The sequence below is a fragment of the Larus michahellis genome, chromosome 2 (genome assembly GCF_964199755.1).
Source record: "Larus michahellis chromosome 2, bLarMic1.1, whole genome shotgun sequence".
NCBI lineage: Eukaryota > Metazoa > Chordata > Aves > Charadriiformes > Laridae > Larus > Larus michahellis.
The window spans coordinates 157,088,009-157,359,818 of record NC_133897.1 but is presented as its reverse complement, the minus strand read 5'-3'; the positions used below and the strand labels follow the sequence as shown (position 1 = coordinate 157,359,818).

The window sequence follows — 271,810 nt, the reverse complement described above, 5'->3', positions numbered from 1 at the left end:
TAATGAAGACGTTAAACGGTACTGGCCCCAGTATTAAACCCTGGGGCACACCACTAGTGGTTGGCCTCCAGCTGGACATTGTGCCGCTGATCACACTCCCTGGGTCCAGCCATTGAGCCCATTGGCTTAAGCTTGGGTTTCCCTCTGTCCACCGACGCTGACTAGTCCCAGTCACCTCCTCATCCTTTGTATGTTTGGGAATGGTTTCCAGGTCTATTTGCTCCATCACCTTCTCAGGGATCGTGGTGATGCTGGCTGTCCTGCAGCTTCCCTCATCCTCCTCCTTGCTGTTCCTGAAGACAGGAGCGCTGGTGCTGTCGTCCAGGCCCCAGGCCCACCACCACCATTCACAGAGAACTGAGAGTGGCCTCACACTGAAAACCTGCCAGCTCTCGCGGCACCCCGGGGTGCATCCCACCAGCTCCCATGGACTTCTGTATGCCCACATTGTTTAAATATGTTCCCCAATGTGGTCCTTCTCTGCTGGAGGACCGAGTACTGATCTGTGGGGTTCACCGATTCCCAACCAACCTTTGCAGAAGCTCAACCTGTGTCACGGTAACTCGGCTTTCGGGGGGGAAGGGTTTTAACTCCTGCCTCCTGCACCACGGCTGCCTTCGTTAGGAGCACAGCCCTCCCCTCACCAGCAGGCAGAGGCTCGCCCAACACCCAGGCAAGAGCTTTGGCGTGTTTATGCCACCGAGATACAGCGTAGGTGGGGGGAAGCCGGTGCCCATCTGCCCCCCCATCTCCTCCAGGTGTGGGGGACGCAGCCCCGCTGGGGGAGGTGAACAGTGCTTTGGCTCAGGCACCATCGGCCGAAACCAGCCCTGCCCTGCAAACCTCGAGGGCTGGGCTGTGTCTTCTCAGGAACTTCTCAGGAACTTCTCAGGAACTAAGGAGTCCGGGACACTCTTATCAGGAGCCAACAGCACCAGCCCGAGCTGAGACTAGACATAATTAAAACCGCTACAGCTGCACTCCCACACACGCACCGAGGGGGGTTTGGCTCCGAGTCCATCACTTCATGCTGTAAACACCTGTAGCCCCCCCCGAGCCCACCGAGCTCTCCCGGCCATCATCTCCCCCTCCAGCAGGGCCACCTCCCACCAATCCCTAAGGCTGAGAGACCCCTCACCCGGCGTCTGGTACCTACGACAAGGTAAGGGACATCTTACACGAGGCCTAAGGGCGTATTGTACGCTAACGACATTTATATTATCCAGCTATTATTGGAAGTGTAATAAGTAGTAGCACGTTTGACCACTGTTTAATCACAGAATCACAGAATCTTCAGAGTTGGAAGGGACCTCTAGAGATCATCTAGTCCAACTCCCCTGCTAAAGCAGGATTGCCCAGAGCACATCACTCAGGACTGCGTCCAGGCGACTCTTGAAAATCTCCAGAGAAGGGGGACTCCACAACCTCCCTGGGCAGCCTGTTCCAGTGCTCTGTCACCCTCACCGTAAAGAAGTTTTTCCGTGTATTTGAATGGAACTTCCTATGTTCCAACTTGTGCCCATTGCCCCTCGTCCTGTCACTGGGAACCAATGAAAAGAGTCTGGCACCATCCTCCTTCAACGCACCCTTTAGATACTTGTATGCCATAATAAGGTCTCCCCTCAGCCTTCTCTTCTCCAGGCTAAAGAGTCCCAGCTCTCTCAGCCTTTCCTCATAAGGGAGATGCTCCAGTCCCTCAATCATCTTGGTTGCCCTTCGCTGGACTCGCTCCAGCAGTTCCCTGTCCCTCTTGAACTGGGGAGCCCAAAACTGGACGCAGTATTCCAGTTGTGGCCTCACCAGTGCAGAGTAGAGGGGGAGAATGACCTCCTTCGACCTACTGGCCACGCTCTTCCCTATGCAGCCCAGGATTCCATTGGCCTTTTTGGCAACAAGGGCACACTGCTGGCTCATGGATAATTTACTGTCTACCAGGACTCCCAGATCCTTCTCCTCAGAGCTGCTTCCCAGCAGGTCCACCCCTAACCTATACTGGTGCTTAGCATTCTTCCTCCCCAGGTGGAGGACCTTGCACTTGCTTTTGTTGAACCTCATTAGGTTCTTCTCTGCCCAGGTCTCCAGCCTGTCCAGGGCACGCTGGATGTCAGCACGGCCCTCCGGAGTGTCAGCCACCCCTCCCAGCTTGGTATCATCAGTGAACTTGCTGAGGATACACTCTGTCCCATCATCCAGGTCATTAATGAATATACTGAACAAACTAACTATATCACCAACTAAATCATCATTTAAATCACTGTTTAACTAACATTCAATTAGTGCTTAATCACCATTTGATTACCATTTGATTTTCATTCAGTCACCCATTAATTACCGTTTGGTCATCGTTTGATCATTAGCAAAACCCTTTCCCTTACTTAACCTCACACGGATGACCTCCCTCAGTACGTCACCTGCGGCCCCAGAGACGCAAAGGGGGATGTTCCACAGGGAAAGCGGGAACACAGTGGTCAGACTGCAGGGAAAAAGGAATAGATGGGGCGGAAGCGGGGAGAGGGGGCAGGTATCACCCAGCTTCGATGACCTGAGGCCTTCAGTCTCTAACCCACGCTAGAAACACGCACTCCTACTTTAACCAGTAGGAAAGCGAAGAGCGACCAAGGAAGAACACAAACTGGTGTCAAACTCTTTTTTTTTCCCCTATTTGACTTCATTTTTAAGTTTTTTCTTTAGAAAGCTCTAAACTTTCCCAAAACAAATGTAAATATCCCGTCCCCACCACGGAAGTACAGCTGCCTGAAGATGGTTAAGAGAGAAGTGAAAACATGCAGAAAACTCAACACACACGGGCTTTTGTTATTAATGCGATTGTTCACGATCAAGCTTCGCGTTTTAGGTCCTGTTTAAGGGTTCCACCAAACCCTGCGGGAAAAGCAGATTGCAAAGGGCAGCTCAAGGGCAGGGCAAATTACTGCTGCGACTCAGCAAGCAGAAAAATCAGTGATTTTATTATTAAAGGAAAACTAGCAGTCACGGGCAGACTAGGAAAAAAACCTCTGGCAAAATAGTCGTAATTAGCGTCTGCAGGTGAAGCAGCCCACAAACATCAACCTGCGTCTTTCCTGTGCCTCGGCAGGGAAAGCGGCCCTGCATTTCTTCTTTAAAACATTCATTACACCCAAAGTCTCAGGCTCTTCCGCTCTGGGACGTGTTCGCAGTGCCGGAGTGAGTTAACTGGGATCCCTCCCTGGAGATGACCATCCCCTGCTTGATCCAGGTGTGAGCCACCACTGCCGGGATCCCCTCTCACTCCAAGCAGGTGCGAACCACCAGTACGTAGCATCCCACAGAAGGCAGGATGCAGCTCATGCCATTTTTAATTATGACGCTTAATTTTAACTCCTGAGGCTCTTCAGACAAAAAGAGAAAAATTAATATTTAGAATAATATCCGGGTTTGAGCGAGCCAGGAATAACTTCTCTTCTAACGCCTGGGAAAAGCGCACTTTTAGAAGGCTCAAGTGTCTGAATTTGTGAAAATGCTTCCTTTACAGCCAGCGAGGGTATGCGGATTCAAGGTCTCGGTGTTTTCGAGCCTTGCCGGGTGCGGGGATGAGGAGGAGCGAGACCCGGGCACTTGACCCAAGCTGCCAACAGGACTATTTCATACCGTGAGTGACACATTCTACGTAAATCAGAAAGTTTGCTGAGGAGTTTTTCGCTTCTGTGATGGCTGCCACGCTGAGAACTCCTTGCCCTTCTTCCAGACCCCTGGGCCCTTCCCTTCCTCCCGAAGCCCCAGCGCTCGCAGCGTCCCACGCTGGCTGTCCCTGCTGGGATGCACAGCTCCCTGCTGAGGGAAGGGGCTGGGTACAATCCTTGGATATCTTAGATTAGTATCAGGATTAATACTGGTTCTTTAATATTATCGTTAATTATTTAGTCTTATCCTATTAAACCTGTTTATATTTCAACCCTCGTGTTTCCTTGCTTTCCTCGATTCCCCATTCCAGGTGGGGAGGGGTCATCGGGTGATAGAATAATTGTCTAAATGACAATAAATTGTGTGGGGTTTTCTCAAACCGTAAAAATAAATATAGAGGTATAATTCTAGCAGACATCTATCGGTTTTAACCATGATATTTTCTCATCCTCCCACATAATCAAAATAAGGATAAATCCACAGAAAACAAGGCCTCCAGCTTTCCCATTCTGTATTTTTAAAAAACTAGCAACAAATAAGACACTAATGAAAATCCAATTATATACTAATGAAGTAACATCAAATAATGTCCTCTGTCTTCAAATTCTCCATCTATAAATCTATGTAATGCAAAATTTAAGTACCAGGCAAGAAGAAAAAAATAACCTAAGTTCTTGTCTCCCAAGAAATGCCACCGGAGCAGGGAGTGGGGGCCGAGGTGCTGCTCCGCACAGAGGGCGCCTGTCGCCCCGTGCCACTGTGAGCCCCGTCCCGGGGACACCTGGCAGCAGTGGCAGGAGCCTTCCAGCCGCGGGGTCACGTCCCGCTGCTGCCCAGAGCTGCCACCTCACCCTGCAGCCAGGGCCACCGCCAGCTGTTTGGTTCCCAGCAGCACTGGTGCAGTCCTGTGTCCAGCTCTGGAGCCCTCGGCACAAGAAGGACATGGACCCATTGGAGCGGGTCCAGAGGAGGCCACAAAGATGATCCGAGGGCTGGAGCACCTCTGCTATGAGGACAGGCTGAGAGAGCTGGGGCTGGGGTTCGGGGAGACCTTATAGCCCCTTCCAGTCCCTGAAGGGGGCCTACAAGAAAGCTGGGGAGGGGCTGTTTGCAAGGGCATGTGGCGATAGGACAAGGGCCAATGGTTTTAAACTAGAGCAGGGCAGGTTTCAATTAGACATTAGGAAGACGTTCTTTACAATGAGGGCGGTGAAACACTGGCCCAGGTTGCCCAGAGAGGTGGTGGAGGCCCCATCGCTGGAGACATTCAAGGCCAGGCTGGATGAGGCTTTGGGCAACCTGATCTAGGGGGGTTGGACTAGATGGCCTTTAAAGGTCCCTTCCAACCCAACACATTCTATGATTCTATGATTAAGAGCAAGTAGTTATTAGTAGTCTGTTTAAAAAAGAATTTCTCAGTTCACAATCCAGCATGAAAAAGACCCACCCAATGTATTGCTTTCAAGTTTGCCAGTGGCAGACTGTTGTCTCCCAGCACCATTATCCATTGCCTAATTGGTTAACCAGGCCCAAGAAAGCTCATTAACTGCCTTCAGATAAGCCTGAGTACAAGACTCTCAGCCCAGCTCTGCCCAGGGGACGGTTGCATTTATTCACCTGCGTGTTAATGGGGCGTTTGAAACGCCTTCCTGGGGAGAGGAGGCATCTCCACCCAAGACAAGAACCTCCATCGAGACTCTTTCAGCCTTAAAAAAAGAAACATGCCTGGGTCGTTCTCCAGCACTTCAATGGCTGTACCAGGATAAAAGATTTTGAAGCCTCAAGCATCTAAGTGGCTCAATCACACCCGGCTTTTAAGGCCAGTGTAATACACCAGGCTAATGCAGGCACAATCTCATTTCCGCCCACTCCTGCCTTTTAAACCTTTGAACGCTGTGTTCTTCTCTACCTTGCCTTTGGCAAACAGGCACTTGCGTTTACTTGTCCAAATACAATTGAATAAAATCAAGATGATCCTTTCTACAGGTAGGCCAGTCCTTAAAAGCAGGTTATAAGGATATTTTAGCTATTTAGGATATTTTAGCAGCTCCTCAGAATATTGTCCCAGGCCACTGAAAGAGTCTCCTTGGCAGCATTGGGCAGCGATGACTGGTAACACGGAAGTTCAAGAGGACAAATGCCTTCACATTGCAGGCGTTAATTTATCTGATTATAAAGTTGGTATGGGACAAATAGAGTAGCGGACGGGTGCCATGTAGGCATTACATGGAGTAGAATGATGCCAGGTGATGCTGATGTGATTAGACGCGTGAAAAGAAGAGACCTCTGATTTAAATGCCCCAAGCTGGTCTTGCAAATAACATCTATCTGCACGGTCTGTTTCTAGAAGGAAATAGCTCTGGACAAGACGAAAAATGCAGGCACCAGATACATTATTGAGAGACAGAGCGGGTCTGGGCATGCTCTACAGCGATTAGCAAGTGTGTTCTGTGTACAGAGGAAACCACAGTAAGTCGACATCCAGTTTCCACCGCCACGTAATCACCTGTGGTCACCGAGTGACCATACGGCCAAACCTGAGCCACAGCGGTGCTGCTTTACTGCTCACCTTCGACAGAGATAAAGGCAACTGGAGTTGAAAATTCAGGTGCTGGATCTGATTTGTGCCTGGTGATGGCAGGAGAAATAGAGACCTTGGAGAAAAATGCAATATAGGCAGCAGTTATTGGTCAGAAAAGCTTTCTGGCCTGGGGCAAGGTACCAGGGAGCACAGGTGACCCCCGGCAACCCAAGGCAGCCTGTGGCAGAGGCTTCTCCCACCCCCTGTTGGTTCCCACTTGAAAGATAAAACTCAACTAGAAAAGGCAGCATAAGGCTCAGGGTTAATAGAATCATTTCCAGCCACTGGAGGTGGCAATAAGGACTCCAGAGAAGACGGAGGCAGGGACACCGGAGGTTTCCTGCACATGGTGATACCTCATCTCAAATGCCTGCAACGGGATGTGCATCAAAATGTGATCATTGTCAAAAAAATTTCAATCCACATCTCAAAAACCAAAGCAAAGATTAGCCAAGGTCAAAGCACATCCACCACATTCTCAAAATAGCAACCAGTTTCTTGCTACCAGTGTCCTCTTCTGCAAGAGTTTCCTCCAGCAGACACAAGGGCGAAGCGCTTGATAAAACGACCGCTGTCCTGGCATGGAAAATGCAGAGGCAGCAAATATGTCCAGTCATAAGGAAGGTGGTAAAGCTTCGTAACCTAAAACCTTAATAGCAGGTTTTAATTTATGTCGAAATATAGGTGAGGGATACGTTTATGCCATACTTCCCACACAGAAAGCATATGAACCGGTCGTTGCTGGGCTTGGCCCTGTGCCTGGGAAGTCCCATGTGGACATTTGGGTCCGGGATCTCAGTAGTGACTCCACAACTTCATAGAACGTGTCAGGACCCACCCTGGGATGTAGGAACCTCCTGGCACAGCACGGCTCCCACCCGAAACAGGGCAGCCTGACACCCTGTGTTGGCAATGATCCCTACTCCATGCTAATCCCCTTCCCCTCCAAATCACTCCCAGGAGACGCTTGGGAGAGCACAAGCTGGCGTGTGCCGAGACCATTGCGGACAGAGCACCACCAGCGAAGGGGGACAGCCGGCTGTGCCTCTGCCGTGTCTCCCAGTGCAGATGAAGCCCTGATGCCAACAAGCCACAGCTAGGACTATGAACCCTCACCCCGTTGTGACCTTCCCTTCCTCTCCTGCCCTTAGACAATCCAGTCTCCTGGCCTAGAAGAACCCATAAAGTCAAACCCACACCAACACTGGGGCCGTAAGTAGACAGCACTTAGAAGTTGATATTTCTACATACAATTCTGTATACTTTTACTAGATAAAGTTAATTTTCAGGACCACGTATGTATCAGCCCTATATCAGGGCTACCAAAAACCACATCTGCGTCTGAAGGAAACCAGCTGCATCACAGAAACCTGAAAAAGCAGTAGCTGCCCAAGAGCGACCTGCAGGTAAACAAGGTGTTAAGCTGAAGAAAACCCAAACGTTCCCATGAAAAAACAAATTAGCCACTGTAATAGCATAGGTGGAACCGTTTAAAATCGTGTATGAGAACACAACACACCCACTAAGCTGTCTGGTGCTTCTCCAGAATTGCTCACTACATAGGTACCTATGGCTTCTTTAACATTAACGAGCATTTCAGTGTTTGACCTACGGTTCTGCTGTTTGCATCTGGCCGGCCTGGTAACCTGTGCTTGAAGACAAGCTCTAAAACCCAGCTGCGATACCAGAAGCCCCTTCTTCCATGGCTCTCCGCTCCCTCTTTACCTTCAGAAACTGATACCACCAAAGGGCCAAAGCTTCACCCTGCAGTTTCTCTTGACTCTGCCCAAAGCATTCCCCCTGCTCTGCCAAACATCAGCTGGTGCAAAGGTTCATTTCATGCAGAATTGTGGTTTTTTGCTTTAGCCCTTCACTAGCATTCTCCAACAACCTGTTTACCTTTTTGACCGCCGCTGTGAACTGAGTGGAAGCTTGGAGAGGACCAGTCATGGCCATTCCAGGACACCCACAGTCGGGTTCCACCATCAGGATTATTTTTCCTATTTAGTTACTTTGCTTATATTAACCGTGGATTTCAGTTACTGTTTAAAATACCCCATCAGCTTTTATTTTCCATACCTTCACTAACTTTGTCTCAGCAAACTCTGTCATGCTGCCGTTCAGCACGCACAGCACCAGAGCTTACGCAGCTCTTTGGAGCTCCACAGGGAACAATTTAGGAATTGCTGACATTATTTTCCATGTAGTAACGTCACACTGAACGAGCCAGAATTTCAGGATGCATATTTTATCAACTGCTTATATTGATTCTGGATTGAATGGTTTTTGCTTTTGTCCAGAATACACAAGCTGGTTCCGGAGAGCAATACGTGCAAGCACCGTGAGCCGAGCATGAATTACTGCCCTACTGACGCAAAACAACCAGCATGCATCAACAGCACCACCGCAAATACCGACACGTAGGTTTTTAGGATATGTGAGCAGCCTTTGAAGTAGCACAGGTCACAGCTTCCACATGGAAACCAGTACGGGCAACATGCCCAAGGCACCTTCCCTACCTAACCTTACCTAACCCAGTCCTGTACTGCAGCACCTGAGTGGCAGAAGGCAGAGATCAGGCGTACGACGCGAGCCCCAGGGAGAAAGACAACACAGAAATCGGCATTGTCAGGGAGGGAGCAATCTGTTTTAATCATCCCCTTTTTTCCAGATCTCCACAGACGTTTGGAAACCCTAGTAGCAGCGCTGATGTTGCGCGGACTTCGGGACAGCTTGATTACAACCAAACTCAAGCGCGGTTCTTCAAAATGAAACCATTGTTCAACTGAAACAGAGCTGGGACAATGCAGGTGAGGAATAGCATGTGGTCCTTGTTATCGATGGTTGGTTTTTCCCCCCTGAGTGTCCTGCAGATATCAACGTGATAGTTTTAAGTATAAAGTCTTCCAAGTGCTATTCAGACATCATTAACAAATCATTTAAATCTACAGAAAATGATGCACTCCTCTTTTCTTCAGTTGCAGAATTTAAGCCTCTATTCATGCGCTTCTCCAGAGAGGCACTGTAATTATGCTTGAGATTTTTAACATCACGTTATACTACCGCTGTCTCAGAAGCACAGTCAGGTCATAAATCACAGAATCCATCAGCTGATCCTGGACTAATCAAATGCTTTCTTTGTTCCAGGTGATTAAAGTGAAGCTCGGAGGAAAACTACCACCACTCTGCCTTTTACTTGCTTGCGCTGGAGCTAGGGAAGGCATTAAGCACGGGCACAGACTTCTCACGTGGAATCCAACACCACATGCCTGCACTAGCAGACTTTTTAAAGTTGTAATAAAAACCCCTCTCATTGCCCCATATATTTTCCAGGAAAGGGCTTGTTCAAAACAAAACAAACCCCCAAAAACAGAAGACCAAGAACACTTAAGCTACATGATACAAATTTCTCAAACAAGCTCCAAGTAATGTGACACTTGCACGCATGAACCAACTCCCCACCTATGAACGAGCCCCCAGACCCCCAGACCAGCAGAGAAGGCAGCTACAGTTTCCTCTTTCCTCCCCACCGCTAGGAGGTTCTCACAGTCCTGCACCACCTCACGAGCTACAACCTCATCACCAGGTATTGCTGCTTCTCTTGTTCCTTCTGCTCTCTGGGTTAGCTGCAGCTGTCACTGGTCCGGGAATCCGGGAATAACCCCATACACACGATGCGTGTCGCACGTGCCCACAACACTTACCAAAGCACACTGCTTTTTTAATACCGTACAGGACGGTATTAAATTCTGCAGGCTGAAAATCCACAGAACTAACCTCTTCAGTTTGCAGGTATATATTGGGTACAACTCGTGACTTGTCTATGTGTGCATTTTGTTCCTCTCAGATTCTGAATCATGCCCGTGACACATCTTTCCTGGCATATCGCTTCCCTTTGCTGCATGCAGATGTCAAAAGTGAAAACCAGGGCTCTTACAGACTGTCTGCTGCTTGCTTTGGATAGCAACGTTAGTGGCCATTTTACCTATAGACATTGCCCACTCACTGACAACTTTACCCTTCTTGTTCTCTCCTTCATCTTGTCCTGACAAGGCATGTAACCATTTCATCTGTCACATTTTCAGGTTGCTCTTCCTTACACATACATGCAAGATTTTTCTCTCCCCCAAGGTAATTTCCAACAAGTGATCCTTACCCCCATCGTCAAGACACTGAACCAGGCACAGGGTTCAAGAAAAGAAAAGAAAAGAGAAAAAAAGAAAAGCTTAAACACATATGTAAATTTAAGCACACTGGTATTTCCTGTTAAATCAGGACTTAACAAAACTTATTAACCAGAGATACACAACAAAAAAAAAAAAAATCTACAAGTATCACAACTTTTTATTTAAGTTAGCTGAGGATGTATATTTGGCTCAGGATTGTTTATCCTTGACTTTAAAGAGACTGACTGCAAATAATATAAAAAAAATAGAAAACGTAAAACTAATCAATATTTTCAAAATTGCCACAAATTTTGAAAACATTTGTATAAATTCTGCAAACTTTGTATACCCTTAAAGGGGCATAATTTAGTTACCATATATTTGAAAACATTAGTACTTCACCCTAAAGGCTAAACATAGACATATTTATGATGCATGTAATTTCAAGAGGGTATCAAAAGTGACATGGTTAGAAAAATATACATACTTTTGCTTCTGGAAAAGAAAATACTAAAACCGCCTCTCCTCAGATTTTTTCACAGTTCAACATAAAGCGTATGTTTATATACAGCTTCTGCAATCTGTCATTTTCAAGATATAGTCAAAGTTTCGTCAGTACAGAAAAACGTGCTCCGTTACTGCTCTATAACCTGTTGGCCGCGCTGATGCGTGATTGTTTAGGCAAGCCAAAAGAGCAGAGCCATACAGCAATGCACAAAGCAATCGTTAAGAAAGGTAAGGAAAAATGAAAATATGCAAGAAAAAAGGAAAGCAAGTTGGTAAAGATAACATTGAGAGGAATAGTGACCAGCAGTAAAAGACATGAACTCTTCAGTAGCATGCAGTAATTTCTACAGGAAACAAACCATACTCCAAGTATTAAAAGGACACTTTCGTGGCACTTGTCGTGAATTCTAAGGGGTAGTATTAAAGATTACTTTACTGTCTACTGGAAATTGCCTGGACGGAATTTGTCTCAATGAATGTGGTTTGCTGCTGTGCTTCAGTTCATGGCAGTGTTAAACTTCAATTGCACACGCACCTAGTCAAGCAAAAGAACCCCCCTAAGCTTTTAAAAGGAAGAGAGATAGGAAGAAAGTTTCGAAAACATGTGCTTTCAGTACCTGAGTACAGTACAGTGGCCAACATAATTGGGGTTTGATTCTTACTTGTTTAAATTAATTCTGGTGTAAAGAATGATTTCAGAAGAGCAACATGGCATTTGCAACGGAAGTGGCTGAAGCTGTATACAGTGACACTTCAAGATCTGAAATCCTTTACAGTGTCCTTTTAAGTGTCAGTAGACGAGAATCTTTGCTGCAACTGAAAAAGAACCGAGGCAAATCCTGATGAAGTAACCCAAATCAAGAATGTTACAATATTTCACAGTAATAAAGAAACAGTCTATGGAACTACTGAACAGAAAAAAGCATGAAGGATAATAGCAGCATATGGTTTACACTTTTCACTTTTCAGTTTATTAATATTAGTGGTGCACTCGGCAATGGATAAAGCAAGGAATGAAATTCTGACAAAACTGGCAATTATCTACCACATGTCAACACTTAATTATGGTCCTTGTAAACACCTAACTCCTTTTTGAACTTTAATTGCAAAGAAAAGAATATTTACATATAATATATATGTATACAAGCACAAAACCAAAATTAAGTCAAATCCTTATCAAGGAAATCACATTTTGAAGAGAAGAAAACATAATCCAATATTAAATAGTGCATGTCCAAAGATTTTGAAGGCATCGTGATTTTCACGTTTTCTTCCTCCAGTCATTTCCCCCTGGGTTCTAATAGACTAAACACTTCATTTCAGAGTAAATAAGTGGAAATATTATAGAACAACTCCGGTAAAGAATAGCTCCACTACTGAAAAACGCTCGAGGCATGGTGATCCAGGACTCTGACTTAAAGCAAAAATAAACAGCGTATAATGCCACAGCAAAGAAGTGGCCAATCAGTACCATTGGTTTAGGAGATAACCTGTATTAAAAATAAAAAGATAAACCACATAAATAAATGGGATTATAAAGCACTGACAAATTTTCATTTTACAAACAGACATCTCCACTCAAGATTACACACTGTCTTCTGATTTAGGCAGCTCTGGTCCTACCATCTCAACTTAAAAATATGAAGTTGGTTGTCTTGGAGCTGCTACACACTTTGTACTCCTTTTGATAGTAGAGCCAACATAGACTGCTGCTTTCTCTTCATTTCCAGCAGTCTGTGTCTACCTTTATCAACCCCCAGGGCATTATTCTCCACAGGCTCTACCAATTTTAGCTCTCATTCCAAAAAGGAGAAATATAAGAGCACACATTCTCAAAGTAGTATGATTTACTGTGCATTCACTACTTTCTGAGGGGTCATTCAAAACACCTTGAGAGTTACCAATTTCCCTGTTCCTTGCGTTCTTTTATGGGAGACCTCATCCTTCGCTATTCTCAACTTGTCAAGCATGAAACGTCTCCACGTGCTCCTCTGTTAGTCTGGACCTTTCTACCTCATTCAAACACCCATGCCACCTACATTAACTCCTCTCCGGCTTTTAGTGGTGCTTTTTACAAAGCAAAAAAAAAGTCAGCATTTAAAGACATAGCTTCTAATAAAGCTCCAACCTTTAGTATAATTCTAAAAATATAGGCTCTTGTGGACCATTCTCCCTGTGCAGAGCTGACTGAAAGCAAAGCAGAGTCTCACAGAGGCTCACAATACTCGACCCAGCTGACAGTAACTAGTACCAGTGCACTGAACTTACACAGACAGCAATCCAACAGGACCCGAGACACATTCCCCACCAAGTCTGAAGTAATGGAAACAGGCTTTCTTTAGCTGATGCAAGGAATCTACAAAAAGAATTAAAACGACTCAACAAATATATTCAACACATACCAAAAACTTTTTCAGCATACACAACAGTGATATTAAGTCTAGGACTTTGGTACCTGTTGTGCTGTTAAATTCAGATGGATTTTGAGCTAGTTTTATTTAACTAAATGACAGTCTTACAGAATACCTGCATATTCTTTGATACTAACTGACACAAGAATAAGTGCTCTCTGTCTGTCTTTATTGGTGCATTTTTTGTCTGTTTTTTTAAATACTAGCTCCAGACTTTCCTTCACGTTGCTAAAACTCAGTTTACATAACACTGGAACTAAACAACTAGATAGAGAACACAAGCTAACTCATTAAAACCCTTTGATTGATATATTTTTAATATATATCAATATACATATATACATACACATACATACATACACACAAACAAATGGATATATGCTCATACACATACACATTCCCACCCCAGGCATATTTATTTACCAATTTGTAATTAGTCATAAGTTATCTTTAAAATATAGTTACCATCTGTAGCAGCAAAGAGTTCATAAAGTGCCTGGGCAAGAACATTCACTACAAAAGAATGAGATTTTCTTCTTGACCAGTAAAATGTTCTTTTTGCCTAAAAAAGGAAAAAAAAAAAATTCCATCAGAAATTCCATCAGAATAGCATTCAAAAGATTCCCAAAGAGGTGGTAAAAGTCATAGTCATGTGAAAACGTAGAGTGGGTTCAGAGATAGACTAGATGGGTTCCAAGCTAGGTCATTAAGAAACTTTGGAGACTTGTTGAACCAGTTATCTAGGGCCCTCTAACACTGAATATAGGGGAGGGAAGGAGAAGAAAAAAAAAAAAAAAAAAAAAAAAAAAAAAAAAGGTAGTTCAGGGTGGGCTTCATCTCATTCTATAGTAGGTGGCTGGGGTAGGTCTATGGGTCTAAATCTCACTGAAATGATAAACCCAGCATCAACACTGATAGTGCCGATTCCCGGGAAAGAAGGACGTCTTCTAACTTACTACTGTGAGCTTAACGCAGCAGGTAAGAGGCTAGTGGATCATTGAGATGCCTCTTGAAAAACTTGATACACATGCTCATTATTCTCCAAGTACCACTCACACCAGTGTAATGGTTCAAACCCATTCTGCCTAAAATCAATCTACATTACAAGTACACTACTAATATGGGAATATCAGAATATACTGGCAAAGCATGCTGACTAGGCACAGCACGCCAGTCTCCTTAAGCAAAAGAAGACAGGTCAGTAACCACAGTTTTGAATCCAGCTTTTGCCACACAGCCATACCGCTCACAAATCATAGCTCCACTTACTGGTGAATGCCTAACGTATGATTTATTTATTTAAACATTTGAAAACTGCTGTGCCTTGCTAATAACTTACATGTCCCCAGGTTGCCCAAAAATCAAAAGTGTGTCATTAAATTGCAGCAAAAGCTGCCTCAAACAAGTCCAAAATAAAGCTTTACCTTAAGAATGTCAGAATCTTCATAAAGGTCTGGGATATCCTGGAGCAAACATCTCCATATTTTAACATCATTTAAAATTACACTCATTCCTCCACCAGTTAGAGGGTGTCTTATATTATATGCATCTCCTAAAAGAAGAACACCTAGGTAGAAGAGAAAAATTAATGGGATACTGCATGACCATTACATATTCTTAGAACTCAAACCCTCCAGTTTTTTAAAAATCAAGCTTACTAATAATTAATTCCCACCAGACAATAAGATGAATAACAACTAGAAATTAAAAAAGAAAAATGAAGGGAAAAAAGAAGGATGTCTTGAAATTAATAGGCTTAAAAGGCCTTTAAGATGACCCAGGTAAAAATCTTTTTTCCCTATAGATATGCATGTGTGTGTCAAAGAATACAAACACACTTTTCAAGGTAATTTCTTCCCTTCTTTAATCAAGTTTTCCTTAAAAAGACCACATTTGTATGAGCTTGAGCAATTGAGTGATTTGAACTTAAAAATAAAGCAGGCACTGATTTGAAGTCTGGTGTCGATATAAACATTCCAGTTAAACTATGCCAAAGGTACATATTTTCAACACACTATTTTTCATAGAAGAATGACACAGTGGTATTGGACAGCAAACATACATCTATGATAACAAAATCATAAGTCCCAGAAGTTTATAATGCCTTTTCCCCTCCTTTTATTTCATAATACACACCTTTTTTGTTAACAGCTGAAGGAGGCAAGAAGCTGGCTGGCATGGTCCTTAAACGATCATTCTGAACCGCTATTAAGAATGGTTCCTTTAAGTGATCTGCAATAACCAAATATTTTAGTTATGCTACTTAGAGTCTAAAATAATTTGCACAAAACCCACTTTAATCTCTTCTTAGAGATATAACCTGTCTGAATTGCTAATCTCACAGATGTGAGCTGAATAAAGTGTTATTTGATGTTGAATTGAAGAAGAATGAATGGTTACTGAAACAGTAACTGCATACATGGAAAAAGTCCACACAGTTCAATGCATTCTGTGAAAGGTGCCTTTTTTAGTACATTTAATTGTGGCAATTATGGATGGAAATCTTTCTAGGCTTACCAGGTAGTTGCGGATGAATGTTCTCAATCATGTATTCTTTTAAATTTTTTGGCATTTCCCCTCGAATGTCAACAAGGACCCGAGTCTCAGTTGAAGAAATCTGATAGATTAGCACTGGACTAGTTTTAGCTAAAACAAGTTCAGCATAATTAGCTTTAAATTGTGGTGCATCCTTAAAAAGATAAGAAGGGGTAGAAAGATTGAGACTAATTAATGAAAGGATATTAAAACTTCAGATATACAAAATCATTGTCTGAAATACACTGTACTCTGTTCTTAAAACCAGAAATCTAACTTTCAACAAAAGGTTTTTTTACATCTGCCTCACAGTTGCTTAAAAGTGTTTTAAGAGTTGAAAGCCTGCTCTTTAACTGTACCAAATATGCTAAATCTGACATAACAAGTTGAGCTATCCTAGAGCTGGTATAGCGTATGCATCAATAATTTAGGAGTTAAAACATAGGTCAAAATTTCCAAGCACTCCTCAAAAGGACACAGAAACTGATATAACAGCTGGATAAATATTTAAAAGCATAGTTCTAATTGATTCTGTTGGAAAGCATTTTTTATTAGAATTCAAGACAATCCTTACAATAAAATGTCAATAGTTGCTTTAAAAAAGATATGTAAATAAATGCTTGACTCTTTCATACAGACGTTCTCTATGTAAACTTTTGTGGCTCTATTAACAATTGGCAAGTCTTTCTTGCTAAAATCTCCTTCCACAGACTTCTGAACATTTCTCTCTCACTTTAAAAAGCTCTGCTATAAAAGTCTCTTCTGTATGAGTTCATATGAACAGGTTCTATAGGTACCTATACATTCGGATGGAAAACAAAACAAACCCCCACTAAACAGTAAACAAAGAGAGAAAAAATGCATATTGAGAAGACAGCATGTGAAAGTTTTCCAAGGACTGATAAACCCTAGAGACCAGCAACCCTGTGGAATCTAGAAGAGCTAATAAACTTAGGACACCAAGAGTCGGCTGAGTCAGTATAAGGCCACCAGCCCACATCAACAATAGCTTGTGTGACACCACCCAAAAGGGTGGTGGCTGCTGTATGAGACAGAGAACACAGCATGCAGGATTACACAAGCACCTGAGGCACCCTTCAAACACCAACTAGAAGCCCCTGGAATACCACTACAACCTACTTCCGAGTATATAGTCAGGGTTGGCCTTCTGAGGACTGCCCAACCCAGTAGCTGTGAATGTAAGAGTGAAGTATGTGAGTGAATAACTCAACATGTATGTGAATACTTATCTGCCATTAATAATTGCAGAGTGATTCTGTTGATAACAGCAACTTAATGAATAAAAGGTGCTAGAAAAAAATATTCATTGTTACCTGTTGTCCCCACCCCAGCAGAGATACTTGAACTCCTTTTATGTATCAGGTAAAAGCAATTTACAAACCTTTCAGTTTGTATTTAGTATTACCTAAATACAGTAGGTGTTGGTATCACCTTGCAGTGATCTTTCTAAGAACACTTAGATGCTGCAAAGCCTCTCTAAGACATCAGACCCTTCTCATTTCTCAGTGTAGACCACAAACAGCCAAATAACAAGAATGGACTACAATATAATCAGTGAAATTCAGACCCACATCAAGACACAGTAGCATACTGGCTTATATGGTGTCATACATAAAAGTTACCTTCAAAATGCAACCAACAAAATGGGATGAAACAGTAACTTTGTTGAAGACCAAGTTTTTTCTAAACTTGGAGAAAAGTCCATCAGCTACAACAGTAAGTGGTGCGTGAAGTTCCTGCAGCATGGAAGGAGGGGAAAAAAAAAAAAAAAACAAAAAGGAAAAAAGAGATATGACATTTTCAATTTTATTTCAGAACAGTGGGAAACAACTCCCAAACCCTCATAATATATCTAATAAGAAATAACGTATTTTTGCTTTTTGCTTTCCTCATCTTAATTTAACTCCATTTCCTCTAAGAGTTTTTCAGACATGCATTCACATAACACAGTTGTGGTGACTGTGTAGGAACTTGTATAAAACAAAGACCAGAAAGTAGAATAATTGCATCCATCAGCGTATAACACTCTTCAGGAGAAAAAAGGAAAACAAAGACATTTTAAATGAAAGAACGATGAATAAGGAACTGAACAGAAACAAATCGTAACGAACTAAAACTAAAATGCAGTAAGCATACCAAGACTTTCTTTAAAAGACCAAGCAGTGAACTCTGAGCAGTCTGTAGTATGCTTAGGAACGATAAGCACAAATAGTGTATATAGACAAAATACGAAATATAATCCGAATAAACTGATTAGGTTCAGCCTGAACGTATGCACAAATTCCTAATGTTTAACAAACACGTTGTTCTCTAACATGAACAAATTATTCTGATCGCTAAAATACATTTTTAAGCAGTTTTTGCTATAGTAATATAACAACATTATTAGAGTAGAAAACATTAAGAGGTAGATGTTTCCTTCTACCTAAAGCTTTCTCATTGTCAGTGTATTCAGTGATTTAACTGTAAATGACTATAGATTTATACTGAGTGTTAATCCTTGGCCTTCAATAATCTCATACATTTGGCATGAGCAGAAAAAATTATTTTCCTTTTAACTTTCAGGATGTAAGTAACAAGGCAAAAAAGAGTGCTGTGTTTCATTAGTACTCCTGAGAAATATTTCACTATTAGAATCATAGAATCATAGAATTGCTGAGGTTGGAAGGGACCTTTAAGATCATCGAGTCCAACCTTTAACCTACCCTGACAAAAGCCACTTCTAAACCATGTCCCTAAGTGCCCCATCTACCCTTTTTTTAAACACCTCCAGGGATGGTGAATCCACCACCTCCCTGGGCAGCCTATTCCAATGTTTAATAACCCTTTCAGTGAAAAAATGTTTCCTAATATCCAATCTAAGCCTCCCCTGACATAACTTGAACCCGTTTCCTCTTGTCCTATCACTTGTCACCAGGGAGAAGAGGTCAGCCCCCATCTCTCTACAACCTCCTTTCAGGTAGTTGTAGAGGGTGATAAGGTCTCCCCTCAGCCTCCTCTTCTCCAGGTTAAACAACCCCAGCTCCCTCAGTCGTTCTTCATAAGGTTTGTCCTCCAGACCCCTCACCAGCTTTGTAGCCCTTCTCTGGACACGCTCCAACACCACAATGTCCCTCTTGTAGCGAGGGGCCCAAAACTGAACGCAGTACTCGAGGTGGGGCCTCACCAGTGCCGAGTACAGGGGGATGATCACTTCCCTAGTCCGGCTCACCACACTATTCCTGATACAGGCTAGGATGCTGTTGGCCTTCATGGCCACCTGGGCACACTGCTGGCTCATATTCAGCCAGCTGTCAACAAACACCCCCAGGCCCTTTTCTGCCAGGCTGCTTTCGAGCCACTCTGCCCCAGTCCTGTAGCGTTGCTTGGGGTTGTTGTGACCAAAATGCAGGACCCGGCACTTGGCCTTATTAAACCCATTGGCCTTGGCCCATTGATCCAACCTGTCTAGATCCCTCTGTAAAGCCTTCCGACCCTCAAGCAGATCAACACGCCCACCCAGTTTAGTGTCATCTGCGAACTTACTGAGGGTGCATTCGATCCCTTCATCCAGATCATTGGCAAAGATATTAAAGAGAACCGGCCCCAGCACCGAGCCCTGGGGGACACCACTTGTGACCGGACACCAACTGGATTGAACTCCATTTACCACCACTCTCTGGGCACGGCCATCCAGCCAGTTTTTTACCCAGCAAAGAGTACACCTGTCCAGGCCATGAGCAGCCAGTTTCTCCAGGAGAATGCTGTGGGAAACAGTGTCAAAAGCTTTGCAAAAATCCAAGTAGATAACATCCACAGCTTTTCCCTCATCCACTAAGTGGGTCACCTTATCATAGAAGGATATTAGGTTTGATAGGCATGACCTGCCCTTCACAAACCCATGCTGACTGGGCCTGATCACCCTGTTCTCCTGCATGTGCCGTGTAATGGTACTGAGGAGGATCTGTTCCATGACCTTCCCAGGCACCGAGGTCAGACTGACTGGCCTGTAGTTCCCCGGATCCTCCTTCCGGCCCTTCTTGTGGATGGGTGTCACATTTGCTAACCTCCAGTCAGCTGGGACCTCCCCGGTTGTCCAGGACTGCTCATAAATGATGCAAAGTTGCCTGGCGAGCACTTCCACCAGCTCTTTCAATACCCTTGGGTGGATCCCATCCGGCCCCATAGATTTGTGCACCTCCAGGTGCTGAAGCAGGTCCCTCACCGTTTCCCTTTGGATTACAGGGGCTTCATTCTGCTCCCCATCCCTGTCTTCTAGCTCAGGGGATGTAAGCATTTGGTGAGCCAGTATGTGAATAGTAAATCCCTGCCTGCAACGTGTTCTTCTACAAACAGTTCTCTCCTGCATAGGAATGGGACTCAGTCACTTGTGACACATGATCCTTACATCGAAGGGAAGCCGGACAAAACTAGACGAGCATAGGGCTGAGTAAAATAATATACATTTTGGGTCTCTGAGCTCATAGAATTGAGCTTAGAAACAGTTCTAAGAGACAGCAAAGCTAATAAAACCTCTTTTCTATGGATTCCTGTCTCAGATGATTGCAAGCTCTAATTATTCATGCAATTAGAGCAAGGTTACCTGCCCATATGGGTTCCCTGGTGTCTAATTCATGCTACAATTTTTCCAGTCAACATACTAAGACCTTTCCTCTAATCAGTTGCCTGGCTTTGATAAATTTTTTGACTTTACTTTTAGCATAGTGGCTAATTTCCACCTCATTTAAGAGAATAAAAATCTCAAAAGTAATATGTTGGACAATGGGGACAGAGAGAACAGAAAAATGCAAGACACATAACATAGATCAGCCGCCTTTCCTTATGAAAGCAGCCTAAGGAATGAAAACACACTTTGCTTTTGGTTTTTGTTTTCCTAAGTAGTTTCCCAGCTGTAAAAAGTCACTAGGGAAACACAGAAGAAATGTTGAGCAGAAATTTCTCATACTAGATTTCTACAATCAAAGGAGATGTAGGAGCATGAATAATACAGCTCTTTCCAGCCACACAACTTCAGCATTCAAAGCAAAACATTAATTTGCTTATCCCCGTTACACAGATAGGAAACTCAAAGCCTTAAGAACAAAATCCATGCTGTTAGGAAAGATGTAGGCTAAAACACTGGTCACCTTACTGCTGGTCAAGTCAGTCATACGTAACATTACAACAACAACAACAACATTACCCATAAATGTGTAAACCTTAAAAACAAGCCTCAAAGCAAAATATGCACTCCCCTCAAAAAAAAACAAAAATAGAAAAAACAACAAAACACCAACAAAAAACAAACAAAAAACCAAACCCCCAAAAGTGCCCCCTTCTATACTGATGGATGATTAATTCCGTTGGATTTGGGAAAAAAAACCCCAACCAACAACACCCCTCCTCCAAACATCCTATCTTTGCAGTACCCGCATGTGATTCAATGGCTTATTCTACCAGAGTGGATTTCCTAATGTTTTATTCATTTTATATGACATTAAAGATAGACCAAGGAACAGGACTTGTAACTCCCACTACCTCCAGCTACCTCAAGAGGGGCCAAGGATGTTGTTTCCACTCAGGTCTCTTACAGCTTCCTACTTACAGCCTTCTGCCATCAACTGGGCTGAAATGCCATCAGCCTGAGGAGGGTCTAAAACCAGCTCTCCTAAATCCTGGGCAAGTACTTTTAAGAGGGTCTTTTACATATGGTTTTCTACCACTATTTCCATTCCTAAATGACCTAAAGATGACAGATTTTGTTAGTAATGCTCAGAGCAGGATCTTCCAACTACTCAGGAACTTTCTCAATCTGGTATGGAGGGCAGCAGAGCGCAGACAGGAGATTCCCGTCTTCCCTATCAGAGCACATCTGAACACACTGGATACATAACTTTAGGCAGCAAAGCAATTTTAAAGCCAACAAAGGAGGAAATTTCAAGTTTGTCTTTTCTGGAGAATCGGTAGCATATCCAGAACTTCAGCATGTGGATACTACCTACATTAGTCTCTCCTAAACTTTTTCTTGTAAATTCATACAGTTTCATAGCATTTAGCCAACAGCTTAGCATTATTTGAGACAAAGAACATTAATTGAATCAGTGACGCAATTAAAATAGGCCAGAACTCTCTTTCTGTGATCCAAGAAACAACTAGACAGAGCTATCTCTATGAATAGGCACATATCTTCTTACTTTCAGACACATCAGTCAATGGTATGTGGAAATGTAGACAATTATACACAGGCAAAGCACAAATCTTAATATATTGGTTTTTCACTAGCAACTCTCAAAAGATTTAAAACCAAGACATGAATATTGAAATAAATAATGAACCGAATTCTCCAGAGACTATGAAAGCAGAAGCTGCCCAAGAAGTTATAACAAGAATTCCCATATACCAGGACTGTATCAACTAGAAAGTAATCTCCCTTTATTACAGTTTTCGCATTGTTGATAACGGCATTATTTCTGACCAGTACAGTTTTAAAAAATTATATATATACACACACACATATATAGAAACCCTCTATTCTCTCAATAGTTTAACAAAGACTGTAACAGAAAACGGTCTCTCACCTTAGTATCTCCAGTTTCTTTGTCCTTGTATTGAACACCCACGACGCAGTCATCTTCCTCAAGCAATTGTAACACAGTTCCCTCAATGAATTTTGCACTGAATAAAAATAAAATAGAAGTGTTAGAACAGAATGGAAGAGGATTAATGATGCCAATATTTCAAGGCACTAGGCACAGAAGGAAAAGCAGGTTTTCACTAATCTTGTCTCTGCTGACACAAACACTTTGTTTAAACTTTACAAAGATCTGTGACCTTGACCACTTTCAGAAGCCGCATTAAATACCAAAAGTGCTTGTCATTAATTTCAATTCAATATTACCATTTGGTTTGATACTTGAGAATATTCTAAAATGGTAGCGCTTATCTTAAAGACCCTACCACTTAGCAGAATCCCTAGCTGTGCTTCAGGTGTTACATGGCCATGTGAGAGATTCAGAGGAGTTTGACACATAATAACAATCAGAAATCAGGCAGCTGAACCTCTTCTGCTAAACAGTGGGAAATGCTGACAGCATGGGTGAGACCTAACTCCAAGCAGAACTTGGGAGCAAGATCCAAAGTAGCATTTCAACATTTAGAATGCACAGTATATAAAAGTGAGGTACCTAATTCTCAGAGTAGCCGAAAATCATCTAACCTGTTTAGGACAGAGGCAACTAGCTTTTCAGTTCAAAAATTCAGGATACGCTTTTTTTTTTTTTTTTTGCTATTTTTGCTTTTAAAGTTCTGCTTATGTTTGGGGTTTGAACTGAGCATCGCTTAATTCTACCTCCCAACCAAAGCTATCTGGGGTTCACAAATTAAATCTCTGTAAACTTACATCCCTTGTTGGGTCTGAGCTGTTAGACCTGATCCCAGCAGTTCAGACTTAACAGCTTAAAATGGACAATCTCTCTCCCTCACAAATATTTTCATATCCAGATGGAATTCCACAATTTGGTGAAATGAGCTAAAGGTCCATGTGAGAATACAGCAGTTTGATATTTTAGGCTCTCAGAGGGAATATGAGCAACTGAATTCGTGTCTTTTCTACATGTCAGACAGCACAGAAATTTCAGAGCAGATCATGACTGGCTTAATTTGCCAGGCAACAGGCAGGTTGTCTGAACCAAAATACGAATGGTTTGCATAAGCATAACAGAAACTTCAACAGCAAGGGAGGGCAGCAACATGTCAGGTTAATAGCAGGTGAATCAGAGATCTGCAGATCCTATCAGCTTTAAATTTCATTTCAGTTGCTCCCTTCTTTTCTGGTCCTCACTCACTGTAAAAATAATTAACTAAGGATGCCCTACCTCTTTTGTCTGCAAAATTAATTTTACTCATCTGAAATCAATTCATATTGCCTAGTACTTATAAGGAGGATATATTAATCGCTAATAATTACCCCCATATTTTCACAAGTTATGAGATGAAAAACAAAGCCTCATGGCACCATTAAGAGTTCTTGATCTCCCCCGCACGTTAACTTAACATGCAGTTTTCTATGCTACAATTAAAATGGAAAGCAAACATATACAAAATGAACACAAAGAGAGTATGGTAAAAGAGGAAACAATCGAATTCAAACCACAAACATCGGCTTTTGTAAGTTTCTCCTTCAAAGACTGTATACGGCTACTGGAGTTCTCCCGTAATTTGAACAAACTGGTGCCCAAGTTTCACTGAACTTGAAGCCTCAACAAGAAGGCTTTAGCTTGTATACCAAATAAACATGGTTTTCATTAATTTTAACTGTACTACAGAGCTGATACCTTTTAGTGCTAACTTTAATAATTCATATGATATAATAGATATGATAGGAGAAAGCAATTTTCCAGTTCAGAATAAAGACATGTAAGGTATAAAGATGATAATGCTACGCGTGTTTACCTTGTAAGCATTATTGGGGGGGGGGGGGGGGAGAAAAAGACAAAACAAAACAAAAAAACACGCCACAGAAAACAGCACATAGAATCTATTCTGTTTCAATAAGTTTCCTTCTCATCTCTTGTATAAAAGAAAGCAATCAATCAGTTAAAGAGGAGATACCAAACACTAATTTTTATTTCATCAGGAGGAGAAGGTGTCTTCAAGGTTCTGAAAAACAGAAGTTACAAACTGTTGGAAGACCTGCTTCCCTTTACTGCTCCTTTCTGGTTATTTTGCTTGACTTATTATCAGAAAAAGCAGAACAACATGCAAATGTGAAAGAAGCTTGATTTCTGGCATTGCAGATAACACCAGTGGAAAAAACAGATGCTCCTGTTCATTGCAGGAGGGTTGGACTAGATGACCAAACCATTCTATGATCCTAAGAAATGATACCAGGTTTGCCACTCATTTCTTGACCAAAGAAGCTCTACACATTGCTCAGTGAGATGAGATCACTTCTGTAAAACGCCATAGCCAAGAATCAATAGAAGAGAATCAACCCTTTACCCCTCAACTGTTCTCTTGCACTAATGGGACAGTACCTTGCCTAATATTTAAAGCCTATAGTCCCATAATTTAAAGATTAACTTGTCCCAAAGGCTAATGTATGATGTATATGCAACTCATGAACACGCCTACAGAAATCAGAGCAAGTAACTATAGCTGTTACATTCTCTCAGTCTTGTTCATTGCAGCCTTCTGTGTTGGGATAGAGTGAAATGGTTAAGGAATCTCAGGCATGCTGGGAACAGTACTTCTGAATCTCTGGATCACAACTGGTCTCAAGGTAACTCACTTGGACTCTGCCATAGCTGCCCTTCGGAGACCCATAATGAACTGGCCATGATGAAAAGATCTTCCACTCGCGACGCGGCCATCCTCAGATGTTGGATAAGGAATTTCAACCTCTGACTTGCTTTCTATGTCATGAACTATGTAACCATTTACTATTTGTGAATCAATACCTTCTACTGTATCTGCAAAATATAAGACAATATGCGAGTTTAAAAAAATCTTTAAGAAAGATTAATTATGTATCAAAAGAATTTCTTTACATGAGTCCACTTTTCTTAATCAAAACACACATGTTGAAGGATGAATATTTTCAAAATGGCAGGGTGGAAATACACAAGCAATTATAATTCAAATATTAAGCACAGATAATGTATTTCTTCACTTTCCCTGCAGGTATGCTTTTTCTAAAAACATAACTGAGTGTAGTAACTGTTGTGTGATAGATATATTTACAATTTGAAATGCACTCACCTTCAAGACCCAGGTCTCTAAGTGCATTAAAACCTCCAGGTTGCAACAATTCTCCAACTATCCTGTCAGGTTCTTTCAGATCCCTCTCTATCACAGTCACCTTTCTTCCATCCCTCGAGAGCACTGTGGCCAAGGAAGAACCAAGGACACCTGATCCCACAATGATGATTTCTGGATCATATTGGGGCGATAACGTTGTATTTGGAGCAGTCTCTGTCAGATATACATCTGGGAAGTTTACTTCTCTTTTACCCTTTAGGAAAAAAAGCCAACAAAGTTACATGTGCCAATGAGTCTGTACCATAACCCCATCAGAGAGCTGACTTTGGACTTGTTCTACTTTGACCAGGGGACTGAGAGCATATCAGTAGCTGGAGAACATCTTCCAGTTTAGTTTTGTCCAAAATGAAATTAGTTGTACTCTACAATGCAACAAAGCCACAACAAGCAGAGGAAAAAAAGGAAACCAACACCCACACAAAAAAAATCAAAACACTTGCTTAAAACCGCGCTGCTGATCAGATGGTTCCTATAAAAGGTGGTATGCCAAGGCTGTCCCATACTCTTGATCCATAAAGTAACATAACAATACCTTCATACTAGTGAGCTGCGACTACACAAAGGCTTTAGCACTTTGCAATGAAAAAGTCATCAGATTCACTGGAAAATGCATTTCTCTTTAGTTTTACGTAAGTGAACCTACCTACCAAAAAACCAGCTTATGGTAATACTCAGCATGGAAAAGTGTCAGCAGAAGCAGCTGTCTGGGAAACTATAAAGAAGCATTCCTAAAATGAAAACTCTTCAGACAGTCAAAGTATGGGCAAAATTACCATATGACTACATTTAAAACTGTCAAGAATTGACATACATCAATTACATATTAATTAACATATAAAATGGTACCTGAAGACAAACTATGTTACCGTACTTTCCCAATAGCATCTAAGCACATACACTTCAAAGTGAAAAAAAGTTGTAAGGGAAATTTTAGTGCAAACCTGCAAGTCATTTGTCCATCTGCTAGAACAGAGTCCAATTCACTCTTTCACAAATGCCTCAGCACTGCTGTGCTGACAGTGGTAAAAATACAATTGCATCAGTGAAACAAATGCCCAGAACAACACTGACACCAGGATTTCTAGTGGCATAGTGTTGTGTTTATATCTACAACGTAGCAAGGGTGTGCAAAAACTATCTGAATTCAGATAATAAAAGAAATTGGGGTAAAGGCAGGCTTTACCAGAAAAAAAAAAACAAAACAAAAACCCCCAAAATAAAAATCCAGAACCTTTGACTTGCAGCCAAAAATAATTTCAAATTCTTTTGTGCAAGGGGTCAGTGCCCAGCTGAAAATGCCGAGAAACACACAGGAAAGTAGCCAAACAGTGCTGACAGAGGTACTGAATATGCATGTCCAGCTAAGCTCCAGCCACGAACTACAGCTCTCTCCACTGTCTCACTGCAAGTCTCACACTGGGCTCAGTAGAACAGACTGTCTGAGCTCAGATCCTGCAGCTATTGTAGAAGCAAAAATTTAGCAATACTTTTCAAATAAATCTATCTGCAGTTGTCTAGACAAATGTGTTTCATCCAGAAATATTAGGAAGCTGATCACAGAGCCACAGAATGGCTGAGGTTAGAAAGGACCTCTGGGGGTCACCTGGTCCAAACCTCGCCCCCCCAAGCAGGGTCAGTTAGAGCAGGCTGCCCAGGACCATGTCCAGTTGGGTTTTGAATATCCCCAAGGATGGAGACTCCACCACGTCTCCAGGCAGCCTGTGCTAGTGCTTTGTCACCCACACTGTAAAAACGCGTTTCCTGATGTTCAGAGGGAACCTCCTGTGTTTCAGTCTGTGCCCATTGCCTCTGGTCCTGTCACTGGGCACCACTGAAAAAAGCCAGGCTCCATCCTCTTTGCATCCTCCCTTCAGGTATTTATATACATTGATGATATCCCCCCTGAGCCTTCTCTTCTCTAGGCTGAACAGTTGCAGCTCTCTCAGCCTTTCCTCAAAGGAGAGATGTTCCAGTCCTTCATCTCTACATCAGACTGGCAATTGAATATGTTTTTCTACTAGTATAATAATTCTTTACCACAATTCTTTCTTCAAATGCATTTGATTTGACTCTACAGAACCCCTGGTCCACCACTTAAATAAGTTTCACTGTTTCTTTTGCCATCCAAAACTAATACAAAGCACGACAAATCAGATATCCAGCATCTAAAAACAAATGCTCTCTAACCCTTTCTTAGCTTCTTTCCCCGACCAGGGCAGAGGGTCAGCAGCCAGAGGGAACAGGAGGAGGACATTGCACCTGACATGACACGTCTGAATTGAACCTACCTTTCTGGATTTGGGTTGTTCAACTTGTTGAGATCCTGGGGTGGGTTTTGCCCAGAAGAAGCCAACAAGCGGTAAAGTTGAGAGAACATCAGAGAGCATCCCCAGGTGGGTCTTCCGCTGCTGCTGCTGCTTGGGCCCCCTGAAGTGGTACCTGTACGATAGCAGCAAGCCAAGGGAGAAAAACACTAACACGGAGAGTAGCACCTCCTTGTTAGCGTAAGTCATGAGGTCTCCGCACTTTTTATACACGTAGATGAAGGAGGCGATACCCAGAAAGGTCCACATCGTGTTCCTGGTTGCTTTCTCCAAAAGTTTTCCTGCCGACAGATGCTGCCCAAAACGGGTTTCAGCAGGAGGTGTGAAAAATATACATATAGAGACGTAAAGACTTCCTTTGTGACGGAAGGGAGGGAGATCTCAATGAAAAAACAAGGAGCTCCACAGAACCCTGTAGAGGAGCAAGCCCCACCTCTCCGGGCTGCCACAGGAGCCTAAAGAGAGGTTCCAAAAATGCAAAAAAAAATTAAATTTAATAATCAATATAAAACGTCTTCAAATCACCGAGATCCGCACAGCAGCGTAGGGCTTCCCCGCCCCAGCTACCGGGAGGGATGCGCAGCCCTTGCGGCGATGCGACCGGAGCCTCCGCGCCCGGTGAGGGACGAGGCGGCGGCGTGAGGGGCCCGCCCCGGCAGCCCGTGACGCACCCGGGGGGTGGGGACGGCTGATGCTCTACCTGCTCGCCTCAGGGCCCCCCGCAGCCGCCGCACGGAGGGAGGATGCGGCTGCGGCTCTGCCTCCGCCCGGCCCGACTTCCCGCCCCGCCGTCCGGCAACCCGCGGCCCGGCGCCCCAGGCCCGGCGTCGCCTCACGGCCAGCGATGGCGGGGGGGGGGGGGGGGATGAGAGCGGGCCGCCAGGTGTGGGAAGGGCGGGGCTATGCTAATGAGCAACCGCCTCCGCCTCTTTCTAGGGACCACGCGCCCCGTGCCTCAGCAGCAGCGGGCCAATCGGCGGTGCTATGCCGAGATGGCGCTATGGCCGGGCGCCCAATCCGAGTGGGGGGAAGGCGGGGCTTGCGCCCGCCGGGCCGCTAGGGCGATGTGACGACAGGGATGGGGCGGGGCGGGCGCGCCGGGGTTGCCACGGTGACGGGATGAAGGGAGCTGCCGCGCGCTCCTCCCGAAGGCCGGTCGCGCGCGCGTGCTGCGCCGGGGCCTGGGGGGGCGGTGGGCGCGTACCGGCGGGCAGCCGTGGTGCGGGGAACGGCGGCATCCAGGCGGCGACACCGCCGTTTCCTGTGCTCGGTTCGGCGCCTGCCGGGGGCGGGAGGCTGAGGGCGAAGAGCCCAAAAGGTGAGGGGAGCGGCAGTCGTTGGTCCCCGCCATGGTCAGTCCTGAGGGATGGCACCGTCCTGCAGCCTGAGGAGATTTTAAAACATGTTCCAACGGAAGAGTGTAAGGGTGTGGCTGTAGGACAGGCGGGGGGACGGGGCGGGCTGGCAGCCGCCCAGCTGCAAACTGGGCCCAGAAATGCAAAACCCGTGGGAGTACTGTGTCCAGTTCTGGGCTCCCCGGTTCAAGAAGGACAGGGAACTGCTGGAGAGGGTGCAGCAAAGGGCTACCAAGGTGATTAGGGGACTGGAACACCTCTCTTATGAAGAAAGGCTGAGGGATTTGGGTCTTTTCAGTCTGGAAAAAAGACAACTGAGGGGGGACCTTATCAACACTTATAAATACTTAAAGGGTGGGCGTCAGGAGGACGGGGCCAGGCTCTTTTCAGTGGTGCCCAGTGACAGGATAAGAGGTAACAGGCACAAACTTGAGCATAGGAAGTTCCACCTAAACATGAGGAGGAACTTCTTTACTTTGAGGGTGGCAGAGCACTGGAACAGGCTGCCCAGAGAGGTGGTGGAGTCTCCAACTCTGGAGACAGTCAAAACCTGCCTGGACGTGTTCCTGTGTAACCTGCTCTAGGTGATGCTGCTCTGGCAGGGGGGTTGGACTAGATGATCTCCAGAGGTCCCTTCCAACCCCTGTGATTCTGTGAAATGACGGGGGAGAGAGGTAAGACAGAGCCTTTGGCACCCCAGCCTTAACGACGTGAAGGGGAATTTGGAGATTTGCTTCTGGGATGATTTGTATGGCTGTACAAAACCAACAATACCGAAGTAATCCTTTTTTGGCATTGGACTCCTCAGGACCACACACCTGTGGTCCTCCCTTTTCTCTGGGAGAGGGGCCTTCCTTGGGCTATGTACTTGTCACAGCGCAATGATATTGAACAAGTCTCTCCATTGCAGTATAATAATAGTTAAAATGATGAAGCTATGTAACATGTCAGTATCCTGCTCCAGGCAGAACTGGTAAAAGAACGAGCAAAACAAATTGCACACAAACGGAGCGATGCACTCTGTCTCGAGAAAGGAGAGGGAATCCTTGCGGTAGCAAAATGGAGTGGATTTTGAAGAGGGGAAAGACTAGTAGTTTCTCATGCAGTAAAAAGGAGACTGAAAATAAATGGGTAGACTTGAATGAATACAGACAAAGAAGGGAGCCAGTAAGAGAAGGGGTTTTGTTTCATTCATCAGATGAGTCAGTTTAGGCTAAAAGTAAAGATCCTGTCAGCTAAAGGGGTCAAGCACAGGTTTTTCTGTATGGTAAAGACACGGGTCTCATCCAGCAATGATGGTTATTCCCTCAACGATGAAATGAACCCTGGTGCAGCAGAGGCATCCACGTTCATAGGCATCTACCTGTAAAAACATGTTCACAGCAGGAGCTGCTTTTCCCTAGGTTGAACTAGGGTTATTACAGCTGTCAGCAAGTTTTATGTTTAAACCACTTGAGACTGAACCTCTTAAATACATCTGCACTTGATTTCCTACGTTCAGTTTACTAATGTGCCCTGTGCCTGATAAAAATGCCTTTTTTTTTATGGACTGAGCTCCATGGAGTCACTCAATACGTTGTAAGAGCTAATTAAACCGTGTATAACCCTTCTGGGCATTCCGTGGTAGAGACCAAATATAAGAAGAACCAAAGCCTTTAAGTTACTGGAACCAACACAGACCTCCTGAAGACTAAGATTCGTCAATTGACATACAAGAACTAACAACTACTGAAAATAATACCAGGTGCATAGTCAGAACTGTACCAAGGACCAGTGCAAGCTTATATGGCTAATAGAACGAAGAGCGGTGTTTAAGAAAACAGACTGAAGCAGAATTATGTGAATGAAGGTAATGGTATGATGGTTTCAAGATTAGAGTAAAATCTCATCTGCTTTACTGTAAACTACCCAAAACCCCTTATCATTCCCTGTGGATCCTGCTTTATACAGCTGTAAGGTTACTTGATTTGGCTCAGTGCCAACATGTGAATGTAACCCACTACAGGGCATCAGCTTTTTGTCTCGTCCAAGTCGCACAGTAGCCACCATGTCTGAGCCAGAGGAGAGGGCAGTAACACGTGGCTGGCACAGGAGGAGTGAGTGTGGGTGTCTCTGCTACTGCAGGCTGTAATTAGGTCTTATTAGGTGACCAACAAAACTGCATGCTTGTTCTCCTTCCACTCCAAGAAATCACCTTCTGTTGATGAAATAAATACTTATCCAAAATGTTTTTCAGGATTATGTAATTCACGAGTCGTTTGTCTTGGTGCTTATATTCGGCGTGGTTAGTGCTGGGAATTGAAGCAGTAACAGAATTCTGGGTTTGGATGCAATGCTCACAGATGCATGTGTTCGAGGCTCAGGTGTCATCACAACATTTCCTTATTTCCAGCCAAGACATTGAAAATGAGTGGCTCCCCACTACCTCTTAATTTATTCTCACTGTCCTTGCTATGGTAAGGAGCTTGACGAATTTGCATTTTTTTGTTCACTGTAAGAGCTATCTTTTGTTGCTTACATTATTACTGTAAATAAGAAGGTATTTCTGTAGATGGTTAGGTAGAGCTACTGATCTTTTGCTATGGCCTTGTTTTCCAACTTTACAAAACCTGTTTTTTTTTCTGTTTTGTATTCATATTTATTTGCATTCTTGAACTTTGCTAAGAATTTTGTTTCTAAAATAAGAAACTTCTTGCTTCACTTGTGAAGCACTGTTAAGATGACTACTATGAAACATCTTTTAATGATTTAAATCTCACAGTGACAAATATGAACAGGCTGAAACAAGAATTCCTAAACCTCCATAACAACTTCACAACCAGGATATAAAGGCACCCGAGAAGAGGTTGGAGTTGAGCAGGCTTTTCTCTTAGCCCTTCTCCAGAAGCAGCTTCACTCAGTGAAATGCTGTTTTCAGGCTCAGACAACCAGCAGTTGGCAGGGCAACGATGTGATGTTGGAATAACCACAAATGGTTGGCTGAACTCCAGCGTATAAAAAATAAATCACTTGCTGAAGACTTTGCTGATTCTGCAGAAGCAAGAAACATAAGTATGCCATCTAAAGATGCAGACCCATAAAACACAAGACATGACCCTAGTTCATGGTCACAACTACCCTGGCAGCACATTCATCAGGACCAATATCTGAGGTATCGGACCTATTGCTTATATGCTGCACAACTGACCAGCATGTGCTGTATGAAACTGAGCCTCGCTCTCCATGGGACATGGTCAGAGGGGGGCCATGAAGATGATCAGAGGGCTGGAGCACCTCTCCTATGAGGACAGGCTGAGAGAATTGGGGTTGTTCAGCCTGGAGAAAAGACTCCAGGGAGACCTTATATCAGCTTTCCAGTACCTGAAGGGTGCCTATAAGAAAGCTGGGGAGGGACTTTTTACATGGGCATGTAGTGATTGGATGAGGGGTAATGGCTTCAAACTGGAAGAGGGTAGTTTTAGATTAGATATTAGGAAGAAATTTTTCACTCTGAGGGTGGTGAGACGCTGGAACAGGTTGCCCAGAGAAGCTGTGGATGCCCCATCCCTGGAAGTGTTCAAGGCCAGGCTGGATGGGGCTTTGAGCAGCCTGGTCTAGTGGGAGGTGTCCCTGCCCATGGCAGGGGGTTGGAACTAGATGATGTTTAAGGTCCCTTCCAACCCAAACCATTCTATGATTCTATGCTACACGTGATGTAGAGTCTGGTCTCACTGTGCATCCAGTTAATGATCATCTGCCCACACTGGCAAATAGATGGAGAAAGTCTGGTGTGTAGACTAAAAGATGAAAGAAAAATATCTATCTTTATGTTTCATTAATCATCGTGAGAAGAAGCAGAGCCTGGTAAATATTTGGAAGAGGAAGGTGGTAGGGTTGCTGAAAAATGAGAAGGATGATATATGAAACTGCAGTTATTCAGCATTAGAGATGCTTTGAGCTTTGAAGCAAGAGGCCACTTGCATAAAAAGCTGTCATTGTTACATATGTATCAGTGGGTGTGTGAAGGAACACAAAACCGGTATCCTTCATGTGGGGGTTTTATTATATTGAGAAGTTGGGTCGTTTATTCATTTTTCTAACAAAGTAGTGCAGTGCAGCTCAATATTTTCAAGACTGATCACAAGAACTTTGCAGATGTTATCAGTATGTTTTTTATAAATGTCAAAACAGCTTAATATCTGAGCAACAGCAAAAACGTTATCAAATATATATGTAATGCATGAATTGGAATTCCACTAAGAAGTTTAAAATATTATGCAGCACATCATGAAAGTTCATCCTGATGACATACTGTATTTATAAAATGTTCAAAGGGATGTTTAGCAATATTTTCTCTCTCTGCCAGCAGGAAGATTGTAAAGTAATTTGTCTCTTATTAATGCATAATTAGGGAATTAAAGCCAGTAGCTGTTATGTTCTTTGCAGTCTGATAGTACAGAATATTTGAGGGCACCTCTTTGAGGACAGAGCTGTAATGCCTGAGGAGTCCAGGCTGTAATTTAAAGTTATTTGGGCTTAAGGAATACAGGGAACGTACAGGCTGTGGTATAGCCAGTGGCCACATGCCCCGTGTGTCAGCCCCAACAGCTACATCTATAAGCACTTATCCCCTTCTTGGTTCTGTTTTCCCTATAAGCTTGGAATTACGCTGTCCATTTTTCTATCATTTTATCTCTTGGATTGCATGTCATGATTTTTCAATATATTATCAATGTGCTTACCTCTTTTTCTTACTCTATAGAGTGGGCAAGTTTTCAGTCAATGATATCCATAATCACAAGTCATCTGATTGGAACAGAAGGAAGGAAAAGGAAAGGCTAGTCCATTATTTTAAAAAATTACAATCCTCATGTGAGCGGTGACAGAGTTGTGTGTTTTAATCTGATTTTGAAGTTCTGATCCATGGACGTTTCCTAGTCGTGCCTTGCTGAAGGCAGCAAAGTGTCTTCACAAGGCACTATGGGCATATACAGTCCTCAGGCTTGAGGTGTGAAGGTGGCCATGTGGGAATAGGGTTAATAGCTAGCAGACAGACTATAGATACCAAGAAGGGAAAAAGAGGTTAAAAAACCAGAAGACAGAGGTAGGGTAGAGCAGCATATCAATGTTGCAATGGCATTTATTAAAAAAGTCTTTTTTTTTTTGTGCAGTTATGCAGCATTTAAACGAAATGCAGCCTCTGCAGTGTCTCATACAATCCAAATGGTTCTTTCTCTTTATGGCAGACCTTGCTTGGATCCCAGAGGCCATTTCTCTCCATCATTTGCTCAGAGAGCAGTTTGTTTCTGCATAGCTGGAGCTCAGATTCACCCACAAGACCATCAAGTTCAGTATGGAGCAATGCTGAAGCAAGACGTGCACTAGCTCTATAAACAAGAAAGCAGCTCATATTTGTGAATTCCCATGAGCTGGAATTGCAAATTACACATTGACAATAATCCATCCATGCATTAGAATTTCAGAACAGGTGAGGTCTTGAGGGCAGACAGAAAGGACAAGCCAGACGACCAGAAGGTAACAGCAGAGAGTGCTTAGCAAATACCAAAAAAAATCTTAAGAGACAGGAATTAATTCACATCAACTTTGCTGTGAGTGAACTTTTCGTGCTGCTGAGCTAACTTGCTTCCCAAGAGGGTTAATTGCCACATACTGAATTCCACAAGACTTCATAACAAAAAATACTGCTTGCCAATAAAAGTGGTTTACATATAATCATTCAACATCTATAAATGTCAAGGATAGGTAAAGTTTATGACTGAAAATCATGGGTTGGAACTGTCAGTGAAAGTGGGGACAGCCTGTAATTAGGGGCTCTGAAGGGGCACATTACAGCAAGATGCCTGACATACAAAACTTGATGGAGAGAATCCATGCAGCTGGCAAGTTCCATTTAGCAGGTGTTCTGTTTGCTTGGTTGGTTGTTTTGTAAACCAAATATTGTCTCTTTAGACTGTGATAAAAATTTCTGAAAGTTCATCATCTCAAGGTGCAGATAAGTTCTTCCACTCAGTTCTCTATGTTTTCCCTGTTACCCGTCTTCCCTTTTTCTTTTCAGTCTTTTCTGCATCTACTCAAATTTTTCATTAGGAGCTGCAATTGCTTCTTAATCTCTAAAGATTGGAAAAGATACTCCTAGGCAAAATACTCTTTTGGGTCATAGAATTGAATATTTTCCTCTGAAATCCAAGCTTGATTTAGTGGTGCTAATCTCTTATTTCACCTCTTTAAGGATACTGTTTTATGGTGATTCACCCTAACCAGATGAGGGTATCAGAGGCCACTTTTTTTCAGGTAACTTTTACTGAATAACTTCTACTAAGCAAAAGCTCTTCAGGCAAGATAAACACAAGTGAAGAGCAAAACCCAAAAATTTGTTGGCCAAAACACACAACAAATACAGAGCTAGAACTGATGAGCTACTGGGCTAAGCATGTGCTTACTGGCCCAGGTAAGATGCCCTGTGACTCTTTGCTTTCTATAAGATCATCAGGCAAGTGGGGAGAGGATGACCTCTGTTGCTGATGATTCTTCCTGGCCTGCCTCTTCCTCTAGGGAGAGCTTGGGTCCCTCACAAATAATGTGTGGGGCAGGTGATGGACATCCTCCGTGCAGCCATTGAGGAGGGAAGGCTTTGTAGAGCTGCTATCTGTATTCTAGCTGCCCACTACAACCAGCCATGAACACAGGCCCTGGAGACTGGTGGAAGGCCAGGAGGACTCACATTCTAGTTGGGTAACCTCCGTTCCCTGGCTTGTTCTCTGAGAGCAAGGAGAAAAAACACGGTGGTTCGCAGGTACACAGCAAGGACTGGCAGGCAGCAATTCCAAAAGTGCTCTACTCACGGTAGAGCGTCGTCAGTGTCTAGATGCTCTCAAGCCACATTGTCTAAACGTAGATGAATATTCCCGCATGAACCCCTGTAGGAAGCACTTTAACAACATTTGTTGCCTCCTACAGGACTCTACTTGCATTTGATGAGCTGATAGTCACCTCTAGTGGGGCAACAGCACATGTCCCTTTCCTCCAGATTAGGAGTTTAGGCTACAGCTACTGCATTTCACACAGAAATCTCTTGTAATAGGTCTGAGTTACAACAGCTGTGGGTTGGCTTAATCTCCAGACAACAGCAGAGGTAACCAGCAATCATGTCGCTTTCAAAAGGAGAAAGGAGTGTGTAATGAGTACAGATGTATTGCAGAGGAAACATAAATATCAGGAGACATAAACTCACTGAACTTACCTGAAATTACACATTTCCTGAAAGGTTCTTTCACTTACAATCTCAAGTTTGTTTTTCTTAGCTAAGACTGGGATAATTTTGAAGAACGCTGGTTACTTTCAGCTTCCATCAGTGCTGTAGAAATTGATACGTGCTGGATTGTCCAGAAATGAGCTCAACAGGACCCTAAGGTTGATCTTTTTGTTCTGCAGATACACAGCTATCACAGTGTCCTGATTGCAGAAGTACTTCTCTGCTGAGCATGCAGCATTCAGAAAAAGAGAATGGAGCTGCGTTGAAAATCAACATGTAAAACAGATTTTACAAGACCCAAGCTTTAGACTTTCTTGTTTCAAATTCTCAAGTTTGGAAAAAACCTCACACAAATTATCTAGGGCCAAAAGGTAAAAAAACAGGTTAAATATGGATTTAAGTGCTGCTCTGTGTGGTGCAGTTCTATGTGAACAGTGCTAGCTTAAATGAGATATGTAGTTTTGACTCAGTACATTCCCTGTCAAAAAAGGGTTATCTGGGGATTTTTCCTTTCTTATAAAGGCATAGGAACAAATTCTACCGTTAGGTGCTGCTGTATTTCTTTCTAGAGTCAGACTTTGTTTCCTATTACCTCAAAAGCTGAAATGATCAACAGGATATTTCCAATCAACATTTACTTCAATACATGTAATTATCAACTATTTTATATAGAAAGTATTTCAGCTACTTTAGGCTCCTAAAAACAACTGAGGTAGGGCTGTGTAACCACAGCGGGGCTGGGTCTCCATCTCCAAAGAGCCCCAGCGCAGCCAGATCACGTTCACGTTTCCCGAGCAGTCTTTGCTTGTGGCTACTACCCCCCTCTTGTGGAGTTTTGCTAAATTACATGCCAAAACCCTCCCATATTTTGTCTGTAAATTAAGGTCTGATTCACAGGCACGCTGCTGCCTGCGTGCCCGACTTTGCAATACAAGCGGGCCAAAGCTAAACGGGAGGTGCTTACAGTGAAGGAATTTAATTTACTTTAAATTTATTCGTTAATTTCTGTTTATTGGGACTTCTCAATCTGTGTCCTTAGCTTTTTCTCCTTTTTAGTTTTCTTTTAACTGCTTGATGTAGAATTTTTTGAAAACCTAATGGGTACTTGAGGCTCATCTCATGCTTTATATATTTTTAGGGTCACAGGTCTTCGAAGCTCTCACAACACTTCAGTCACTGTAAAATGAGGGACTGTGTGGTGGAAGGAAGCAACTGTGAAAATCACTAAACATGCATATCCATGACAGTGCTGTAGCAAGAGGTATTAAAGTAGTAATCTGTATCAATGAGCAGAGTGAGTAGGGAAAGTAAAATGATTTTACTGTGGTATATGGCATTGCTGACAATGATACCAGAATGGCCTGTGGGAATTTGTGGTCTCAAGGGCAAAAATCAGCTTTAAAAATTGAAAAAGAAGATGAGCAAAAGAGCACCACACCTGATTTTTTTGGACTGGAGCAAGTGCATTTCACTAGGATATTTAAAAAATTCATTGTGTTGAATTTGTCAAAGAAATGACTGAGAAGTGACTGGATTATGGCAGAGAAACACCTTTGGGTAAAAAAAAAATAATAAATCCTGTATGCCAATGGTTTCTTTAATCAAGCAGCAGTGGCTCAAAGGCAGTGGGTGCCAATGGTTCCAGGGTCATTCAAATGAGGAATAAGGCCCAAATGTTTAATGCTGAGTGTGATTAATGCCTGGATCTCCAGGAGAGATGATAGAACCATCTCTTTGTGTCTGTAAATCAGGTGTCACGTTGTACAAATTTTAGCCAACCACAAGCTATGCTTTTATTGAACACAAGTAATTGGGTTAAATACAGAGGTAACTGCTTGACACAAGATGGTTTGTATTACATGTGATAATTTAAATGACTGTGTCCCCTCCTGGAACTTAATTCTATGAATTTGTATTCTCTTGTGGTTTCAAAACCAGCTGTTTACCAGTGTGAGAGGGAAGTAGGGTTAATGAAGGAAGGAGTTCTCCTCGCCCTCCTGAGATACCCTGGGAGCATCTATAAAATGCCAAGGGATACTAATTAAATGAAATATTAGGAAGAATTCCAAATACAAGCCCTAAGTGCTCGACTATAGCAGAGACACGTGTAAACGTCAGATCTGGTGGCACAAGCAGAGTAGCAGGTGGGTGTTACAACGTCTTATTTGAAAATGCTAGCTGGCAACCTTAAAGCAAAATACAGCTTTGCCTCTCAGGGGGAAAAATTAGTTACTTCTTGATAGCTGACATAATGAAATGAAGATGACTATGACTCTACCAGTGGAATGAAAGAGAGGGAATGCTTCCTCCATGAACAAGTACCTGAGCTGAGCTTGTAAAGAGAATTCCCAAACATACAGTAAATGAAGAAGATGAGAAAAAACCAAGGCAAGTCTGAAACAAATGCATCACAGAGACAAATAAGAGACTAGAAAAAGGGGAACTTTGATTTTATTGTCTACAGCAGTTCCCTTTTACTAACATCTGTTTTCCATCTACTCTCTGTTGCTACAGTCTGGGCTTGAATGTGAAGGATCATAGAATGATAGAATGGTTTGGGTTGGAAGGGACCTTTAAAGATCATCTAGTTCAACCTCCTTTAAGTATTGAAAGACCACAATAAGGTCTCCCCAGAGCCTTCTCTTTCCAGCCTGAGCAACCCCAACTCTCTCAGCCTTTCCTTACAGGAGAGGTGTTCCATCCCTCTGACCATTTTTGTGTCTCTCCTCTGGACCTGCTCCAGCAGGTCCACGTCTTTCCTGTGCTGAGGGCTCCAGAGCTGGATGCAGCACTCCAGGTGGGGTCTCACCAGAGCAGAGTAGAGGGTCAGAATCATCTCGACCTGCTGGTCACGCTTCTTTTGATGCAGCCCAGGATGTGTTTGGCTTCTAGGCTGTGAGCTCACATTGACAACTCATGTCCAATTTTTTGTCACCAGTATCCCTAAATCCTTCTCGCAGGGCTGCTCTCAATCCCTTCATCCCCCAGCCTGTGTTGATATTGGGAATTGCCCCGCCCCAGGTGCAGGACCCTGCACGTGGACTTGTTGAACCTCATGAAATTTGCATGGGCCCACTCCTCAAGCTTGCCAAAGTCAAGAAGATACTTAGGCTCAGTTGGACTAGATGATTGTTGTAGGTCCCTTCCAACCAATTTTTTTTGTTGTTTTAATATTTTGTTGCCTGTGCTGCCTCTAGTCCTGTTGGCTAGTAGCTGGCATGCTTCAAGAGTGAAAGCAAGCGATGTGCTACTGGACAACAGCTTCTGTGCCAAAGCTGAAGTGCTTCTACTAAAAGTGGGTCTCAGTAAGATGAGCCTCATCCTTCACTATTTACCAAAGAGCCAAACACAGGAGGGACAGAGAGAGGGGCTCAGGATGCTCTGACAGGAGAGCCAGGTCTGGACAAGTAGGGATCACAGAGCTTAACCCTCAGGGAAGTGGGTACAGGATGGTTCCTGCCGCCCAAGCAGCCTGTTCTCCTATGCACAGTGCATACCACGCTGCTGACTGAGCTTTCCCTATGGTCTCGGTTGTTCCTCAGGCTTGCCAGGCTTTGATAAGCTGATTTACACACAGCCCAAACACAGACCATGTTCTGGCATTTGAGGAATCCTGGTCTATAATTACCTAATGGTCTGTAGCAATGCAAATATTCCTGGGAGATCTGGTCTGAGAAAACAGGGCTGAGACTTTACTGAGAGAGTGACAAAGACAAAACATGGTCATTAGAGTCAAGTCAAGTGAGGTCTCTCCATTAACTTCCCCTGCGTGGGATACCAGCAGGCATTCTTGTCATTTGGAGCCAGAGCCAAAGAGAAGGTCCCGGAGAAGTCCTGATTTCACATTCAAAACCATGCAAGGGATTGTAATGACAAGCAGACCATGCAAGGAGTGTCTGAATTAGTGGGCGGTTCTGCTGTGAAAGAAGTCATTAGCTAAGGTCAAAATGGTTTTGGCCACATTCATGCTACTGTGCTATAAAGTTAGCTACATGAATAAGGGTATTTCTTGTTTCCTCTGCATCCTATTCCAAGATACAGGTAATGGGCTAAATAGTTAAAGATAAATTAACACCTTTTACAGAACTGATCTCACCCACAAACTTCAGCTTCTCTGGCTCTTGTTTTCAGTATGTTTTTCCTCACAGATCAAACTGAACATTTTTTCTCAAGTTTGTCTTGTCCAATGACATTTCTTGGCTGAAGTTTGCTCTTCCCTGGCAGCAGCAGAACTGTACTTAATGCTTGAGCACGATGTGATGGCAGATTAAAATTGATGGCGGATTCAGCCCACCCCACATGTGTGCCTCACCCTAACGTGGGATAAGTAAGTGGCAAGTAAAGCAGCTTTTGGACCACCACAGTTTTCAGGCTACTGTGATAAGGCAAGTTGTGTTTAGGGTTAGTTCGCTTTTGGATTTTAGATTTAAACTGCTGTGGCAGTAGCGCTGCTGTAAAAGTTTGGCAGATAGCCAGAGACACAACAATTTCAGCCAACCAGATTGAATCTGTCACTGCGTATGTGTCAGAGACCCAAAGGTGAATCTGCAGCTGCAAGAAAATCCTGTTTTAACCTGATTTATTGTCATTTATGAAAACTCTGTATCAGTCCTTTTTTCTGAAGTAAATGGATGTTTTGTTTTATTAGCTTTGCACAGTTTGAAATTTTCCATCTATAAATAAACCATATCTGTATACACACACAAGTATATATTTGCCTTGGAAAAAAAAATTATCTCAGTATATCACAAATGTCCAGTATTCATAAATGTCAAGAAATTGGAAATTTATTTTCCTAAAATTTTCTTTTGCATTTCCAGTTATCTCTGTAGAAGTTCCCATTATATAAAACCCTGCCTTCGCTGGAGCAGTACCAAACATGTTTGAGATTTCTGGTCCATTTTCAGACTTTTTTGCTGATTCTTATTTATTTCTTTCCCAAACCTTTTCAGTTTCTTTGCTTGTCTGCTGTGTCCAGATTTGCCTGCTTTGAAGATCAGTTTGAGCAATTCTCCTTTCAGTCTTGTATTATTGTGCATAATCACACACATTGTTCTTCAGTATTTGAGAAAAAACAGAAATGCAATTTGATGTTTTAGTTTACTTTGTGACCGTCACAGAGCAAAATGCTGACTAAAAGTCAACTCTTCAAAGCATTTCAAGATCTATTGAAGAGTTTTGCATTTGAGATGTTATTGACTAGTGTTGACCTTTTTGCTCAAGTCGATCATCAAATTGCAAGGCCTTGCAAGGATTTTTTTTCTTCTTGAATAAAAATTTCTGATACAAATTAGATATATTCTTAGTATCATCTTGCTTATTTGCAAAAAAATGTGCATAAATCCTGTTTGTGTGTAGGCAGAAGCAGCAAAATTAGTTGGAAGTTTAATCGCCCATAAAAGCGGGTGTGGGTGACTCCAGGGCCTGGACCCCGAAAGACCATCTTTCAGCTTCTCCTCAAGATCACACCCATAAGTCTTTCCTCTGCCTTTCTGTTGTTAATGTTCATAGTTTACAGGCCATACCCCATCCTCTTTTTTTTCAACTGCTAAAATCTTTCTGAATTTATCTTCCTTAGCTCTGGCTATGCATGTTTCTGTTCAATTGAAAACAGATCTGGACTGAGAGGCTGATCTTCTCAGGGAGGTAGTCTGGAACTTCTGATGCTTTAAATTCAAAACAGCATGGAGAAGACACTATTTGAGATTAATTTGGTAATATTACAATCGCAAATTAACATTATTCAGAATCTTACCCACAGTAGTCTTTTGATAAATCTTATGTTGGAGAAATCACGTTACAAAAATAATGGTATGTTTTGGTAGACATTTCAGAAAGGACAAATAATTCAGTCTATGGCTCTTACATAAATCCAGAAGCTACCACTGGAAGACAACCTTTTAATCAGACTTTTACACGCTTTTCTGACTGTCAGTCTTTTTAATCCTTCATTGCAAAATTAAAGCAAGTGTTACAGAACTTCATGACACAATACAATAGCTGGCAGATCCCAAAAATTTCATCACCAATACATCAGACCTGAATAATGAAACATCCACAAGGATGTAAGGCTGTGCATGGGTAGTTCAAAACAGAAAGCAAACAATGGGGAGAAAAATAAGAAGCAAACGTAAGGAGAAATTAGGCATTCACAAAGTCTCACATAAGTTAGTAAGTTTCCCAATCTTTTAATTTTGGGGCTTTCAAAAACACTGTAAGTGATATAGGGGAAAAAAATCCAAGTTGCTCCATAAGGGTCTTTATCATTTTTCGCCCCCCCAGCTTTCAAATTAGCCCAGTCTCAGCTGCAAAAATGGCAACATTCTCAGTGTAGAAATAACAAACCAAAATCCAATTTTTAAAATTCCCAGAAGATATCGAGTACCTTTTTTGCATCATAACAACCAAATGAGTCAGCCTTTTCCTGCTGTATAGAGGCAACCTGAAAATTGTCTGAAGATGGCAGAGCCTCGCTGAACGAGGTCAGCTCCCGCAAGAACTTCACTTGCCTTTGATTCTCACTCTCAACGTGAGTCAGAAAAACAGCAGCGGGCAGAGCTGTAACAAGGCTGAATGCATCCTGGATAAAATCTCAAGGCGGTGACCCTTCCCAGGAACGGGAATAAACCAGTACTCTCTGGCTTTCATATATGTGACAGAGAGCAGGGTAAGTATGTTCCAGGAGGCGTGCATGTGCGCAGGAAGCACTGCTCTTCGTTACACAGTGATGTTTGTGCTTGTAGGGCTGCTCCTCATCACACAGCAGGCCTCAGGAAGACATTGGTACAGCTTGGCCATTCTCCCTACATGTTTGTGCTGTGAAGTTCTCTTCTCATCCCTGGAGACCTGTGGCAGGTGTCTCCTGTGAGCCACTTCTGCAGTGGACCTTCAGTAAGTAATCCAGAGTTTTGGGGAATGCTGACTATTCAATTAAATTGTTAGATAAGGCCTAGCTGGTACTTACTACATTCATGGCTGTCCTGAATCACTGTCGTTTTTCTAGGAAGTCTAAGGTTTATTTTAGCAAAAGTTGAGATCAGAATTAAAGCACTCTTTTTAGTTAAGGCTTCAGCCTATTGTCTCGCTTACTTTTAACACTGCCTGGCCAAACAGGACAGCTTGATGACTTCAAAAAACATTTTTCCCTGGATGAAACTCCAAAGAACCACCCTTAAGTATGCTTTTTATACCCAATTATATCTACTTCCTTTATTCAAGCATTTCCCATTTCATGTTTTGTTAACACTGCAGTGTCCCCTGCAGGGCCTGAGGAATGTAACTTTGAATTTGGCCCAGCTTTGACGGGGGAGTTGGACCAACCTACCTCCAGAGGTCCTTCCAAACTAAATTATCATATAACTATGATTCTTACCTGCTGAAAAATCATTCAGTTGCATTTTTATCACTTTTACGTCAGCAGTTATTATCTCGCCAGTGTGATTATCCTCTTATTCCATCTTCACCTTGCACTTGCTCATTGACACAAATTTTAGTCAACAAGGTGAACTTAAGAAAAATATCATGTCAATGATTTCTTTGCTAATCAGCAAATAAGATCACTATGACTTTCCCAGATAATTGAGTCCCTTATGAATATTAATATGTGTTCAATAATTAATTTATGGCAAGCAGTCTTCTCAGACTGAAGCTTTTCCTGCTTGTATTTCTGCAGAGCTTTTAAAGCACCATGAGAAAAACTCTCCAGTTTAGGAACAGAAGCAACAACACAGTTCCCACTAAATTTAACAGGCTTTGGATTATATAGTAAACAAAAACCATGTAAGGAAAAGATGCGATACAGGACAAGTCACAGGTAACTTCACCGTTAAATACTATTCTTGAGCTGTTGCTGGAGGAACCAATGAATTTTTATATCTGTCAAATTTACTGCATAAAATTAATGTAACTTACATTTTTAAGTATACCCTGCTAAATTTCTTGCTGGGTAGTTTTAAGAAGCAGGTCTAAAAGGAGCAGGTCTTCTCTACAGCTTAATAATAAGGTTTTAATGAACATAAAAAAGCTAGGGGGCAAGAGAAACGGGAGACCTTTTTTGCAGTCATTCATGAGTTTAAGTATCTAGTTACAAGACTTTATCAATGGGAGCTTTACTGTACCTTCTGTTGTCTAAGCATTTGCACTTGGGGTTCTGATTCTGCACATACCGAGGTGTAATTCTCCTCTTGGGAAGAACTCCTTTGAGTAGAATGAAGGGTATCAGCCCTTTCAAAGGATAGCCAGGAACTGACCATTTACCTAAATGCTCAGGGCAATTATCCATCTGCCTGGGTAAGGCACCCAGGATGTGGGATGACAAAGTCCAGGTGCCATTATTCTGGAGGAGGTTTAAATCCAGAGCTCCCTCATCTTTGCTGTCACTCTGTCCATCTGCTGCAGGTTATTCTGGTCTCCTGTGGAAGTTCTGCTTTGTATGATATACCTGAATATTCAGCAGGACAAGGAAAGCAAATGAGTATGATATACAATATGGTCATTAGAGCATTCGTGAAGTGGGTGTTGTGCCCAACTCTTATTAGTGTTTAAGCATTTTATGGAAAACAGAGTTTAGAACTTCTCTGAATAGCTGAGTGATTACACCACTTACCGAGACTATTGCATTGTCCTGGAATAAAAAGTGGAGAAGAATTAGGTTTAGGTGAATGCCTCACTGCTGAGCTAAAAGACAGACTCTTTTAGCCATGGCTGTATGGAATTGCATGGCAGCACATACAGCATATCAAATCCTGCAGGCAAAACAGGAAAGGCGAAAAATGTGTCCCCTGAATCTTAGTGGGGTTTCTGTCTAAATTCAAAGTATCTGGGTGCTGTAATGACATAAATGTTGGTATCAAGGCACGATAAACATCTTCAGGTTTTGGCAACATCTGAGTAACTATCACTAATTTGCTCTTTTTTAAGAATTTATTAAATTTCTCTTATTTAAAAATATACAATTATTTAAAAATTACAACCAATACCATCTACATTTTGGTCAAAACCACCTAAAATGACATAGAATCACTTGAATTCCAGTTGTGTAACTTCAATGGTCTGTAATTTCTTAAAATTTTACTGAATTGAGTCCTAGTAAACCAAGAGTAATCATTTTTCAGGTTCTTCTCAAAAGAGAAATTAGGAACCCCAATGAAGAATAATTCATAAGTTAAGAAATACATGAAGGAAATACTTGCACAACTCTGAAGTGTTAGTTTCAAAAAAAAAAACAAACAAAAAAAGAGATAATCAAAAGAGTCTTATTGAGTCTAGCTGTCAGGTAACTTAATATTTTTTCTCTTCTTAAACCAAGACATTTAACAAGTGAAAAGCTTTAGTCCAATCTGCACTACCTTGCATGACTAGCATCAAATCTGGCACCTAAATTACAACATTCTCAGACAGGTAATATATCTGCCTCTGATACCACATTTCAGCATTGAAGCTGTATAGTCATACTGTCCTGTTACCAAAATACTTTTTTCTTCCTTATAATTCTATGAAAGAAGCACACAAACACACATTAATTTTCCAAGAAACCTGAAGATATGTCATGAACAATTAAAGATGGTCCTTGGCTAGAAGGGAATATTTGATACGGCATACAAATATACAAGGAGAAGAAAGAAGAGAGTGGAAACAAGAAAAACATCCCTCTAGCCAATTAGGACAGCACTGATAATTCTCTCATCCCTACATTTTTTATTCACGGAAGTGAATTCCTGGGAAGGTTTGAGTGTAGCAGAGATGCCTCGTGAATAGCTTTGGGAATAATATTGTAAGTACACCTTCTGCCAAATGGTATCAGCAGTAAGGGAGAGCTAAATTTAAATATCAAAGACATTTAAATTGACACACACGCTGGCTGCTGGCCAGAGAGCTAGGGAAAGCTGTGTTGTTGGGTTTGGTTTTTAATGAGCTCCTTTTTGGATCTCGGTGAGCTTGGTAGCAAGCTGTCTGTCAGGATGTAGCACTGCAGAGGGAGTGAGATGTGAAACCAATGTGGGGAAGATCAGCAGTAGATAAGTATTTTAAAGGTAGGTGGCATAGAGGTAATAGTTACATCCACATCAGCAGAAGAGGTCATCCAAGGACAGAGAAGAGAGGGTGGCAGGGAAGGGGCACCAGGAAGTTTTGAGAGAGTTCCACTTTGAGGTGGGAGGAGAAGCTTTGGGGAGAGATGCTTGGGAGAACGTCTAGACTGAGAGCAAAAGAGCATAGAAAAGCCATGATGTCCAATGCAACAAGGTATCAAAGCACAAGTATTTAATAGTAGTGTCAAGAGCAACAGATACGTCAGAGAGGATGACGATGATGTGCAGGCTTGAACCTTGGTTAGGAAGAAGACTTTCAGTGATACTACTTGAGGGGTATCAGTGGAGGGGAGCCGGCAGGAAGAGACCGAAACTGGTCTGAGACCCTAGATCACAGCCATCTGTTTTACTCCCTTATTGCCACCTCAGTCAGTTTGTTCATCCACTTCTTTTTTGTAACAGTCTTAGGCAGAAAGAGCTCTAGGACAAGGCATTTCAGTTTTAGTCATTTGGATAGCACCAAAGGCCAGAGATGTGAAGGGACGCATAATGGGCCAGGAAGATGTTTTTTGTCCTAGGAAAAATTAAATCAACAGGGTAACTGAAGGGTTAATGTACCGAGCAGGGGAATAGGGAAGAAATTACACAGTCAGCAACACAGGAAGGGAAAAAACAAAAGATGTTGATTATGATATTAAATTGAGGTTAGTAGGCCCAATTAACATTTGTAACCTTTGCTGGGTTTGTTTATGAAACCTGTAACATTACTACAGAAAGTTGCATGTTAATTTAAAAGAAATCAAGAAGCACAGATACTATCTTTTATTACTAAAATCAAAGCAGTCACTTACTGGCTTATCTTGATAAAACCCCACTGAAGCAGGATGGCATCTTACCCACCGACAGAAAGCTGAAGAAACCTCTCAGGAACCACTCCCTTAAGCATGCCTTCCAATGCCTTAGATTGTTTAGTTTGCATATCATTTTCTAAGCACTTCTTAATTGATTAACATCTTTTTAAATACATTAGGATATAGCTAATACTGACTATGCAAATTCATTTAATCAAAGTACAACCCACAGCTCATCCACAATACATTGAATTTATGTCAGGTTTCTTGGGCCTGCCTTTCCCTGCTTGTACTCCTGCAAAGCTAAATTCAGCAGTAGGGAAGGACAGAGGGTGAGAGGATTTTTATGGACTCCTCGTAGACTTCCTAATGGGGCACAGCACATCATATCTCCCAGCCTCTCCTTCCTTGGGGCCAGCTTCTCAAGAAACACCAGCAAATAGCAAACTGTAGGCAAGAACAGCCAGACAAGAGCCCATGCCAATAATGCTTCTGAGAGACCTTGAACCTTCACCTGACTTACTTCTCAGTACTCTCTGCTGCAAAATGGGCGTAATTATACTGATCTGCTTTGCAAAATCGCCACGTTTTCATTAGCACTATGTCTGGAAGTAATTCTTGGCTTGTATAAAAGAGAGAGGGAATGTATATAAAAAGAGAGATAACACAAAGGCAATAAAGATCCCAAAAAGACCTGTTCAGAACGACAAATTGGTCTCAGATTAAATAGGTGAAGTTTGTTTAAAAAGACATTGGTGGTAAGAAAGATTGACACCCAATCTCCTTCTTGTGCCTTGCAGGAGGGAGCACAGACGCCGTTGGGATGCAGGAACAAGCCAGCAGGTGGCTGTAGATGCCAGCTGCAGATGCCCCACAGCGGGGCAGGCTCCCAGTATGGCTGTCCGCTGCCAGAGGAGACCCGGAGTAGCCTCACTGATGTCATTAACAGGTACCTTTACAAGCAGCTTTATGGCAGAGTCTGGTCCTTAGTTATCCATGGCCCAAATAGGCTCAGCCAAAATAAATTTCCCCTGTTCCTGCTCCATGCAGTGTTTTGAAGTCCAAGCCACTCTCACCAGGGAATTTCTACTTCAGAAGTGCCTACTATCGAGTAAATGGTTGGTTCGCGCCAAGCAAAAGGCCATGGCAAATCAGACGTATGTTTATGAAGGCCTTTCCCAACTCAATGAGCCACTATACATCAATCCTTAGCTAAACTGAAATTGTTCACTTACACCACCCTTTAATACTCTTAATCCTGGCAGGCTCTGGATGAGAAACTTGGATCCTGCAGTTTACCAACCACACCTGCCTTGTTATGGTGAGTGGGATTTCAAGGATAAGGGAAGCGGCTGCAAAGCATTCTCTCCAGTCTTGCTGAGTGGGTATCAAAAGGCAGGAATCGTACAGGTTTCCCTTAGAAAGTGGTTGGGCAAGATTTTGCACGGGTCTGCCTGTTGGACTCCCATGCACTGGGATGTCACAACAAAGAAGTGCTTTTGGGGGTCTGTGTGTCAGAACGCTCCCATGTCAAAAGATGAAGAAATCACCAGGACCAGTGGAGGCATTAGAGAAGGGAACAGACTGGATCCTTTCATAGCTGCACAAATCAGCACTGAAACAAGAGAATTACACAAGCATTGCACAAGGGAGGCTTCACTGGAAGTGTTGCCTCTGGCTCACATTCCTTTTAAGCTGTTATAAAATTTTAAATATAATTAATAAATAACCAGGCCTCTCAAGCAGGGATGAGTCCAAAGCTCTGTCCCCTGCATGAACCGAGTTTGTTATTTCAGCTCTTGATATAAAAGTACAGCATATCGCCATGAGCTATAATGAGACTCTCAGCTGTAGGCTTGCCAGTTGAGGTCAGCCAGCCCGGAGCGGCTGCGTTACTGCTGCAGAGGAAACATAAACCCAGGCAGCTTAAATAGGTGGGGTGGGCTAAATCAGAGACCTAATTCCAAGGCAGGATGAAGGTAGCTCCTGCCAGCTGCTGTTTGGATACAGGGTGAAGAAGACTGTCTTCCTCTTGCTACTACCCGCCTTGACTTTGGGGTGCTTTCCTCCTCCTCCCCTCCTTTCCCCTTGCAACATCAGCAGGGGCTGCGAGCTGTGCGCTTGCAGGGCTGGGAGATCAGCGTGGCACTTGCAGCCTTCATCTCAGCATCCTGCAGTGACAGGAAAGAGGGCCAGGGTGACAGGGAAGGCCAAGAAGTCACTGCAGTGAAGGAAGAAACTTCCACCTCTTAGCTGTGTGAGGGGAAGGAGTCTTCACCTCTCCCACCGTATCCTCCAAGCAATTCTCCAAGGGAAAACTTTTTGACAGTGGTCTTCCCCCTCTTTCTTTTGTTTATCAGCCTTTACAAAGCTATTGGTTGACTCTAGATGTAAAACATTCTCAAATTCTTTAAGTATGTAAAGAAAAATTTTTAGAACCATGTTACAGTTCGGTATTTTTATCCACTCACATTAATTTCCAAACCATTAGACATCTGTTCTCTGAGATACTGGTTACAATTCATTTATTAGTATGACCTGGATTATGTTGTCTCTTTGGCCACTGCTGTGAAATATTAATCCCAAGCTTAAGAAACCGCTTTTCTAATATAACAGGCTGTATAATGGGCCAAACTGCTCCCGGTGAAGGAGGTATGACTAGACACAAATACATGAGAGTATATATAGACTAGTGTTTCTATTTGCTAATTAGGAATGCTAATAATTACTCTTCATTGATTTCAGTTGGGAATTTATTGGGTTTTTTATGTTTCTAAAAATCAGATCACTTTTATCTAAGGTTATAAATAATGGATATGAGTGCAGCTTCTGACAGCTTTGAAAACATTTGCTATGGTTGCTGGTCTGTAGCTGAGACAACATTGACTCAACAGTTCCCAGAGCTGGGAAAATCTCTGTGGGTGTCAAATACCACACAGAAGGTTAAAGAATGAATATCATAATTGCATGCTTTATATTGCAGTATTTTTCCTAGTAAGTACAGCCTAACAAATTCAAAGTATGAGAAGAAATAAGCACTGACTACCAAATATTTAGCAACCAGACACTTACAGAGATGAAGAACAGGAATATCACTATAGCTTTATAAAATGTTTGGCTGCTGTGAAGTAATAATTAATATCAGGTCTCATTTAGACTTGAAAATTAAGGATGCATGACAAATCGCAGCTCAAAATTGACCCAAGGAGTGCATTAAAATTGACTGTAAAACATTTTCCAGGATTATCACAGAAGATAAAGCCCACAGAGTACATTAGATGGCTAATTTGTGCCCTCTGGTTGATGATCCATGATTTCAAGACTAACTCTTGTAGCAATATATTCTTATAATAAGTTAATTTAATATTTTACCATGTATAAAGTGGTGAAAGGCAGCTTATAATCTATGAAGAACCTACTTGCAAACTTTGTCTTTAAATTTGGAAATATGAGTATACTGAAAGAATCCATTAAATTTCAGATTTTGTCTAAGAATAAGATACAGAAGAGTCAGGAAGACTAGAGAAAGAAGAGTCAGGAACAGTAAGCAAGGTTTACACCAAAGATGATGGTGTAGTTACTCAGCTAATGCATTTACATACCATGAGACAATAGGCTTGTTGGTTGTTCAAGGTTTTCCTTGTCTTCAAAACAGATACGAATTAAGTGCCATTGTTGATTTATATTCCAGGGCATCAAAGAAGAACTGAGACTGAGCTTGTAATAGGAAGGAACAGAGGACGCTGGTTTAGGAGCTTCCCATACTTCTTAAAACAACACACTCTTAAAACTGTCTATATCTGTAGCATCCAATATAAAGCAATTTAAAAAGAAAGCTGCGTAGCTATATCCTATGGATGATATGAAATTGCCTTCTCCGCTATTCTCTCTGTTTAATAAGAAGCTTTGTGGAAACACTTTATACAGGTTTCGTAACATCACTGATGTTCGCTATTGTGTCCAGGAAAGAAGAAAAAATTTCAAATAGAAATATTGTTCTGCTCTTTCTAAACATAAACAAAGAAATTACTAATTTTGCAGACCATCTGAAAAAAAAAAAAAAGAAAAAGAAGAAACACCCTTAAGGCCCATTTAGAGCAATTCTTTATTAACAATATTCTTTGTGGGAATACCCCAATGTACTTTTGACGAAGCAGGAAATGGTTGCCCCGCTCTTCTTCATGTCTTATAGCAACCCCTTGTTGCCCTTCCCTGAGAGCATCTAAGCCTCAAGACAAGTTGTATAAGCTCTGGAAGGTTTCTGCTAGCCATGTTTCCAATCAAAAGTGGCAGTTGTCATAGGAGGAAAAGGATGCTATAGGTGTTCATCAAAGGCGCACACCAACTGGATCAGGACCTTCAAGAAATGTAGGTAAGGGGGATGACCTGTCTGTAGAACTTGACTGGTGTTTCTGAGCAGGCCCAGAAGCAGAACTTTAAGTTGCTGGGAAAATTTATGAGTGAAAGTTTAGGTGTCTGCAGACTTCATATGTCCGTAGTGCTAAGTGAAATTTTTGATATTTGCATATTTTGAAGTTAGTACCTAAGCACCACTGAAGTCTAGCTTTAGGCATTTACAGCCCTTCACAGATCCAACCCAATGAGCTCAAACAGAGAGATTTAGAGGGAAGATCATAAACCAGATAAACTTCAGCATCTGTAATACACAGATATTTTATGTGTCAAAAATATTCGAGAAACTCCATCTTTCCAATTCTAGATCTGTTGCCCTCACATCTTCACAACTTCTCCTGCAAAGGGCAGGAGACTGAATATGTTTCTATGGGCTTTTTAACATTTTCATCCACTAGACTATCAACTTCTGGTTAAATGATCCGTTATAGAGAAAGAAGGAAGAGGCAGTAAACCAGTTTCACAGAAAGCCAGAAAATAAATGAAAATCCAGTTGCCATATTCTTCCAGCATTTCTTAAAAATTATTTCTATAGAAGACAATGACAATATGTACACTTCTCAAAAATACCAGAACACAATCCTGATAATTCTTTCTGAAGGTGGTTATATGCTGCAGAGTAGCTGTAAAAACATTTACAGCATACGTTTTCTTTCATTATTTGAACATAGTAAAACATAGTTCTCCCATGTGTTCCTGGAAGTCTGAACTGGTGATGTGGAGGATGTGGGGTTTCAGTGGACAAACTCCCATTATACTATTGTAATAATATGAAAGGACAGTCCACAAGGGTTATTTTTGCACTTGTCTCTATAACGTTGTGTCTTAAAAATCCCCACCATTAAACGACAGCAGTCTGCAGGGAACTGAGAGACAAGGATTTTCTTCCCACGGCTCCCACTGATCCCTTGGCTGGCAGAGCACTTCCTTCACTTCTCTGTCTACCAGCTTCCCCATTGTTTTCCCCTAGTATTGATTTCAATTTAATTGTGCTTTGCGATCTGAGCATACCAGTGAAAAACACTTCATAAGATCAAGATCTTATCACTTGATGACTTGTGATATCATTCATGTGTTTTAACTTTGGTGTCTATCCAAGCAGGTGTTTTATCGTTCTTACAAACAACCTTCATGATTAGAATTAATTCACTATTTGCATGTCGCTAATAACAAAAAAGCCCTTTCTTCTACTTAATAACTAGATACTGTTCACTACAGAGTAAATATTCTTACAGATACTGCTACCAAATCAAGGAAGTCTTTTTATCTTTTAAATCATCACAGAAATTGGAACTGAGTTGTACTACAGATCTACAGGTATTCTGGCGGCTCAGACATAGGAGTGTATTGAATTATACATACAATCATACAACAGTTAGAGTTGGAAGGAACCTTCAAGATCCTCTAATTCTAAGCCCCCTGCCATGGGCAGGGACACCTCCCACTAGAATGACAAGACTTTTTTTTTTTTTCAATTACAAAGAAGAAATAATATAATAAAATGGAGAGAAAAGGGGTTTATCCACCTTATGTTACACCTGGTATCAAAAAAGGAGATGATGTAACCTCAGGCATTTTCACTCACACCTCAGCTGTTGATCGCTACCAAACACAGAAGACCAGCTTGGTAGCACCAAGAAGCTGAGCCAACACTGCAATCTTTTATGAGAGCACCTGATCTCACTGGCTAATTAGAGAAACTTGGAATTGATTCTGTCTGAAAACCAGCAACAGCTGGTATATTCGAACATGCATGAAGCAGCCCTGGTGTACATAATTGCCAAAACTGAGAACTGACAGACCCTGTATTAAAATGAGTCTGTAAGGTGTCAGTGCTTTTTGAGCTGGTGCAGTAATGTGCTGTTTTAGTGGAGCCTCTAAGTGTTACTGGAAATAATGCAAAAACAGTAATCATAATTTATGTAGCAAAAAGCATAGCCGCTCCGATAAGACTCCACTACCTAGAAGAGCATGGTTTGCTCTGTGGCTACTTAACAAAGCTATTTCTCTTCTTTAGTGCATCGCACCTTTTAGGTTGGGCAAACTGTCAGCCTGTCCTTGGTATGAGGATGTCTGTAAGAAAAACAAAGAATAAACTTTTTTATTCATTCCCTTCCACCCTCCTTCAGTGTCTGTACTGCCCGTGCTGTGTTACTGCCAAATCTTGCCTATTGCTGGTTATTCAGGTAATGTAGATATTTACCGTTTGTCATTAGAGAGGTATGAGATTAGATATTGTAAAGACTTAACTTTTCTTATGTTATCAAACACCAAACACTGATTTATAGCAGCCTTATTGTTTTCTGCTGCTGATTAGCCTTTGATGAGATCTGGTAGCAGCGTTGGCTTACATAACCTACCTGAACCCTCTTGCCCTTGCTTTGAGATGTGCCTGTGTTGTTGAGAGCAGAATTAGGCCTGTTATTTATTATCTTTCTAAATACAGTGTCACTTCTCATGTCTTAGAACTGAAAGAAACAGCACAAGAAGATGTGAGATTTCCAAATCATTAGAATTTGCTCAAAGGAAAATAAACTCCTTTTAATTTTGGCTTGGGTTACTGCTTGCTTTTGTTGTTTGTATTAGCCCAAAACACTGACTACTATCTTCGAATGCAGCTGTTGTAACTATCAAGATATATGTATGAGTTCATAGTGAAGAACTGTGTGAAGAGCATAATTGTGTGTTCATCCTTAGCCCAGATCTTAACTCTAAGGAAAAAAGATTCCTTATATAAGAAATAGAGGAACAAAAAAGACTATTGGGTCTATTCTATTAAAGCTCAATCCATTCAGAAAACATTTCCCTGCGGTCAGAATCTAATTGCTTTCTGAATAACCATTATGTATTCGCCTTTGCCCACTGGGCCATTCCAAACGTGACATTCCTTAGAGGGAAAAAAATGACATGCTGCTGTTTGGTTTGAATTTCTTCTTTGCTAGCATATAACAATATTTCATCCAAGAAGCTGTATTAGAAGAAAATTGAGTTACAAATACAGTAACTCGGAATGTAAGTGTTAGAATTAATATTTGCCATGTTACCTTAGTTTATACCCTTTCTATGTGTTAGGATACAGGGGTTTATTGCATGACTACATGCTGTATTTTCCATATGATGCTCGCTTTGTTCAGTGCAAAAGAGGGATGATGTCAGCTGAATGATCAGCTTTAACAGCTTCACTATGCAGCTTCGGACCATGTTCCAGTGGGTTCTGTTTAACACTATGCCAAAGTCACAAATGTTAATTTCCTAATGGGCTCTTCTGTGGTTCTCAGAACTATCATTAATATTACTGAATTAATTTCCATACCTTTCTAGAGATGACTATAACTCCTTGTTTACCAAGGGAGAGCTGAAGCCCAGATAAGCAAGTATCAAAGATATACAGTTGTTTTTGGACTTCCATTTTGTGTCCATGAGAAGACTAAGTTTCTTAGTTTACAAGTGCTGTGGATAAGAACACATTGCCATGGAGAAAACCTGGAGACGAGCTGAAAAGTGTTAAACTGTCCTTCCAGTACAGCCCCATCACAAATACTTTTCTTTACATAGTCCCATTCTGTCTGAACCCTTCCATCTGCTGTTCCTAGTCACATAAATAGTATTTTCATTGACTGTCAAGGTCAAGCCTCCCCACTGGTGTTCTGGTCTTCCTTCTGCTCAGTATCCTCTAACTCAACATCACAGGCTACATCCGAAGTAATTGCCGGGAAAAGGTACGCTGCTAGCAGTGTGGGGAAGGGAAGTATCCCAATATCAATACTGACTGCAGTTGTGGCAGTCTTTGAAGATGCTGATGTTTGGATGGTAGCTGGTATCATTTGTATGAGAGGCACGAGAGGGACATGAAGCACCAGCAGAAATAGCAAGTATAAAGGGAAGAGGTGATGGGTGGATGGGTCAGGCCAGAAGTGCCACCGGAAGAAAGCAAGGGACTGCAATGTTTGGTTTTATTCAGTTTTATAGTAGTAGACTGAGCCTTAATGAAATACCAGCAATAGAGGGGAGCAGCAGGCAGACAATAACAGCAGCAATCCCAATGGTAAGCAGATACGAGTAAGACAGCAATAACTGTGTTGTGACCCTTGAGCCACACATGGCTTTCCAGCAGTTCCTACGTAACTCCTGTAATGTCATGGTGCTGCTACTGATCATAGATCTGATCTATGGGAGAAAGCAAGTCTTCAGCTTCTGAGGTTGGTATGGTCAGATCATCCAGAGGCCAGCCGGGTACCTAAGACAGGTTTGTCTGGCAAGGAAGGGGTTAGGTCCACTTGGAACCAATGTTTTCTTCTCCAGGCAAAATGCGTTGGAGTTCTCCATCCTTCATCTCTCTGTAGTGTCTTCATATGGCTGATGGAGATAATTTCTCATCAGATACCCAAGTAAGGTCGGGAAGTTTGGGTTCCCTGGAACTGAAAGACAGGCTGTGGTGGAGATAGCTGGAGTTCTCTTAAAGGAGAAATAATCTCTGTGTCAAGCTCGATTCCTGCCTTCCAGTGAATCCTGCAATCTGAGATGGGGCACACCTGTGAAATGAGGGACTCTGTTTTAACAGATGTCACAGTTATAACAGATATCCAACCATTGTATGCATTCTGATAGCTGCTGAGATCATTTGGTTTCCATCTCCGTGTATCTTCCAAGGCTGTGGTTCCTCAATTGCAAGTAGAAGCTGTGCCCTGTTGGATGAGACTAGTGTGTGGACTTTGAGTGTGCTTTTGTGCAACTCACAAGGGCTTCCAATAAGATGTTTATGCTGGCTTTGGCCAGCATTCTTTGGAGAATAGACAGCATGCAATGCAGTATACTGGTTACCCCTGCCACATTAATCTACAAAAATGTTTTTGATAAAAAAGAACTAGCAAATTGAGGGTTTTTTTATTGAATCAGTGTTTTTCCATGATGTGTGTGTGATGTGTGAGATGCAGTACTAGGACCTCGAACACAGACTTTAGCATCTCATCAAATTGTAGTCTGGGTTGTACTAAAGCAGGCCCACTGAGCTTCGCCTGAGAATGACACATAAATAAATAAAAGTCTGACATTTTATGATAGAATTTAGTGACCTCTTTTTTTTTTCTCGAAAGAGATATGTTTCTCTATACTGTAAAAATTTTTCATCTGAAATATAAGCAGCTACAAAAATAAGGTATGTAAAAATGTCAGCAGGAGATGGACCTTTTTGAAACTTCTAAATAATCATTCTAACTTTAAGTCTATTTTTCTGAAAATATAGGTCTAAGTTTAAATGCTGGCTCCAGGCAAACTTTGAATTGTTCAACTGTCTAAAAATATACTTGAAAGCTGCATATGAAAAGACAAGAAGCTGATGTAGAAGCAAAGGAAGAGACAGAATGTCAGGGCCTTCGGGAAGCTGGAGCACAAAGACTTCACAGATGTTCCTTTCAAATAATCCCTCATCTCCCTGCTCTTAGTGCAGATATTTGTGTGGAAGGGGCATGCTGAATTCTTCCATGGAAGTTACATAAAGAGAAGTAAGCTAAAAATAAAACTTTGTGACCAGGAGACCTAGAGGCAATGAAAACCAGAGAGATATAAAATATTAGAACTAGAGAAGGTATTTTGCTTCAGACAATCTTTCTAGTAAGCAACTAGGGGCAAAAAAACCCCAGTGCTGTTTGACATAGCCCCTAAACACAGAAGACCTTGCGAGCTCCTTAGATTTTTTCCTTGCAAACATGAGATAGCAGACAGTAGCAAGACTCGTTTTCTTGAGTGCTGGGTCTGCCAGATCAGCAACTGAGGAAGATAAAAGCAGAAGATTGCAACAGTGACCGAAGGGGCAAACCTGATGAAATGGGCTCTTGAATTTTGTTCTCTGAGGCGAAGAAGATTTTGCAAGGCAGATCACCTGATTCCTTGCTCCATGCAATCTCTTTTCATTCAGTCACAGGAGGATGGAGATAGTTTATGTTTCTTTATAAATGGCTTTGAAAGATTTCTGATCTGCCTTTAATTGGGTTACCATCCTGTCTTTCCCTGCTGTTCTGCATGAAATGTTGCTTTGTGACATAGATTTCCTCTTCCTTTCTGTAGAAAAGCAAGAGATGAAGATCAAGTTATTTCTGAATGTCTAGACTCTACCACTGGACTCCGTCCAAAAATGTTTAAACAGGTCATAGCTTAAGCTGGTGTAAACTGGCACAGCTGCACTGGCTTTGTTCTAGTTATTCTGACTACGGCAGGTGAGGATGTAGCACATGTTAACCTACGCCTGCCTTGGTCCCTGTGCTCTGACAAAGATGTTTCCGAGCTTTACTCAGGCTTATTCATTTTGGGGTATAGCGAGTGATGGTTTAATGTCAGAAATGATGAATGGGCTTTAAGTGCATGACCCAGTGTCTAGACTATTGCTTACACTTAATCTTCTGCCTTCCATGTAGGCATTGGTCTTGTGCTTTTTTTAATGTTTTACTCGTGTTGCTACCCATGTGTTGGACTGCACGCTCATTTGTATGTGCAGCTTAAGGAATGCAGGTAGGGATGGCTCAGGATTGCAGAGAGATTGCTGCAAGTGCACTGTGTTACTTCTTTGTGCCTTCTCTTTTCTTCCTTGTTCCTCCTCTCACCATCCTCAACAATGTTTGGTTTGGATTCAACGGCATGAACAAGGAGTTATGAATCATCCAATTTGGGAAGAAATACTTCAATTGCTTTTCATAATCACCTATTCTGTCATCACTAACTACAGAAGAAACAAAATACTGTCAAGATTTACCTCCACGCTCTTGTAAACAATCTGGTCTTGCTGTTTGTCTGCTGCTGAAATAATGAGGTGTACATCAGGCTGCGGAGAGATGGGCCCAACCCCTTTGCCCAGAGTTTTACAATGACTCCTCTCATCTTAATATGTGTTCGTTGTCGGCATCGTACAGGTCTCGGCATGCAGTGCTTCATCACAACCTTGCTAACTCCACTTCAATCAGAGGAAGAAATCCTTTCCTTGTTAGCTTTGGAAAGATTTGGATTCTGTTTGAAAGCTTTTCATATTAAATCAAAAAAAAATATAGAGGGAGTGAGACAAAATTGTTGCTGACATAGAGCTGAAAATGAGTGTGTTATCTCAGGATACCTAAAGGCACTTCGTTCAGAAAGACACAAAATGCAGATTTCCCAATCTTGAATGTGTTCCAGATGATGGCCCCGGTTAAGCAACTGAGTATATTTTAACTCTGCAAACTGCTGAAAATGCAGGAAATAAAGAGAAAAAGTGCATGGGCCAGCAGTTGCCTTGTTGGACAGGACATGAAATGGGAAAGCACTACCTGTGGCCTTACTGCTTGCGAACTAAAAAGCGTAACGCTGCAGGGTGGCATGTTGCGTACTGTGCAAGGGCAGTAGAAGTGGGCCATGTTGTCCATTTGGTAGGGGTGTGCTGCTGCCAGTCAGCACGGACGTGAGGCAGAGAAAGAGATGAGCAGCTTACCATTGCCCGGGAAGTTTTAGTTATGCAGGCTTCTCTCTCTTTTTGATGCATAATTTAGCAAAACAGTTTCTGAGGGCCAAGGCACCCCCGGAAAAGCTTGCCTCTATGTTAACGGATTTAGGGGTTTTGCCATTTGGCTGCTTAACTCTTTTAATGGAAGGACAAATGTTGTTTTGAGAGTCCATGGTCGTTTAGACAGTTTGAGTTAATACTTCTGCTCACAGATGAGCTTTGTGCAGGCCAGGAAATGATGGATCCCCCTCTCTGTGCTTCCTCATAGCCTAATAGATAATGTGATGGAGCTTGAGGGTGTTTTTTAAAAATGTCTGTAAATGATAATGCCTGGAAAGAAGAATCTGAGCCATGGTCTGTAGTTTAACTGCTGATACTTTTATAGCAAGGCATAAAAAAAGGTTTAGAGTCCACTTTGTTCCCCATCAGCCACCACCATTGCCACCACCATTGTCTTCTTGTTAAAGCACTAACCTTTAGAAGGTATTTGCTCACAGGTCATGTTCCTGACTCGGCTTTTCTCTCTCTGGTGTATCTCAGGAGGCCTCACTCTTCCCTGGTGCCACCACATAGTGTGTATAGGAGGCCAGAAGCTGCACCTCACTGTGCATCACCCTGTTTGAACTTCATACCCTTGCTACAGCTGGGCCTGCCCAGTCTTGCTGCTGCCAGCCTACTCACCTTGCCTTTGTCCCAGTCCTCTCCTCCCCTGTCTCTGAGCTGCCTTCTCCTGTCACGCATACGCCTACTCAGGCATGCTGACTGCCTCGGTCCATGTTTTATAGTCAGGAGGTTGAGAGTTGGGTTTCTTCAGGGCTTTCCTGACTCACAAAGGGGACAGGGAAAAAGGGTTGTGCAGGACCCTTTGTTGTACAGGAAGAAGTGCCAGACTGTGATTTTTCATGACAGGTACAGTTCACGTCTGTCTACAGAGCACTCCCTTGTCTTCTGATATTAAAGGAGCAGGGGGCGTTTTGCTCTAGCTGGGAAGAAAAATAGAGCATTTGAGGGCATCTGTGGAATAATTCCAGCTATGGCTCCTGTCAAATTTCTTACAGAGTAACTTTATTACTTGTAAATTGTTCATGAGTAGATGACATTTTTCTGCACTTTGTTTTTTTGGGTTTTTTTTAACATTTTGATTAAATATTTTCTACTAGTTCTCTCCTTGATGTACAAAATTGATTACAAGCATTTATCAATCAACATTTGAACTACTCCTATTGAATACATAGAGCTACACTAGACTTAAATTCCACCTAGTCATGACTTGAGACACTTAATTTGAGTCTATATTCAGGCTGTTCATGTGCCCTCAAAAGTTAAATGAACCTTAAAATCAATCGATGGTTGAAAATGGAGATATTAAGTTGCCTGGGAGCGCAGGTCAGTGCTCCTGTTCATTCCCAAAGGTATTGATGGGAAGTCAAATACACTCAGATCTATGTCTAATGTACCTGGGCGGCACTGTGATTTGGGGGAGAGGAGGAAGATTCTCCCATTTAGCCTAATGGCAGACTGATAGGGTACAAGCCCACAGCTCCCGCTTTCTTGATGAGTGTCCTAACTATGCCCATGTATACACAGAGAATGCTGTTTTTCAGGTGTTTGCTTTGGCAGGATGCTGGCTTTGGGTTATGTATGTAGTACTCTGCAATATGTGCGGAAAACTTTCTGCAGATGTTCCTGACAAACAAATTCCTGTGCGAGAATATCCTTAGCAAGTAAAAACATCTTCTGGGGAGCAGACTGAGTGTTAAAATATGGTCAGAAATGCCAGCATTTATGCTAAGACAGTTTCAAATAAGTTTATATATGGTATACGTGTAGGTCAAGCAATGAACTTCAAAGTGATATAATAAACTATTGAACCATGTTTCTAGTTGAAAACCAACTACTGGATTTACTTTGGAAAACAGACCCCTTTCTCATGTGTTTTTAATATTTGTTCATTATCTATGGAGGAATTCCTTTACAGTATTTTGTTCATAATTTAAGATTTTGTTTGCAACCAGGAATTAGCATGAATGTTCTAACTGGTCACATGTTTAAAAACTGAAGAGGATGCTTAATTTGCATGCATTGTAGGTGTTTGTGTGCTTACACTGGCTTATGGAAATGTGTTTACCTTGGAAAAGCTCTCTTTAGAGAAGGACAATTACCACTGGGCAGTCAGTAATGGGGGGAGTGGATGTGAAGCATGTCTCACAACCGCTTTTTTTTCCCTTCTCCCAGGACTGGAAAGAGATTGCTCTCTACCCAACTGCAAAGCGATCATAAAAGCACCATGTGCTCCGTTTCCCTCCCTGCTCTTACAAGGGCCCTCCCTGGTTGCTCTGCAGTTCTTTCTGCTCTTTGTGCGGCTCCTGGCATAATGGGATGTGGGTCTGTAGTCAATACTCCGGGTCAATATGACACTGATACACCAAAGATGTATCTTCTCATCATCCTGCAGCAGGAATAGCTTGTTACTGCACTGGCACACAATGTGTGTGTGTGTTGAAGAAATAGAGAGCTGGGTCTGGGAAATAATTCTGTTGGGTGTTAGATGAAATTGTACGAGAGTTTTATAGCAAGGTCTATAAAGTATAGCAAAAAAAAAAAAAAGCTAGTTGCCTGAACTGACCTCTATATTCTCAGTATTTTTATGTTTTATATAGAATTCTACATGGTAGGTTCAGTGTAATTCTTTTTGCTTCGGTTTCCTAAGCTTCATTTCTCCCTGTACTTTTTCAGCAAAGTAATTGCCTCTACCCTCTTCCCACACAGAAAATGTGGTTTTATAGGTACTGTCCATTGCTAGCTAAAAGCCAGGGTACGAAGGAGTGATGCTTAGTGGGATTTTTGAAAGGTGACTAACACCTAATTGCCATGGAAATTGATGGGATTTAAACACTATTGAAAGTCTCTCTCCAAGGTCTATCTACTTCTGCAGTGAGCTCAATGCTTCTTAAAACCTGGCCCATCACCTCTGCGCAGTGCCATCATATTCTTCCTTAAGGGTATTGCCATTTGTGGCTCATCAGAAGAGCACTGCAGTAAAAGGGAGACTTTTTCAGTGGCGGCACTGTAACATTTGCACTGCACTTATTTCCAAGCTCCCAGTTTGGAGACACCGGCGGGATGAAAGGCATTGAAACCTCTCCCTGGCGCTTACTCCCTGATTGTAATGATAAGGTTCCAGATTGCAAGGGAAGCAGGATGGTTTCTCAGGGTGAAATTGCAGGGTTTAAGATGCCTCCTGCCCCTCTGCTCTCTGCAAGTTTGGGACTTCCTACAATAGGAAGAGGATAATCACATTCCCTCCAAGACAAGCCATCGTGTTGGGCAGCACATGGGAGGAGGAGGTGCAGATGGAGGTGCAGTTTTGGCTGGTGTCCTCTAACAAGCCCCTCTAGGAGACCTCCCACTGCAGCAGGAAAAGGCTGGAAACAACCCATTAGCCCCTTGCTTGTGTTTGCACTCCTGCCGGAGTGCAAATTCCTTTTGCCCTGACCCAGGATAAACACACCTGCATTCTCTTCTTGCCTTAGCATTTTATTTTGCCCCAGTGAATAACAGCAAAACAGAAGGGAGGGCTTTGTGGTTCAGGAAGCTGACAGTTATTAAAAGCAAATTTTACAAGAAGGCAAGAAGGAGGAGGGGGAATTCTGAAAAATCCCTGATATGTATGGAATGTTTTTTTACATGGGAATAAAGCAGAGTTCAGAGTTTCTTCAACTACATTTTAGGAGTTTTGTTATTTGAAAATAATTGTTTGTAGTTGCTTTATTTTCCTGAGCCAGGGCAATTTTGATCGACATAACTGGAACAAACAGGATTGCATAAGTCTGCAGAGGTTTCCTGGTACGCTGGCCAGCTACGGGCTTTGTACTGATTTTTATCGTAACTGTGAAATTCTCACCTGACATCTGTACTAGCACATCATGTCGTTTGCAGTAACGCTAACATAAGGCATTCCTGCAGAATGGTCTCTGGCACATCACTGTGGAAGGATGGCAGGCAGCTGCCCTGAGCTTCTGCTGGACCACGCACACAGCAACAATAAAAATAACACCTCTGATTTAGCAAAAAAATCCACAAAGGCCGGGTCAGCTTCAGGCCAACTCAAATAGTTCAACCTAGATGAAATTTCTTTTATATCACTTTTGAATGTAATTTTATAGTCTTGTCATTTTCATATGGAAGCAGTGTGGGTGGATGCGAGTGAATGAAAATACCAGCTCAGTGGGTTTTTTTCTAATTTTTTTTTAATATTACACATTGGTAATATTTATACCTCAGTAAAAAATTTCTTCTATTCACTGCTTTTGGCTGAGTGTAGGGTTTCATATCAGAAGAACTCTTTGGAGGACAAAATGCAATATTCTACTGGAGGCAAGTTTAATACTTGAAATGCTTCTTTGTACCTGAGAGAAAACCTTTGCTCTGGGTTTAGAGAAACACGTGATAAACTGACATCCTGAATGTTGGTAGTAAGAGTAGAAAGGACATCTGTGCTTAAGATGTCCTGTGACCGGGGTGGCGGCGATAATTCATTACAAATGATTGAGAGCTGCAGAAGGTCTTCTAAGGAGGACTGTTTGTGGTGCAGAAATCTCCTGACATTGACCCTGAAGTGGTCCCCTTGCAGGGGGGATATAAAATCCCTGTGGGACACGAGCTTGCATTTCCAAGACAGATTTACAAGAGCCTGGGCGGCTGTTTTTCAGCCTCCATCTGACACCCTCTTACTTCAGCCGGCAATCATCTTTAATGCTGGTCACATCGTAATGGAGAGGGGAGAGACCGCACGGTTCTGCAGGACTGCCCCTGTGCAACGTTACTTCATACGCACTCCTGGCACAGTACCGCTCCGGCCTGACGGAGGCACCTAGCCACCACGTGTGTTGGTACCGAGATGGTTTGCAGGGTGTAACCGACAGCAGATCTTTCTCAAGAATGGTTGGGCTTTTGGACAGCCGGCTGAGTAGCTGTACATTTTGGGGTAAATTTTTCAAAACCACCAAAGATTAGACACAATAAAAGCTGTATTTTTGTCTACCAAAGGGACCAAGGGGTATTTTGGTCCTACTGATGTGTTTCACAATGACACATCAGGAGAGCTAAGTACTCTAAAAAAATAGTAAAAAATAACGTCCCTGTACCATTTTTTATTAGTGAAACTTAAGCTCTTGGCCCAGATTCTCAAAAGTGTTTGGGCTTGTTGGATCCTACAGATCCCTGTGATCAGGTAACTCGGCTGCAGCTGCATTGGAGACTCGAGCTCAAGGGCTTCCTGTCGCTTTTCAGAAAGAAGATTTGCACATTTAAGAATTTTACCCATTATTAATGGGAACAAAGAACCCTTTCAAAAGAGAGGTTTCTAATTCCCTAGCACGGGGCCAGCTGTGCCGTTGCTCCCTGGTGTGAGGGCTGCTCTCTCCGCGCTGGGAGCAGCACCGAGCTCTGCTCAGCAGAACACCGGTGCTGAGGGCTCCTTCCACGGCCGACCTGCAGCAACCCCGAATCAAGGTTGGATTTTGGCACTAGAGTAGCCCTGCTGGAGGAGATACCTGCCTGAGGTAACATCTGATGTTTTTGTTCCTCATTCCTGCTTATTTAGAAAGCAGGCAAATAGTGATAAGCTTTAAAACAATTCCAAGAAGTTTGTATTTGTAAACAAGCTGTGGGAACTCCGGTATATTTTAATCCAGTGTACTTTTTTCACAGAACATATGTCTGTTTACGCCAGGAAACTAATTAATAAGCATATTGTCAACAGCCATCAGAATAGTTCTTCAGAATTTGAAGGGCAGTTTGTAACTTCATCCAGTGACTGGATTCGTTCCCTCTCCTTCCTGTGTAAATCTGAGAGATGAGGGGCTCTGAAACATCAAGTGGGAGCTTGGGAGCTGGGTCTTTATGTTGTGTCTTTACATGGCTTTTTATTTCTTTTTTCTCTATAAGCTTGGTATAAGCGTGTTTCTGGCCTTCAGTAAAGAATAAAGAAGTGGTAATAGCTTGTGTGGTGACAAAACTATAAAAATGACTGACATTAGTGGGAGCTTCCAGTGCTCATGAGATACTCAGAAGTGGGAGCCCCAATGTGTGTGACCCAATGAATGATATTTCATATTTTCTCTGACAGTACAAAATGCCTAAGTCCATACATTATTTTTAAGGGGCTGCAGCTCAGTTAAAATTCTGGTGGAAAGTACAGGCAATGATAGGACTGGATAACGACTTGTGATCTGGGCTCCTGCTGTGTAAGGGACATCGCAGTTTTTTCCTTCAGTTCCCTTGGGGTGTCCTATGATGTAGCTGTTCCTTTATTCTGCGAATAACATTCAGAATTTTTCTATTTTAGAAGGTCCAGAGCCTCACAATGCTTCTATAAAAAAATACAGAACTGCTTTGTATGCAGTTGAGATAATGTAGTCTGATTTTTCCCCTCACTCCCATTTATTTGGGTCCTATAACTGGATTTCCAGTGTCTAAGGAGGGTTGAGCAGCTCCTGCATCCCACTCTTTGTGTGTGTCCGTCCCCATGGAGATGTTTCCGTGAAAAATGTAGGGGGAACTTCACATGCTTGAGACAGGTATTTCTCTGAAGTCACCTGTAAGATTTGAAAGCTCTGAAGGTGTGAGAGCTTCATGTGAAAGAGCAGTGGGAGTGCATGTAGCTTTGCCTAGGGAGAGATGATGAGCCAGCTGAGAGCTTATGGGGCAGGATTAAAGGGCAGACCGATGTGAGTGCCTGTGGTCGGTGTCTGCTACAGATCACCTGATTGGGAAGAAGCGGACAACTGGAAGAAGCCTCACGTTTGCAGGTCCTGGTTCTTGAACCACCCTGATATCTGCTGCAAGGACAACACAGCAGGGCATGAGCAATCAAGGCGGTTTCTGGAGTGCATTGGTGATTACCCACTTGCTGACACAGGTGATGGAGAAGCCAGCAAAAGAAAGTGCTCTGCTCTACCTGACGCTTACCATCAAGGAAGAACTGGTCAGCAGTGTGAAGGTCAAGGTTAGCCTTGGTTGCAGTAATGGTGAGACGAGAATGGTGGGGAAACTGGTGACAAAGGACATGGAAAAGGTCAAAGTACTTAGTGGCTTCTTTACCTTGTTTTTTACTGGTAAGATTTGCTTACAGGAATCCCAGAATCCTGAAACCAGTGGGAATGTCTGGAGCAAGAAATAGTTACTCTTGAAGGATGAGGATTAATTTAGGGAACATTTAGCCGTACTAGACATATATGAGTCCATGGGACCTAATGGAGTGCACCTGTGAGTGCTGAGGGAGCTTGACAATGTCATTGTGAGGCCACTCTCAATTATTTTTGAAAGGTTGTGGTAACTGGGGGAGATTCCTGAGGCCTGGTAGAAAGTGAATGTTACTCCTGTCTTCAACATGGTCAAGAAGGAGAATCTGAGGAACTACAGGCTGGTCAGCCTCACCGTGATCCCTGGGAAAGTGATGGAGCAAATAATCCCAAATAACTGGGAGTCATCAGCATGAACTTAAAATAGTCAAATCGTGCTTGACCAACCCAATAGCTTCCTACAGAGACATAACTGGCTCCGTGGATGAAGGAAGAACAGTGGATGTTGCTATCTTGATTTCAGCAAGGCTCTCGGCATTGTCTCCCAGAATATCCTCAAGAGAAAATGTTGAAGTATGGACTAGATAAGTGGACAGTGAGGTGAACTGAAAACTGTCTGAACTGCTGGGCTCAGAGGGCTGTGATCAGCAGCTCAAAGTCCAGCTGGAGGCCAGTCACCATTGAGGTACCCCAGGGGGTTGATACTGGGGCCAGTACTGTTTAATCTCTTAATTAGTGACCTGAATGATGGGGCCAAACGCACCCTCAGCATGTTCACAGACGATAAAAAACTGTGAGAAATGACACATGAGCCAGCAATGTGCCCTGATGGCCAACAGCCTCCTGGGGTGCATTAGGCAAAGTGTTGCCAGCAGGTCAGGGGAGGTGATCCCTCCCCTCTGCTCAGCCCTGCTGAGACAGATCTGGAGTGCTGTGTCCACTGCTGGGCTCCCCAGTAGAAGAGAGACATGGACATACCAGAGTGAGTCCAGTGAAAGGCCACAAAGGTGATTAAGGGTCACACAAGCAGAGGCTGAGAGAGCTGGGATTGTTCATCCTGGAGACGAGAAGGCTGCAGGGGACTTTATCAATGTATATAAATACCTGACTGGATGGGAGGGGGGCAGTAGGGAAGACAGGCCAGATGCTTAGCCGTGGTGTCCAGTGATGCCACCAGAGAGGCAATGGGCATAAATAGAAATATAGGGAATTCTGTGTGAGCATAAGAAGTAACTTTTTACTGTTCAGTGGTCAAACACTGGAGCAGGTTGCCCAGAGAGGTTATGGAGTCTCCATCCTTGGGATACTAAAAACGTGACTGGATGCAGTCCTGAGCAAGCTGTTCTAATTGCCTCTGCTTTGACCAGGGATTGGACCAGATGGTTCCAAAGGTGCCTTCCAAGCTCAACTGATCTGTGATTCTGTGGGGTGGGCACATCTATATGTATATACGTGTGTGAACACACAGACTCCATAAACTCTTCAGAAAATCAGGTTTACAGAGATAAAAGAAATTCTGTGATGCTTGTTTCAGGGGGAGTTTAAAAGTTTGGTGCTCATGTGCAGAGCATTTTTTTAATCAGTCTGTGTTTAGGTTTGGGTCTTCTGTGCAATACAGGCCACAGACCTTTTAGCATATGATATCTAGAAGTGTATTAGATGGTTTTTTTGGTGCAAATTCTTCAAAACTAGTAGAAAATGCACATTAAATGCAACACCTCATATGTCAGTAAGCAAGTCAGACCAGGTTTTGGTTGCCTTACATTGTCCCTCACCAAGTTGTGGTGTTCTAGCTCTGTGGGATCTTGGGCCACCCATTCTGCCTAGCCCATGTTTAATCAATATAGGGAACCATACTTCCATTTGTGACCACTCAGAACTGGAAGAGAAATACTAGGAAGAACCTTCCTGCTTAGTGTCTATGTAAAGCTATAATTTAAAAGAAAGCCAACAACTTCCACTTTTTTTTTTTCCTTCCTGTGTTGACTAGGCATCAGCATCTTGCTTGCTTCCATTGCTTCTTCCCTCCTCTGACTGTGTTTAAGCCTTTTTGAACAGCAGCCCATGGAAGGGCATGCATGGATGGACTGTCTACTAAAACAGGTAAGTCATTTATTGTGCGATAAATAATTCAGCACAAATCATAAACTCTAGCTAGTCTGTTACTTCGAATGTCTTTAAATCTACACATCCTATATTTTAGTTTTCAATCAGCTGCAAAGATGATGCAGAACAGAAGCAGAACAAGATCAATGGCTGTGTATTATTGTGCTGTGTAAGTCTATAATGGAGACACAAAGGAAAACAATTTCTCCTCTTCAGTCTATCGTGTCATTTTATGTCCAGGATAGTAAACGAGGGCTCATCTCTGTTGCTGAATAAAGGTTTTAACAGGAAACCCTTGAGCTGAGGACCAGGCAGAACCAGCACTGGGACTGCCTGTCCTGGGGAAGTGCTCTTGCTTTCCATCACCTTCCAGGCTCTGCTGTCAATCTCCAGGAGAAGCTTGGATCTTGAATCCAGTCTCGTTTGGGGCCAGTTAGTGCATTTGAGTCAAATCAGCTTGGACAGTCAGGGGAAACATGGATGTTATCATTGTTTTCTTGAGAAGTTACTATGACTCACTTGGTTTTTGTTATCTGTATTATGCTGGGTAGGGTCTGAGTCAAGGAAACATTTGACCCTGAGCTTTGTTGACTTCTATTCAGAAAGGCATTTTAGAGCTTTGTGCACTTAAGCATTTTCCTGGAGCCTGGTGGTTTTCTGAGGTAATGTCTGTAGCCATCCCACTGGAGTTAATGGACAAAGATCCTGTTGAATCTTGGAGGCTTGAATTCAACTTCTTTTTAGTAATGTTGACAATGCTGAAAAAAAATCAAGAATCCTCTAATTGGCATCACCCATAGTATGTAGCCCTGGAAGAGGACAGGGTGAGTTAAGCCACCTCTGTTATTTTTGCTTGGACCGTTCTGGAGCTGCAAAGATTGGGACCATTTGAATGTTTTGGAGGACCAATACCAGAGAATCAATGACAGTTCAAACAGTTGCTCTCTACCTGAGAGCAAGCTAATATTACAGTGGACTGGGTGACTTTATGCCATGGTGGAAACCAAAAAGATGAGACTAGAAGAGATGAGATCCCCAGTGCAGGTAATTTCTTGACCCCTTTTGTTTCCCTCTACCTTGTACCTGCCAGAGCACTTTCCTGGGGAAAGGGAAGACACCCTGGGCTGGAGGACGAGGACTACAGCTGTGGTAGGGAGCCTATGCAGGTAGCGTTGTCCCAGCTCTGGACGGGACCACAGTGTGGAGAGAGAGGCTCAGCAAGGCCAGGCAATGCAGACCTGCAGTATGGTTGCTGCATCTAGACTATGGCCAGTAGAGCTTCCCACCAGCTCCTGGTGTCACTTAGGCAGTCCTAGACCTACCTAAGGGGTGGCAGTGCCAGCCACCAGGCTCTTTGCAGAAACACCATCCCTGCCACCAGGATGCCCCGTTTCTCAGAAAGCAGCTCTATAGATGGTCTGCAGCAGGCCTGCCCTACCTGGGAACAAGGCTTTTAAACGCCCCCAACACCACTCTGGCCTTTCTACACCCTTTGAAGTTGTGTAGCGAGTTCACCATCTTGCCTGTGTGTGTATCGCAGCTCAAACCAAGAAACCCAGTTAGGAACACACAGCCAGGACCAGCCGTGGCAACAGTGGATGTACAGTGACCTACTTTTAACACAGCTTATGTAGCCTTTCTTCCTGCTTTATGCTTGAATGGCAGAATTTGCAACAAAAGGTCAATTTATGGCAGCCTTTTATTGCAAGGTTCTTTTGCTATAGTCCAAAGTTATAATGACAAAATGCTCCGCTGAGTACAATGAGGACTGCAGAAATCAGCTCCACTTTTTATGTAAGGCTTTAAACTTTATCTGTTTTAAACAGCTTTTGGTGCTAAGCTAATTTTTTTTTGTTGTTTGCTTGCTTATGGAGAAAGCTTTATTACTTGCATGGAGAGCAACAGAGGAACACGTCTGAATATGAATAGAAAGGCTTGGCAATGGGGGGTTTAAGTAAAATCACAAGAGCTACTTCTAAAGCTCAGTGAACCACCCTCTGTACGGAGGGAGAAGAGTCTAAACCACAGCAGCCCAGAAAAGTGAACGCTGCATTGCAAAAACGAAACGGGAACCTGATCCCTGCTAAGGGAAGGCACAAAGTAAATCTGATGTGACCCAACCGCGCAGGGTCATGAACAAGCCGAGACAAATGCAGGAGGAAGGACACTGTGACAATAGCTAGCCCAGAGGGCTGAGACACATGGCTGAGTTCTTACATGTCAGCTGTGCTGCAATAGCTGGCTGATTCATACACTTCGCCTACGGCAGCCATGAGGTAAAACACATTATGTTAAGCCTCAGTGGAAGAGGGTTAGATGAACGTGCTCTCCTTGCTACTTGCAAAGGGGTGAGAGCGCGTACGTGAACAATTGCCACAGGTCAGCTAGCGTGTGGGCATCCACCACCTCTCTGAGCAGCCACTGGGCTCCCATTCTGAAATCATAGAATCACAGAATGGTTTGGGTTGGAAGGGACCTTAAAGATCATCTAGTTCCAACCCCCTGCCCTGGGCAGGGACACCTCCCACTAGACCAGGCTGCTCAAAGCCCCATCCAGCCTGGCCTTGAACACTTCCAGGGATGGGGCATCCACAGCTTCTCTGGGCAACCTGTGCCAGTGTCTCACCACCCTCACAGTAAAGAATTTCTTCCTGATATCCAATCTAAATCTCCCCTCTTTCAGTTTGAAACCGTTACCCTTTGTCCTATTGCCACACTCCCTCATAAATAGTCCCTCCCCATCTTTCCTGTAGGCCCCCTTTTTTAGGTACTGGTAGGCCGCTATAAGGTCTCCCTGGAGTCTTCTCTTCTCCAGGCTGAACAACCCCAACTCTCTCAGCCTGTCCTCACAGGAGAGGTGCTCCAGCCCTTTTATCATCTTCGTGGTCCTCCGCTAGACCCGTTCCAACAGGTCCATGTCCTTCTTGTGCTGAGGGCTCCAGAGCTGGACGCAGTACTGCAGGTGGGGTCTCACCAGAGCAGAGCAGAGGGGTAGAATCACCTCCCTCGACCTGCTGGCCACTCTTCTTTTGATGTAGCCCAGTACACGGTCGGCTTTCTGGGCTGCACGTGCACATTGACAGCTCATGTTGAGCTTCTCATCCACCAGCACCCCTAAGTCCTTCTCCTCAGGACTGCTCTCAATCCATGAGATGGGGAAATGGGGGTCGGGGGAAATCACCCCAACCCCTTTCTAATGAGGGTTAGCCTGTTGCAAATAGGAGCTGCAGAGCGTGTTAGCATAAAACTTTTTTGCCGCCAGCTTACCAGAGTAAGCATATGATGAAGAGGGTCCCCGATGCCTCCTAAGGCTTTAGTAACTCCCTTGTAAATCTGAACCTTTAGCACAACCATTGCGCATGGGGAGGTGCCGTAAGCCCATACAGAGACTCGTAGAGCTGAAAGGGTCGCTTGTCATAAATCCTGGGTGATGGCAGCCTGTGTCAAGCTCTCCTAGCAGGATGCCAAGGACCATGCCCCCAGTACGGGCAGACCCTGGTTTTCCTCTCTACTCAGCTTTCTGCCAGATAGCAAAAGCAGCCTTGCCAAGGTTGCTCTACAGCTTCTACTCCTGCCAGTAATGTGGGTGATCTCTTATCTTGCCTTATTCCACTGTTTATAGCCATGACAGCCGAACCCTAGACGATGTGTAATGGGTGAGTTATGTTAGACATCGTTGAGCCAACAATGATTCTGGAGCAAGGGCATTGCTGGCTGCATGCTGGAGCTCAGAGCACCAGGGGTGGAAGTCAGCAATGGCAAGTGATTTGAGAAATCGCTGTGTCTCAGCTTCAGTTTACTCATTCACTGCACTGTCTGCTCTTTGGGACCGGTGGAGGGTTTTGCCTAGAGGTGGTTGAGTGTTACCGGTTATGAGACACTCAGCCACAATTTCAAGTAAAAGGCTTGTTAGTCATCTTTCCTTCTATCTCACGTATCATCACGGCTAATAAACATCTCACAGCTATCTTCCAGGATGCTGGGAAGTTAGACTCTCTTCATTTTGAGCCTGCTCTGCCTCTGTGTGTTCCCAGTGCTTTGTCTGGGTTTGCACTGGTAAGGACTCTGGCTGAAGTCAATCTCCAACAGCATTTGGAAAAGATAAAAAGAAATCATGTCTTTCTTAGCTGGATTGACTCCTGAGTTTTGGCAAGGCTAAGGAACTCTTCAGACAGAATTGAAGCTGCTAATATAATCAGTTACTCCACGCAGAGCATCATCGTTTGCATGCAAACATATTAGTACAGTCCTTTTCTGAGTCCTAATTACTGGGTAGGTCTAAAGATAAAGGCGATTAAAAAAACTCATCAGTCATGAACTGACTTCATTGTTTGCACCAAGGAAGTAGGTCCACACTTCTGTAACATCCTGAAATCTTAACACAAGCCATCACTGTAGAACTGGCAATGCTGATAATCTTTTTTGTAATAAATAGGGGGACAAAGTTTCTTTTGAAGATTTGATCTTAAATTGGGCTGAACCTCTCACGAGTCCTTTCCTGGAAAGTGCTCAGTACATTTCTGAATCAGCCTGGCAGAAAGAACAATGAACTATGAAGACAAGTGCCTAGATGTATGAGTTTTCTCAGATATAGTCATAACCACATCCTGAGTTAGGGTGCCATGTTTGCAATTGTCTTATCAAACAGACTTGCTGTTACCAACCTATCAGTGACAACAAGGCACGAGTGTTGAAGCAGAGAGAGAGAGATAAGGGAAAGGGAAAATTCTTTGAGAAGCCAGCTGGGAAAATGAGTGATGGGGCCCCCCAGCTGGTTGTCCTCTCCAGGGTAGCAGGGTCTCCCACTATAACGTTCCATAATTACACAGTTCTCATCAGGAACTGTTCAAATTCCCTGTGGGGAAAATTTATGCTTTATTCCTGCTTGTGATGCAGTTGGGAGCACACTTTTATCAGGGTGGGTGTTGCATGCCAGCTGGTTGTTAATCTTTGTGCATTGTTGGGTCCCCTCATTGAAGGCTACCACCAAGGCGAAGGGAAGGGGGAGGTATGAGTCTCACCCCAGTGGCAATTGCTCCCCGTGAGAACCCACCATAACAACAGTGTCAGGGTTTGCACATTCAAGGCCATGAGAATAACGACATGTGAACAACAGCTTGGTGAGGCTCTGAGCAATCTGATCTAGCTGAAGATGTCCCTGCTTACTGCAGGGGGGTTAGACTAGATGACCTTTAAGGGTCCCTTCCAACACAACCCATTCTACGATTCTATGATTCTATGAACACTGTGAGAACAACAGAGGAAAACACCTGTCCCAGGAGCTCTGGGAACACCCTTGTGGCAGCCTGGGAGAAAGGGTACAGAGCTGCAAGCGAAAGGCAGGCTCCAGACTGGCAGCTAGAAGGCCCTTAGCATTACATGGGCCAAGGCAACTGTGGCACCATGCCACAAGAAGGAGAGCTGGCATCCCAGAATGGGGCCCACGACATTGAGGGTGCTGAGCAGGACGTTGCTAAGACAGTCTGAAATGTGAAGTCAATCTTGAAAATGCCACCTTTCTCTTGGACTTAGGTATTTACCTGAAAGCCCAAATTAGGTGTCAGCTTGTACCTTGGGACATCCAGCTGTCTGGCTGCAGAATACCCATGATCCACAATTCACCTTATAGTCCTCCATACAGCCAAGCCAGGACCTGGCTGGGACGGGTCACGGTGTCCAACCTGTGCACCCACATTTTCTTCCCGTGGAAGCTGGAGAGTGGAAGAGAGGGGAAGTTTACTGCACACCTTGGTGTCCCCATGGCACACAGTCAGGAAGTGGCAAGAGCAATCATCCAAACTGGGGATTTGCAGAGCGCTCCCATACATAACCATAATCCTCCCCTTGGGTAGAGATTAACGGCTAGCTTTTTTTTTCTTCCCGAACATAACTGGAACAGATAATTCCTTTTTTGGGGTGGTTGGTTTTTTTGGGGGCCTTTTTTTTTTTGGTTAAAAAACCTACTAGTTCAAGCACTTGCCCATTCACACCCTCAATCTGAGAGATTTCAAAGTCACTCATTCCCTTTCCACATGAGCGTCATCGCAGGTTTGCTGGGGGTCAGTGAGAGAAGGAAATGTTCCCCACACTCCACATCCCTAATTGTAGCAGGGCTACTGTGCAAAAAGGAGAGAAGACTTTGCATTTGCAAGAGAAGGCAAGCAAAAGAGATCCTGCCTCTGTGGGGAATGAAGCCCTCTTTTTTGGGCTTTTCTGGGGTGGGGAACGAGGAGTAATGGTTGTTCCTTGCACCGGAGACTTCTTTGGTCCTTCTTCGTGGAATGAAATGTATAACTAGGAATAGGAGTGAGGAGCAGAGCTCTGGGCTTGCTCCTCCTGAGAGGAGTGGCACTGGCTATTCACTAGTGGCAGACCTTTTCCTTGCTCTTTCTTCGTGTAGGGTTCAGCTTCAACAGAAAGGGTAGGAAAGAGTCCACCTTGTCATCAGCCTGTAGTTAGGGTGTTCCTGAGGTTGGCAGCAGTAGACTTTCTGTTCTAGTCTCTCTTGAGTTGTAAACTTTTCTAGACAAAGCTCAGATTTTCGTGATGTGTCTATACACCAGCTAGAATAACACTGCCAAGCACCTTGTTATTATCTTGCTACTGTCATTAATTACTCCATTAAAGATGGTCATGATATGTTAATGATAAACCTTAGCCTGATTTCTGAGGAGAATGGAAAATTGGGTTAATTTCCCTAGCTCTGGTCTCATTAAAGCATCATGTCATTCTCATTATAACGTGATTTTCATGACTTAATCCATTATTTACTGCAGGGGAAATCTGAAATGCACAGACTATATTTACAATGTGAAAAGGCTACTTGGATACTAGTCTTTGAACCAATGTTTTTTTACAAGGAATTGCTTTACAAGTCTGTCTCGTGGCTACTTTTTAAAATAATACTATTTAAAATAGACGTTTAAGGGATGAGTAACAAGTCTTGGCTTTGCAAATACAGACATTAGATCACAGTGACCCTCTGCCTCCTGGGGACAACAACTTCCCTCTCACTTCCAAGCCATCAGATAATGTGTGCCGGGTACAGAGAGCTCAGGTCAGAGAGCTGTTCACAGACGCTGCTAATTGGTGGACTCCTCATTTAGTGTTTTAAGGGGTCTGCACCAGGTAATGTTTCAGTCTTACTCCCCACAGGACTTCTTGATCTAGCAGAGCTCTTTTATTATTTTTTATTTCAAATAGCAATGTTTTCTCCCAAGAAGTTTTAATATCTGCGAATCCAAGGCATGTTTTTCTGTTTTGTTCAGTACGTGGTACCTTGACAAGGGCCATGTTTCCCCATCTCTGTCGATGGGCTCAGCGGTGACTCAGAGTGAGACATGCCGAACAGTCAGCACCGCTCCCCGCAGTGTCTGGCCATTCACAGAACTCCCTCACCACCCATACGTCTTTGTGGTTTGAGAGGTCTGACAAGATTGCCATCAAAAGTGGAAAATTCGGGAAAGCCCAAGTCTATTTCAACATCAGTGGTTGGTCTAAAAAGCCAAAGCACAGAGAAAGCAAAACCACAAAGATGCAGGAACTGCAACGCAACTGTTGTCAAGGTAAATGCAAACAACATAAAGCTGTGAAACATGGCCTTTGCAAGCCGAGGCTACAATTAGAAATATCTCAGTTTTTCCTTCCGGTCTATCAGGACCTATATCCATGAGGAGGCTGGAGAGCAAATGGCACAAGAGTTCCCTTCCTCTCTTGCACTCATAGAATCATAGACTCATTGAATGGTTTAGGTTGGAAGGGACCTTAAAGATCATCTAGTTCCAACCCCCTGCCATGGGCAGGGACACTAGACCAGGCTGCTTAAAGCCCCATCCAGCCTGGCCTTGAACACTTCCAGGGATGGGCCATCCACAGTTTCTCTGGGCAACCTGTTCCAGTGTCTCACCACCCTCAGAGTGAAAAATTTCTTCCTAATATCTAATCTAAATCTACCCTCTTCCAGTTTGAAGCCATTACCCCTCATCCAATCACTACATGCCCTTGTAAAAAGTCCCTCCCCAGCTTTCTTGTAGGCCCCCTTAAGATACTGGTAGGCCACTATAAGGTCTCCCTGGAGCCTTCTCTTCTCCAGGCTGAACAACCCCAACTCTCTCAGCCTGTTCTCATAGGAGAGGTGCTCCAGCCCTCTGATCATCTTCGTGGCCTCCTCTGGACCCACTCACCTCAGGAGGAGGTGAGTCTATCATACCCAAGAGAGATGGAAGATGCAGGAAGAATGTCAACCTCTCCATGGAGCAGGTCTTCAGAGGACAGATGAACAGGCTTGAAGGCTTTGAACAGTGTTAACGAACATGCTTCTTCACAGCCATTATACTGTCCTGCTACTTGGCATCTATGGTTAAATCCGTGGATGTCTGACCTGCTCAGCACTGAGCAGGAAGAGTTAAACAGTCTCATTTCTCAAAAGAGAAAAAAAATAGTCCCTTGTCTCCAAGGTGTCACATATTTTCAAGTGTCTCCACACTTGAATATCCACCTGGCAGCCTTTTGGGTCTGGTGCTTAGTGCCCCTGAAATTCACAGCTCTAAACAGTGCTATGAAACATGGTGCCTGTTCAGTGTTTTGGAAGGAGCGGATGCCTGGAGTAGAAACGTGCCATTTGAAGCAGCCCTTTGAAATACAGTGGAAATGCAGTCAGCTGTTGTCCTTAAATAAAGGGAACGGGAGAGAGAAGACCAAATCATATCTGGTCTTTGCCTTCAAATCCAGCCATTCATGATGCTTTCTCTCTACTCAAAACTCAGCATGCCTTGAGATTTTACCATCTGCTCTCTTTCCTCTGAGGAAAAGTCTGCTTCATTTTACCTACCTTGCAAAAATTAAGATAGTAACAAGGAAAGCATTTCACTGTACTGGTTTGCAGTACTCCATGAGGCAAAACGATCCACAAGTCCACATCCTGGAATAAATTTGCCAGTGCCTTAGCATCTATGTATTTGTAACCACTAAGAGGTATCCACACCAAGTGATACGCGAGCTGGAGCAGCGGTGCTGTAAAGCCACCTCTCCGTGCTGAAGGGTCATCTTTCCAGAGGGAGTTGGTACCGTAGGCTTTTCAGTGTGGGAACATTAGTAACTGCATGTTGTTAAATCTCGAGTCATTGCCTGTATGCCAGGTTTGTGTGGTTTTATCTTTCTGGAGGAGATGAGTGTTGTAAGCCTCTGTACCCCAGCCAGCTCCAGCTCGGGCATCGCTATTCCACCCACCGATCTGGCCCTGCCATTGCAGCAGAAGATGCTCTTTGTGGGCGCTGCTAACCTGTTCCCCTGCTGAAGAAAAGCCTCCGTGATCACAGGCCCACGTCTTACTAATTCACAGCACTCACTATCTGCAGAGGCAGAGAAAAAGTCCTCCTTCCTCTGATCAGCTGTGGGAGATGATACTTGTATTGGGTATCCTAAAGCTGCTGCCTCTCTGGAGGAAGAGGGGATGACTTCTCCGCATCCACAGAAATCCCATACATGGAATAACACCAGGAGCAGTCCCAGATTATGTGCTGAATGCCTGGATGTCTCCACCTGGCCCACAGGTCTGCCAAAGGCTTTAAAGAAGCTGTAGCTTAGGGGGATTTGGGACAGGATCCACAGCTTGGTGTAGACTGGCAAGGTTACAATTACAACCTTTGGGCTGAGAATGCCGAGAAATGAAACATGGCAGATAAGTTAAAGAGGAAAGCAAATGCTGATGTGAAGACAAGCCTTCACCACCTCCTTCCTCACCCAAAATACAACAGCAAGGTGATTTCTGGTAGTACTTATACCATAGGAGTATTCACACACAGGAGTTCTCCAACAGCAGAAAACACACCACCTGCACTAAGGTGACTGCAAAGATAAGCTGAAGCAGGAGTAGATGAAGAAAAATGATGGCACGGTCATGGTCAGACACAGCCCAGCCCCCAGGCAGGACACAGTGGTCAGCACATTTCTCAGGAACATCAGGACGGGGCTGCGTTTTTAGGAACAATTTGAATCTCAGCCAAGTTGTTGAGGTAGAGATCACGGAGGCATCACTTCGTTCTCCAAGCAGACGAGAGCGAACATATTGAGCTATTTGTACAGGATCATGCCAAATGTCCTGTACAGGACAAGATTAACACCACTGCCAGCAAGACGAGTAAATCTAGCTGTAAAGAAGTGTTAAAATGCTCCACACCAGCCATTGTGAAAGTGAAGTGGTATCAGGTGCAGTAAAAGGCAATCAAACGTTAGTCTAAATGGAACTTGGGTTTCTTTTTGTAGGGCACAATCTTGTACTGTTTTGATATAAGAAAAAGGGGAGGGAAAAAAAAAAAAAAGAAGAAAAAACTGTTTGATTTTCTGATTAAAACTGGTCTCCGTTTGTTTTGGATGAAAATTTTCTCTGTACAATGATGACTCATAAGCTGCAAGTCAAAGAAGAAAAGAAGAAATGATCACCAGGGAAGCAAAACACAAAAACAAAACCCCCAGAAGTGCTGCAGCTCTTTGGGGCTGAGAGAATGAGTGTGTATCCTGTGATGCACTTGGCTGTATGACAGTGGTTTTCCTCCTGCGTTTCTGTCTCAGTAAAATTAGAGGCTGGAGCTCGGGGGATGTGAGTTCAGCTTCTGATTCTGCAAAGCCTCCTGTGAGGCACGGGACGAATTCTCAAATCTCTCTGGGTCTCACCTGTAAAACAGTAATAACATTCTTTGTCTATTTAAATTACTGCTTCTTCCTAGGAGTTTCTTCCAAGCCTAGAGTAACAGGGCCCTAATGTATCATTAGACTCTCTAGCTGCCACTGTGCTATGAATAATAATGTTTATTAATTATAATAAACATGTCAGTGCTGTCAGAGAGTGTGCATGGAGCAAGTGGAGCAGTGTCTGATAATCACACCCTGCCATGTAACACTTGAGGTGGAAAATAAGACTCATTCTGCAGAGAAGATAAAACCCAGGCATGGCCAAAGTCTTCCTGCAGGCAATACAGGAGGAAAAGAGAAAAGGTCAGTTTTGTTTTAAAAAATAATGCAGCAACATCCCGTGTGGTCTGTCCCTCTCTAATGTGCCAAGACAGCTCCTGACATTTACAGACTGCAGCCGTGAGGGATGAGTAGTGGGTGCCCAGTCCAAAATATATATAATAACAGTAGTAAACCCTAACTTATGTACTGAAATTTCCTACATTTACTCATTTAGCCTTCCCCACATTTGCTCTCCTCCTCTCCCTCCTTCATCCAAGTCACCAATTTTGGTTAAGAGGTGATGAAGGGCAGTAACTGGTCAGATTGACCAGTCAGATTTAATTGCCTAAATTGGCCATTAAATCTGACTGGTCAATCTGGCCAGTTACTGGTCCCTCCACCTGTGTGCCAGCAAGGGGTGGACCTGGTCTATTGATGAATCACCATACCGTGAGAAAGGTAGGATGGGAGGCTGCATAGCAGAACCTCATACTTTGAACGATCAAGAAGCTGATCTTATGGTAAGGCACAAACGAAAGTAGGCCAGGTTACCCCAAATTGCACCTCGTTTGCAAGAGTGGTGTAAAAAATGGAGATCATTCCCAAACCAGCTGTGGTAGGATCCACCCTTGCCAATATAAAATAATTGCTGCTGCGTACAGCTGGGAGGTCAGTTTAGATTTTAGACTATTTATACTAAAACAAGACAGATAAATCCTTTGAAGCTACTGGAGTTACTTCAGACTTCAGCTGGTGTAAAGGAGGTCAGAACCGGCTTCTAGGTCCTTCGGTTGAATCTCATTGCTTGATCTATGCCGGAGATACTTGCTGGAGAGTTAGTCATCTTTGTGTCCTGAAGAGACCTCACAGCACTTTCTATTAATCAGAATTACCTGCTGGGAGGAATGGTCTGGTGAACTACAGGGCTGGATTTGGGAAGAAAAGTAGGAAGGAAATTCTGTACACTGAGAAAGGAGCTAATCAACCCAAAATCTGTAAAAAATAAATGGTTTGCTGTGCAATCAGGAAGCAGTTTCCCTCCGTGCCTGATTGCCTATGGGTAATTACAGGTGGCTGATTTATTCTCCTCTGGAGCATACCTGATCCTTTGCTCCGCTGTAATGCAGCCCTGGCCGCTCCTGGCAGCCCCACCGCGTGGGAGCTGGTCTGGAGCAGGGCCCTTGGCCGCCGCCACACTGCAGCTCCCCGCAGCAACCTCTGAATTTCTGTGACAGCATCTCCTCCACTCTGCAGCCCAAGCCAGGAATCGTTGGCCTGAACTGAAGAAAGTGCATTAATGCCCATTTGTGTATTAAATTCATATCAGGTTTTTCATATTTTAGATACTGAAAGGAGTTGGGTGCTTAAACCCCACTGGACTGAAGACCCAGTTCTCTTCTGTTCTGCCACAAATCCGAGCTCCGGAGGTGTCCCAGTGCGTGAATTCAGTCGACACATCATGTGTGAGTGCCTTCATAATTTTCCCACTGTGGCACTGCCGACACCTTTGCATGTCTCAATCACTCCCTGTTTGTTTCAACACAAACCAAACATTATTTGCAAAGTATGTCCACTCAAAGCGACTCTCCGAACTGTTCACATTGTGTGCATCACCCGTGCCAGGAAAATGTGTATATCTGCATGTAAAAACCATTTGTGCACCCTACCTTCATAAATGTCCCATGGTCAGCCCGTGGCCCAACTCCGTTGTGTCAGAGGACAGTGATGATGCATTCGCCGCTGTGTCCCCATTGCTGCTGATGGACAGCAACAGCCACGGTGAAAGAGAAAAAGCACAATTATTTAACATGTGCCCTTGCAGCAAACAGTCCCTGGAATTTCCAGCTGTGGCCACGCCGTGCCAGGCTCTCGGTACACCTTGCTAATCTCCCAGCACAAGCATTTCTGTAAGGGGGAGGAAATACTCTTTAGTTCAGGCAGGAGAACAGCGAGGCAGAAAAACAAAGCCTTGCCCTAAGCCACCATTTCAAATCCGTGGTGGAGACTGTAACAAATGCCAGGAGATTCCCAGTCCCTTATTTCAGCCATGAGGCAAATCCTATTTTTGCAGCGACTTCAGTAGCTCACTAAGACCAATTGACTGTAGCATCCAATTCATCTTTACAAGCTTTGTGGCACTATGGTTTGCCAGGAATCCCAGAGTGTGAAATAATTTTCATTTTAACCATTTTTTAGTTGCGGCTATTAAAGACACAGATGGATTGAAATAACCCCACATAGCACATCTGACATTTTTCCACCTTTTTCATCACCTTTGATGTGGGAGCTGGACCACTGTGTCCTCCATGTCAGTACATCATCTTATACGTTGTTTGAAGAGTTACTGTAATGTCAATAATAAAGGGTAAAAACATGTCAGCTTATGTTTTATCTAGATGGAGAGCACAAATGCTTACCCTGCACTGCCTTCGGGAGAAGCGGCCATGCCCAGGAACAAAGCCGTGATGCCAGCCAAACCACGTCTGATCCTGAGATGTCACCCTTGACATACAGGTTCCGAGATGCCATCTCCCAAACACAAACGTCAAAACGGTGGCACCCGTTCAGAAATCAGCCCCTGCTTTTGCTAAACACATGAAATACCCGGCAATGTGTTTAGAAGCAGGCCAGGTCCTTTACAGTGGGCTTTAAAGCATAAAATCTGGGGTAGGGAGGAAAGAATTTAGGAAGGGATGAAGAGGGCTGAAAGGGGGAGAACCCACCCCACCGGCTGTGCCAATGGTTATGTGTTAATACGGTATCACCACGAGACGAGCTTTCTTCCTAAAACAGCCTTATTTGGGGATTAGCGTTGAAACAATGTCATCTGCTCTTGATCCTTTCCAACCTCACTTTGCTGCCATTTGGCTCCCGCTCCCTACACGATAAGGGCCTCTGAGAGCCACGCAGACGGAGTGGGAGCATTAACACTGGCGCCTCGTTACAGACCACGTTACCAGGGACAATTAATTCCCGACAGCACGTAAAACTGTCCTTTCTGCAACATGGGCCCTCTTCCCTTCAGGAGGGAGGGTCTGTTCCTAAAGCCCTTCCACATCCCAGCTTCCCACCCAAATGAATAACAAGCAGGAAGCACTGTCTTAGCTCCCCTCCTCTTGGAAACATCACCCCACTTGGCCAGCAGAATGGAAGGACCTAATAAGGTCTATTTTGGATAATCTGTGTGACAACATGAAGCACTTCCTTTTATTATTTCTTTTAATTTGCTGCTGGATGAGATTGCTTCTGGGGTGCTTCTGTAGCTTTTGGCTCTGGCTAAATAGCAGGAGAGCTCCCAATAGCAGGAGTCAAAGGATCTTCCATCTGACCATGCTCCGTGCACTTGTGAATGGAAAATTATGTGTCTTCATAAATTGCAGGAATATAAAGACCATATGTGGTGTGCAGAGCTCCCACATATCCACATGAGAGTGGGTCAATGCTAGCCAAGAAATCTGAAGGCAGAATCATCTGTATTATGTGCTTTACTTTGCTCTAATACTGAACGTGAGTGGAGAGAGGAAGAGACAAGACACAAATAAAAGAGAATGTCAAGAATAATGAAAAAAATGTATGTTCCAGGCTCAGAGAAATTATTTTGACACCAGCTTTCACATTTTTTTATTGTCACCCCTTTGGGCAAAGTCATTCAAAAGGACAAACAGAAAATCATATCGCAGACTAAGATACAGAACCTGCCTCTCTTAGCAGGCTGGATGTGACAGATAAAATAAGACCCCAGGATCCAGCCATGGATGAAAATAAAAAGGTTGTTTTAAAATATTGCTGTTTTAGTGAGTGGGGAGATTGGTGAACCCTGTGTTATGAAGATGGTGAGTGCGTTCCCCTAATTTTACCCCCGTGTTAATACAGGCAGATTGAACAACCACATTCTGAACGTGACAAGCACCTGCCAGCGTCTGCTCCAGGACCCACCAGAGCTGTCCCTGATGAGACCTGCTTTGCCCTTGAGTGTGTCTGTCCCCTGCGGATGCTGGAGATCCACCCACAGGCTGTGCAGATGGGTCTCTTGGGTTCCAAAGAGCTACGTGTGCTACTTCTTGTCTTCACATGGCGTACCCACCAAGCTAGAGTTAGCAAAGACTGTGTGGACTTCCCTTTGCAGCAACTCTCTGCAGACAACGTGTTGCATACCTGGCCTTCCCTTCTCTTTTTTCCATTGCTCTTCGCACGCTGCTGGTGCGCTGCCCTCCCAGCCCTCTGTTGAGCAGGAACCTCTGGAAGCCCTCCTGGCCCCCCCTGCTGCCAGGGGCCTCCTTTTCCCCATCAGCCCTTTCCTTAACAAGGTCCTACTTTGAGCTTGCCACGGACAACAGACAAATCCCCATTTTCTTCTACTCGTCTGTGTTTTATTCACCCTTTCTGTTTCCCAGGATTAATTTTTTCAGCCTTCTCAGGTATATCACTGTCATGGAAGTTGTTTTACTCACCATTGAGTTGTAATATATGAACACACATACAATTAAGGCCTTTGGACCATTGAATTAGCATTCCCCTGCCTACAGGGCTCCTTCTTTTACCCTGAGACTTGCTTTCTGACTACTTTTGGAGCTATGACCCTGGCCTATATGAACTAAGGTTGGTCCTGTGCGTTATTACAGAGGGAAGAAAATTTAAATGACATAAAGGCCCCATCGCCTATTAAATTTGAGAAAAATGTGCTCCAGGGGCTGCTGTGCTAGCTTGTGACTTGGAAGAGCTGTTTCCACATCCTGTTCAGACTTTCCTCGTGACCTTTAGTGAGCTTTTAGGACCTGATCCTTGGGGCTTTTCAAACCTTGGAAGGCCTGGGGCATAGGATGTGTCTACCTTGCAGAAATGCCAGCTGGATGTGCAGCCTGGGATTCGGCAGGGGTTAGTTTATCTTGCTGTGAATAAGTAAGATGAGTGCTGAATTATGATTTATGATTACTTTAAACAGGAGATTTCTGTTATATCTCTGCAAGACTGCTGCCACCCTTTAATTGTAGTGAAGACATGCACATAGTGTCACTGCAGATCTGCCAAGGGCACATATGCACTGAAAACTGGGAGACAATATGCGAATTCACAGAAATTATCACCAAACAAGCAGGGAAAAGAGTCCTTGGTGTTTGGATAAAAGATATTGCTAAACCACAAAGCAAGTTGTCATTTGTTTGGCATGAACACGCAGAGACCAGGCTCAGACACTGGAATATCAACACCGTAAAGCTGTTGGAGTAGTCTTGGGCATGATTATGGCCCAGGGCAGGCAGCACTCTGCTAAACAAAGGTTCAGGAGTTAGCCTGGACCAGGTAATACTCATAGTAGGAAGTCTGCAAACTTGTTTTGGAAGCTAAGAGAAGCTGAAAGTAGCAACGTGGCCAGACTATGCCAGCTGGCCTCAGGACAAAAGGGCGGGCACTGGCACCAGTTCACCGGTACAGGTGTAGCCAGAGGAGTCACCAACAGGCCCGAGAGCCATCAGCGACTTGGCACCCACAACTGCTGTTCATCAGCAACTTGGCCCCATGCTGGGCCATAGTTGTTATGCCCTAAAGAGCCGCTGGCACCTCCACAGAGCCAACAGGTCTCTGCTCCAAGGCGTTTCTGTTCAAGTGTAAAGGAAGGTGCAGCTGGGACGAAGATGGAGGATGAGACATGGGAGGATATCACGAACCTCTGAACACTCAGTCTAAGTGTAGGCACATTTCAGGTGAAATAAAAATGGTGAGGCACATGGTGTGGACAAGACGTAAACACAGCCCAGTGAACACAATGAAGAAGAATCTATTAATTTAAAGAATCTCAGTGAGCCTTTCTGCCAAGTCCATCATGGTTTCAAAGTGACTGTGCCCTGCACAAATAGGCTGAAGGAGCAGAAGGGTAAGAGGGTTTTTAATCCAGCTCATTACATGAGTTGTGGGAAGACCAACCTGGTCAAGCATGAGCAGAAGAAAACCTTTGTGGAACCTGACGAGGTTTAGACATGCGCTTGATGTCTATAGAGACATTTCTGGTCTCACCCCCAAGTCATACCTTGCGGTGCCCTAAGGAACTGTGATTCTAGCCCCTCTCCTCCCCTCCTTACCCCACCTACTATATAAAATTGCCGTGTCCCTGTTTTATCGCTATGTTATACTCCCTCACCCAGAAGGTACCTAAGACAACAAAATGCACTTGAATTCTCAGAGTCGAGGCCTAATATTTTGACCTGGATAAAAAAGTGCTTCATAAATAAAGCTAATTTTCCCCTTATTTTTTAGGGGAAATCTCACTGAGGTGTGTCTTTTAGGGGAGCGCCTCTACGTAATACAGAGGTCCTGAACACACAGCACTGTCCAAGCATGGCCAGCACTCTTCAGAATGAAGCCTCTGATCTGCAGGTGGATGTTGGCTCCGGGAAAACAAAATGGACTTTGAGACCTTTGTCAAGGCCCACAGTAAAGATTCAATGACAAGGATGATTCACGGCAAGAAGAAATTTTTCAGAGCAAATCAACCCTTCCACCAAAAGACACTTTTTGGGAGAACATGGGCTTGAAACTTAAAGAAAATATCTTGTGAAAAATGGTTACAAAGGTATGTATCTAGTGTTTGAAGTATCTGGCCTTGCTGTGTTTTCACCGACTGTCGGCCTGTATCAATTGCAGGTGGGTGGCTTTGCTTGGTTAAGTCAACGTGATCGTCCTTGTAACACTGGCCTGACAGTACGGAAAGAAACTGCAAACAGCTGAGATTTCGTGACCAGCAGCAAAGTGGCACTTAGAGCTGAAGGGTAACAGGGAAACAGAAAAAATCTGAATTCAGGAATAAAAAAGCCATGGTAAGCTCATGTGGCTGCATTCTTGGTTTGAGTCTTGTTTGGGTTTTGCCATTTTTGACTTGAGTCTCAATTTCTCTGGGTGGAAACGTGATCCAGAAGAGAAAATCTGGTTTTGAAGCGCATTTCCATGAGTAACGCGTGGACTTTCCTACTTAGCACTGATTTTCTCCTACTTAGCAACCTCAAACGACTGTTTAAGGTTCTCATCAGAATTAAAGGTAAAGAAAACATAATTTGCACAAAAATGTATTCAGGTTGTCACTGTAGAGCAGGGCTAGGATGGAGCTCCTGAGACCCACACTCTGATATTCACATTACGTTAACAGCGAGGGGAAATGAAGAAACAGGGGAAAAAATAATCTCTCTGCATCAGTGTGTAACTGTGCTATATTTTATAGACGAATGATAATGCTTAATGGCTTCAGAATAAAAAGAGGAGCTCGGAGTCTCCATTGAATGTCACCTTTGAGCAATGTAGTGCTGTATTTTTGATATAATTCGAATCTGTGAAGGTCTAATTCACTCATACTTCAACCTCTGAAGTGAGGAGGTGCGTGAGTGGGGTCACAGACAGAGTAAGAGCAAGTGAGTGAATTTAAAAGAAAAATAACATTAGTGGATCTGAACATGGTGTCAGTCTAAGACCTTCAAGGATGGCTCCTCTCTCTGCTCCGCTCAGGCTGAGAGTGGCTTAGTGAATTCATAGCTGTAAACTGCTGGGAGATTTCGCTGGGAGAGGGAAGCAGGTGTCAAACATAATTACTCGCAATAAGTAATTGCGTAAAGAAAATGCCAGAATCAGATCTTTGTTCTAGATTCACAAATGCATTCCCTTAATGATCTCTTTTCAAGCCTTTCGAGCTATAAATAGGTTTGTAAGTTTAAGAGCTGGAAGTAAGCCACCAGCACTGTGAAAAATGTTTTTATTGTTGTGAGAAGGTCTTATGAATTTTGCGTTGGGGGAAGGGGCTGGGTTAAATCAGAACGGGGCAGACAGGGCTGAAACCAGCCTGTGCCTGTTTGGGAGGAGACCACGGGCTGGGATCCACGGAGGAGAGGGGGCAAGGAATGAAGGGAAAAGGGAAGAAAAGCAACACAAATTCAGCGGGACCAATACGATACGTGCCAAATGTTAAAGTTTTTGAAAATAAGCAGAGATAACTATAAAAGGTCTGTGCCTAGATAGATAAAAATAGTTATAGGTTATGTACACAGGGGAAAAGCACAAGCAAATAGGCTCATGCTGCAGGAATTTCTTTATGCAAGTGGCAAGGGCCTGTGTTTCTTAAAGCAGAAAATGTTACCCCACCAGTTGCCATCTTTGCAATAAGGGGCCAGCGTGGCCAAGCAGCAGCGGGACATGAGGAGTGAGTAGCTGTGATGGAAACCAGCAAGTCCATAGCAAAGGCCATGACACCAGCTGGAACCAAGGCAGGACACAGTTCCGGTTGTCTTCCCTCCTTTTGGCTGCCACCAGCAGGCTCCAGGAGATCACGGGGTGGTGCTAGGTGAAGTGGGACTGCTGAATGAGGATCTCTTCTCTCCCCAGCAATCTGGAAATGCTCTGCTTACCTTGTGGACTATAAAAAGTCAGGTACTGAACTGAGGACATCATCTGCTTGGAGCAAGACAGCATCTGGAAGGAACACACCAGAGCACTAAAGTATACAGCATCCCACCGGTGCTTCTTCCAGGAGTAGAGGCGAGTCTTTAGACAATTTTAGCCCTATTTGACAAGAGCTTTGTAGCTTCTTGAGGTCACAGCTTTGGTGCTACTCATTGGGAATTTAGTAGAGACTAACCAGCCTTCCTCTGTTTGCAGAGCAATGTTTATTTTCACATTATAACTCACAGAACGAAGAACTGAGCAACTTTATCACTAAGGACATTTCTTAATAAACTGTGCTAGCAAAAATAATTCTGATCATCTGTAGCGTCTCGGATGCATACATTTCTCTGGCCAAAAACTGTCTGAAAGGGACTTTAAAGCCATCGTCCTCCAGGACTGCTCACAAGAGTAGAAGATCGAGGTCCACAAAATGGCCCAGGCTCCGCACCCAGTCTGACTCCTGCTGAAGACACCAAAGTAGCTCTAGTGCCTTCGGCAGGACGCACTCTGTGCTAGCCCTTGGTTTGTCATCCACCTCCTCTGTCTTTCACCAATGAAATTTGCTCTTAACAACATCTACCTGACAGGGTTCTCTGTGCATTGCACCAGGATTCTGTCTCTTGGTGGGACGACCAATTTTTTTTGCTTGTGCTAGGTGAGATACAAGGGCCCAGGGAGGCAGGTGGAGGTTGTGGGAATTTGATGGCAGCGGAGCCGCTGACTTCTACATGCCCAAGTGAAATTGTTATCAAATGTCATTTTTGCAGACAGAACAAGGCAAGTGAAATAAGTTTTTTTTCCAGCTTATTTTTTCTCTTCCTTTCCTGGCAATGATCAGTTAATAAAGCATTGCCCAGGCTCTTAAATTATTTTAATCTTGATAGGTCAGAGCATTTCTGCTCAATTCCCAAGCATCCCGCTCCTGCGCAGCCAGTCTGTTCCCAGTCCCACTGCCATCTTTTCCCAAAGGACAAAGCCAAACCTGCCCGAGGCAGGGTTTGGGGGCGACAAAGCAGTGCAGAGGGAAACCTCACATCATCTTAATGCATGGAAGGATACCGTGTATGGAAGGATACCGTGTATAAAAGGATACGGTTCCATCGTCTGCCAGGGGCTTCCCAAAGCAAATAGCAGAGGGAGACACAGACCGGAGCTGGGCAAGGGGTGAGATGTGGAGGAGGCAGGTGAGGGATCCTTTGCTGCCAGCTGGGAAAGGATCGCATGGGGAGATCCAATCTGGGTGCCTGGCTGTGGAGAGGACGGTGCTACGTGGGCACACGTGAGAGACTGACAGCGGAGGCAGATGTTGGAGGAGGACTGGCTGCCATTTCATCATGCTGAGCCCAGGTGTTTGCGCACACACGCTGATTATTCCCTGCTCGGAGCTGCCGTGGGAGGCAGGTTTGTAACTGCAAACCGCTTCTCACCGCTGAGTCACCCCGATGCACTCCCCGATCCCAGGCCCCTTCCAGGCAGGTGAAGTAATGGCTCCAGAAGTGCTTGTGAAAGGTAGAGTGCAAGTGAAGAAATCAGGCTGAATTCTCCCAGGAATGGGAAAGTGGGTGATGACGAAAAAGGTAAAGTCACCGGGCTTCACAGATTTGGGTGGCTCATTCTTTGCATCAAACTTTTGAATCTCCAGTGCCTGGTCTCATTTGCTGAGAAGCTGAAGACCAGAAGCTTGGGACCCTCAGGTGTTTGAATACCTTGGAAAATCAGGCCAATCATGTCAAAATCGCCATGCATTTAAGCAAACGTAGGCTCTGCATGTTACATTAGAAGCCTGTTGTCAATAGCCCAGAGTTACACTTACCAAACAGAAAATGCTTGTGTTTTTTCAATCATCAGAATGATATCGTAGATTCAGAGCTTCACTGCTGTTGAAAAGATCCTACTGGGTAACACATTCCTTAACGGCATTTTTAAAGCATTCCACACTGGCAATAAAATACAGAAAGAGGGAGAACAGAGCACAGCCTTCACTGAAAATGGAAGAGGAAAAGAAAAATAATCACAAGAGCTTTTGACTGATGTGGGCTGTGGCATCGCTCTATCTGCTGCTCAGAGCAGACATTGTTTCCAAAATATACACAGCACAAATCCAGCAGCGCAAAACTTGAATAGCTAGTCATGGTCCCCTGGATTTAAATAGGTTGCCAACTCCCTATGGAAAGGGACACCAAAAATAACTAAATCTGGATCACTGGAATATTCCAGTTGTCCCTCAAATAAACAGCCTCTGCAGAAACATTCGATTTCCAGCAGTTTCCCACTGAAACTACAAAGGTCTGGTCATGGTGCCCAGTGATACGTGAAACTGTTGATCCCGTTCTCAGGACGATTAAGGGGTATTTATTTGTTGTTACCTCCTGAAAGAAGGATGTGATTTATCACAAAAGAGTGGTGAATTTCACAGGACGGTATCAGGCTCCGTACGGTTGTGATAGAAAGGTCAGCATCAAGCAGGCAATGTTTTGGGAAATGTTTTAGGACACTATTTTTTTTGCCAAGGTGAAATTCAGGCTCCATTGAAGTTGATTCCAAAACTCCTGTGTACTTCACCAGAGCCAAGTTTTCCTCCAAAGAATCCCTAAGTATATTTTAGCTCCCTGGAGCTTTGCTTTAATAGCAATGTCTTCCCCACGGGACTAGAAATAGAGAGGAAAAGAAAGGGAAGTGAAGGTGCGTGGGAGAGAGAGGAATCAAAGCCTCCCTCCCTCACCCCTTTCATGGGGCAAAGCTCCTGATTACACCCTCAGGCGTCCACATCTCCCTGTAATTCTCTTCCTTTCGCTCTTACAGGTCTCATCCCTTCGGTGCAAAGGAGCCCACAGGCAGCCCACTGCCCCAGCCTGGGAATGCTCTACTGCTGGCACTTCTTACCCGGCAGGATCAGCCAAGAGCCTCAAGAGCATCCCGCTCCCTTATTCGCATTTAGACGTAGCCTTAAATTGGCAAGACTGACACATGCCTGCTCCCCTGCTTTGCACCCACAAGCGAAGAAAAGATGATGACTTCTTTTCCCAAGCAAGTCCTGCTGAAGGTCCAGCTTACAAGCAGGCTGACGTGGGGCTTTAGCCGAGGCATCCTGCTAAGATCTGTCACCAAGTCCTTCATCATGTCGTAGGTGTAGGCAGTGCTGAAGAGGGAGAGGGAAGAAACACGACAGGTGGGTGAATGTATGACAACCTGTTTCTCATTAACATCTTGCCTTTAATCACAAATAATCAGAGCCTGACTTAGTCCCCAAACAGGAAACTTCTTTCTCTTTTCCAAAATGTTTTTGATTACAAACTATCATTAGATAGTCTTGCTGCCTATAGAATTGGCTGGGCCTCTTTGATTTGTGTCCACAGCCAAACTGTATATGAAACAAAAGCAATTTTCTTATTTTGGTGAAAGATATTTGCTATTTCAGTTCCACGTGAGTGGTAGTGCTTTGGGAGGATGTGGCGCCTGGAGTTTCAGAAGACGTTTTGCCAAGAAATCACTGCTTGGAGAAAAGCTGCTTACAGCAGTGCACCTTTCAGTCCTCTCTCCTCCTCTTTTTTATTTTTTAAAAATTTTTTTTTTTAATTTTTTTCAGGAAATCATCATTCCCACAGCTTGGGGAAGGAGGGAGAACCGTTAAGACCTGCAAGGAGAGCCACTGCTCCCAGCGAGCTGCTGCAAACACATTGCAGCAGGCAAGAAGAAGCGCTGTCTGTCGCTGGGACCAGATCCCACCAGCCAGCTGAAGGTGGTTTCCTGCTTCTGGAACAGGCTGGAGCAATTGGGTTTGTAATCCGATTGAATTTTGGCCAGAACACAGCCCGGGAGACTCACTGCTGAACCATTTCACTTTGGCAGCTGGCAACAATTTGTGGGCTGCAGGAATGCCTGCTGAGCTTTCCACGCAGAGGTGGATACAGGCTTTCGCAGAGCTCGCCAAAGGGAGAGACACCTGCTCCTGCCTCCCAGCTCCCACCTGGAGGTAAAAGCCTCAGTGTCTCTCGAGACAGAAATTTTCCTAGCCCTTGTGAAATGCAGGAGCCCCCAGCACATAAACCACCTCTCTTTCTTCCTCCCTTCTCTATTTCCTTCTATGTTTTGCAAAAAAATAATTTTATAAAAGTCTTCTTTAGTTTCAAGGACTAAGTTTAGCGGAGAGGGTCTTGCTCCGGATCAATGCCTGGAAAAGACATTAAATCAATTAAATCAATGGCAAATCCTTACTATCAGATCTCACATACGGTATGCTATTATCACAATAGCCAATTCCCCCTCCCAGCAACACAAGCGGGAGACTTGCTGCTGGCATCAGCAGAAAGTGCACTGAATCCCGAAGAAGTAAAATAGCCACCTGGCAGAACATGGCTCAGCCATGACACAGACTGCAATGGTATAAATACCCACCCGCAGCTTGAAAAATTAATGCTCCAAAAGCTCTGCTTTATTGGTGTATCAGAGAGACAGGCTGACATAGTGTTTCAAAGAGCTGGTGCTGCCGCAGCCACGCGTGTAATGTGCCCTCTGTGTCCGGGCCACGTGGGAGCAGGAGGACCGGCATTCGCACAAGAGCGTGGCACTGGCCCATCGCAAACCACCATTCCTCCTTGGCACACTCAGCTTCTTGCCTGCGATGGAGGGATGGGACGGAGAAGAAAGGCAAGCCCAAGGAGTGATCACAGTGGGAGAGAAACAACAAAATCTGGAAGCACATTTCCTATTTGTTCTTCGGTACCACTAGCTCAGATTGCATTGGCAATCAATGCATGATTAATGCAAGGGAATAATATTATGCTCATTGTAAAATTACTTCATCTCGCTGCATTTAAGTAAATTCATAAATAGAAATGGGGGAATGGAATATATTTATTGCGCTAGCCCTGATAAATATTTTAAATGCACTGCTTGCCATCTTTGCATTTACTTTATTACTTGGAAAGCTCAGTACCTTTAAGAGCAAAGTTGCTGAATTCAACTGAATGTTAAACTCTTGGCAGGTGACAGACAAACCAGCTCACTGGCTTCTCGTATTACCTTGTTTTTGATCCGCTGGTGCCACTGCAGTCCTCTGCAGTGTATTTTGTATTTTTTATACAGAAATAAAACATCTACATTTTTCAGCGAGCTATTCTAAATCAACGATTTGAATACAAAAGCTTCGAATAATGGGCCCTCCCTCAAAATGAACATCCCAAATATAGTCTATGCTGTCAAATCACACGTGCCTGCTTAGAACGTCCTCCAGCCCCTGGCCCTGTATCTCTGTGACACCACGCTGTCCCCCTTGCGGCCTGGGGAAGGTGGGCTTTGCAATGTGCGCTGAGAGCCGGGGAAAGCAAGTCCATTCGCTGCTGCAGGAGCCCTTGGTGGGAAAGATGGAAACAAAAGACCCAACTGGTTTGTCCCGGGGCAAGTTCCAGCCCAGTTTGATTCTGCTGAGCCAAAATGTAGCTGCGTGGCATGGGGGATGTCAAAGCCTTCCCTCAGAGTAGCGGGGCACAAAATTTTTAGGACATTGTGTCTTCTGGCACTTCACAATCTTAGCAAAAGTCAGCCAGGCAACTGGCTTTCAAGGCTGCTGGTCATCTTCTGATGAAGTCCAGCCCCTGTCCCTAACAACAGAAATGCCCTGAAGCCTTCAGGGAGTGGGAAACCATCTTGTACACATGTGTTCCTTGGGGAGCTCTTCTCAAAACCCTGTCCTGCTGCCACCCAGCTTCCCCAGTGCTCCCTCTTCCCACTCAGCTTCGTCACGCAGGCTTCACCGTGGGGTTGAGGATTTGGCCCTGGCAAGACCGCGGATGTAAAAGAAAGATCCCTTTTAATCAGAGGTTAGTGAGGGAGGAAAAAGTGGCATGAGGTGAAAATGGGGCTGACATCTCCCCAGACCAGCCCTTGTCACAGTCCCTCCATCAGAGCACTTCTGAAAACACGGTTATTTTTATTACCTCAAGAAGAAAAGCATCAGCCAAAGAGCGCAGGGCAGGACTGTCAGACCTCACCTCCTTTTTGCTTCCCCCTTCTTTAGGAAAAGGTGTCTCCTGAATTCAGGGAATCCCTCGCTTCTCTCAAGACGCTGGCATTTACAGGCTTTTTTTTTTTAAATTTTAAGAAATTATTAGGGTCCACCATTGTATTTTTATATATCTTGGAATAAAGTCGCATTGTTTCCCCTTGCTTCTGCATTATTCACCTTGCCCTGCAAATCCCACCAAGTGAACTACGACGTTTATTACTGTGCTTTGCAGTATTTTCTTCCCAATTGTCTGAACAACCTGCAAGAAAACCTGTTGGCCATGGCCTCTCCTCCTGTCATACGTGGATGAACAACCGGTGGGCTGTTCACTCAGTCCGTCCCACCGGGCACCAAGCCAAAACCACGTCCTCCATCCCACCAGACAGAGGCCACCAGAGCTGTGGTGCAGTGCACAGGGGTGACCAGTCCCTCCGAGGCTGCAGTAGCCTTGTAACGAAGATGGGAAGCCAAGGGACGGAGTATGAGCATTTTAGTCCAAATGCTTCATTTCAAGCTGCACGAAAGCGGCGTGCAGGAGCAGAGAGCCGAGCCTGTGGCTCTGCGTGGTTCAGAGCAGAAAGGAGGGAAGGGATTTTTATTCAGAGCAGTCTGTAGTGCATCAGGTTCAACCAAGGGGTCTCCAGGTCCAGGCAGCTTTTCTCCTTGAACTATGGAGGAAGGCAAGGCAGCGCAGTACCGCACTCCATCGTGTCATCGTGCTGCAGGATGCCGTGTCTGCTCAAGGCCGAACGCTGCCCCATGAAGCAAACAAGAAGGAGAAAGTTTGCCTTCTGGGATGCTCTGCTGGCGTTGCTCTGGTGGCCCTCTACAGCGAGGCTGCAAGGATAGACATTCCCCTTTACTGGTAATCCCAGGCGGACCTTTACAGTTGTTAATTCTTTTTAGAGGAAAAATTAGATTCGCCAATATCTAATTTGACTCTAGTGAAATTTTAGAGGCAATCAAAGGTTTGGGTTTCGGCTTTTTTTTTGTTTCCTATCTTGTACAGATCAGCAGCTACAAAGACGCTTTCATATTATGGGCGGTACTTCTCGAGCTGGGCCAATTGTCTGGTTAATGATACGCCACCAAAGTGCAATGCAAACATCTCGGATGGCTGCTGTCAGAGGTCCAGGCTTGCCCTCGCTTGGGGCCCCCTTTTTATCTAATGAATTATCTAATAAATTGCCCTCCCCAGTCTCTGTTGATGTACTATGGAGTACACGATGGAGATGCAAGGAAAGGAGGGATGGAGGTGGCACATTTCTTGTCTCTTGAGGACAGCGTATGTTTGAAAAGTGGCAGGATTTCTGAGATAAAGCAATGTAATGAGATGGGAGCAGCAGGAGAAGATTAAGGCAACAGAATTCCCTGAGAAACTCTTTTTTTCCAGAAAAATCATTGGAGGAAAATGCTATTCTGATTAACATTAATTTGTTCCTCTTTTTTTTTTTCTTTTATTTTTTTTTTCCCAATCCACAAGGCAGGATATAGGGCAGAGCAGAAACCAGGGAAATGGCAGCCCCGCTGCCGAGCCAGCGCTGCAGCAGAGCTGATGGAGTATCTAGGTCAGCGTGCGGCAGTTCTTCGCAGATGACTGAGATCTACAGAGCTGAAGGCCAGCCTTGACGGCGGAGCCGAGCGCTCCTTTTGCAACTGAAGCGGGTAAAATCCGCTCCCCCTTTCATGCGGCAGCCCCCGCCGGCCCAGCTCACCCATTGCTGCTCGGCAGAGCACGGGCTGGGAAGTCAGCGTTGCCATGGGATTCGGATACAAAAGGCCAAAAGATGTGGATGTCAACTAAGTACCCAGATATCCAGGGAGGATATTTTCAGCCCTAAAACCAAAGCTGATGTGGAAGCTCTCCTCTAAAAAACAGCGCTTTGCTTTCTCACATGCAAGCAATGTCAAATGTTACCCAGAAATCGTTTTCATATTTTAAATGTCTTCACTTAGCTTTTTATTTTATTCCATTTTACACAGGTTTTAGGAAAAGCTCATGCACTCAAACACTTGTCTGTTTTTTCCAAATATCTTGATGAGGCTCTGAGCAATCTGATCCAGTTGAAGACGTCCCTGCTTACTGCAGGGGGGTTGGACTAGATGACCTTTAAAGGTCCCTTCCAACCCAACACATTCTATGATTCTATGATTCTTAGTTGGTCTAATGAAAGCCGTTACCTCTGCCAACAGCCTTAGTGTCCGCAGAAGAGATGCAGCTCTGGAGACCAGCACGCTGCCCACAGGGCACGCACAGATCATTTATCACGGGATCTTTCTCCCTCCCGCTGCTGTGCCTCAACCCACTGGGACAAGAGCGCGACAGGATCAGTGCTTTCCCTGTATATCACCCCTCGGCATCAGAAAGATTGGCAGCTGTCTCTCAAGATTTGTGATAAACCCTGCATCTTCTTTATAGGTTGATTCACGCAGCCGTGGCCTTCAAAGTCAAAAGACACCATTAGATCATCCTGTCAGGTAGCACAGGCCATCAGGATTTGTGCTAATTTGTGTTTCCTTAAAACACGTCCTTCAAAAAAAGACAGTCCACTCTTGATTTGACAGCCACAGAAGAGGGAATATTTGTTATTTCCCTGTACTGACAGAAGTTCAGAAAGTCATTCAGGAGGTTTATTCTTGGTTGTTGAAAGCACCAGGTGAATTTTCCTGATGATCTTGGTTCCTGGCAGAAGAATACATGGAATTTTGTGCTCAGGACCAAAAGTGGTAAACTGTGATGCCAACCAGCTCACTAACCTGCCTCGCCACTGAAGATTTAAAAACATACTATAGATGAAGCGCCCTGTAATTCAGGATTTTGAGTAGGAATATTGAGAAGAGGACAGTGCCAGAAGAAATGCTCCTGTTTCTAGAATCAAGGCAGCTGCTTCTGCATATGGTGAGAAAGGAGGGCAGCTATTAACACAAGGATTTGGGGACAGGAACGCTCTGTGATTTGTATTTTGGGTGATAGCTACCACATTATAGGTGTTAATCTAATAATATGCAACCTAATACCAGTATGCTTTGTCTGGACTAGTCAGCCTAACGCAGATCACTCCTTTGTTTCTGCCGTAGCAGAACTTGCTAGAACAGCATTTTTTATTATGAACATTTCTGCTTAAATCCTCCATGTTCTAATGCTGGATAACTTCCTCTGCAAACTGGCACTGTAGGGCAAAGAACGAAAAGATCTGGAGTAGAAAATGCTTCATTTAGCGAGCGCACAGTATTGTACTCTTTTTATGTGGGCACATCCTGAGGTACATTTGATAAGATGTGAGGACCTCAAATCAATCTCAGATCTGACCGTGCATCTTTCCTTGGCCCATCGAAATGACCCCCCAAGTTAAGTGCAGGGATGGTTGTGCATAGTCCGAGTGATGCAAACAGAGGTGTGTTTTGAATAGCATACAATGCACATTTAAAGGAATTTATTTAGTGGCCATGGTTAGAAACAGATGTGGCTTTTGCATTATTTCTTCTTGTAGGGTTGTTACATTGAAAAACTGTCTTTCCATCACTGGCCCCCGTATAGGAATGTACTCAATCAGGACTAGCATGAAGTAAGAAGGCAGGAAGGACCTCCTGTAATCTCTGCATGTTTTGCATCCTGCTCAAGCTGCACACATCTGTGTACTGAGCAGACACAAAATAAAAAAAGGCTATTATGTGGCCCAGACAGGTTTACTCAGAGTCTGGTGGAGTCCGGAGTATTGTGATCCACATGATAAAACTGGTACAAAATGTTACTAATCAAAGACTTGGAAAGAAGATGAAGGGGAGAGAGAACGAAGCTGTCATTACCCACTATTTTGACTGTTGAATCTGGACTATTCATAGTAACACACCAAGTGTATCTATCCAATTGCAGTAACGAGTGACAGCTGACGACTTTGCAATTAGGTTTTCCTTCCCCACCTCTGAAATTAAGGTCATAACCTTTTCTATTTACTTTTGGGATGTGATAAATTAGAGCTTTGGCTTCATTACAAAAATTAATTAAAACAGTCACACAATGGCACCATTCATGGCTGTGCTTGTCCCTCCCCGCAGCATGTCCTCATGTCAGCTCGCTTTGGTTTCAGTCCCAAATTCCAGTACGTGCTAGTCTGCCTGTATTATTTGGATCAGTAGACTAGATTTTTCTTTTTGTCCATCTTCTTTGCTTCGTTGGAAGGGCTCCTCCTGTTTCTAACTCTTCTGTGTCTATTTTTTTCTTTTTGAAGAAACTCTACACTAGCAGGCTCTCAGCATGATCTGATCTGCCCAAAATGCATCCTGGCCATGGAGTTTGCAGCAGAACTTTAACTTGGACTTATAGTAGAAACCTCTCCCTAACGACTTCTCCTTACTAACATCCCAGGTGTCTAGGTCTGGAAAAGAGGGTTAACATTCAAGTTGTTTTCATCAGAATTTCGAAAACTAAACATAACTAAAGAGATAGGGGCAAAAAGAAAAACCTGACTACTCCACGTTTTCACAGAATTGGAAGTCTGCCCACTGAAACATGTTTTATTTTTTTTCTAATACTTTTTTTTTTCTAAACCATTTCTTTGTGAATGTAATGCTTGTTTTAAAAGCTGGATTTATGGACTGGCAAAAAATAATGTTTTCTTTTATAGGAGAAAGCGTTGCATTATGTTTCACATGACCATGTCCTGAGGTGGTTCGACACACTGAGTTCTGTGCGTACCAATAAATACGGATCTCAGAGATTTCAGAAGTAGTGACCTACTAAAAATTGTTGCTTGATGGGAAATACAGAAGAACTCAGATCCATTTTCTATCACACCTAAAGGTGGAAATGGCCAACAAGGCTTGGACATGCTGGAGATAGAGCCCAACAGGCAACTTTGATATAGATGTGTAATTATACTGAAGTCAAAGTTGATGTTGCTTTAAAGAAGAGAACATGAACTATTTGCAAAAGTGACACCTATTACAGGCTTTACTTCTTCTTCTGAGCATTTAAGCATGTATGCAACTGCAAGCATAACCAGATTTTATTTTTTTTTTAACTTACTGCTTGTCTACACAGGTGCACTGAGGGAATTTTATCCAAATTAATTTAGGGCATGACTTTAAGATGCATCAGCTAAACAGCTTTAAAATGCGGAAGTGAGGCCAGTTTTTGTGGAGTGAATATGTCCACACCAGAACCTGATATAAGGTAATGAAGCCAGTTTGAAAGAGGGTTCACATGAACTGTTCTGGAGATTTAAATCTGTGTAGGCTGTAGATAAGAAACAAGAAGGTATCTACTGGGCAATGAGCATGGGAATGGTTATACAGGCTGCCCCTTCTTCATGAAACACAAAAGGCAGGGTCCTCCTCTAAGGCTAAAATAACCTTTCTTTGTAGGCTTCACTTTCAGACAAATCGGGTCCCTGCGTGACCCATCATATGGCTCCCTAAGGTCTGGTCCCGGTGACATGGGACAGTGTAGGAAGGAGGCCACGGCTGAGTGGCAAGTGTGGAAATATGCTGTCGGTGCTTACTGTGGATGTGCACAGGATGGAAGTGCCCACCTGACCTCGGCTACAGGAACCCCGCTGGCCGTGTATTGATGTTCATCATGCAAGAGTTTCCAGAGCGACGAGAAGAGCGTTGCTTGGAAGGAGGTGATAGACCCGAGAGCCTTTTCTGAATCTACCAGCCTGAGATGGCAACCGTGACCAAGAACATTTCACATTCCCACTACTGAAAAATGTGGCCTATCTGTAAAGCCCTTGACTCAACATGCAAGCCCCGATTCTCAGCTTTTGTGCCTTGTACACGGAGATCGCTGGGGAAAGACTTTTTTGTCCAACTTGTTGGTGAGGGGGGATGTGGAAGACAAATTTAGTCCCTTAAAAACAAGCATCTCGTCCTCTATGTGCTCTGAATGAATGACATCCTGTGTTGGACTTTGCTGAAAATTTTTTTTTTTTTTTTTTTGCTTCTGAGAAAAGCTTACAGCTGCAAATGAGACCGCATTGATATTTTGCTGCAGAGTTGTTGCCTGTAGGTAGGCTTTAGATGGAGCTGTTCTATGGAAATCAATCCTGGTAAAGCAATAGCAGCTGTTATTTTGCCAGCAAGCAGAAATGATTGCAGAGGTACCCCCACTACAGCAATGCTACTTGGTAATTTAAAAACAATTTGGGACATAAATATAACCCGAATAAAGCTGTAGAACCACAACATTGTTATTTCCCATGTTCTAAAAGCAGCGGCTGTAAACACCAGCTTGCGAAAAAAAGCGAATTCTGCTTTGCCAGGTCCCCACCTCCACATACGACCAGTGAATCATTAAGCCTTTTTAGATATAATACAGATTTTTCACTAGTGATAAGGAGGGTTCACTATTTAATATTTGTAATGCTGTTGAGATGGCTGGCTCACATGGCTGCTGTTGGGTTTGCTCCATTTTTCATCGATTCCTTTTGTCATCTTTCTGGCTGCGTTGCCGGCTATCGTACCTTTCCATCCAATTAGTAAAGCGAGCTCATCTGCTTTTCTGGACAGAGCAGGATTGTACCTGGTGAACACCTTAAGGACTGAAGGAAATCATGCCAGGGACTCTGTCTCTTGGGCTGATGATGGGCTCTTGGGCTCTTTTTTCTCAATCTATAAAGAGGAAAACACCGTCATCCTTCAAAATGTAAATCGTTATTAGAAAGCCTCAAACAGGGACAGAATGATGGTTTGTTTTTCAAGTTTATTAATATATCTTATGAAGGCTTGAGGATGAAAGATTCTGTGGCAATGTAATGGAGTATTATAATATTAATTTGCATCAATTTCTTAAAGAGATAATTCAATTAAACAGTTCAGCCTTTAGCAACCTATTTTTAAAAAATCGTATCTCTTTTTGAACTGTCAACCACTTGAAGGAACAGCCCTTGATTCTTTCTTGATTGTATGCTAGATGAGGCAATTTTTCCTTGGGGAATAACATTAGCTAAATTAGGAACACTGTAATTTAAAGGTGATTAAGTACCTTTTGTGATTGTTGTTCTATGACTTCAATCTGATAACACTTAAGTGCACGTGTAATCTAGTCTTCCACGGGGCTACTCACATTCATAAGTGGGCTTAAATCTTTGCAAGATCAGGACCTAAATAAGCACCACAGTTAAACGGTTTACGGCACATTGACAGATTATACATTTGCCCTGATTGCAATGACATGTCACACTCACGCATGGTGCAAAACCACTCAAAATGCTTCTAAAAACTGGAATTTCCATTTCAGAGGAGAAAGCAAGGCACAGGAATGCGAATGGATACGCATAAGGCAAGGCCGAGGAGCAGCTGCGGACTCCTGACCCTCAGGGATTTGCCCCCTGGTTCACTCCGGCTGTACGTGGTGCCTTGGTGCTCTGATGGGAGAAGCAGCAGGAACAAGCCAGGCCAGGCAAAGTGACCAAGTCACTGCTCAACCTGCCCACTTCTCTCTGGAGAAAGTCTTTCCTAACCATCAGCCTTCTTGCAGTTTCAGCGGAATAGACTTCTTGTCAGCAGAGCACCCAAGGCGTTGAAGGATGTCAGAGCACGGGCTACTATTGCGCCGTTGACAAATTTTAAGGTTGACATCTGTTGGGGGTTGCCGAGTAAGCTGCACTCAGCCATCCCACCGTCAAGAAGTCGTGCTGGCATTTGCCCATGCACCGAGATATTTTACAGAATGTCATCACTTGGTAATGAAACGTTCCCCGGTAACGATGGCTCACGAACACAGAAATAGCCTTTGCCCATAGTACAGTTTTGCAAATAATGCTGGCAGGAGGTGATTTGCTTGGAATCAATCAAGCAAATCCCAGAAATAAGGTGACAGATGGTAACCCGATGTTACCGCAACATCACTAAACTATTTTTTACTCGCACTTTAAACAACCATTTGGACTCAGGTCTTAAAAGAAAAATGTTAAGTTTCACTCTACAGCTGGTTGAAGCGGCATTGTCATCCCGCAGAAAATTCTATCATTACAAGTCACTAAAAGGCAGAATAAAATTAAAAGTCTGAAATTTCCTTCAATGCAAAAGAAAATGAGTCTTTCAGTTACCCAGACCTTCTTTGGATGGCTTTAAGTTATATGCCCTTGCTTTATTTTTAGCTGTGTTATACTATAAACAAACAGAAATTTTAAAATATAAAATTAATAAACTCATTATTCTAAGTGATATGTACAATGAAAATTTAACTAAATAAGTTTTGAAATAAAAACATTGGCAAGAAGAAATACTTTCCTGTTTGTAGTGTTTCGTTTTGATTTTTTGTCCCATGAATATGAAGGTTGTTGAAACCATTGTGTCCCCATTTTTCATGACCTAGCACCTAGAACAGAAAAATATTCCACCTGACCAGTTCTGATGAGGTCGCTCCAGGTCGTGACTGGGTACACTCGAGTTACGGTGGTTCAGCAAGTTAGTCGCCACAACCAGCGACGTGCACCATTTCTCCTTTCAAATTTGCAAAGTAAAAAACCATCCTCTTCCATTGTATGCCTAATTCACTCATTACAATTTATTGAGGCTTGAAATGTTTATTTCATTTTTCTGTTGTATACCGATGTGCTGTTTCATCACCGTATGAAGACGTGTTGCTTAATACAGAGCAGACAGCCCTCATTTACTAACTGAAGCACTAACGCAGTCCTTTAACGACAACCCTTTCGTTATAGAAGGAGATTTTTCTCCCTCCTGTCCCACGTGCACTGTGCACTCTGCAAAATTTTACGTTGGAAATTCTCATTCCCAGAAAGGAGGTTAGCCAAAATACTGCTTGTGCTAAAACAAGGATCATCCCAGAAACGCAGTGGCTGAAGTAAAGCAAAGTAGGCCACCACCCTTCCCTGCCGAATTGCTGGATGTGACCCTGTCCCAGGGGACCACTGTCACGCTGGTTACGTGACGGCACCTGAAGCTCTGCGCCTGGTGAGCCGGTGTTGTCGTCACAAGCCACTGGAGACATTTGCTGGGCTCGTCTTTGGCAGTGAGGGTCATACAGAGCCACAAAACAAATGGCTGGGTCAGACCTGGGTGGGTGTTTCTTCTCTGCAACAAAGTGGGGAAAAGCAGAGGGGGAATTGCTATGGCAGACGGGGCTGGAGGCAGGGCCCCGGTCCAGCTGTTTCCTCCAGTGCGGAATTCACACGGAAAACATGCTCCATCACGTGCATGTACCTAGAAAATGAAATGAAATGCTGAAATGAAGCAGAATGAGATGACATGCTGAAATGAAGCAAAATACGATGGCGCGCACACTGGCCCTTTCAGGCAGTTTGCAGGATAACAGGCACACGCCCTCCTCATACTTCAAGGTCTAAGGCTTATTCTTCCATACTTTTATACTTCTATAATTCCATATGTTTTCCTGGTTCTACACCTGGTCGTCACTACACCTGGTGGCGATGCAGCCCGTGTCCCCAGGAGCGGGGTCTCTGGGGTTGGCAGCGGCAGCATCTCTGGACCCCAGCTCTCCGGGACAGATGGGCAGCGCTTCGTTCCAGCGCAGCGGGGAGTCTCGGGGACCCTCAGCACATTTAGCTGCTCGTGTCCTGGCATTAAGCTGATGCAGGAGCGTTTGCGGGACAGGAGCCATAGCCTCTGGGTGGGTATAAATACGTAATTTTGATCACAGTGTTCTGCAAAATTTGGTGTGATGTGAAAACTGAATTACTTTAAAAAAACGTGTTTTATATAACTCACGCTTAAATATCATCTTGCACGTGTGGGACAGGGTGAATAAACACACAAGCTGCGACTGACGCTGCTGCCGGCCGGGCCCCGCCAGTGCTGCATCTCCTGTTCTTGCTGAGAGCGTTCACCTCGAGAGGTTCTAAACCGGCGGGCGGAGGCAGACGATTTTCACCCAGAAAGAGCCGAATTTTGGGCAATTACTCCGGCGACTGTCACCAGAAGAAGAGCCCCGCCACCGTGCGCTCAACCCCCAGCGGCGGGACCCGGCCGCGAACCGGGGGCCGGAGCGGGTGACGCGGAGGGGCGTGGCCGGGGCGTGGCCGGCGGCGGGCGGGGGGGGCGGTCGCCGCCGCCGGGGGGGGGCCGGGTGGTTCCTGGCGAGGGCGGGCGGCGGGTCGGGCGCATTCGCCGCAGCCGGCTCCGCTGGGGCTGGCAGGGACCCCTGAGGCTGCGCCCTGAGGAGCGGCTTAACGCGCAATCCCGTCTCTTTTTTTATATATAGAGATATATATTTTTTTTTTTCCTTATTTTTTTGGGGAGGGAGGGTGTGCGTGCGCATCTGCCCAGCCAGCGGGCTGCCGCTGCCCTCAGCGGGCCGGGGCGGGGGTGGCCGGGGCCGCCGGGGCTCGGGCCATCGTGCGCGGCGATGGGCTTGGTGGCCACCGGTGGGTGGGAGGACGGTGCCCGCTCGGCTCTGAACCCCCGGGCGCTCCCGAGCGGGGCGGGGAGGTCTGTGTAGGCGAGGGGCGCCGATACCACCCCGTTTGATTTTTATTTTTTCCTCCTGTTTTTAAATTTTTAGAGGTGTAGGCAGATAGGGGCTCAGGTGTGTTGTTTTTTTTTTATTTTTTCCCCTTATTGCCTACATCGGCTTGTTTCCCACCCCTCCCCCGGTTTTCCCCCCCGCCCCTGAGGTGGGAAATTGGGGTGTCTGAATAATTTTTTTAGCTTAGTGGTGAAATTGCAGCGGTTTCTGCCTCCTCCCGTGTGCTCGAGCGAGGAAAATGGAGGCTGTGATAGAGAAGGAATGTAGCGCGCTTGGAGGGCTCTTCCAGACCATCATCAGCGACATGAAGGTAAGAGGCTGAAGGCTCTGGGGGGCCCAGGTGAGAGGAGACCTCTCCCCACCTGCCCCGGCGAAACTTTGCCCCGGGGGGGCGGTGGTGGTGGGGTGACCCCCTGGGCTGCTCTTGGGGTCCCTGTCCCCAGCGCTGGGTGCGTGTGTGTCCCCCCACCCCGGTGTAAGCAGCCTGGGAAAAACGGGGCTCCATGTAGATGCTTCACCCCCATGGTTTGGGGCTTGCGAGTTGCTTGCAGGACACCACCTCTCCCTCCCTCCTTCCCTCTTTTCTCTGACCAAACATGCAAGCTGTTATCTCCCACCAGGCTCAGCATTTTCCAAACCTGTCTTTTTTTTTTTTTTTTTTAGTATCCCCCTCCTGTCCTCCTCCACCTTCTTTTTTTGTTGTTTCGGGCTGTCAGATGGTGAGCAGAACAAATGCAGCGAGGCTCGAGCATGGTGCGGAGGAGATGGACACGGTGCTGTCAGCCCTGGGGTGGGGCTGGAAAGGGCAATGTCAGGATTTCTGTGCCGTGCCCATGGGAAAAAAAAAATAAATCATAAAATCTCAGCCTGGAGATGCTCAAAAGTTGATGCGTGGCTGGATTAAAATTGCCACTGGGTCGGTTACATGGTATTATTTTCGCGCTGTGTGTGCTGGTGGAGGTGGTGTTTGCTTCTTGCTGTGTATGAATTTTAAAGATCTCAAGTTGCCCGGTCTCTCCTCTCTCTGCCAGCCACCAGGAATCCCTGCCCAAGGGTCCCTTTGGGAGAGGCGCTCCCCATCTATCCTTGGCAGCCAAGGGCACTTCTGCAGGGTTTTCTTTGGGCGAGCGGGCGCCTCCCGCCCTTCGCTCGTGGAAATAAATCTCGTAAAAGCGTCGCTGTGTTCTGCCAGTCGTGCCTGCCCCAGACCCCAGGGCTTGGGGCGGCCGTACTGCAGAATACTGCAGTGTTCCCCCGGACAAGGGCAGCTTGTCTTCTCCCAGCGCCGGCTGGGAAGGATGGATGCCGTTGACGGGAGATGTTGAGGGACATGTCAGATAAATGGGGGGGATCGCTGTAATTGAAAGGCAGCGAGCAGCAACCATCCATGCTGTGCTTCTCCCGGCCGGGGGCATGGGATTTCTTCGGGTGTTTTCATCGGCGGAGGGCTGATGAGCGGGGAGGGCTGCGGGAGAAAGGGCCACCAAGTCGTGGCGGAGGAGGAGGGGGTCTGCTCTAGGAAGGAGCCTGGCAGAGGTGAATGGCTTCTAGTGTTATTTTTTGGGGGGGAGGTGGAGAAGCTGTTCGCACTAGAAGTTATTTTTTGGCAAGGGTTCATGTGCACGTTCCTCTCAACAGATCTTAGGAGATGTTTAATTAAAAGCGTGGTTTGTCAGGAGCGGGCAGATTGCGGAGAGGAGGGGGAGCGTGTGTGTGTGTGTGTGTGTATCTGTCAAGACAATGCTGCAGTCCTGACAGTGCCGGGCCTTGGGCTCTCGGGCCCCTTGTATTTTTAATAGCGACTGCACTTCAAAATGAAGCAACAACCTCCCCCCAAAAAAGCAGGAAACGTTCACAAATCCTGGAATCGTTTCAGTGGGCTGCGCAGGGAACACGCAGGAGATGTTCTGTTCCAGATGAAGTGTGGTTTTGGTTTTCAGCACAGAGGGACACCCAGTATGTTTATTCTCTGCTTCTTTCCATAAGTGATGCAGTTGATTTTTCTCTCTCTTAAGCAAACGGGCCTTTGCTGTATGGATTTATCTCTTTTTTTTTTTTTTTTCTTTTTTTTTTTGCCTTTACACATTGTTGCTTGCATGGGAATGCTGCTCATCAGAAACATGTTTACGTGAGCTTATGGAGATGGGCACAGGTGTGAATATTTTTTTTCCTAATCCTGCGTAGTAGTGGAACCTGTTTTGTGAATTGGCAATTACTTGGGGGGGTGGGGGGGGAGGTTTAGAAGGAATCGCAGCAGATCTTCAGCAGCGTGCTGGTTGTTAAGGTTAAATAATAAATAAATAAATCTGCTGGTTTATTTAGCGTGTGTAGAACAAGTAATTTTTACCCGTAGTTCACTTTGATGCAGCTAATGCTGTACGGCTGGTGAGATGCACTAGGATTCTCCGTGAGTTGCGCGCAAAGGAGCGTGGCAATTTCGAAGAAAAAGTAGCTATTTTTTGACAGCTAACCAGAACCTTTTCAACCAATCGTACCTATAGTAGTAAAGTGAAAATTAGCATTTTAAGCGCTGTTTCACGTAGTCAGGTCTGCGTGGGCAGGCTCCTGGCAGGATCTCGGAGACGTTGCGTAGGAGTCTGCCCACGCGTACCCAAGCGCTCTCTCTGTGCCTATTTCTCGTCGCCGGCTGCGATCCAGGCCCCACATGCCCTGCGGTGCTGAGGGCTTTGTTGCAGCATCCGCCTGCCTTTTTTTTTTTTATTATTATTTTTTTTTTATTTAACTAAATAATTCGCAGGTTCTTCTTATCATATGTATTGCTCTGCCTTAAACTTCGTTGTAAAGATGGCAGGGTTAATCAACAGCGTATTAAAATTACTCTGAAGTCTTGCCAGTGGATGCAGATGGGTGCTGCAGCCGAGGTGATGAAGCTACAGTACGCGTGGACTGATTTCTTTATTATTTTTTTTTTCCTTTGTTCACATCAACACAGAACTAGCTCAGGTGTACCTGTTGTTAATTTTGAGCTCCTTGATCTCGACAAGGTTACAGGAACTGGAATTACAGTCCTGAGTAATGTGATTGTTTCCATTTGCCTCCGTACTGCGTTAACTTTGCAACTCAATGAGGGCGATACATGCTGGTATGACTAACGCATCATATTTTTTGATAGCACAATTATCTTTTGCTGGCTGAGGTCTCTTGAACCACTTCTAATGTTTTCTCCAGATACCCTAAATTTCTCTCCATCCTCTAACAAAAATAATGTTGTGGTTAATGCTCGATGAAATAAGCTCCAAAATAATACAACATTAAGCTGACTGATTTAGAGAAACGATGTTATGGAGTTAAATATAAGAATGGCTAATAAACATGCCATTTATACAGCACTTTTAATGTACATCTGGACCTTCAGTCTCCCGACAAGGGAAGTCCATGTCTTCCATGCAAAACAAGGGTCGCATTTGTTGCGTGGTATGTGGTGTACACGGTGACAGGGTTGTTTGGGAAAAGTCCACAATGGGAATTGTGCTTGGCCATTGCGCTCCAGAATTGGGCTTCGATGCTTTGAGATTTCAAGATCAGATTAAAGAATCATAAAGGTGGGAAAAAGTCTGCCCATCCCGTCCTTAAGTTCTGGTCCATTGTCAGAGCCCCTGGTGTTTCCTACAATACATCACCGAGTACGTGGCACTTAGAATTTGTTACGCTCTTACGCAAGATCTTTTTTCAAAACAATCAAAGTTTATAAAAGCAAAAATAAAACATGTACGTCCCCTCGGAGGAGTAGTTTTGTGTGCTGCATGCAAACGGCTTCTCTTTGAAAGCGGCATACTTTCTGTAGCTCCCTGTGGGAAGGGAGTATTTGATCTGAATGGTTTGTAACTCATTTCTGGCAATTGAGAAATGAGATGCTGTAATGTGCTGTTAATTTCAATATTTCTTGTAGTGCAAAGCAAATCAGTGCAGATAATTTTTGGGAGGGCCTGTTGCGGATGGGTTTCAAAAGATCTTGTCTTCTCATGCAGAGCAGATTCTCTTTAATGCTGCTTTTCCTTCCAAGTCTTGATTTTTACATTCCTTTTAATTGCATTGTTCTCTGCTGTCTTGAAAGAAAAACGAGAAAACACCTCTGAAAACGTTGAAATTGGCAGTGTTTGTAGTTCATCATTTGCTTGATGCTGGTTCTTTTCCTTTTTGTATGTGCTTTATTTATCTCGCCTCTTCTGCCAGCGTGTGTTTTGGCAGGGCAGGGGCTTGGGGTGGGCTAGGCAGGAGGATGAGTAAAGAGCAGTGGAACCAACACAGGTTGTCTGTGACTTCATTTATACCAAGTGGAAGGATTTACTGAATTTTGGTGGCTCAGGTGCGGATTACCAATTGGTCTCCCTCATCTCCCCCCGCGTGAGGGATGTGCAGGTATGAGGGGGGCTGCAAACGTCGTCCTGTTGGTGAATAAAAACAAGGTTCCCAAAGGAGGAGTGAAATTTTAGAAATTCTATCAGTTTTAAGTGTATGTGCCTTATTTATAGTCATTTAGCTGAAAACTCAACAAAATCAACCTTTTGCTTTTGTCAGTAACCTCTGCTTTGAGGCATCTTTGCCTTCAGCCGTGCAAAGCTCTTGGTCAGAGCAGAAGAGAAAGACATGAACATATGGGCTTGAGAAACATTCATGTTTTTGCAGCCTCTTATCTCCAGTTAGGAAGTGACCGGTGAGAAGCAGCATTTTAATCTTGCTTTCTGTGGAAGATGGAGCCGGGGGTGGTCACATCAACGATTAAGAGCCATTTGTTAAGCAGGCCTGATTGGCTTGCGAGGGATGGCCGTGTGCTATTCGCACAAATAATATAAACTGAGTGGGGAAAAAAAATATTTGTTGGCACAAATAGAAATGCTGACACAGTTACGACAGCAAGTACAGCTGCAGGTCCTCTGCATTTGTATTAATCCAAGGGACAGCCCACATGTATCAGAGAATCTGGGCAAATTTGGTTTACCCTGACATGTCGTAATACGACTGCTCTTCTGCAGCTGTGCTTTATTTGAAGCTTGGGATCTCTGTGGAGATTAGGAATGTTCAGTTCAATGATTTTAAGGTCTAGTTTCAATCCAGCTGTTGAGATTGATAACTATTGTAAGGAAAAACAAATGTTTCATGTGCAAGAGAAAGGTACAGGCTTGGCGAGGAGAGGGCATGCCTGTCCTCCCTTTCCCACGCATCCTGTGTTCCACTGGCATGTCCCACGACAGTCTTTAGGGCAACTGATTTATTCCAAACCTAGCGAATTGACGTTTCTTCCCCTTTCCCAAAAAGCATGAAATGAGTTCACGTCCACTCCACGCAGCTTTTCTTCCCATTTTTTTTTTTTTTCTTAAAGGTTTTACCACCAAGGCATTTTGGGCTGCACTGATTTCTTACTGCTGCCGCCTCCCAACAACCTGCCTGCCCCAATGGTTTGCGTACACTGAAATTCCTTGCCTTTTCTAAGCAGCTGCAGTCTCTTACTGTAAATGTCTTGGAGGGATTGACGTGCAGCAAAGGCTGAATGGTGGTGCCGGAAGACAGCCACTGCTTGCCTGCTTAGATACTGGGCTTCACGCAACAGGGCATCGCTGGGAACGTGCTTACAAATAATTTATTTTTTGGGGACGCATTCTTGACCCAAAGACTCTTGTGGGAGTGTTAACAATTCATACAACTGCCAAACGTTCGCTACATAAGTGTGTACGGGGCTGTCTTCGTCTGTGGCATAGCCAGGGCAAGGATTTTTAATGTCTTGTAAGAGTCCTCCTCTTGGACCTGGCAGGACGCCAGGGGCTGCATAATGGGGTTTGCGAGGTTGTAAGCGTGGAAGGAGTTGTGCAGCGCTGCGTGAAACACAATTGACTGAACAAATGTCGGAGGACAAGAAGTCTGTGTAATTACAGGCTCGGCGCCGGTTAATGCCTAACAGAGGGTGATAATTCAGGAGAGTTTGCTGCTTCCTTCCTCAGTTCTGGGTGCACACGAGCTGTACCAAAATCTTTGGTATAAAATACCTAAGAAACCCCAAATTTTTTTGCTATGTTGTAGGTTTTTTTTTTTTTCTTTTTTACCCCCCAAAATATAGAAGTTGCTACGGTTGATGGAGTACTCCTGTGAATCTATAAATAGCATCTTCTGCTTAACAGCTTGTGTGTTTTCAGCTTCTGAAAAATAACGTTCATGGTCTACCCAGAGACAGTGTGGTCTTGAAGATGAGGAGAAAACAGTGCGTGGCAGAGAGCAGAATAGGAACTCTATCCAAAAAGGTTTTTTGGTCTACTTCAGGGCACGCAAAGGTGGGTACAGAGGGATTTGAGTTCGTACCACAAAGAGGCTACTACAGAAATGCATTTCACCCTCCAAGCGTATGTTTTCCAAGTCAAAATTGTGTCTGCCTTGATGCTTTAAGATGCCGAGCACTGCCCTGTTCGCTGGCATCTGTGCTGACCTTCAAGGACGTTGATTGACTCCTTCCTGCTGGGCTGTGAGATAGCTGGAATGCTGAGATGTTTCGAAGGACTGGAGACAAAATGTCTGGTAGCTTTGTGGTTAAGACCATAGCAGCTTTCATCTTCAAAGTACTCTGTGTGTGACTTAGAGACAAAGAATGGCTCCCATTTTACAGAAAGGCAAGCTATGGCTGCAGGTTCAGTGACTTCTACTCCTTTCCCTTAGGACAAGAAGGAATTGAGTGCATCTAGGGCACAGAGTTAATGAGGGGATGGTTTTTAAGCTCCCAGTATAATACATATTTCTGTCCACACATACGCACCACTTTGTTGTTCCTCCTTAAGACATATTGCTGTTCCCCCCCTCCCCGTGGTAGCCCAGTGTTTGCAGGCAGAAGAGATGACATCTACAAATGACTGATCAACTCTCAACACAAGTGTCTTGAACTCCTCTTCTGTAACTGAGATTACAGGACACCTCAGTTTCTTAGTGGAGAAGTCTGACCGGAGCATCTTAACCATAGGCTGGTAGATCATGAAGAATTTGTCCGTCTGTCTTGTGAGGTTCTGTGAGCTCTGGTTTTTTTCACTCGTCTGCTCAACAACCATAAGTGTTGTGTAGGAGGTCATTTTAATTCTAGGATGCTGGCTGCATCATTTAACGATTCACTTTGGATATTTTTAAGAAGAACACTTGTAGGAATGAACTTGTGTTGGTGTGTACAATGCTAGCAATGAATGTGTAATTAGAGAGATTTGGTTCATGGTACGAAAAAGCTCACGTTTGTTCCTGTTTTTTCTTCCACATAAACTGCCACCATGCTTCCCACCCAAGCATGAGTGTGTGGTGTTTTTTTTTTTGTTTTGTTTTGGTTTTTTTGCTACATAAGTCACATGCATGCTTTGTAGTGTCTGTGAAGCCCTTTGTGTAGTGGCTTAATTTGGGATTTTTTGTTAATAAAGCGTTATTTGTAATGAGATGCCTCTGAACAAAATCGTCCATGAGGAAACCTCGTGGTTGCTCATTGTCCGTGAGCAAAGCAAGTGTCTAACTTGGAGCTTGAAAGGGATTGTTTCTCTTCTCGTGAGTGAAATGGAGAGAAAGTAACCTGGGACAAGCGTAGTTAGCACTTCACTGTCTGGCAAGAGTCGAAGTTCATAAAGCATTACAAATTTTGCTACCTGGCTGCTGCCTTTTTCCCAATGAGGTGCTTCTGTGGTCAACTCAGATGCTTGTCAGAACTTTGGCAACAGATACTGCCACTTCTTGGCTGGAGATTGCTTTGACTGCTTGTGTCATGAAGATTGTGTTGACATGAAGCAATAAATGCTCAGACATGAAAGTTTCTCCTTGTTTGGGAAGAAGTGATGGGACCACAGTAGTGTTGGTAGCATTACCAGCATGGAGCGGTTGGCTTGAGGCTGTCCTCTGTAGACATTAACTCGAATGAGTGCATCCTGATATTTTAATTATCTTCGTTTTGATCCAGCTGAAATATTGTGGGTTTATAAAATAGCTGCCGAGTATGCACAGTGGCCGCTTAATGATTGAGTGGATGAAAGGCGGTATTGATGAGTCTCTGAGGAGAAATCTGCTATTCGGGCTTGCAAACTTGTTTAGACCTGCAGGGAAGAATGTGGAACTAAATGCTTCCTCTGGAAGACTACTTAATGTCCAGCTTTTTTAATGTAGCATGGGATAAAAGGTCTCTAGAAGCTGTGGCTAGTTGTTTCCCCCCCGCCCCTTGTGAATAACTTCCTGTGTTTAGAGAGGGAGAGATTGTATGTTTATGCATGATGTATTTTCTCACAGCGTGAGTATAAGTTTTGTTTGCTAATTACCTAATCTTGGATTTGAACCACTAAGTGGCTGCTTTGGAGCTGAGTTTCTTCATCTTGCAAACTCTGAAACTGGGCTGTGGACGGTACACATTTGACGTGGGCCTCCTTGCTACGTCAGCAGGGACCACGAGCCGGGCTGTAAGCCAGGATGCCATGCAGCGACCGAGGGGGATGAGTTTTCACAGGTCCTTGCTGTTCTACAAATCGAAGCCACAGCCATGGGGCAACTGGTATCCTCCACTGACAATGTTTAAATATGGGCTAACGCAGTGCAGGCTTCATTATAATACAAATTAAAGACTCTACAGCTCTAACAACAGAATGGTACCAGGCTTAGGTTCCCTCCCCCTTTAAATGGTTAGTAAGGCCTAATAAATACCAATGTTCTTGCTAAGAAGCGTTGCCTTTCAGTGCTCAGGCAACTGGGCATTCTTTAGAGTTCTTCAGGTGGTCTTGGGAGTGTAGAAACAACTGGTATCTGTGGGTTTTTTTCCCCAGTGGGGTGAGTACTCTTTCCTGGATTTTTCTGATTGGAATTAAGTCTTGACTTTCGCAAGATACTATGCCATTATCTGTTTTTCTCAACGTTCTAATGCTCTGTTTAGACTGAAAACCAAACAGTTTTGAATATACTAAACAAGTGGTTCTGTGATGCATAGAAGAAATATCTGGTTGACAGTTTTTTTAATAGCGTATGAGATGTCTTCAGTAGTGTTTTGTTGCATAATTTGCAATGTTGTGATAATGTATCACCTTGTGAAAGCAAAGCTTGGCATGCCTATTTATACTCTGCATGCTGAGGGAAACTCGTTTCTAACCCTGCCGTTCCCTAAACAGGTAGCAGAAATAATGGAAATAGATGTATAGATACAAGGCTTTGATTTTAATTATCCCCACTTTCTTTCCTGAAGGGTAGTTACAGGTTAAATGACGTCTTAATCTGATCTTTGACGTGCTTTTACTTTCACTTGCATGCACTACAATCTCTCAAACCCTGAGTCTGTACCTGTCTCTTCCGTTCAGTCGTGCGTGTGTTCAGCTCTCCCTGTGAAATCCCGTGAAGTTCCTGTCTTCTCTTTATCTGTTGATGACTTTTCATTCCTGGCCCAGCAAGCGTTCCGCATGAGTTGGGAGACCCTTTTGCTGCTGGAGTTAAGCTCAAACTTCTCCTGTGCACGGCAATACCTTTATCTTAGGAAGACAGAAGGGAATTTGCAGTCAGGTGGTCCCTTTCTTTGCCTTGTGTGAGTATTACGCTTTTCTAGAAGACCGCTATATAAATGTGTACTCTTCCTTGAAGACTTCCAGTGAAAGGAAGCTGCCTGACCTTTCAGAGATGCCTGTTAACTGGTTTTATAATTGGATGGATTGTCCGACCTGAAACTTCTCAGCTGCAAGTAAAACTGATTGTTTCTTGTCCTGCACCACTGGAGAACAGCTGATGGACCACATCAGTCTATGGGATGCTCTTGAAATCAGTATTGGGACTTCGTTGATTCAGTTTGGATTTGAATTTAAGAAATAGAGGGTAGATTTATATTGGACATAAGAATTTTTTTTACAATGAGGGCAGTGAGGCAGTGAAACAGGTTGCCCACAGAAATTGTGGGTGCTCCATCATTGGAAGTGTTCGTCTTCAGTTTGGACAGGGCTTAGAGCAACCTGATCTAGTGAAAGATGTCCCTGCCTATGGCAGGCAGGTTGGACTAGATGATCTTTAAAGGTTCCTTACAATCTAAACCATTCTATGATTGTGCATATTTGAAGTGAGGTAAATGAACCCAAAGAAGTCGTGGAATAGGTGCTGTGTATACTTCTGCGTCTTTTTAAAAAGTGAGGTCTTTTTTGCCAGCAAAATTTGTGTTTCAGGCTCTTGAAAGATTGAGACTATTCTGGTGAGTGACTGGGAAATAGATGCAGCTTAGAAAGCTTCATGAATCAGGCTCTTAAATTGTTTATTTTTTCAACCTAGAAAGAGGCAGAGCCAACAAGCAGATTTTTTTGGATGGAGAAGAGCAATTATGAACTTTGTGTAAGGCGACGTTCATTCTCTGCCCACTTGTGTGTTGCAGGAGCTTTTGTGGCTTACTAAAGGACTGGGCAATCCTATTAATGAGTCATGGACTTGGCTCAGTCTGTGTATTGCACAGAGGAACCTATTAGTGTTTGGTAGCGCTTTGTAACTCTTGCAGTTGTGGCTGCCCAAGTGCCCTTTTCCCCAGTTGACTACTGATTCTTTTAGAAAAAAGGAAAAACTTCCAGTGCCAGATGTGAGCTGGGAAGGGAAACTGATTGTCAACCATTGCATCTTCCCATGTGTTGAGACATCTGTGGCCGGAACCCTTTTTTTTTTTTTTTTTTTTTTTTTTAGGCTGTCATTGTTTTCCTGTCCCCTTCCCTTCCCAACTTTTTCCTGTTTTTGCCTGTTGAAGGCCCCTTGGAAAAGTGCTGGTGTCCATTTGCAAACCGTATTTGCTTATCCAGGCCATTCTTTGTGTGGAACATCTGTGACTTTGTGTGGTGTCTAGCACAGTAAAGCCTCTGCTACTTGGAGGTTGTGTACTGAATGCCACAGAAATGAGATGTTCATAATAATCCTTGTGATTCTGATATCTGATAAAACAATATAAAAAAACCCTTTTGTTTTTGGCATAATTTACATTAGAGGGTTAGGAGGATACGTACAGGAGCAAAGTTACAATTTTTGTTCCAAAGGTAGATGTATGGCATTTGGATGTGTTACTAGGGTGTGAAGCTCGATAGCAGTGATGTATGTCTGGGACTCAGCTTTTTAGCTGGTCATAGCTGAACGACTACACTGAGGTGGAGAAGTCCTAACTCCTGTAGCTTCTGTAGTGTTTTTTTCCCCATTTTATTGAAGTCTGCAGATAGTTGTTGTTCATTACTCTTCTGAAAGGCATACAGCTCTTGCTTTGATAACTGGTGAGATAAAACCAAGGCCCCGCCTGACCGGTCCCTTTCTCTCCTACCTCTTTAGCTGGAACAGCCAAAATTAGATTCGGAATTTGCTTCACTGTAGAACAGCTCTCTGTTTCTTTCCACCTGTCCCAAAAGTTTAGATGGGTTGTTGCTGTGAACAAGATACCAAACTCTTCCTGCTGCCTTTGTCCTCGATGTCCCAGCAAGAGCTGATAATAAGGCTGAAAAGCCTCTCTGATAAATGAAAGCACTTAAAAGAATGCTGTCAAGGGTTTTTAGAAGATGTGATGTGTCTTGTCTGTGGGAGTTGGGGTGCATGGAAATAAATTATTAAAGGAAGTGTCTTTTGCTCTTAATGGAAAAAGAAGAATCATAACTTCTTAGCAGAAGGAGTGACAGAACAGTTTTAAACTGTCAAGACTGCTGATACTCAAGTTGTAATCTTAAATAAATACAACAATCTGGGTTCCTATTCTTGCCGTTAGATTTAATCAATAACAATTTCAGTAAATATGATCCTTTGCTGCAAGTCTACCCTTCCTTTATTGAGAAATTGCTGAGTTTCTTGTCTGGGTGTCTTCTCACTCCTACTGCAGGATTGCTGGCCTGAAAGCATGGGAAAAACAAACTTCAATAAATCCCTTGTAGAGCTGTGTGTTGTAGGGTGGCTGTGCTCGTTTGTACACACACACACAAAGAAGTTCTTCAGCCATCCAGGGTTTAAATGCTCCTTCCAGAGCTGCCTGTTGGTGATCGTTGCCTGCTCTTCCCTTATGTGCTGGGCTGACCTTGGCCAGCTGACCATCCAGATGGTCTTCTCCTCAACGGGACAGAGGAGAAAATTAGGTAAAAAGCTCATGTGTTGAGACAAAGACAAGGAAATCGCTTACCAGTGTAAGCCAACCAGTCGTGAGCAGACCAGACTTGACTGGGGAAGATGAAATTTATTGCCAATTAAAATAGATCTGAATGGTGAGAAAGACAGACAAAAATTTAAAACATCTGCCCACGTCCATGGGTCTGGATGTCAGATGAGATGTCACTGAATGAAGGTGGTGTCCCCTCTCCTTCCCACTCCGGCGGCAGGCATGGAGGACCCGTCCCCAGGAGCCGTGGCCATGGAGGACGCTGTCTGGCTGGATCCTGGCGGGTCTGGGTGTTGGTGTCTGGCATTTGCAGTCGCTTTGCCAGCTCAGCCTGGTGCCTTTCAAACACTTGCTGTGGTACCTGTCCCTGAGGGAAAGTTGTTTCATGTCCCTAATTGCGGACTGGCTACATGGGTGACGGGCACGAGGCACCATTTTGCTTTTCAGCCCGGAGGCGGAAAGGTGTTTCCCTGCTTGCGTTCGGTGTAGATTAGCTGGAGCTGGGCCCTGGGATCAGGTGACTAATCACCTATAAACCGACTAATTAAGCAATAGGGTAGGATAATGGCATGTTATGGCTTACCGGTGACATCCCTCGGCAGGTGAGCAGCCGTGGGCTGGGCCATGCTGAGCAGCTTGAGGGGACTCGGCGCCACGGCGTGCCCCACTGTAATGGTGAAACACCCGTTTCATGGAGCACACGTCAAATTTCTTCATCCGACGGTGAAGAAATAGTTGGGCACAAAGTTGTTTTGGGGGAAATAGTCCCTGGATTAAACCATTAATGATTGTCAAGAAAACCATTTAAACAAACCCGCACTGTAACCGATTTCTATTTTAACCCATGAGGAGCTAAAAAGAGGATTCGTGACCCAGATTCCTATAGTGGCTCTTCTCCGAAAGGGGCCGGAGGTGGAGGAAGCCTGCTGCTTTCACAGATAGCGCCAGGACCTGAGTAACCCTGACATTTAAAGGGGAGAAAATTGATTTCCTTCATCAGCCACTTGAAATCGGAAATTACAGAAGGTGCAGAGGAGGCTCTGGGAGAGACAGCATTTAAAAATACTGTGTTATTGCTCTTCGAAAGTGGCTTTATGTCGCAAAAGCACTTACACAAAGACGTCGAATTCCACCTGCTGTTTCTTTGTGTTTAAATTGAGAAAGTAATACATGTCAAATCAAGGATGAAGCTTTACGGCGCTCTCAGTGTGTGGTTTCTACTGCCGTTACCATTTCTCTTGATGGCTGCTTTGACAAAAGCAAGGAACTGTTATTGCAAACATGGAGGTGAGACTTGGAGCAACAGCGGGGCTGCCGTGCTCAAGGTGACACCTGAAGAGGCCTTGGAGAAGGAGCTGCGCCCCGGGGTACCGGAGTTTGGGTGTTTACAGCACTAGTCTTATTCCTCTGTCACCTCCTTGGTTTGTGCCCATGAGCATCACTAAATGGCTTCATGCTTCCTAGGTGCTGGAGGTGGGATAAACCCCCCGGTTATTAGGTCCTGTGAAGTGGTGGGCATTGTGCACTTCTGCTGTAGGTGGGAATCATTGCGGGGGTTTGGTTTCAGCAGGGATGTGGTGGTGGACGTGTGTTTTGGAAAAGCTCAAAAGGGATGACAGATTTTATGTGCAAGACTTGTGTGTTACTGAGAGAGAGATGAGCTTGTGGATGTGGCTTCAGCAGGGAAAAGTGAAAGCAAATGCTATTGGAACACAGATAATATAAACTCCTCTTAATTTTCAGCTGAGTTTATTAGAGAGAGTTCGGAGTTGGCAGAAAACGGATCACGATGCCGCAAGCTGAGCAGATAATGCAGGAATTCATGTCACTGGTGCAAAACTGCTGAAAGGTTTTCTTCAACAATTGAAAAAAAAACCCAAACAAAACAAAAAACCCCAACAAAACCCACCACCCAAGTTATTCATTCAGGGACATTTTTTTTAAAAATGCTGCAACTTCCTACTGTTCAAAATGAGATCAGATGCTCTTGGCCAGTGTGGGAGTGCCCAGGTGAAGAGATTGCATTGTTTTAAACCAAACAAATACAGTAACTATTTAAGTGAGCTGGTAAGCTTATTTACGTAGGCTTGGCTTAAAGGGAAATGCATGGTGACTATTCCAATTAAAAAAAAAAAAAAAAAGAAAAAAAGGAAGGTGTTTTCTTCCTGAGCTGTGTTTTGATAGGAGTGTCTTAAGCTTCCCTGTGAAGCAGCTAAGTGCCAGGCTGGTGTCAATCTCCTGCATGCCATCAGGCACGTTTAGCTGGATAATACACCGCCGAGATGGAAACATAATCAGGCTGCTTTGGTATCCTCCGCTTGCTGGCTTGCGTTTTGCTCAAGAATCCAGTAAAGCCTTAGGCCCTGCTGTTAATTGTCAGGGCTTTCAGGGCTCCTAGCATACACATGCATAATGCATATACGGCATGCAGATAAACACCGGGAGACGGGGTTCGGAGTAAGGGATTTCAGTAAGACTAATAGGTTTAAGGAAATAGCATTTATTCCCCGCCCCCCCCCTGCCTCTTTCAAATAATTGGTGTGTTTCTTTAATTTTTTTAAAATGTCTGACAGTTTTTACTTAGCACAAAGCACTTCATATTCTAGGTCTTGCCACCCAGATAACTGCTATTTTCTCTTTCCCCGTCTGCATTTCCCCCTGGCTCCCTCATCTGTAGGTATAACAAGGTGTTATGAACACCTGTTTTACTTTGGTGTTTTTTGGTGTTTTTTTTTTCTTTTACCTTTTAGCAAAAAACCTGCAACCCTTGCTGAAAAATATGTAGAGTACCAGTTAGTACACTTGACAGTGGCCTTAATGGCAGCAGCTTCTGCATCTGGGTGTATCGTGGCACTGCCCAAGCGCTGCTGTGCACTGACTGTGTGGGAGGCGCACACACGACCCCTCTGCAAAAACATCGTATTTCTTCAAAATACAATAAGTAGAGAACGTTAAATTGCGACCAGGGCCAGAGTCGAAAGGCAGGCTTGCCTTTGGTTTTAACTCCAGGTCTCATTCCGGTGGATCCCCCTGTGGTGCATGAACGTCTGGGAGATGCCTTGGGGGGTGCACAAAGGAGCTGGAATTTGGCTGTCGGCTTTTGGGGAAGGAGCTGTCTTTGCCCCGCACAAGACGTGGCCTCTCATGGCAGTGTGGGCAATGGATTTTGTTTTACTTACAAAAAGCAGACAGGTTTATCGGGCTGGATCGAGTTTGCTACAGGCAACTGCGCTCACATGCAGCCTCTTCCAGTCAGAGCTGGGGTAATGTTAGCCTTGAGGATCTGCCTTATCTGGGTTTTATTGTGTCGTTGCTCTGGTAACAGCAAGTCTTATACCTTTATTAAAGGAAGCAGGGATATTTTATTTTACTCTCTAGACTCCAATCAAAGGGAAATTTTGAGGTTTCTTCCTACTATATGGCTTTTGCTGTTAACAGAAAATTTGCGCTTGCTCTGCAGGGAGCAAGTTAACCTTTTTTCGGTCTAAAAAGGATGACTTTTTTACTATAGAAATCAGCACTTTTTTTAAAAAAAAAAAAAAAAGATCAGAACTTGCAAGCATACTTGGTGTCCATATTCTAAATGAAAACTTGTGCTTTTAACACAATTTTAAAAGTGGGGGAAAAAAGGTTTACAGGAAACTTGAAGTCAAGAAGAATTAAACCTTCTTAAAAACTTTGTGTACACTCAGTGCTATGCTGCTTTATCAGCTTCAATTCAGAAATCAGCTCCAAGGTCATTTGGGACTGTTTTGGAAGTAGATCTTGCAGTTACATGACAGATGTTGGGAAAGTTTGTTGTCTCAATGGACACTGTGCCGTTTCAGTGCCCGATTGCTGATTTACCTTGAGACAGCGTTTGAGGTGGTCTCTTGGTCAACACAGACCTTTATTGCAAAGGCTTCTAAAATAATTTTATTTTTTTTAAAAAGAGGATGGGAACCTGGAAATGACACAGAGAATCCATTTGTAGAGAAGAACAACTAGGATCCTGCCTTTGGTTGTGGCAGCTTCTCTGTACGTGTTGTTGCAATAACCTATCAGAAGTGGGGTGTTAGGATTAGTTCTGCTGTACCCACGTGTGAGGTGTTTCTTTCCTCTGCTTCAGTTAAAATCCCTCTTCTCCCCCAGTGTTTCTAATTGGAAAATCTGTAAAGCCTCCTCAGAGGACCTGCTGTTTCATTTGGATTCAGAACCAGTTGACATCTTGTCTCCTTGGGACTGGTGTCCAAGGGTGTGAGAGACAACTTGCTGGGAAAATATATTTTGGTGTTAATGGATTAGGATTTAGTGAAGTCTTGGTTATTGTTTTACTTCTAGTTTCATTTGATCTGGCGTATCAAAACCGGAATGCTCAAATTAAGTATTCATTATTGTGTTTTGTTTTTCTTGCAGGGGAGTTACCCAGTGTGGGAAGATTTTATAAATAAAGCTGGGAAACTGCAGTCTCAGCTTCGGTAAGTTTTGCGTTACACACAGTCATGATCCCCTCCAATTCCTTGTGTGTGCAAACATAAAGGTTAAATGCAGCTTCTGCTAGGATAATTTGCTAAGCGTGTCCTAGTCAAATTGTGCATATTTTATAGTCAACACCCATGTATGTACTTTTTCACATACTACTACTGCTGTTTTAATGTATTTAGGAAAATACATAATCTATCACCAGCTGTACATAATAAACATAAAATGAGCTAAATTTCATGGTTTCTAATGGAAAATTGGAAAGATGGTTCATTGCTGTTTAAACACACGTTTGGAGTTAGCCCTATGTTGTCCGTTATTAGTGTAGAATACAGCAGGTTTATATTAGAAGAGGGCTCAAAATATTAAAGAGTCTTAATCTTAACAGTGCTTTCTTCTGCCTTAAAAACAAAGGGAATTCCTGTGCTGGATCACTTATTGGTGATTGTTAAAACTTACGTCACTGGGGTATACGTTGCAAATGACATTCTGGATTACTTAATAAGTGCCATATGTATCGCACTCAGACCGATTCTGCTATCGCTGGAATTCATTCACTTGTAAAATTTGCTTTTGCTAATATGAATCCAAGCTCCATTTCTTCACAAGTCTCCCTGAACCACAATCTCCGCTGTGCTCTCCAGAGCATCGGCATGGTTTTTTTTTTTTTTTTTCCCCAGCAGCAGTGGTAACAGGTATGGTTATCGGCACTTTATTTTGCAGTTCTGTGTTGCATTGTGAACTGTTCCTGAAGAAGTGAGGGTTTAGGCTCGTTTGCCCTAAACAACTGGCATATGCTGTTCTGCCGCTGCCGTGCCTGAAGTACCACACTTGCATGTGGTTTTTCTTTTCCAGCAATCATGTCACATTGAGTGCGTGTGGAAGAAGCAGAGGAAGTAGTGAAAGAAGAGAAATGGAGAACTTTCCTAGCCCTTTGTACTCTTTGTACGCAGGCCTTCTGGGAAGGCATGAGGGATAGTTTTGTTTATTTCCCAGTCCTGTGGTGTTGCATTCAGTCAATGTAGTATTTTTCTAGCTACGGGAACGTGCAGGCAGGCAGCTTGAAAGCCTGTGTTTGAGGATTTGCTGTCCGTTTCTAGCAAATGTGAGCTATTTGCCTCTGGTTCATTTCTGTGTGCTCTGATAAAGGAGAGCAGATGTCATCTGAGCCGGAGCCAGGTCTTCCTGGCTCTTGTTACTGGAGAAATGGAACTTTGTTATTAGCAATATAATTAATAATTAACAACATGGTACACGAATAACAGCATGACCCACAAGTTTGGAAGATGAAGAACACAAACACTGTTAAGGAAAAGCCCAGAAAAGGTTATCTAGTTCCAGGGCTGATTATTGTTAGCTAGTTGTCAGGGTTTTTTTTCCCCCCTCCCTTTAATCTCCTGGGCATGTGGAGAGTCCTTATGCATTTGGTTGGTCCTCTCAAGCCTGGGGTTTTTTTTGTGTTCAAATCTTTTGTGCTGTCAGTAGGCCATTTATTACGCTGCCAGTTATGTCCCCCATATCTTGAGTATATTTGGAGTGAGACTTGCATAAAGTCTGACCTAATTAAGCAGTCCTGTGGTCTTTCTGGCCGAGGATCAGCTTTCCTGCAGGTCTCCCGGGTTTTTGGAGTCTTGAAACAAAGTGAAGTTGATGGTCCTCCTTCAGGATTTTGGTTGGAGAGGCTGACTGTTACAGTCGGGAGAGGAAATCAGAGTTATTGGTAGAAAAGATGTGCCGAAACAGAACTACGAGGTAACTGTGGAGAGGGCACAGTTGCACTTTACCTGTAGAGCCCTGGCCTACTTTCACGTAAATTGGGTCAATCAGACTATACACCCATCAGAAATCTGGTACTGACCTGAGCTGTTTAAGGCTCTAGGGCCTGCTTATGTAGAACAAACGTGTTCGGAAAACTGTAACTCACGTTTGCTGTCCACTTGAAGAGACATGTGGTCTGTATGTGCTTTCCAAACCTGGAGGGAGATGGGACTAGTGGGGTTGATGCTTTGGATTGTGGAATCTCCGAGATTGCTAGTGTACCTCTCGGGAAGGGACCTGCTTGGAGGAGCAGTGTATCAGAAAGGCTTTTCATTTTTTTTGTTTATCTTTTGGGTGGGTTTCTTTTGGGAGATTTTTTTTCTTCTTCTTTTCCGTCTTTCCCATTTGCCCAAGAACTCCGGACCAGTCTGATTTCCAAGAAGTTGTTATTTTCTGTTTCAAGGGATGCTTGTGCTCCTCAGATGAGAAATTCAGGAAAGTGTTTGGCCAGGATCCTAGATAAAAGGAAGGTCCTGCATGCTCATTCTTAAAATACACATGTTCCTTGGAAATAGCAGTGGCTGTAATTTGTGCACTAATGGGTGCACTATAATATATGTTAGATTTGTTTTTCATGTTTGACTGCTTAATGTTGGTTCATCAGAGGAAATCAGCTAGAAGGGGGTTGGCTGTGCTCTTTTGAAATAGCACCTGTCCTGTCCAATTCACAGCACGGAATTAGTGTGGCTGCCTCCAAGTCCATAGTGCTAACACAAAGCAAGGAAGGGATTAAGACATGAAGGAGGGGAAAGGATAAATTCAGATATAAAAGAGGATATTTTTTTTGTGGTCTCTGCAAGTTCACAGTGGTATTCTTTACAAGCCTAAATGTTTTTGGCAATAATTAAATAGGCAGAAATGAGACACTGCTAATGTTTTGTTATCTGTATGCATTTCAGGACTACAGTAGTAGCAGCTGCTGCCTTTTTGGATGCCTTTCAGAAAGTGGCTGACATGGCTACTAATACACGTGGTAAGCAGATGTGTCAATATTGAGTTTAACAGAATGCTGTGTGGTTTATACCATTTGTTGTAATAAAAAAAAGTCTAACTTGTTACATTGACAAGCAGATCTGTGAGACATCTGTTAGATGGACTTGCACTTCGAAAAAGCGACACGTGAAAAAGGAAGTAATCTTTTCTTTACCGAAAAAAACACTGGAAACCTGTAATTTAAATGCGTCATCAATCATGTGAACACTTCTTAATTACCATTTGAATTATATGTTGATGAATAATATTTTAGAAAGCAAGATTTACTGAAATCTGTATTCACTGACGCTTCTGTACCTTAAGTAAATGCAAAAGGCTTGATATTCAGCTGGTATAAATAAGCATAGGGTTGCTGAAGATTGGGCTGGTACCAGCTGATGCTGTGGCCTTTGATGTCTGTATATAATGATGATAGTAGCCTGTACTTGTAACCTTGAGGAATGTCTTTGCTTGTCCTTCCTCTTCTTTAAGTCTGATGTTACTGGTCAAAATTAATTTTCCTGGGCTGTGGGCTTCTCTGGGTAACTGTCTAAGCTTGTTGGTGAGTATGGAGGCCAAAATAGTGCAGCTGGCAGTCTTTCCAGGCTGCTGAGTTGGAAGGAAACAAAAGGCTGCTTGCTGCTTCTCTCTGATGTTGGATGCCCAGTGACCGAGGCATCGCGTGCAGATGTCCCTGCAGCAGTAGGGCATTCCCCATGGTCACTGTGTCCCTGGGCTCTGTTGATGAAGACCAAATCCAAAGTGCATACATCACTGCTGAGTGAGTGGCTTTTGGTCACCCCTAACCTTAGAGGTTTTGTAACATTTTCTTAAAGTCCTAATATGTCCTTGTCATTTGACTCTGAGAATAAGAAAAGTAATACTGCTAACGTGAAGAGTGTGCGTTTCCATTAGCAGCGTGCTAGCGCAGCCAGACTTCCATTTCCCTCAATTTCTGCCTAACAGGAGTAGTAGTAGCAGCTGCTGGAGCAAGTATCAAACCACAGAATGGCAAGAGGGAACAATATTTTGTTTTTCCTTTTTAAAGCTAATATGTACGTTCTGATAAGAAGTTCCTCATTACGTGCATACCTTCTGTAAATTATGGGTAATCTATTCATGTAAAATAATAAACACTCCAGAAAGTGGAATAGACTAAGGATGAGACTTGGATTTCTAACATGTCTTTCCTTTGAGCATGCTCTCTTCTATTTATCTTCCCTCCCCCAAAGGGAAAACAAAGTAAACGCTAACAAAATCCTTGAGACTTCTCTTCTGGCTGTGCTGGCAGGCTTATAGAACTTGCATTCAGATACCAGAACGACTGAAACTCTTCTACTTTTTGACAAAAATGGCTTGTGTGGGTTTTTGAAGGGTATTTTGCACTTTCTGCTGTGTTATTTGGACCCCGTCCAACAAGCATCGTGTCTTGTCTCTTATCTCTTCGAACACATCCTTTACAAAAGGAGCTCTGTAAATACGGGCCTGCCAAATTTGTATAGCTCCTCTGTTCTGTCTTTCTGCCTTCCCTGACTGAAAGGATGGAAGAGAATTTTGTTTTTATTTTTAGAAAGTGATGTTCGGGGCAAAGAATCAAAATTCCAAGCTAGTTGGTGGTTCTGATCTGCCTCCCAACCCAACTTCCACTCGTGCCCATTTGAGTATTTACATATATATATATATAAGTAGTCAGTTGCCTTGGAGCATCTCTGAGGTTGCACATTGGTCCTTGAGCAAATACAAACCCTTCTAGCTTGCTATGGACAGGGATAAAAGCCTGGCCCCATTGAAGATGATGGCAAAATTCCCTACGACTTACTGGGGCACAGTTTTAGAAAAATGTATTTTGCCGTTAGTATAAGCAACCATATTCAGAAAACAAAACCAAACAAACTTAGTGTTTTTCTTCTCTGATGTGAGGATTTTAATGGGCTCACAGTTTTCCCTTTTAGGAGTTATCTAACTTGGAACAATTCTTTGGGAAATTTTGCCTGTTATTTATCCCATTTATAAAATCCTGCTTCACACTGTTCGGGGGGTCTCAGTTAACCAAAGTCATCACAGTTCATTTTCAACTTCTGAGTGTATGTAAGACTTGTGTAGCTCTTTGCATGACAAAGGCAGGGGGAGGGTTGGTGTATTTTAAGTCGTAAGGCTGGTTTATCACTGCATGAGCTAAATGCTTCTTCTGGGGACTGTGTACGAAAATATTGATGAAGGTGCTTGTTTTGGAGGGACAGTGTTAGTGCCTTGTAGGACGACTGCAGTGTTGTGAAGCTGTGTTCTATGTGTGGTTGCTTATAGTTTTACAGAAAGTGGCCTGCTATTTTTAAGACTCACTGATCTAGCTGATGAAAGCATTTTATCAGTCAGCAGAAGCACTCTCTGGCTACTCTTTAATCTGTTTGCATCAGCATTTGCTTTGAAAGAAGAAGAAAAAGTGTTTACATGGATGTACATGTCTACACACACGCAAGAGGAGATGATTACCTTTGCAGACACTAAATGTTCAAGTACGAGAGTTTATTTTCATCAACTCCAGTCCTTGTTCCAGCTGATATCTTTATCTACCTCGTGTGTCATTACCGCTGTTCCCAAACATTGGGTTTTCCCTTTTGGTGTGTCTTTCTTTCTATGTCATTTACTTCTGCAACGGTAACGATGTTTATCTTCACATTCCTATTTGGAGCTCATACAGAGGGCATAATTGGAGCTCTGCCTGTGGTGAAACCTATGGTTGGATGAGTCAGATAACCTGTATTCTGCTGTGTTTTCCTCACATTGTACCTTTTGAAGTAGGAAAAGCCCTGAACGTGAAGTACCTGCTGTTTTGTGGTGACTCAATACACAGATTAATTTCCTGACCAGCTCATTTCAGCTTTTTCTTCCTTCTTCGCTGTCTCTCTGTTTAGATGTGTATCAACCCAAAGTTTAGTCTCTCTTTTCCCCTGAGTTCAGTTCAGTTCCCTCAGTTCAGTGTTTTTTCATGTCAGCCCGACAAGGAAAAACACAAGGAAAGTAGTTCTGATGCACCTATTTCCGAAAGGTTTTATTTCTGTGGGTCTGACCGTCTGAAAAACATCATTTGGATGGGGCACTCTGTCAAGTTACGTTGCTAGTTCTCTAATAATGCTGGCTGCGTAGCAGCTTGTACTGTTTTTTGCAGGTACCAGGGATTTTTAAAAACAAAATTCCTTCAAGTCTTTGCCTCTTGAGCTCTGACAAGATATATGCATCTATCTAGCAGTTTGTATTATTCAGGCTACATCTGTTTGGCATGCAGCCTGGCAGAACTTGTTGGTCTGCGGTGGAATCTGCTATTATTTCTCACTATGATTATTAGAGAGAATACTCACAAAATATTAAATTAAATAGATACATCAGGATACCTTTAAACCTCAGTGAAGTTTCCTTTTGGGGAGAGGTGAGCTTGTGAGTTTTAGTTTGTGTTTTTCTCGTATGGCTTAAGTCTTTCAATATCTGAAATTTTGATGTTTATATCTGCATCAATTCTAACTGAAGCATGAAAGAGACTTAAGTCTGATTTCATTTAATAGCTATTTACCTAATATTTTATGCATTAAAATTTTATTCTCTTATGAAAGCAAGAACTGTACATCCCACATATAAACATATATCTCATATAAGCATATTGTAAGTTGGGTTTGAACAGTATGTAAAAGCATGTGTGTAAATTGCTTTGCTTTTTGTATGCTAGTATTCCTCTGCCCGTGCTGCATTTGAATGTCCTTTGTAGATAAGCGCTAAAATTCAGGAACTTGAAAGAGTTGTTGAGAAGAGTAACTATCCTCCTTGTTTCATGAGGGAGTTTAACGTGAAGACGTGCATTCTATATCTACTTAATATGCCATCAGCGACTTCCGTGGAAAAAAAGCTGCCCCGATCTTGCCTACCTGCATCTTCACAGGTGTAAATTAAAATTTATGGAAAGATGATCTAAAAGCCTTGATTTACCCTGAAGCTTAAAATTGATCTTCAAAGTGAAATTGTTAACGAGGCAGCTAAAATCCACTCTTGTGGTTTTTTTGTTTTTCATTTGTATTGAAGGGTTTTACATATACAAAGGTGTGTTTGATATTAGCATATTGGTTAAATCACGTCAAGATTCGTTGGAGTGTATCGCACAGCTTTCTCTGGCCAGTTGGATTCCATGGATTGTAATGCTGTTTGAAGTTGCCGCGTTTCAACTTGGCAAGTGCTACTAAAGGTATGTTTTCCCTGCCTTTGGTAATTTTGACATCTGTCAGGCTGGTTGGCGCTATTTACATTTTCCATCTCTCTCATTTTACAGATGTCTGAGAGGACTTTAAGGCAATGCAGAGCTACTGACAAGAGGTGCAGGAAGTTCCAGTTGAGGGTGCCTGGTGGGCAGAGGGGGGCTGAGGTCAGGGAGGGAAGAGCTGTGGATGGTCAGCCAGCTACAAAGGGACGCTGAGCAGACCTGGAAGCAAAGCTCAGCCCAAGCCTGCGTGGCATGCAGCAGTGACAGGGTACCAAAACCAGCACAACCATTTTAGTGTTACCTGTTTGAGGAGCAGCGTATATCAGCCTGGAAGAGGTGCTCCATTAAAGTGTCTCTACTTTTTTTCAGGCCCCAGTAAACTTTATCAGCACGCAGAAATGTAAATACGGTTTACCGCTTTTACTTACAGAATTAAATCTGATTAATGTGTGAGAGTGTCTGCCTCAGGTAGCTCTTGTACTGCAGTAGTCAGTGACTACTCTTCATGTTTAATAAAGCTGCTTAAAATGGTACCTTTGCTGCAGATCTGTGTTCCTAGGCAGGCTCTGCATCTGTGTTGCTCCAGGTATTGTGTGAGTACACCTCCAGGTCGTCCTTGCTCTGGGTGTTTCGTTGTCTTAGCCAGGATATGATATGTATTGAAGTGGTTTTCCAAGGTGACAAGCTGCACATAGTGTTGCAGTGCTGGAATTAGCATCTTTTATCTCCCAAGCAAGTGTGCTTGGGCCTTTGGGCCTTCTGAACCAGTGTCTCACTTGCTGCAAATAAGGCACAGTGTGACCCCAGGGATAAATCTTTGTCACCACAGCAAAATGTTCTGGAGAGTCCTGAAAGGTGGCTCTTCCCACCCCCCCACCCACCCCCAAAAAAAAATGGGGGAGGGGAAAGACACCACAGTTTATAGCAGTAGACCTAAAATCTGTATAACACTTTGGAAATAAATTTCTGTGCTCCTGCCTATGGACTGGGGAGCTGTGATGAAGACATGGACCTGTTGGAGCGGGTCCAGTGTAGGGCCGCAAAAATAATCAAAGGGATGTAGCCCCCCTCCTGTGAGGACAGGCTGAGGTTGTTGGGGTGGTTCGGCCTGGAGAAGAGAAGGCTCTGGGGAGACCTTATTGCAGCCTTTCAATACTTAAGGGGCACCTACAGGAAAGATGGGGACAAATTTTTTAGCAGGGCCTGTTGTGATAGGACAAGGGGTGATGGTTTTAAACTAAAAGAAGGTAGAATTAGACTAGATAGAAGGAAGAAATTTTTTACAGTGAGAGTGGGGAAACACTGGCAAAGGTTGCCCAGAGAGGTGATAGATTCTACATCCCTGGAAACATTCAAGGTCAGGTTGGACGGGGCTCTGAGCAGCCTGATCTATTTGAAGACGTGCTCATTGTAGGGGGGTTAGACCATCTGGCTTTTAAAGGTCCCTTCCAACCCAAACTATTCTATGATGATCTGTGCATAATTTTAGAGTGAAAACAAAGCTGAGCACAAGAGGAAAGGGGTTCTCATTGTCCCATTCTTTTGTTTTTCTTATTCCTCTTTAACTTTAGATGCTCATACTCAAATAATGAAACCTTTATTTGAGCTTCCTGTCACTTAAGATAAGACTCTGTAATAAGCACTTACTCCTCCCATGGAGTCTTTGAAGTAAAATAATACAGTCCAGGCTTTTTCTTTGTGGATTTTCAAATATAAAATAATCAGGAAGAAAATTATTTAAATGAACCATTCAGTCTTCCATTATACTTTCATGAAGATGATGCAAAACACAGGACCAATTCAGAATCGTTGGCAGATAATTTTGAAGCTGGATGCATATTACACATCTGTTGCATTTTGAGAAGGGGGACTTGGAAATGGTGCTTACAAGTGCAGAAACTACAAAACACATATATAACAGGCAGTGCTATGTTATTTACTGTTTCCATATTCCTGTCTTTCTCGAGACAAGTAGCAAATGTTGGTCCGTGTCTTTCAATAAGTGTGGCACTCTGAGAACTCTGCTGCTGACGTGAGCCCATTTGGCTGGAGCAGTCAAAATGGGATGAACATCTTATGTGCCCAAACACAAGAAAAGTGGTTTGGTTATTACTGACTAGATTTTACATTTAGGGGGTTAAAAGGCCTGCTCTGCAGGTAAAGCATTACCATTGCCTTTTTTTGGATGAGTGCATGCACTGCAGCATAAAGATATTTTATTTATTTATTTTGGTGGGGTTTTTTTCCCTTGAGGTCAAGACGAAATTTAGCTCAGGGTCGTTGGCAACATTTGTGGTGCTTTGATGCTCCTACCTAAGGATACATTTCCAGGGCAACAGATAGAAATAATCGCTATAATAACTTATACAGTCAGCTACCCCTTGGTACAGTGCACAATACGACGCATAAGATGTGTAAGTAGAGTTTGTATTTGCCCTACAACCCAGTAATTTTTTGAGCTTAAGGTGCTTTGCTGAGAAACTGAAGTATTATTAGGAAAGAGGTAAAGCTGCCAGGTGATTGTGTATGCTAACAGAAACAGAAAATTTGAATGGAAGACTAACTTCTGTGAAGGAGAAAAATAAAAAGGATGAGGGGGGAAGAAGCAAATAAGCTGCTTTAATACTGCATCCAAGGAGTGGGCAGGTATGTCAAGATAGGAGTGGCTGGCCTCTTTTTGGTTTTTTGTTTTTTTTTTTTTTTTTTTTTTTTCGTGACTGAATGTAAATCTACTCGCTGTCATCTGAATTGGAAATCTTTGAGGGTGTGGGGAGGGGCAATAGCAGAGAGTTAATTTTTCATATGCTCAATCTTGCAGTTCTTCCTCTCCCCATCCTTACACAACCGTGCTGCTTTTAGCAGGATAGAATATCGGGTCCTGATTTTTCTGCAGGCTTGGGGTGGATTGATTGTTCTTCCCAACTCCATGATGACTTCGTATCTCTGTGGACATCTTCACGCAGAGCACCTACACTTCAGTAAATAAGTACTGGTTTTGTAGCTACAAAGAGTTTTCTCAGTCTTTGCAGTGGAACCAAACTTTCAATGTCTTAAACATCCAGTTTGGGAAATAATGAGGATAAATCATAAATGGCTCTGAGAATTTCATTCAGATAATTTATTAAGTTAGAAGCAAAGATACAAAAGCATCCTTTTGATAATGGGATGTGGATTTGAAAATGGAGGCTGCGGTTTTGGTTGGTGGTTGATTTTCCCAGCATAGCACATGTTCCTGTGGTGGGAGATCCCCTTTCAGGCTAATTCAGTCAGCCTTTTGATGTGATAAATTGCTAGTTGGCACACAGCAACAATTCTATAGTAACCACAACAAGAGAGTTGTTGCAGGTTGTTGGGTTTTTCTAATCTGTCACCAGTTGGATAGCAAAGGTAGCTGAAGATCTGTTTCCGTTGCATTTTATTTCGTACCTTACGTATTTGCCGTGAGACAGAAAGAGAGGTGGTGTGGGAGGAGAAATAAAAAATGAGTTGAGACTAAGCTAGGTTTCTATAAAGTCAGGTAGTGCTTCTTGCCTCGTGGGCCTTGCCCATGATGAACCGTGGAGGCAGCAGAGCAGTTGCTGTGCGTCTGCTGCCTCATCCCTTATGCCTTACGGATGTCTTGAGATGCAGGTTCAGCGGTTGTCCTCTTGTTGGTCGCCTCAGAGGCAGCTTCCAAGAAGACATAATGTGTTGATGAAAGGATCAAGTTGGTGCTGTCAACTGGCCTCATGCAAACTCACCAGACTCCTAGGGAGGTGAGCGTGGACCTGACCAGAGTTCAGGCGGTTACCTCAGCCTCGTTGCACCCCAGTCCACAGGTCCCTTGAGCCACTTAGGGCATTTTTTTTGTATCAGCAAGGCAATTTATGCGAAGGCTGTGGCATAAAAATCCATGCTTTGATTTGGGATGTCTTCTCCAAATACCTAAGTCTGTTCCTACCCTGGCTGGACAGAAAATATGTTTGTTTCTACTGACATAAGAGGTATACAAAAAGTGAAATTACAAGCTCCAGCAGCCTAATGTTGAATGGAGCATCCAGAACAATGGAGCTCTGTCTAATTATTAACAAAAGCATTGACAAAAGTCATTAACGGAAGCACCAGTGACACTTGCATTGTCTAACAGGTTTTTTTGCTCTCCATAGTGCAATCTGCCTCCCAGAAGGATGCTCCTCCACGCGCTTCGGGAGGTGTCAGGACAGTAGATTGTGTGTGTTTGCTCTGCGTGTGTCCATGCAAACTAGCGTTCCTACTGCCAGGTGATTTACTCGTGATACGATTCACCTCATGTTTGCATACCCGCTGCTTCCAGGGAAGCCGTGCATGTTCATGGTAATAATGAGGTCTTGCTTAAAAATAGATCACCTTCCTTCATTTTCCTGTCCTTCTGTGTTGCCAGCACGAATGTTTGTCCCTGTTGCTGTGCAAGCTGTTCACCCCGTCCCTCCTCCCCTCCATGTTAGTTTTCTTCAGTGCAGCAGTTCCCTGGTCTTTTCTTCCCTGGTTGAGGTAGCAAAACTTGCGCTGTTGAGGCTTACGGGTTCATTTAGAGAGGTGGGGAAGAGTCCCTGCTGGTTCTTGAATTTCACTAGAAAATTAGCATCTGCCTAGGACAAGAAGTGCATTGTGCTGTGTGTCTTCCTCTTCCACTCCCACACCTGATGAAGTCCGACCTGTAGAACTACTTCTGAAAAGTTAAAATAATATAATTACCTCGCTGTTTCAAATTAATCTGTGACCTGCCCTCCGTTTGGGTTGCTTTTTTGGGCAGGGTGGAGATGGAAAGGAAGATGGGCTGTTTCCAAAGGAGCTCTGGGTTGTGACCTGACAGTATTTCCTGTGAAATATTTGGACTCTGTGTACTTCCATACACTTAAACCTTTCTGCTGCTTTGCACTGCTTGCTTTTATTGTTGTTTTCACCTGGGTGGCTTGCGTGCAAAAATGAGTGTGTTTTCTAATCTAATGAAGCCGTTGGAAAACACTGCAACCTTTGCAGCTGCCATCCCGACGCGGGCTTTGTCGAAACCACTTCAAAACTAATGGCAGTGGCAATTGTGTGGGTGGGAGGGGAGGGGAAGCACGTTCATCTGCAGCGTGGTGGTGTCACGGGGTAGGAGAGGTCTGGGTTTGTACAATCAGCCCCTGCAATTGTTGTGAAATTCTCCTCTCCTGCAGCATTTATTACTATGTAAAACTGAAATCTGCATGATTTCCTGCTGTGAGCGCCTGTGCCGAGGGACTGGTTTCTATAGTAACTAATATCAAGGAGCTGGCTGGGACTTCGCTTCGGAGCTGTATTTGAGCGTATTTCGCAGTTCGATGCAATCCTCTGCGAGTATTTGATTGATGACAAACAAGAAGTCGGGGGTTGTGGCTGCCATTGCTACGGTAGTAGCGCGTGCACCTCGGCATGTACGGTGAGGTCTAAAAATAGGCATTTTGCAAAATGTGGGAGTTGGAGGTGAGGTGGGGGGTGCGTCTTTTTTTTTTTTTCTATTTTATATTATTTTATTGTTTTGTTTTTTTTTCCTGAGGGGGAGGGCTGCTGAATGGAAACACCGAAGAATACACCGATGAGTGTTTGTTCTGGAGTCACTTCAGCCCACCCCGGAGTGAAACACAAACCTAGGAACTGGCTCCATTTTCTCCCAAGGGTAACAGCCATTGCTGTTGCCACTGTTCTGTTTTGAAGCAGAGCTGGTGTTTGTTGTGCTGGGCATGATTAATAGCGCTGTTAATGCAGTTTCATGTGCAGGGCCAGCTTCTGCCCTCACTTAGGCCCAGGCACACCTACTAAATTTATTTGTTTTGCAGGGTTAAGCTGGGAAGGGGTTGGAGGGGGTTGACGTTTGGCTTGTAGATTGGAGGCTTTCAGGGTGACAGGCAATATGGAAAGCCTGCTTTGCACAGTTTGCAAGTAATCCAGAAAGGCATAGTGGGGTCAGGTGCTTGAAAATGAAACTTAATCTTCCATTTAGGGTCACTTTCAAAGTAAACCTTGCATCCTGTGGTGGAGGTGGGGAAGGAATGCAGAACAGTAGTCTCTGTCCAGAGAAGTCCTCAAACTACAGAAATTGGACCTAGGCAGGCAGCAATGGTTTGGGTCTTCCCCCCCCCCCCCGCATATTGTGTTGAGGCCAAGCTTGAACTATGAAGTAAGCTTGTGGCATTGATGAAATAGTCTGAAGCGTGAAGATGTCTTTACGTGTGACTGAAGGTCATTTTTCATGGCTGTGTGTATGAGCATGTGGTCCCCCTGCTTCTCTCCCAAGCTCTCTCTCTTCCCCCAAAAGTCAAGCATCTTCAAGGAGAGGGTGAAGTTGTGTGTCCGATGCACGTGTGTTTGTGCACACGCCTGGTTAAGTGAGGAGTGCCATTTGCTCAGCCAGCTCAAGGGGAGCCTTGACTTGGCCACCCCAAGAGCAGCCCCTTATTTGTTTGGTATTTGGGGATGCTGGAAGGAGCTGAGCAAGGAGACTGTAGAGAGGAAGAAATGGAGGAGGACAGAGAGGAGCTGCGTGTGTCGTGCTGGGAATATTTACAGGAGATCAGGTACATATTCATGAAGAAATGAGACTTTTTATATTAAAAAATAAGTCTGTTCAGAGAGGTCGTCTTTTGTATTCACTGTTTACATATGCAAGTCCATAGTAAAAAATATTACAGTGATTATTTTTTTTTTTTTTTAAATCATTACTGGATTAAGCCAGTTGCATCAAGAGAGTAGAGGAATGATGCGTTTGAATAATCTGAGATAATTTGACACTGAGATATGACCAGATTAACAGATTGAGAAGCAGTATTGGAAGCTATCATTCAAGAATATGATGACAGATGTTCCTGAGAAATCATCTTCATCTGCATGCTTGTGCAGAAGTAAAAAAATCTCCCTTTCCTGCAAGCAGGTATGGAGCAGAGTGCTACAATGAAGTCTTAGGATAAGAATTCGTTCTATTTACACAATACAGTGATGCAAGTCTGGAACATTGAGTTGTTATAAATAAATTAAACCCAAAGTCCATTTACTAAATACTTAAAGTGCATATTGTGATGGATTATCCCTGTTGTTAATGCTTGTTCATTTTCTGCGAGTCTGCAAAATCACTGGAGTCCAATAGAGCCCATTTCCTTTTGATGCTGTTGTGAATGTGTATTCATTTTAAATCTAGGTTATGTCGCATGGAGAATAGCAGCTCAGTGTGAGCGTTAGTGACTTTGGTTCAAAGGTAAAGAGTTCACATGTAGCTCTTCTGGAGCTACTGTGCAGGCAGGAGCCTGGGTTATGAATATAGTCAAGGGAATGTTTGAGCTATTAAGCTGAAATTTAGCTTGCTGCTGGGGAAATGAGTGCTGTCGCTGAGGATGTACCGTGATGCAAAGCCCTCTCCAGACTGTGTGGTTCAAATGCACCATGTGCATTCAGGTTGGATAATTGATTTAGACTAAGAGATTTTAATCTTTCATTGTAAGCTTGAGGCTGGCCTAAGTAGCAGCTACAAACTCCATGTTTTTCAATCTGTATTTTAACAAGGGTTTTAGCTATTCTCTCTGAAGTGCCTGTTTTGAGACCCTCTTTGCTTTTCACAATATATTTTCTTTGTTGGCAACCGTACTAATTTAACATGGCTTCCAAAATTGGGAGTGGGAGAAAAAGCTTGGTGGATGTTCCTAACTAGGGTGGAAGTGCTGGACTTCTGGTTTACATCCATAAAGACAGTGAGGAAGGCAGTTGAGATGCTACCGTGAGGTGACTTCATGCACAGTGTAATTGAGCTTAAAGTTCAGATGTGAGTATTTTAAGCCAAATGTACTTGTTAGAATAAAGCTTTCTTGTTAAGGCTTTGTATTAGAGTTAATGGGTTTTCTCACAAGAAAAAAAAACTAATCCCTTCGAAAGTGCATACAACCATCCATCTGCTGATCGTGAATTTTGGATTTCGTATTTTTGGGATTTTGGATTTTGGACCAGAGTGGCAAGAAGTCTTTCCAGTGCTCTGTGATGAGGTTGGTTAATGAAGACTAAAGTACAGCTATTCAGTATCCTTTCCAAAGCTCCTTGTCTCTACTGTACTATTTTGACTGTTGCCTAATGTGTTGGAAAAGGTCAGAATTTTGGTCTCTCTAGATTCTCAGTTTTTGAGGTCGTGATTGTCATGGATAAAATGGCTTACGTTTTTGAGTTCTTGCTTAACTTCAGTTTACTTCAAGTTAGTCCCGGTTTGGTTCTGAGTTATTTTCAGGAAGCTGGACTCAAAATTTGTGCCCGCTAGGTCTACACAGAATCTGAAGGATGTATGAATAGCTTTCTTATCTCTCTTTCTTTAAGAGAAAAGGTCTCTTAGATGAAACGCATTCAGCATGTAAAAAGCTTCTCATGACCAATGGGAGTAAACATTAAACTTTAATGATGCAGCTTTAAGTTGCACGGAAACAAACTGGGGCAAGTCAGTTCATTTTACCTTTGATTCACTGCTTCCAACGGTTACAAAGAGAAAAGGCTGAAGGGACACAAGGCAAATATGTGTCTCTTCCTTTATCTCTTTCTTGTCATGACATGTTTTACCCCAAACAATAGCTTCAGTATGTAGATACACAGAATTTATAATTTCCAAGTATAACTTGGAGTTTTGGGTTTTTTTAAAGCAAGCAATGTGATAACAATAATTTACATAATCACAACGATTTCTAGTTAAAAGGAGATTTAGTTCTAGTTAAAGGACAATAAAATAAAGACTTCCAAGAACAGTCTTGGATTGTAGAGGTTTGAACATCCCCTGGGATGGAGATGTAAATTGGTAGTTTGACCACAAGACTTGGGTGTCCAACATTGCCAGACGTATCTGTTTTGTATGACCTATTTATAGCAATGAGAATTTGTTCTGGTCTTAATTTCTACAAAGTTTGTGCAAGTTACTTAATTATCTGTTCTTTTGGAGATGCATCATGAGGTGCCATGTAACTCCTGCAGAGTGGTTACATTAAAAATGTTGGGTCTGGAATTCCTGCCACCTAATTTCTTCAATAATGTTATTTAGGATCCTACAGATGCTGCTTTGCATGCCCAGAACTACCCAAAAAAACATCAGTGGGGCCGAACAGGTGGATACCTGCTCACAGGATCTTGGAGGCAGCTAGATTTTACCTTCGTCTCCTCTAATTTTTTTTCTTTTTTTTTTTTTTTAAAGTCTGGGTTAACTTGTTTTCCAGTATGTCGTGAGTCTGTCTAGATTTCCCTGTCTGGTTCAGTTAGTTCTCCTTTCTAGAGGGCAGTGATTGTTTTTATTGGAAAGAGGCTTACCTGTGGTTTTTTGTTTTCGATTTTTGTGGGTTTCCGTGCTTTTTCCTTTCTTTCTGTGGAACTACATATTTCCTGCAGCATTTTCAGCATATTTGCATTAAGCTGGAGGATTCAGAAACATGTAACTTGGAGAAGAGCCTGGTTTTGCAAGAGGACTGGTAATAACAAGAGGTGAACAAGATGCAGTATTCCTGATTGTTTGGATGGGGTTAGGCCTAGCTACAATTCTGTTACTCTTTCTCGATCCCTAAAACACTCAGGTGCTCTTCGCCTAATACATACGGACCTCTCTCAGTGGTTGTTCAGGAAGGATTAAGGCAGACAAACTCGTTTCTGCCATGTAAAGAAGATGTCGAACTAGACAATCCTGAAAGCCTTGTTTTTAAAGCTCCACTTCCCTGGCCATATTAGTTCAGGTTTTAATTACATGATATTAAGATTTCTTAAATGCAGTATATTTGGACAAAGACCTTTCCATGCAGCAATGAACACTTCACTTGTAATAATTTGCCTCCTCTTTTGTTTTCTGTTAACTTGTTTTAGACTTCAGTTCTGTAGGTAGAGCTGCAGCTCTTTTTACGATATTTAAAAGAGGTCTACAGGGAGTTTGCTTTGTGGGAAGAGTTGTCAAAGCCATCTCACTAGTTTAAGCTATGATGAAAACCATTTTAATATTTTTATGAGGCTATTTTTAGACTCAGTTGTGCTGGAGGAAGAGTAGGAGTAGAGTTGCTTTGGCAGGGAACGTGAGGAACAGCATTTCTAGTTTGGATGGGTATGTAATATAACATACCAGTTATAACTTACCAGTTAATTAAATCTGTTTGGGAAGGTTTCTGTGGGAGCGCTAAACAGTGACGGCCTCATACGATTTAAATATCGGTGAATCACCTTAGTATGGACAACTGGAAAGGTAGATTTTGGAGAAAAAGTAGTTTCTAAGCTTAAAAAAAAAAAAGTCTCTTGGGTTATCCTTATTAATAGACATCTAGTGCATAATTCAGATTATTTATTTTTTAAGTATTAGGGTGAAACATGGTTAGAGGATGAATTATTCACTCCAGTTACCTGTCCAAGAGGCAAAGATGGCAAATTCTGCCCAGTTGGTGAGAGAACTGTGCTTTGATAAGTAGGGTCGAGTGAATGAATGGTGGCAGACAGGTGACCACCATTTTAGGGTTTACATATGGAAAGCATCCGGCCATGAAGCCCCTCAGGCTCCTTGTCTCCTTACCTTTTGTTTCTTAGCCAACTGAATGCCTCTGCGTCTTACAGACAGAGAGCAGCCTGTCTGGCTTCACTCCTCTTCCCTGGTCATCTGCTTCACCTTGGGTTTGAAATATGTATGGCGGCAGCCATGTGCTGCTGACCACAAAAGGAAAACTTGGCTTTGATTGGAGTTTCATCTTGCAGTGGCTGGTCTCAGTCTGCGGGAGAAACCGTACCAGGGTTTCAAAGCATTGAAGTGATTCACAGCTAATTTTCTTTTTAAGGACCAGAAGGACCATTAGATCATCTAACCTGATTATCTCTGGAGGATTGGTCAGGGCTTAGTCTACTGCAGGCATCGTGCTGGACGCAGCCGTGGCTGCAGCCCGCCAGCAGCGAGGCGTGGGAACGGGCAGTGGCTGCGGAGTCGCAGATGTGCTGGAAAAGGCTCCAGCTGCATCTTCTTTGTACAAAAATATATGTAAAAAAATATATATTTATATTTAACCAAACTAGTACCCACAAGAAGTCTTGCTTGGATTGCCTTCCTTGACTCGAGTCCTGAAGGAAATACAGACATTGGGTTTGGTGGTGTCTATCATCTGTGGATTTTGCATAAAAATTACAGACAGGGGAGGGACTGTCTTGCGACATCTCGGTGCGGGCAGGAGTATGTACCACCTTCTGTAACACGCGAGTCTCGTGGCGCTCACGGAAACAGCTGTGCCAGGCCATAGCCAGGAATAGGTAATGTGTTGTGAGCTGGTAACTCCCATTTCGCTGTGGTGAGCTGCAAGAGTCTAAACAAAAACTGCAATGAAGAGATCCGCTGTGGTTGTCCTGTCTCATGACCCCCTGTACAGCGCAGAGCTCCTGTGGTTCATGCCAGTATTGGTAACTGTCAAATTCTCGTCAGAATTCCTCAATTTTGTATGCTTTCTTTTTTTCCCTCCCTCTGTTGTTAGACTAAGATTTAAAAATAACCCACCCCTACCCACCCCCACAGCAAACTGCCTGAAGACTACCTCTTCCTATGGGGCAAGCGGAGTTGTGTCGGTGGGAGAGAAGCCGACAGTGGAGCCTTGCATCTTCATTTCCTACAGACTTATTTCATTAATGAAATAGATGGTGGTGTAGCGGGTCACTTAACGCTTGTGTGTTTTGCAGCTTTTGTCTGCGCTGGGAGGAGAGGAGACCAAAAGCACAGCTGCAGCAGGGGCTGTGGAAGTTGCAGGTGTGAGGGTGGCTGGAGGATGCCAAACTGCCATCTGTGGTGATGCTTTGTGATTTATTTATTTTTTTTTTCCGCAGTCCACTTCCCTAGAAATGAGAGCAAGAATATAAAATAACAGTGAGTAACTGAAGATAGCTTTCCTCCAGTTCCTGCTGCTTTGCTGTTTAGCCAGAAATCTGTGACAGTGTAAGAGTTGAAGCTGCATCAGGTTTAAAGGATGAGTGTAGGTGGTGCCCTGCCCAGCGTGTTCAATTTTTCCTGTGTTGCTTTAAGCGTGTTTGTCCCCTGCTGTCTAGAAGAAGTGGCGAAACAGAAGAAAGAAGTTGCAGGTGTTATTTGTGTGAAATTGTACAAAGAGAAGAAAAGCAGAAACGTACTGCTTTGCTTATTTATGTGGTTCGTACACATTTTTGTGCCTGTGTTCTGACATTTTAAAGCTAAGTAAGTAGGGTAAGTGACCTTAAGCATTTAAAAAAAGGAAAAAAAATTGTGATGGTTGCCATAATTAAGTCAGTGATGTCCTGTATGCATTTTAAGTTCCTAGTTCTCGTATGCTGCTAAATTTTTCTGTCTGGTATGCAGCATGTCTGCTTGTTTACAGAATGCCCTGGAGCTGCATGGATTCCCTCGTACTGTGTGCAGAGTGCTTTATAACACTGAGAGGCATGTGTTCTGGCTAGAGAGATGTACTTGGAGCCGTGCTTTGGATTGCACAGATAATAGTTTCCAGGAATGGTCATGAGGATCAGCAGAAGGAGCTTTGAAGAGCGTGTGGATGCAGCACGATCTTTGGCTGAAGAGAAGCCCTTTGCTTGCGGCTGGGGTAATTCGGGCTGCTCTGAAATGTAGAGCCTGAGCAGCTATTTTCCCAAACAGCTTGGGAAATAATGGAGAGGGGGACTCTGAGCGTACTGTCTTTCCTCTCTTTTCCTCCTTATTTGCACTACAAGGAGCTAGGCACCGAGGGAACTCGTTTTCTTTTAAAGTTGGAGACATTTGCATAGGGCAAGTTACGTTCACTGCTGTCTACTTTTGAGATGCTTCCTTTTGGAAGTAGAGGCTTTAAGCAGCTGGAAGACCAGAAATACAGCACAATGCATTACCGACTGTATTTGTCATTCTCCTCTAGAGAGAAAATGTGCTGGTTAAGTTGAGCAATTTCTTTCTTTTTTTTTTTTTTTTAATTGGAGAGAATGGAGGTGCTGGTCTGTATTCAGCTTGCAAAAAAAAAAAATCCTACTTTGTGGATGTGCAAATTGGAATTTCAACTATCTGGACAAAAGTGATGGGCACTTAATATAAACAAGTTAATATCTCAGTATCTGTTCATGGAGTTGATTGACTAGTCTCCTCATAATGGTGAAATTTACATATTTATGGGGTAGTCTTACAGTTTGAGCAATTTTATTCAATTACATTTAATGAGATGAACTACTGCTAGATGTTTTTTCTTTTTATAGAGGGTGAGAGATTTTTCTGTTTAAGAAGACTGAGAAGAATTAACAGATCATTTGGCAACAGATGTCCAGCAGCTTGTAACACGCAATTTTTCTTGCTCTCCAGACCACTTCAATTGGATGTGTCCACTATATCTGGAGAAAACAGCTTTAGACCTTGCAGATTTGCTAGTTCTGCTACGCAACGGCCAGACTGGCAGGGAATATTTTTATTATATGACATTTGAAATAACATCTTAAGGCTACTTTCTTGTGCTGCACTGCACGTTCAGTAGTCCCAGATAGTTATTCACTTTAGAGCCTGTCTTTCAGTGGTAAGCATTGTATTTTTGGCGTTAAAGCAGTGATAACTTCAACTGCTAGGTCTCTGGTTTCTACCCAGTTCCTGTGACCTGTACAGTTAGTGTGTACAACAGGCTGTGACCTTCATGTGTCGTATGCTGTACAGTCACAATGGGTCATAAAACCGCAGGTGGTGTGACCTGTCATCACCTGCTGCAAGGGGACTGGAAATGAGCTATCCTAAGGCTTCATTGAAAGGATGTATCGCTCCTGCAAGTTAGCTGGTGGAAATGACTGGTATGGGGCCTTCGTAGATCTGCTGGATTAATTACTGTGATAGGCAGGAAAAAGTTGTGGATCAAGACAGTATGTAAAATGTAGAGGATCCCAGCATACCTGCTAGCCAGCTGGACCATCATCTTTCTCCATGAGCAAGGTTTGCAGAGCCAAGTAGAAAGTATGGTCACCTTCAGAGTATCCTTCTCCTGCAGAATTTGCCGCTTTTGGCATGCGGGACCTCTTCAGCAGTACGTAGCGGCTATCCTAGTGGTTGGAGAAGCTGTTCTTACCTGCTGGTTGTCTGAAGATGGCATTGCACGAATCTAGAGAGGTTTATTTCTCAGGATTGAGGTTGAGTGCTTTATTTCAAAAGGGATGCGCTGCAGGATGAGTTAGTGCTAGATCCATGCCTCTGCCTTGCTTTGAGCTTTGTCAAGGCACCGATCCTGACAGCTGCTGAATGTTCAGAAAACAAGATGAGCCTACACCGTCTTCAGAGCTGGATGAGGAGCATGGAAGCTGAGTGATAATGCAATTGCAGGTCAGTAAACTGGAGGTTAATCATTAACAGTGTTTTTAATGAACTTTCTGATTGCGAGACCTTTGAGACAATGTCTGCGTGCTCAGCACTCTGGCTGGGCTTGCCTTGGAACAAGAATGTCGGCAGAAGAGATTTTGTTCATAGCACCATCAGAATAGCAGTTTGAGAAGCCCTAGCTCTTCTAATTTCTGAGACACACCACGAAAGTAACTGAAAATGTAGGGATTTAGTCCAGGAGCATTTCTTTTAATCTGTGAATCTTAATTTCTTTTTTTAAAAGCAACAGTGTTTTATTTTGATTAAGGTAATGCAAAACACAGGTCTTGCAGTTTTCGAGTAGGTCTTACTGGTACGGGCATCTCTAATAGCTCAGACATGTTTCATTCAAATTAAAAAATACAGGGGCCTGTTCATAAACCTCCAGAGCAGGTTTATGGCACGGACACTGACTGAGGCTACTTGTTCATTTCGAGAGTGGATTGGATATTCAGCTCTTAATTCCTATGAATAGGGTTTTTCTTAGCTAACCTCATTTGAATGGAAGTGGGAGAGTGGGGGAGGAAAAAGAAATGGGAGGGGGTGTTCACGTTTGTGGAGGCGATTTTTTTTTTTTTTAAAAAAACCTAAACATTATCTGCTGTGAATCGTACTCTGTAATATACACGCCGTTAAAGTATAAGATGGACTTTTTTAGCTGCTGGAATAAAAATGTCTGTGACCCTTTGAGATTAACAATAAGTTGCAATGCTAAATTTGGCGCTTTGTAATTAAGGAATCTCCCTTGCTAATTTGTACCACTGGCTGGAATATGGGCAGTGCATTGAGAATGTATCCCTTCAATTTTGGCTGTTCTGTTTGTGACTTCATGGTGCTGTGTGATATTCTGTAGAAGACTCGAGTGAATCAGGATGGCTTCTGGGGCAGCATCCTGGTGTTCAGGGACATCCCAATGCGAATTCTTGACTTCATCACACATTTTGATCTTTGTGCTTGCACGTTTTATGTTTTCCAGTTGGTGGCAATTGTAACTTTCCTGTGTGCAAGGGAGGTGGAAATGGGGTAGGTAGAGGAAAAATCATAGGAAGGGGAAACTTAGTGGTTGTTTATAAAGTATTTTCCCATAACTGTTATTGAGAGAAAGTATTGCAGACTTGCAGCAACATAAAAAGGAATTTTACTACACCCTCTTTGGCACACTTTAAAGTTGTGTTATGGCACGGCAAGTGGATTTTCTGGACCCACTAGGATCTTCGCTCTTACAGAGGTTGCTTGGGTTTTGTTTAAGTTTTTCTCTCTCAGACTTCTGAAGACAGGATGCATTGTTTAAAAGTGACAGTACTTGATGTAAAAATAAAACCAAAAAGCCTTCAACAAAATGAGTATCTTGCAGCTAGCGTGTATGGCAAAAGAAAGGCTTGCTGCTAATTCGGACAGCATTTGTGCCTGCAGTTTAGACAAGCTGAGAAGATGGACAAAATAACTGGTTTTCCAGCTATAGATTTTTGCTGTTGTTGGCTTCATAATCTCTTCAGACATGATGGTCAGACAAAATATAATGTAAGTATTTATGTAAATAAATATTTTGCCCTGATGATAGAGCAGATTCTATCAGTTCCATGTTTGTACTGCTGCAAATTTGGGTGCAAAAATGATTTTATTTTTTTTCTTTACACTCGTTCTACATCGTCTTCCAACTCTATGAATTGATAGAGCACATCTGTGCTACTTGGGAACAAACAAGTATGAAGTCATGGTCCCTTAAATAGCTTGTAGGATGGAAATGCTGAAGACAGCCTTCTTTTCATCTCCTGTGGGCCCTCTTGTACGGGACTCTGGAATCTTGGCTTTGATTCTTCATGCAGAGTCTTCACAATATCCACATCTGGGCTATGAATGTAGCTGAGAACAGATCTGCTTTAGATCTTCATGGCTAATAATAACTTTAAAAAACAAATGCTTCTAGCAGAGGAATGTTTGTGTGGTCTCTAACACAGACTGAGCTAAGACAAAAAGGAAAATCCCGTAGTATCCAAATAGCCTTGAACTGGTATCAGATGCTGGAGTTGTTCAAGCAATTTTCTCTCAATTGACAAAGAATTTATTTTTTACTTATTAAATCTTCTCTGTCACAGTTAAAATTCCTATCTCGTTTTTCTTTTCTGATATCTGTAAATTCTCGCAGATATTCTGCATTATATTTAACACAGTCTCCGTTTAAAAAAGGGTATTTTGCAGAGCTTATTGTTTCCATCGTTTCCTTTTTGTAATAACATATTAGATCCTTTTCACTAGCATACATTTTAAATCACATTTTCTTGGTAGCAGGATGTTATCTGTTTAAACAGCACTGCTCAGTGTTTCTTAATAACAGGTAAAAGATTAATTTGTGTTTAACTGCTAATTACTAGTACACCCGCGTCTTATAAAAATACCAGTAATACCCCAAATATCACTACTACAGGCACAGGAAAACCTCATAATTGAAATAGTTGAGTAAACATATCAAGCACATAGCAGGTGGAAGGAAGAGAAAACTGATGATCGGGCATTTTTATTTCTAAGTGTCATGAGGGTTGCGCCTAATTGTGAAATAGTGACTAAAAATGAGAGGAGGAAAAGCGATTGGCAATACTTCCTCCTCCTCCTTCTAAGGGGAAGCGGCATCGCACAGCTGACCTGGGAGCGTGTGCCAAGAGATGACATGAGCGTCTCGGACTCGAGTGAATGTTGCTGTGGTCTTCGCAGTGTCTGAGGGGGTAGGGTGAGGCAGGGAGGAGGACTGCAGGACTTTTCAGTGTTGGAACAGAATAGGAAACAAAGTTCAAATGAACCTCCTGACGAAAGGTGGAAGAGTTGAAGGTGGCAGCAAACGCGTTGCAGGTGTCAGCTTGACAGCTTTGAGCACGAACTTGCTCCTGGGTACCTGAAAGAGGAAAAAAAATTCTAGTTGGGTTGGAATTTCTTACACTATTACTTTTTTTTTTTTTTAATTGGAAGACAGTAAACATGGGAATAGGCAATGGCTTAAACTCTTCAGGGTGTTTTACATCACGCAGTCCAGTCTGCACTGAAAACAGGCAAGTTCAATGAATTTGAAGTTATGAATTTGCTGTTGAAGTTCATGTGGCTTTAACAGCAAGTCTGACTCAATTGGTTCACACGTGTTTTAAAAAAAAATAAATTAGTAAGTAGGAGTAAAGGTTTAAAATTCAAGAATAAACCTGTCTCTTCCTGGCTTAAGCACCAGCTGTTGCCGGTGGATGCAGTGTGCGGCACGTGAGATGGGGCGTTAATAAGTCGCCCTTTGAGAGCATGCCTTGGCGCCGCACCCTTGTTTGCTGCTGCCGTTTTTAGAGATAAATGACAGTCCATAAAGAAGCATGGACGCTGAATCTGACATCCTGTATCTTTAGTCTTGGGGGAAATGCTGTAATTTAGTCTTTGTGGAAGCAAAATGTAGATCTGTTACTGTATAATTAAGACTACACAAATTGTTTTGACTTCTCATTCCCTATGTCCACCCAACAGTCAAGGTCCAAAACTATCAACGTCTTAAACAGGGAGACAGAAAGGGAGATTGAGAAGTTTCATATAAGCTGAAGAAGTAAGGGTTAAACAGATATGTGAATTTAGTGGTAACAGGTTTTTTAAAGAATTAAATGGTTTGTTTATTCTGCCTTACTCATTTAATTACAGTAGTGTATTAAACCTTGTGTTTGCAGTGAAGTAACCAGTAACAGACATGTTTAGGTTACATTTTTTGCAGAGACAAGTCTCTGCAAAAAAGTGTATTTGCTATATTTGCACACCCACGTAGATATAATAGGTGTCTGCTTTTAGCTTCGGATACTTGTTGAACAACCAAAAATGGGTTTCTGGAGCCTCTGACACATTTGAAAACCAGCGCTTGAATGGGAGGCCAAGGTTGACATTGGTCATGCAAGACAGAGTATGTTTGTTATCAAACTGTATGACAGAGAAACAAAATTTGGGGGATTGCTTCGAAAGCTTCCCAGGCATGTAAAAGGAGTGTTGAATCCTTTTAGTCTCATGTAAACTGAAGTGAAGAGCCCGAGTTCTAGAGGAACTTGAAAATTCTTCACCTCCCTCTCAATATTCTTTTGGATCTGAAATCCTTGATATTTCAGTAGAATAAAGGGAAACTTAGGGTTTTAAGGTAGCTGGTTTTCAGTTGCTGCTCTTCATGTGTATTTTCTCAGAAGTAAAATAATGCTGAAGTAGCACAGTGGCACTGTTGGTATTAAGCAGGAGGGAGGATTAAGGCATAGTTCAGCTTTTGCTATCATTATCCATTTTCACATGTTGCTAGCGGAAACGTTCTGACTTCCTCTGTCAAGAAGCAGATTAGTTGCTCCAATTGTGCAGTTTAATTTTCCTTTTAAAATACCGCATCATGAAGTTCTGGTTCACGGTCAGGAAAACTTTTTTCCAAAGTCTTTCGAATCTCTTTCCCACAGAGACAGAATGGGAATTGAGTAGATATTAAATCAAGCAGCATCTGAATACATAATTAGTCACCCAAGCCTCAAATAGAAAGCCACTTGGAAGCTCACATTTTCTCATTCAATTCTCAAGCCAAACAAGTGTCTAATAACAGCATTAATTCTGGAATTTGGAACTGTTTTTTCCACTACCATAATAAGGTACTCTTGATAAACATTAATACAGTTTGTAACTATTCCAATAGCCATTTACAAAAAAAAAAAAAAGAGGACACTTTTCTACTGTCCAGTTAGTTAATTTGTGAAAGGAAAAGAACTGCTTTCAGAAACTGGTGGTTTGGAAAGGGGGGGTTTCAAATAAGTCTCCTGTTTTATGGATTAATTACTGAATATCCCTTTAGTTCTGAGGCGGGAATTTTATTTTCTTGTGACTATTTTCAAGAGGAAAATGAAATCCCAGGAAGGAAGAGATGGAGAAATAGTTTAACAATGGGACCTACAGAATACATTAATCTAAATGTGAGTGCTTAATGGCATGAAACGTGTTCTGGAAGATATCCCTCGGATAGAGGTAACCTGCGCTTGCTAGCAGAAAGCTGCATCCTGTTGATGTCGACCAACTGTAAGGAAATACTGCTGGCTTCTACTTAAAATAGGATTAAAATAGGCTGTGTGGCTTCCATGAAAGTGTATTGTCCTTGACTTGCTGAGACTGATCATTTTATGAAGAGTCCAGAGAAAATCCTTGCCTATCTCCAAGAAGCTCAACTTTGGTTCCCCCAAAACGCACGTGTGTGCAGTTGCCAAACGGATGATACCAGCTGTGGAACCTCCCCGGAGGCTGTTAGCTGGTCAGATGGTTCTCGGTGCCTTTAAATATAGCAACACAATGAACAGTGAAACTCTAAAGAGTATAAACTTATAGTATTTCAGCAACAGTAAAGCTTTGGTATCTCACCATCTTGTTTGCTTCCTACAGACTAGTGGGACTTGATTTATACCACGGAATCACACACAGAATGGTTTGGGTTGGAAGGGACCTTAAAGATCACCTAGTTCCAACCCCCCTGCCATGGGCAGGGACACCTCCCACTAGACCAGGCTGCTCAAAGCCCCATCCAGCCTGGCCTTGAACACTTCCAGGGATGGGGCATCCACAGCTTCTCTGGGCAACCTGTTCCAGTGCCTCACCACCCTCCCGGTACTCTTTATTGTATTGCCTGACTGACTTTCTGAAGCTAGCTGGCTGCTCCATAAACGGTGGTGAGCATGCTTGGTCCGTGCACTTAGAGCAGTGAATTCCATTACCTTTAATTAACTTTCAAAAAAGATATTAAAAAGGAGTTGCACCTGGTTAACGACATGGCTTTGGGAAAAACAAATACCTGTGGAGTGCCTGATTTAGAGATAAAGAGATTTGGTGGCGTGGCTTTACTGAAAATCCAGTTTTGGCAAAATAATTTATTCTAGCTACCCGTAGCTTCAATGGGACAGGGAAAAAGGCATATAAAGCTGAATAGCTCTCATGTGATGAGGTTCTTATGGGTGTGTTTACACCCAAAATAGAGAAAGCACCAGAATAAATACACTGGTGTTTATGGCAGAACTGTGTGTTCTGTTTGGTGTGCTAACACAGCAAACAATGTGAAACGCTAGCGACCCGGGAGTGAGTATTTATGTAATTTGGTGATTTCTACAGTACTGTCCTTGTTGTTCTCTGCTGCGTGAGAACCCCCTCTTATGCTGTAGCACGTGATTTTATTTATTTATTGCATCCAGACATTAATTTGGGGCCTGACAGTTCTGTGTAGCCGCATTTATGAATGATGTAGATTGTCTTGACCAGATTTAGCAAATGGAAATGTTTCTCTGCACCAGTGACTTAAAAATCTCCCTTACGGTACCTGAAAAATATGAGCTTGCATACCTTCTTCCTGGGGAATCACCAGTTTAGCTTTTGTGGTCTTCTACATTATGATTACGGCTTGTCATAAGATACGATGTTCCAAATATAGCCCGATGAGATAAATGGGATCTCTTCACAGAGGTGACATCATTGGAGTAAATGGAAGAATTGTAGCCAAATGCGATCCATTGCTCTTGCCATTTTCTTGTGGCCTCTTTTATGGGAACATCGCAGTGCTATTGACCCTCGCTTTTTTTTTTTTTAACTGAAGCTTTCGCCCATATGCCACAGTTCACCTTAAGGTGGGGTGATACGGGGAAAACTGGCTTTTCTTCTGGTAATTCCAGCTGGTTCTTTGCACACTGTTTTGTCCTTAAGATTTTCACTGCAACTGAACTTAGCATGTAAGAGGACGGCAGGATGGAGTTGCTTTACTTGGGTGTAAACCTATAGTTGGATACCCATTTTCCCTGCAAGCCCCTGTCTCTGCTTCCCTGGAACTCTTCTGTGGTCCGGGTTTCTCAGGGGCGGTCGGGATGGTACGGGCTTGGTGAAATCAATATCTGCAGAGGTTCCAAAATGTGCTGTAAATTCTCTGTACAAACATTTTGGTCTTGTTTTCGTTCTAGCCCTGATTCTGTTGCCAAATACTATTGTCATTGTTGGTCAAAGGAAATGAGGGGCCCAGGCTTCTACCAGAAATAGCATCTCTTGTTAACGTACGGCGGTTTGTTGCGTCCGTGCTTCTTGCTCCTCACCGCTCTGGGAGGCAGCTGGTTGTGTTGCTTGCTTCATGATGGCTGGGATGCTGCGTTTTTAAAAATGTTTGTATCAGATCTGGGTTTGGGAAAAGTAGAGTTCGCTCCTGGTGTCTGCTCCAGAAAGCTGGTACTTGGTTATCTGATAAGAGTTTGTGTCAGAGGAGGGCATTCATGTGATTGCTGTTGATGGGGAAAAGAGATACACTGCTAGTTTAAATAATTCATCCCTTTCGTTCAGTCACTTTTTTTCAGGTGTGGTGTGTGTCTTCATTAAATCTTGCATGACTGCCGCGCGATGAGAGGAATGCATTCCTGGCATTAGATGCAGAATGCAGACTATTTGGGACGGTAAGTGGCCATGGGTAGATGCGGGGTGCTGTGGCAGCAGCTCTGTCTGCCCCGTCCCAGCCCCATGGGAAGGGCTGTGTCAACTTCCACAAACAACAGCAAATAAGCCGTCCTTGCAACAAGGTCAGAAGGATTTGGGAAGGATTAAAGTTCACAATTTAAAAACCGTTTTAGGCTCCGTTTTGCCCCTTTAACACTCCGTACACTGCTATATGTGTATACCCGGTCAGTCTGTCTCACCCCAGTCTGAGAGTATTCCCCCAAAATGCTCCTTTTCTTGTGCTCGTGGCTGACAGGAAGGCCAGGCTGAGGCTGTGTTTTATATTTTGTTGTGAAGCTGCTGTTTGTGGTTCCTCTGGACTCATCTTGAGGAGTTTGTTTCCAAAATGAGCCGCTGCCTTTGTGTGCCCCAGTCGGGAGATGGTTTCCACAGAAACCCAAGTGTTGTGGATGGTAGTGGCAGGCGGAGGAAGGTCACAACCAGCCCCCTGAAAAGAGAAGGGTGCCAGGCAAAGCCCCAAACTTCAGCTTCAGTAGGGAACGGGCGACTGTGCCTGCAAGGCTCGGTTGTGCTCCATGAGCAGCGAGGTGGGCCGGGGTTTGGAGCTGCTTCCAGCTGTGCAGCAGTAGCAGGAGAAAGTGACTCTTGTATTTGGAGACGACTGTCACTGTACGCACAAATGTGCTTAAATTTGTTGACCTAAAATAGTACCGACACACACGGTGTTCCCTTAGTGCCTTCACATGACAAATGGGATGGAGCGATGGCTTTCAGCACACCCTGACTACTTCAGTTCACTTTCTAATGGGTTTTCACTTCCCTCGGAGGTTTTCCTTGCCTTTGTCTTCAAAACAAAATCTTGAGAAATTTCTCTGATCCTTGAGAGCGACACAGCCTTTTTCCTTCTCATCCCCTTCCCCATCCCGAGGGGTGGATGCAGGGATGCTGCAGGACCAGGCAGGGTATTGCCTTGGGGCCAGGCAGCTCCATGTGCAGGAGTTTTGGACGGTGACAGAGTTTAACCCTTTGGAACCTGTTGAACATATGGCCAAACAGCTGTTGCCTATTTATGTCCTACAGCAGTTGCCCTCGGCCCTTGCAGCCGCAGCCCTTCCACAGCACCAGCTGCTGGGGATGCCGGGCGAAAAGGGGGTTTTCATCCTCCGTGCACCCACGCACTCCTCTTCCTCCGAACTGCCTGCCTGCGGGTCACTGGCCGGCTGGGAGGCTGCTTTGCAGGTTATTAAAAGAGCACAAAGTGCGATGTGGTTGGGAAATGCATCGGCGTTTCTGTGAGTGGCTGCTTTAAAATTGAGGGGAAAATACAGATGTTTTTTCTTTTATAACCAGCTTTTCTGGGAGTGTTGAAAGGGTTTCATTTGCAGGCAAGCATTCACATTAGCGGGACAGTGGGTTTTCATGCTGTGTTTTGTATCCATTTGTCAGCTTCTCCACGTCTTAAGATGTTTTGCTCGGCCTTTAATCCCTGAAACCCTCTCCAGCCCAGGAAATTTTAATTTATTTTCTTTTACTTCCTTTTAGCCCCCATAATGTTGCATTTTATTTTAACCAGATGGGAGTTAAGTAGCTGAATCCAGTTGCGGACTGTTCCCGGTAGCTCCTGGTATTCCCTAGCTCATTATCAAGGTTGTGTGGCCTGGTTTCCATGTCTGCAGGGAGTGTCTTCCCAAGGGAAGGACTGAGCAACTACTTTCCTCAGCCGAGTCTTCTGACAAACTGGTGAGAGGAAGCCTGGGTTCAGTAAATCACGGGAGGATGACCCACCGTGGCAGAGCTTTGATGTGGTGGTGCGCTGGCACAAGGACGCTATTGAACGCTGAATTATGCCGCTGCTGATTGGGATCAGTGAGCCGCCTCCTTATGCTCTGATTTGGTCATGGGACAAAACCCAACGGTAGAGATCTGTATTTCTTCACTGCCGTTTTAAAATAACCCAAGTGAAAAAGTTTAAGCTTACTTGATGCGCAGATCTCTTTGAGGTGGAGAAGCAGGGCTGCGACGCAACGTGAGCAGTGGCTTGTGCTCTCGGCAGGGCCGTGGTCCTGTGACTAACGCAAGTTTGGGATATTTTTAGTGTTCTTCCTTGAGTTGTTTGCCTGGTCCTCTCCGTGCTTGGTTAGCGCCGTGAAGGTGACACAAAGATATTAGACAGTTGTAAAGAGCGCTGAGAGGGCCAGCTGGCCGGGATGGCACTCAACCAGCAACGCTCCTGCTTTTGAGATAGAGGGGTCGGGGAAGGGCTGAGAAGTGCTGGCATGCTGCTTTCAAGATATCAAACCCAGCTTTCTTCACACCTCTAAGCTAGGGAATAGGTATGTGCCAGGAAACAAATGCAGGCATCAGAAAAGCAAAAAACATGGTCAGTCTGTGTGACAGGATTAGGAATTAATGTACAATCTGCAACCCAATAGTCGGGATCTCTTATCTCGCATGCCTCCCATTCAGCAGGGAGTAGCAGTATGCTCTCTGCGGACGGGGAGAAGATACGCCGTCGCCGAATATATCAACAAAATGAAATGGCAGGAGGCTCCGCTTACTGCATTAGTAGCCGGACTCCCCTGTAATCAGGTTCCCCCGAGCATTTGTTTTTCTGCTTCTTAGCTTTCATCTTGCATTGTGAGTGTTGAAATTGCTGTTGGTGGAGGGTGAAATTAATCCATCCCAAGGACTGCTCCTGTCCTTACACAATGCTACTGTTTAGGTGACTCTGAGAACTAAATTGTGTGACAACGTCTTGTGAAAAGACCATAGAACTTACTGGGGGGACCAGAACTGAAGGGAAAGTATGCAACTGAAGCCATTTAAGACCGAGTGTCTCTCCGGAAAACCCCTTGGGAAGAGTGGGGAGAAAAGCTGGGAAAATATGAGTAAAATAAGTCAGCCGAAATGACAGTTTATTTTCTTTATTTTTGCATAACTGGAAGGAAAGGATGCTTTTGGGAGCAAATAAGTACACAAATAACACATTTATTTTTCTCTGTGTATGTTAGTTATTGAATGAAATATGCTGGACTACCTTCAAAGTACATATTTGCAAGAACCATGAGTGAATTGTCCTAATTTACCTTGCAAAGCAGAGCCGTTCTCGGTATGTCCTCCCGCCTTGAATTGCCTTATGCAAGAGACGTTCAGCAGAAGCTGGCCTGGACTCCAGCTATTCCCTCTGCTTCCCCTCCTTGTCCATTCTCCTCTCTGTTTACCCACATTCTCTTGAGGGATGGGGGATGCTTTTCATTTTTTGGAAACTTCTGTCTGTGCCGTTGAGTCTGTGGTTTCCTGAGGAATGGCTGCACGAGGTTTCTGAACAGCTGCTCAGGGCAGACCCGGGCTGACGGCACACGAGCCTTAAATCTCTTTCCATTACAGTAACGGCGTTTTCCCCCGAGGCGGGACAGCTATCTGTCTAATGGAATGACACATTTTTCAGCGCTGGCAGTCCTTAAATATCAAATGAGTAAATTAATAGCGAGCAGGTGAATGTTTCTTCAGAAGAAAGTTGAATGTCACGTAGCTGTTTGATGCATTGCCTCTGGCGTAACTGCCTTGTCATAAAACCTGACATCATTTGTTCAGTTGTCTCTCATAATTAGAATTATTTGATGCTTTTCAGGTTTGTTAATTATACGTGACGTTACACGTAGTCTGATATGAGCTAGAATTACGATGTTCACGTCGACCGTATGGAAAGAAAGCACATTTTCCTCGTAGACAGTGCAGCCTTCGTCAATGTGCCCGTCTGTTGATTGACGAATAGCTGGGGGAATGACTTATTAGGATTGCTCTCGCTCCAGCTTCCAGTACAAATCGGTCTTTTTGAGTAGCGTGGCACTGCCACAGGAGCCTTTCATCAGAAGGCTTGAATGGGCTTTATACTCCGTAGTCACTGCCTTAACCCAGTGATGGGGCTGTGAAACCACGCTGCAGACTGAGGAGCTGGAGTGTTGGGTGGAGGCTGACTGAGCTGCAGTTGCCCTCCCTGTTGTGGAGTGTGAACCCGTAACCTTTGTCTGAAGGACTGTTTCTCCCAATGAAGCTTTTTATTCTAAAACCAAAAAGGCAACAGCGAAAGCCCGGCTACTTTCCCTCAGCGCAACAAACAGTTTGGAATAACAGTGTCAATCAGCTGTTAATGCAGGATGTCCCAAAAATGCTGTCAGTTGAGTAGGAAAAAGTGGGTTAGAAAATCAGATGTCCAATAAATTGATCCCCAGACGCCAGCAGTAGGGGCTCTTCGCAGCGCCTGCGATGAGATAACTGCTGACTGCAGTTGGGGGTGAATGCAGATAAACCTCTTCTGCTATAGCTTGCTGCAGGATAAATGGCTTGTAAGGGCACAGATGCAAGTGTCAAACGTAGGTTCACAGGAGTTCATGGGGTTGTCCTCTTGAGAGAGGTTTTCAAAGCAAGCTTGGCCATGGGACAGGGAATTGTGGCGTTTGCTGCTTCCCCCCTCTATTTGTCAAACCACAAACTCTGAAGAGCTCTGAGAAAATCCAGAGGGGGAAGTTTTGATCGTTTAAGTTGCCCTTGTTGGAAAAACTCAGTGTGTTGAGCGGGTAGCAGCCTGTATTTCAAGGCAAACCTTCATCCCACTGCTCCCCCCCCCATTACTGCACATTTCAAGTAAATGCTTCAGTGTAAAATGGAATCCTTTGCATCCCGTTGAACGCAGTGTTGTTCTACTACTGTGTGTGCCCTTAGTCTTCAGCCTGCTTTGTCTAGGCTGTTTATATGGTGATGGCTGTATTGCATGTTATTTTCTCAAAAATGATTATCAGATACTTCTCCCTATCTTTAAGTAGGTCAACCGTTAATCTAATTGATTAACTTTGTAGCTAGTCAATTAAATTGATTTACTTGTACAAGGGGGACATATTTACCCACTGTATCGGTGTAACTCTCTGTTATACAGAGGAGTTGCAAAAGCCTCGCTGGGGGGAACCTCAAGAGGAAAACCCAAAGTGGTCAAAACCTGATAGGGAAGGGCATTGCAAAAAGCAGTTGAACACTTGTATTTTTTTTAAAAACAAGTTCAAAGATGTTTTTGCCTGAAATTTCAGTCTATCGACTCATAGGTATCTTCATTGGATGATGATAATTTGAGGGTGGTATAAGGCAGTACTTTGCCAGAAATGAAACCATTTTGACAAAGGTCAAAACTAAACCTCCGTTTTGACAAAGGAATCACTACAAGATAATGTTTGAGAGATTAGTTCATCTGGGGGGTTAAGCAGCCCCTGCACTTTCATACTGGAAGCCTGAAGTAGTTCTAACAGCTTGCTTGTGTTGTCAAGGAATGCACAGTTGTATTATGGACGATCATTCAAAAGCCGCCATGAATTATCCATGGAAAAGTGCCCTCAGATAAGAGCCCCTTGGTGGTTGGTTAGTATAATTAATACAAACATCTCGCCACAGCTTTACATTTTGGTTTAGCAACTCCTCAATTTGAGAAGAGTCTTGGGACTGCCTGGATTTCAATTATCTCCCTGATGCTGGAGGTAGGGTTTTAACTTGATGTTAATTATGTTCCTCAAGGGGAATCCAGACGGCAAGCAATGGTTAGGGTTATGCAGACAGCACAGCTCGCCCCAAAGTAAATCTACCTTTAAGGAGTTAAAAGTGTTACGCTACTTGGTTGCTGTTTTAGAGAGGACTTTTTCTTTTTTTTAAGGCCTTCTTTATGAGATGCTACAAATGCAGAGTGTTACTGGGCTTGTGTTCAAATAATTTATTCTTTATTCTGCATTTTGCATTTTTTTTGTGTGCATCTTATGAAATATTTTATTAAAAAGAATTCCAGGATTCTTGAGGAGAAAACCTGAAAATGTGAAGTGAATGTGCTGTAAATGCTAGAAAACTAGAAGATAGCTCAGTTTCTTAAATTGTAGTACCTTTTTACCGCTGACGTTGGCTGTGCTGCAGTCATGGTAGGCAGGGAAGCCTTTGCTGTAAAAATGATGGAATTAAGCAAGGTTGAGCCTTCAGCTCAGGGCTCTCTTTGGGCCTGTTCAGATGCAGCTTTCATGAGCTGCCACGTAATGAACCCCTTGGGAAACATCTCGGGCGTTGCTGTCCAGAATTGTGTTTGCTTTGGAGAAAGACCAGGTAGAAGATGGAAGGGAATTTGAGGACGGAGCAGACGGAGCCCTTTCATCTAATGAACAAAGGCAGCAGCTTCAGCCAGACCCGTGGTCGTAGCTGAAATTGTGGGGGTCACCTTGCACTCTGTAGCATTCCCAATCTAACAGTGCTCATTTGTCCAAGATACCCCGGTATGCCATTTAGCGGTGCTGTGAATTACTGCTATTTTCTGTTCATGGGAAAGAAGCGATGCTGGAGTGGTGACCTGGGGGATACAAACACCCTTGGTGCTGATGTGTGGGGAGGGGACGGCTGCGCTGAAGCCGCTCTTTCATAGTGAGGAGCTTGTGAGGGTGGAAAAAGGGGAGGCAAGCAGTGCCTGGTAGTTTGGCGTTAATGCGAAGGGTGCGTGGGTTTTTTTCTGTCAACATACCCTCCTCCCAATTTTCTTGCACAATTTCACAACTACAGATATTTCAGCTCTGGCTTCTACAACCACTTCTGCCGTTTCTGGAGGCAGATGTGCTGAATTTTGTTGCTTTTTTAATTTTTTTTTAATTTTTTTTTTTTTTTTTGCTTTAGCAGGTAGCATGGCACATGGTCCTTCCTGCTGAGTAGTTCCTCAGTGTTCAAAACATGGGGAAACGGGTAAGGCTCAGCTCTCTCTATGTGAACAGCAGAGCATACACCCTTCTGAGAAACATCCTTCTGCTGTAAATGCCTTTGCTCCCACAACCTGCTGGAATACGGGTGGGTGTTGGTATCTTTTAATATACGGAGCAAATCAGCTTAGTATGCTGGCTTTATGGCCTTTTTCTAAGAGGGGAAATTGAGTTGGTGTTACCATGACCAGGTTTTCACGCGAAGCTTCCATTTGCAAAGCTCTTTCTCACTGTACTTTATCAGCTGGGGCCAGATCTTATTAAAACCCAACCAGTAGCCAGCTCTGGCTATTAGCTTAATGGTTTAATACCAGCTTCTCCATAAAGTAGAAGCAGCAGGTTATTTAAAACATGTAGGTCAGATTGGCCTGGTGTTTTCCAGTGAGATTATGTAAAGATGTTATTATTAAAACTCTCAAATACAGTAGATGCACCTGGTGCGGGACACTATTTTTTTTTTTTTCTCCTTTTTGTTCCCTTTTGCTCTCTGAGGTCCTATTGCAAAGTATACTCTAAGCAGATTTTTAGCCTTTACTTCCGAACGTGGTATTACCATCATAGTGGTTTTGCTGACTCTTTTGCAGTGGTATTCTTAATGTAAATGTTCCACTAGAAGTCATTTAGCCTCAAGTTCAAAATGGAAATGTTTTCCTGTGAGAAATCCCATGCTCTTTCTTTTGCAAGAGGGCAGCAATATAAAACAAAATGGAAAATGAATGGCGAAGTAGCCAGCCCGTCCTCAGTCTTTGGTTATCAAAGCTAGTGGCTGCAGAAACTAAATTATTTAAATGACCTGCACTTTTAATTCACTGTTTCTTCAAGGGTATTACTTATAATTTAAGGTGCTGAGTTATTTTTTTGTTGTTCTAAGGACAGTTTACAATGTAATAGGTTTCCTGCATTACGGAAAAACTAGACTTTGTTATAAATACAAGTAGATGTTTGTGTACACTTAGGGCTATTTGCTGTAAAGCTCCAAAAGGATCCTTAAATATTTAGGGCAGCCTGTTTCCTGAGATGGTAAAATCCTTCGGTGCCTTCTGTAGGAAGTGAGGAAAAGGGCAATATTTACATACAGAGAGGAGACAGATGCTCATCTGCAGGAACCTCAGCGCTGCAGAAAAGGTACCATTAACAATCTGTTGTAAACTTTAGTGTTCAAAGGGCAGCAATAAAAGTACCACTCGGCACCGAAACTCAAGCAAGTCTTTCTACAAATCTATCTCCTTGATTAGTTGCAGTTAATTGGTTTAGTAATTGGTGTGACAGCTTTTTGTGGGAGCAGCAAGTCACTGCTTTCTGGAAACAGCTTGGTGTGTTTTTGCCATTTTAACTGGCTGAGTATAATCTTACCAGTTCAACAAAGCAAGGGTGGGGAAAATAGATTATTTTTTTTATTATTTTTTTTTGTGTATGCAACTCTGAGGATGGAGACAGGTAATGAGGTGAATTGTGTCAATCCAAGCAAATGATAACTTTTACAATCTGCACAGGCAGTTTCAAAATGCATAGCCGGTTTAAAAAGTAATTCTTGAGATGAATGAAAATAAAGACTTTTGAGAGAGCAGTGATGGAAAACTGCAGCACCCTTGGAGGAGGGAAACAGATGGCAGGAAGAGCTTCCAGATACTTGACAGGCTGCAACAGACTTAAATGCACGCAGTGGTAAATGGGCACAAGAGATTGGGTTTTGCTGTAGCTATTGTGGTTTAGTCTTGATAAAATGCCTGATGTGCTGTATTAGCCGTACCAGAGTTTTATGTCCTCTCTACTCTGGTGGTCCTTGTGTAGCTGCTGTGGCCGCTGGGGTGCTGTGAATGGGAATGAAGATGCAGGCGCTTGTATGAAAAATGAAGTTTCTACATCTGCCTAATAGCAGGACTTAATGTTGAGTAACAGCGAGTGAGAAGTGAAACTGAATTTAATTCCTGCTTCAAGGTTACTCAAGGCTGCGTGGCAAAAATGGCCATATGAGGCTGATAATTAAAAAAATAAATAAATAAAATTTTTCGTGCCTGTGAATGAATCGTCCCTCCACTTCCATCAAGTGCAAAGGTATGGACGCTGGGATTTCCTGTCTTGGGATTTTCATCGGGGACAGAAGCAGGTGGCCATTGGTATTTTATACCTCGCTCCGGCTGCTGGGAACACGGGAGAGCAGCCTGCTGCGCAGCCAGTGCCCTTCCTGTAAACACGGTGCCGAATTTCACATTATTGACTGTAAGAGATAATAGTCTAATGTATACTGAGGAAATCCTATAGCTTCTGATAGGAGCTACCGAGGTAGATTTCCGTGAGGCTGTTTGAACCTGAGCGATTAAACAAAACGCCTCCGCCTTTTAGATACGGGTAGGGCACAGCTGATTTTTGTTCCAGCATCGGCCTGCCCTTGCGCAAGAACACGGCTACGCTGCAGTGTAAGTACCTTCAAGCCTCGGCATGAGGGTTACGACTCCACAGGGTTATTTAGGCATGTGATTTCCCATTGCTTAAAGCCTCTAATGCTTAACAAAGGTTTCCTCCTAGGAGTTTGCAAAGTGTTCTTATCGGGTAGTTTAGCCTTTTTACCCTGGGTGCTGCTTTCCCCTCCGCTAAATGGTCTCGTGGCCTGCCAGACCTTCTGTACAGGTTTGCTTTCAGCCGTGAGGCAGAGGGTAATGTTACCCAAAATCAGCTCAAGAAGGAGCTGCTTTACTTCCCGGCGAGGCAGAGCGTGGGCAGGGAGCTGGGCAAGCTGCGTACGTGACTGAGGACAGCTAAGTAAGCAGGTGCTTACCATGAGCAAGCAGTTGAAGGAATGCAGACTGGGACAAATGACTTTGGGGTAATCTGTGGAACAGGAAAAGCAATTATGTTGAAAAGCACCTTCCCCAGCTCAGGAGCCTGTGTGTTCTTACGGTCCTGGATTTCGCTGCTATGTGGATAGCTTCTGAATAATGGTGTGGTGCTGCCTGAAGTGATTGGTTTCACATCCACTACTTAACCGTCTGCAACCAAAACTTCTCAGCTTGTAGCGTTTGAGCTGAGGCTTGTGTATAGATGGGACTCTTTGCCTCAAGTTCTGGAAGTTAATTCTAGAAAACGGGGCCAGAAAGGACTTAAAGAAGCCACAGTCCGTTGCATAGTGAGTGTTAAAATGAAACCATCTGGGTGAGATGCTGTTAGTCCCACGCGGAGTACCCAGACCCTACTCAGCACGAGCAATGGCATAGAACAGCCCATAGGGAATGTCTTTGAGAGAACCTGGTCCTGGACCACGTAGGCCTGAGAGCACTACAAATAGCTACCTGTGAGTATAATGGCTTCTCTGAGCAAAGAAAAAAGCCCTAAGAAATTGCTCCTCTTTTGCAAAGTCTCAATTAAAGGAGAAAGTTAAATGGCTGTGTCCTCACTTGACTTGCTGATGTAATATTAGACTGGACTGTAGGAAGAATCTGATGGAGCAGCCTTGATGATACCGATGATCTGCCACTGAGATAAATTGCTATTTAGCATCTGATTGAAAAGGTCATGAGATAAGATTTTGTTATTTGTAATCTGCCTTATTGCTTGCTGCTTCTTTTGCAGTGGCCAAATTTAATGTCTGTCTGAAGTGATTGTGTCCCGTAGCAAAAGAACTTCACAAAATTTGGTGCTATATTCAGCACGCTCTTGAAGCAGCATTTTTGGGTGATGGGTTGCTTCAGCCAGAGCTGGCTGTTCAAACACAGAGCTTTTGCATTTTTGGTTTGGAAGTGCTTCAAGATTGAGTTGCTTTCGTTATGCACGTCTTAATTTGAATGGCTCATGCGAGGTAACTCAAAGGGCTTCAGCTCCGTGCAGAAGAGGGCTCTGTTCTGTCTGCGCGGTGCCTGCGTAGGCAAATGGAGACGCTTTTTAAGTGCGTGGCAACAGTGTGCGTGGAGCTGAGGACTATGGAATGCGTTTTGTTTCAGAGGAAATACTAACAAGGATGCCTGGATTGCTTTTTTAATTAATCTCTTGATAGATAGCTCTTTTGTTAATGTCTCAATAGTTCAAGTTTTGCTTCAGCATCCATCCAAACAAGGGGAAAAAGTAACTGGCTAGGATGAAATAGAGTCTGAGTATATTGTATATTATCTTTTGCTAGCCTGGAAGAGCAAAAAGAAATAGGGGTGTCATTAAGTTTTCCTTCATGGGCAATAAAGATGGCAAATAACATATTTAGTCACGCCAGGATTACGGTTAATCCTATAGGTCACATCAAAGCAAGTCTCTATCATTGAAGTTGCACACCCCGTTTTTTTGCCTCCAAGGCTTGTCCACTCGTGGAGTCTGTAATCTGCTGGCGCGGTGTTTGCTCGGAAGAGCTACCCCCGGGAACTGCCAGTCTGCCCAGTGTGAGACAATTAAAGCACCACCAGAAAAGATCTGGCGAGCGTCTGCCCGGTGAGTCACTGGGCAGAGGGAGGGCAGCTCCCCGCATCATCCTCCCCGCTCTTGCCGGGTGCTTCACCGCCTACCTGGGGGACAGACACCGCCTTTGTCAGGAGCGAAACGGCTGCTCCCTGATCCAGGCACAAAACTGTTGTTGCTTATGCCAAAATGGAATTCCTGCCTGGTTTTGTTTTGTCTCCTTCGGTGTTTGTATTGGCTTGGCATTTTCATATTTTGTATCTAGTGTCAGTATTTGTTTCTGGGAAGAAAGTTTTGCTTAAACTTTAATTTCTGCAATTTGTTTGTTTAAACTTGCTGGCAACTTTAAAATACTGCAGTCTGCTCCATATGCTAGTATCAGCGCTGCTATTGTTGTGACAGACTTCCAAAGTAAAAAGCAGCAATCGGGCAGGGAATGTTTTTTATGAAATAGTTGGGAGTATTTTCAGTTATAATAATATTTGGGAATATTTTGAGTGATTTTGTGGCCAGTTTTTAATAAAGGTAGGGTTACTTTGGCTTGTATTCCATTAAGATTGTACAGTGCTGAACCCAGTGAAAGCTTTTTTCCACTGCGTGCTCCTAGTGTCTAACCGTGACAACGGTGTCAATATGATGGGCAACAACCGAAAATTACTGATTGAGCACAGCAAGAGCTGCGAGGACAGGCAGACGCGTGTTGTAGGTGACAGGATGAACAGTTAGTTCATTAGAGAAAAATCGTGTTGGTGTATGCTGTGAATTTACCAGATGAGCAATGGCATCTAGATGGGTTGGCCAACCTGAGACTGGAGCTGACACTTCAGCAGCACGATGTAGTCCTTGAAGGTCAAAATTGCGTAAGCCTGGTAGAGGCACTGAAGAAGTGCAAAACCAGAGGGAAAGCGATTATTTTAAGTGCATCGGTAAAGCTAGACCAGGGGAAGGAAAGCTAAATCTGAAGGAAGCTGCAGGACACGTATCAAAAAAGGAGATAGTGACATTACTGAAACACAGACTTAGCTACGAACTTCAGTACTGGGATGAATGGGGAAAGCACATCTTCGCTGCTTTGCAAAAGGAATCCATGAGCGCAGCCTGGACGTAATGATCTGGAGAAAGGGTTAAGCAGAAAGCAGCCCCCCATGGCAGGGTCTGTCAGTCAGTGGTCGTGTCTCCAGAGATCAGGAAATGGGGCGAGAGCGTGCTTTGAGTCTGCCTTTTTTTGGCAGTGTTTCACTTAAAGTAATGCCTGAACATCATCAAAAAATGGAAGCGATCCAAGATGTTTAAGACAGAGAACGAGACTGAGAAGGAGAGCTAATCTGAGTCATCCATGTCAAGTTGTCGATTTTATGTTTACGTTTCAGAATACTGAAAACACAGATTTTTTTTTTATTTTTTTTTTTTTCAAGAGTTGAAGATGCTGCACTCCTCCTGATCACAATAAAATTATTTCAGTGGGAGTTTGGTCCCCCAGGAGGAAGCTGAGCAGAGTGCAGAGGGCAGAAAGCCCAGGGATGCAGCCCTGTATAACCCCTCTAAAACAGCCAGAGTGGGAAAGATGAGGAGAAAAAAGAGAAAAGACTAAACCACAAGAAACAAAGGAGCGGACAATTAAAAGGAGGAATACGGCTGCTTGTGCTGAAGGCAGCTGGCAGGCCGGGGAAGAAGGGAATGGGTTGCTGAATGTTGTCCAGAGAAGGTAATTATATTTCTGGCTTTGAATTATGGCTCTGATTCATATAATATTTAAGGAATATATCTGTATTTTTCATGATGAGCAGCCTGAAAGCAAATGCTGGAAATCTGCCATCTGTGTAGAAACTTCTTTGCTGTAGATGCATGCCATGAAAGTGAGTGGGACTGAAGCAAAGTCCATTAACAAATTCCTGTATTGATGGGAGTGAGAGGTGAATGCTCTGCACGAGATGAAATAACCCAGTTAAAAAAAGTGCTTAACTGTTGAATTCCTTCTCAAACGTTCAGTAAGTAGCATATGCAGGTTTCTCAATACCAAAGTCAGCTTTCAAATTAAAAAAAAAAAAGGTGTTGGAGGAAGGCAGTACAGGGTATATTGCAAAAGTTAAGGTTAAGATGCAAGAAAAAGATGATACTTCATGTTGGACTGGCCAACTATTATAACAAATTGGGATACTCTAAACAGCTGGCCTTGCTGTAGGTACTTCATTGGGCAGTCTCCCATTTTTCTGGGTTTATTCCATGATCTCAGGAGTGTTTGCCGGTGCAGGTGATGTATCCATCTGTAATCCTAGGTAGATAAATTAACTTTTGCATTTATTCAAAGAGCATGCATATTTTGAGGAGGTTTTTGAAAATAGCCTTGTGTCCTTGTTATCTTATCTGATCTCTTACTCAATTCAGATGGAGAATTTCACATAGGAATTCCTATAATGAAATCTCCTTGGTGGGAATGGAAAGCTTTTGTGCTCAAAACTTTTGGATAGGCTATTCAAATCTCAGCGGACTCAGAAGCCTGAGTGGTGATGAATTTATTGCTTCCCTTGGTACACTCTTGTTAATCTAGCCCAGCTTGCTTCCGCAAAATAGAAGCAAGAAAGCAAGAATTTGTAAAACAAACTCAAATGTTCGCTTATGCTGTCGTTTGGAGAAGAATACCCTTCTAACTAGCTATCTGAGCAAATCCAGATGAGAAAGGGAGAGCTGGAGTGGTTGTATCCAGACTGCGTTATGCAGCGATGAAGACACATACAGTCACGTCCCGTGGCATCCTCATTCAAGAGAACGAGGAGCAAGACGGGCTTCCTGCTGAACGGGGCCACCGGCTCCTTTTGCAGGCAGAGGCGGGCACAGCATCTGAGTTAGGACGTTGTCCCAGCGGCTCTGCAAACAGGCTCTGTGGTACAGGGAGCCAGGGTCTGCCGGCCACCCGGTCCAAGCAATCCGAAATACCACCCTGGAGCTCTGCCACGGTGTAGTCGCTGCTCTGATCGTGACCCTTCATGTCTAGAGATAATTTTGGCCCAGCTGTTATAAATTAGAAACCACTCTAGACTTTATTTTGTCTGACACGTTAGGCAATGATTTAATTCTACTTTTCTGTATTAATAACGATATCCAGGAGGCAGTTTTTAGCCCTACCTCACTGCTTCGAAATAAAAACCTACATGCTTTGAATTGCATGATGTGTACACCCTGGGTAACAGGTTACAGGACTGTGCTGCTTCCTACATGGTTGACACTTACACATCTTGAATATTTACATAGAAAATGGCCCCTGGGGGCTATTCAGGATGGTTGAATATGCAGTAAGTTTGCAGTTTGAAAATGTCTGGCAGCAGTGTCTCATATTTAAGTGTGTATGTGTTTGTAATGGGTTTCTGTGGCTGGCTCTTTATGATATGGTTTTCTTCTGTTAACCTGAAATGCAATCTGTGAAACAAAAACCCTGAACCAAGAAGATATATTTTCTGTAGAGTAGGATTGTGTCTTAGTTGGATTTTGTATATTAAACTGGTTTTGTTTCCGTTTTTAAGTTTGGGGTTTGTCTTATCACCTTGTCTAGGGAAAAGTCCATAGTGGCACGTATGCATGCGGTTTCTTACAGCAGCAGGGATAAAGCTGTGGTGGTACTTGCACGGCAGATTCTGATTGCGCTGAAAATCCCTCTAAATCATTTATCTTTGAAGATGCCATATATGAAATTTGAAGGTATTGCAAGCTACTCAGGAGAGCGTAACATAGAGGATATGAAGCTTTTCACTGGAGGCTGCTGGCTTTTAATCTCTTTGTGCATGGGAGATAACTCATTTGAAAACTCCACCCAAAGGCTGAGTGTCAACAGGGAGTGGGGGGGACACACACATTCAAGAGGCTGCTGAAGATAAGCTGCCACCACCCATCTGAGGTTACCATTCCAGGTTACGATGGAAGGAACCTTGGTGGGAGAGCACTTTGCTGTTGCTGCGTGGCATCTGAAGGAGAGGGCTTTCCGTTGCAAAGTTTCTTGTCTGGGTCCCATCTCACGCTTTTTAAATTCTGTCTTTAAAATCGTCTTCATATGAAGAAATCTCTCTTGTTGCTTAATAGCTTCAGGCTGGCTTTTGAATGTTGACTTTCCATTTACGCACCTGATTTAAATGTGTTGCATCAGATTTAAGAAACAGTTAGTGTGCTATTGGCGGGACAGCTTCTTTGCACATCAAATGGTTGTAGAGGGTGGCAGATATTGTAGCTGCCAACTGTGTAATAAAGATGAAGTCTTGCTACACTGAAGGAGCTCTCTGGCATCTGGGGAGGTCTGGATCCGAACTGTAGGGCTTGGATCTGTCTGTAGTAGGGAAGGTTAGCTTGCTCCCGGTCTTTGCTCTGATTTCCAGCGCTGCTGCAGCAAAGCTGGAGGTCCCATGCAGAGCTGGGCCTTGTTTTTTTGTACGTACTTGTTAACTTCATTGCCCAGCCAGATATCTGAAAGGAAGAGGTAATTAAAGAAAATAAATAGGGTGGGTAGGGAGTGCGGGAAGCCTTCGGTTTCTCTGTGGCACTAGAATTGACATTTTTCAGATTATTTAGGCCTTGTCAGAAAATGTTTTGTTCAGCCTTTGTTTTCTATTGAATCCCCTGTGCTTGGTTAGCTTCTTTTCAAATTTAAAAAAAAAAAAAAAAAGCTCCATACATGGATTGAAAGCTTTATCTGTTTATCTCCTCATTAAAAAGACTGTCTATGAAATGTGCTGACAGGGCTTTTACTCTCTTGCTTTCTATTCTCATCACATTTTCCACTGAAAGCCTCCCCTCTGCTATTTCTGTTCCATAGTAAATGGGGCTTTCTGGTGGTAAAGGCTCTGGATGCCGTTCCGGGCTCCTCATGGGGCCGTATCCATCGCCATGGGTGGGAAACCCCGAGCGTGCAGTTCAGACAGCAAGGGGGCTGGTTTGGGTGTATGGGTTCGGTCCTGTGAAAGGCAGTTTTCACATCCTGGAGGTCCCAGTATGGTGGGAAGCACAACACAGGTCCTCTTCCAGTTAGATACTTAAGCACGAGGCCACATTTTGAGACCTGTGTGCAGAGCGAGCTGGTGAGAGCCTCAGTGAAGCTGAGCTTCTCGGGAAACTCAGTCTCAGGATTCCTGCAGCCACTTTAACCGATTGCTGGGGAATTTGCTTGGGGGTGGGGGGGGAAAGTAGGTATGTCAAGCAATATACAGTTTGAACCACTCAGAGATTGCTAGTGGCTGAGTCTCCTTACAGCCGTATCATTAATATTGGTATTATAATGACGGAGAGTGAGTTTTGGTTACAGAAGAAATCATGAAGAGTAACTTCTGTGGTGTTTTTACCAAAGTAATTGAAATTCTAACAATAAAGCAATAAAAATGGTGACTGTTACCCCAGCAGTGATAAAGTGAGGTCTGGACTTGAGAGGCCACACCAGTGGTCTCCAGCCTTTGCTGGTCTCCATCATCGACATGGAGCAGCCATGGCTGTTTGCTCTGCTTTAGCTGTAACTTCCATTGTACCTGAGCAGTTCGGGAGAGCTTGGTGGCTTGTGAACTGCCATGCTCCGCCATTAAAAAAAAATAAAAATTTTTATACATGTCTCCATAATCAAAAGCGTGTCTATTTTTGTTTCCATTTGCAGATAAGGGAGTTACTAGATAAAACCAAATAAAATACTGTGTTTCAGTTGCATGCAGTGGTGTGTCTTGTTTTACACTGTGACAAAAGAACTTCAACAAAAAGAAAAAAAAAGGAAAAAAACTTCTTACTGTGATGAACAGAAAAGCAAAATCGGTGCAGGAGATACATTGCATCGCAGCGCTCACGTGCCAAGTCCCGCAAAAGACACAGCTGCCTGCGGGGTAAAAGTGTGCTCATGGATGGCCGGAGTTAAACACTTTGTTCTGGATTTTGTGCTACTTTTGCCTGCTCATCCCTTGTACAAAAAATGTCCCATGCAGCAACAGGAACACAAGCTGTGGAGCAGACAGCTGCAGGCTCCATTCATTCCCCCTGCTGATTTTTTTTTTTTATGGTAGTCTTTTCTTTTTTTCTTTTTTTCTTTTTTTTTTTTTTTTCCAGAAGGCTGTAGTGACTTCCCAACCCTTACGGGTGAGTGGCGTTTACGGCTTGTTGACTTTGATCGAAATGAAGCGCAGAGTCCCGCTCACAGCGAGAGCGGGTTTGCGTGTGGAAGTCTTCACTGATGTCTTTTCGGGTGGGTAGACTGAGCTGCTGGCTGCTTCTCCGGGGTGCCTCCCTGCAGCTTCACTGGCATTCCTCTCGCCCAAAGCCAAGGAAATTTTGGGTGCTGGGTGCGGGAGGCTGAGCCTGCCTGCAGTAAAAACAAGCCCTGGTTGGTGGGAGTAAGGCTATGGAAGCAGAGGGGAGAGCAAAGGCTGGCATGCGGGTGCTCGTGCACCCTCTTTGGAGCCTCGCGTATTGTAACCACATCCCAGGAAAAGTCGTCCGCCGCCTCTGTGCCTCTCCGTCCGCCTGTGCCGTCTCCCCGTGCCTTCTCTCTGGCTGAGCAGGAGGAGAAACTCATCAGTGCTCTCTGCCAGCACGCACACACCTGTAATTTAAACATGTTCATCTGCGACAGCCCGAGGTGCCTGGTGGTGTCCGACACTTGGATGGTGCAATACCTGCCCGTGGGAGGGAGATGGGGATGAGGAGCCAAGCCCAGCGTGGAGCTGGATTGGGGGCTTGCTGCGGAGCCCTTACTGCTGATGAATGTGGGGAAGGGGGGGGGCAAAGCGTGGGACAGTCTGTGGGCATCTCTGCTGGGAGAAACAGGGGGAACCCACCCGTTTCTATCCAGCTGTCTGCTTTAGAAACTGCCCTTCTTGAATATGCTCCATCCACATCCACGCCCGTGCGTCTCTATGTTGTTTTTGTAGTTAAGAGGGTTGTGGTGTTGTTTGGGGTTGTGGTTGTTTGTTGTTTTTTTTTTTTTTAATAATAAAAAGTGATTAAAGAACAGGCTGTGCTAGGCTGATTGACTAATCGCTTCATTTTTTGGCTACTAGATGAGATTTTGTCAAAAGCGCTATCTCCCCTTCCCCAGTAGTAAAGGAGCACGGTGCCGGATCCGTGCTTGATGGTACCCTTTTTTAAAGCTTCTGGCATCTCACGTAGGCGACTGTGGGACATTCTAATGAAGCTGGAGTTATTAAAAAAAAAAAAAAAAATCTATTACATTTCAGGGATGTTTGGGCTTCACGCTTCAATAGTGCTAATTAGATATGTGACCCATTTTCATTCTGCTTTAGCGCCTGGGGATGGTGGAGCCTCATTATAAATACAAGGATAGAGAATGCCCATGGTCCTTACTCTAAATAGCTTCTTCAAAACATGCCCAGAGGGTTTTAGGGTGTTTTTTGTGTGGACACTTCTTATGTTTTCTTTTCCTTTAAGTGGGGAAGTGGGACAGGGGGAGATTTCTCTCCCCAGAAATAAATAATTGAATGTTTTTTTTTCTTTTATTTGGGAAACCTGGTGGCAAATCAAGGTCCTCTTGAATTTTGAGTTTGCCTTGTTTTTATTGACAAGGGAACAAACTTGAATGCTTCTTCAGCCTAAAAACGCTTTTAATATTACAGTAGCTTCCCATTAACTGATATTTTTAGCTAATAGAGTCTGTGCAGCCTATCTCTCCGCGAAATGTGCTGAGTGTCTGGCTGGGTGCTGACGAAAGGTAGCAGCCGTGAGAGGTACTTGTTGAGAAACAGCCTGCCAAAATGCACGTTGTGATGCAAAACCGAGGCTGGAAGGAGCAGACGGCCCCTTTCAAAAACTGCTCTCGGAAGGCTTGCAAGGTCCATGCTCTTTTCGGCAGAACTCAATTGTTTCCATCAGATTTGTAGGAAGCAAACACACACACGCTCCCCCCAACCACAGAAAATGCCAAACTCACCTTGGGGAGAACCCCCCGGGTGAGACCTGGGGATAAGCGTAAGAGTGTTAAAAATAATATAAATATAAATGAATATAAGATAATGGAGCGTTGCCAGGCAACTGCCAACGGAGCTCCGGCTCCCGCATCGCTGGGCTTTGCTGAAATGACCTCTTACATTTCGAGCATCTTGCCTGCCCGTGTATGAAATGGTTGTTCTGAACTTTGCTGATACACCTCGTAGGCAGCAATTCGGCTCGCGAGTGCTGCTGTATTGAATGTTACAATACCGATGTCCCTCTTGGAATCCTGCGCTATATTTAAAAGAAAATAAAAATAAAAATTCAAGGAGTAAGGGTAAAGACTAGCTGGAGTCAGCTCTCAGCAGTGCAGCCGGCACTTATGACTGAATAAGTAATTTTTTGTGATTTAGCGGTGTTGGTGGGGTTAACCTGAAAGCAGGCAGAGGGGGGCAATCCTGTCACTTCGCTTTTAATGACGGCGCTAAATGAAAAGGTGAGCTGAGTTTCACCTCTGAATTCACTGATGGGAGGACTCGTTCAGAAGCCCATACTCAGAGGCTTGCTTTAAAATTAAGCCTACACAAGGAGCAGGCTGTGGCAGAGGCGTTTGAGCCAGGTTAGTGTAACTTGAGGAGGTTTTTCTGCGACTGGTTTTTCTCCAACAGGTCCTTTGCTCAGAGGAACGCGGGGCTGTGCTCTCTGCAGCTCCTTCCTTTGCGTGGTAGTTTGACACGTGCGCAGCAGATGATGAAGTTAACCTTTTCTGTTTGCAGAGGGGGAGGGAAATAACCTTTTCAAAAGCTGTATTTATCAGGATAAGCATAACTTTTTACATTGTAAACACAGGCAACATGGCTAGATGTTGGGTGGCTGCATTATTGCTCATACCACATTCCCATTCGGAGTTTGTTAGGTGCTGTCGTCCATTTCCACCGTGAGAAAGCAGCCGTCTAAAAATGCTCAGTGTACAACAGGATGAGAACGACTCCACATAGGAATGATTTAAGCTGGAAGCTTCCAGTTAAGCCCATGTTTGGCTTAATTCACTGCGCGTATGCAGGGCTACACAGAGCAAGTAAAGGTTAACGCATTTAGAAGCCTTTGAAGATGAGAAACCAATTCGATTTTATTTTGAAATTTGCGTTCAGTTGTGTGATGCCTCGCTGCTAAGTATTCGTCAGAAGATGTTGGTGGCATGTCGCGTGGATGTTTGCTTTGGTCACAGGCTGTTTCACAGTTTTTAATCAAAAATCCATTTCCATGTTTTTCCTCGTCTTCACCACTTGTTTTTCTTAATCCCGGTATTTTCATTTTTTTCTCCTGCGTGCCTCATTGTCAGAAATTTGAGCTATTTGGGCTCACTGCAGAGTTTGAAAAGAAAAAAAAAAAAGTTATTGAAAACAACTTTTGAAGATTTTTCCACTGCATCAAAACATTGAATAGAAGATAGTTACTGCCAGGGCAGAGCCTTCAGCCTCAGCTGGTGGTGTCCTGAGAGTTAGTTAATGTTGCACTGCGCAAATACACTGTGGTATGCACCTGTTGAGAAACTAGCTTTTCCATGGGGGGGGGGAAAGTGGGGAAAACTGCCTGTCGAGTGATGATGTGGCTGAATTTTTGGTGTGTGCATACCCAAACACAGCTTACTCCCCACCTGAGCGTCGGAGTTGGTGGGGCTGCGGCGGCGGGCGTCTGGCCTACTTGCTCGTGGAGGAATGCGGCTCCGTGTCGGGCCCTACGTGCCGCGCTGGGTTTTTTTGCATTCCAGCGAGAGATAGCGCCTGGGACTTTCTCTTGAGAAGAAAACCAGAAAACACCTGTTACTGCCGGCAGCTGGTGCCTCAGCAGCAAACGGACAGACGGATGGATGGACGAGGGCTCCTGCATTCCTGCCTACGGAACGCATAGCCTTGTAAAGTCCTGCTCGGGAATAAATAAAGTTTGTCTGGAAGAAAAATGAGTGATGTTTTGTGGTGTGACTAAATGGATTAGACGCGCTGTGGATGTGTTATCTAGGAATTTTCAAGGAAACTGATGGCCACATCCCAGAGGGTTGCTTTTTTTTTTTTTTCCCTTTAAATTAGCTCACCATCTAAATATGTTGAAATGGTGCATGTATAATTGACCGAAGCTTTCTTCTTTGGTGGGGCTGAAGTATAAGGGGATAAGGAAAGGGTTCTTATGAAATTTTAGCTACGTGTGCAGATTTTGCTCTAAAGATCACAAAGTCCAGCTATGTGCTCAGGCATAAAGACAAGTTACAAAAAAAGAGTTGATTTATATGTTTAGTCTTTCAAAATAATATTTCAGGCTGGATGAGAGAATCTTCAAATCTCCTGGTTTAGACCACAGTGAACGTCTCTAAGTAGCACATTCTCCTGTGAGCACCGCGTTCGGTGCAGAGTTTAAAGCATCTCCACTGGGTTTTGTTGTTCACTGGTTGAAAAAGAGTTGAGGGAACCACGGTAAAACCCCTGAAGAAGCTATTGGCGCGTATTAACAAATGGTTGTTTTTGAAGGCTTGCTGTTGTTACAGAAGAACCATTTAAACAGGTTGATGTGTACGAGATGCTTTGTTTAGCTGGCTGGCTGGGTGCGTTCTCCGGCGTGGGGATCATGATGTGCCAGTAATTGCAGTTAAGTGAACATGGCTGGCTCTCAGGCAAATGAAGCCTAATTTGTCACAGCTGTCAGAATGATCATGTCATGTTTGTTGCCTTCAGGAGCAGTTTTAGGCTGCAAATCCTGTTAAGGTCCCCAGCTTTTTCTTGTTAAATATTGCACAGCGTGTTTGCCTACCCTAGGATTTATCTTGGTGGGGTTTTTTTAAAGGCAAACACACCAGTTCTGTCTCTTACATAAGCTGGGGTTGAATTTCTGTGAACCTGAGTCATGTGGGCTGGAGCTTGTTGGACTTCAAGGACTTGAGCATGGCAGTAATTTGAGGGTTTGCGTGGAACAGCAGAGGGATTTGCTTGCAGACTCGTACAGTCAGGATGTTGGAAATCGTGCTTCAAATTAGCTTTTAGAGAGCGGCCCTCCCAGGCTGGATTGAACGTGTAGTTACGCTTCACGTCAGCGGCAGCAGACAAAAGCAGCACAGCAGCTTCACATTTTGCATTTGTGCCAGCAGGAAATACAGTAGAATAAACACAAGACTCTATTCGTAATACCTCAAAAAAACATGGTAAGGTATAGGCCTCTTGAAATCCCCCTAAGTCATAATTTCAGTATTTATTTGCTTTTGTTTGTAGATTAACAGATTGGGTCTAAATTGGATAGAGCAAGTCTTGTTCTGTAAAACAAACAAATGCTAATTTTTTGGATGTCAAGCCTGAGGGAGCAGAGAGCTTTCCTGCTCTATTCTCCTTCTAAAAAAAGGAAACAAGGTTTTAAAAATAATATTTGGATCCCTGAAATACCTGTAAGGTTGATTTCTCCCGCCTCTGTGCTGGTGGCTGTAGCTGAGGTCCGGACGAAGAGGTGAAGGGCCTGTGTCCGTAGTGTGTTACGGTGCAAGGCTGGAAAATGTCAGCGCTGTTTATGGAGCTGCCTGGAGCGGGAAGAGCCCCGAGCTTTCAAGAGAGATGTCGCGCAGACACATCGCTCGTGATGCTGCGCTTTCTTGGTCACCGCTGTGTCTTGGGGAAATGGCGACATGTCTCCTGGGGCCGCAGCTGCCCATCTCTACCCCACCTGCCCCAGCCTCTCGGGGACGACGTCGGGGCCACAGCATCTGCCATCAGCTTGTCCCTGCGGTGGCTGCCCTGGTGGGATGTCTCCTTTCCCGTCTCCGCCCTTGCTCCCCCGGAGCAGTTCCCCAGCCCCGGCGCTTCCCATCTGCCTGGTGATTCCAGGGCTTGGGAGGGAGAGCAGGGCTGGCTGGGGAAGGAGCAGTGCCGCTTGCAAGGGAGGGTGTGGGAAAGCGACTGCTGACCCTGAAACCTCCTTCTGCTCTTGAAATGGGTCAGTTTTCTTCTGACCTCCCCTCCCACCCTCCTGGGCAGAAGTGCCATGGCCGCACAGGACTTTCCCTGTATTGCTGGGGGGGCTTGGACCAGCTCTGGTGCTGCCTTTGCCTCGTTGTATATACAATACACTTGGAAATGTAGGGATGGGGTGTACTGGAAGAAGATTAGATGAGGGAAGATGGAGCAGAGCTGGTAAAAATAATCCCACAGAGCTGCCTCGTTAATGAAGTTTTGGGGCACGTCTAGCTTCCAGAGCATTGGCAGAAGTGGAACAGCCTCTCTTTCAAAGGTTTATTTCTATATATTTTATATCCACTTCCTCTTGCACAGTATGGATTGGCTTGCAAGTATCCCTTCCATGACAAGAAACTGCAATCCCTGATGCTCAGTGCTTTTAAAAAGAAGTTTCAATCTTCTGTAATAGCTACATGACAGTTTAATAGTTGATAAAAGAAAAACAAAAAGTTACACATCTGCTTTGGTAGATTGTGGGGACATGACATTGCAGATAAACATTATGAGCTTTAGCTTAATGATTTATTGAAGCTCGTTTCTTCATTTTATTGTGGCTTTCAGTCTCTAACTATGCAGCTGTCTGGTTTCCCCAGAGAACAGAAGACTAGTGCTGAGATATAAATCTCTGTTAATGATTTTAAATAGCTAGCTATCTGTATATAATATGAAACTTTTTTTTTTCTTTTGCCCTGGGCAGTCAATCATGGGGTTAGGAGAGGATAATCAATAATCCTGAATGTGCAGCCCAGCCGCTCTCGGTGGTGAGCCCCGGTGCTCTCGGGCCACGCAGGGCTGTTGTGAAACCCCCTCGCCTTCTTCCAGCCTCTCGCTCTCAGGCCTCTCTCCCCATTCGGCACCTGGAGGTTTCCAGCTGAAGTGGTCCCTCCAAGACCTGCAGCCTGCGCTGCATGCCAGAGGGGGGGACTGTTTTCCCTGACCGCTCACGTGAGCTGGTCGCCTTATGTCTCTTCTACAACAGGAGAAACACAGGCAGAGCTGTGCCGTAGCTGGTTGGGAGCACCGTGGTGTTCTGTTCAGTTCTGTTTGTCCTTGGGAAATGAAGGTTGCATGAGGTTTGTGCGAACAGGAGGACCTGTTGTGAAATAAGAGATACCGTAGGCAAATGTATGAGGGAACATGCAGTGAATGTGAGCAGATCCCTGGGCATTAGCCAGGACGTTCCTCACCTCCTGTACTTTGTGTCTGAACGAGCCCCTGGAGGGACCCTTTTCATCATGGAAAAAAAACACATAGAGCTGGGAACTAGCGTTTCCCCAGTGATCCCAGATGAATTCTCACAATTGGGATGCAGGACCAGCAAACAGAAGGTGTGTTTGGATGGGAAGGACAATTACGGCTTTGCGATCTTTGGTTTACTCACATAAAGGATTTATCAGAAAATCAGTAACTTAGGAGATGAAGGGAGGCTGCAGGGTCCTTAGCTGTACTTCGTAGTTTAACTGGGACCACACTGGTAGTGACTGGATATTGCTCCACCTTCAAAGCTCTCCAAAGGCTTGTGCAAATAAATTTGGTTAACATTCTTTTTGCACCGGAGACATGCTCCCAAGCAGAGAAGCCAGCACCAAAGTCAGCATTAAGTGGAAGCATCTGCTTGTGAACTGACGGTATGGATATCCCTTTAGGTCAAATGATGTGGTGGTGTTGCTTCCAACAAGAGCAAGACAGAGGCATGTGGAGCACAACAAAAAATTCTGTGTGCTACTGTCTGTATTTAGTCTTGAAAGCCAGGTTCTACAAAAGGATGTGGTAAGGGCAGTGGTGTGGGACTTCCTAGAAGGTCCCTGTCGCCAATACTGAGTATGCCTACACCGGAGCATGTGCTCTGTGGTATAAGTTATGAAAATCTATTGCTAAATCTTCTATAGTGTCAAGAGGAGAGATGGCGAAGCTGCCATGCGGAAGAGTCTGGTTGATGCAGTCGTTTTATGTGGAAAGCAGGAGGACAAAACAGACCGATCATGGGTGGCTTTGTGCTCTGAAGGCACTCTTCCTTTCCCTCTCGCTTCCTCCTGTTGCTCCTTGTAGTTTCCTTTGGCCATTTACCGCTGGTAGTAACAGTCCTGCCCTTCATGGCATTGTCTCTGTGGGGGTCCTTTGCTGGCCCTTTTGGCACACCTGCAAACAGGACCCACTGGAACAGCTCATCTTCCCCTCCAACGCGCCTTGTCCAGCAGCGTTTGCAGGCGGGCTCTGACAGCAACACCAGCATCATTCCTGTAACGCTTGCCTTGATTTTTGAGGGTTCAGATTACCAGCTCCCAATAAAAAGGAGTTACTGGAGATAAGATTACGTGCTGTTAGCGTTCCTGTGATCACTGACGCAGTCACGTGTCGAGTGTGTATCCTGAACTTCCTGGACATTGTGGGGCAGTCCCAGCCTGGCAAATTGCTCGTCAACCCCCAACCTGGAGACGCTGCAGGACTTCTCCATCTTTTTGCATCAAAGTAGCCGATTTTTGGATTAACACAAGTGAATTAGGAAGGGCTAGAAGTAAAACACTGGAGGTGAAACCCTGCATGGTACGTTTCTGTGCCAAGTGAACTTTTATCATTGATTTAAAGGCGTATGTGGATAGCAAATAGGGCATCATTATGATTTACAGTGCTGCTACAGTGCGAGACCTAATAAATCTTCTTACTCGCGCCTTGTACTTAGTTCGGGTACTTATTCTGGCCACTGGGATTTATTTTTAGCCCTGCCTTTTTTTGAGGAATTGTTGTGCCTCTGTGAAACGGGAGCAATACCCAGACTGTCTCCTGGGTCCCATTTGCAGTAGCTTGTCTCGATCAGGCTCAGATTGGGGTGGGAAATGCCTTGGAAAATGGGAGAGAGGGCAGGGGCAGGTTGGGCGTCGCAAAGGCTTGGGTCTGGCCTGCTCCTTTTACTTGTGGTGTTATTTCTCTTCTTGAACCACTTTTTACCTCCTGAATTAGCGCGCGTTCTCCATTTTTAGAAAGTCAATAAATACTCATGGCAAGAAGACCTGTCCACCTCTTAGTTGATCTGTCCATGACTGTGTTGAGCTCTTCTGGGAATCCACGTGTTGTTTTATTTATTAGGGTCTAAGGAATATGAGTACCTCAGCTGTCTATTTACATAAGGTAAATGAATCCTTTTGCTAGTTTCTGTGCTCCTGAGTGTACATTGTGTGTACTCTGGGTCTTGCGTTCACAAATTGAATTCCAGGAGTAGGAACACACTGGGAGTAACTGGAGGAGCGTGTGTCAGTATTGACGCTATTGTTTTTGTCTGTAGCCAGAGTGCCAGTAATAGCTTCTTACTGGCTTAAAAAATAAGAAGATGCTTAGTTCCTGGGGATGGAGAGAAGAACAGATAAACCAGCCCTACAGAAACTTGTTTGACAAATTCTCAAGTCTCTTTGGATCAGGAGAACCCAGAAGGAGCTGCACTGCCTGATGGTTCCTGGCCTTCCTGAGACCTAAGTTTTGTTTTTAAGCACGCCTGCCTATATCCGTATCTCATATTTATATCTTTTGTCTTTGCCTAACAATTTCTCTATTTGGTTTCGATGCTGACTCGGTCCATCCCAGATGGAAGCGGTGATGCTGAGCTCTGCACAAATGGTGTCTGGAGTTACCCACATTGGCTTTTTCTGGAAGTGGCTTTAGAGGGTAGCGGGTTGAATCCACCTGGTTCCAACAGGAGCTCTCCCACCTGCTCTGCTCCGGGGTGCAGTTGCACAGTAACAAGCCTAATCGAGCTGGTGGCGTGTTATTTAAGTTGAGGCACTTGCTGACTCGTTAGCAGAAAGGCAGTAGTGGAAATACTCTGCCAGCCAGCAGACCGTGTGCTGTCACAGTCACTGTGGCGACACGGCAGTGCTGCCTGTCAGGGGTGCTCACTACCTGCCTTTTTTTTAAACACAAAATAAAAGAAGCACCCTGAAACGGGAAGGAAGAAGAGCTGCAGAGCTGATGAGGGCTGCCTGAGCTGGTCTGTGGGGAGTAGTTGGGTTTTTGGAGTGCAGATCCCCCTCGTTTCATCCTTCCCTGCCTTTCTCCCCATGAGCTGCCCAGAAGTTCAGACAAGCCCCCTGGACCTTGACCTTATGTTGACACAGACTAAATTATTCTTCTCCGTTGCTTCTCCATCGGCTCCTGCGCTAATTACTGCTCTGCAAGTCTACCCTCTGGTCTGATTTCTAAATTCATCCAGGAGGCTGAGCAGCTCTGAGGATCTGCTGTAAACATGACTTATCCGGCAGGCAGTAAAGCTGCTCTCGAGCTCTCCGAGGAGAATTAAGCCTTCGTGAAAGACACTGTCTGTTGGGCAGCTGGTTTTATCAGCCTGTGTTGCAGATTAAAACATGTTTCAATGTCTCTCCTATCAAATCAAGAAGGAGAATAAAAAAATGTTCTCGTTACCAGGTCCCTGGCTGCATGTTAATAGAGAACTAATTGACCAAACGTCAGTCACTCACACGCCTTGAAGGAAAGGACCATCTCCCATGTGCTGAGCGTACAAGAGCACAACCCGTGTCTTTTCCAGGCTGACAGTGGTTTTTACGTCTTACCCACCAGAGGCAGGAGCTGCTCCAGTTACAGCGTACCAAGCCCAGACTGCCGTGCCAGGGACGTATCTGCTCCCACGCTCCTGGGACGTGGGATGCCGTGTAGAGATTGCATTGCTTTTAAAAAGGAAAGGTTTATGGCCTCTCCTAGCCCAGCTGGTAAACATATGCTTTATTCTGACTTTTCCCCACCGTAAACATCCACACGTGATGCCTGTGGCGTACCTTGTTTAAGCAGAAAGCTCCAGAAGTCACCAGTTCCAGCTTTGAAGGCATTAATGCCATCTCAAAATTGACTGGTGTCTGTTGGGGAGATGAAATCTTGTAGGTAGAAGAGCTTCTCAGCTCTGCGCAGGTCACAGGTATTTGGGCGTTTCGGTTGCTTGTGGTGACTCACCAGGTTTTTCTTGTAGGAGTGCTGAGTGGCTGAAGCCTTGAAAGTGATTTTAGAAGAGCTGGAAAGAGAAAGAAATCGTGATGCCTACACTCTGTGCCTTTACTGTTATTGTGCGAACCAAATTACAAGATTACAATGGCAGATAAGAGTCTTGGTTTAAGGCCGCCTTAGAAAGAAATATGAGATTTTGAACTTAAGTGTAAGCCAAATAGATTGCATCTTTCTTACTTTCCAGTCACACAGTTGATACACGACTACTCTTCACCTGCTTTTATTTTTTGCCAGCTTATCTTCTTGCTGTGTAAGATGAATTCCTTTTGTCTTGATTCACTTTCTGTTACGAGGCCACAGTTTTACTTTTCTAGCCCTGTAAAACTAAACACCTCCCATTCATAGAGGTACGGATGTCTTTGACATAAATCTTCCTGCTGTAACGGGTCCTGGAGCCTTTTTGCAACACAGTGTTGCAAAACTCTCATTAGGGCTTCCCTGTGTCACGGGGGACCCAGGGACATTATTAGACCAGGGACAATATTAGGCCCATTAGGCGGTAACCCTGTTTTAACGCTTCTGAGAACAGCAGTGCGACGCTTAATGAAAACGCAGTTTTTACTGGGATGGCCGTGTTTATGTTAATGAAGCTACGTGCATACATGCTGGAATTAACGGTACAAATATTTTCCATGCAAACCCCTGACCGAGGTCTTGATAAGACTCTTGGCGAGTCCTAATCCTGGATTAAAAAAAACATATCATACTAAACGTGGCCTTGGAAATACAACGGGGTAGGTGTGAGATCAAAATAACCCTTTCCATAGTGCAGAACACTTGGTTTAAGAAGCGGAAGAACATTTAGTAAAAGGCCTTGATCGAACGGCCTTCCGTAAAACAAAAATGCTTCATTGTTCTCTGTGAAAGCTTGTAATTTTTCTTAATTGTTCTGACGGTACAACCCTAATGGACAGACCGCCGCAGTGGAGTCTGAACCCAGGATCTCTGGATCAAAACCCATGAGCAGATGTTGTTTGAGGTAAAGCGCTTACCTATTAGCTTGCAGCCAGTAACAGATTGCTAAGCTTTATGAAATGGTCAGTAAAGGGTGACGAAAGGTAATTTTTAAGCTAAAACTTACAAAAGGTAAATTTTTAAACTTAACCTGCGTGCCCCGTGGTGCAGACTTAGTACCGGAGATACTGTCTGTAGTTTGATTCTCGGTAAGTGTATTTGGCCACGGGTTGATGGAAACGAACATTTACCCTTCCCGCTAGTTTATCTTTGTGTTCTGGTAACCCTCTGGACCGCGAGCAGAAATCAGGGTCTGGTCCTGTGAGCACGAGGGCAACTCGAGTACATGGTGCCTGTGCCCGGGCTTGGAGAACTCGAGTGCTGAGGGAAAGTGAAACGATTTTAGAGGTCCAGAGGTCAGCAGGGGACATGCACGCTCTGGGAGTTTGCTTTTGTCGGTGCTGACTCAGCGATGGGGAGGAGGGAAATGTGTTTTTCCTTTCAGAATTGCTTATCAAGCTGTTGGGGAAAAAGACACTACTCTGGAGGAGGGGGAAGAGCCCTGGCTGTCAAGAACGCAGTTCAAGCCTGCAGATACTTTCCTGTATAATTTCTAAAATCCAGGTGTGATTGGATGAAGTTGTGTGTTACATATTACGCAGGAAACTTTACTCAGCTGCTCCAGCAATTTCCTGATACCATAACACCAGCTGAGGAGTGGATCAGGCAGAAGGTGAAGGTGGGTAGGTGTTCACACACCACCACATTGAAGCTGTTTCTGCAGACATGAGACAGTCCCCTAAGAGTGTATTCACAGCAGCCACAACAGAAAATGAAGAATAGTGTGTCCAATTTAGCCTGAGTAAGTGAAATAAGTGTATCCTGAGATGAGCGAGTAGGAGAGGTCAGGGTCTCCATCGTAGCTCACTGAGAGTTTGCAGCTTGTATCCAGGCACAAGCTCCAGACCTTCTCCCAGAGCTCTTGTTCTCAGTGCCTCCTCCGGAAACAGCAGCCCCATTTCTTGGAGCGTCTGGGATTTTCTAGGAGACTTCTCCTTCCATCCAGCACTGACCTGGACTGACCCTGCTTAGCTTGGGAGGCAAAACAAAATAGTAGCTAGGGGACTATGGCTCGAGCAAGCAGACCCCAGGCAAAATTGAAGGCTGTTAAAGTGTCTAATTGAATTATGGCACTACAGGGGCATAGTGACTCAGAGTGAAGCTAATCACCTGCTGCTTTATCTTGACTGCAAAGAATGGATTGCTGGTTAAACATTTAAAGGTCATAGTCATAGAAATGGTAATAGTGTTGCCATTCTCCCCCCCCGCCCCCCCCCCTCCGTGAGTGTTATATCTGAAGTTACTAGGGGAAATGGAGAACAAGCTCTTTGGGGATCTGATGGTGGAGATGGGTCTCAGCACGCTTATCTTTCAGGCTCACCCTGTGGACCTCCATGCGTTTGTTGATGAGGGAGGCCACGCTGAAAAACGTTGTATTAGCTTTGCACAAATTTCCCCAAAACACCACCAGTGTGGCATTGGTGTTCTGTGGAGGATCGAATTACCCTAAAATTTGAGTCAGGGATATTTGGGGGGTTCGTTCTTGTTTATCACAGGGAATTCCAGGGGTAAAACTGGAGCTCAGGTCCCTATTCCCACAGCCAGGCGGGTTCACTGGGCCAAGAGCATCTTACAGGAAACAGGGTTTTCCTGGTTCTGCCTAAGGAGGCTGTAGGACCTCTCTAGTTCTACTGCGTTGGCTGAGAAAAGAACAGACTGGAGATCACTTGTCCATGCGGGTGAGCGGGTGAACTGTGTCACTTGGACAGGACTGTCGTTCCTGTCCCTGCGGTCACCAAAGCAATCGTCGGGAAGGTTTTGTAGACAGAGGACTTGGCTGTTTGCCTGGTGGATCCTCCCATGCTCTCTGCTGTAAAAGAGCCTTCCAGGTTGATGAAGGTGATACACTTTTCCTATCAAAATGCTGGACTTGGTTTAAATAGCTCTTCGCGATGATTCACACTCCTTAGATCGCATCCAATTCACTGCCATGAGTCACCAGGACAGGTGGTGTCTGTCTTGGTGGCTCTCCTGGACAAGCATTCAGCTGGTGATGGAGGAAAACTTGCAGATAAAATAACAAAAACCTAAAGCATCTAAACCTCTAGCTCCCTTAAGAAGTCAGTGATGAGCAGTGAGCATCAGCAGTGATATCAGCAGTGCGCTATCACTCCAATTTAAATATAGATTTTGGAGGAAGTTTGTAATATTTTCTGCATATGGATGTTTTATGGCAGGAAGCGTATCCTGCTATAAATGAATTAGTCTGTTTGAGAGGCTGGGTTAAAGACTGTGTGTGACTTCAGCCTGGAAGTTTTTCCTTTCGGAAGTGTTGTCGGTACTAAATCGATAGACCACTGGCATGTTTTCAGCTTGACCGTTTCCTTACTTTTGGAATGGGTCGGAGAGAGCACGGTGCCGGAACAGCGTGTTTCCTATAGGCTGCCAAGTTCTCGTACCTTGGTGGCCAACAAGCATGTGAAGCTGAGCAACACTTTATCCAGAAGAGAGGTCTGGGCTACAGCTACTTTGTGATCTGAGGGAGGATGGACCTTGGGCTGACATCCGATGAGGTGTTGGGAGATGCTCTGTGTTGATTTTTTGCTTTCTGCCCATCTTTCTGGTGCGTGTTCTCATCTCTGGTGGTTCGTCTTACTTTTAGGAGGGATCCTTGGATGCTCTAGTGGCCTTTTACATGGCTACAGAATTGCTGTTGGGAGGTGTGGAGAAGGGGCCAAAACCTCTAAAGGAATAGGGTAGATAACAGCATCCTGCTCCAGGTCTAGAGATCCACATTTGTGCCTGGGTTTGCACTGTGCCTGAGGCTGTCCCTGGTCAGCCGTGCTCCAAATGCACCACGTCACTTTGGCTGGAGAGCCAAAGGAAGCTGGCTGAGATCCTGAGCCCATCAACCACTTGTGCACTGCTGGCTGCAGAAAGCAGGGCGCTTCACCCATGAGGGCTGGTGGCTTGCCTAGATTTCGGATCGACGCTTGACCTCGCTAACAGATGGCAGAATGAATTGATGGGGGATATATTTTTAAATGAGCAAATTGCACAGGACTGTCACTTTTGGTCTCTGCCTGCTTGTCAGAACATTTTTGCCTGGAGCACACCTTGGCAGAGAGGTGATGATCTGAAAGGTCCCTTCCAACCTCGGTGATTCTATGATTGTGGTCATCTCTCATCCTGCCCCAAGCGTTTGTAGTCCACCCCAATTTGACTTCTCCAGGTTAGAGACAGGTCGATGTTTCACACTATTGCCTGGCAAAGCCTGGCAGCATCAAGGTTGCTTGAAATGTGTCCAGCGCAACCCTGTTAACAAAACCTTAAAGCAAAGGTGAGTTTTCAGTAGCCAGCAGCTACATTTGGATGAGGAGCACCCGTGCGAGTGACTCCCGGGAGGCTGCTCCGTGCAGGGGTCAGCCTGACGAAGGTGGTGCCCTCTTGCAAATCGCTTCTGCTAAAAAGATCTCTTCACCTTTTTTTTGCAAGCTCATTTATTTTGATGTTATTTTTTCTTCCTTTTGCAAAACACAGTCAACCTTCGAAGGAAGCTGTATCGTACTGCCTTCTGTGTGCACTTCAGGTGTGTGAAGCTGTGTGCACTTCAGGTGTGTGCACTTCAGGCTGTGGAGCCTTCTCACATTCGGTTCTTGGTCGAAAAAATGTCCCAGGGGATCTTCTCCCTCCTCCTGCCCGTCGCAACTGCTGGCTTGACTTACGAGAGCTGCCTCTAGTAAGGGGGGGAGACATTGGACGGGTAATTGCTGGTGCTGATTTGTAGCTATTTTGTCTTCAATCACCTTCTTAAGTGCTTTAATATAGTGCTAGGTTTAATTTTGTTTTCATAGCAGGTAACTGGCCATGGCTCTCGTTGGAGCTCAATACATTTTTTTAATTCTTTCATGCCTACATTTGTCCCTAGCTTGCCTACATTTTAGCAAGCCTGGCGTAAAGCTTTGTTGGTAGATAAACCAGAGCTCCTTGGCTGTGATTCTGTTTTTCTTAATGTTTACAACTCATCAGTGCCCACAGGATTTTTTAGTGCTTCTCACCTCTGCTGCTGTAGGGTTTTGATACATCTCCTGGACAGGAAAACAATGCGTGGCACAGAACACGTCCCACGTGTGGTGTCGGTTTATCCCGGGCTGCCAGCTGAGGTACCTGGTTCTTGTTTTATTACTGTCTGAGCTGCAAGCCGTGCCTTTCACGGCCTTTTGATCCTGTCGGGAATGGCAGATTAACGAGACTAACTACTTTCTTTGGACAGATTTTTTTCTTCGCCAGAGAAATACTGCTTACATCAAGACCCAATTATACCGTCCTTACTCCCGTACCAAAAACCAGTTCTTTGGGGGCTATCTTTTTAATTGAATCATTTATTTTACCTACTTTAAACAAAGTGTTACAAAAATCTAGGCTAACGTCTGTTGCAAGCGGTTGTATCCGAAATGGACTGCAGCTGGACGGATTAAACGTGGCAATTATTTCTGTGGAAGGCATGCCCTTGAGTTCGCTCAGGCTGCTGCCTCGGAAGACAAATTCAGAGATAATGGGCGCCCGGGCGAGTGCTGCATTGCAGTTACTCTCAGCTTACGTCACGACAGATCCTCCGGCAGCCGAAGGGCTCCTCGGGAGCCTGAGGAGAGCACGGCTTTCGTACCACGTAACGACACGTCTCATGGTCTGCGCTTTCTGTGCTTCTTACTGTGTATCATCTCGTGCTTTCTGCACAGGGCAGCCTTTCTCAGCAGCTCTCTGTTCTCCTTAACGCAGTGTGAAAAGCTCAGAGCGCTTATCCTTGTACAGGGTTTTGCTTGGAGGGCTTTTAGCCTCATTTTTTAATATATATATTTAGAGACTTACGCATGTCATATTGTGATTACAGCTTTTACACCATTTGAACCTGTCTGCTTTAATTAGCAGTTGGCATTGCCATATTTATAGATAGATGGAAAAAGTACAAGCTAGTCATAGTTTTCAGTGAGGGGTGTATTTTCTTCTGTTGGCAAGTAGTTCGTATCCATTTTTCCACAGATAAACTGGCTTGGCAACCTGCAGATGTTGCAAGCATTGGGTACTGATGCTTGAAATAGAAATGGACTCTGAAGAGGATGTGGGGTGGGGGGAAATAAATCAGAAACTGCTGTTGCATTGGAAGTCTATTAAGACTGATGATACGTCACGCTTACCGGAGCGTAACTGCAGAAGTTGACCACATTAAAAATGAGCACATTAAAAAAATAGATATTTTAAAATCTTGCTTGTATCACATTATGAAGGTTCATAATGTGCTTCGGCACGTTGTGGTAACAGAACTAGTTACCAGTACACGTGTTTGCCTGTTTAGCATGGTTAAGTTGGTTGGTGGGTATTTGTTCAAGGTGGAGAAATGAATTGCTTCTTTCTGAAACAAGTTGTGTCTGGTCTATAAACGATGCGAAAAGTGTGTGTGTGTGTTTTTCTTTTTAACTGCAACTTTAAATTCGCAAAAGTTTTGGCCTGTGTTGACCCTGCAATGCCCAGGAGAATGTCAAGAGATGAGAACGGTATCATAAACTCCTATGTGTTAGCTGCTCCTCAAGAAGTGTTTGCAGATGCACTTTACTCTGGGGAAAACAATTCGAGGCACCTTTGACCTCTTTTGAGAAGCTCCCCTTAAATAAAACCATAAATTACTTCTCAGTGCAGGTGTTAAATATAAGCACGGGAGTGATGTTGCGGAGCTCGTGTGGGGGTGGCTCGTTGACGGGTACACGGTGAGAAGATGCTTTGCTCTGTACGGCCTTTGATTGCCACGATCTCGACACAGCGGTATCGCAGCCTGGGCTTTGCACTGCCTGTGGACTTGTGGTAGGGTACACACCATCGTCTGGAAAAACACAGCTCACAAATCAGTGCCTTAAAGCTTTGCTGCCCATCGGGGAAGGTGGGCAATTCAGTAACCGCCTCTTCCCCGCGCACCTTTTCAGAGCAGCTGCATTGTTTTTCTGCAGACTGGATTTTTTACTGTCCTGCGAGATTTCAGCCTTTCAGTCTAGGACAGAGCTGAAGCTGAACACGCTGGTGAGCAGCAGATGGATTTGAGTCAAGGTTACGCTTGGGGATTTGGGACTAGAGCCCAAATCTTAAAGCTTCCAAAACCTGGGGGCTCTCCCTTCGGTTAGCGAAATAAAATCTCATCATCTCTGTTGGCCCTGTGTGTTACAAACTGGTTTTGAGACCACATGGCAAGATGACTTTCTGTAGAGTGATCCAAGGCTTTTCTTCCCCAGCATGTGCAGCACAGTGTTACAAAGGTGGGTTTCCTGGAACTCTCTGTTGCTGTGTGCGTGTCTGTGTGTGTGTCATTTCCGAGCGACGTGTCCCTCAGGTTGACCGTCTCTGGGAGAAGAGCTGGGTGAACTGATCCTTCCAGCTTCACATGGCTGAGCAGGATGGAAGGAAGAGAAACTTTTTGTGTAACAATATTGCTGTGAAATGCGGGAATATGGGTTACACGGTACTAAACCAAGGTGCTCTCTGGGGAGAGTAGTTAATAAATTCTAGATAGGAGGTGACCCTTTCTTAACACTTTCCTCTAAACTTGTAATTTATATGCTAGTCCTGTGCATTACGGTGCTTGAAGCTTAGGTCAGAAATCCTCCATCCAACTTTGACACTTCCCTTTGTCTTTAATAGACAAATTAATAGCAATAGGTTACGTGTAGGTGCGGGTTGATGAGGTCTGTTAGAAGAACAAGGGTGCATCAGAGCGTGTGAGGAGCTGTGAGGTTTAGATGGATTTCCTGCATTACCAGAGATGTCAAATGACCAGATGAATGTTTCTGTACTAAAGTCAGCTTAATGGTAAAGTACCGTGAACCCATTTTTCTGAGAAACCCTAAGAAATGCAGCAAAAGTAAATGTACGTGCATGCATTTGAACAAGTTATCACTTGAGCTGGCTGCTTTGTGGAGGTGAACTTTAATTGGTTTTGTGTCATTTTGAAAATACCACCGATGTCATTTTTTCCCAGTTTGGGTTGTGACAGTGCTGTTTTGTGTGCATAAGGTGGATGTTTGAATTCCTTTGACATCAAAGCCTTTACTTGAATAAGACCAATAAACACTTTCTTCATGTATTTACTGTGTTATGTGGACGAAGCAGTTGTCAGGGGAGCACAGGCTCTCAGGAGGCACTTGGAAAAGCGTGGATTTGAACTGCTGGGACGATGGACTCTGGGGTTTAGGTAAGGAAAACAATTTTCACAGTGGCACTAGTGGCACTAGTCAGCAACTGGAAGAGGAGCCCAGGAATCTCCACCCCTAGAGACACTCAAAGCTGGGCTGGACGGACCCCCGGGAACCTCACGCAAAGCTGGCCTTGCTGTTAGCGGGGGAGCCGACCACACGGCCTCCTGAGCTCCCTGCCAGTTTTGTCTGCCTGTTTTTTCCATGAGGTGCTGAAGGGAAGGACCACTAACCAAACACGTTACACCAGTATTTGGAGGGGAGGCACATGCGCTTTCCTACAATGGAAGGAGCACCCCCTAAGCAGGGTATTAATGTAGTTTTGCATGCTACTGCTAAGAAAACGTTAGCAGCACTCCGTATGTGGATGGCAGCCTTATTTAAAACTGCCCAACCCCAGTTGGTTTGATGATTAAGGACTGTAATATGAGCAGGACATGGCTAGAATGGTAATATTGCTCTGAAGGTTTGTCCTGCAGGCGGTGTAAGGTGCGAATCCCCTCCTGCTCCTCTCCTAGGGGCTGTCACACAGGAGGAGGCCCAAAAGGTGTTCGGTACTGCAGTGAGGGAATGGCCAAAAAGATGGAGAATCAGTGCTGTAAAGCAGCTTCTGTGGGCACAGGATGGCTTTTGCCGACAATATTAAGGCTTAAATTTCAGGATTTGCAAAGTCCTGTTCATAATTCATCTTTGTTTTCCTTCTGTCTTTTCGGTTTCTAGTCTTTTTCATTGACTCAGATCCAGGTTTCCTGAAGCTTCTTGCAGTCGTTCTTACTAAGAGTGATTGAGTGATGTTTTACAACTTAGCCTTCTTGCACGGATCTTACAAACCTGGTGTGCATTGCATGTGTGTGCAGCACAGCGGGCAAGTACGGCAGAATTACAGGCATCTGCTGTTCCAGGGGTCAGAGGCGTGTTTGCTGCAGGCTAGCGGAGCTTGTTTGGAAGAAGAAATCCAGTTGCTCTGTCCTCACAGAAAGAGATAAGCACGTCCTTGGGGTTTGCATGCCAATCAGCGCTGCTGAGTGCCTTGCTGTACGCCGTGTTTGTAATGCCACGCACCTCTGCAGCTCCATTTGATCTTGTCTACAAGGTGTGCTTTTTTCTTTTTGTGAATCAAAGAACTCTTGAAGCTTTTCTCCCGCTACACGCTTCGTGGTTTAAGGAGGCACCTTTAAATGCAGCCTGACAGCGTAGGCTGTTTGGAAGGATTTGTGGGATAAACAGGAGTTTGCCTGCGGAGCATGTGAACCTGTGCATTCAAAGCAGCCAAAGATCTGGGGAGCACGGTCCTGTGCTTGTAAGCTGTCTCACCTCATCTGCGTGCAGCCTTGTTCTGGGGCGAAGCTTGCTTCGCTTGCTGCTTCCAAGTGAAGGAGAAAATGCCCTTTCCTAAATTCAAAAGCATGAATTCAGAGTTAGTTTTGTCTTTCAGAGCGTGTGCTTATTGCGTTTGTGGCCAAAAGCACAAAGATCTCTGGTTTCTCTGCTCGGAGGTGACTGTCCTCATTTCACTTTTTGTAACAGGTGGAATATTACTTTTTTTTTTTTAAGCCAAGTTCAGTGTTGTGTGTCAAATTCCTTCATACTGTGGGCTTAAGCAGCCAGCTGGTGTCAAACCCATGCGGTGACATTCTCCTTTGCTTTGTGAAAATTCATTAAATTGTAGCAAGGCTGGGGAAGGTGAAGTTGAAAATAAGTGGGATGCTGCCAAAAAAAAGCCTATCAGTGAGGACAAAACTAATTAACTGTTTGAGAACTTACCTGATGAACAGCACAATTGTCTTTATATATAGCACTGGGCAAAATGAGCTTTGGGGCGGTCTGGATAACTGTAAACACTAGTGCCCTGGATTCTTGTCACCCTTTCGTTATCTGCCACTTGAGTAAAGAGGTGTGCGGGTTCTCTGTGTGTCTGCTGACGAGTCTCCTGAGTATTAGAGGATAAGTCTGCAAAGTCAGTGTGGTTTTAATCTCTAGGCTTCTATCAAGCCGAGTTGAAATGAGCAGTAAATACATTGGGGGGGATGAAGTTGAACCATGGGTATTTCGAAACATATCTGAGACGATTTTTAAATGGCCTTTGGAGCACACAGAGCAGCTGTCTTGAGAAAGTACCAGAAAAGAGGATGAACTGCCTTTTGAAGCGTCCCCACCAGCATTCCCCCCATGTATGCCAGTTGCAGTTAGAGCTCATTAATGCTGAGCAAAGGCACGAGGTTGCCCCAGCGAGAGGGAACCATGTCCCCGAATACCTGGAGCAGCAGCTTGGTTCCCTTGCACCCAGGGACCAAGATGCTGCGCTCAGTGCTTAGGCGTGCGTTGTCTTTTGATGGGCTGAATATGGTGTATCTCTGTGTAATTAACAGAAACATAATGAACGTCCTCTAAAGTGTCTTGAACTCATAATTCCTTAAGGTAGTTTGAATGATTTTTACTTCCCTTTGTCCCTCCATGATCTTCCCCTCCGCTCACTAAGGAAGCATGCTCTGTTGGAAGAAATGGAAGCATGTAAAAATAGCACTGCCTTATTCTGCAGATCTGCTTGCTGTGGGGTTTCAGTAAGATCTGCTGACTTGGATTTAAAAAAAAACACAATCTTTTTCTTCTGCTTTTTGCACCTGCTTGTCCCGGTTGTGCTTGGTTTTGTGCTTTGGAGGCAGGAGCCATTTGGTCGTAGCTGAAATCCTTAGCTGGATTGGGATCAGCAGCACAGGTGGGTGGGAGACCTGAGTTAAGGAGCTTTTGACTTTTGGGCCCAGAGGTGTTCTCAAGGCCGATAGCTGAACACAAAGAGGAGAGATACCTGTAGGCTTTTCACAGCCTCCTGTGGAAGTTGCCAGTTCAAATAAGCAGTGCGTGTGCTGCCGAGCACGCGGTGGAATTGCACTTGGTGTTCCAAGCCATTTGCTGTAAGTGTATTATCCCTTCCCCTCATTGAATATTGCTGGCGTCTAATCAGATTACATCGCAGCTCGTAGCTGTGCCCAGACAAAATAGAGAGCTGTACTTCAGAAGAACATAAGGATCGTGAGTTACTGCCGCCTTCACACATCGGGCTGACATTAAGTGTTCATTTAGAGCCAGATTCATGAAGGTATGGAGATCAATGAGTCTGGCTATCTAAATAGGTCTGAACCGGATCTCCGTCTTCTCACCATCTGGAGCACGCAGTGGAACGTGGTCCTCAGTGTGGCAAGTATCCCTGGCTGATGGAGCCGGCCTTTAGGTACCCATCGGCTCAGCTCTAGGATGCTGCACGGGTGAGGGGTTACTCCAGAACCGCGCACGGGCTTGGCCTCCTGTTCTTCAGGAATTCCCTTTGCATTATAAAGAGTCCTTTTTATTAGCGTGCGCCTCTTTTTTTTTTTTAGGAGAGCGAGCTTGATGACTCACATCGCCTGCCTTTCTTAAGCCATTAGTGGGTGTAGCATTTGGAGCAAAGCAGTTGGATCTGCTCAGATTAAGACCGTTAGGTTTACCTAGCTATTCATAGAATGTTTTCGGAAATACATGCGACTATGAATTTGGAAAGAAACGGGGAAAAGGTATGGGTGGTATTAGTGGGCACAGGTTCATTGCGAGTACAGATGTTCAGCAGACCCTGTATGTTTTCAGTAATGAAACTATTTGTATTCCAAAGAATAAAATGTAAATAACGGCCCTTGGAAAACACAAGTGTGGTATTTGCTCTTCTAAGCAAATCTGTTTCTAGTGATACTTCATTTTTGTGGCATTAAAACTTTGATATGGAACTCTGGGTTCATAAAAAGGAGCAACAAGCACCTGTGAGGAGGGATGGGTAGTAATTCTTGAAGGAAATCTCCAGAAGCAAAAAGCTGCTGTCGGTGCTGGCAACAGCACTTATGAAAGGGAGAGGACGAAGCCAACTTGCAGTCCTGATAAAACATGCTCGAACTTGAGGCTTTTGTTCCCGAGAAACGCTTCTGCCTGGACTTCTACTGCTCTCTAACAGGATGTCATGGTTCAGTGATGCATTTTGCGTCTCTTACAAGTTTGTGAATCAATGACAGACTTGTTAGTTTCTGCAAAATTGAATCAATGCATCCTACGATAACTTAAACCTTCCCAAAGCCTTTCCAGCCACCTGTGTCTGTGACACCCTCTTTAAGCCCGCAGGTGAGCTTTTCAGCATGCCCTGAAGGCTGACCAAACCAAATTTGTCTAAAGATCGTAGCACAGCTGGTTCGTGGCCATATTTAACGTGTCTGACGGACCGTACAGTAACCTCTGTGTGCATGGGCGAAATTCTGATCCTGCTTGTTTAATGCCAACGCTCGTGTTCATGCCCAAGGGGCGAGGATTTTGCCCAGCGCTCTGCTAGGAGAAGAGCTAGGGTAAGCAAAAATGCTGCTGAGCAGGGGAATAGGCTAAATCAGAAGTCATAAGGGCTTTCTTGCAATGTTCTTTAACATATTGACTGGAACATGGTCATGGTCTGTTTTAAGGACTTCCGAAAGCTGGCGGTTGCCAGGGCAGGCTGTGGGCTGGGGATGGCTCAGGTTTCCTGTTCCTTTTGCTCCTTTACTGCTTTAACTAGCTGCCACTCTTCTCCCTAACTCTTCTTCCTCCTTTCAAATCAATGCAAATGCAGTTTGAGATCCTGATAGTCACATCCGTGAACAAATGCTTGTTTCTTTGGCAGAAGAGAAAATAAACCACCTACTGCATTTTTTTCTCAGGATCATCTGGACTGTATGGGGCTCTAGCAAATGTGACAACTTCATGTCAGGCCTCTATGAATGTGTTTTCCAAGTGATTTGCCCAAAAGGGCTCTCATCTGAACATTGCAAGAAAGCTGTTCCTTTGCAATGACAAACACAGAGATGTGGTACATGACAATGGTCTGCCACAGTCGTTTTATTAAATTTGGTTAAACTAAAATCCTTAGGTCTTTGGCCTTGAAATCTGCATTTGTTGATACAGTCTTCTCTGAAAGATGTCTAAATTAGAATATTTTGTTTTTAAATACTTCAGAAAATGGTTTTTAGCTGGTTTTGAGCAGCAACTTTCAGGGACTTTGCCAAGCGCTGCTCAGAAAGGCTCTTAGTAGCTGTAGGAATAAGGGTGTCCTGTTTTCTTTTCCTGGCTGGTAGATGCTGAACAACATCCCTCTGTTGTCTGCAGTTCTGGATGTGTTTTTACAACCTACAGGCCGTTGGCCGTTGACACCCTGAGACATCAAGTGCTACCATAGCTCCATGTTCAGATTCCTGTCCCAGTGGTAATGCTTACAGCCCCTGTGCTAGTCACTCTTAGGCAAAAGCCCTCCTTTTTTCCCTTTCTGCTCTAACACCCTGGCACTGATCCCATCATCCTTGAGTTTCACGGAGGCATCCGCATAAACAGTTTTGCAAGATCAAGGTCCATGCCCCGTGTAATCAGAGATGGAAACTGCTTACTCTTCTAACTGTGCGAGTTTGGATAAGGGTTGAGTAATGACCATTAACTTAAAATGTCCTACTGTTAGTCATCCTGTCAGAGCCTCGGTGCTCAGAGTTGTATTTAATAATCTAGCCTCTGTTCCGCTCCCGCTTTAATCTTTGCTCGAGAATGGAAGCCTCTTCTGATAACTTTGAAATTACAAAAGTATTGCACCCATTTTTCATCATTCTCTCCCTTTTGGGAAAGAGGGAAGTAGCTGGCACATTTGGACTCTGCCCTTGAAGATAAAGATGAGCTCGTTAATAAGTTGGAGCCTTAAAGGCACTTCCTGAAAGGCAGTCGTCTTCTGAGCCTTCTGGGGTTGCTCAACAGTGAAGCGAGAGGAGGAAGATAAGAGGGTGATTGTAGTGGGTTGTTTGGAGTATACAGAGGCCGTGCAGTTGTACAGCTGCACATTTCATCAAATAATCATTTCCTTGATATATGAGCATTATTAAATACAAACATAATGACTCCAATAAAACAATTGAGTCTCTTTCCTACAATCTCTCCCTGTTGTCTCTCTGCAATGTTGAATGACAAGCAAGCATCGAAAGAAAATAATTTATGCCTTTATAGTGGACTCATTGTAGTGTCGTGGTCCACAGGCTTTCGTTTAATTATCTTACACGAAAAAGGTTTTTGGTCTTCTACAGGCTTAGGCAGGAGCAGGGAGAAGCAGGGAAGGTGAGAGCGAAAGCACGTTTTGCCTTGCAGAGTTGCCTTTTACTTATGAGAAATAAGGCTGATGTTATCACCCACTTTCTAATCAAATTTGACAGGAGCATTTTGTTAAGCCACTTTCTCTGAGTGGGAATTCTGATGAATATGGCTCTCATCTCGGGTTTCGAAGTATTACTTTACACCGTTCCCAAGCATTGTTTGCCTTAATGGATGAATAATTGTAGTATGTCAGAGAAGCAGATAATTCACAGCCTCATTTTATAAACTGAGAGCCCAAGGCACAGTCGTTTAACTTGCATAGTTGCAGAGCAGTGAATGGGGCCCAGGTCACCCACCCAACATACTCTTGGCTTGATGAAAAGTTTGCTAATGTGGCCTCAGTATTTCTCTTCAGGAAATGATAGAGACTGGAGAATGCCATGACTTTTTGCCAGGGACCTGCTTGTAAGTGAAGTGGAGCTGGGCAGTGCTTTCGGCGTACTCCTGACGCATTTCTGTTTCAGGTGCTCTTTTTGCCTCTGAGTGTTGATAGCACTGAAGCAGGAGTTATCTCCGCTTGGTCTTCTGACCGCCTGGCTCATGGCTCTGCCCTTGAGTAAGTGGGCAATTGGTCACTTATTGAGCTGGTCTTTTTTAAAAGATAAACCGTAAATTAATATAGAGGCTGAAGGAGGTTTTGTATGACTGTGGCACAGCCCAGTGCAGTAAACTTCTTACCAGATTTTGAATACTGGTCTGCACAGCCTGTGCCAGGACTTCCACACATGTTGATGGTGCTTGTAAGGTCCATTTCTGTTCGTGAGTGTGCACGTTGGCCACCCGCTCCTTCTGTGAGTAAACCAATACTATGATATCAAACAATAATTTATATAAAGCATATAAGTCATGTTCACTGAGGCTGTCTGGCTGAGATTGGGTAAACGAAGCAAATCTAAACTACTGCCCCTTGTTATGTTTGGACGTTTTCAAGCCACTGCAGTGGTACAAAATGGTTCCCTTCTGCCAGTTGGTGAAGCCAACTGATCCCAGCCCTTTGGAAACAGGAGCATCAGGGCAGTTCTGCTGGTGGGAACCAGCCTCTGCAGAAACCTGCTGGCAGTTGAGATAAACGCTTTGCACCGCACATGTTCCTGGAAGGACTGCTGAATGCATCGGTGATGGCCGTGGTGCTCCAACTCAATAAATCATAGAATCATAGAATCGTAGAACGGCCTAGGTTCGAAGGGACCTTTCAGATCATCGAGTCCAACCATCAACCGAACACTTGACAAAAACCACCACTAAACCATTATCTCTAGGCACTATGTCTACCCGTCTTTTAAACACCTCCAGGGATGGTGCCTCAACCACTTCCCTGGGCAGCCTGTTCCAATGCTTAATAACCATTTCAGCATAAAAATTTTTCCTAATACCCAATCTAAACCTCCCCTGGCGCAACTTTCCTCTTGTCTTATCAAGGGGTGGTGAGAGGTCTGTATTTATTTTTTTTTTTTTTGCCTTCTCAGGAAGCATTTTGATTCTTCACAGGTAATATAGCTGGGAACAGGGAGGTGAAGCTCTGTTTAACTCTGGTGCTATCGGAGCACTTAATACATTAAGGAGGAACAGTGGGATTCAGGCGTGGGAGGAGATGGGCTTGTCTTGTCCTTCTTTCAGTCTCGTGGCAGATTTTTAACAAGGGATTGCTGAGGCACCCCCAAAATGCAAATTGTTTAGGCATATCCGAGGGGGTGATCCTTTCCAAAATGCTGCTGCTGCTGTTTCAGCATCTAGAAACTCTACAGGAGATGTATCTGAACCTCCATGGGCTATCTCACCTGGGTAGGTATGTAGGGACGCTTGGACACAGTTCCTGCCTCTGCTAATTGAGTGAGTGCCGAAATTAAAAAGCCTCTTGTCTCCTGCAAAGGTTCTCTCTCCTACACTTAATTAGACACCGGTAACATTAGCTTTTAAACAGCAATTGGAAAAGCATAGTGACTTTATTGTCGCTGCATGCATTGAACGGAGACCGGTTCCCCATTGCTGGGGCAGAAGCTGCTGGCACACACCAGCTCTTCAGTGGTCGCCCACCACCTGCCCCCCTCAGCGCTGGATGCCCCGTGGGTCCATCAGCTGCCGGGCGCATGGTGCGACGGCAGCCGTCTGCAAATGGGAAAGTTTGAGGAATAAAAACAAAGCTCGGTCTTCTCTGCGTCCAACAGGATGGTAAGCCTTGTGGCAAGAGGCTGTGGGGAACTCCTTAACCGGTCCCATCGCAGGAGGAGGAGAGATGGCGGCTGGAGGGCCTGTGTAGGGGACGTGCCTTTGCTGCGAGCACTATGTTGATATTTTGTGGTACTGCGGAAATCTCATTTCCAGGGTACTCAGTCTCAGTTTATTCTGAATTCAGTTTGTTGTAAACTCAGTTTATTTGTCAATAAACTCAGTTTATTGATTGTAGCGAGTTATGATTTTGCAGAGGAGCAGGAATCCTTTCTTGTTGTAGCCATTTGGAGTGATCATCTTCACCAGCGCTTCGTTTTTAGGGAAATTGAGTTTATAATGTAAGTGCTTTTTGGGAGGGATTTGTGCTCTTCAGGGAGGGCTGAGCAGCACCTTTCTCGGCGAATGGTTGGCAAGGGCTGCTGCTCCAGGAGTTCCCGAGTGGTCTTCTGAACCCGTCTTCTGCAACACCTTCTTTCCAGAAGGAGCATTAAAAACTTCTCAAAACTGTTTTTTTTCCCTTTTCCTTCGCTTTGTTAGAGTAGTCTTTATTCACAGAATAAAATTAATCCCTCATACGTCCATGCACTTGTAAAAACTTACGGATAACATGAAGTTGCAAAAGATGGGAAGAATCAGTAACCCCTCTCATCCCCAACCAGTTGGGTTTGGTTTTTTTTCTGTGGAATAACCTTTTTATTCCAGGCTTTATTTGTTCTGTTTTGTTTTGTTTATTTAAACAAGCACAACTACCAATGTATAGACCTAACTTCGTATGGCTGTTTTGCTGACCTTGCCCATCCATCTGTGCTGTGTGTTGGGAGGATATATTTATACGTTGGTTATTAGGTTTTCAGTTAAAATTGTGTTACCTTGCAATTTAATATTAATAGTAACTGACCCTTGTTTCCTTGTCTCCAAAACACATGATGCCTTATTTCCTATTTAGTGTTCTGAAACACTTTTTTTTTTTTTTTCATATACTGGGCTTAAGAAAGCATTGTCACTTAACCATTGACAATCCCTAATATTCCAGTGTTTTGGTGAGTTTTCAACCTGAAAAACCTGCCTTTTGCTTAAACTCGATTGGGAATTGGGCTGGTGATGGCTGTGGAAGTGTTTGGTGCATTTCTGTGTCTCTGCCGTTGGAGTTGTGCTGCATGAAGCTGTGACAACTTACTGTTATTTGGCAGTGGCTTCGGAGAAAAACGCCCATGTTTTGGGACAGAGATCCGCTTTTTGTTGTGGACATTGTCCTCTTCCTCCACTTGCTTTCTCTCCGTTATGCCTTTCCCCATCATCTGTATTGGTCTTCAAGTTACCAGAGTCTATCGCAGCTTGTGCAAGTGCAGCATCGCCGGAAGCGATGGGTCCGGATCCAGGCTGGAATCCATATGCTTTTCCCAGCCCCCCGTATGCAGCGAGGCTACAGCTCTTCAGTGTTAGCAAATAATATTATTTCAAAAGCTCCTTATAAAAACATGAGTAATTGGGCAAGTGACAAAGGACTTTCTGTTTATCTTTTTGAACAATGGAAAATACCAAATAGCCACAATTTGTTCCAGTTATTCAGTGTCTTTGTTCCAGAGCCATTTCGTGGGCACAGGATTTAATTCTGCAAGAACGCAGGAAGATGGTGACTTGTTTTCGTGCTTAAAAAATAAATGAAATTATTAAAATTTTCATGTTTCTCTACTAGGAAAATATTTTTACTTGTGCAATGCCATTTTTACAACCTAAGGAAGATACTTTACTGTGTATTACGAGTCTAAGGTTATTTTAGTAATCAAACAAGACATTTAAATAGAAGCTGGTATCTTTGCTATTCCAGAGAATCCCACAGTCTGGAAAAGCTCTGTACCGAGGTTAATGTTTGTACCCTGAGAATAGTAGATTTGGTTTGCAAATAGGGACTAAGCGATTATCGAAACTAACGCTAACCAAAGCGAAATTACGTTGAAATTTTATAGGCTGATCAAAGTAGGCAATGCTGCTTAAAGCGGGAAGTGGAGGAATGTGTGCTTTTTCCAAGGAAAACTTCGGAGGGGGAACACTTGCAAAACATTCTTCTTGCCGTCCTGCGGTTGTCAGAGGAGTGAGGGTGTAGAGCAAACAGCGCCACCTTCTGGCGACGTCAGGAAGACATCTGGGCGGCCTGAGGTGGCGGGTGCGTGCGGTGCAGCGGCGGGTGGTACGTCGCAGCGGTGTCTGAGGCGATACGAAGGGTTAGTAACATGTTCTGGAGGAGCGAAATCCTTTCGAGGCATTGGGTCTACAGAGTCTAGAGATGGGCCGAGTGGATCAAATCCCCTAAGGTTTAATTCCAAAATACGGACATAAACTGTCCGTAGATGCCCACACTCGCTTGCCAGCTTTGCATCTTGTCTTTTGACATCACAGACCCTTTTCTTTAACTCTTCTGCCATGGAGTTGGGCCTCAGGGCACATAAAGCTGCTGGGAAGAACTGTGTTTTAATCATGTTTAATTGTTCAGTTCTGGTCTCTGGATGAACAAGAATGAATCTCTTCCTAAGGTGGTAGATAACCCTGAAGTCTTCCCAATTAATAGTCTGTTTGATTCTACAGTTATTATGAATCTGTTTTACAGTTGCTCTGGAAGACTTGGCACCTGCCTTCTGGCTGGCATGCCTACGCCATGGGCAGGAAGCTCATCAGGGGTCTCACCTCCCTCGTGTTTTGTTTTTCAGGTGGTACCCGAGAGATTGGGTCTGCGCTCACCAGGATGTGTATGAGGCACAGAAGTATAGAGTCCAAACTCCGTCAGTTCTCAAGGTGAGTGGCTCCGTGCCTGGCCTGGAGCTCGAGGTTCGTCTTTGCGTTTGCTACTGGGGCACACCTAAAGCTGTTCATCAGCAGTGGCTTTCCAGCTGATCTCTGGGAACAGCAGTTGTTTTCTCCCCTGCAGCACACTAAGTGTTGTGAACATGGATTTCACTCCGTGTTCTGGGGACTGGGCTCGTCGCCTCAAATCACTCTAAATGCTGCAAATTCCCACTGCCGGTCCCTGCTGCTCAGTGCTGAGCAGGCGGCTGCTGGTGTGACCGACCAGTCTTTGTTTCAGGACTTAAAGCTTAGTCATTAAGTTCTAAAGCAGCAGCAAGTGTTGTGCTGCTTCCTCAGCTTACTGGAGAGCCCAAATAGCTTGCGGCCAAGAGAGAAACTTTCGGCAAACCAGTATGGAAAAGGCAAATTCTCTCGTCCATTTTTTGCAGTGAAAGTTAGACTGGAGGGGTAATGGGAGAGGATTAACTCATGTGTAAGCTGGGCTATACATAAACAACCTACTGCTGAAGTAAGTAGTAGTTTGCACGTGTGCCTTTTTTTAACTAGACTTAAGGGTTATACTTGACCAAAATGATGCTTCCCCATTTGCCTGACGACCTGGGATGTTTCTTCCCTTTTAAAAGAAAGATATTTGTGAAATTGGCTGTGAGGAGACAACTTTAGTCTCTAGTTACCTCAGAGTCAGCTGTTTAAATGGTTTGATGCCAATCTCGTTAACGAGTGGAGCATTACTAGTGCTGTATCGTGGACTCCGCTGGTGAGAGGTGAGGCGCATCGGTGGGCAGGAGGTTGTTCACTTGCACAACTGCTCTGTCTTCTTGTACATCTACATGTGTTATTTAAGTTTATAATCTTCATGGCTGCATGAACCTTTCTGGTCTCTGGAACAGCCATTTAAACTGCTCTTTGTGTGACAGATGAGTAGGATCTAACAGTTTACATTGGCCCTGTTTTGGGTCACTTCTCTGCTTTACATTCTGTTCCTCACTGTCCTGAACTTCTGCGCAGTAATTCTGGTTATCTTGTGATGTGGATTTTTTTTTTTTTTTTTTGATCCAGTCCTTTCTTTTGCTTTCTCCAGCGTAAACATTTTTATGTTCTGATATTTACATTGTGACACTGGTAGCTGTCGCAGCAAAAAGTAAAAATACTCCAATATTGACCTTGGCTCTCTATATAAGAATAGGGGCATCTGCAGGATTTGATTGCTCTTTGTGTTTTTTCAACAAAATTAGTGCTTTAATTGACTGTCTGATAAACCCACTTCAAGAACAGATGGAAGAGTGGAAGAAAGTGGCCAATCAACTGGATAAAGACCATGCAAAAGGTAGTTACAGAGGAAGAACTCTTTAATAGGAGTAAGATTGTAATATCAGCTTTTCTTCCTCTTTTCATGTTTGTACTGGGGAACTGAATGACGTGCTTAAATATGTATAACAACTTGTCGTGGTTTGTGCCTCAAACCAGGACGCAGCTTTTCTCTTCTAAAACGCTCCCCTCCCAAAGTGCTTAACAAATTTTTAACCCTTGCGTGTACATTTTGAAGGTTTAGTTTGCAGGACCCCAAGGGATGGGTTGTTTTTCTAGGCTGGTAAGCGGTGACCGGTTTTAACGCTGTTAGCCCACTCTCACTGTATGATCTCCAATAGCGCTGAGGATTGGAGATGCCACATGTACCCCTGCAAAGCCCTGGGGGGTAGTTAAAAGCTCGCTAAGAGCGTGTGATGTCTCAGCCATAGCGCTCTCCAGAGAATGCACAGCCCTGTGAAACATTGAGCATCGTTATTTTATGTCTGGTGCGATACAGAAATGTGCACCTGGGGAACGGGAAAGCTGTGCCGTTGGACACACAGAGCTGCATTGCTGATGGCTGCCCTAGAGGCTTTCCTGGGGGAATGAGCAGGAGGCAGCAAAGTCTTGCACAGCAAGAGCATGTTGGTAGATGCCTTTGGCTTGTGCTGGGGATGGTGGCCCTCTAGCATGGGTGCTGAAAGCAGGTTACAGTTCGACACTGACCCTCAAAAATTGAAGACTTTTGTTATGCCAGAAAGAAGCAACATCACCAATTTATTTTGGGGAGAGTGAGAACTGATGGGAAGGAGCGTGCTTGGCCTCCAAAAGAGGATTTGCTTCTTGGCCCACTTTTACTGTGGTCAAACAGAAGCAGCTAAATCAGCAGCTCTTGAAAAACTTTCCGCCTTGTGCTCCAGAGAGTGTTAAGCAGGGAGCGAGCGGGAGGGAGGAATCACCTGGGTTCCTGCAGGTAGGGGTGACCCTGGCTAAAGTGGCAGTGAGGTTTAGGGTTTCATGGGTAGACTTGGGTGCTGGGGGTGCAGTTGGCCCCAGTACAGTTCCTGTGCCCGCCGCCAGCCTGCTTCTGTTTTTCCGTCTGTAGAAGAGTAGTAACATTGACCTCCTTTGTTAAAGTGTATGTGTATATGTATATACATGCATACATGCCTTTTATCCTTTTTTTTTTTTTTTTTTTTTTTTAAAGTATCAGTTTTCATATCTGGTACCTTTAGTGTGCCTGGATTAGAGGTGGAATATTTTGTTCTGGGATTTTACTTCTCCCGGGATTTGCAGCTCATCTGAAAATGAGGACAACCGCGGTGTGCTCCATTTCATCAGAAAGAGCTGGCAATGTGACCCTTCCTTGGGCAAAGTTTTAGCGTCCTCTCCCCCTGCCTGACTCTCATGCTGGAGAGGGATCACAGGATATTCTCTGCCTTGCCATTTCTGGATACTTGTTTTTGAGCACAGATGTTTCGAGAAACCTGTCATCTCTGTTTTCCATTCCTGAGAGTGGATGAGTCTCTGAAATGAAAAGCACGCTAATTTTGTACCGTGTTCTCAGTTGTTATTTCTGTAAAGGCTTTGTTTATTTGGGAAAGATTTTGGTATGTGAATGTGCTCACACCCTAAAATGTTATATTAAGCCAAACATATAGGCACTACAAAATGCGAGTTTTAAGACGCTTTAATTAATAGTAGCTGTCCTCTTAAAATTTGTAGTCTAATGTCTTTAAACATAGCCTGTTCTGTGAAAAACATCCATTTTAACATCGAGCATGTTGATAATAGAGACTGTGTGTTTTTTTAGAATACAAAAAAGCCCGACAAGAGATAAAAAAGAAATCGTCTGATACACTGAAGCTACAGAAGAAAGCAAAGAAAGGTAACTTGCTCCATACTTGTACTGTTAGAAACCTTTTGTGCTGTGCTCATTGACAAAGATTGAATAGCGATAGGACTTTCTATTGTAAAAATTCGCTCCCCTGTAATGTATTCCTGGTACGTACCAGGGTACAATTACTATGTGTCATTTAAATCATATTCTGAAGCTGCTGTCTAATGTTCTTATACAAAAGCCTTAAAACTGTTTGTACAAAGTCAATCACGTTTTAAAATAGAGCGCTTGCTGCTAACTTATTCCTGTTAGGAACGTTGACACGGTAACATGACTTGTGCAGATACCTGTAAAATTTTCTAGAATCTTTTGGAATAATGTAAAAAAAGCCATTATGTAAATGTTCTTTAACTATTAACATTTCTCACTGTTCTCCCTTTCTACCACCTTTCTTCTACTTTTTTTTTTGTTTTTTTTTAACAGCCTTTAATCTCCTAAACCTTACATTATTCTTCAGGATGTGAGAAGGTGGCATGGGTTGTTGTCAGGGGGAGGGCACTTGGCAACCATAAAAAACTAAAGATGAGTAAGAAAAGAAAGGGAGTTCTCCGCAAAGGCAATCTGTCTCTTTTAGCAGCTGAGTCTCATGCTCCTGTTGCGCTCCCACCACCACCTTGTCACAGGAGTTTCATCATGATGGTAATGGAAACGTGCATCGCTGACTGCTGCAGCATTGCCATCACTAAGGGTTTTGCTTGGCCACGTGCAAACCCCACCAAGCTTTGGAAAAAAGATACAGAGCTTGTACAGAAGCAGACTTTCTGGTTCCCTTTCCCGGCACTGGGCTCTTCCCAGCCGGGTGGGAAGCGTGCGTTGAGCAGCTCCCAGCCTGCAGGTTGCAACTTGTGCTTCCCCTCCTGCCTGAAAACTGTGAGCCCAGGGACAAGCGAAATAAACGCTGGGGCGGGGAGTTTCTTTAACTTTTTAAATGATGTAAGTGTTATCCAGAACAGATGAGCTGTCTCTAACTGTCCGTCCTAATAGGTGAGTCAATAATTATGCTGGTGGAAAGCCACATGACTGGAAAACTGCTCCTGAGTTTTAGCTGACTTTAGATGAGGGATGAGGGAGGGCGAGATGGAAGCCAGCAAGAGGGAGCTTAGCTCAGTAGTTCCTGTGTGTCTGTCTGTCATGGAAAAGTTCAGTGTTTTCAATCAGAATGGTCATCTTTAGAGGGACGTGATTTTTTGTGGTAAGATTTTATTTTGGGGTGATGCATAAACATGTTTCTCATGTTGTGTGACGAATTGTCAGACTTCAGAACAACAGCTTCAGAGAGTCTGTGATATTCCCTCTGTTTCTTTTTCTTTCTTTCCCCCTTTTTGGTCTCATTGCATCTTGTCCCTGTGTGGTACAAACTCAATGTGTGGCAGGTGAGAGCTGAGAAAAGCATGTCCATGATCTGGGAAGAAGGAGCCATTTTTTGAACCTGTTTCACTGACTGGCTCCATCTCCCTTTTATCCTGCTTCTGAGTATTGAATAAATCAATCTGCACTCTTGGAGGAGGAGGCAGCATTTTCTGTAAGGTGGGAAGAGGAGAGAGAAGCACTTAAAGCCTTCTGGAAAAAAATCCCACTGTTTTTGTACTGCAGATACCACCGTAGGTGTCTGTCAGCAATGGTTAAAGCAAGTGGACTTTCTCTCTGGATTTTCTGGGTTCATACCTCCCTCCCTTAATGTGGGCCATGGCTAGTAAAGAGGGTCAGCACACTGGTGTCTTCATTAAACATCTTTGAGCAGGAAGTGGAACAGGCCTCATTTTGCTATTATTTTTATAGCAGCCGTGCGATGATTGAAGTCTTTTTTTTTTTTTCTTGTTATTCTTTTTAGATGTCATTCCCTTGATTAATTTTGCTGTTATGACATGCTTTTGGAGTTGTCGATGAACCTGCTGTATTTCTGTGCTGTGTCCCTCCGAACTGCTGTCACACGTGTGGTGTTTGGGTCCAGAGCACAAACCCACTGGGACTGAGGTGGGGTTCAGGCTGGTCGCGGAGGCAGGTGTACGGGGAAAGCAGAAGCAGTGAAGGCTCCCGGGTAGTCAGTACAGGGGAAAGGAGGAGCTGCAATGTTTTTGAGGAGCTGAGAGTTGTTCTCATGGCCCCTGGGGAGCAGAGATGCAGTGAGGTGTTGAGGCTCGTATGGCTGTGAGAAGGAGTGCCCAAATCTGCTGGCCCTGTGGGTTCCCAGCACAAGTGGGCAGGCGGTGGGAGCAGGTTCACCCTGTCTTCTTGCAAGTTATCTACAGTGCTTAAATAGAGAAGAATAAAAAGTAGCAGATGCTTTTTCCCCTCTTTGCCTTTTTGATCCCTACCTTGAAGGAATAAAGCATCGGTCTGAGTGCAATGTCAAATGTTATGAGAACTTCTTTGTACGTACCCACCTTGATAGATCTGTTTCGTGTTCTATGTGGTGAAGTGTGCTGCTCTTGCTGTCACTGAGGGATAAAAAAAAATCAAGAAGGGGTTTATTTATAAAATGATAAAGCTGCAGAAGTGATTCTGCTTTGGGTCGCAAATGAGGTTTGAACTGTGGGCAGGGAAGCTCTTGGGTGAAACTGTCCTGGCAGGCATGTGGCTGAGTGCATGAACGTCTTACCATGTCTTCGACTCTCCTGTTTCCCTGTGGCTCAGACTGACTTCTTCTGTTCTGTTCTTCCTCAAGCAGGACCTGTCCCTTTGTTTTTTCTGTGAAGTTACTGACTCACCTATGGGAACTCTAAAACAACCAATTCGTTCCCTTCCTAGCGCTTGTAAGAATATTTTTGAATTAACCTTATGATCACCTGCGGGCAAGTGAGATGTGTGCTGAACTCTGGATTTGCTTAAACACCGCGCATGCTACTAAAGACGTCCTTCAAGCTTTCTCTGCTGTGACTGGATGGGAAAGTGGTTTTCTTCTGCTTTGGGCAGCTTCAGATCTAGGAACTCAAATACAACCCTCTGCTTCTCTCATTCGCGTCACGGCAGTGGTGTCCTCTCTCCCTGCCCCGTGGGGCTGCAGGGGCTCCCTCTCGTAGCCGCGGCTGCAGCACGCGTAGCAGCGCCTTGCTCCTTGCCTGCGTCTGGAGGACGTTTGGGAGAGAGGCCCGTGGGCTGCGTGGCTTGTCCTGGCAGGAGGCTGCAGGTTGGGCACCCCACCTGGGCGCTGAGCTGCTGAATACGTTGGGGTTTGCCTGTTCTCTGGCTTCTGCACGGTCTCTGTTTGTTCTGGTTCCATGCGGCCAAGTTGAAAGTTCAGGCCGGGCATTTAAGATCATTTATTAGAAAGTATGTTTGCAGAGTAGGTGTGTTAATTACAATAAAGGTGTTTCCAAAGCTTGAAATAACAGGGAAAATGCCAAGGTTTCCAAAGAAAACCAGGAGGTGTTAGGGGTCCTTTTTGGAAGTTTACTAGAGTATATCTGGTAAAATGACATGCCTGCGTGTAAAAGACCTTACATTTTAAAAGACCTTACGGGGATCATTTTCATTCCTTTTGTTGTCTTTGACTGTAAAAAAAATAAATTAAAAAAATCCCTATGAAGTCCAAATATACGTAGTCTAAATAGGATCCTGGTGCACCTCCCAGATCCGTGCAGTCCCTGGGGGTGTCATCCTGTTCCTTACCCCCTTGCTCCCAAGGGGAACAGGCCCACGGCACGTGTTGCCCTCCCCAGTGTTGAAACTTCGCTCTTGTCTGAACAGATTAAGCAACGCAGTGCGTGGAACTGCACACATCTTCTGAATTGCTCTTTGTTTTCAGACAAACACTGGACATCAGAAGTTAGCCCAGCTAACCTGAGTCAGCAGAATAATTATGCGTATATTTAAAATAAATTCCGTATTTAGGTTTCTGCTGAGTCAAGGCCTCATAAGTGGATCCATAGCTGCTAGAAGCTGTTGATGCTATATTGAATTCAGAGGAGAGACAGCAGCTGTGGCTCTGCATGTAACCATTTTGGGAAGTTAACAAAATGCATGATTCTTAATTTAAAAAAAAAGTGTCAAGACTAACTTAAAATATAGCTGAATGTATATGTAAAATCTGGAGTGCATGGTGGCTTTATTTTCTTTATTTCAGCTTGGCTATTAATGATTAACTAGACAGGTTTCCCTTCTGCCTGTAACTTGACTGGTAGGTTTAATTTTCAGGTTCTTCATGTGGAACTGTGTGTGAGCTTTGAGGAAAATGTCTAAATCCAAGTGGATTTGTGAAAAGGAGTTTCATGTAACACTCTCAATAATATAACACGTGTTAATGTGAAAACTGAGTTTTATCTCTAAGCCGTTCGTAGAAGTTTCTGCAGAACGCCCTCAACATTCAGTACAACATTTCATCTTGTGTCCCATCGATGTTGAGTATTCAAACTCACAACCTCTACTTTTGAGGATGCAGCAGTTTTGGAAAGTATTCTTACTTTTAATGAAGTTGAGAGAGTAGAGCATTACTATTTATTTACTGTAATACTGTCAAAAGTGCTTTTTCTTCCCCTCCCCCCGGCTAGCGAAGATGACCTGTTTTGGTTTTAGAGCCTTTGCAGCTGTTTTTGTGTTACACTCTGGTCTTTGAAACTCTAATATTGTTACATTCCTTTCAAGGATGATTGTGCAAACCCCGTGACTCTTAACTGAAAGACATGAAGTCCTTCAACGTAATTATAACCGAGGAACATCTCAGTTCTTAAAGCAAATGCTGACCTTCTCATTCAAGTGCTTTGCACTCTCTCCGTACTTGGCCCTCGCCCTGCCTGGAGCGGCAGGCTGGGGAGGGAGGACCCCCGGCCACCCCCTGCCTCTGCTAGGAGACGGCCTCGTTCCTCTAAATTGGTCAAGTGTGGCACGGTGACTGAAGCGAGAGCCAGAGCTCGCTCTGGAGTCAGTGCGATACGGCTCAGGAGGAGGGAGGCTAATGAGAAAATTCTCCTTATCTGTTGCAGGGAAGAAATCCTGTGTGGATGAGGCCATGGTGTGCGGGGTTTTTTTTTTTCTTTTTTTTCCCCCCGCAAGCTTATACTGTAAGCTCCACTTCATAAAAATTCAATGAAGACACGTTGCAAAACAAGTGACCAGAGATACTTCTTTGATTTACTTTCATTCCTTGAGTTTTGAATGCCTCTTGATAGTTCCCCGCTTTTTGACAGCAAGCCAGGTTTATTGCAAAACTTCGTATATAAACTTTATATACAACCTTATATATAAAGTTTTTTAATTAAAATATACATATCATGGTTAATCTTTTTGATGTTCTTCCACATTGCATCAGCAATTAGTTTTTCATTTAATTAACAATCTGTTGCAGTAATTGCAGTAGAGAACATCAAAAAGCGCTGTGGTTACTAACGCAGCACCCGCCTGGAGTTTTGCAAGTTCCCGAGCTCCCTCTTCCCTGCGAGGGGATGAGCTTTGTGCCACTTCAACCAGCTTGACCAGAGTTTGACAGATGTCTGTGTTGTGCACTTAACTGTGAAGCGCGGGTTAACACGTTCTCACCTAAGAATCTGCAAGCTAAACAAGAGTTCCTAAACTGGTTTAAGTCTCTTAAAATAAAACTGTATGGTAAATAACCGGGAGTTTCGTTTGCAACAGCCTATCAGGAAGCGAAGCTAACGCGTTTGTCTTTATCAGCAACGGAAGAAGCCAAAATAGTCTAGTCCAAACTGCTCGCTCTCTTGTCTTGGCACTGATGATAATGTCTAAACTCTAGGAATGCTGGAATACCAGTTTGACTTTTTTTATTTTCCTTTCTGTGTCAATTTTGTGTCCTGCCATTTCTCACCATGCGCACCTGCCTGACAGCTGAGGCTCTGGGTAAGTCTGTGCCATGCTGTAACCCTGGTGGCTGGTTTATTGTAGCCCTTGCTGTGGCCTCTTTATGGTGTCTGGTCTCCACTAACTGCCTAGACTTTAATTTCTAATGGAACTAAAATATCGCCTAATCTTAATGAACAAACCATCTTTTGATTTATTTTTCTTTTGGCATCTAATTGGAACACTGCAAAAGAAGAAAATCAGTATTGTAGATGAACCTCTGGTTTATTTTAGAAAGGGATTAACATGGACTGATAAATCATGTCACAGTTGGGAGAGAAGTTAAATGGAATAGACATGTCATCGAGGTGATGTTCAAATAATTTAATATCTTATCGTTAATATGACTTTTAAAGTCTAGAGCTTAAAGTCCTTAGTGTTGTTTGTAAACCTGTGATCCAAGTCTCCCTTTTTTCTGAAAATCGCATGCACCTTTCTTAACCGATAGATAAGAAATCACTATATTTAACTTCATGCTGGGGAAGGGGTGGAAATCAGCGTCACAGTTGTCTCCTCTTTTGCTGCCTGTTCACATCTCAAATCTGTTTAAATTGGAGTGCTGTTTCAGTTGTACTGCAAATTTAAAGTAGCTGCCTTAAGATCTTTCTGGGAATGAAAGGCGGTGTTTCTGAATTTGGGGGAAATAATCATACCTCCACTTGTAGGCGTAATGATGTAGGTGTTGCCCTTTGGAGAAGCCTGGATTGATGGGATGGGGAGACTCTTACCCCAGGTGCCTTGGCTGGACACCTGGAGCTGGGCACTGTGGTGCATGCTGCTTGTCCCCTCTTTTGAAACCACACTGTGTGTTTTTCTTGTTTGTAATTCAATCTGGAAGCTTCCTTTGGTAACTGGGAACTTTTCTTTTAAGGGACAGCTTAGTATTTTTGAACATTAGCAGCTGATTCAGATCTCCAGTAGCCACCAGAAAGACGCAGATTTGGTTGCTGAAGGGGTCAGCTGATGTTAACCCCAGCAATGAGGTTTTCCACCTTTCTGTAAATGGAGGCAGAATTCTTCTGTTCTCAGCCTAGATCCATAGTGGTTTATTTTGTTGGCTTCACTGTGCAGGACTTAAAGGGGTTGTTCATCCTGGCAGCTGAAGCAGGTATGCTCTTGTGAAGAAGGTGATTTGGGAATGAATGACTTGGAGCCTGCATTGGTTCATATGGGTAGAGGTGTATTCAGCATTGTCTCATACAGTATACATTCTGTCACTATAAAGTGTCCGTCCTGAATATTCAGATTCTGTGCAGACACCTGGAAAAAATGTGAGGGAACACTCTTTAAGTGAGAATGTGGAAAACAATAATTTCACCAATATTCTCTGCGTTTCTTTGTCAATAGCAGCATTAACTTCAGCAGGCAGAGTTGCATTGGGAGCATCATTCTCTTTCGCTGTTGCTGATGGCTTTGCTAGTTTCAGTTGTCTTATAATATACAGGCATGAAATTGGGTTGAAAATTAGATTTGCCTTTTTTCTTCTCCCTAATACGTTTCCTCTACTAAAGTTCTTTTCAAACAACGGTTATTTAAGAAGCTGCATGAGGCTTTCGGCTGTGATTCAAACAGAACACTAAAACTGAGGCTTTAATGCATGTTTGTCCTTTAAAGCTCTTGAATGGCATGATAATGATGTGAAGCACCTGCTCTGAAGGTAACATATTAAGACTGTCCTTGCAGTAGTGGTGGATTCGTGTTAATATTGATGAGAAGCAGTTCAGCTCTCTGCAGTTCATTAGCTGTTACTTGCCTGTGTCAAGGCGCAAGTCCCAGGGCTGTTGGAGCATGGCGCTGCTGAAGTCACTCTACAACTTCTACTCCTCCATTTTTGCTCCTCTCTGCAACACCAGGGCTCCACTTTGAGAAAGACTGGATTTGAATTGGTTTTCAGATTGTTCCTTGGTTTTCAGATTGTTGATTTGTTCTCCTGAGTGCAACCAGATGTGCTCTGCAGAGCCATCCCCACATCATGTTCATGTCTGCCTGGTTCCAGACCAGAGACCTGTGACTACATTTGATGCTTTTCACCATTTCTAACGGTGATTGCTTTGGTGGGTCATTCAAACCTGTTGGCAGCTGGGGTAGGAATATCCTTCCAGGTGCAGTTCTACAGCTGCTCCATGATGAGACTGCTCTGGAACGATTGTCTGTCATTATGATAGTTGTGTTGGTTTGGAAATGTTTCCGAATGGGTAACCTAAAGGCCAGAGAATGTGGGCTGGAGAGAATAATCAATTGCTGATATTCCTTATGAAACTGTGCCTCATGTCCACAGCAGAAAAAATGCAATCAGTTGTCAGGCATGCCATAGACAAGTGACCTTCCCCTCGTAATTCAAAGGGGAGAGCTGCATTGCTCTCCAGTGGCCGATGTCCCTTCTGAGATAAGCAGTGGATCCAAACTAGCGGAGACCCAAGGTGGGCGAGGAGCAGAGGTGATCAGCAGTTGGCTGTCACATCCTCGGTGTTCTCTGGGTGTAGGAGTGCTCTCGAGAGGCTGTGTTCTGCTCTGCTTAACGCAGGAAAACGGTTAAATTGGGCAGAGATCTTGTCCGACAAAGTGCTGAGCTGTCTGAGTGCTGTAGGAGGCAGCTGGCGATTCAGGGAGTAGGAAGAGTTATGCCGGATTTCAAAAGACTCACTAGATTGATGTCTGCATTATGGAGCTTTCAAAGGACGTTAATAAAGCTTTCCTGCTCCTAAAAGAAGAGTTGCGAGGAGACATCGGGAGAGAGCTGTATTCATGCCGTGTAAACGTCTGACTTCAGACCCTCATCTCAGTGATTCACCTAAGCTTGTTTCCTGCTCTGAATTACACCCAGGACAGCTTGTGTGTTTTCACTGACTACGTAGGTGCCCAAGGTGAAAGTGGCAGTGAGGAGATGGTGTGTCTGTTACTCATAGAATCATAGGATGGTTCGGGTTGGAAGGGACCTTTAAGATCATCTAGTTCCAACCCCCTGCCATGGGCAGGGACACCTCCCACTAGACCAGGCTGCTCAAAGCCCCATCCAGCCTGGCCTTGAACACTTCCAGGGATGGGGCAGCCACAACTTCCCTGGGCATTAAGGACTTCCTTAATGTCCTGACTCAATTTAGGGAATAAAATGGAAACTTCGTAGAGGTACAGAGGATGTTGGAGAGCGATGCAGTTTTCACACGTGCTTTCGCCAAAGGGTTAAAATGCACAGCTTGAATATTATCCTGACGACTTCGTTGAATTGAGTAAGTTACACAGGTGTAAACAAGGTTTATTTCTACCCCATGTTGTGGGTGCTCTGTTGGTGTGGTCCAAGACATCCTGCTCTCTGAGGTCTGCATAAATTACCAAAATTCACTGTAATTGAACCCACTTTATCAATGGAGTCCAGTTGCTTTCTAAGTGTGTGTCTTCTCGCTGCGTAGGCGCATGCATTTAACAAGGATTTACTGTTTTAAGTGCATGATCATACGGTGGAGCAGCTGAACATTTACAGCAGTTCTCCAGAGCTGAGCTAATGAGTGTGTGACTTAGTTCGCAACTAATACATTTTGTATTTGGTACGTCCACACTAGTGAGCCAGCGTCTGGGTTTAAACAAATGTGAGGTTGTTTCACCTGCTGTAATTTCCAGAGCACTCAACGTAAGGGGTCTGAGAAATAATGCAGCTCTCGGTTTCAGGAATTTGAAAGACATTCCAGAGAAGTATAAAATGTTTAATCACTGCATCTGATAGCAAAGTAGAGTATGGGGAAGGGCCTTAAATGTACAGCATGGTCTTCAAGCAGAAGGGCCCAGTTTGTCTCCTAAGGATGGCAGAGGAGAAGGCACAGGACCTTCAGGGAGTTATCCAGAACTCTTCTATTGCTTGTTTCTGGCAGATGCTAATTTTGAGAAGAAGCAGGTGACTGTAACTTCACCGTCAGTTATTTTTGAAGTTACTTACTTCCAAAACAGTTTTATGACCACATTATGATCCAGCCTCATCTGGAGGGTCAGACACTGGGGGTTCCTGCTGGCAGTTTGGTACCCAGGTGGCCTTGACGGTGGCTGTGCCGATGTTGGACGACACATGATTCTTCGAGGATCCATTGCAGAGCTCTGCTTGTGGGTGTCTGTGCAGTTTTATCTGGACTGTGTCTAACTCTGTACAGAGGAAATTTGGATATATCCAGTCTGAAATGCCGCGAAGCCGGCGTGATTCTCTTTGCTTCCATCGCTGCTCTCCTTCCTGCAGCTCTGGCTGTGTATTAGTGCAGGGGAGCTGAGGACTTCACCTTGCTCTGGAGTATTGAAGAAATACATATGATAATAAGGCAAAGGTTTTCCTTTGTAATTCTGATCTTGATTGTACTACACACATCAAGAGACTTTTTTCTTCCTCTTGCTTGTAGCTTTAAATCCTCCATGCAGAAAAGTTATTGTCCATAAAAACTGATTTTGGGGTAACTGCTTGTAACTCACCTACCATTTTTCAATATTGTCGTCCTGGTATTTAGCTACAGTGGCGTGAATATGTACCCGGATACTTAATTTGCATGTGATGGTGTTTCTGGGAGATTTGAGACAAATTTACACAGCTGAGGTTCTTTAGAATATTTATGGTGTAAGCTGCATGAAAACACCTTGCAACTGCAACATCATTGACTCAGTAATACCATGGCTGAGCAGCAGCTCTTCATTCCTAGAGGAATAAATTTTTGACATGATGCAGAGTAAGCAGTTGGTGCAGAATAAGATGCTTAACTGTCACAGAAAGTTTTGGTGTTACGAGTTGACTATAATTAACACAGAGAAGCTTTTTGATTGCAAAACATTGGATTTTTTTTTTTATTTCCACAGACAAATACTGGAAATTAATATGCATTTGAGGTGCTGATAGTGTTTTTTTTTTTCTTTTGGACTTTGGAACAAAGAAAACTGTTTTAGTCGTTGCTTGTGTAGAGTACTTGAATCCAGTGGTCCAGTGATCAGTAACATGTTCCTAATATCATCTCATAATAGGAGATTCATTCAATCCTGTAATGACTCTACAAAGTTGTCATTAGGGCCTTGCTAAGCACAGAAGTAGGAAGGAAGAGGAATATACCTGGGGTTAGTGATTAGTGTCCTCCCAATTAGCAAGATACTGATTTTCAGCAAGGATGATGGGAAGGACTTGTACAGCTTACACTTTGAGAAGGTCCTTATGTAAAATGCTGTCTTTGGCTTGTTGAAACTTTTTGAATTGAGACGGATTTCTATTCTAAGCAAAAGGAAAAAAAAATGCTATGAAATGCTTGATTTAAGGGCGGGGGGGAAGCCTTACTGATTTGAATTAAGGGAAAACGCTGGTTGAAACTTGACTTATAAAAGCACAATCTGGCAGCAGTGCTGGCTGAAAATAAGATTGTCTGCTATGGAGATCCACAGTTTTGACAAAATATACTCTTGATTGTTTCCTGCATACAGGACGGGGTGACATTCAGCCCCAGTTGGATAGTGCTTTGCAAGATGTCAATGATAAGTACCTGCTGCTTGAAGAAACCGAGAAGCAAGCTGTCAGGAAAGCGCTGATCGAGGAGCGCGGTCGATTCTGTACTTTCATCTCGATGCTGCGACCTGTGATAGTAAGAGCTCTCTGTTTTGAGTCGGTACAATTCACAAATTGCATACGTGGCCAAAAGTCTCTAAAAAGAGTAGCTTGTTATGTCTTAGGAACGAATCTCTAGACCCATAGAAACTAGCCAAAATTCAACCTGCATCTCTGCCTAGCAAGTGGCAAGAGTTGGGCTCGCTCTTTGTAGGCGTTTGGAGTAATTCAGAAATGAAAGACACTGAATGCTTTCAGGATGACTAATGGGAAGACAATGGGCACAAAGACTTTAAGTGGGCTTGAGTTCCCCATGCCTACCGACCTGAGACATTGCTAATGCATTTTTTTCCTGCTGCCTTTTTTTCTTAAAATCACATTTTAATATAAATCTTCCTTACTCCTACTCCAGTGCTAGGACTGATAAATGTTTCAAGACCTCCCCTGTGTATATAATGACATTATCTGACAGATTGCAGGCTGCTTCCATGCAGTTTTGTGGCAGCTCTTTTCCTCCTACATGACAGCTTTTTCAGTTCATTGAAAAGGTTTAAGTGTATTTTCATAATCTCAGGTTGTCTGATGCCCGACGACGAATCGTTTGCGGCTTTGTGCAAGCATGCTGCATTTCTGAAGGGTCTCCAGCGCGCTGGGAAGATGTTCCCAATGCTTGTTTACAAAGAGCGTCAGTCTCAACAGAAAACTATGGTTAGGGAAGTAGGGAGGTGATGGCTGAGCAGGAGAAGGTGAATTGCAGACTCTGAGGACCTGGATGGAATCTCCATGGTAGCTGAGGGATTACTATGGTAACTTACGGTGCAGGAATCCTCGGAGTTAGCTGTTGATGTAGCTTAAGCCAGAATGAATCATAGATGCGGTAATGCTTCGTACCTGTGTAATGCCTTTATCTCAAAGTTGCTAAAAACTAGCAAAAAGTACGAGTTTAGCACCTGTTTAGGTTGAAGGTTAAAATCCTTAGGGCACATTCGTGAGTATACATAGAAGAGCTAAATCTTTTCCAAATGCAGCAAAAATGATGCTGTTTTTCTGAAGATGTCACAAAAAGAAGGCCGAGACTTACCTCATCAATGAGAGAAAAGGATTTCTGGGCCTCAGAACTTAGAGCAATGTTAAAGTAGTTATAAAACTCTAAATTAGTATTTACAGCCCTCTTTCATAAGCAGTAATCGCTTAATGGACAAAGAAAAGGCAGCTCCGCTGAGCATTCCCACGGTCATCAGCAAAAAGAAGGTGGTCGTGTGTTGTGTTGTGGGTCTGATTTTTAAAGCCCAGGCTGTGATTAGCCTTGCTCTTTTGTTTTTTCAGGAAGAAGAAATATCAATGCTAGGAGAAATAACCCATTTACAAACCATATCAGATGATCTGAAAAGTCTCACCATGGATCCACACAAATTGCCATCTTCAAGTGAACAGGTTAGCTCTTGTTACCTGGAAAACATTTTTACTTGTAGCTTGTACCGATTTTCCTTTTGTGTTATAAGAAATAGACTACTAGCGTTTAGTCGCTTAATGTTATGTTTTGTGTATGCTTCACTGCAGCAAGGTAATTTTTAACATAAACAATTCAAAAAAATTGGTTTTGAAGTACCAATGAGCGCTCCTGAAGTATTTGGTGAGACCAATGTGAAGTGGTAGCAGTAACACTTTGAAATATATGAAGATGCGCAGTTTCTGCTGAGGGTACCTGAGGAATGATTGTCGTCTCCTTGCCCTACGTTTGAGCATCCCTGTCTTTATGTGGTTGCAAGATTGCTGGGATTAGATGGCTTGATGGAGTCTTAACATTTGAACTTTTTTCCATGCTGTCCTTAAAATGTGTAGGAAAACGTGTATCACTAAATGGCTCCAAATAGGACCTTTTCCTCCAAGCCTGGTGTGTGAACTGTTTCTTTGTCATATGTTAATCACCTTATCATTGACCTAGAAGGTTGAAAATTGAATCTTCAATTAGTTTTTTAAAATGTGACAGTTTGTAAACTCTAAGGCTATAATAGGGGTTTTTTTTAAGGAAAACAAAACAAAACAAAACAGCTTACAGCATGGATAAAATTAATCTTTTTAAAGATTTTCAATTCAAATCTGGATTTTTCTTCTGTGATAGTGTTGAAGTATGGTAGTTCCTGGAAAGCCATGGATGAAGCTGACTCTCCTGTGTAATAAACACAGTGTAATTCTGGACTGGGTCAACTGGCACTGAAAGCTTGTAGTGGTGACAAATGTCGTATAACAAGCAGATGCTTTCTGTTAATAAGGGAAAAAAATTTCCACGTCCTTGATGCTATTGATTATCTTTCATCAGGTAATTTTAGATTTGAAAGGTTCTGATTACAGCTGGTCTTATCAGACTCCTCCATCCTCCCCCAGTACTACAATGTCCAGAAAATCTAGTGTTTGCAGGTAAGTAGACTGGTAATACTTAATTTTAACCTGTTTGGGGGCAAAGGGAGGCAAGTTCAGACTGTGGTATGGATTTGTATGCATACTTAAATAACGACTCTTAATGACATCAATCCCTCGTGGTCTTTACCCGTTTAAGTGTGTGACTGGGAATATTAAAAAGGATGGGCATGACTGAACAACTTTTGAACTCAAGACAACTTGAAGATGCTTTTGATTCAGTTCTCTTGAATCCATTTCAGATCAAAGAGCAGACTGTACTGATCTAAGCTCTGAGATTGTTCATTCATAATTTCCTTTTCTGTTTTTCATGTGATGACTTTTTTAGATTATTCTAAGTAGCTGTTACTAGTCAGTAAGTTAAACTGTTTGAAAAGGAAAAACATCCTTGGCAATTGCCCTATCAGTCTGGTAGATGGAAATGCTTTTTTGATACAAGTTTTTTTGACTGTTTAATGCTGTCTAATGCTGTCCTGAAATATGTTGAAACACTGGATTCTGTCTATGCTTTCTCCGTAAAAACTGTTTTCTCTCATAAAACAGTTTATTAGCATGTTGCCCCCATACCCTGGTGTCTACATTTACTCTTTCCTTTTACTGAAAAGGAAGATATCCTTTTGTGTATTCTGCTCAACACCTTTCTAGCTGCTCTCAGATTATTACCTTTTAGTTTGCTTTATGAATAACGTACTACAGGTTCCCTGTGTTTGAGCAAAGTTACCTATCGCATGTCAGAGCAAGTGAACATGACTTCTTCCATGTACCTACTTGTTCTCTGCATGCCGATATATATATAAAAAAACCCTTCAGTACTTTTATATATATGTGTGAAAACATGCATATTTGGAGCAATGAGCACAGGCTTAAAGATGCAATATCCTGAAGCTGTAAAAGAAAATGGCAAAAAAAAAAACCCAAAATCCATCATCTGTTCCTAATCAACCTCATCTGTCATGCGGTAAAACCTGTATGGCAACAGACTGTTATGTATGGGGAAAATCAGGCAGAGCTCCTCTTCCCCGGCTCCAAGCTGACTCGTACATCTTGTGTGTTACCTGGAATCTGTGAGCGGGAGGTGCCGTCCTCGCCCGTGTATCCTTTAGGGAATGCCTGCAGCCCGTCAGCGGGCTGTGCCAGCGGGGGCAGGAAGCTGCCGTGGGACTGATGCATCCTGCCAGTCCTGCTGAGCCACCCCAGCAGGAAACTTCAGAGGCTCCTGCATTGCAGCTGGCATGTCGTTGCTGTCATTCACGGACGCTGGAGATTAAAAATCAATCTCTTTGTTTGAAAAATCAAATTTTTTTTTTTTTCATGGGTATTAATTCTGGATATTTAATTCTCTGATCATCTTTCTTACTAACTAAAGCTACACGCCCAGAGGCTTGACTTCACTCAATATGCCGTCACGTGCTTTTTTTTCTGGTAGAAAGCCTTCATGTGAGCGAAACTTGTCCCAAGCGCTCTGAAGCACGGGGGTTTGGTGATGCTCTCAAAAGTCTGACACGTTGGCCTGCTGACTGCCTGCAATGGCATGCCTAGAGGCACACTTTTAGCTGAACTGCGATGCCTTTGGACCCCCTGCTAGACAGCCCGTTGAAAACTTGGGCCATGGTGCAAGAGCAACAAGGCGTAAGTCAGGAGTAGGAGAGCGGCGTCAGCAGATGTTTTGTGCCAGTGCGGTGTAAATGCTAGAGAGGGCAAGTAGCCATCCCTTCGTCCCTAACCTCACTTTGAACTCTGAGGGGTTGCAGAATTTGATCATTTCAGTGAAATTCAGGGTAAAAATGCCATTTTCTCTCTGGTCGTCAGGGATACTGCAGCTGCTTACGATTCTTTACTGATATATATGTGCATATATATATATATATTTAAATTTAATTTGTCAACATTTTTTCTTTTCCGGTTTATGCTGCCTGTTGCTAGAGACATGTGGAATGTTAATTGTACTGTATATGGGTCTCTCCCCACCCCGCCCTTGTGTCTTTCCCTCTCCCCTTTCCTTTCTTTGTTCCTTTTGTCTCTCACAGCAGTCTGAACAGCGTTAACAGTAGTGATTCCCGGTCCAGTGGCTCGCACTCGCACTCACCTAGTTCACACTATCGCTATCGCAGCTCCAATCTGCCTCAGCAGGCACCCATGAGGCTGTCCAGTGTGTCCTCCCATGATTCTGGATTCATGTCCCAGGATGCTTTCCAGTCCAAATCGCCATCCCCCATGCCACCAGAAGCACCTAACCAGGTACGTGCAAGCATGAGAACAAAAACCTGAGCGTCAGCTGGACTCTGTAACTTGGCTCACTTTTCACAAAAAAGGGTTCTGGCGTGGTTTTGGGGGACCTTGAAGTCAGGTTAAACCCTGAGGGTAAGGTTTGTCTCACTGCACTTCATCCATCTGAAAGTTGGGCCTCTAGCTGGAGTGATTTATGCTGCTTTTGCAGTTGGCACTGAAGAAAGGGATGAGTCGCTCTCGAAGGATTTGGTTTTCACTCTGGCCCTGGAGGGAGCCTAGATGCCTAACTTTTAGATATGTACAGATGAGAAAGGGCGAGAGGTCCCACCTTACGGGAGGGAATAAATACTCACTTACCCACTGAGGTTAGCAGTTAATATCCTGCACAGACTGCAAGTTGTTAATATCTGGGCTGTTTACTGTTTTATGGACAAATAACAGCGCCAGAGCAGCCTTCTGGCAGCCTTGGTATTGATACTGGTGGCTTTGGCAGCAGGGAGACCACCTTTATTCCTCCCCTGCAAAGGGCCTGGAATACTCAAAATGCCATTAGCAGTATGATATAAATTGGTTTTGCCATTTTTATGACATCCCTTTCTGTGGATAGGCTTGCTCTTTTAGACTCTCAACTGAGCACCTTGCAGAAATAAGGTTTCTGCATGAAAATGAAGGCTATTTTTAATTCATTATGGAACTCATAAGAAATGAGCGTTTGCGTAGTCACACAGGAACTCGGTCAAACTGAGAGGATTCCACTGTAAATAGAAGTTAAACTTTTCCAGAGCGTTTTTTGGTCTGCAGAAGGAAGTTGCTGCTTTATTTGTTCATGGCACCATTCCTATAAAAACTAGCTGGCCACCTGCAGGCAGAGGTTTGCATGCCTCCATGGCATGTGTCTTCCAGCACCTGAATCCTTTTTTCTGTTTTGGGGTTTTTTTAATAAATCATATGTCAACTGCAATATTTTTTAAACAAGGCTGAACTGCCATCTCACATTATAAATCCCGTTGTAAATCTTAGTACAAACCAAAGAGGACCTAATATCCTGTTGTGAGTATCGCTGATTTTTAATACACCCTGAGGTCACTGGAAGAGATTGTCCTTTAGTTTAATAAGTGTAGTACTTTTTCATCTGTTGGGGAGTAGATAGTTTTGTAGGCAAAGATAACTTTAATCCTCGCAGTCAGCAAACAGCCAACAATTTCAGTGTTAGCAGTTACCAAGTGTCACCTGCACAGTTAAGCTACTCCTAGACCACCTTTGTCAGCACACAGACCCTTATTTTTTGCAGAACATGTAGTAAGTAGCACCCTTAGTGAAATTTTCAGGGTATCATCCAAAACAACACTGGTTCATTTAGGCTTGGAACATGTTCTCAAGGGAAGCTCAACAGTTTTTTAATATATTTACCTCTTTCATTTTAATAGAAATGCTCTTTTCAAACGAATACATCTTCTGCACTGTCCCCAGTCTGGACATATCGGCATTTTTTTATAGATGACATCCCGAAGAACTTTGTGCGCACTAATAAAATGAATGTTTTATTTAGATTGGCTATGGCTAACCTAAGTGAAATGCAAAAAAGTAAATGAGCAATAATAAAGTAAACTGGAATAGTAACAAGGTAAGGAAGTTGACTTTTAAGATACATGCATCAGTTACACATGCTAGCATCATCTTTGGTTTTCATAGTATCCACTGCACCTGCATAAAAGGGCGGTAATCTACATGATGATGCCGTGTTTGCAGATGAAGATGTAACTTTGCAATTGCCCTCAGCATGGAAAAAACCCAACACCTCTCTTTCTTTGCAAGTTCCCCTGTTAAGCAGGGGGGAGAACTTAGGCAGGTATCAGCTGGCGGGACATCTTAAAGCTGATGGGCGTCACGCTGATTTACACCAGCTAAGTTCCTATGCTTTCACTTCATTTTAGAAACTGCCCATAAAGTTGCAAACTGATCCCAGCATCACTTGAGCTATTCGTGAGCTGTAGAAGGCTGCAGCAGTGTGGCGTTGACTTGACAAGTGTAGTGTGTTGGTATAACAAATAGGTATGTGCTCTGTGTGTCTCTAGTTCTGTATACCTTTACGCAGAGGAAAAGGTAACAGATCATTGCCTGGCCGCTTCATCTTTGCTTAAGTGTCTTGCTTTGTATGTTCAGCACTAAGTAAAATGTGTGTGTTGTGCTGACAGATAATTGTGATCGTGAGCTTACCGAGAAGCTGTTCAATTTACAGCGTTATTTCGTGTTGTGTGTCTCTAACCAACTGACAGATCTTCCTTGTGGTATTGTGCTTTGGAGGCTCGGTGGTGGGTGGGGAGGAGCAGCGATAGCGGCTGCCGACTGTTCCTAAAACACTGATGTCATTGTTTCTGGTGGTGACACTGAGCCAGCAGAAAAGCGAGCTCTGGAATCAACAAAGGAAATTAAAAGCTATGTATCTCGCGCAGGTGGACACTTTGCTGTTGTTTGCTAGCTCCATGCTGTGGCATCTACTGGCAGCGGTAGTTTTGAAGGCAGCAAAGCCCGTTTTTCTTTTAATAGTGGATTTAAAAAAAAAAAAAAGTAGAAGGGGGCTACATAAAATTCCCATATTATGGGAATGAGACTGTACAAGCTATGTGAAGCTTTTATGCTCTCACTACATTTTAGACAAGCAGGTGTCACTGAAAATTATACTGAATTTATTCAAAATCTCAGGTGAGGGGGGAGGAAATCAAACAAGGAATAAGTAGAGATTTAAACAAGGTAACCGACTATACCAGAGGAGAGATGACTGGCAAAATGAAGACTTCTTTTAAGCCTGTAGCTGCTGAGTAGTAAGTCTTTACAGTTACCACACTCTGCATAGAAGATAGGAAAAAGAGCAATTATAAAACCAGACTCTGCCCTTACACTGGTTTAGTGCGATCACTTTTCTGCAGCGTTGCTGGAACATCACTGGGAGCGAAAGTGTTAGCCTGTAACAGATAGCTGTGCATGTGGAAAGGTCACTGTAAAATGCTTTAATCTTAATTAAGCAAGTGCATTTGGATATAGCTGAACAGCTGGAAAAGCATCACAGGTCTCTTTCTGGAGCAGAACAGTGTCTCCGAGTGCCAGATTTGAGGTCAGCCCTGGCCAGCGTTGCCCATGGCATGTACTGGAACCGCGTAAAGCCCTTCTGCTGCTGGGAGCACAGGGTAGCTCTTGGATGGAGGCTGAATGTGGCTGGTGCTGCTACCGTTGCCCTATGTAGTAGAGAAACTGAGGTCTGGCGGTATCTGGGATGAAGCAATATGGTAGTAGTACGGTTATGTTTGATTTAGGGGGGTAATAATAGAAGGATCCTCTGGCCTTGGAGTGAACACGCACAGGGGAAGCAATTATACGGTTGGATTTTAGAGGCCGCTTATGACTTCGTGGGGATGAAAGCAAGGGGAGAGAAAGAAGCAGATGAAGAAGAGAACAAAAACACCTGCTGACGTGCTGTCAAACAGCAGAGGACTGAGTCTTATTGTTAGAATATTCTGGAAATCGCTTTTCCTAAACAGTGAAGTAGAGGGAAACTGAATGTGAACTTGCTTCTGCGTGTACAGATTAGCAAGCTGGAAAGATTCTGCTTTTGAGGAGACTCCACTGCTTGAAATAGCTTGAAGTTAGAATAGGGGAACTATATTATTACAACTACTCAGTTTTCCATGTAAATTAAGAAATGCTTCCAAATCAGACCTTAAAAAAAATAAAACCAAAAAACCCAGAAGAACTGAATTGCGTCTGTAAATTATCAGCAGGTATTTGTTTCTCCTAAACTTCCTTTTTTGAGTTGAGTTTCCCTACGGTTTGTCCCTGACTAGAAAAAAGGGCTCAGTAGAGACGTGTTCCTGGAAGTGAGACAAACTGAGGAGGTGACCTTGAGTCACTGTCCAGAGCTTTCTGAAAGGTGACTGAGATGTCTTCCACTGCCTGTAGAGGGACATTGGACCAAGCTCTTCATCGGGATTTGGTCTCCTGGGACACCCTTGCCCAGCAAGCTCTCTCTAGTAGTTGAGGAAGGGAAGGGCTTAAAAAAACAATACTATATTTGGACGGAAAACGTAGCAAACAAAGGATGCAAGTAATCCAAGGTAACTGCAGTCCTTTTATAGGTTAGTAGGACAACAGATGGAAAATATAATCATACGGTCCAGTAGCCCAAAATACAGCTTTTTTTCTTATATATCCTTGCTGGAATTCATACCTACCACACCAAGCAGTGGGACACTATCCAAGAACAAGCCGTAGCACAATGTCAGAGAGACCAGATACCAAGCTACTATGTGTAACGTACATTTGAGGAACTGGTTGCTGCTGTGCAGAGCACAGTTTGAGCTTTCTGCTGATGCCGTTAACTTTAAGCTTTTTCGCAGAAGAGATGGTTTGAGCAGAGCAGAATCACCGTTATCACAGCTGTGGAAAATAAAAAAAAATAATCGCTCAGGGTTAAAATAGCTAAAATGAAAGAACTGATTTTAAAAATGATTCAAACTAAACAATCATTTTAAAAAGGAGGTCAACTAAAATAAGTTGAAAAAATCCCATAGTCGGGTTTCTCACTCCTCGGGAGGTGGAGGAGGAATTGCTCTGCCCAGTGTTTGCCCGTGCGTGTGCTGCCGGGGCCGCGTGTGCCGGTGGGGGTGCATCTGGAACAGGCACTCAAAAGTTTGGAGACTTTTTGCCCAAGCAGTAACTGGGCACTTCCTGGTTTCAGCCCCTGGTGTACTTTCTGCTGAGAAGCGAAGGGTGGTCTGTGCTTCCCACACCCAGGTCCGACCAGGCAGGACTGTTTGTGCAGTCAGATCCAGGCAGCCTTTGACCTGCTGCCGCTTGCGTTTTCTTTACGCTTTTCCTTCAGGAGTTCAGTATTATTCTGCCTCCCTCTCCGTCATTTTCTCACTGTTGCGTTTCCTTCAACTACCAAGGTGTTTTCCCCACGGCGTCTTGGTTTATCCTTTGTCCATCTTTGCCTGTTGAAAATGGCCCCACTGAGTTAGTGGGAGAGTGCTTGCTTTCGTCTTTCTTTCACCTTGGAGTCACTTTATTGCAAAAATAAGTTCACCACTTCCAATCTTTTTTCCCCATACACCAAATAAATCGAACCATTCTTTGCATCTTCAGAATTCGCATTTTTGGCATTTTTCCATCTAGTTGCTACATACAGCTTTATTGCTAATAAACATTTGTGACCCGTTTCTGCCAATGCTTGACGTAACCTCTTGAATTTTCTGGCTTGTAAAAAGGAATAGTCTATCGTCTGTAAACTCCAGATTCTCACTTGTTATCATCAAATCACCAAATTCACCCTGTTATCATCAGGGCATCTGCAGAAAACAAGGTGGTGTGATACAGTATTTGTAATTCAGACTCTTCCCTGTCTGTCCTGCCATGCGCAGGGTATGCAGACCCAGAAGGGTCTTTTGGGCCATAAGCATGAGGTTTCAGAAAGGATTTTCTGAAATTATATTTTTCTCTTTTTTTTTTTTTTCCCCCTGGTCAAAGTGTAACGCTAGCATGAGTGTTCTCATGGGGCTTGTCAAACAGTTTCTTTTGTTGAGCTACCTAGAATGTCAAGCAGAACTTGGAGTTATAGTCTAAAAGCTAATTTTCTATAATGTATTGTTCTCTAAAGATAGAAAAAATAGGCTCCTCTCCATTTAGTGTACTGTAGTTATGTCTGATGGCAGTCAACTGCAGCTCATGACTGTCAGTATTCTTATTTTTAGAGGTTTTTCTCCTGTAAAAGGAGTTGCATTAAATCAAGAACGTGACAAGTTCCACAAATCATGAAGTCGCTGCATCATCGGGTACCCCACTGCATCCTTTTCGCTTCTCTCCTTAATAGCTACATGTCATTTCTTGTAGTTTCTTCTGATCTTATTTTTACCTCAACTCTTAACTGCACTTTGCATACAAGCTTTGTTAGCTGAGCTTACTTGTGCCCTAAACACATTTGACAGGTCCCTGCAGATCTGATCTCATGTCAGCATAAGATGGGATGCGCGTTATTTCTATAAAATAGTCCACCACATTGCATGCCTTTTTTTTTTTTCTCAACAGCCCTTGCAAAGTTTCCTCTAAATCCACAGTTTGCTGATAAGCTCAGGACGCTGATACTGTATTGGCTTCTCAACAGCCCCAACGGTCTTCACCAAAATCCTTCTGGTGATGGTATCCCATCTCAGGAGACTAACATCTTTACCTAGGCAGTGAGATATCCATTCCTTATGCATAGCTTCTGGGTGTTAGCAGTAATTACTCCTCTGAGTGCCTCTTATCCAGCTATCCTTTTATTGCAGACTCACCCCAAGATCTCATCTAAGGTTAACTGATGAAATGTTATTTCAGATGAGATTTCCCTTCATCTTCAAAGTATCGTTCCTTGAAATCTGAGGCTTTGCTACACAAAGTTGATACAAGAGCGCATTCCCTCTGCTGTCATAAAATAAAATGCCAGGGATATCCTTAGATAGACTTGCTTCACAGGTCCCAGACTAGCAAGGGATGAACTAGTTGTGCTAGTGTGGAATTTCCTGGCAATGAAGAGAGCTCGGTGCTGCCCTGGCAACTTTGCCACTATCCTTGACCGCTTCCAAGCACTCGGTTGGACCTGCACACATATCCCTGCTGAGGGTGGTGCCACTTACGAGGGGGAGATGTGCAAGAGCTTTGTAGTTGGTAAAATGGTCCACGTGGTTATTCACCATGGCTTGCCTGTAGGTGAATTAAATGCTATTATAGAGGTCTTAAAGCAGCAAATATACATAAAGGTGTGCACTGAAAAGTGGAAGAGAAGTTCCTAGCTAGGAGCTAAATGTTTGAGGTGTTTGATGGACACTCCATGTCCTGCATTTTCCTTCCCTCTCCGTCCAAGCCCCTGATATTTTCTCTCTCTGCTGTTAAGAGGAGGTGGGTGGCAAGCACAAGCCACCATTTATGCACTCAGCAGAGTACATGTACCTTCATACTGGCTGCTGGGCAGAAAAGTTTGAGTCAGAGTGCTCTGGGTGTATGCATACTACCCGCAGAGGCACATGCATACAGATAATGCACTTTGGAAGCCTCCAGCTTTGGTAAGTATCACTTCTTTCTCTGTTCCATGATATTTGCGCTCACATGAGCTTTTCACAAGTGCTTTTGCAGATCAGAATATCTGAGAACTTGTGAATGTAAGTGACGTTTGCTGCTCCATGTTTTAAATCTAAACTTTGTGTCTTTAAAGTACTGATGATCTGCTTTTCAGTATAAAATCAGTTGTCTCGGTATATCGCATGTTTGGACCGTAGGTTCCCTCAGCTTCTTGCTCTGAGACAGCTAACAGAATTGAGACGCTGAAATTGCAATGAGGAGTTGAGATCGCCGCCTCAATTCCCTCATTCTCAAGCAGCGTGGCAAGTTCTCACATTAAGCAAATGGCTTGTTTTGTTTCTCATAGATTTCCTGAACATTAGCAATGGTTTTGAGCAGTTTCTAATTGATTTTTAAAACCCTAACCCTCTGCTTCTCTCATCCTTCCCTCTCTCCTGTGTGTGTCTCTGTGTATGTGCTTTTTGTCTTTTTTTTTTTTTGTGTGTGTGCGTGTGTGTTTTGTTTTGTTTTGTTTTTCTTTTTTGGTGGCTTGTGTATCCTTTCCCTGCGTTGCGGTGCTGTTTCACGCTGCAGAATTCGTCCAGCTCTGCCTCTTCAGAAGCCTCTGAAACCTGCCAGTCAGTGAGCGAGTGCAGTTCCCCCACCTCAGTCAGCTCAGGCTCCACCATGGGGGCTTGGGCCTCCACAGATAAGGTGAAAAACTTCATCTCAAAGACATACAAACCTACTAGCTCGTTATCCAAACCCAGCAACATTTGGACAAAAAAAACTCCGTGCATGGGATGCAGCCTGGATTCCTCCCTGTGAAGATGAGAATAGGAACTGTTGCACACTCCCTTAGAAATGAATCTGTGCAAATAAATCACGGCGATGCTTGCCTTTAAACTAGCTGCTAGGGGGAAGCTGCAAATTGGGCATTTTACAGGGGTGATTTTCTAAGAAAAGCTCTTTGTCCACCTTTTCTACTCAAAGAGATTGTGGAACGGTGCCCAAACCCCCCTGGTTGCCTAGCAAGGAGCAGCTTGCCCGGGTTGTACTGTTTGTGGCTTCTCCCCCTTCTCCTGCTAGGTGGTACGCATTACACTGAGCAATTGGGGTGTGGTTTTGACCAAAACAAAAAGGAAAAAAAAATACACACGGCTGGAATAAATTATGGAGGATACACTCTGAATTGGGGGAGGAAGTGGTAGCGGTCTCCGTTCTCATCTGGTAAATCCTTGCTGTTGGTTTTTTTCCTTTTTTTTTTTTTTTCCCCCTTCCATATCATCACACGGCCAGAACACGTCATTTTCGAAGGCTGTGTGCTTTTCCTCTCTGTCCAGCTACATAGAATAAACGCCAGCAATGCGAATGCCTCCAGTGTTGGGAATGTTTCGTTTCTATGTCCGCGGTCTGCAGGGCATCTAAACTGCAAAGGCTTTTCCAGAGTGTGCCGCGTTCATGGACAGAAGGCAAAGCTGCCCAGCTGGAGACAATGACTGCTAGACTGAAGTCTGAAATTTGTTATACCAAATAACAATTTTCAAGCAGTCTCACTTCTGAACCAAGCATTGTATCAATTTTCTGTTGTTTATTTGCAGCAAAGCTAAGGTTTTTTCTTTCTTTTGTGTTAAGATACAGAAGTTTTCTCCCTTGAACATCAGAGTCGCAGTATATTTTCATATTCATTCTGTTTATATTAATTTCTCTGTTTTTGTTTGTTTATTTGTTTCGTTTCCAGTTGTCTAATGGGTTTTATCACTGTAGTTTATCAAGTGACCCATCCGTAGCTTCAGTTGGTGCAGGTCCTTTCCCTCATTTCCCGCCTGTCTCCCGCGCGTGGACTCGGGCTCCCTCAGCCCTCCTTCCAGACTACGTTCATTATTACACCATTGGGCCAGGCATGTTACCATCATCTAAGATCCCTAGCTGGAAGGTTTGTGTTCCTTTTGTTGTGGCAGTCCTCACCTCCTCATACCAACAGCGTGCGCACGGCGGTTGTTGCTACCTTTCGATCCATGTAATTACTCGTTGATTTGCTCTGTTTAATATCACTCTGAATGGGCGCTGCATGGTGATAATCAGAGAGCTAAAATCCGGTAGTGGATATTTCTGAATGACCTTGTCTATTCCGGCACTGCCTAAAACACATTAAAGCTGACAACACCTAGGTAGGAAGGAATAGTTTAACTCTGGAACGTTGGTGAAAGCACTCTGGGCTCTATTCAGCGAGAAGAGAGCTTGTTGAGCGCCGCCAAAGCGCTCGCTTCAGCAGGGAAGTGCAGGCTTGGCATCCAGTCGGCTTAGTGAAACCATACGTTGAACAACACGATCTTCTCCCTGCGGTGGCTGTGCTTGGCCCCGACCTTGGACGTAGGCAGCCATGCTCTTGTAGATCCAGCTGGAGCGGTTTAAGAAGGCGCTCGTCACCAGGAGAACCCCAGCGGTGACTGAAGCTGTCCTAGCTTTGCTGCCACAGACTGGGAGGGCTCACCCAGCTTGTTTTGCTCTCTTGGGTGAGACCACCGAAAAAGTCAGAGTGCAGGAACTTCTTTCAGTTGCTCCAGCTGGATCTGCAGGGATCTTCCTTGGCATCAAAACGTCTCCGCTCTGATGGAGCCTTGACTCTCATCCCGGCCAGGTGATTCCCCTGGGAGACTGCCCCAGAGCGAGGGGAGAAGGTCTCTTGTCTGTTGCCCTGAATCTTCACGAGGCTGTTGTGCAGTTGATAGCAGCTGCCCAGGTCTTAGATGCCTGTGGATGGTTATATGACACTGCATATGCACCATGGGACCTTCTTAAACATGTAAATTGAGATACCTCATTACAGATCCCCCTAATCTCGCTCTCCAGCAGCTGGAGACTGTTGAAACGCACAGCCAGGGTGGCCACAGTGGTCCTGGGGCTTCAGCATCATTAGTTGTGTCTATGCTAGAAGCGCTTTGCCAGTATATTTCACAGCAAAACTTCCAGCGGAGACACAACTGTTAAGGCAAAGCAGAGTTCCGTATGTGTTAATAAAACCAAAATACCTGTCTGCACGAGGGGCTTCTGTCAGTACAGCTGCCGTGCACTCCTACCTTGGACTGAGACACATGTCAGTGAAATCTAGAGTGTGGCCTTAGCCCGTCGTTAATTCTTTATCAGCAGACTGTGCGGAGGCTGCCCAGCAGCCAGCTGCTGCCAGTGGTGGGGTCTGTGGCCTGTTCTCACGCACAAGTTGTTTCTTCTATTTTTATTTTTAAAGTACCCCTTATCTCGGTGGAGGAAAACTCTCTTAGGAGTGGGCTTGCCCCTACGGCAGCTCGCATCTGGGGAGCTGCTGCGTAGCGGTGGTTCTGCGTCCCAGCACAGGTCACCGGTCAGTCCTGCTCTCTGTGTGCCACGTCTGGTTTCTGGACACCCTCAGGACTTTGCTTAATAGAGCCCTGAGTGAATATAGCCCTCGTGGCCTGAGGAATTTCTGTTTCAAATTTGGCACCAGTAATTCAGAGTGAAGTTAAGTCTTTCTTCAGTACAGATGATTATTATAATCTAGATTTCAGCTAGCAAGTCAACCGAGAGATTACTCAGAGTTGCTCCTCTAATGTGTATCAAGAATCTGTTCAAGCCTAATTTTTCAGAATTGAAGACATGCTCAACAGAACTTGCGTACATCTAGAGCAGTTACATCGCTGATTGGACGTTTATCTATATTTTCTGCTGCGTGCCAGTGGTTTTTGCATTTGAATTTCTGAAAATATAGGCTTTAACACAACAGAATTTCATTTGGAGAAAACTGTAGTATTAAAATGTTAAATATCTTCACATAAGAACAGTTAAATAGAATCGGAAATTTAGATTCCCTTTAATAAAGGGCGATAGGATTTGTAAGTGAAGATTTTTAATATTCTCAAATTTATTTCTGGCCTATTCAGAAAGGCATATCCAGTTTGATACATAATATCTGTTGCATTAAAATTGCCCCTTTGCATAGTTTTACTTGTAATTAAAGCACAATTACTGATGAAAACTATCACTAACAAGCACATTTCCTTAGGACTGGGCCAAACCAGGCCCATACGATCAGCCAATGGTGAACACATTGCAACGTCGCAAGGAAAAGCGCGAACCAGATCTCAATGGAGGAGCTCAGAGCGGACCACCCGTGTCCCCTGAGGAGGCCCAGAGACCTCGGAGCATGACGGTGTCGGCTGCCACAAGGGTGAAGCTCTAATTTCTAATATGCGGTTTGGTGCAAGGGAAGCGGCTGTGCTAGCTCCTGCCAGTACTTGTTTGCCGTGCTTCGTGTCGGCCCGTGTTTATCCAACAGGCAGGACTGGTGTGGTGTTGGGGTGGTCAGTGGAAGCGACGTGAGAATATGCTGTTGGGTATTGGGTAGAGCAAGAGCATCCAAAGAAGCGTCTGTTTCTTTGGAGCCCTAGTAAATGGTTGGACACAATCCTGTTGGGTTGCGATGGTGACAAGTCTGAGGAGGAGAGACAGCTAGAGGTCAGTGAAGACTGATTAACTGTTCGAGACTTAACGAGTCTCCTTTCTGTGCGCGAACAGCAGGGTGAGGAGATGGAGGCCTGCGAGGAGCTGGCGCTCGCTCTGACAAGAGGGCTGCAGCTGGACACCCAGAGGAGCAGTCGGGATTCCTTGCAGTGCTCCAGCGGCTACAGCACCCAGACAACAACTCCGTGCTGTTCAGAGGACACGATCCCGTCTCAAGGTACCCGTCCAAGAGACGTTCTTTTTCAGAGCTTTCCCAGCCTGACCATCATACGCTCACCCCTCGGTGCCAAGGAGATGTATTCCAGCAGCTATCCCTCACTGCCTTTGTAGTCAGCTGGGGAGAAAGGTGTGAACGTTACTGTTGTGAAGTTTTTTCGAGCTTGGAATGCAGCCTGGATTCATTAACTAAGTAGAAACCTGGATTGCTGCACGCTGACCAGTCATATTTTCTTGTGCATTACTGGAATGGGTTTTAGCTTGAGGGTGCCACCATTTTAAAGAAGATGCTGGAATTACATTTCTTGGGTTAAGTGGAATGACACTGGTTTTGCATCATACACTTCTTGTGGTGGTAGTGTCCTTTCACACACTATTGTCTTGGCAAATACACACTCATGAGCTTTGCTTTCTTGCTCGTGCTTTGCTTTATTGCTCTGTCAGTACTCTGAATCTGCTCTTGGTTTCCATTTGTGACCTTTTATTTCCTACTTAAGCAGAAATTGTCATAATTGGAAAAAGAATCCATTGGAGACCTTTAAGTTGGACGTACCTGGGAAGGTGCATATAAGGCGATGGGTTTTGTACCCATTTTCAGAACCAGCAGCGAGATGAGAGGGACTGAGTTTGGTGTCTGCAGTTCAGAAACCACCTTGTTTGCTCAGCTGAGGTCGGTCGTGGTGTGCAGTCACAAGAGGCAGGAGGGCTTGCGGAGGGCCTGGCTTGGCTCAGCAGTTCCATGGAAAGGAGGGAAACCGACACAATTATTAAAGCTGAGGCTGAGTTTTCAGACCTGGCAGCTGGGGTTTACTTTGTTTGCAAAATAAGCAAATTTGCTGCTGAAATCACTGGCACACGTTCCCCCGAGCCCCACATTGCCTAGTCTAAAATACCCTTCTTAGTCACTGACTGTTTTACATATTTGCATCTACAAGTGGTAACATATGGCTTGTAGGATGCTGGGTTTGGTATCTTAATTTTGGCAACAAACATGGAGTCTTGGTTACTTAATTAGTTCATTTCAGAGAAGGTACTGAATGTGTAAAGTTCTCGTTCACAAGAGATGTGGGCAACCTGCAGCTTTAGGGTCCGTCTGCTGCAGGGCCTGCCTTCAGCCCCGCTCTCTGAGAATCTTGGTCACGGTATCTCAGGCTTCCTGCCTCCTAGAAGCCTCCCTTAATTGCCGTTGACCTCCTGGCTTTTATTGTTTATGTATACTTGTTTGGTTATACATACTTTAGACTTACTGACGTGACTCAGCTGCTTCTCCAGCTTGTTCCTGACTCTGTCTTTTGGCATCAGTTTCAGATTATGATTATTTCTCTGTGAGTGGTGACCAGGAGGCAGAACAGCAAGAGTTTGACAAATCTTCCACCATCCCAAGAAACAGCGACATTAGCCAGTCCTATCGCAGAATGTTTCAAACCAAGCGTCCTGCTTCCACCGCAGGTCTACCAACCACGCTTGGACCGGTCATAGTCACCCCCGGCGTCGCCACCATCAGACGGACCCCTTCCACCAAGCCTTCAGTCAGACGCGGCACCATCGGGGGAGGCCCGATTCCCATCAAGACGCCGGTGATTCCTGTCAAAACACCAACTGTCCCCGATATCCCAGGGGGGCTGCCCGGCGCCCTCGCCGGGACAGAAGAATGTCCCGAGCAAAGTCCCGAGTCTCCAGCAGCGGGAGATGGCGGGCAAGGTGTCACCAGCATGCCCTCATCCTCATGGAGCGGACAAGCATCCGTCAACCCTCCGCCGTCAAGCCAGAAACTGAGCGCTGGTGACGAGCAGAGGCAAGCGGTCCCTGAGAGCGAGGGGGAAGACGGCGACCGGGATGGTGTCAGCAGCCTGGCGCCCGCCGGCCAGCCGGAGCTCGATCCTGCGGAGCTGAGTCCTGGGGACGCCCCCCAAGGTGAAGACATGCTGAACGCCATCCGGCGCGGCGTCAAGCTGAAGAAGACGACCACGAATGATCGCTCAGCGCCTCGTATTTCCTAGGAGTGGAAGAGCTGCCAGAGTACTCAGCCGCCGAGAATGAACTGTGAGGAAACTAATTTGTCTCTGTCCATTCCAATCTGTAATCAATGAATTTTTTTAAGATACTCGGTAACAGACAGTCTGAAAGTACTCTAAAAGAGAAAAACAAGGTGAAAGCGTAGTAAGACATAATCTTCACTGGTGTTTTAATTTGTAAATATCAATGATTTCGTTTCTGCATTTTTTTGATCTAAGTTACACTTTTAATTTTTTCTGAAGGTGCCAAATCCCATTTACCTTTTTTATAACTCTCTTTGTAAAGTTTTAAATCATAGGAGAAAAAAAAAACGTCGAGTAGTTAACTTCAGCAAAGGGATTTAATGAAAATTTGGCTTTTTTGCGAGCTTTTGTAGAGCGCCTTGTAATAGTGAGGTTAAAAAAACAAAACAACGGGACTTATTTTGAAGTTTAAGTCGAACTGTAAGGAACAGATCCTCGTTTAAGTATTAAAAAAAAATAAATGTTTGCAAAGCGGGAATAAAAATTGACAATAAAAGCAATATATAATGCAAGGAAGAAACCTGCAGTTGGTAGAGTATTTGGGGGGTAGTGGGGGGAGGGAGATGCCGTCAAAATAGCAGATGCTGTTGCACAAAAGTAGCCTAGTAGGATTAATTACTAGTAGCTTCATGGTAAATGCATCAGAATAAGCCATATTGGATTGCAGTGTTTTGTTTCTGTAGGGTGTTTTAAAAGACTGGGTTTTTTCCACGTTTCTTTTCCGACTGCACAGCCGCAACTCTCAGTCACGTGCATGCAGCCTGAGCTCCGCGGGCTTGGTCCTTCCGCCCTCGCTTTCCGTTCCGCTCATCCTTTCACTGAGTACAAACAAGGACGACAGGCTTCAGGCAGTTACAAATGGGACAACGTTTTTAAAACGCAAGCAGGGAGTTCTTAGATATTATCAAAATGCCTTTTTCTGACTTGTGCCCAGCAGGCTGGGCGCCTTGGAAAGCCCAAATATTTTGAGAAAAAAAAAAAAAATTAACAATTTGACAGGTGTAACCAGCTTGTGATCTAACAAACTGCGAATGTTTCTTTCCAATACAGGGGCTTGTTTTTCTTAACTTCTTCTAAATGGCAGTTGATTGGCTTTTCTTAAATACCGAAAAGAAAGGGGTGAAGGGTGGGGGGTGGGGAGAGATAACTCTTTTTTTGATAATACTGGGAACCTGACCACTACGTTCTCTTTTTTTGTACTTTTAAGTCATGTTTTTTGGAACGCTGTTGATAGAATTATTAAGAGTTGGATTTTTTCCTTAAAGTAAAAGTAAGTTATTGCTGCAATACCCGTCTCCTAAAGCTGATAGAAATGTGCAGACCCCGGGGCACGACACGTGTTCCCACCCGACGGTCCGGAGGGATGCCGTCCGCCCGCCCGCAGCAGACCCACGCGTGGACGGACGCCAGGCTCCCGCATCCGGGATTGTTGAAAAACGCACCAAAAATTACATATTAAAGGGGCTAGTTTCCACCACGCGCTCTGCAGATTTCTGTTGGCTCTAGACTTGCCTCCATAAACCTCTTATGCTTTAATACATAACTGCATTGGATGTGAATCTTCTAGTAACTGTGTAGTCGCTGTGTTCTATATAACATTTTACACTGCTGTGGTTGCTAACTTTTTTTTTTTTTTGTTATGGCTTAGAAGCAAAAATAAAATAAAAATAAGCATGATTCTTAGAAAATGTTAAACCTTCCTTTCTTTGAAAAACAAGCTCCTTATTACAGAATATAATAAACAGTAGTGCCTGTGGTGTAGCCCACCAACCTTGATACAGCAGCTGATGCATTGTGCAAATGAGGCTTTGGGATGGTTTTTGCATAAACAAAAACTGCTAGGAGATAATCTCAATAGTTAAAAGTGTTATTTAAACCTTTGAAATAAATGGATGTAACTGTACCGGAGTACAGCTTTTCACTTGTTTAGTTCTTAAACGTTAGTATAATCGGTAAAATTTAATATAAAATGTTGCCAAATTCAATGTAGAAAGAATGTGACAAAACACTTTGGATAGTTCTATTGTTTGTGTTTTTGCATATTGTAAAAGCAGTGTCACAGCTAAAAAATAAAATGTTTCTAATGGTAAATTATTGTGGTTTAGTTGCTAGTTTGTACTGAGAGTTGACCTCTCCCTGTGCAGTTTTTTGTTCTAAACTGGTATAAATAATTGCTGTAAGTGTGTCTCCCTTCTACATTGTAATGATTGCTTAAGCCTACATTATAAATAAAGAACTGCTGGAAAACTGCTGTATTTCGGTTCTTGAAGACTTTCCGCTTCCAGAGCTTTGGATACCAGTGGTGTCCTTCATCAGGCTTCTGAAGATCACGCAGGTTCCATCCGCGTGTAGCAGAAGCAAGAGAGAATTAAAAAATCAGTAAATAAAAATCGCATATAGCTGTGTTCTACTGATGTGCAGCTGAAGGGTAGTAGCAGAACAGAGGTGCAGTGCTAACGAGGGGGCTTCCCATTAAAGAATAGCCGATGACATTCCTCCTCGCTGTTGTTGTCTGGCCAGGAAGGTAACCCCACATCCTTGTGCATCTGCTTCAGTGCTGGATCGCAGCTCCTTTTGCAGAGGAGGAAAGTTGCTGCTGTCGACGCTGCCCATGCTTCATAGCCAGAATTTATCGAGCACAACACCCGTGTCTCCCACACCCCCCCGAGTGACTGAAGACTTTTCTTTTGTTCAGCTTCCTCAGGAGCAAAGGTAGGCAGGACATTGCTCCCACCTGCAGCGACCGCACAGTGGCCTTTTTATTTCCTTGCCACTGCGATAGAGTCATTTTTGTCCAGAGGTTTCCATTTGTCACAAAGACGTTAAAGGAAAACTCAAGGTGATTTGGCTGGAAATATGTCCTGTCTTAAAAGGACTCTAGTTTCATTCCCCCATCTCCCTGTGGCTGTGTCTATGGCTAGGCTCCCTTGTTTTGAAGCGTATCCCTGCTGCTCCTACAGTGGATCCAATTCCCTTGCAGCTGCACGTGCAAAATGGTTCTGTTGTGGAGTGGGGTCACAGAATCATGAAATGGTTTGGGTTGGAAGGGTCCTTAAAGATCATCTAGTTCCAACCCCCTGCCATGGGCAGGGACACCTCCCACTAGACCAGGCTGCTCAAAGCCCCATCCAGCCTGGCCTTGAACACTTCCAGGGACGGGGCATCCAGAAGATGGGTTGTTGCGGTGTTATTTTTAATACTGGGCTGTGGGGTATGCGTTGTGTTAAGGAATGCCAGTCAGACCTGCTCAGGTGTTTATAGAAATCAGGAGGGACTTTTTGCTCTGTTTTCTAGCCAAAAAAAAACTCTTGTGGCTGGTTGGCTGACTGGGAGAGAGGATGCAAAACGGCACGTAATTAGAGTATTTTGGTGTTTACATAATTTCTGAATACAGTTACCAGAGAAGCAAAGCACAGGGATAGGGGTTTGGTAGAAGGTGAGGCTCAGGAAGAGGGGACAGTTTTTGTAACCTTACCTTTGTCTGAACAGAAGTTAGGACCCATGGGGTGTGATCCCACTGACCGCTCCGACTGCCTGCACCCCATGCTCCAGCACCAGCCTGCCTCTGCTGCCAGCGCTCACCACGCTGCGGCTCCGGCTCCGAGCCAAGGGCTGCTGGCACCAGGCTGGGGCAGCGGCAAAGCCAGCTTGGGACAGACGGGTTTGCCCTGAGATGTTGTAGTTCCGCTGTGAATCTTGCTGGGTTTGGCCTTTCGTATTCTGGCTAACGCAAGCAGCTGCTGAAGGACATGTTGGCAATTTCATAGAATGGTTCAGGTTGGAAGGGACCTTTAAAGGTCATCTAGTCCAACCCCCCTGCAGTCAGCAGGGACACCTTCAACTAGATCAGGTTGCCCAGAGCCCCATCCAGCCTGGCCTTGAATGTCTCCAGGGATGGGGCCTCCACCACCTCTCTGGGCAACCTGGGCCAGTGTCTCACCACCCTCATTGTAAAGAACTTCATCCTAATGTCTAATCAAAACCTGCCCTGCTCTAGTTTAAAACCATTGCCCCTCGTCCTGTCGACACATGCCCTTGCAAACAGCCCCTCCCCAGCTTTCTTGTAGGCCCCCTTCAGGGACTGGAAAGGGCTATAAGGTCTCCCCGGAGCCTTCTCTTCTCCAAGCTGAACAACCCCAACTCTCTCAGCCTGTCCTCATAGGAGAGGTGCTCCAGCCCTCGGATCATCTTCGTGGCCCTATTTTTAATTTAGGGCAGTGCAGCGCTGGTGGAGCAGCCCCTGCGTTAGAAACCTGTAACACATTAGAAAAACAGGCGCAGGTTGGAACTCTTACTATGAAGAAGCACCTTCGGAACCGAAAAACGGCAGGGAAAGCACCGATGCCGGAGCAGAGAGATGACACGGCTCCGTGCTGAGCTGGTGAACAGGCTGGAGGGGAGGGGTTGCTGGAAAAGGGCAGACCTCAATTCTGGCACTGCTTGGGACTAATGGAGGGAGAGGACAGATCCCGCTGCCTCATAAAACTGAAACTTTCAACAGTGGCATATGTGAAGTTTTGGGTTTTTTTTTTCCCCCCCAAAATGCAGGCATATTTTAGCTTAGTAGGATTACTGAAAAGGGCCACGTAGAATTTCTAAAAAAACAACCAGATTAAAGCCATCTCTTAACACCCATATGAAATACGTTTAGTCCTTAGAACAGCTGAACTTACTGCCTTTGCCATCTCGTGTTACCTTTGAGCCTTAAGTTGAACTTCATGGAAAAATTAGGCCTTCGGGTTAAATATGATACAATCAAAGATCTCCTGTAGAACGGAAGTCAGATTAGTTAACCCACATCTCCTCTTCTAGCCCTAAAAATGGGAGAACAGGTGAAGAGCCAGGAGGTTTTCCTATGAGCTTTTACTGGGTGGCCATATCCCATCTATTCTCTTACTGGGAGGTTCGTGGAAACCTTAGCAAAATTTCCTGTCTTGTATCGATGCTTTGGGAACAGCGCTGGAAGCAAACAGCTTTTGTACCTAGTTCAGGGTATTACCCTGCTGGCTGGAGCTGTGTGCGACCCCTAAATGAGCATACCAGAGCCATATTCCTCAGCAGGCCACTTGCTTGACCTGACAGAGCTTTCCAGGATTCAGTTCATACAGGGATGAACCTTCATCTGGTGCTCTCCAGCAATGTCCTCCACAGCAGCAAGAAAGCACGACCATGTAAGGAAGGTTTATGTCTTGTGAGATTTGATGCCCAGGTGCAAAATGCAGCAAAGAGCCCATGGAGGTGGGGAGGGAGGGCGGGCAAGAGGCCTTTATCCCTGAGCAAGGTTAAAAACACCCTCAACTCCAGGAGCAACCAAAGTCCGCAGCTGTTGCTGTCAGCATCTTGAGCTGTAGCACAAGTACGTACCACCTTGCCTGTATTCAGCACCAGATTCCAAATTATCATGCTGATGCAAATTGTTCATTAATTTTTATCCAGTCCCCTTCCCTCCCCGCTTCTGCAGGCCCCAGTTATTCCCAGTTGAGCTGGTTGGCATTCAATCCAGTCCCTCTCCCGCCCCTTAAACTCCCATTCTTTCTCCAGGAACGTGAGTTTTATGAGGACAATTTTTTCAGTCTCATAGTTGAGTTTTCTGACAGTGAAAGCTGCAGTATATGTTCACCTTTATAAAAACATGCCCTGGGGTTAGTATCCCATCGAGGTTTCATCACAGACTGGTCAGCATTCTCTAACATTTCAGGTATATAGTGTAGACATTACAGTCATCTACTCTACACTGCACAAACTGCAAGTGAGGCGTGTGCATGACATGGAAGAACAGAATGTCAGAGAAATGCCTTCTCTTTTACTTTATTTGGCTTTATTTTATATTACTTAGAGTAGCATGCGGTCATTGATATGTCTACTGCCTACAGATGATGGACCGCTTCAATTCTCTCATGAAATAATGCCTTTACATGGGAATTTCACGAGGTCTTGTGACATACTGCCACCACAGTGGTGGCAGATGCCCTTCCTTACGAGCTGGAGGCAAAGCTTCGGTTCTTGGACCATCAGCTGGAGTTTCTTCTTCTAACTGCTTCAGCTAGAAGACAAGACATAAAAGTGCTTTAGTACACGTAAGCACATTTCCATCATGTGGTATTCAGGTCATTAATCTCTTCTCAACGCACTTTGGAATTTCCTTTAGTGAAGCTGCTACAACAGCCCTGCACTAACTAACATGGTTGCAGGTTCAGCTTCAACTTCAAATTCCCTTCACAGCCTTTAAGAAGCTGTAACTCTTGAGATCCCTGTGTAGCAATTTTGGGTCAAGTCAGTGTTTCACACTGACAAGAGTTCTAATAAAGCAAAGTCTAAATGAAACCACAGTAGGCGGATATTTTCCGAGAACACATCTAAATGTCGCACAAAATACTGGCGTCCTAAAGAGACCTTCCTTTGCATCGAGCAAGCACTGACCTCTTTCTCCCAGCTTTCCCGCTGCAGCTTCTTCCATTGCTCTCGTTTGGCAAAGTAATCAGGATACATCGCCTTCTCAGAAGGATGCCAGAAATCCAAGCACCATTCAGGAATCTGTTAAAAAAAGGTTTCATATATATTTTTTTCACATAGTAAATCGTATATAGTATGCACAAAAGAACTAAATGCAATCACAGAAGCCAGTATTAAAATGGATAAATAAACCAGGAAATAAAGTACTACATAAAAACACCATTTAAGAGCTACCTGACTGTTGTTAGTCTCAAGGCACGATATGGCAGAGGTCAGGATTTTTAATCTTTGTTTCACACATTATCCTAAGTCAGAGGAAGACATCATAGTGACTTGCTTAAAGACAAGTCCCAGGTCATCTCAGTTTACTCTAAAGTTCTCAAAATAATTCCATCTGGTGGAAGAAATGGTCTCCTTTCTACCCTTCCTTCTCCCAAAGGCAATAGGTCAGACAGATCCTTTTCTCCAGCTATTAATTAATTTTCCTCTAACAGAGGCAGAACCTTACAGCTCATTTCCACTTGTCTACAACTACAGAAAAAAATAGTGGCCTTTAAGAGCTTGATAATGGTCTGACCTCTAAGATGTCCAGTCAAGAAAAAAAGCAGAATTTAAAAATTTGCAGCAGCTTAAAATGTTAACTGAACGTTAACATTTTAACGACAGGAACATAGATTAAAAAAAAAAAAACAACAAAATCCCACAAAAAACCCAATTCTTAAAAAAAAAAAAGAAAATTTAAAAGTTGTTCCAATATCATCATTCACCCAGTGACATTTACGCTTCCAGTTTCCTGCTGTGATTCTCATCACTGAGTAAACCTTTGACTGAACAGAAATAGCACAGCTGCTGCTAATAATATAAAAAAAATCCACATGCACCAAGCAACAACTAAAACCATCAAACAGGCTGAGATTTAAAAATTACACTTTGTAGCAGCATCCACAATGGGTAGTCACTGACATTTGACAATCCAAATCCTTGCAACAGCCATTTTGTTAAAGGACAGTTTTAGCATATCGAACAGGGCAAAGAAAAGAGAACAGAAACCAGTTTATGTTTCTATATGAAGACTAATCTTGACCACTTACTGCTCAACTGGCCTTCTTTATGTCCAGGTTATGTGTTACTATTATCTCTATTACTCCTAAGGCCCCTGACCTTGGCATAAGCTTAATTCCTCCTCTGCCCTTTTCACTTATACATTCTCTGATAAATCTACATCAGATTCTTCCTTTCACATGGCTTCTCGTATGTAAAGATCTGATCAGATCTAGTCTTGTGTATGTACTTCCTTCAAATTCAGTAGAAAATGGGTGCATGTGCTCTCTAGATTAGTATTTACCCCCAATAATGCATTAGAAGCCGAAGCCAAATAAGCGAAACCCCTGTGTTTTTCTACGAAACCTGTTTCTTTACTCCAGACAGAACAATCTAGAGGGAAAAAAAGCCTCTACAAGTGCCTTCGATTCCAAGAACACCGCTTCTATTTTTAGGAATACCACCTATCACACAGCGACACAAAAATATATATCTGGCACTACACCATATGAAGGAAAATGGTAATTTGTACCATTACTCAAAATGCTGAAAGAACAATGGGACCGAGGGAAGAGGAGTCCCCCAACAGCCAAGCCAACATCTGTCAAGACCAGAGAGAAATGAAGGCTGTGACCAGGTGGCACCACGAAGGGTAGCACAGCTTCCTCCACCTTGTTTGCTCTCACAGCTCAGCTCCAACCTTTTCATTGTGCCTGCCTGACCCACTAGAGAGCAGCTTCCCTTTGGCAAAAGAACAGGCGTTTAACCCAGCAAAAAGAAGCTAGCTGTCTTGAGACAGACCAGAAAATTCCATTTTCAAGGATCAGACAAGCATGACAGCTTCTCCTATGGAAGCAGTAGCAGTAAACTATTAGAGAGACGATACTGCTGAGTCAATCTGCAGCCCTATGAAAGCCTACTTAAAACACTCACTCTCCATTCGCTGAAAAGAGTACGGTAAGCACAGGGATACACAACTTTACAGGCCACCTTACCTTGTAGCATTCATATCTCTCATAGGAAGTGCCCCCAGGGGAGTCAGGGAAGATGTACGGCTGAGGATGCTGGTTTGCCCAGAACTCCTCCTCGCCTGCCTTCAGTAGCTCTGTAGCTTTCACCATATCCTTCACATCCTTGTTCTTATCAAATCGTTCTCTCAGGAGGCAGGCAAAATAGCGGTACTTGTCTCTACAGAGAGGGGTTAAGCACAGTGATGTACACTGGAGACAAAAAACTAATCACAAGCAAAGCTTGCCAACACCACCAGCCACCCCTATGCAAAGACAGGGTTTGGTCAGGGTCCTCCGAGGAGCTCCTGTTTCCTCGCTGCCCTTTTCTGCGGCAGTGACCCTGGAGGCTTTTTCCTCACGCCTCAGGGAAAGGGATGAGGGGAAAGCCCCAGTCGAGCCCAAGCGAGTCTAAGCGGGGAAAGCTGGAAGAGCACAACAGAACAGAACAGAACAGGCCAGGCCCTCCCCCCCCAACTGCGGAGCTGAGAGGCCCCACTGCTAGGAAGAACAGGCCTCTCCCCCCTCCCTCCCCCTCTCACCGGTAGATGCACCAGGACTCCAGGTGCCGCAGGGATTTCTTATAGAGCCGCAGCACCTTCTGCTGGTGCGTCAGGTAGGCCGCCATTTTGGGCTGTCCTCGCCCTCACCTTCGCGCGCGGGGGCTGACGGGAAGGTGGAGGGCGCCGCCGCGCGCAGGCGCCTCGCTCGGGCTCCAGCCGCCGCCGCCATGAGCCGCGCCAAGTTCATCGGTGAGGGGAGAGCGCTGGGGGGGTGGCGGGTCTGTGTCCCCGGCCCGGCCGGTCACCTCCCCCCGGGCCCCTCTCTGCAGCCGCCGCCGCCTGTGCCCGCCGTGAGGGGCCGATGGCGGGGGCCGCTCTGGTGACAGGGCCGGCCCCTCATCATCCAGGGCTTGTCACCTTCTGCAGTCCCAGCCCGTGCCTCCGGGGACGAGGGGCAGGCTGGCTTTCAGCTTACAAGAAGAGTTTGGGGGCGTTTCTGCTGTCGCTGGGGGCTTCACGCAGGGCACTGAGGGGCTCCTGCGTGGCCTCTGGAAGTGATCTCTGGACTTTCTGACAGGCCTTCATCCCCATCCTTTGCATTGGCATCTTAGTCGTGGTTGTTTCTAACCTTGATTTGTATGAAATTGGCTTGGATGGAAATGTTCTTAGGGAATTAGGCAGGTCGGTTGTTTGAATGGATGTTTCTTTTTATGTGTGGCTGAGCAGCCTAAGATTGCCTTGGAAAATGTTGCCTTCCCACTAGCAAGCCCACCTGAAACGTGGGCTCCGGCAGCTGCAGAGGTGGTTGTTCATGAAGCCTGCCTGTCAGCCCTTGTCTTGCCAGACTGCGGCTCAGGGAAAGCCTTGGGAGCAAAGAAAAGGAGGATGCGCTGGGCTGGGGCTGCTTTGGTTGGTGACTGCATTGCAGGTTTTCTTGTTCATGGTGCTGGCCAGGCTGGATGGCCGTTGGCAGTAGGAGGGAAAACGGGCACTTTTTATGAGATGGTCTGCTGCTGCTCCCGCCCGTGTAAAGGTTGTACGTGAGATGCTGCATTTTTCCTTCCCTGTTACTGCTTGTTGGCAGAAATAAATCTATATTTTCGTGTGAAAATAATAATTAATTGCAATAAACAGTACATGTGTATTAGATTTGGTGATTATGAGGGTGTGTCTTATATGCTCATACAGTAAGTCTGGGGTCGCACAGAGGGCCAAAATTTTACTTTTCTGTCAGTTCCAGTAAGGAGTAAGCTGTCAAGTTATGCAAGTAAACTTATGTTTAAGCTTTGTATGGCCTGTCAATGTGGTAGTCGGGGACTACTAGGATGTGCTTTCCATTGCCATCCCTAGTTGGCTAATGGTCAGAATGAAAAGCAGAGTGGCTATAACATGTAATTTCTGGTTTTTCTTCATAGATATTGGTATTAACCTGACAGATCCTATGTTCAGAGGAGTCTACAGAGGAACACAAAAACATCAAGGTAAATGTTTCCTTGTATCTGCTGAAAGACAGAATCCCTCTTGTTAAAATGGAAGCCTCTTGTCTGAAAGTGAGGTTAGAATTTTTTTTTCTTCCTCAGAAACTGGATGCTTATTATTTACTATGGCTTGAAGAAGAAAGTGTGACAAAGTAGATTAGATGTTCTAAGCAAAATATATTCCCTTCTACTGAATTGCTATTAAGTTGTGATACAGGTAACTCTGCTTCTAGAGCAAAATGGACAATTGCTGATGTATTTAGGTTAGGATTGCATGGAAGTAACTGGTCTGAGAATTATGAACAATAAACTGTCAAAGTATTGCATTGCTGAATGGGAGTTACTAACTATAACCAATGCTTTTTTGCTCTCGTGACCTTCAGATATAGATGTAAAAGTAGAGAGTTTACTAAAGTATGTGAAAAACGTTTACTTCTTATATTTAAATTGGATCTTCAGTTACTGCATTTTGTTATTGTCTTTTAAAGATTAATCAAGTGTGGTTTAAAGTTTGTTCATGATAGGCATTTTGACCGCATGAAATAGCTTTTTAGTTGAAAGGTAGTTAAATCATGCTGTAAAATCTGAAGTTCAATTTATGACATTTTTATGAACTTTCACAGATGACTTTTTGGATGTGGTAGAGAGAGCAGTCAAAGTTGGTGTTAAAAAGGTAATTTCTTCTAATAAAATTTCTTTAATATTTTAAACTGCTTTTTAATACTTTGTTTTTTAATACTCAGTATTAAAACAAAAGTTTCTGGAACTTGCAATGGAAAATGCAGTAACTTTCTTCAATAGCATAAAGCGAAAGTGTTCTGTGCAGAGCATTGTCTCTCATTTGCACAGATCATTAGATGCTGATTATTTAAGTTCAGTGGTATCACATGTGATACGTACGTAGAATTTCTTTTGTGCAGTTTCAACAGAAAGGTGCTCTCCTCTGACCTACTGCAGTCATCTAGTACGTAATTTTCCAAGCTAGTTGTATTATAGGCAGCCACTCCTGTGTTCTTGTATCCCAAGTGACTCACACAGTTGCCGCTACAGATCAAAACTCTAAACTCTTCTGATAGCGATCCTTCAGATATTTTTATATGTAAAGGAAATTGGTAATTGTGGAAGAGCTGTGAGTGCCCCTGTATTCTTACAGTTGAGACATGTGAATGTCTGCTACTAAATACTCACTTACGTGTATTAAAACTGCATCATTATGAGCAGGTTTGTAATTCCTAGCTTGAAATCGGTGTTTTCAGCAGTGAAACATGCTCCTTTAGTTATAATATTCTAGCCTGCGTAAATATCTCTCTCTAAACAGAATAAATTGTCAAGACAAAAAATACAAATTAAAATAGAATACAATGCACACTGTCACAAACTGTTCTACTGCACAAAGAAGGCTGGTGGATTAGAAGTAAAGAAATAAACCCTCCTCTATAAGAGGAACAGATGTCTCAGAAGTTTGCCCAAAGGCTCTCATCTGAAATGAGTGGGAAATAAAAAAATAAAAACCTTTAGTGATGGAGAAGTTACCGTACTGCAGCAAATACAGAATCACAGTCACTTTGACTGTGTCTGTATGTGCTGAATAAGTACTATTTAACCGTTATACCACCTCTGAAAGTAAGAGGCAATTTTCCTATTTTATCATCAAAATTAGGTTGGATACATAACTTTTTCAAGATGCACAGTGGATTCAGAAATGGAATTCAGGAGTTCCCTGCCCTTAGCTATGTTTTCAGTCTTGCTACTGGCCTGTACAGTGTCAGAAGTCTATTCCATCCCAGATTGTTTCTACTTGCCTAGAAGCTTAATCTGTTTACTTGAAAATACTTCTATTTTTCCATATAGCTGTTGATTTATAGATTTTTTTTGGTGAAGTTTTGCCCTGTGCTGTATGTATACTGAGCCAATGTCATCTTAACTTATTTTTCTGGTGAAACTGTTGGGATGTGTTTGTCTCTAATGGAGCATACTGCAGAAATGTCTGACTTGGTGCTGACTGAGTCTGGGATATAGCATGTGTAGGGATAAGAGTTGTCCAAAAGCAGTGTAGTCATGATTTCTTAGGACCTAGGATGCAAGATCCTGCAAGTGGTGTTCAAAGATCACTGTAAGCAACAATTCTGGTGTGATAACCTTTGATCTGTGTCCAGCTCTGGAGCCCTCAGCACAAGAAGGACATGGACCTGTTGGAACGGGTCCAGAGGAGGGCCACGAAGATGATCCAAGGGCTGGAGCACCTCTCCTATGAAGACAGGCTGAGAAAGTTGGGGTTGTTCAGCCTGGAGAAGAGAAGGCTCCGGGGAGACCTTGTAGCAGCCTTCCAGTACCTAAAGGGGCCTATAAGAAAGCTGTGGAGGGGCTGTTTGCAAGGGCATGTGTCGACAGGACGAGGGGCAGTGGTTTTAAACTAGAGCAGGGCCGGTTTAGATTAGACATTAGGAAGACGTTCTTTCCACTGAGGGTGGTGAGACACTGGCCCAGGTTGCCCAGAGAGGTGGTGGAGGCCCCGTCCCTGGAGACATTCAAGGCCAGGCTGGATGAGGCTCTGAGCAACCTGATCTAGTTGAAGAAGTCATAGAATCATGGAATCTTCATGGTTGGAAAGGACCTTTGAGATCATCGAGTCCAACCATACACACACTAAAAAACCCCCTACAATCTCTGTCACTAGAGCATGCCCTGAGGTGCCAAATCTACATGTTTCTTAAACACCTCTAGGGATGGTGACTCAACCACCTCCCTGGGCAGGCTGTTCCAGTGCCTGACCACTCTTTCAGTAAAGTAATTCTTCCTAATATCTAACCTAAACCTCCCCTGCCACAACTTCAGACCATTTCCTCTGGTCCTGTCATTATTCACCTGGGAGAAGAGGCCAACACCCACCTCTCTACAGCCTCCTTTCAGGTAGTTGTAGAGGGCAATGAGGTCTCCCCTCAGGCTCCTCTTCTCCAAGCTAAACATGCCCAGCTCCCTCAGTCTCTCCTCATATGACCTGGTGTCCAGACCCCTCACCAGCCTGGTGGCTCTCCTCTGGACCCGCTCCAGCACTTCCATGTCCCTCTTGTACAGAGGGGCCCAGAACTGAACACAGTACTCGAGGTGAGGCCTCACCAGTGCCGAGTACAGAGGCACGATCACTTCCCTGCTCCTGCTGGCCACGCTCTTCCTGATACAAGCCAGAATGCTGTTGGCCTTCTTGGCCACCTGGGCACACTGCTGGCTCATGTTAAGCTGGCCGTCCACCAGCACCCCCAGGTCCTTTTCTGCCAGGCAGCTTTCCAGCCACTCTTCCCCAAGCCTGTAGCGTTGCTTGGGGTTGTTGTGACCAAAACGCAGGACCTGGCACTTGGCCTTATTAAACCTCATACAGTTGGCCTTGGCCTATCGATCCAGCCTGTCCAGGTCCTTCTGTAGAGCCTTCCTACCCTCAAGCAGATCAACACTCCCACCTAGTTTGGTGTCGTCTGCAAACTTACTGAGGGTGCACTCAATCCCCTCATCCAGATCATTGATAAAGATACTGCAGGGGAGTTGGACTAGATGACCTTTAAATGTCCCTTCCAACCCAACACATTCTATGATTCTATGATCTTAAGGTAAAAATAAAAGATAGGAGCCTGAAATTCTTAAATTTGTAATCCTGACTCTGATACAGATGCCTTTGTTGGTTTATCTACTTATTTACGTCTTGTTTTGGGTATTTGGGAGTTTTTAGTTTCTCCACCTGTAAGCGTGGTTGATAATGTTTCTGAATATAATTTCTTGAATGCAAATAAAGTTTCTTGAGTTGTTGTCTAATGAAGCTGATATTGCTGCAAATAGAAGTATTTTACTCATTTAATGGTTTAAATACTTAGCATAGAAGATACTTGATAAATAAAAAAATCAGGTTTTGATACCTAGTGTATTTACTCACTGCTGGGGACCATTGAGCTTCGTTACTGATTTATGAAATTTTGTCATATATACATTAGTAATTGTCTTCTGATGTTCTCTGTCTAGATTCACATTAGTAATTGTCTTCTGATGTTCTCTCTAGATTCTTACTTAGATCCAAGTACTTTCTTAAACATTCATTTGATGTTCAAAGAAGAACATACTTGCTGACAGTACTTTTCTTCTTTCAAGTTTTTGATTACAGGTGGGAGTCTGCAAGATAGTAAAGATGCGGTGCAGCTGGCACAGACAAACGGTATTTTCACTTTAAATTTATGTTGTCAGTCAAAAATATAACTTTCTCTGCTCTCAGAATTAAGATTTCAAAAGGACCTGCCCCTCGAGGTGTTTACAGAATCTCAGATTAGAATAAGAAATTATGTTTCAGAACGGGATGAATGCATTGTGTATGTTTCTGTATGTTGCTCTTTAGATCCCTGCATGTTGGAAAGAATAAGTCTTCCCTATAATTTCTATTTCTAGATAAAAATAGAAATTACAGGAAACTTCTGGAGTAAAAATTTTGTTACAATGCGCTCTTCTAGAAATAAGATGGAAAGCTTGTATGGTGTAGAATATTTGCGTTTGGTGGGTTTTTGTTTGTTTTTTACTTATCAATCTATCATGACCAGTTTGAACAAGGGAGGTATCTTTATTTTTTCCTTAGCTTTCCCTTACTTTCTGTGAAAAGGCAAATATTATTCCACTAATTACTTAAATATGTATTTGAACTAAAATACATGTTGAATTACTATTTACAAACAGAACTGTAGAATAATTTAGGTTGGAATGAACCTGAGAGGGTAATCTGGTCCAATCCAATCCACCTCCCCACTTCCATCAAAGTAGGACTAGCTTTAATATTAGGTCACGTTGCTCGGGGCCTTATTTAGTCTTTCCCTGCCCCCCATTCTTTTACATTCTCCGTAAAGGCACTTAACAGAAATGTTAGTTTTAGCATTAAGGTAATCTAGATTAGATACTTAGGTAAATCAGGCTAAGTGTTGTGAAATTCTGTAACAGCTGATGTATAGGCACACAAAGGAAATCACATGCTGTCTGCAAATTTTACAGCTGAGGATAACCTGATGCATTTTGAATGAGATGCGTTTTGATCTCGAGAGGTCTCTTCCAACCTCTCTCTGGTGGAGAGCCGCTCCACGAGAATAATTCAGCTTTGAATTGCAGTTCTAGAGTATAGTAAGTAATGTGGTGGACTTGGCAGTGTTAGGTTTACCGTTAGAATGAATCATCTTAAAGGTCTTTTCCAACCTAAATGATTCTATGTGTCCTCAAAAGAAACACACACACATGCTGGAGATACCGTCTAACTTTGTTAAAGCAGAAGGTATCAGTGTAATAAAATCATCACCAAGATAAAGATGTTCAAAGGAGTTTTCTTTTAAAGTTATGAGCAATAGAAAAAGCCCAGATACAGATACTGTCTATAGCTTATATAAATTTTCTTCTTTTTTCCTTTTTTCTTAAAATCTTCTAATATTATCTTGCTTTAGACATGTTTTACAGTACAGTTGGCTGTCATCCCACCCGCTGTGGAGAATTTGATCAGAGTAGCCCTGAGCAGTATTTATCTGAATTAAAAAATCTGATTGAAAAAAATAAGACAAAGGTAATAGCAGTTGGAGAATGTGGCTTAGGTAAGTGTTATCTTAGTACATCACTATTTTTTCCTAGACATAGATTAAAAAAATCCTGAAACACTAAGTGGGTTTTTTGCTCTTTCTATTTGTAGATTTTGATAGATTAGAATTTTGCCCAAAGGACATCCAACTCAAGTAAGAAACTTTTGATGACTATAAATTGACTTGTAGCAATTTACAGGAGTGTTTTCTGTCTTGTGTTCTACCACATAACACTTTTCCAGCTATAGGCATGCAATTTGCAGGATTGGGTCTAGGGATTTTTGGCAGAAATGGGACTTCAAAGAAAGATGCCTGCATTCAAGTAGTGCTATGTGCTAAATTTTGCTGCCTGCCTGGTGTTGACTTAGCATGTCTTTTTCTGTAAAATTGATCAGAATTTGTGGGTTTCTGGTGTGACAGATGTTCATTCTTGCTAATACTCAAGAACTCTTAGACGCTCATGGGGAGAATAACATAACTGTAATGTGTGAAAGAAGAATGGGGGTTTTGAGTGAAAGGCATGGGGAAGGAAACAACTGTCAAAAAGGGTAAGTCGGAGTGGGGAAAAAAAATGAACTTTTAGTAAGGGAGTTAGCTGGGAGCAGATAATTGAGACTGATGAAAAAGGTAATCCTGGGAGCTGCAGAGGTCTGTGTTTTGAAGTAATATATGCAGCATAGATACTGAATGGAAAGAAGCCAGCACAGCCCCTAAAATCAGCTTGCATTCTTGTAGTGAGAACTTCTGTCTACAGAGGGAACTGACTGAAAGGTGTGATAAATTCAAGTAAGATGAGTGATTGATGAATTGTGCTTGCGTATTACTGTTCTGAGTCAATTAGTCACTGGAGGGCAGCAGTTAGTTGTGTTTTTCTAATTGCCTCATGTTAGCAGTAGGTAGAGTTAATTTCTTCGTAATGCTACAGTCATACAGTAAAATATTTTGCAGAGTGGACAAAACTTTTTCCCCGGTAGAAAACAGGCATAACCTGTTTCTTTTCTGTGTCAAATTAACACACTGGTGGAGTGTCATATTTTAAGATCCTTACTGCCATTATGGTATTGGGAGAAAAAAATATATATGATTTTCCTTACCTGATGGACTGCAGCTGAAGACCTGTAGTGAAAAACTTCTAATTGGGCACACTGAAAAACCTCTGTGAGGAGAGAGGTAACAGGGTGGAACAGAAATTGCTTTAAAAGTGATAGGTGAGTCCTTCCTAATTAAGGTTGATAATGACAGAAAGTCTTTTCTGAAGTGTTTCAGTAAATCATAAGAAATACATAAATCTAGTTTCTAAGAGATCTATTGAGAGCCCTTGCTGGAAATTACAGTTGGAAAGAGATGATTGATGAAAAAAAGCAGAAACCAAGAACTATTAGGGAGTAAAGAAATATCGAAAGTCTCAAGGACAGATGCCTGCAAACACTGTGTTTGTAAATTCTATATTTTCTTTCCCTGCTCTTCATCCTCTACATGTTTGGGAGACATGGTCAACGTTTGGGGTTGTTTTTATTTCTGGTAATTGAATGCTATGGAGTTGGAGACAGTCTGGCTTTTGTAACCTTCAGCAGGCTGGATGGCGAGTTCTTCAAATTAATATTCAGTGTATGCTTGATAAATGAACTAAATAAAGGAAGGCAAAGTATGAAATGCATGGAGGCAGTTCACCATTTTTCAGCTGATCTGTAGTTCGGGTGTTGTAGCAGTTACTAGAACAGCTTGCAAGCAGCTGCAGAGTTACTACATAGAAGAGTAGTATGGCAGTTTCCCAGTGGGTAGTATCTGAGCATGTCCTCCATTTCGTTTAATGTTTAATCATTATTTTCTAGTTAGTTATACTGTATTTTCTTCTGAATAATTTTCACCTGTAAAAAATTAACAGTATTTTTATCCTGTTTCTTGGATTGAAAAATCTAATAAAGATGAAATTCCTTTGTTGAAGCAGACCTAAGAACTTTTTTTGTCAGAATTTTTCTCCATTCTCATAACTTTTCCAACAGAAAATGGTGATTCAAATGGTAGTTTCATGATGGTACTGCCTTCATACTGAGGTGAAGGTCACTTTATAAATGGATGGATAAGTATGTAGAAGTTTTGCTTCTGCTGTACTACTGGGAGGGTCTCGTGAGGCTCAGCAACACAGGAAACAGGAGTTTTCTTAACCAAATTGGAGGGGGTGAACAAAATCACATGCTCTGTTATTCATACATGAATCCAGAATTGTTTGTCTGGAGACATTCTACCTCAGCAAGGCCGGTTTGCTTCCGCTCCTTTAGTGCCTTGATCCCAAAGCTGAAAATGCCACTGCATTTGAACTTTATGGTCAAAACTAAACCGTGGTAAACAACCATGCAGAAATACTTTAAAACTTCTGTATTGAGAAGCAACATAGAAACAGCATATACTGAATGAGTCTGTTCACCCAAAAGAAAAAGGTCGTTCCTTAAGCCCTGGAACTAGTAAGGTTTGGTTTCCTACTGGCTTTTTGTTACCATTCTGATGATCACCGTATGCCTGGGGTCTTCACGGTTTTCTGGGGTTTCTTTTTCCTCTTTTTTTTTTTTTCTCCAATGAATTCCCTATCCACCTCCCCTTTCTCTTTGACAGGACAAGTAGCAGCATGTGTTGGGCTTCACTGTTGCTGGGAATACAAGAAGCTTGAGTAGTTGCCTTTCCATTTGTAGGGGCACTAAACTTTGTACTTTCGAGACCACTTCTCAAAATTAGGTTGAAATTGGCCAGAGGTTACTTAGGGATCTTATTTGCAGCTCAGTCTCTAAAATCTTCTTCCCATGTGAAACAAGTCTTCTGTTGAAAAAGGAAAAAAAAAACAAAAACAAAACGCCAGTAATCAAGCAGTTGCAAGACCTTGCATGAGTTGCAATTAAATTTATATTTAGTCAAACAAGCTAAACTAAGCGCAGTATCTAGAGTGAAAAGAAGATTCAAAGTAGGTCTAATTCATTCTCCTGAATTTTCATGTCAGTTTTTAATGTTACAGCTGATTTCTGTTCCACCTGTTTTATCTCAAAGATCTGCACTGATAAACACGGATGGTAACCTCTATCAGAGAAATATCAACCTGTAATATACAGAAAACAGTGAAAACTGCACAAAACAAAATGACTAGTTGCATTGTCTTTTTTTTTTTTAAAGAAAATGTAAATCAAACTAATGGTTTGCTGCCACTTTCTCCTGATTGATATGTGGATCATATACAGCAGCATGTGGACACTTGAGTTTGCCTTTGAAATATTTCTAATATTTGATGATGGGAATGCCCCGGTGCCCTGAACTGCTTTTAATAGCAACACCTGTTGAAATCCAGTAGATGCATACAGTCCCAGCCTGTTGGGACAGGCAGTGGTGTTCTCCTGCCTTGCCCAAATAATGTCATCTTTCAAATTATGTATGGATGCTATGCACTGTTGGCCTTCTGCCATGCCTAAGTTCCTCTCTCATGTTTCCTGAGCATTGTTAATTTGCATGCCTGGGTGCAGCGTGGCAGACAGAAGTGGTAAATAATAATGCTCTGGGATCAGACTATCTGCAAATGACAAGTGACGGGTTAGTTCAGTGCTAATTAGTTTCCTTTGGAAACTGCACTGGGGAAACTGGCTACCTGGTTACCTTCCCTCTGCCCGCATTTTTATGTCTCTTCATAGGATGGCTGCCTCGCTGTTACCGCTCCTTCAAAGGGAATACTAGGAGTAGAAGATAGGAGAGGGATAAAAATGAGCGCAAAGGAAAGGATGCAGGCACACAAAGGAGAGGAGAGAAAACAGTGGAAGACTTTGAAAGAGTGAAGACAATAGGCAGAGTGGGACAGAAGTAAAATGCTTAATATTGGTACTTGTTCCACCCCAAGAGAGGAAAGACTGACCTTCATGGAAGAGCAAACAAAAAGTCTGGATTGTTACTTTACAGGCCGGGCAGCTCTGATGCTGGCCAGGTTTGGGCATTTGAGGCTATAGAAGTCTGCATAGCGCTCCCTCACTTGCCCTCACCGCATTTACAAGTGCTTCTTGAAATAGTGGTCTCTGTGTGGTCCACACTCTCCCTTCCTGACGTCTCAAAACTTTGTGGAGGGAACAGTTGGTTCCTCTTTCACTAAAAATAAATAAAACCAAACTTCAAAACCTGCACCACACAAGAGTCCATGTTTAGCATATGTATCCATGCATTTTCCAGTATTGATGCTCTTGGCCACTTCTTATCTTTGTCTAGCACAGGTCACTACTACTATCTTAATATACCATGGGAAAGAGTTCCTTTTAAATCCTTGCACAAATAAGAGTTTTTGCATGGCAAATCCATTAATTCTGGCTTTAGTTCTGGAAAACAAAAACATACAAGTGCTGGAAAAAACTCTTATGTCTTTACTTGCTTTTACACTGAATTTCTGTTTAAAAGTGATTTTTATTTAACAGGTATTTTGAAAAACAATTTGACCTGTCAGAACAGACGCAACTGCCCATGTTTCTCCACTGTAGAAACTCACACACTGAATTTTTAGGTGGGTTTTGTTTGATTATTTCATATTCTGAGCAAATTCTGAATATGAAAAATCTGGAAACCTGATCTTTCACCTTTGTCTGTTATAAAGCTGTCTTACGTTTTTATTTATTTCATTTCATAGACATAATGAGAAGAAACCGAGATAGATTTGTTGGAGGGGTGGTAAGTATGGACTTCAGTGTAGCATTGATTTTTACGTGCATGTGCGTGAATGTTTTTGCTTAATAATGCAACTTGTTTGTCATGGAACCTGGGTAGGCTTCCTGTTACAGGATTTAAGTTGTTATTAATTAATAAGTGTTTTCCAGTCTCTTCTGGTGTTTTTATTTTAGTTGCTTATTCAACAGATTTTTTTGCAAGGTAAGAGGATAGGCTGAGAAAAAGCTCTGCAGCTGACATGAACAGATTTTCTTGGCCTGTCAGAAGGACAGTTTAAGTACCTTATAATTGACGTTGGCCTTTTCCCAGTTCTGCAGTGTGTGTAACTGCAGTCCATTCAGACCACAGATAATTTAGATGCATGTTCCCAGTGGAAGCCGTAACCTCAAACATTTACTTCTGACGTTAGACATCATTTTCAAATTAGATCCAGATGTGACTTTTGATGCTTTATGTCTTTAGATATTGAGATCGTGCATTTTAATTCAAAAGGAAAAACTGTGGATGAAATGATTAAGAAAGTCCAGCAATACTCTTTCAGGTTTCCATTATGGCAGGACTTTGCGGAAGTGGTAAATGCTTGGATTATTCTATTCTACTAATATCAGACCACACTTCTGACAACAGTATCTCATGCCCCATGTTTCCCCTTCGTTACTGCAAAACCCTTCCCCTAGCTCAGTGCTTTGCCTTTGTGCTCTTAGGTAATTCCGTGCAGTCTCCCCTTCCTTTCTCTTTTCTGCAAAACCTGTAACTAGCAGAGAAGTGACGAGCAGGCACCCTCTGCAGCTGGCTGTCCCCCTCCCAGCATGGGGAAGCAGCCGTGTTTGCTCCATGCAGGCTGAGACACTGTGGTTCCCAGATACGTAACACTGTTTGTACCTTGTGACCTGCCGCTTCCCTCTTTAATCCGTGGGATGAGCACATAGACTGTCTCTCTAGCTCCCATGGATTAAAATCTGTGGAGAACATAACACTGCTCTTGCTCTGTCCATGACAGTGCCCCGTAGGGAATACCGAGGAAAGAATGTCAAAATTCAGCATGCGGAGGATTAGTTCCTGCATATGGTCTCCCAGCTGTCAGCTACAGGAAGTTCTGGGCCAAAAGCAGTGTCACTGGATAGGCCTTTTCTGCACATATTTATCACTAATAAAACGTGGTAACCACTTCTATCACAGTATTCAAGTGAATTCAGCCTGAATTTTGCCCAAATTCAGAATCAGCTGAGCCATGTCTCATCTTTATATCTGTATTGACGTGTAATGCATACTATCAAAGGTTATTTATGACACAAATAAAAACTAATATGTACTTTTAAATGATTGGAGTTTTAAATGAAGTGCATATATTTGTATATATGTATGCATCTGTACTTACATGTTCTAGGTACATTCATTTGATGGCACAAAGGAAGAAGCAGCAGCCATAATAGATTTGGATCTTTATATTGGAATAAATGGCTGGTAAGTTCTTTACAAGAAATACAACTATTTTTAAATGTCAGCTGTAGTGAACTCATTGCTTTCTTTTAAACAATGAGGTCAAGTTTTCAAAGCTCACTAGACTCTTAATCATCTGACAGATTTAGAATTGCACTCATTAGTCTGTTAGCCATAAAAAGTTCTTAACTCACAGCTCAGCGAGTTAATCTAGTCTTAGATCCACTCTGCTACCCTCAGGTCAATCCTTGTTTGTAAATAAAGAAGGTTGTTGAACACAGACGCAGTCCTTTGGAGAAGTGTTTAAAAAATAGCGTAATTTTAAGCTGCCATGTAATGCAAATGGAACCTGAGCAGCCTCCTCTACTGGTTACGCAGTCTGAATCCTCAGCCGTCACCTGGCCAAAAGCCAGCCAGCACCCCTTGGTAAGTGGCATGGGTTGCCGAGGCCAGGCAAGCGCGGGCAGGGCTGAGGCTGCTTCGCTGGGTAACTCTCTACATTTGCCCTTTTCTGCAAAGTTTGAATTTACAGGCAGCACTTTTAAAAATGAAGCAGATTTTATTTGCTAACAAAATTATTTAGGAGGCCGCCTTTGCTGCAAAACATTTCAATCGGCAAAGTAATTACTTTTATACACTTTTTTTTTTTTTTTAACCAAACTCTGGTTTTCTAGCTCACTGAAAACAGAAGCCAACTTGGAAACACTGAAATCAATTCCTAGTGAACGATTAATGATAGAGACTGGTAAGATTTTTATATCTTGGTCAGTTTGTGGCTTAAACACTATTAGGCAAGGAGATATGCTTGTACAGCAATGATAAGGCAGAAGGCGTTCAGAGTAGAAAAAGAACTGGCTGTTTCTCCGCTTTGGAAAGCAGTTTACAGGCTCCAGAAATATTCCTTTCCAGCTTTCTGCTGGAAGGAATAAGCTGCCGTGTCAGTTCCTGGCATTGCAGGGGAAGATGAGAAGGACAAATTGACAAGCCCAGGTTTTTAAATGTACCTAGGTACCAGAATCCTGCTCGGATGTCTTTTAAAATCTGGCTTGCTGGAGACGTGCCAGGCACCGGGCAGTGGCTGTGAGCTTGCAACTGGCAGCAGTCACGGCATTTAGATAGAACAGCTCTTGAAATGGAATGAGGTGGAAGAACGTTTGAATTCCCCTCTTGGCCTTACGAGCAGTGATTTCAACTGACTGACTAGGGATGCCTTTTTTTTTTTTGGCATGTTCTTTTCAATTATTAGTAACTGGTAGTTATAAATACAGTATTTATTTTAATTTCTGAACCTGAGAAAGGAAAACTACTAACTGCCTGAATCCTTAAATTTATTTGCATGTGAAATACAGACCTGGTAAAGTACGGAGGAAATAAGTGTTATGTACTATTATTGCTGATTTTTAAAATGTAAAATCTTGAAGGTAACAGTATAAAAATCCAAAGATTGTGAAGATGTTAAATTGCCCAAATCTCTTAAATTCCATTTTAAATTGGAAGTCACTGCAAGAACTTTTGTCTGTGGAAGTAGTTGACTAAATTATCTCATGCTGTTCTCAAATGATTGCATACTCTTAATTCTTTCTCTTTTTTTTTTCAAATGAAACTAGATGCACCTTGGTGTGGAGTGAAAAATACTCATGCTGGATCAAAATACATTAAAACTACATTTCCTACAAAAAAGAAATGGGAAATAGGGCACTGCTTGAAGGACAGAAATGAACCCTGCCATATAATGTAAGTATGCTACTGTAGTAGTATTTTAAATCTTTCAAATCTTACCCGAAAAGAAAAAAAAAAAAAAATCAGTTCACTAGAAATGTGATATATAGTAGTATATAGGGCTTATGGACAGTTAGAAAGTACAGAAACCATTTTCTGCCACCTTTTCACGTGAAAAAGAGAGGTGCAAAAAACAGGGAAATATATCATTGTTTTAATGAAAATGTTTAGTTTAGACCTGAAGAAAATTTTAAGAGAGAGAAGACCACTGATCATGCTAAAAGCATAGCTGAAGCTTACGTGGCGACATCTCCTGGTGTTCAGATACATTTTCTGCAGTTGTGTTCATTTGTAATACTCTGATTTTGTTCTAAACGCAAAGTGCACCCATTAGCACAGAAGGCCTCTTCCTAGGGTCAGTCCCTGATTTTGGAGTAGGCGAAGAGGGAAGCGTACACAGCTCTCTGATGACACGTGGAGGACATCTACTGTTGCTGAGTAAGGCTTTTTCAGCAAACCTGCCTGCGTTAACAGCACCTCCCAGGCCTTTGCTGCCTTAGGAGTCGCTTACGGAAGCATTTCAGAAACCCCAGAACTGGAACTGCAGGCAGTCTATCCTACAGCCGTACAAAAGCGGCTCTATTTTGGCTCTTGCTTTCTTTTAGAAAACCAAATCTTGTTCAGTTCAACCGTATTTCAAAATTACTGTCCCTTTAAAACATTAATTATAACCCTTACTAATTGTAGATTAGTAATCTGAGAACCTCTTAAACTTTAGGAAAAATGAGGTCTGGTAACGGAGAACTGATAGTTTGTGACTTCTCAAGTAGCAAGCTCTGGTGTGAGGGGAAAGGTAGCCCCAGGCCACAAAGTATATGTAACGTTTAGGGTGTATACATACCGTTTAATGTAGCCCAGTTGGCAGGAGGAGTTTTCCACTTGTCTTTTTCTGGTGGTGCTGGACACCTTTCAATTTTGATGGTGGTATTTCTGCTTTATATGTATATTTTCAGAACTGCACTACTCCCCTTTGAAACTTTTTTTTTTTTTCATTTTAGCCACAAGAGGCTTTTTTTTTTTTTCTCCTTCAGTGATTTTATATAGAGAGCATTACAGTAGCACGGAGCATCCTACTGCATCCAAGTGGGGACAGATATGTAAGCCCTACCAAGACTCTTCAAGGGTGAAATTCTTTGGTATTTGTTACTACTGTGTAGGCCAGATCTCACCCCTTCTCCTCTTGAACAGCCCCTTAAATCCAGAAGCTGTTTGGCTGCAAAGCACAGGAGTGGTCATGAAATATGCTAATTCTGTGTCTAGGAAAATATTTGCATTCCAGTTAAGAGCAACTCTTTTACTCCATCTTCCTCAAAAAGAAGTTTAGCTATCGCATAAGTTGAGGCAAGATCCAAAACCACGAAACCTTACCACCAGGCTTGAGGTTTCTTGCTCTTCACCATGAAGGGTTTTTTCTACTACTAGAAAAAATTGAAGTACGGTTCATCTTAGGAACTGTACAGACTATTCATTTTTTTTCAGAATGAGTGATAGAAAATCAAGAAAATAAGTACAGAGAAAAGATTGGGGCTTGGTTTTCTGTTACTTAGTATTATTAATCCCATTTCTTCTGCCTCCTTTTCCCGGCTTGTACCAAGGCTATGAGCCTTTTAAAATTGCACATTTAACATTTACTGCAAATATCTGACTCCGTTAAACAATCACAATTTGGTGACAGAAAAGAGGGAAGGAGCAGTAAGTTACTTTAACGGCTATATTCTCAGATAAGGCTGCATCCGGAATTTAAGCTTTGCCATAGACCAGTTTATTCAGAGTGCAGCTTTAGCCTTGGAAGGCTAATGAATTTCAGTCTGAAAAATGAAGACCATTGATAAAGACACCCACAAAATTACTTTCTTTGAAACAGAAAGGTGTTTAATTACCTCCAAACAAGAGTCAAAAGACCAAAGATGAATCTGTAACCAGTGAGCAACCAGTGTTCAATGTAAAGGGAATGGCAGTTAGTGACTTAAAAGTGAAGCTGTTTGCATATCTGAGCACCTTGCCCTGTTGCTCTCAGCATAGATTTTTATTCCAGGTTAATCTCAGTGACATGTACGTACACATGCAGCTGTCTGAAGTATATTCAGTACTGACTTTCAGAGTCCTCTAATATCAATCTTTCTTTTTTAGTCAAATACTGGAAATAATGGCGGCAGTAAGAGAAGATGACCCACTTGAGTTGGCCAATACTCTATATAACAACACTATTAAAGTCTTCTTTCCAAATGTATAAAGTTGTTTTTCTTAAATTTATTCAGCATAACTTTTGTAAATATATTGCAAAAACATAATAATTATCGTATCTGCAAGTTCTTATCAGTGGAAGCCAATATGTAGTGCTTTTTTTTTTTTTCTGGTACAAGATTAAAGCTGCTTTTGAAAAGGTGGTCTGCATTTGTACAGTTTCTCAGCCCTGTTTCCCTTTCATCAAGATTCAGGATCAATTTCAAGGACAGCCCAAGCCAGCAGCTCTCGTGAATACCTGTATGCATTACATGTTGAATACCAGGCTGGCGAGTTCACACGTAGAGCACTTCAAGCTGCTTCTGGTGGTTCTGCAGTGTTTAACACAATGGCATGCTTGGCTGCTTTACCAGAAAGCTTATTAGCAGTTTCATCTTTTTTTCCCACATACACGAATGCTATAATATTAAAGTCTACCAACCTAAATTTTTATTTAATTTTTTAAAAACACAACTCACTAGTTTTTAGCAATAAAGCTCTGCTAATACTGAATCTGTAAGTAAAGCTGCTTTGGTTCAGGCTTTTTATTTCTGATTTGACCCACTGAACAGTCTGTTTTCACCGGTATTTTTCATTTGCATCCAGCCCTCATTGATCAGGGATTACTGGTATACAGTCTTTGGCACAGCATTATCACTACATCAATTAAAGAGTGTTTTTCCAACCATCTTAAAAACATGTGAAAACATTTTATTCCATGTACAATAATGTACATAATTTTAAGGTGGTCATGAAAGAGACCAGCAAAAGTCAGAGGTATATTTACAGTAGCACACACCACAGTAAACAACCACCATTCACAGACTCGACATTGAGATACTGCTGTTGTGCTTAAGTACAATAACTACAAGTGATACTTTTCATTCTGTTGAAGTCAATCTTAAATACCTCACGGCTTGGTAAAGGACATCTCAATCACCAAGAGAGTTAGAGTCAACATTGAGAGTCTCATTCAAGTGCGGTGCCACACAGTCACTGTCCTCCTCATCACTATCGGAACTGTCATTATCTTCATTTAATTCATTTTCAGCATCAGCAGCTTCTTCTGCAACTCGTACAGGATTTTCGTTTGGTGCCACAAACCCGTTGTTATTAGAGATGTTGGCATTTTCCTTGTCCTCAATATACACTTTCTGATGGCACATCGGGCAAGTGTCCTGAATGTACAGCCACTTCCGAAGACAAAGTGCATGAAAGTAATGGTTGCATGGAGTAATGCGAGCAGAGGTGGTGAACTCATGGTAGCAGATGGCGCAGACATCATCTATTTCATGTAACCGACTTCCTTTTACCTCTGGAAGCGAGTTGATTTTCTTAACAGCAGTCCGGCGATTTATAAAAGTCTTCCAGCCATTCTTTGCTTGCAAGTAGATGTTGAAGTAGGCGTGTAGACACATCATGCAAGCGCGAATCTTGCTTCCCGATTCAAAAACCATTGTGTAAGCTCCATTTCCAAACATGATTACTCCAAATATAAACTCAATAATATTGCCAGTTGAACGAACATAATAGACATAATCATCAAGTTTTTCCCATAGCACATTATAGTAGCCATCAATCATAAACAATATATAAACAGTGATAGAAACTATTACTTTCAGGCAAAGCTCTACGCAGAACGCCGTAACTGCAAAAAGCCACGTATTTAGTGCATAGTGGTGCCAGAGGATGTAACTGAGCAGAACTGGAAGGATGAAAAGGCAAGCGGAAACAAAGAGTACAGGGAAGTGTCTGCGAAACGATGACACGTGGGAGGCACTGAGAGACATCAGCACGGGGTCTGTCATTCCGTGGATAAAATGCAGGACTGCGGTCAACAAAAGGCACATGTTTCGACTCAGGCGAACTAATCGTTCTTCTGGTTTCAGTCCACTTAAACCAGTCTGCAGAGCCAAGATGAAAAACAAGACGGGCGCTACGAAACCAAGCCTTTTGTCATCCTCATCAGTTGAACCGATGAAGGCCAAGATACCAAGTCCCAAATAATGCGCTATTGAGGAAATGACGGCACTCATGCCTAACACAGTTAAAGTAGAGTCACACCCACTTATGATCAGGCTGCAAAGCAGTTCCCAACAGTTATCCCACGATATCAAGAAAAATTTTTCTTCTGTATTAGTTTCAGCCATCTTTACAACGTATGTTAATACCACAGCTTGTGCTGTAAGTCTCGTTAACCAGAACACACGCAGTACAGCTGGAAACCGAATCCTTTTCCATGTATCTTCCATCAATAGCTGTAATCCATAAATGCGATACATGTGCCTCACCAGCAGATAAACGTATCGCACCGAATAATAGAACCATTTAATTTTTGTAACTAAAATGGCTGTGGTATTTAGTGTCAGAACTAAGCCTGAAATAAAAACTAGTATCTGCCGGACATTTAAAGGTAATTCAATAACCAAGCCAATTACAGGAATCAGTATATCCAGGATGATGAGTTGAGAGTATATGGACTGCACGTTTAGCAACGTAACGTATCCAATTCCAAAGGTAAGCTGAAGGATGGAAAGCGCCATCCATAGCGAAGGTCCTTTATGAGGGAAGATCTGAATTCCGAACGCGGCTGTGTAGTAGGCACTGTAGAAGTTTATGTGCAAAGAAGCATAGTAATTCACCAACACTGAAGTCGCAGCCAGCAGAAACGCCGAGGCGATCATATAAAACTTGAAAAGTGCTCGCTGTTGTAAGACCAGAACAACACTGGATACAAAGACACCTAAAAACAGATTGAAATCATTTAGTTCTCAGCAGAAATTCAACAACAGATTTGATCTATTAGCTTTGGAGCTACATTTATTTAACATATCACTTCCTGGTTGGTCACTTGTAACTTTACATTACCAATGGCGCCCTTTTCAGAGGACAGACAAGAGGACAGCTTAATCTCTGCATGGAATACACCTGCATGCTGCAGCTGTGATGCAAAGCCAAAGCAAGCAGTAAGTCACAATTACTGTTAAGTTCACCTGCAGTTCCAGACTAGGGCAGGGACAACTCGCAGCCTTTCACCCTCAGTCTTGAAATCTAAGGGTAGACAAGTTCTAAAACTAGAAAAGAATTGCCAGATGTAGCATCATCTTTATAGGCAAAGTTAATAAGGAATAAATGGGTAAAATTTACTAAGTCCCTTAATTCACTTGAGCAAAGCACTCAACTACAGATGTCTAAGCTGGAGTACTAAAGATAATAGTCACCAAAACAGTTTAGCTAAACCCTTTAATGGAAAAACTGTGAACAATTGCTGTAGTTTACTGGGGAGAGATTCCCAGTAAACTTCCAATTCCCTTCACTTTGCTTTCATTTCTGATAAGGCACCCTGAAACAACAGTCTCACAGAGAAGGCCTTCCACAGTATAAAGCTTTTGTACACAGAATCCAAAACCCCACCAAGTTGCCTCTTTGCCAAAGCCAGTGTGAACCTGCGTCTGTCTTGTTAGAAGTCAGATTTAGATCTTGAAATTCCTGTTTGCTAACCTTTCCCTCGCACTGACCATCAACACATCTTGACCATGACTGGAAAGTCTGCACCTTCCTATGAGAAATCCTATCATAGCATCTGTCACACCTTGGCATTACATTGACGACCTTGCAGTGAAACTTCAGGCGCGTAGCTTGTGACTTTCATCACTATGTACTATGTAAGTAAGGGCTCTGTCCTAACAGATTTTAAATTAAATGGCACTTGTCATGAGATTCACCTCCTTAAACATTTTTTTTTTTTTCCTTCAGGAAACACAGTGTCTTTGTTTTGGGCTTCTTAGTCAGCTTCCAGTCTATGCAACTGCTTTCTCATCCAAACCAGTTTGGAGAGATTTCCATCTCTACAACTTATATTTGATTGTAAATTGCTTTCAATCTCTGTACTAAAACTAATGAAATCACAAGTAATCCTCTTTCGACTGGAGGATAGCATCAGTCTTTTCTGACGATTGTATGTTAAATTGTTCCAAATCCCCCATAATAGTGTTTACAAAAATAAATATTTTAAGCCATGGTATCTTGATCATGGGAATTAAAAAAAAAAAAAAAAAAGGACTTTGCTAAGAACTAGCATTTGCTTCCACCAGGAGTGTTGCCAGCTGCTTGTATCACAAAAAAAACCCCAAACCAAACAACCAAAAAACCAACCAAAAAAAACCCCAAACCAAAAACACACAAAAAAACCCACCTCAAAGGACTGAGCAGGAAGGGAGAGGGTAAACGTGAATCAACAGTAAAAGGCAGACTACAAAAAAAGGTTATTAATGCACCTTAACAGTGTTCCTTGCCAGCAGCACTGGCTGATATAAAAACATTCTCCTTAACTAATCATTAACTTAGTAACCTTGTGAAGTGGACTGAGGAGAAGCCTCCATCAGTTTTCAGACAGTGCCCTATATCACAGCTCATTCTTCCATGCAAAGCTGAGTATTATTACACACAGCACTTTAACAAAAAGCCTGATGATTTCATTGCTTTTTCATGCACACCACCATGAACACCTATGGGAAAGCTAATACTAGGGACAAGTTTGTACTCTTTGTCTTTTCTCACAAGTCACAGATAAGGCTCAAATGCCTGTCAAAAGCTCATTATTTACATAATTCTGATCATTTGAGCCAAATGCATTTTGCACTAAGCAGGCTGCTCCAAAACACTCCTGTTAACAAAACCTATTTTCCTTCCTTGCAGTTGCAGTAACAGGCCTGTAGTGAGATACTCCGGGTCATCCTAAACCACTGACGTTTCACATGCGAGACACATCCCTAAAAACAGCACTACAATGAGTCAACAGAAAGGCCAGACTTACTGGTTCCTCTAAAGAGGGACTAACAAAAGGTAAAGCATTTCTCTGTCAGTGCTTGTGTGGAAAAGTCAAGACCCCCCCCAACGGAACCTCCAAAGACTACAGGAGGTAACTCAGATCTCAGAAGGGGAGGTAAGCGCTCCTCCGCGTCTCCATTTACATCATTCAGTCCATCTTGCCACGAGGAGAGTTCCCCCTGCCCTGCAAAGCGTTCACCAAACAGTAAATCTTTTCCCATTTTCCCCCTGATAAGAAATGCTGCAGTTCCTCCTTTGAGAGGATTTGTCTGGCGTTTCTGTATATGCTGCTGCTTACCTTTACTGTTCCTGCCTACGCCACCCCATCACCAGCTGTCTCCAGCACGGCCTCCAAACACAGCATTTAATCAAACCACACACATTTACTTTTAAAATCATTTCTTGTGTTACAATGAATCCCCCCGTCTCATATTTTCCTTCAACTCCTGCAATTTGTCAGTATCTATAGTAGCACACTACATAGGATTTGACTTCCAGTCAGTTGCAGGGTTCAATTACTTTTACAAGTAAGTATTTTAATCACGTGGAATTGCCAAACTATTTTTTTCCCTAGCACCAGCCATTCTACTTGGTTCCACATCTTTCTACAGACTACAGTATTTATGGTAACCCTCTCAAAAATCAGTGTCCCTGCTGAGGAGGGACTACTGTCCAAAGTAACCGTTTCACACTCCTGGGGGTGGTGGTTCTCCTGGAACCCTGACACTTAAAAAAACTGCAAAGATACAAAAGGTGTTGGAGACAAAGCAAGGTTAATGTTTCATTAACCTTTGAAGATTAAAGAAAAACTGAGCTCCAGTTGTACAACTTGGTTCCGTGCTATGTATAACTCTATGTACTTGTATAAAAAATAAGTGATGGAAGAACCAGACCAAGGAATCCTGCAGTAAACTTTTTAAAAATCATACAGATCTCTATTAGCATTCTTGAGGAACTCTACTCGCAGAATCTTTTGTAACTGTTCAACGTCACCCCTGAAGTTATCAAATCTCGCCAGAGCTACAGTCTCGAGGATAAATTGTGTGTCCATCCTATGCTAAATAGTATTGTGCTACAGGAAAAGTCTGGATCAGTCTTCCAAAGCCTGCAAATGGTAACTAAATGGGCAACTTCCCCACTATTTAAATAGAGAATGATCCACACTAAATATTTTGGTTTATCCTAACAGCAGCAAACACCCAACCCTGTAATCCTTAAATTCAGATGAGGAAAAAATAGATGCAAAAGCACTCTGTTGCCTGAACCACATGGAAGGTCTTTAACATCATCTTTAAATGGTTACATTTTAATTTTTCTTTGATTTTGGAAAGCCAAGAACCACACACCAGTTGTCTCAAAGTACAAGATAAGTCTCTTGGTATAAACCGTTCCCAAAGCTCTTTTGCAGGAGGCAGGGGAGGGATTACCCATTTCCTCCTCCACACCCTTCCAGAGAAGTGATGATATAAATGCAATTCTGAAAAGTGCCTTAATCTGTTAATCATGGAATAACACATTGACCATTCTCGCTTATGTGGGATTAATTTCAAGGTGCTTCCTACAGCATCTCGATCATACAATGAAGGACTCCTAAAGTCGGTGAGGCACTGCAACGTCACTTTTTTAAAAAGCGGGAAGCACTCACAGCAATTCCAGAAGTGTGGAATAAAGGGTCAAGAAAACGGGAAGTAGGAAGAACCCCCGCTCCCCATCCCAGAGCTGTCAGTACCAGCTGCAAGGCCAGGACCTCCTTGGCCTCCCTTCTCCCAGGAGCCGCCACTTCCCCAAAGGAGCTGCAGCCCAAAGAAAGTACCTGCTTTTCCTACTTTCTCTCTCTGCTCCCCTCTCACCTGCTGACTCGCTACAGCTTTGCCTTTACTTCTTTACTCCCTCCTGCCTCCCCAACTTCCGCAGTGCTGTCACTGCCACACTCCTTACTCTGTACCTTTCCTTTTAACTGCTCTTCTCAGCTCCCTACCCCAACGGCCACACCACTTATTTCCTTCCTGTTTTTTTTTCTACTATAAACATCAAAGAAAACACAAAATCAACATGTCACAGGCCTGCAAAAAACTCTTGCTGTATTTTTTGGATTCTCCTTTCCTTCCTGCCCAAGCATTCCCAGCTTCAAGATGGGAACATCCCCTGTACAGCAATCATCAGAATGGGGCTATGTAAGAACGCAAGATTACCAGCAGTGCTGAAAATAGTATCACCTAGTTATACCAGTGATTTTCAACCTTCATCCCAGGAAAAAAAAAAAAAAAAAAAAGCTTAAAAATAACGAACAGCAAGTTTCAAGAGATTTCTCTTTCATTTGGGAACCGAATTTCCGGCATTTCTAAACTGCTATATCCTAAAGTAAGGCTTTAACAGGAAGACATCACACTATCCAAAGTGCTTTTAAAAAAAAAAAAAAAAAGGCACAACACGAAGTCACATGCCTTCCGCCGAGGAGGGGGTTCAGCCCCGACTCCCCGCGCACATGGCGAGCGGCCCCCGGCCGGCCCGGCCGCGCTCCGCCGGCTCCCCGCGGCTCACACCGCCACGGCCAAGGCCAGGAGCCGCAGGCAACCGGCCCGGCCCGGGAACGGCACCGGGAGCCGGGGATGGAGGCGGGGTGGGGGGACGGGGACACCCAGCTCCGCGGCTAGCAGGAGGAGAGGGAGGTGACCCACCCCCGGGCGGCAGGAAGGGACCCAGACGGGGGAAAGGGGTGAAGAGAAAGCCAGGCCGCGGCAGCAGCCGGCAGGCTGAGGGGACGGGGGAGAGACGCGGAGGTTCTGCCCCGCCTGCGGCTGTAAACAAGGCCCACGGGGGCCGGCGGGGAGGGGCGGGGGTGCCGGGAGCCGGCGGGGAAGGGAGGGCGGCGGGGAAGGTGTCTCACCCAGCAGCCGCAGCAGCACGCCCAGCAGCGCGGCGCTCAGGGAGCCCCCCGGCAGCGGGGACGAGTTGAAGATGGCGTCGATGAGGAACAGACTGGGCACCCGCAGCGCGACCTCCAGCCCGGCCCGCAGTCGCGGGCCCAGCCGCAGCCAAGGGAGCTGCGGAGGGCCCGGGGCCGCCATCCCCTGCCAGGGGGCAGGCAGCCCGCCTCTTCAAAAGCGGGGGAGCAAGGGGAGGAGGAGGCTGGCTACCGCCCGGCGCCCGCCGCCCGCCTCGGCCGGGCCCCCCGCCGCGCCGCCGCCGCCTCCATCTTCCTCTGCGCTCCCTCAGCAGCGCCGGCCCCAGCCGGGCCGCGGGGGCGGGGCGGGGCCGCGCGCGCGGGCGTCGCAGTGCGCGCGGCCCCGCCTCCCACGCGCCACCGCCCTCCTGCCCAATGGCGTGCGCGCGCGCTGCCTCAGGCGGTGCCTCCCGCCTCCCTCAGGCGCGGTGGGGTGGTCTGGTGCGGATCCCCATCGCCGTCACGGTTCCGGTCCCCCACTGACCTACCGCGGCCCGCGGACAGCCTGTGGGTGAGCCGGGCTTCGGAGGCGGTGGCCGTGTGAGGGACATCCCGCCCCGCTGGGCGCTCAGGCGAGCGCGGCGGCGGGGGCCGGTTCCGCCGCCCCGGGTCTGAGCAGCACTGCTGAGGCAGCACAGGGACTCAGCCCGCCAGGCCTTGCCCCAGGGAGGTTTCAGCGTTCCTCTCCGGCATCTCTACACGAGCAAAGCCAAAAACTCTGTTGCAACCTTTCCCCAGGCCGGCATTCTCGCCGCCTCGCTGCCTGTGGATGGCGGGAGCGCTGAGGTAATCGTTCCCTGGCTGTTCAGTGAGTGGTTCACCTTGAAGAAGTAATGAGCTTTTAATTAGGGGAGGGTTATGCAGAATTTCCTGTTCTTTCTTGTGTGATGCAAAAGCCCTGTCTCACTCCACGCGTAACCCTAGATCAGGATGATATGGAGAAAAGGTATTTGCCTTTGAAATCTTGTTTCCTTCCTCGTGTGTCCTCACAGAAGCCACAGATACAGGGACTAACTTTTGGAAACTTCAAGCTGACTTGATTAGAAAAAAATAATTAAAAAATAAACGAAATGTGAATGTGTAATCAACGTTAGTCCATCTGAAACAGCGGCATTTCCCACCCCATCGCTTGTGTGAATTCAAAGCAGGTTTTGGGCCACAACTGCCATCAACTTTTTCCCCTCTTGGTATCTGCCAGGCTGCGATTTCCTGCCTCCAGCTTCACCTGCCGCGGCTCAGCCTTTCCACGTGCCTGACTCGTCATGGCTTAAGCCCTTGGAAGTCTTACTATTGTTTTCACAGGATTTTGGGTCAGGCAACAACAGTGTTGCATAGGAACTTCCCCAAGCGATGCCCCACGCTAACAAAGCCAGAAATGTTGCCAGATTGCTAAAGGATTGTATTACAAAATCCATGGACGTGAACAAAGTGCATGTTTTAATCACATGCTGAAAGGCATAACTCTGACCTAGTAAGCATCCCCACACCAAATAATAGAGGTTAGGGTTTAAAATGTGAAAAGTGTTTATTTTCCTTAGATTTGAACATGGCTGAATTGCACTGTTTCAGACTTCCTTGAATAATTTTACTCCTCAAGTATAAAGCTGCTGAATATAAATGAAAGTATTTGATTTAAAATGAAATGTAGATCAAGCAGATCTGAGATAATTGATAATTCTCAATAATCCACATGAAAATGTTTATTTATATGAGGTGGAATGTCAAGAAAACAACTTAAAACACTATTTAGGGAAATGGAATTCCCTGCTCTTCCTGAGGTCCTTCCCACTTCATTTAATACCCTCAGAAGTAAAGGGGATGTTAATCTATTTTTGCAATACAGGCTGTAGTACATGTTTATATTGCTTTAAGGACATGTGGATTAAATGGAAGCCATTAAATGGATTTTCAGGTTTAAATACATGCATTTACAGGCATATTTTACAGATGTTATTTAAGCATGTAAGTACAGTCATGAATATCTGCAAATTATTTTGCGCATAGACAGTTCCAGGTTGCAAACATTCCAGAAATCCCAGTGTTAGTAAAGCTTATCAGATCAAATTCATGCAATTTTTACATGTTATTCAAAAAACTTGCTGCCGTGTTTAAGACTCCTACTTTTCATTTAAGTTCAATTAAAAAAAAATCTAAACTTGATTATCATACATCCAATATATAGGAAGATGACACCTACTGGATATTCTTAATTTTGCAGTTTGCACTACATAGTTTCAAATGTAGAATAATAAAATTTAACTTTGTCACACAAGCATGTCTCTTCTGAATTCACTTCAGTTATATATACAAAGTCAGGAAAATTTGTCATATTATTTCTAGGGTTAGATAGAGTTGCAACTTCTTTGTAAGTTTGGGGGTTAAATCCTATTCTAAGTAAATTCATATTAATACTCCTGTAAAAAAAATCTTAGTTGGGGACTTCTGCAATTTCTTGTTCATAAACTAACATATAAATTAAGGAGAAAGCTCCTTTATTTGCCTAGATAGATTAATTGTTAAAGGGCAAATAGTCCTGAACTCCAAGGTCAAGGTTGTTCCACATATGGTTGTGGCTGTGTGTACCTGACTTGGTAAACGTGTCAAGTGTCAGGCCTACATCCCATGACACGGCAGCGCAGGAGAACATGCCTTAGGGAGTTGTTTCATAATAAATAAGAACTTAACACTCAAAAACGCTTTCCAAATAATTTAATACACGTCCTATATCAGGTTATGAGTCAGAAAGTCGCAGATCAGTTTATTTCAATAAGAAATGTAAGTCACTGGAATTCTTTGATGTTTTATATGGCATATGGCAGAAGGTTAGGATTTTGTTCTCAGTCATGTAAAAATAGTTTTGGGGTTTTTTTGACAACCCAGAGTGGTCAAAATTAATATTTTTTTTTTACAAAAGCTATTAAAATTTTTCAATTTGAGATTTTTAGAACAAGAACTGCATAAATACAAATTATCAAGGTCAGCATCCGATGACTTCCTTGAATTACAGCTGTGTAAGTAGCATACGCTGAAATTACTGGACATAAGGCAATCTTCAGTATCTGATGGAATGGTAGAACTGCATACTTTCTATAGCACTCTGCCAAGGCTCTCATTAGGGTCGGTGCCCGTATATGATGGCCACACCTAAACCCACTTTTTGGCAAAACAACTTTTGACTTTTTAAAACTCCTCCTTTTGCTTAAGTGCTCTCAGGAGCCCTTCAAGCCAAAAGCTTTATTGGATTAATGCCAATGCTTACATCAGACGTTTCAAAATCACATGGTCTTACAAAAATCACATTTTTATAAGTAAAAAGAATAAAAATGCAGGAAGGGTTTTAGAGTACTTTTTTTTTTCCTAACTACAAGATCCTGAAAAGCGATACCTTTGCCTTGAAATATGGCAAGTAAATTTAGCCTGATAAAATAGCAGTAAATTTTGTGACAATGAAAGCAGTTGTCTGTTAAGAAAAACAGTGCAAAATGTACACATCAAAAATTCAGTTTAGTTTGCAATGAATGTAGCAATCCATTAACAATTTCCAAATTTAATTTCTCCTTCCCAGATGCCTTTGGTGGTGAATTATTCTATATCATTTTTGCATTCCTTATACAAGAATAAAGCTCTGTACAGTATATCTTTCATTTTGTCATAACAGCTTTTTCATTACAATCAGTAAGGACGTCTCTATTTTGGACTGAAACAAAACCCAAGAATCATGAAAGGAACCTAAAGTGGATTTTCTTCTCCTAGGATGATATTCTAGCATAAAAAAGACCAATGTATCTGCATTATTTTAAAAGCCAAATATCAATGTTTTATTAACGTAGGCTTTGTTGGATTCAACGCGTGGGTGACAGCCAGCTGTGCCGTGGTGAGCTGCTCCTTACCTCCTGCGGAGGACAGCGTGTGTCATCAGTTCTGCCTGCCTGAACGCAGTGTCCGTGGCTTTGTCAGTGTATGCGCTACTAATGAGAATTAATTGCCAGCTAATGCAGAGAGATACGTGGACTTTCCTACATCTAACTTGTTCTGCAGTTCAGTACAGGTAGACTTTCATATGTGGCATTTCCAGTGGGGTACTTGCAAAATATTTAAAGACTAATGTATTACTATTTAAGGTTCAACGGAAACTATTTACTCTCACATGACTACTTTTAATATTACAATTAAAGACATCAGTAGTCTTTACCCAAGAATAGTTTATATGTATGCCTTCTGAAGAGAAAAAGAGAAATCAAGGCAACATTTGAAAAGCTAAGGTAAAACCTGTAAATATTGTTATTGACATAGGGACCTTTTCAATATATTAAGTATTTCCCTATAAAAATTATTGCGTTTAAAATTAGTTATTTTATTAAGCTTGGGTTTTATTCCTTCTCTACAGCTAAATGCCATTAGGCTTAGATAGCATTTCTTAAAAGAAGCTAAGAAAGCAGAAAGCAATTTACTCATAGTAAACATTTGACAAAATAAATTGTAATAAGTTGTTTGTGTGAAAGATTGATTTTGATTTCACATCTGTGTGAAGTGACAACGTCCATAACATACAAGGGCTCGTTCTGTTTCCCTCAGTGGAGGATGGCATTTTTACGCTTGCTATTTGAAGAGAATGCTCACTTGGAAAGTTCAAAACGCCTGGAAGACTTTTCTGTCTTGACAAAACAAGGCGCGCACTGGGGAGTCAAGACATGGGGACGAGTCTTGGGTCATCTCTGACAGGAGACAAGACTCGCATACATGCATCATCTGCAGGAGGAAAATCTCTTAGTTCTATAATTTTCCCCATATTCCTTTAATGACAAACTTTCACATTCTCTTTAAAGTGAAGACATGATTGCAAAAAAATGGGGTAGACCTTCAGTTTATGGATTTACATTTTTCTATAAGACTGTCAGAGCCTTTAAGTTTTGCCTCCTGTGAAAAAAGTGCATAAAGAGAACCAATTATATAAACAGTTGCTCGCTGGCATATTTATCTTATTTCCTAACTATAATCAGCATACTTAGCAAGGAGACAAGAAAAGAAAGAGACACGGAATATGTCTAAGGACTGCAGCCCCCTTCCTGGTGTCTCTCTGGCTATGGGAGAGATGTCCCGCCTGCCGTGATACTTTCTTTGCGAGGACAGCAGACATGGACACACCATCTGGCTGCCAGGCAGAGCTCTGCTGCCCGGCTCCTGCCAGAGGTACTGTGCTTAAGGCAGCGCTCACTTTTGGCTTTCTTGGCTCCAGTCCTCCTCTGTGCTGGGGCCTTGGGGAAATGTACCACTTAAGATCACTCCTCCCTGATCCTTCACCTACACTGGTTTTGTTGTTGTTTGGTTTTCCAACCACTTCATGGAGCAATGTCTATCTTTCATAACTTGCCACACACACATTGTGGCTTCTGCTGCTGAGGTTTGCCTTCTTTTCCAGAGCTGCGAACTCTGTATTCCAGACCATTTAAAGACTTCACTAAGCAAGCAAAAAGAATGATTAAAGATACTTTTCTTTTTTATTACTGCCAAATATGCCTTTTTCTCCTGACATGATGTTTGATTTTTCAAGTGCATCTTGCTAGAGACAGGCAATGTCATGTGCTTGCCTGTTGGATACCATACCCTTTCTTAATGCTTTCACCAGCGTCCCCCAGTCCTGTTATTAACCCACAGCAGAAAAGGCAGCATGCTTTATTACAAAGTACAAACTGAGTAAAAATAACTCTAGAATGGTAAAGTAGTAAAGTAGATTTAAAGTATCTCAGAGCAGATGCTAGAAATTTATCCTACAAATTGATATTCACTGTTTTTCTGGATTTTAATATTAGTTTCTATTCTGTAGATGTTTTGGGCTATTACTTCTTCTGAGCTCAATATCTATTTGTTCACAGAAAAATGTGTCTTTGCTAGAACAGGTGGGAAGCTGGAAAAGCCTGACAGCCAGCGCAGCTCATTTTTTCAAATGCCAGACAACGATTTAGAAATGGCATGCCTCATTGAGAGGGAGAAATACAAAAGATCGCGGTATTTTGTGTGGAGCAGATGGAAGAGCAAATGCTACCATTATAGCAGTTTCTCTGACCTCAGCCTTACTTTGTGTGTATAACTGTAAATGCAAAAAAAAAGCTGTAAATGCAATAAATAAAATGCATATCCAATGTTAATTTTAAACTTCATTAATGAAAATTTTCCCTTTGGAAACACAAATAGTAACTGCACATATAGAACCTTGCTCTATGTATTGTTTTTTATAGCTAACGAAAATAATTATATGTTACACTCAATTTTTTTTCCCCTTACGAGGTGATGCATGGCTGCATGTGGTGAGTTGTACAGCTGAAAGGCAAGATCTGGCTATTCTAATTCAATATACGCAAAGCAGAGGCCTTGTAGAACTATTTCTCTCAGATATTTAGCAACATCTGGAATAGTAGAATCCCCGAGTTAAAAAGTGAAATAAGAAAACGCAAGGCAGGTTCCTTCAACTCTCGGGCGCACCATTCATGTTACCATTTTTAGTACTGGTTTTGTGAATGACAGAAGTGGAGAGAATCAGAATTATACTGGCAAGTAGACATACCACAGCAGAAAATGAGGTCTGCCTAAAACATCCTGCCTTGTAGAGGAAATCCCAGCTGTGGAAACATTAGTCTCCCTGTCGTGACTGGGCTGACCCTTGTCTGCCAGAGCTGCTTCTCAGAAGCACAGGAACTATGTTCAACATTGCGAAACAGTCTTGAGGTTCACACTGTGATTGCCAGTCTCACTGAACTCCACTACCAGTACAAAGCCTTAGCAGAAAAAATCGTAGTGGAAAAGCTCAGTTTTCTGAAGTCACGCACAGAACAACCCTGCCCCTAGTTTCCCTGCCCTTTGCATATGCAGTCCCAAAGGGGAGCTACTTGCTAATCTGTGAACTACCACATTTAGCTTGTTCCTGATAACTGAAAACAGCTCATAGGCCCAAATTGTACTGCTGGTCACCAGTAAGACTACTTCAAGCTAGTTAACACCAGTTAGCTAATATAAAACTAGTTAAAAACCACTGAAAGTGTCAGCTGCTCTGTGTTGTATGTAATGTGGCTTTTTGTTTATTTTTTTTTTATTAATTAAGCATACTGGAAAGAATAATTTTCTGGTTTTAACTAAAACAACGTGTCTTTCAAAATGATTACAGTCTTCAGAAGAGCTGATCCGGGAGATCAGATATTTGTTCACAAGACAACATGTGAGAGAAAAAAGTAGAGAGAATCCGAAATTATACTGGAAACTAGACCTGCCACGGCAGAAAATGTGGTCTTCTTGGGAGATCCTCCCTGGTAGAGAAGGATCCTAACATTGCTCCCGTGAAAATTCTTCAGCAACATGTTTGTAAGTCATTGAATCTTGTTGGCAAAAAGGCAGTTCATTAACCATGAAAAAAGTTCATTAACCGTGATGAGTCCGTGTTAGAGGGATTGGTGTAATTCAGACTGCATAGAGCTACTGTCTTGATGAGGGCGTGGGGAGGAGAGGGTAGCCCAGTTTTGTCTTGCATGAAGTAGAGCATAAATGATTTGTTGTATTGTGCAAAAGGTTTGGAACGATGGCCAGCCTAGCCTTTCTTCACCCAGGGAAATCCAGACTTTAGTGTAAATGGTGATAAGCTTCATGGGGTTGATGCAGACATCTGGACTAAT

The 271,810-nt window shown here is 43.7% G+C and overlaps 5 protein-coding genes across 30 annotated transcripts; 2 read left to right on the top strand and 3 right to left on the bottom strand.

Moving 5' to 3' along the window:
- Positions 1-11,859: 11,859 nt before the first annotated feature.
- Positions 11,860-28,837, bottom strand: SQLE (squalene epoxidase). Its single transcript, XM_074577814.1, has 12 exons — positions 28,704-28,837; positions 27,968-28,458; positions 25,620-25,872; positions 25,150-25,330; positions 22,439-22,535; positions 17,504-17,617; positions 15,843-16,014; positions 15,462-15,557; positions 14,750-14,892; positions 13,791-13,887; positions 13,183-13,270; positions 11,860-12,404 (listed from the first exon to the last, which is right to left on the bottom strand). The coding sequence occupies exons 2-12, from the start codon at positions 28,250-28,252 to the stop codon at positions 12,212-12,214; spliced, it is 1,719 nt and encodes a 572-aa protein (XP_074433915.1). The 5' UTR covers positions 28,253-28,458; positions 28,704-28,837; the 3' UTR covers positions 11,860-12,211.
- A 75,134-nt stretch (positions 28,838-103,971) lies between these two features.
- On the top strand, positions 103,972-232,433 carry MTSS1 (MTSS I-BAR domain containing 1). Of its 17 annotated transcripts, XM_074577797.1 has the most exons (17): positions 104,368-104,443; positions 104,585-104,693; positions 120,864-120,925; positions 123,647-123,720; positions 197,071-197,155; positions 198,403-198,494; positions 200,271-200,345; positions 206,136-206,147; positions 211,581-211,738; positions 213,028-213,135; positions 214,022-214,119; positions 216,147-216,357; positions 224,029-224,148; positions 225,176-225,370; positions 227,474-227,638; positions 227,986-228,148; positions 229,450-232,433. In XM_074577797.1, the coding sequence occupies exons 2-17, from the start codon at positions 104,622-104,624 to the stop codon at positions 230,145-230,147; spliced, it is 2,388 nt and encodes a 795-aa protein (XP_074433898.1). In that variant the 5' UTR covers positions 104,368-104,443; positions 104,585-104,621; the 3' UTR covers positions 230,148-232,433. The 17 variants fall into 17 exon arrangements, with proteins under 17 accessions (XP_074433902.1, XP_074433899.1, XP_074433905.1 ...); XM_074577801.1 differs by having other exon boundaries at positions 103,972-104,693; positions 216,231-216,357; XM_074577798.1 differs by having other exon boundaries at positions 103,972-104,693; positions 227,989-228,148.
- A 3,549-nt stretch (positions 232,434-235,982) lies between these two features.
- NDUFB9 (NADH:ubiquinone oxidoreductase subunit B9) lies at positions 235,983-239,369 on the bottom strand. Its single transcript, XM_074577795.1, has 4 exons — positions 239,230-239,369; positions 238,676-238,868; positions 236,607-236,720; positions 235,983-236,229 (listed from the first exon to the last, which is right to left on the bottom strand). The coding sequence occupies exons 1-4, from the start codon at positions 239,313-239,315 to the stop codon at positions 236,098-236,100; spliced, it is 525 nt and encodes a 174-aa protein (XP_074433896.1). The 5' UTR covers positions 239,316-239,369; the 3' UTR covers positions 235,983-236,097.
- Positions 239,297-262,123, top strand: TATDN1 (TatD DNase domain containing 1). Of its 10 annotated transcripts, none has more exons than XM_074577790.1 (13): positions 239,348-239,439; positions 240,606-240,671; positions 240,751-240,885; positions 241,292-241,341; positions 244,803-244,866; positions 246,125-246,268; positions 246,364-246,406; positions 250,687-250,772; positions 250,896-250,936; positions 252,321-252,397; positions 253,048-253,118; positions 253,981-254,107; positions 256,283-256,898. In XM_074577790.1, the coding sequence occupies exons 6-13, from the start codon at positions 246,127-246,129 to the stop codon at positions 256,383-256,385; spliced, it is 690 nt and encodes a 229-aa protein (XP_074433891.1). In that variant the 5' UTR covers positions 239,348-239,439; positions 240,606-240,671; positions 240,751-240,885; positions 241,292-241,341; positions 244,803-244,866; positions 246,125-246,126; the 3' UTR covers positions 256,386-256,898. The 10 variants fall into 10 exon arrangements, with proteins under 10 accessions (XP_074433895.1, XP_074433891.1, XP_074433889.1 ...); XM_074577789.1 differs by having other exon boundaries at positions 239,349-239,439; positions 240,771-240,885; XM_074577793.1 differs by lacking the exon at positions 239,348-239,439 and adding an exon at positions 239,447-239,871 and having other exon boundaries at positions 240,771-240,885.
- On the bottom strand, positions 256,903-264,425 carry RNF139 (ring finger protein 139). The gene is made up of 2 exons (XM_074577783.1): positions 264,093-264,425; positions 256,903-259,118 (listed from the first exon to the last, which is right to left on the bottom strand). The coding sequence occupies exons 1-2, from the start codon at positions 264,271-264,273 to the stop codon at positions 257,308-257,310; spliced, it is 1,992 nt and encodes a 663-aa protein (XP_074433884.1). The 5' UTR covers positions 264,274-264,425; the 3' UTR covers positions 256,903-257,307.
- Between the last annotated feature and the right edge of the window lie 7,385 nt (positions 264,426-271,810).

Bases quoted from the DNA above. Each gene is read 5' to 3' on its own strand.
- TATDN1 (XM_074577785.1), top strand. From the start codon at position 240,076: ATGCGCTGGGCTGGGGCTGCTTTGGTTGGTGACTGCATTGCAGGTTTT. The intron at 240,672-241,291 runs GTAAATGTTTCC...GAACTTTCACAG, and splicing joins AGGAACACAAAAACATCAAG to ATGACTTTTTGGATGTGGTA. The intron at 253,119-253,980 runs GTAAGATTTTTA...AAATGAAACTAG, and splicing joins ACGATTAATGATAGAGACTG to ATGCACCTTGGTGTGGAGTG.
- MTSS1 (XM_074577796.1), top strand. From the start codon at position 104,622: ATGGAGGCTGTGATAGAGAAGGAATGTAGCGCGCTTGGAGGGCTCTTC. The intron at 120,926-123,646 runs GTAAGTTTTGCG...TATGCATTTCAG, and splicing joins AAACTGCAGTCTCAGCTTCG to GACTACAGTAGTAGCAGCTG. The intron at 228,149-229,449 runs GTACCCGTCCAA...TTTTGGCATCAG, and splicing joins GGACACGATCCCGTCTCAAG to TTTCAGATTATGATTATTTC.
- NDUFB9 (XM_074577795.1), bottom strand. From the start codon at position 239,315: ATGGCGGCCTACCTGACGCACCAGCAGAAGGTGCTGCGGCTCTATAAG. The intron at 238,869-239,229 runs GTGAGAGGGGGA...CCCTCTCTGTAG, and splicing joins GAGTCCTGGTGCATCTACCG to AGACAAGTACCGCTATTTTG. The intron at 236,721-238,675 runs GTAAGGTGGCCT...TTTTTTTAACAG, and splicing joins AGAGATATGAATGCTACAAG to ATTCCTGAATGGTGCTTGGA.
- RNF139 (XM_074577783.1), bottom strand. From the start codon at position 264,273: ATGGCGGCCCCGGGCCCTCCGCAGCTCCCTTGGCTGCGGCTGGGCCCG. The intron at 259,119-264,092 runs GTGAGACACCTT...ATCTGTTTTTAG, and splicing joins CGTGCTGCTGCGGCTGCTGG to GTGTCTTTGTATCCAGTGTT.
- SQLE (XM_074577814.1), bottom strand. From the start codon at position 28,252: ATGTGGACCTTTCTGGGTATCGCCTCCTTCATCTACGTGTATAAAAAG. The intron at 25,873-27,967 runs GTAGGTTCAATT...TTTTTCCTAAAG, and splicing joins AACAACCCAAATCCAGAAAG to GGTAAAAGAGAAGTAAACTT. The intron at 14,893-15,461 runs GTGTGTATTATG...TCTTCTACCTAG, and splicing joins TTCAGCTGTTAACAAAAAAG to GTGTTCTTCTTTTAGGAGAT.